Source organism: Bos grunniens, chromosome 1, assembly GCF_055505025.1.
Source record: "Bos grunniens cultivar Pamir isolate PY7600 chromosome 1, Bosgru_T2T1.0, whole genome shotgun sequence".
NCBI classification, from domain to species: Eukaryota; Metazoa; Chordata; class Mammalia; order Artiodactyla; family Bovidae; genus Bos; species Bos grunniens.
The window spans coordinates 14,529-300,259 of record NC_141165.1 but is presented as its reverse complement, the minus strand read 5'-3'; the positions used below and the strand labels follow the sequence as shown (position 1 = coordinate 300,259).

Below are 285,731 nucleotides of genomic sequence, written 5' to 3'. Positions count from 1 at the left end.
ACACTGCTGTGTGCAAAACAGGTGAACAGCAAGGCCCTGCTGTATAGCACAGGGCACTGGATTCAGTGTCTTGTGAGAACCTGTTAACACACAGTGTAACTGAGTTACTTTGCTGTACACCTGGAACGCACACAGTATTGTAAGTCAGCTAAACTTGAAAAAAAACCAGTGCTAAGTGGTGATTATTGATCTTAATACAGTGACTTGCCCAACTGGAGGCCAAGGAAGAGTGAGTAAACAGAAACAGTGGGAAACAGGGTCCCCTGGGTAAAGAGGAGAGCGGCTGACGGAAGGTCTTGGGTTTCAGGCAGAAAACTTCACACTGAATCCGCGTGCTAACAGTGTCTTTGCACCAGGAAGGAAACACAGGATATTTTAGAGCCAGGAGGTCGAGGTCGAGGTTTTGGCGTGGGGTGCTTGCTCCTTGGCCAGCTGGGTGAGCGCAACAAGCAGGCCTCTCTGAGCGCGGACTCGCGGGTCCTGCAGGCCCTGGGGTGGGGAGATAGGACGATGCAGGGGACAGTGGCCTTGGGAGCTGCAGACCCAAGGGCTTGGTTTTGCTGGTGGCGTTTTTGAGCGGAGCTCGTGTTCCGTGCAGGGCGGGGCGGGCGTGTGCTCAAGGTGGGGGGGGGCCGTTCCTTCCAGCCGCTGGTGGGGGGCTGCGGGGCCTGGTGGTGAGAGAGGAGTGAGCCAGGAGAGGCTTCGAAAGGAGAGCCAGGTGGCCTGGGATGGGGCCTCGCAGCCAGGTGGTCGTCCTGGGAGCTGGGGACGTGGATGTAGGGAAGGGCGGTGGGCAGGCTGCTGGGGCTGAGGGCAGCCTCGAGAACCTGGCGGAGGAGCCGGGTGGGGAGCGGGGTGGGGGCCTGCTCTGCAGCTGGTGGGGCTGCGAGGCTGACCGGCGCGGTCTGTGCCACTCGTCTGGTCGGTTCGGTGCCGAGACAGCAGGTGGGACCAAGGGGTCCCATCACCGGCAGCCCGAGGGGCCCCTGCCCGCCCTGGAGGCCGTGCCGGCCGCTTTGGGAGTCTCTGGCGAAGCCCACGGTGGGCACGCACGCCGGTCGAGGCCCCAGGAACGTCCACGGCTCTGCGCTCCGTGGCCGCAGCCTCCTGAGCCCCTCCGGGGGATGCTGCTGGCTTTGGGCCTGGAGGGCTGACTCGGCTGAGATGAGGGGTCCGGTCCCTCGTAGGCCGGCCGCGGCCCTGGAGTTGTTCTGACGGCGTCTGGAGGTCACGGGGGTCACCGTGAAGACTCAGGTCTTGACTTGACTCCAGCCTGGATGCAGGGACGGCTTCCGGAGCCAGGGCTCTCCTCCCAGAGCTTTCCCGTTGGTCTGATGTTGGTGCGTCTCGGAGGGTCTGCAAGGGTGCTGTGTGCATCCTGCCTGTACCCGGTGGTCTTCCCTGGGGTCATTTCTCAGGGCTGAGTTCTCTTCTCCTCTGTACCCCTGACCACTCTCCTCAGTCCTTTTTGTACTGGTTCCACGTGGCTTCCAGACCAGAATGGCACCTTTCCTCAAGGTCTGCAGAGACGCCTGTGTTTCCGAGTGCCTCACTGGTTGTCTGTTTTCTCCTTCCAATTCTGTTTCCACTTTTTTTCTTTTTTTGGCTGTACCCTGCTGCACGTGGGGTCTTGGTTCCTGAACCAGGGCTCAACCCTCCTCGCCCTGCAGGGGAAGCGCGGAGTCTTAACCGCTGACCACCATGGGATCCCCAGTTTTCACCTTCAGTCCCGGGCAAATTCCATCTCCTGAGGAAAGACTTTCTCCCCACTCCCACTTCCTTTTACCTGCGCTCAAAGCCCCCAAATCTTAAAGATCCCGGTTTCCAGTCACAGCTTTATGCTGTCTGCAGGCCGTCCACGGGCAGTTGTGTAAGCCAGAGGGATTATCACCGAGTGAGGAAAGAAAAAAGTTCGCGTCCCATAAAGGATGGCTTAGCCACTTAAATTCACAGCATATGTGGAAAGCTCCCGTTAATCAGGGAGAAGAGAGGTTTGTAACAGTCGCATCCCTGAGGCCACCTTCACATTTCGCTGCTCAAAGTGAGGTCCTCACCTCCCTTTTTAGAAATGAGATTCTGGGGCCTCATCCTGGCCCTCCTGATTCTGAATCTGCATTTTAACAAGATTGCTGAGGCAATTCGGGGGCAGATTAAAGTTTGAGAAACGTGGCTGCAAATCCCATGAGTATCATTCAAACTGCTTCCAAAGCGGTTCACTTCCAGAGACAGCATTTATTGGAATCACAGCTCATACAGCAGTCTCCGGGTGTTGTTGCTGTTTTAAAATAGGAGGAAAGAAATTTTTTTTTTCCAAATAAATACATGATTAAAAAAAAAAAAAAAGCCATGCTCACAGTTAAGAGCAGAATTCAGATGGCTCACAATGGTGGCAAATCAAATCTTAGACGCTCCCACCCCAGTCCTCCCAACCCCAGCTCGCTCTTCCTTCTCTTGGAATCATTTTCAGAAATTGTCGGTCTCCCTTCTTCTGCTCTCCTGAGGCTGCATCTTCCATTTTCTACTATAGTTTAAGGAGGGGAACTGGGGTCATTGTACAGAAACCCATTTCTGATTCCGGTAGAATGAATTTGCAAACAAGCTAGAAAGTTGCAGGGCAGCAGGTCAAAGGTGTCATTGAGAGAGGAACGCCAGCTAGAGGGCTTTTATTATTAGCCCGTCTTAATTGTTTCAGCCTCTCCACTAATTGTGAAAACAGGGCAGCCTACTTAAGGGCTTATTTCTGTCGCTTGTTATTTCTCCTTTGCTGGGGTGGATTCTGACAGGCGTGGTCACCTGGATGCTCTGACTTTTGCTTTTTCCCCGATCAGAAAGGACAGTGATGGAGACCCGCCCACCAGGGGCTGGTTTTTCATGGTGACGGTGGTTTTTAAATGTAACTTATTGAGGCTCTCCCATCTGTATTTGAGAAAATAAGCCTCAGTTTGGGACACACTGTGGAAGACTCATGTTCGAATAGATATGAGTTCAGTAGCGAGTTCTTGCCCTTTTAAACCACAGCTTTATCGAGGTATAATTTGCATGGCATAAATTCCTCTGGCTTTAAGTGTGCAATTCAATAATTTTAGGAAACTGTCTGAGTAGTCTAGTCATCACTGAAATCCAGTTTCCATTGCCCCAGAAAGGGCCTTGTGTCCTTTTGAAGTCAACCCCGTGTGCACTTCCAGCCCAGACTACCGTCGACTTTCTGCTGTTGCTGCTCAGCCGGGTCCGACGGTGCAACCCCGTGGACTGCAGCCCCCCAGGCTCCTCTGTCCGTGGGATGCTCCAGGTGAGAGTACTGGAGTGGGTTGCCATCCCTCCTCGAGCGGATCTTGCCAACCCAGGGATCGAACCCGGGTCTCCTGCATTGCAGGCAGTTGCTTTACCGATGAGCCGCCAGGGAAGCCCAGTCAACTTTCCACCTCCATACATTTGCCTTTTCTGGAGATTTATATAACTGAAATGTATTCTATGCGATGTTTTGGTGACTGGCTCCTTGCATAATGCTTTGCAGCTCTTCCCTGTGGTAGCTCGTATCATCCCATTGCTGGTTTCTGCCGTGTCGTATTCCAGGAGGTATGCACCATTTTATGAATTCACCGGTTGATGGACTTTGGGTTCTTTTCACTTTTGGCCAATATGAATAATGTTACTGAAAATGATTTTTTTTAAGTTGTGGTAGAATACGTATCACATAAAATTTATCATCTTAACCATTTTTAAGTTCAGCAGTGTTGAGAAATTCACCCTGTTGTACAATCATCATTGTCTCTCTAGTGTATTTCATCCTGCAAACGGAAACTCTGTTCTTATTGAACAACAGCTCCCCACAGCTTCAGTTACTCAATTCCTGGCAACCTCCCCTTGTCTCTATGATTTGACTACTTTTCACTCTGTGTTCTTCTGATGCACAGAAATTTTACATTTTGATTAAGTCGTGTTTTTGTTGTTGCTGTCTATGCTTTTGGTGTCCTGTCCAAGAAATCATCAACAAGTCTAATGTCAAGAAGCTTTTCCCTTATGTTTTCTGTTAAGAGTTTCATTGTTTTAGGTCTTTAATCCATTTGAGGTTAGTTTTTCTAACAACTTGATTCTTTTGCATGTGAATATTCAGTTTTTCCCTTTGTCGAAAAGGTTGCCCTTTTCCCATTGAATGGTCTTGGCCCCCTTGTCAAGAATCATTTGACCACCGATGTGAGGGTTTATTTGGGGGTTTTCTGTTAGTTTAACTTTTTATGAAACTGCTGAGTTGTCTTCCAAAGCAGCTGCTCCATGTTACAGGCCCCTTCAGCAGTGCCCAAGGACTCGTGTGTCTTCATGATCAGACGTATCACCTGCTCTTTGGATTGCGGTCATCCTCGTTGGGGAGAAGTTGTATCCCACTGTGGTTTTTGTTCTTAACCTTTGAACGTTTTGCTTTTGTCCAGCCTGGAACAGAGAAGTAGCAGAACAGACAGACACACGTGCACAACCACAGGGCCTGAACGCACTCGGTGCTTCTCAGGGCAGACTGAGCAAACGCGGGGAGGTGTCTTAACGTCTAGAGTTTCTGCCTTCTCTTCTGAGTAGCGGGAGCAATAAATCCCTTCCTCACACAGGCTGAGACGGGAATGTGTATGCAAGTGCCTGTTTTAGCCAGTGCCGTAATGTTGGAGTCACAGTTTTACTCCCTAATCCCGTCTGTATGTTTTCGCTGTGGGACATTCCCTGCCACTGGTCTAACTTCTTGGGGAAGCACGACTCTCTGGCATTTTAAGCCTGACAGCGTCCTGCTGGAGGGCCTGGCGCTCCTGCTGCGGCTCCTCTGGGTGCCAACCAGGACTCTTCAGGCCCGGAGCACCCCGCTCCCTGTCTGCCTGCCATCTAGGTCATGGTTACTTGTTTATCCAGTTCTGCTTCCTTCTGTCCTGGCTTCTGCATCCTCTGACCTCTCACCCTGGATCCTGCCGGGGCAGAGACCGTTTTTATGCCTTCAGCTTGTCGGCAGCACTGAGGCGGCCTTTTCTCTCTTGGTGCTGCTGCTCTGTAGAGATGAGCTCCTGGGGAATGAGCTCCCCACCCCCCCATGCCCGGGTTATAGCTGCCACAGTAATTGGCTTGGCAGTCACTCCCTGCGAGGTTGTCCTGCAGCTGATACTTTGTTGAAGCTGCAAGGCCAACCCCCTTGGGAGTTCCCCGAGCCAGCAGCCGTCTGGTTTAATTAAGGTGTTTTGAAGGGAGCCCTCTTATCTCAGAGAACAGTGGCGGCCGGAACATCTGGAAGGGAGATAGGGAGGCCAAGGCGGAGGGCAGGTAGCAGCAGCTTGGGGCACTTGGCAGAAAATGCGCTGCTGGCATCAGGGGTGATGCTGAGTGTTTTCTCAGGACTTGGTACGTCCTCTCTCGTAAACTGGGCTGAAGGTCCCGCACACGTTAAAAATACGGTGCACTTGGGGTTCAGCATGTCCTGTGATATTTGTACACATGTAGGAAGTACTGTTCTTTCCCACCAACATGAAAAATCCAGAAACAAGTGAGCAAAATCCAGAGACTTTCAGATATTTCAATTGGGTATAACTTTCATCACTTAGAAGCATTTAAGAAATATGGGGACTCTTCTGTACCTAAGCAGTTAGGCTCCATAGTGAAGACTTGGGTTTGGAGGGGTGAATTCCCTTTAAACTCTAGTGCAGCAACATCAATAGGAACAGAACATGTCTGTAACTTAACATTTCCTAATAGCCACTTGTATTCTTAAACTTTTTACTAGAGTTTGTTTACAATGTTGTGTTAGCATCAGGTGTACAGCAGAGTGAATCGGTCATGTGTGTACATACATCCACTCTGTTTTAGAGTCTTTTCTCATGTAGGTCATTACAGAGTACTGAGTGGCGTTTCCTGTGTTACACAGCAGGTTCTTTTTTTTTTTTTTACACAGCAGGTTCTTATCTGTTTTATGCCACTTGCATTAATTTTCTCGAAATGCCATAAAAAATGATCACAAACATTATCAGGAAGTTCCTTTAATTCAGTTTTGGAGGCCAGAGGTCTGAAATCAAGGTGTCAGCAGGGCAGGGCTCTGAAGGGTCTGGGAAGAATCCTTCCTGGGTCTTCCTAGCATCTGGTGGCTCCTGGCAGCCTTGGCCAGGACCAGGGATCGACCCGTGTTCCCTGCATTGCAGAGTGGGTTGTTAATCCCTGAACCACTGGGGAAGTTCTCTCTTGGTTTTATAGATTCTCCTCTCCAGTCTCTGCCCCTGTCTCCACAGGGCGTCTTCCATATGTGTGAGTGACTTGGGGTCCAGATCTCCCTCTCCTTTCTCTTACAGAAATACCACTTATTGGTTTTAAGGCCCGGTCTAAACTAGGCTAATTTTGTCTCAAGACCCTTAAGTAACCCCATGTCCAGACAAGGTCCCTTTGTGATGTTCTGGGTGGTCATAATCTTTGGGGACAAGTATTCACCACATAAAAAATGGAAAGAAAACACTTTCATTAGTTTTAATGTTTTACCTAATACTCTAAAATATCATTATAACATGGAGTTAGTGGAAAAGAATTCCTAATTCGATAGTTTAGCATTCTTTCCCCGCCTTTGACACTCAGTCTCTGACAACGCGGATCTGACAACGCGGCTCACCTTGGCCTTGCCCGCGGGCCTCAGAGTGGTCTGGAGCCCTGCACGTGGCTGACACAGCTTTCCCACTTCAGGGTTTCTCTGTCCTCCCTCCCTCCACCCTTCTCTTAGTTTTCATGGAATTTTTCTGTTTATTTGGGAAAAGTCTCAGTCCTTCTGAACAAAAGAAACAAAAACCTACTTTGTAAAAGCTACTGGGTTCCCAAGACTCAGCGTTAGCCAATTTTGAAAGAAAAGTCTTTTATTCAGTTACTTTCTAAATCATTGGAGTTTCTTGTTGTGCAATTTATTAAGCTCTTCTGTCACAAGTGGCTTCAATGTGGGGGGTGTAGCCTTTTATTGAGTAGGGGGAATGCAAGGGTCTTGGGAGGACTCTCCCTGCTGTGAGGTTCATGACCTACCCACTTCTCAGGCCCCCAAGAACATGGCAGTCTTCTGTGATATTAAGAAGAGGCATCAACTTTTAACTTCCGGACTCTAAGTCTGTTGCAATCATGAGGTTAAGATTTTTATCTCTGAAAATCCATATCCTTTCTCCAAGAACTGGAAGCTTGTTCCTGTCTTGGCTTGAACCTCAGTGAGGGGAGGGGGCTTATAAGCAGCACCACAGGGACAAGGGTGTTGGATCCTGGAATTCTTACACGTGGTTTATGATAAGGATGTGGTTTCTACCCTCTCTCTGTGTGTACTGAGCCTCTGTTACTGTTGTTGGAATCTCTCTGGAATTATGTTTTTTCGTTCAGAGGAATCAATGTTAAAGAAAATCAGCAATCAGCCCATGAATATGAACTCCAGAGAAGAATACAGAATACAAAGGGAATGTCCCTTCCCCTCCCCAACTTTCACCCCCCCCCCAAAGTGTGTATCTTTCTAGTCCTCTGCATATCCGCATTCCTACATTTGAAATTGCTTATGCGTTTAACAAACACACATCAAATTCTGCTCCGTATTATTCTGTGGGCTTGTCTTTGCTGCCATCTACTAGGACCTAGAGAGGTTCCTTGTCAGCACAAATATTTAGCCTTATTTTTTTTAAACCATTAAAAAATGAAGTATAGTTGATAAATAATATTGTTGTAGGTGTAAGCAAGGTGAATCAGTTACATATATATATCTTCACACATTTAAAAGATTCTTTCCCCATAGAGTCATTAGAGGGTGTTGAGTAGATCCCTGTGCTATTCAGGAGGTGCTCGTTAGTTACTCCTTTATATGTAGTGTGTGTAGATGTCAATCCCAGTCTCCCAGTTTATCCCTCCCCCCTTCCCCTGCTGGGAACAGTAAGTTTGTTGTCTACATCTGTAACTCTATCTCTGTTTTGTAAATAAGTTCATTTGTACCTTTTTTTTTAAGATTCCACATATAAGTGATATCATATGGTATTTATGTGTCTCTGACTTACTTTACTCAGTATGACAATCTCTAGGTCTATCAATGTTGTTGCAAATGGTATTCTTTCTTTTTTATGGCTAACATTCCATCGTGTATGCTTGTTTTTGTTCTCTCGGTCAGTCGTGTCTGACTCTTTGCGACCCCATGGACTGCAGCACGCCAGGCCTCCGTCCTTCACCATCTCCCAGAGTTTACTCAAACTCATGTCCATCGAGTCAGTGATGCCATCCAGCCCTCTCATCCTCTGTCGTCCCCTTCTCCTCCTGCCCCCAATCCCTCCCAGCATCAGGGTCTTTTCCACTGAGTCAGGCGGCCAAGGTATCGGAGCTCCAGCTCCAGCCCTTCCAGTGTGCATTGTGCACATGTACCACATCTTTTTTTATCCATTCTTCTGTCGATGGACATTTAAAGTGCTTCCATATCTTGGCTATTGTAAATAGTGTTGCAGTGAATGTTGGGATGCATATATCTTTTTTGTTGTTTAATACTGAGCAAGTGACTTCAAGTTAGGAATAACTTTTTTTTTTAATTAGAGGATAATTGCTTAACAATGTTGTGTTAGTTTGCATGTATCTTTTAAATTAGTTTTCTCCAGATTCATGCCCAGGAATGGGATTGTTGATCATGTACGTGAGGAACGTCACTTTTCATTTGTAAGCTGACCAGTCTTTGGTTCAGTAAGTGCTGTGATTCCACAGTGGTCGGGACCAGTATCTTCAAGCTACTTTCACTGGTTGCATCCTCTTCAGGTCCTTGCTTTAAAGTATTAACTGTCATAGCTGATCAGAACTTAGAGAGCTCTGGTTTCAGCTAATCCTTCACCTAACAGGGCTCTCCTAGCATGTTACCAGCAAGCATCTTCATTACCACTTCCATCCACTCAGCGCCTACCCACCTTCATTCCTTAGTGCCTCTAACAGCCTTGCGGGATGGATATTTTGTGCTCCTTTCGTAGATTAGGAAGCTTAAGGTTAAGGGGTTTACCCCAGGTTCATACAGTTAGCAGACTTTAAAGTTAAGATTTGAAATTGCCTTTACATCGCTCCAGGCCCACCCTCCTGACAGAGCTTTGCTACTGTGTGCTGTCCCCTGCCGCCTGTCTGCCAACCTAAGCCCAGGATGAAACACTTGGCTGGCAAACACATTCCTTGCCCCGTCGCTGCTATGGGCTGGTCCGGGGCAGATGCCGGGGGCCGCGGGGAAGCGGCTGAGTCCTCCCGGACGCGCTCCGCCTTCCCCAGGTTCCTGCCAGCCTCTGGCGCGGAGCGCGGTCCTGCCTTCCCCCTGCCCTCCCCGCTGGCTCTATCCCTGCCTTCTGCGCGCCTTCAGGCTCGGAGGAAGCATATCCTGAAGGAAGATCCCGTTCCTGGGACTTGGCTGCAGGAAGATCCAGTCTGGGAGAATTTAATCATTCGCTTAGAGAAGACGGAGGCCTGCTTCCCTCTGGCGCTGTCCGCACTCCCAGACGCCACTTTACTTCTCTGAGGAAGTTCTCCAGTGACTCCAGGGCTTCTTAAGGCCGAACGCCACTGGGCTGCATCTTCATCTCCTGTGAAGAGAGGGTTCTGGTGTCTCAGCATGCAGGCTTGTGATGTGAGGGATGCGCAGAAGGTGCTCAGGATTTGAACAGTGAGTACACGGCACGTGAGGAGCAGGAGAGGCTCAGGGTTTGCCTCCTTTCCCCTCTCCTCCCTGTGCATGTCGCCCCCCCCGCCCTCCAAGCGCAGGGAGCCCGCCTGTAGCCGGGTCTCGTGAGCTGTGCCGTCTGCGTGCCGTGGGAGGAGCTGCAGGGAGGCCCCATCCCAGGCACGGCCACGGGCTTTCTTACCTGTGGACTCAGATTTTTGCCGCAGAAAGTGCTGTCTTGGGGTGATGGCTGTCCTCTTAGCCGTGGAGGGAACAGAGTTGATCAGGCCTGTTGGCGGCCTCCCCCGCGTCCTCGTAATGAGGACCCTCATGCCTAACCAGGTCAGCGTCTCTCTGAGTGTCTGGAGTGACAGATGCGGCCTTTGGTGGCTTTAATTCTGGTGCACACGGAGCTCCTGCCTCGGTACTTCCTTCCCGGGGCTGGCCTGCCCGTGAAGCAGACTGCGGCTGTGGTTACTTTCGTGACCAGGCAAAAATCCATCGTGTCTGTGAAAAGCTGCAGAGGTCGCTGAGGCAGACTGAGGACAGTGCACTTCTGTCATTATCCGCTTGACCCCACACCCAACACAAGCCCTCGGCATTGCTAAGTCAGGAAACCCTTGACTGGCAGCTTGGCATCTTTATGACAGTTCAGGGAGCATGCTGCGGTCTCTTGGTGGGCCTTCCTTTCTGTCCAGGTATCAGAGATTTATAAATGCTGGGTCGTATTTGTTGTTAATGTGTTTCCCCGTGTGATAAGAGCATCGTTATCCTGGACTGGAAGTTAAAAGCAGAAGGAAGTAAGACGATTTACTGATACAGATTAGTGACAGGAAAGTGGGTGGATTCCCCCCTCCCTGCACCCCCATGATTGCTATTTAAGGAAAAAAAGAGAGTGGGGATGGTTGGCCCTAATGACTAAAGGAAAGAGTGAAAGAGAAAGAAAATGTTTGCAGACACCCTGCCTCAAGCCCTGTGTTCTGTCTCCATCCCTGTTTGAAGCCCGGAGGACCCTCCTTGAGAGGAAGAGAAGAGACGAGTAAGCAGGCTGGCGTGTTGTCGTTCTCAGGAGGCCTTCCCTGTGGGGTCCCCCTGCAGCTCTCCGCTTTCCGCCCTGAGCTCCGCCCGCCCTGGCCGCTGCACTCTGTTGAGCAAACCAGGCATGGTTGCCTTTGCACAGGTTGTTCCTTCTTCCTGGGATGCTCTTGTGCCAGCGAGCTTCATCGTCAAACCTTTGCTTAAATGCCCCCGTCTGTAAAAGTCCCGGCTAAAACCGTACGTTTGACGTCTCTGTTCCCAGACCTTCGTGACCCGCCGTCCGCCTTTCTCTCCCAGCACCACCCGTCTCTGCCAGCCTGTGCGCTGTGCTCACCCGTGCTGCCCGTCCGCCGTCCCCAGCGCCCCCGCGGCTGCTCCCCCGGGCCCGGCAGGGTCTCCTTGACTCCTTCCATACCCGGCAAACGTAGCCGGCAGAGAGTAGACCCTCGGTGCCTGTCGTGAGTCCTTGGCTTGGGATGTAGTTCTCCCGACTCCAGGTTTCTCCTTTCAGGTCTGGCACGCCCTCCTCCAGTGGCTTCTTCTGTCATCGTTTGCTTTTCTCTACCCAAAAGCCTTTTTTGGAAAGGGCAGCTGAATCAGACCAACTGCTCAGAACAGCTGGAGGCGGGGCTGCTGGCCCACCAAGAGGAGAAGAGGAGTGGATTGGGGGGGTCTCCTCCCAGCTCTCGAGATTGTAGGGTGCTTTCTGGGGAGCAGACTCTCATGAACATCACCTCAGGAACATGGCTTTGGAGACTGTGTCTCTAAGAGGCAGATGGCTTTCCTCAGAGGATTTCAGGGCCTGGTTTAGATTAGTATCAGAGCATGTGGGTAACGGTAGGCCCTGCCTGGTGCCTGGCCAGACCGAAGAGGGTCCCTAGAGCTAGGCACTGGGGGCTGCTTTGCTGGGGTCGCTGGTGGAAGGTCCTTCCTCAGCCCATCCTCACTGTGAGGAGCAGCCAGGTGGGGCCTGCCAGGTTCCACGCGCCCACGGGGAAGGGCTTACCATCAAACGCAGGTTTTTCTTATTGCATCTTGACCCTTCCTGCCTCACCAGTTTATTCTTTCTTTTCTTACTCTCCTCTACATGCACACACTTCAGAAACTATTCCTATCTTGGAGAATTTTCTGTGTGAGGTCAAGGCAGCAGCCGTTCTGAAATTTTCAGACTTCTGTTAACTTCAGCCATCTGGTACACCAGGGGCTGGGGGGGAGGGGCAGAGGTGGGGCTAGGAGATCCAAACCTGGGAAAAAAGACGTCTGAGGGGACGAAAGAGCTAACAGAGCCCAAGTACAAAAATCTATCGCAGTTTATTTAAAGGCCAGTACTGTCCAGGAGAAACGTAGTGTGAACCACGTGTGTCATTTTAAATGTTCTGTAGCCACATTTCGGAGAAGGCAATGGCACCCCACTCCAGTCCTCTTGCCTGGAAATCCCATGGACGGAGGAGCCTGGTAGGCTGCAGTCCATGGGGTCGCGAAGAGTCGGACACGACTGAGCGACTTCACTTTCACTTTTCACTTTCATGCATTGGAGAAGGAAATGGCAACCCACTCCAGTGTTCTTGCCTGGAGAATCCCAGGGACAGCGGAGTCTGGTGGTCTGCTGTCTATGGGGTCGCACAGAGTCGGACACGACTGAAGTAACTTAGCAGCAGCAGTAGCCACATTAAAAAAGAAAAAAGAAACTGGCCAAATGGATTTTAATATCTCTTAACTCCCTGTATCTAAAATATTGACATTTCAGCATGTAACGAATATGAAAGCTGTCGAGGTTGTTTCTGCTCCAGTCTTCTAAGTCTGTTGTGTACCTTGCATCTCCAGTGTTTCCGTGTGCACAGACCACAGTGCAGGGGCCCGGTAGCCACTTGTGACTCCTGTGTTGGATGGTGTACACAGAAGGCTCTTACCCAGAGTGAATCAGCCTGTGTTTCATGTTGTTTTAGCAATTCGTATTTTTGATTTCTCAGCCATAGAAGATTTCAAGCTTTCAATAAGAGAGGGCTGGCGTGGTCAAGGATAGAGTCACTGGATGGAGTAAAGGTTGGAGTCATTCAGTACAAGCTTTCCACGTTTCCCTCCACACCTTATGACCGGTGAAGACCCAGAGTGGTACTCGGTAGAATAATCGGGAATAATCGATACCTTTCCACTCTTGTCCTCAGCTTTATAACCCAGGTCATCACAGAAACACTTGAGCATTTTTGCTGTTTTCTAAGAAGGTGGGGAAATGTGCAAAGTGGGAAAAGTTTAAGAAAGATGCTGTCAAGCGTTACTAAAAAGTGCTCTGGCGTGGGAGACCGGGGAGATTCTTGGGAGGGAGAACTCGCGGCCTCCACAGAGAACCCTCTCCCTGTGTACAGCTCAGGGCCCACGGGGGACTGGGAGGAGCCGGCAAGGGAGTGGGAGGAGCCCGCGGGGGGGTGGGAGGAGCCGGCGAGGGAGTGGGAGGAGCCCGCGGGGGAGTAGGAGGAGCTGGTGAGGGAGTGGGAGGAGCCGGCGAGGGAGTGGGAGGAGCCCGCGGGGGGAATGGGAGGAGCCGGCGAGGGAGTGGGAGGAGCCCGCGCGGGGACTGGGAGGAGCCAGCGTGAGCCGGCGAGGGAGTGGGAGGAGCCCGCGGGGGGAATGGGAGGAGCCGGCGAGGGAGTGGGAGGAGCCCGCGCGGGGACTGGGAGGAGCCAGCGTGGGAGTGGGAGGAGCCCGCGCGGGGACTGGGAGGAGCCAGCGAGGGAGTGGGAGGAGCCCGCGGGGGGAGTGGGAGGAGCCGTCGAGGGACAGGGAGGAGCCAGCGAGGCGTCCTAACCTGCTGTGTTCCTCCTGTGGCCCCGGGGTCCCTGACCCCGTCAGTCCCTTGGGCAGAGCTGTCGCCGGAGCCCCACATGTTGCCGGGACCTCAGGAGTCTGGCTTTTCCCTTCGGAAAGCTTGATGGATGGACTCTGTAGATGCTCGCTGGGGGCTGTGGTACCAGAGCGGAGGGCACAGTCCTCTCTTTGTGAGGCAGGATCAGCGGAAAAGAAACCAAAACCCAAAAAGCAACGACAAAATAATATGTCTGAGTCACACACCCTCTTTGCATTTTTTTCTGCTTTTGTTTCCTGCTAATACAGAGAACATAATAAGTCAGGAGTGGGAAGGTTGCTGTCCTGTGACTGGTGTGTGTTACTTATGTGTAAAACGTTCAGTTCCTTGCTGTCTGGTATTTAATTTTCTTTCTTTATTCGTTTTTTAGGCAGAGGAATCTTGTAAATGCAATGGCTGGAAAAACCCCAATCCTTCGCCCACGCCCCCCAGAGCCGACCTGCAGCAGATCATCGTCAGCCTGACGGAGTCCTGCCGGAGCTGCAGCCATGCCCTCGGTGAGTCCCGCACCTCCGGGAGACCAGCGGTGTCCCCTGAGACTCTGCCCTGCTGGGCTCGGCGGGTTAGCCAGACTTGTACACCTCGCCTCTGAGGAGGCCGCAACACGACCCCTGAACCTCCTGGTGCTGCTGGGAGGCTTCTCGTGGGAGGCGAATCATGCCCCGTGTGCCCTCATTCTTATTTTTCTTGAATTTATCGCCTGTGCCGGGTCTTCGCTGCGGCTCAGGCTTTTCTTGAGCTGTGGCAAGCAGAGCCTGCTCTCTGATCGCGGTTCGAGAGGGCTTCCCATCTGGCGGCTCCTCTGGACGGGCTTCAGCTGTTGGGCTCAGGAGTTGTGACACTCGGGCTTAGCCCATCTGGCGCGCGGCATCTTCTGGGAGCGCGGCATCTTCTGGGATCCGGGCTCGCACTGTGTGTCCTGCGAGCGGATTCTTGGCATTCTCCACAGCCGCTTTCATCCCTTTTTGTCTCCGCTCACTTTTCCCAAGAGCTGGGCTGACCGCTGACGGGGGCGGGGCAGGGGATTGCCAAATGGGACAAAACGTGGCCGCTGAACTAGTTAGGATAATACGTAGCATGTCCTGATTCACTCTGATTTTTTTTTTTTTTAATTCTTTTCTGATTCCCTGAACTTTCTGGGAGTGCTTCATTTTATCTTCATATTCTTTAATTTCCTGGGTCTGCTATCTCTTTTCTTCCTTGGAATTGTGTTTGGTAAATATTTACTTGTCTCTTCCCTTTCAACGTTCTTATCTGTCCCTGCAAGCTAATCACTGTCAGCCTAGCCAGACTCTGCCGAGTTAGTTACCAGGACTGTGGTAATATAGTCTGTGTCCTGATACTAGTTTTAGGACAAACATTTTCTTTTTAAATTATATTCTGTCTGAGTGGATAAAGGTTACTGAGTAGTTTTCCCTAGATATTCAAATTCAAATTCACAAGGGATCCTGGACTGTTGTCCATACTTTTCTGCCTTCAGTCATCCGGTCTTCGAATGGCGCCCCGGCCACACAGCCTAATATACTTTTATCTTTTCCACCTGCCCCCTTATGAGGGGTGGGTGCTCTTAGCCATCATCTTTCTCTCAAGCTTCCCGCTCATCTCAGATGGAGCATCAGCCTTCGTTAGCCAGCAGTTAGGTCTAGTTTGAAGCGTGATTGTGTGTTCAGCTAGAGAGGGTTTCAGTCTGTATAGAACAAAGTAGGAAATAGTGCGATCTCCTCAGGAAGTTACCACACCAGAGTGACCTGAGGAAAGGAACTGGAGACACTCAGTTACCACACCAGAGTGACCTGAGGAAAGGAACTGGAGACACTCAGTCTCATGGGAGGTGTAAATGCACCTACAGTCACATCACCGTGTTGATTTAACTGGCGTCTCTTCTGGCTCTTGAAGCAGCCAGTGCAAAGCAAAGAGGCCAAGAGTCACAGGACCGTCTTTGCTTGTAACTCACCTTTTCCACAGTCATCCCTGAGTGATGCCCTTTAGAATTGCCTCAGGGAATGTGACACAATAGAGCTCCTCAAACACTGGACTTGAACTGGACTTGGTATTGATTGGGAAATCCTATTATCCTTCACCAATTAACATTTAAAAACAGAGTCTTCTTTCTTATTTAGCTGAGCAGATTGTCTTTTCCGAGCACACAGGAATGCCCAAAGGCAGAAACAGCCTTTCTCAAAGAAAAGCTGACTTTGTTCTCTTTTATATTTCTTAACAAGCTGTGAAAACAAATACCCGTACTGTACTATACATAATTGAGAATGGGAAAAAGGGTACACATCCTTTTTAACCTGACAAACCCATGCCAGAAAGTGAACCTAACTGTAAATTGGATGTGCCTTCAGATTAAAAGGGCAGCTATTAGAGCCGTATTCATGATACTGAAAAACTAAAACAACCTAAATATCCCAATGAAAGAGGTCCTTGGTTGAATTATGAAATTCACTGTTCAGTTCAGTTGCTCAGTTGTGTCCGACTCTTTGCGACCCCATGAATTGCAGCACCCCAGGCCTCCCTGTCCATCACCAACTCCCGGAGTTCCCTCAAACTCACGTCCATCGAGTCAGTGATGCCATCCAACCATCTCATCCTCTGTCGTCCCCTTCTCCTCCTGCCCCCAATCCCTCCCAGCATCAGAGTCTTTTCCAATGAGTCAACTCTTCGCATGAGGTGGCCAAAGTACTGGAGTTTCAGCTTTAGCATCATTCCTTCCAAAGAAATCCCAGGGCTGATCTCCTTCAGAATGGACTGGTTGGATCTCCTTGCAGTCCAAGAGACTCTCAAGAGTCTTCTCCAACACCACAGTTCAAAAGCATCAATTCTTCGGCGCTCAGCTTTCTTCACAGTCCAACTCTCACATCCATAGATGACCACTGGAAAAACCATAGCCTTGACGGACCTTTGTTGGCAAAGTAATGTCTCTGCTTTTGAATATGCTATCTATGTTGGCCATAACTTTCCTTCCAAGGAGTAAGCATCTTTTAATTTCATGGCTGCAATCACCATCTGCAGTGATTTTGGAGCCCCAAAAAATAAAGTCTGATTGTGGCTATTAACAAAAGATGTATTTTCCAACATGCAAAGACATTCTTAACATATAGTTAATGAAAAAAGCAGGCTAGAAAGCAGCTTATTTGAAGGTTTTATGATTTTGGACAAAATGGCAAGATCCACCAGCCTAAGTTAAAATCCCAGCTCAACAACCAGTAGCTGTAAGCTGGGACATATTATTTAATTTGCCTGGATCTCTAGTTTTTCAGTTCTGAAATGGAGTCAGTGGTAGTATTTACCTCATGGGCGTGTTTGAGGAGTAAATGAATTAACTCCAATCAAAATTTTAGCACAGTCCCTGGCGGAAAATTCGTTATTCCTCTTGTTGGAGTTCTTTACTTCAAACAATGGATGGGAACTCTGTCCAGCTTAAAGGAGAAAACCGTGTTTGTAAGAAGGGTACTGGTTGCTTTCACAAGCTGGAGACAGAGAAATTAGGAGTCAGTCGGGTCCTGGGATCCCAGCTGCAGGAATTCAAAGTCCTCTGTCCAGGACCCTGGATGATTCCCATCCACTACCTGGAGAAGTCTCTTGAGAGTCCCTTGAACTGCAGGGAGATCACACTGGTCAAGTCTAAAGGAAATCAGCTCTAAATATTCATTGGAAGGACTGATGCTGATGCTTCAGTGGTTTGGCCACTTGATGCAAAGAGCCCACTCATCGGGAAAGACCCTGATGCTGGGAAAGACTGAAGGCCAAAGGAGAGGGCAGCAGAGGATGAGATGGTTGGATGGCATCACCGACTCGGCGGAGAGGAATCTGAGCGAACTCCAGGAGGTAGTGTAGGACAGGAGCTGGGTGTGCTGCAGTCCCTGGGGTTGCAAAGAGTGGGACACACTCAGGGACTGAACAACAGCCACTGCCCTGCCCTGGTTGGGGATTTAAGTCTTCAGAGGAGGGGCTGTGTCATACAAGTATCCGTTACTTGCCCGGCCCAGAGTTTGACCCTCCCACTGAGAACCACCTGGAAGGCGGCGCTTCCCGAAGCGGGGGGGGGGGGGGGGGGGAGGCCCCCCGCCTGGAGAGCAGCCCTGCACATCGCCTATGATCAGGCCGGAGGCCGTGATACACGTTTCAGTAAACAGACTGGATTGTCCAGAGGGTGTATGTTGAGTTGCTGCTGACAGTGGTTTTCTGAGGGCGTTGGGGTTGTGGGCATTTAAAAAATATTTTCCCTCTTTCCTTCCTTCTGCTCCGCATTCGGTCACTTCCTTAAAATTGAAACGTCTGCACATGTTCAAGTGCTCTTGGGATTATCACCAGAATGCCGGAGTCTGTTTATTTGTCCTGGTGTCAGGGCTCTGACACTAGGAAGCTTCCTCTTTTAGAAAGAGGACTATGCCCCCCTCCCTCCTCCCTCCTTTTTTTAAAAAAACTTATTATTGTGGAAACTTTCATGTATACGTAAAGGAAGGAAGGATCATTTAATATAATAAAGAGCCTTGTATCCGTCACCCAGCTTTAACAATGATTAACATGTGACAGTTTCCCTCTCTCCCTTTTTTGGGCCAGAGTGTTTTCTTTTAAGCAAGGCATCTTTTCTGATTCCTGCAGATTGCTTCTTTTTCTTTATGATTTCTTTGTCTTTGGCGGTGCTGGGTCTTCATCGCTGTGTGCGGGCTCTCTAGTTGTGCTGAGCGGGGCTGGCCTGCAGAGTGTGGGCTTGCTACTGTGGAGCCTCTCCTGTTGCAGAGCGTGGGCTCTAGGCTCACGGGCTGCAGTGGTTGCTGCTGCATGCAGGATCTTCCCAGGCCAGGGATCGAACCCGGCTCCCCTGCATTGGCAGGTGGGTTTTTGTCCACCCCGATTACTTCTTAAGTATTAACAACAGTGTAGAGGGTCAGGGTGTCATGGAAGCTTGAATTTTCAAAACCTTTCCATCTGTGTGCACCGTGCTGTTTTCACAGTCACTATTCTGAGCCTGGGGAATTTGGATCCTACAATACGTGTAATGTTCTCAGACTTGTCAAAACAAAGCATCCAGGCCTACCGATTGATAGGGTCTGCTCTGTTGATTTGCTGTTGGGTGTCCTTTGGTTCAGCCAGACACGCTCTTTTGACATTGAGCTCTGGTTTCACACGGTCTCTTGACAGTGACTTGCACCCCGGGCATCCTTGGCCTGCCTTAATTTGATACTCTCTGTGTCTCCTGGGTGTAAATCGCAGGGCCCACAGTCTGATTACACAGAACGTTTGATTGGGAGTTAGAAGCGACTCTAGGCCTGGCTGGGCAGGTTACCTGCCCCCTAACCACTTTGCTGTTTAGAATCTTCACCACAGAATGGAGCTTGCTACATTTGTCTAATGAGCATTTGAATTGTAGCTGCTCCAAATTGAGATGAGCTGTAGGTGTGAAATCCAGGCCAAATGTTGAAGGTTTTGTATGAGAAAAAGTGAGATATTTCATTAATTTTGATTACATGGTGAAATGATATTTTGGATATATTCGGTTAATAAAATGTATAAAGATTCTTCAAATTAATCTCACCTGTTTCTTTTTTCTTTAATGTTGCTACTGGAAAACTTAAAATCATGTGTGTCAGCATTGTATTTCTGTTGGATGGCGTAGGCCCAGAACATTCTACTCCATTCTCTGAAGTTATTTGATATTTGGGATTGTTATAATTACATCCAAAGTTTGACAAAGGGGCCTAACAGAGCACTTCGTTTGGCCCAACACATTTCCTTACTTTAGTATTAATCAGAATTTCTTATTTTGGGACTGCTTGTTTAAGTGGCAGCCTCCCTCTATGACCAGGACACGAGGAAACACCCATTGTGATCACAACACAACTGGGATTTTTGTTGTCTTTTAGAGTCTGTTGTTGTGAACTGTGCTGAGACATACTGCTTATTAAATTTGAGTAGTGATAATGTTTTACAGGTTTATGGAGATTTCTTATTGTTTTGTTTTTTAATTTATTTATCTTTGGCTGAGCTGAGTCTTCCTTGCCGTGTGGGCCTTTTTCCAGTTCCCGAGCGGGGGCTCCTCTCCGGCTGTGACGCTCAGGCCTCGCACTGGGGTGGCGTCTCCTGTTGCCGAGCGCCATCTCTGGAGCAGGGCTCAGTAGTTGCGGCTCCTGAGCTCAGTCACCCTGCGGTATGTGCGGTCCTCCCAGACCAGGACTGAAGACCACGGCGCCGTCAGGGAAGCCCCTGATTGTTCTGTTAATGCCATCAGATTTTCCTGATACACACATGTATTTAAACATCAAAAAAGTGGAAATTGGTGTTTATTCGACCTGGGTTCGATCCCTGGGAAGATCCCCTGGAGAAGGGAAGGGCTGCCCACTCCAGTATTCTGGCCTGGAGAATTCCATGGACCGTGTAGTCCATGGGGTTGCAAAGAGTCGGACACGACTGAGTGACTTCCATTTTCACTTGTGGTTATCTCTGCTTACCTGCTTGTTTACGGTAGAAACTTTCCAAGCAAAGTAAAGACCAGCATTAACAGTTACACCAGACTTGTTTCTTGAGCAGCGTAGCTTACCACCTGCGTTTTTCTAATGGACTGTTGAAGCTGATCTGGCGTTTGTACCCCAACATCAAATTAAATCTCGGAAACTTTTGGAGATTTGGAGATTTTGGAAATTTTGGAAAGAGTTTTGGGTGAAGTAGCAGAGAATAGCTTTATTGATTTGTCAGGCAAAAGGGGACACAGCAGGCTAATGCCCTAAAAACTGTGTGTTTCCACCTGGCAGGTAGCGCGAAGTTTTACAGTAATGGTTCAGAGGGAGCCATCAGCTGGAGGACCTTCTTCCGGTTGGTTGGTGGCGAGGTCATCGGGAGTTGGCATCAAAAGCCTTGTTCCAGCTGCTCTGGGGTCTGCATGCTTACGGGCAGCAAACACCTAACTTCTCCCACGTGGTGGGGGTTTCATAGCTGAAAGCTGCTCAGAGTCACTGCTGTGTACCGCGTGAGGGGTCCCGGGACCCTGCCTCCAGGCCGCCTTCTTTCTGACTGCTCCTCCCTTGCCTCGCATCCCCTCCCTTCCCTGACTAGCAGCTGTTTGAACCTGCTGTTTGGAATTTCTGGAAGGTCATAGAGGAGGAATGAAACCTGTTCCTGTAAGCAAGAGATGGGGACACGGGAAGGCTCTCCTGCCCGGGAGCCTCACAGGGTCCTGCCTGGAATCACAGGGGACCAAGCCCTCCTCTGTGTTCCCACCACATCGCGAGCCCCACACCACCTGGTACCCCGGGCCTTGTGTACACGTGTCCCTGGCAGATGCCACGTGACTGACATGTGGGGCCCAGCCAGACACAGACACAGCCACCTGGATCAAGTCTGCTTATTCCTCTCTGGAAGGGGCCCCTGTTTTTCTGTACGCTTTCTCCATGGCCTCAGAGTTGTCGGGAGCTGTGAGTCTGTGGCAGGATTCAGGGATAAAGCTGGTAGCATTTTGTGCTCACTTGGTATATCATTACTTTCCCAGCACCCTGAGGTCCTGAAGTCCTGGGATTGCTTTGAGCCCCCGGGGTCCTGAAGTCCTGGGGGATTGCTCTGAGCCCCAGGGTCCTGAAGTCCTGGGATTGCTCTGAGCGCCTGGGGTCCTGAAGTCCTGGGGGATCTCTCTGAGCCCCCGGGGTCCTGAAGTCCTGGGGGATTGCTCTGAGCGCCCCTCTCACCAGCTGGTCCTGTGCTCACACCTGCTGCAGCACCGGGAGCTGAGTCTCTTCTTGCACACCTGGCTTCCCACACAGGCGTGTGTGTGCGTGGTCAGTCGTGTCCTCGCAGTCAAATCCGGGCATGCTCTTCTGCTTCAGCCCACTGGGCGCCTATTCCTCTCAGGACGGAGCCCCCTGGGCTGAGTGTGTGAGGGTAAGGTGCCTGCCGGCCCGTCCTCCCCTCTGCCTTGCATGTGGAGGCGCACAGCGCTGGCCTTGACCTTCCGTCCTTCCCCGCAGGGGAGCCTGACTCGCCTCTGCGTCCTGGCTAACCCAGCCCTTGGTACAGAGAATCCAGACCTCCCTGTAGCTGCACTGCAGCAGTGCTCACCTCATTTAACTGTGGTCCTCTAACCATTGTTGCTTTTCTATGCTGGATGGACATGAAGGCAAAACAAGACCAGGAGCTGACTGTGGCTCGGATCATGAACTCCTTATTGTCAAATTCAGACTGAAATTGAAGAAAGTGGAGAAAACCACTAGACCATTCAGGTATGACCTAAATCAAATCCCTTACAATTATACAGTGGAAGTGAGAAATAGATTTAAGGGACTAGATCTGATAGAGTGCCTGAAGAACTATGGATGGAGGTTCATGACATTGTACAGGAGACAGGAATCAAGACCATCCCCAAGAAAAAGAAATGCGAAAAAGCAAAATGGTTGTCTGAGGAGGCCTTACAAATAGCTGAGAAAAGAAGAGAAGCTAAAGGCAAAGGAGAAAAGGAAAGATATTCCCATTTAAATGCAGAGTTCCAAAGAATAGCAAGGAGAGATAAGAAAGACTTCCTCAGCAATCAATGGAAAGAAATAGAGGAAAACAACAGACTGGGAAAGACTAGAGATCTCTTCAAGAAAATTAGAGATACCAAGGGAACATTTCATGCAAAGATGGGCTCCATAAAGGACAGAAATGGTAGGGACCTAACAGAAGCAGAAGATATTAAGAAGAAATGGCAAGAACACACAGAAGAACTGTACAAAAAAGATCTTCACGACCCAGATAATCACGATGATGTGATCACTCACCTAGAGCCAGACATCCTGGAATGCGAAATCAAGTGGGCCTTAGGAAGCATCACTACGAACAAAGCTAGTGGAGGTGATGGAATTCCAGTTGAGCTATTTCAAATCCTGAAAGATGATGCTGTGAAAGTGCTGCACTCAATATTTCAGCAAATTTGGAAAACTCAGCAGTGGCCACAGGACTGGAAAAGGTCAGTTTTCATTCCAATCCCAAAGCAAGGCAATGCCAAAGAATGCTCAAACTACCGCACAATTGCACTCATCTCACACGCTAGTAAAGTAGTGCTCAAAATTCTCCAAGCCAGGCTTCAGCAATACGTGCCCGTGAACTTCCAGACATTCAAGCTGGTTTTAGAAAAGGCAGAGGAGCCAGAGATCAAATTGCCAACATCAGTTGGATCATCGAAAAAGCAAGAGAGTTCCAAAAAAACATCAGTTTCTGCTTTGTTGACTATGCCAAAGCCTTTGACTGTGTGGATCACAATAAACTGTGGAAAATTCTGAAGGAGATGGGAATACCAGACCACCTGACCTGCCTCTTGAGAAACCTGTATGCAGGTCAGGAAGCAACAGTTAGAAATGGACATGGAACAACAGACTGGTTCCAAATAGGAAAAGGAGTACGTCAAGGCTGTATATTGTCACCCTGCTTATTTAACTTATATGCAGAGTACATCATGAGAAACGCTGGGCTGGAGGAAGCACAAGCTGGAATCAAGATTGCTGGGAGAAATCGCAATAACTTCATATATGCAGATGACACCACCCTTATGGCAGCAAGTGAAGAGGAACTAAAGAGCCTCTTGATGAAAGTGAAAGAAGAGAGTGAAAAAGTTGGCTTAAAGGTCAACATTCAGAATACTAAGATCATGGCATCCTGTCCCATCACTTCGTGGCAAATAGATGGGAAACAGTGGCTGAGTTTATTTTTCTGGGCTCCAAAATCACTGCAGATGGTGATTGCAGCCATGAAATTAAAAGATGCTTACTCCTTGGAAGGAAAGTTATGACTAACCTAGATAGCATATTCAAAAGCAGAGACATTACTTTGCCAACAAAGGTCTGTCTCGTCAAGGCAATGGTTTTTCCAGTGGTCATGTATGGATGGGAGAGTTGGACTATAAAGAAAGCTGAGTGCCAAAGAATTGATGCTTTTGAACTGTGGTGTTGGAGAAGACTCTTGAGAGTCCCTTGGACTGGGAGGAGATCCAACCAGCCCATCCTAAAGGAGATCGGTCCTGGGTGTTCATTGGAAGGACTGATGTTGAAGCTGAAACTCCAATACTTTGGCCACCTGATGTGAAGAGCTGACTCATTTGAAAAGACGCTGATGCTGGGAAGGATTGAGGGCAAGAGGAGAAGGGGACGACAAAGGCTGAGATGGTTGGATGGCATCACTGACTCGATGGACATGGGTTTGGGTGGACTCTGGGAGTTGGTGATGGACAGGGAGGCCTGGCATCCTGCGGTTCATGGGGTTGCAAAGAGTTGGAAACGACTGAGCAACTGAACTCAACTCAACTGACATGAAGGGGATTGAGTTTTTCCCTAGTTCCTGGTATGTTTAGTTCCTTGGGTATCACTGGATTTTTGCTAAAATATCCATTGCATTCACGGCCACTAAAAAGATGGCTGGTGGCGTTTATTCACAGAAGGGTTTTTATGGTTCATGATCGGTACCTGATCTATGCCGAGTGGTAGCTGCTAGCCATGTGTGACTGATGACCAGACTTGAAAGGTGGCTGTTCCAGTTGAAATGTGCTGCCCGTGGAGAATGCGAACCAGTCTTGAAGACTTAATATGAGAAAAGAATTTAAAATATTTTAATATTGAGTATGCATTGAGATAATTTGGTGTCCCCATGGACGGAAGAGCCTGGTAGGCTGCAGTCCATGGGGTCGCTAAGAGTCGGATAGGACTGAGCGACTTTACTTTCACTTTTCACTTTCATGCATTGGAGAAGGAAATGGCAACCCACTCTAGTGTTCTTGCCTGGAGAATCCCAGGGACGGCAGAGCCTGGTGGGCTGCCATCTGTGGGGTGGCACAGAGTGGGACATGGCTGAAGCGACTTAGCAGCAGCAGCAGGTTAGATACAGTGTATTACAATTGACTTCACCTGTTTCTTTTTACCTTTGTAAAAGTGGTTCCTAGGGGCTTCCTTGGTGCTCCAGAGGTTGGCCTGCCTGCTTGCACTGCAGGGGGCAGAAGTTCAGCCCCTGGTCGGGGAGCAAAGATCCTGCAAACTGTGCGGTTTGGCCAGATAGTTTTAATTAACATGTTCTTTGAACACCTATTAGAAAATGTTAACGTGGTTGCTAGAATATTTAAATGTGGTTAAATGTGGTTCTTGGGTTCCCCGGTGGTTCAGCTGGTAAAGAATCCATCTGCAATGCAGGAGATGTGGATTCGGTCCCTGGGTCAGGAAAATCCCTTAGAGCAGAGAATGGCAAGCCACTCCAGTATGCTTCCCTGGAGAATTCCATGGGCAGAGGAGCCTGACAGGCTCCAGTCCATGGGGTCGCAATGCCTGACACACACACACACACACCCACCCACCGACATGGTTCACATATTCCTTTGGATTGAGCTCTCTAGAGGGTTCTTACTCTTAAATGACCCTTTTTCTCCATTCCAGATGTGAGGTTACTGAAGATGAAACCACTTTTATTTTTTAAATTCTTTCATTAAAATTTTTTTTTTTACTGAAGTATTTGACTATGAAGGCTTACCACGTTGTGCTAGTTTAGGTGTACAGCAGAGTGATTCAGTTGTCCCTCTACCTGCCTACCCATCTATCCATCCATCTCTATAGTGTTGTGGATTCTTTTCTGTTACAGGAAATTACTTTTAAATTAGGAGACTTTTGCGTGTGGTCGGAAGCTGTCATTGAAGGACTTCATTTGATCTCTTCTAGCCTTGACCTCAGATTTCCAGGAACCGAATACGTATTTGAGCAGCTTGCGCATCCCCCAGATGCCGTGCCGCTTGCTTTCTGTCCAGTCCAGTCCAGAGGAACGAGCCGTGCTCTGGCCCCGCCACAGGGCCTGAGAACCGGGCTGCCCCGAGAGGAGGAGGTGCTTACTGGGGGCCAGGGCTGGAGGCGCGAAGGTCACGGCCCGTTCGGCGAGGCGCGGCGCTGGGGTCCCTAGCGGGTGGCTGTGGCCCCCTGGCGTCTGCGTTCTGACCTACTGCACCGTGACCACCGCCCCGCCGGGGAGACGCACGGTGGTCAGCCTGCCGCCCTGGATGCGCCTCTCGCCCTTCGCGTGGTGGACGCTGCAGGGACACCACTGCTGGAAGTGAGCCTGCCCCAAGTTGGGGGTTGGTCCTTCTTGGGTAATTATGTGGATGCTTTGTGCCAGGATCTCGGACGACGGTTTGAAATGAAAGCAGGGTCCTTTAGGTTTGACTATCAAATTCCAGGTGGAAGAAAGATTTTTCGGACGACAGTTTGAAATGAAAGCAGGGTCCTTTAGGTTTGACTATCAAATTCCAGGTGGAAAAAAGATTTTTTTAAAAAAAACTTTTCTTTGGAAATGTTTTCAAGCTTACAGAAAAGTGGTGAGAATAGTAACAAGGAACATCCCATGTATCTTTTGCCCAGATGTACCTGTTGGTAACATTTTGCCCTCTTTGCTTTGTCCTGTACTCTCACATGTGTGTGCACACGCCCACACTCACATATCACACGTGAGTCTGTGTGTGTATGTGTCTATTTGTATGTATTATACTTTTTCTGGATCATGTGAGAATAAGATGCATTTATATCATGGCTTTTTCCTCTTAAAATACTTAAGTATATATTTTCTAAAAATCAGGATATTCTTTCTTATAAAAAGTTTTTTGTTACTTTTTTGCCTGTGCTGCACAGCTTGCAGGATCCTCATTGCCCAGCCGCCGCTGCCCCCCCACCCCCCACCCCCTGCCACAACCTCTGGACTGCCAGGGGATTCCCGTATATTCTTTTACATAACCTCAGTTTAGTTACCAACTTCAGTAAATATTAGCATTGATGTAATACTTCATCTAGTGCTTGCTTGTGTTCCAATTTTAGAGTTGACCCAAAAATGTCTTTTAGAGCGTTTTTTCCTCTCCATTAAGCACCCAGCAGGCTAGGATCACATCTGTATGTAGTTGTCACGTGAAAATCAGACAGTGAGTCTCCTCTCCTCAGCACTTGCAGAAGCTTCTGACAGCAGATGCACAGGCTTTTCTACTCAGCTCTCCAGCAAACCCCGACGTTTGGCGTCCGGCAACTTAATTCCAGCACTACTTGCCTGTGATTAGCGCAGACCCCACAGGGGCCGGGGTCTGCACCCCCTTCAGATGCTGATCCCAAATTCAGGTCATCACCCGTCTTTCCCACTGGCCAGCTGTAAACTGGAGGTTCCTACTCCTGGGCTTTGATAACTTTGCGTAGTGGCTCACAGAACTCAGGAAAGCAGTCACTAGATTTCTGGTTTTTTCATAAAAGGATACAAGTCAGGAACAGCGGTGGAGGAGAAGCCTGGAGCAGAGTGGGATGCACAGAGCACCTCCACATCTCCAAGCGGGCCGCCTCCCAGCACCTCTCGGCTTCCCCTCCCGGAGCCCCTCAGTTCAGGGTTTGACGGAGGCCTCTTAGGCATGGTGGTCAGAGCATTGGCCGGTAGTGATTAGCTCAGCCTCCAGGCCCTCTCCCCTCCCGAGGTGGGGGTTCCAACCCTCTCCTCTCTGTGTGCTTCCCCTGCCCGCAGTCCCCATCCTTGGGGCTTTGCAAAAGCCACTCATGGAAACGCAGGTGTGGCTGGAATGGTCTTTATGAACAACAACAGACACTCCTTTCGCTTTATTGTTGCCATCATTTGTGCAATTCCAGGAGTTTTCGGAGCACTTTGCGAAGAAGACCAAACGTGTGTTTCTTGTTACAAGTCACAGTGTCAGTGCACGCCTCTCCCGTCTGCTCTGATGTGGACCAGCTCCTCCTCCCACCACCCTCCCTCTTTTTGTCTTTTATGATACTGATGTTTTGGTAGAGCAATGTTTTCAATTTTAAGACTAAACCTGTTAAAAGCTGGGAGAAAATACATTTTTTTCATCTTTTGATTCTACGGGAAACACCTTTGCAAGCAAGACCTTGAAGAAATGCCAGACATAGATTTGACTTTCTGAAAAATGTAAAATTCCTACATAATCAAACCACAAACCAACACACAAAAACCCCAACGAATCTGGGAGGACAGACAGAAAAAGACCCCCATCCTAGAAAAGCAGGCAGAGGACCTGAATAGGTAGCAAGCAAAAGAACAAACCCGAGTGGCCAGGAACACGGAAACGATTCCAGGGGCGTTCCCGTGAGTGCAGATCACAGCGGTGGGGGACTTTGGTTTTCAAAAGGCTGGTCGTGAGCAGAGTCTCCACTGTTAGCCAGTGTGGGGAGGGCTCTGTCTCAGCGCTCATGTGGTGGACTGGCACGGACTTTACTGGGAAGACAAATTAGGGAACATATATCAAAACTTTGAATAGCACTGACTCTGTTATGAGTTCTGTGGCTGAATTAACTGTTGTAGATTTGTGCGTTGTAGTATAGAGGCGTATCTCTTCAAGAAAATACACTTTTGGCTCATTGAAGTGAACTGATTTGCATCAAAAGGTTTCTTTGGAAAAGACTGAGTTTTTTTCCTTCAGTAGTGAGTGAGTCCTTGGTTAAATATGAGTTCAGTAAGTAGTTTAGCTTTTCAGTTAGAGTGAAGTGTATCTGGGTTTTGCATGATGTGCGGTTGACTTTGGGCACCTTGGTGAATCTGTTTAATTCGCTTGTGCATGCTTTTGTGCTCAGTCGCTTCAGTCGTGTCTGACTCTTTACAACCCCATGGACTGTGGCCCGCCAGGCTCCTCTGTCCATGGGATTGTCCAGGCAAGAACACTGGAGTGGGTAGCCATGCCCTCCTCCAGGGGATCTTCCTGACCCAGGGATCATGCTATGTAATGTCTCTTGCAATGATGGGTGAGTTCTTCACCACTAATTCTGGGAAGCCCCTAATCCTGCCCATCAGCCCCCGAGGAGCCATCTCTGGACTCAGTAGACATGGGTCTGATGGGGATGGTCTCCCTCCCTCCCATGGCGACAGAGCAGTCTGGGGGAAGCCTCGAGGTCCCCGTGATCAGAGGTGGGAGTGGGGAAGAGTGTTGGGGGTGCCCAGCTGTGTCTGGTGCGGGCACTGTGCCAGGGAAGGGCGTGAGGCAGTAAGAGCCAGGCTCCTTGGCCGGAGGGGCCGCCGTTCTGAGGGTGACCTCAAGGACTGTAAGTCCGAGGTCAAGTGTGTGGGGACGGTGGTGGTGCCCGGGTTGTTGGGGTGGGAGGTGATGAGGGGTGCGGGGATGATTGGGTTGGCGTGGGGTGTGGATTTGGTGAGAGAGAAAGCTAAGTGTAGGGTGTTCAGAGATCACAAGGAGCATTGGTGAGAGGGGCCCGTAGCTGGAGAGCCTGAGAACGTTACCAGGTCCGAGTGCGCCCTGCGCGCTGCACAGTCGGCCAGTGAGCCCCAGAGATGAGGCCTTGAGGCGAGGACTCCTTTTATTAGGCAAGTTGGCTGACCTAGAGAAGAGCAGACTAGTGTCTTAAAATACCCATTTATGGATTTTGATGGATATGGATCCATATAAATTTATGGATCAGAAACGGCGGGGTAAGGAAACACAGTACAGAGACCATTTAATTCTGGCAAGCCCCAGGCAGAAGGATGCGCTCGCTTCTTTAGGGTCATACACAGGTGGGCAGGTTCAGGGTACCTCCCTGGGAGCGAAACTGGAGCTCTTTAGTTTAAGAGAGGCAGTGGGGCAGGGGGTCATTCACAGGTGGGCAGGCTCACAGTACCTCCCTGGGAGCGAAACTGGAGCTCTTTAGTTTAAGAGAGGCAGAGGGGCAGGGTTCTCTGAGGCAGGCCATTATGTACGATTATAACAACAAAGACAGGAGTTCAGGTCTTAGCCTGGAGTCAAAATTAACCCTCCAGGCTACTAAGTACTGATGCCATGTGGTAGGCTGTCCGCTTTCTCACCGTGGGGAAGCGTCTCTTTCTTGGCAGCTTGTCCAGAGCAGCTTTTTTTCTTCTCTGGTGGGTGGTCTACTCCCCCTGTTTTCATCTGATCTCCCCCCTCCACCTCAACCAATTATTCATTCTAGAAATTTAGCCCTTTCCGTGCACTCCATGTAGCCCCACCCCCGACCTGCCCCTCCCTTCTTTCCGGAGGAGAATCCCCACGGTCTTCGGCTGTAAGAGTCGCCCTGGGTCCAGCAGAGCCTCGCCCTCCTCCCTCTGGGAACCTGCTGTTGTGTTTCCAAGTTTCTGCATCACCAGCTCTGGTTCTCTGTACCCGGGGTCACACAGAGCTTGAAGGAGAGATGACGGATTCCCTTCTGGGCAGAGTCAGAAGCAGGTAGACCTCCTCAGGTCTCCTGTCTTAAGCATTTAAATTTCCATCTAAAAAAAAAATAAATAAATAAATTTCCATCTAGCCTGCTCTTCACCATGTGCAGGAGGCGGTGCTAGTGGTGAAGAACCCGCCTGTCAGCAGGAGACTTGGGGTGCAGGTTCGATCCCTGGGTCGGGAAGATCCCCTGGAGGAGGGCAGGGCAACTCACTCCATATTCTTGCCTGGAGAATCCATGGACTGAGGAGCCTGGTGGGCTACAATCCATAGGGTCGCAAAGAGTCGGACACAACTGAAGCAACTCAGTGTGCCCTTGAAAAAGGCAAGGAAAGGCCCACCTCTGCTCTCCACAGTTGAGACTTTCTTTAGAAGTCATCTCAAGCACTTCTAGGTCCAAGGATTTTCAGCCAGCACACCAAGAGCTCTGCCTCAAAGGATCGCTCTTGCAGGGCCTCTGTCTGTCAGCAAGTGTAGTGACGGTTCCTGGAGACAGACTGAGAGCTGGGCCGCCTCCCGGAGGTGCTCCTGGTGGGTTCTCGGTAGGCTTACCTCCGGAGACCCTCACGGCCCCCAGAGACCCTCGCGACCCCGAGACACCCTTGCGACCTCCAGAGACCCTCGCGACCCTGAGACACCCTTGTGACCTCCACCCTCGCGACCTCCAGAGACCCTCGCGGCCCCCAGAGACCCTCGTGGCCCCGAGAGACCCTGGCGACCTCCAGAGACCCTCGCGGCCCCAAGAGACCCTCGCGACCCCCAGAGACCCTCGCGACGCCGAGACACCCTCGCGACCTCCAGAGACCCTTGTGGCCCCGAGAGACCCTCACGACCTCAAGAGACCCTTATGGTCTTGGAGACCTCGAGAGACCCTTACGAGTGAGGAGGACATGAAGCGAATCAGCTAATCATCCAAAAAGCACATGTGTTCGTGCTTCAGGATTGGAGTCAGAGCTGCTTTGCCTTCAGACCGTGTCTCTGCCTTGCGGGCTGACACTGGAGGAGACAGCGTTCAGTCTCAGCCTGTTTTCTCAACCGTAGAACAGGGTTACTCAGACCTACCTCATGTGATGCTTTGAGGATAAAATGTGTTCACCTCGAAAAGTGGACTGGATTTGGGTAGAAGAGAGGACCGGGGCATGGGAGGGGGGCGATATGGATAGTTCACCTAACGATAATGAGGCCACAGAAGGAGGCAGGGAAGGCGGTTTGGGGCGCGACCTTGGAGGATGCTGACTCTTGAACGCAAACTGGCCTCAGGGTTTCGCTGTAGAGACTGAGCTTCCAGTGTGTCTCAGGGCTGAGGAGAAAGGCTTCATTCAGATTTTACTGATATTTTTTCGGTTTTTACTGAGATGTGATGTTCTTGGCCACCAGAACTGTTCGCAGGACTTAGATCTAAATGTTTAGGGAGTTTCGTTTCTGTATCCCCTGAATCCACAGTCCTCAGATCCTAGATCCAGGCTCCACGGCCACAGGGCCCTCTTGGCCTGACGGGAGTTGGCTTCTATAGGGACATAGCAGAATTTAACGTAAGTCAGTTTTGTGAGCAGACTTCAGTCTTGTAGCAGTTCAGAAAGTTCCTCTATTTACAATGCAATCTGATGTATTGGTATTCCAGAAGGTTCCTGGGAGAGAATGTTCCAGACTGGGACTTCCCTGGCAGTCTGGTGGCTAAGACTCCATGCTTCCAGTGCAAGGGGCATGGGTTTGGCCCCTGGGTGGGGACTGGACCCCACAGGCGGAGAAGCCTGGCTGTAAGGAAGGGGTGAGCTGTGCTGACTCCCACTGTGCTCCTTTCTGTCCACAGCTGCTCACGTGTCGCATCTGGAGAACGTGTCGGAGGAGGAGATGAACAGACTGCTGGGCATCGTGCTGGATGTGGAGTATCTCTTTACCTGCGTCCACAGGGAAGAAGATGCCGACACCAAGCAGGTTTATTTCTACCTGTTCAAGGTGAGACGTCCACATTTGGAAAGGCTTGCTTCTCCCTCTGTCTGTCCAGATGCAGCAGGTCACGGGCGGCTGGCCCTGGATCTGCGGAGGCGTGTTTCTCCAGGGCACTCTGCTGTGGGCACCGTGCTTGGAGCGCACCCCTCTCCCTGAGTGCCGCCTATGTGTCGGCCGAGTTGGGTATCTTTATGCTCGTGGATTTCTTCCCATCGCGCCCTGTTCATCCCTCCGTCCATCCATTTGTCCGTCCAAGCATGTGTCCAACCGTCTGCCTATCTGACAAGGACTTAGTGCATGCCTTCTCTATGCGGGTGCTCGTGTGGGCGTGAAGCCTGGGTCCCTGGGCAGCGAAGTCCTTGGCTTCGTGGAGTTTAGGTTTCAGTAGGAGAGGCGGAGACCGTCAGCAGGTCTGCAGTGTGCGGCCCGAGCCGGCAGAGTGAGTGCGCTCCGCTTGCGAGGGCGCCGGCGGGCGGGGACTAGGGCCAGGAAGACTAGGGCCAGGGAGGATGAGCTGACGGCTGCACAGCGACGCGAGCGGGGGCCAGGGGCTGCCCCTGAAGAGGGCTGCGGAGGCGCCTTCTGGGTGGGGCGCGGTCACACGGCGTCAGACCCCCGGTGGGCGTGAAGCCCCCAGCCCAGCCCAGCGTGGGGGGTGGTGGGGTGCGTGTGGTCACAGAGCATCAAGACCCACAGTGGGCATGAAGCCTCCAGCCCAGTGCGGGGGCCCGGCGGCGGGGAGGCAGGAGGCCTGGCTGGATGGTGGCTGGACTCAGCGTCCTAAGCACAGGAGCGAAGGCTACGGTGGGCGCCTCCCCGCTCCCCACCCCCTGCCTCCTTGGGGAGCAGCCTCAGCTCCAGAGAGTCCCAGTCCTGTTTCCCTAGATGTGGGTTGGTTTGCACTGACGGGGGGAGGGAGGTGGTGGGGGTGGGTGGGGGAACAGAAGAAATTCAGGTCACCAAAAAGAAGATTCGCAAAGGTGGCTGACAGAAGGAATAATTTTAAAAACCCCAAACCGACCACTCTGGGCTCTGTAGACTATACTGTGTTGTGTAGCCCTTACAAGGACCTTAAAAACAAAACCCCGAACCCTTCACCGGAGCTGACACCCAGGAGGCGTTTGTATCTCCTCGTGAGGCTGGGCTTCATTTCCTGTGACCAGGAGTTTGCTCTTTCGCTCTGGCAGCCAGGAATCTCGGCAGGTTTCCCACCCAGTTCTGTCGCTTTGGGTTGGGGCAGGGAGTGCCCGAATTTACCTGATACATAATGCTTCCTTTGCTTCTTCTGTTAACTTTTGTCTTTGAGTATAGTGGGATATTCGGGGTCGACAGGGGCAAGAGTGGGAAAGACGATTATATTTTTAAACATTGGAATCTTGTGGGGATTTTAACCAAAAAGGTAAGTAATGGGGGGAGGGGGTGAGAGAGAGCACAGCTGTTAGCAGGCACCAGACTCCTCCAGGTGACAACTTGTTGACATGACCGTGGGCCTGAGTCATCTGGACTGAACCCCGCCAGCTTCATGCTGTTTAGAGCGTCTTTGGAAAAAACTCTTAGTTGGAGAAAAACAGCGTCTGCATGGCTGCAGCTATGATTTGTCTTGGAGCTCAGCTCCCTGGCGGGTGGTTCCCCAGCGCCCTGCTGGAGGGGAAGGTTTCCATCCTGGTGACCTCTGCTCAGTTCTGTTTAGAACCACGTAAGAGGCAGAAAATGCCGCTCTGCCTTTTTCCTCTCATCTTTACCAGTACACATGTATTTGCTCCTGAGAACAAAATCCAAAATACTCCGCATTCTCCCCTCCCCTCCCCCAACGTCACTCGTTGGGCAAGTGTGTAATAAATCATCCATTTCTTCTTAGGTTTGGAAAAGCAATTCCTGTGTCTCCTATGTCTCTAAATTAAATCGCAATTACACATTTTAGTGTTTTTTGGAAACTTTTGCCCTAGATGTTGAAAATGAACTCAGTGAAAAGCTGCTTCCTGAAGCTGATTCTGCCCTGGAGCCCATCGGCGTGGTGCCAGAGCACAGCTGGCTGCTCCCAGGCCTGGCTGCACCCCTTAGTGACGTGACCTCGGCCAGGTCGTGCCGTTTGCTTATCTGTAAAGTGTAGATCGTGCTGCACGTGCGGCTGAGTTCCTCGCTGGTCACCCGAAACTACCACAACATTGTTAATCAGCTGTACCCCAGGACAAAATGTTTTTGGTGTTAAAAAAAGATTAAAAGTGTAGACCATGATATGATAGCACTTCCCTCAAAAGGCTGTGAGGAGGATTCGTGAGATAGTACAGGTCGAGCTACAGAGGGTGCTTGGCAAGTAAGGGGGCAAATGCTGCTGCTGCTTGGTAACATTTTTATGTTGAATATTTGCCTGTTTATCCCAGCCCCGTCCTGTTTTAGACAAGGAAGCTAAGACTCAGCATCTCCCCTATTCATCCATCTGCCTCCAGATTGAAACCCCCGATGGATCAGGTTTCCAAATGATTTTAACTGGGGAAGAAAAGTAGACAGCCCAAATCATTTGTATCTCAATGTGATGATCAGCCTTTGCATATCCTTAGAAACATAGAACAACTTATCGTTATGGCACCTTTATTTTTGTAAAGATGGGTATGATGCCCTGAAAGGATCAGCAAATGCTCAGTGTGAGTAATTGATACGGCACCTCCAGAAGAACTGAGGTCTTTGTCAGACCCAGCCTGGGCACAGGGCGCTCTTCCGCCTCGGGCAGCGTCATCTGTTCCCACTAATTCCTGGGAGAAAGTTCGCCATGCTTTGTTTCTGTTGAAAAAGCAATCAATAGAGAAAGGAGGGAAAGATGTAAATAAATGTGTAATAAATAAATAATACGTGGGTGAGTGGATAAACGAGTGATTGCATATGTGTCATAACTGGCCTGTGTGAAGGGTCATGGAAGGGTCACACGAAGGTGGAAGGTAAAGAAGTTCAGTATCGAATGTATTTTCAAGTTGGGTCTTGATGACTGGCTCTGTGTTCTTTCTCCCTCTGGTATTTGCTCTTTGAGGAGCTGGAATTCCCGTGGCTGGGATTCAGAGCGGTGTTTTGTTCTGTGGGCTCAGTGATGCCAGGACCCTTGGCGTGCACTCTGCACTCTGCGTGTGGAGAGGGAGTGGGAACAAGCCCGCGACCATGCGCGGCGCCCGCAGGAGCCCTCGGCGGCCCCTCGGGGCTGGGACCGCGCCTGTGACACGCGGCCGCTGCACACAGCTCCTGTGTACAGAGTGGGCCTCGGCCTTTTCTGGGTTAGAGCAGGCCCCCCAGGGCGTGAGCACCCCTGCATGGCCTGGGGGCATATGCGGAGTGTGCTCCAGGCCTTGGAGTTAGCGGAAGCCAGGAGCGGGGTGGTGAGGGGGGTGAGCAGGAGAGGTTTGGGGGTGCGGCGGGAGCCCCCTGGTGCGCGGATCGTGAGACCAGCCCCTCACAGCTCAGGTCAGGACGGGGGCCATGGGGCTCCCTGGTGGTCTCCTGTCTGTTTTGTGAGAATTCACTGGCCTGTAACTGGATGGCACCACTGACTCAGTTGACATGAATTTGAGCAGACTCTGAGAGATTGCAGAGGATGGGCAAGCCTGGTGTGCTGCCATCCGTGGGGTTGCAAAGAGTCAGATGTGACTTGGAGACAGCAGCAACATAATTAAGATAAATGGAATATGGTGACTTCCCTTCCAAAGGCTCTCTGCGTGGGACAAGGAGTATTTTAGAGAAAAGCCTAAGCTTACATGTGTCAGAGGAAGATTTTAAAATGAAGACTAAATTTGGTACTCTTATGGATTACTTTTGATTCACATCTTGGTTGATTAAACGCCTTACGAAGAAAAAGCTCCAAGGTCTCGGGTCCTCTGACCACCTGCTGGGGCAGCCTCACAGGACGGGACCCTCGAGCTCCTCGAGGCTGCCGTCACCCCTCACCTTCCTCAAACGCCGTTCCATCCAACTGTGTCCCATACCTGTCCTCCCTTCACACTCAGTACACCCTTTCTCAGCTGTGACGCCTTCCCTCAGTCCCAGATTTCTGAGCTCTCAGCTCTGAGCTTAGACAGCACTTACTGCCTTTGCAATTTATTTGGAATGTTTCTGCTGCCAACTTGAATTGTTTCTTTTCTTCCTTTTGTATGTGGGAGACAGCATGATATGACCTGGCCCAGCACCATTATGTGGCCCTTTTCTCCCCAACAAGATTGTAAGCTTGGAGATGCCAGTGTGTGTGTGAGAGAGAGATGGACACTGATTTTTTAAAAATGATTTCTTACAGCTCTTGAGGAAGTCTATTTTACAAAGAGGAAAACCTGTGGTTGAAGGTTCTTTGGAGAAGAAGCCCCCTTTTGAAAAACCTAGTATTGAACAGGTAAAAAAATAAGAGAAGCCCCCTTTTAAAAATTGCTTTAAGGCTGAACAAACCTCATCTTCATCTTCATAGCTGGCTTAGAGATGTTCAAGTCTGTAAGAATCGTCTCAAGCCCTTTGGATCAGAAGTGAATACTCCATGTAGTAAATGATTCAGCTTTTGTCTCTTAGGTTGCTGAATGCTCAGAATTCACTGTGTGTTTGGGAAATAAAAAAAAAATTAAGTAGAACATGTAGTTCGTCAGAACACATGAAATGGGCTTTTTCTTGGTGTTGACGTTTTAAAATTAAGTCTTTGTCCCCGTGTTTGGCACTGTTGAAAAGTCTATTGAGGTGAGGGAATTCAGGAGCAATGTGAAGAACATTGTAAGTCAAGCAAAAAGCACAGAAAAGAAATAAGATTTTGTATCCAGAAATTGGCTTCCTGCCACAGGATTCCTGCCACGAAACTGAGATCCACTTGGGGCATCTGTTAATATGTACAGACTTTTCCTGTTAGGTGTTGTCAGGATCTGTCATCAGTATCAATTTTTTAGCCTCTCATTATTTTCTTAAGTAAATATCAAACACTCTGGACTGAGTTTCCTGATGAGAGTAGTTACAGAAGACATGATATGAGATACAAATAAGTGTATTTTATCAGTCAGTTTTTAGTAGAAGAAATGTTGTCTTCAAACCCTACAAAATAAGATTTCATTGTTACTTTATTTGAAGTTAAATTAGATGAGAGTGTTCTGAAGACAGATTAAATTAATCCACAGATTTTTTTCAAAAGCTCATATCAGAATTACTCAAAATGTAAGAATTTGTGGGGGGGTAAGTTTACTAAAAACTGAAAGGATGACAGTAAAGAGTTTAAAGTCTCGTGGTTTAGTTCATTGCAAGGCCTTGCTAGCAGACTTTTGATTAAAATTTTGTGAATGTAAAAACAGATTTATGCAAGAATCTCATTATATGTGAGCTCCTGTTTTGATTGCACAGCAAGAGTTATTCTGCAAAACAGCCATATTTTATTGTTTAGGGGGTTTGACCTTTTCAGCCCACTGTGTTGATTTTTTGTTGGTTCATGATTGCAGCAGGCAGAGAATTGCAGCTCCCAGCTTCTGTGTCTTGTCACTTTTCATAGGCTGTGATCTGAGGCATGATTCCCTCTGGGCATTCCTGTGTTCTAATGGAAAGAAAAAGAGGTTTTTGTGAATAGAGAACTGTCTGTTCTTTTGCTAATGGCCACCACTGGTGCTGACTGGGTGGGCGTTCAGGATTGCAAAGCTGCATGAGTAAACTGCCTTCCCTCCTTTTAAGGGTGTGAATAACTTTGTACAGTACAAATTCAGTCACCTGCCACCCAAAGAAAGGCAAACGATCGTTGAGCTGGCAAAAATGTTCCTGAACCGTATCAACTATTGGCATCTGGAGGCACCATCTCAGCGAAGACTGCGCTCTCCCAACGATGACATCTCTGGGTACAAGGAGAACTACACCAGGTGAGCGGGGCTGGCTCCTCCCCTCTGGCCTTGATATTCTGAGTGTGAAGGATCCGGATCATTTAGAGCTGAACTACTTAGTACAGTAGTTGCCCACCACACGTGGCCACTGAGCCCTGGAAGTGTGGCTGGCCTGAATTGAGATTTCCAAGATTGTACAAAAAAAGAACGTGAAGTATTTCATTAATCATTTTTTATATCGATTGCATGTTGAAATGGTAGCATTTTGGATATATTAAGTTAAATAATAAGTTAAAGTTAATTTCACCTGTTGCTATTTACTTTTTTAATGTGACTACTGGGAAATTTAAAATTACCTATGTGGCTTGCATTGTATTTCTATTGAGCACTGCTGGTCTAGATATTATGACTCTGTGATTATTATACAGAGACCTTATTCTGAAAAAAAAAATGCAGTGCCCAAGAATATCAGTTCAGTTCAGTTCAGTCACTCAGTCGTGTTCAACTCTTTGCGACCCCATGGACTGCAGCACGCCAGGCCTCACTGTCTATCACGAGCTCCCAGAGCTTGCTCAGACTCATCTCCATTGGGTGGGTGATGCCATCCAACCACCTCATCCTCTCTTACTCCGTTCTCCTCCTGCCTTCAATCTTTCCCAGCATCAGGGTCTTTTCCAGTGAGTCAGTTCTTCACATAAGGTGGCCAAAGTATTGGAGCTTCAGCTTCAGCATCAGTCCTTCCAGTGAATATTCAGGGTTGATTTCCTTAAGGATGGACAGTTTTAATCTCCTTGCAGTCCAAGGACTCTCCAGAGTCTTCTCCAAAGAAGGAAAGACCACCATAGTCTCAGGACTTTGGTGTAAATATAATAGTGTTATATACATGGTCTCACAGTCTTCGTCTCTTTAAATACATATTTTACATTTGTTAGGATGAAAGAAAAGAGAGCGTTTGCGTCTTCTTTGTCCACCCCTCCCCTGCCACGTTTAAACATTTTACTGGTTACGTTACTCTCTGTTGATGCAGCTTTTCTCTGTTGGTGGACATCAAACTCTGCACATACTCTTGATTAAGTGTATTTTTTCTAAAATGGGAATTTATTTTTATTACCTATGATTTGCAGAATAATAGAATTGAGTTTATGACTTAAGCTTCATAAACGTGGACCGTACAAAATAGTGTGACATATTCATTTTTAAGGAAGAGAGTGGCTTGTATTATCTACTTTATTCACCTTTTTTATAACTTTTCCCATTTACATTTTATAGGCATATCAAGCTTGCTTCAGGGTTTTTTGTTTTTAGCCTTTTTTTCCCCCTTGAGTTAAAATAAGCAATGTTTTTTGACAACCTGTAAAGATAACTTGTACTCAGATTTAACCACAGATAACAAGTAGAAATGGGTAGAGTTAAAGCTAAACTTTCCTCTCTAATGACTGACCTGATGTTATGAGTAACATCCCGAGTTTTCGCCTCTCACCCAGCCTTTTACAATATATACTATTTGAATTATAAAGTATTTTATCTTAATAAGTGTAAATAGGATTTGCAGATTGCTTCATAATCCACTTTTAAAATGATACCTTTATTTTCACATCTTCATTTCAGAGTGTTGAATTATTGCTAGTTCCTATATTATTGTAACTCTATAATGAGTTGAAATAGTAGAACTCTCTCTCTCTCTCTCTATCTCTCTCTCTCTCTCTCTCTATATATGGAGTGTGTGCTGGGGGAGAGCACGGGATCTGGGGTTGCTGAAGGAAGGGCGGTGACAGCCCAGAGTCCAGCAGGGTCCGGGGCCAGCCTCCCCCGGGGCGGAGGGTGCATCCCTCCTGAGTGGGTGCATCCCGCTGGAGGTGGTGACTGGCTGACCCCTGGGTGGGCGACCTGCAGCCTCGGTGGGTGATAATAGGGAAGCTCCCCTGGCACCTGGCCTGCTGGTGAAGAGGGGAAGCGGGGAGGACCAACCTGTGAACGCTGTGAGATGCTCCGCTCGCTTAGAGTCAGACCTCAGGGTCCTGACCACTTGAGAAGCAAGGAAAGCTCACACTGACCGTCTCACTGTGATGCCGTTTCTCAAACGCGGCCCTCTTACCCCTGTGGGCAACACGGCCCGTGGGGATGGCGGGAGCCGGGGCCCTGGAAGGGTGGCTCAGCTTGTCCGTGCGGTCCAGTTCTTTGGGAAGATTCCGGAATCACAGCACGAAGGTGGGAGAGACAGGATCCTCGTGGACAGGATAGACTCAGAAAGTGATTGTGTTCCTTATCACGTGAGGACTTAGCCCATGAAAGATGAAATGCTTGCTGAACAGTAGAACTGCTTATATTACTTATACTCTCTGTTCTGAAGTTAGGCAAAATGTAAGTATTTTATATGTTGAAAAATCTGATATATTAATGTTAACATATACTTAACCTTAATAATCTATATGAGTATATATTAAATGTACCTTTATATGTCCTCCAGAAGTCACTGTGGTTTTAGAGACAGACCCGGACAAATATTTTGAAATTTTCTGATGGTGTGCTAATATAATTCCATGAGAAAATAGCTGGAAAAGTGTCGGAGGAATATAACTTCTTAAAATACATCTGACCAACAGAATATCCTGACCAACAGAAAGTGAAGTGTAAGTTGCTCAGTCCTGTCTGACTTTTTGTGATCCCGTGGACTGTAGCCCACCAGGCTCCTCTGTCCATGGGATTTCCCAGGCAAGAATACTGGGGTGGTTTGCCATTTCCTTCTCGTGGAGATCTTCCCAACCCAGGGATCAAATCCGGGTCTTCTGCATTGCAGGTGGATTCTTTACCATCTGAACCCCCAGAGAAGCCCATGCTAAAGGAATGTGGCAAATTATTAGCCTTAGATTCTGAGCTGTGCAGAACATCTCAAAATTAGAAGTTACGCTTATCCTGGGGAGATGTTTTGTAAGAGTCCAAGCGAATTAGAGATGACTAAATTCAGTCTGGTGAAAGCTTGCTGTAACTACCGCACTGTGGGGCATGGACCATCACCAGGCTTCCTGAACGTTCGTAGTTAGGCGTGTCATCCTGGGACTGTGGGAGGAACAGTGTGAGGGGGCTTCAGAGAGCCAGCTGCTAGTCTGGACTCTGAAAGTAACTAGCCTTTCGTGCGGGAAAACCGGGCGGGGTCACCTAATCCCTGAGAGCCGTAGGACTTTCCGTCCAGCAGGGAGTAGGCGCCATGGCCTTCCACACTCAAGTCCTCCAGCTCTACTCATGTCTTAGAGAAAGCAGGGCACTGCAAGTAATCCCAGTGCTATGAAAACCTGAGCGCTGTTTGAGCAGTCAGTGACTCGCACGCCATGCTGTCTCTGTTAGGCATACGAAAATGACTGAACCGTCCTTTCACTTCTTTTGAGAAGACCTGAAACCAGAGGTTTAGGTCCAGTCTTGTTTTCCAGGTTAGTCTTTAGAGGAACGTCTGAGCAGCAAGACACACAGCCATTCCTGTTTCCTTCTGTCTCACCGCACGCCTGGACCATGTCAATGACTACAACACCCAAAAAACCCAAAACATGTTGACTCATCTCCTGTCTTTTCATACAGCGCCCTTAGACATTTATAAGATTAGTTTTGGAAGCAAAAACAGAACTAAACTAAAAAAGTATAAACTTAAGTACTATAAAGTGATTTTCAGAGGAAATAAATGAAAAGCTTTTATTTGACAATTTTGACTAGATAATATTAATCTACATTGCCTTCCTCTGCCCCGTGGAGAGTGAATGACCTGTTAAGCACTTCAGATAACATTTTATGATTGTATAATATTTATCACTAACCTTGTTGTAACAGAAATAGCATCTGTCTTCAGTAGAGTCTCAGACATCTGTGTCCTCCATAGATAGGAATGCTCTTCAGACTCAAAACCTGCCCAATAGAATATAACATGATCCACAAATGTGAGCCACATCTGTAATTTGACATTTTTAGTAACTACATTTAAAAAGAATAAACAGGACACTAATATTAATAGTGTTTTATTTGACCCAATGTATAAAAATGTTATCACTTCACATGGAATCAATATGAGCAATTATTAATGATGCCTTTTACTTTTGTTTGTACTAAATCTTTCAAATCCAGTGTGGGGGGTTTATAATTAACGCATATTTTAATTCATTCACTACATTTTAAGTGGTTAAAGCTAAATGGAGTTCTACCAAAACAGTAAAGTTGTGTTTAATGAAAATGTATTTCTCAGGGTTTCCATTTGAAAGTAAATTTTTAAATATTTTTTCCTCTTTATTTTAAAATTTCAGTGTTGTTGATTTACAGTGGTGTTAGTTTCAGGCATATAGCAGAATGATTCAGACATATGTGTGTGTGTGGTAAAGAACCTGCCTGCCAACGCAGGAGACGTACGTAAGAGATGCGGGTTCAATCCCTGGGTCAAGAAGATCCCCTGGAGAAGGAAATGGCAACCCGCTCTGGTATTCTTGCCTGGGGAATCCTGTGGACAGAAGAGCCTGGCAGGCTACAGTCCATGGGGTCACAAAGAGTCAGGCACGACTGAGCTACTGCACATGCATATATATTAAGAGAATATAACTTTATTCTTTTCAGAGTCTTTTGCATCGGGGTTTATCACAGGGTAGTTCACTGTGCTATACAGTAGGCCCTTTGGTTGAAAGTAAGTTTTAAATTGATTGAAATTAGTTGTTGCTCAGCCACTTTGTGACCCCCTGGACGGTGGCACGCCAGGCTTCCCTGCCCTGCACCATCTCCTTTTGCTCAGACTCACGTCCATGGAGTTGGTGACTCCATCAGCCACCTTGTTCTCTGTGTCCCCCTCTCCTGCCTTAAATCCTTCCCAGAATCAGTCTCTTCAGGAAAACAAACGTGGTTACCAGAGAGAAAAGGGGTGGGGGCGATGAATCAGGAGTTCGGGGCTCGCAGACGCAACTGCTGTGTATAAAACAGATAAACGCAAGGACTGACTGCAGCAGCACAGGGAGCCACGCTCAGTGCTTTGTAATAATAACCTACAAGGGAAAAGAATCTGCATGCGTACACACGTAAACCTGAATCACTTTGCTGCGTACCTGAAGCTGGCACAGCCTTGTACCAGCTATACTTCAAGTAAAGTCAAAAAGAAAAACGTGTTTTCATTTATCCAAGTGCTCAGCAGTTACACATGGCTGGTGGCTACACAGCTGTACTGGTTCTTGTACACTGTCAACGGGTGTACAGCAGTCTTGTCATCACAGAAGCCTTTATCGGACAGTACTTCTAAATCCTTAAATCCTTAGATCTCCCATTGCACCACACTGGACATACTTTTATTAAGATTTACAGTCTTATGATCGCCTAAGTCTCATGAAATTGATCTGATGGTTATGGTTTGTGATTACATTTGTACTTTCATAATGTGTTCCCTGGGAGCTGGCCTGCCTTCAACTCCAAATATTTTATTTTTATTTTTTTTAACTCCAAATATTTTAACTTCATTAAGTGGCCATGGACTAACTTCCAGCAAAGACTAGCTTTGAAGGTGATGAATTTCTATATGATGTGCCTTATAAATTACAAGATAAATGTATCCTTTAGTTTTTTCTGTTGCCAAGGTCACTCTTGACAGGACATAGCACAGCACTCAAGATGCCCATCTGGGTCCTGTATGGTAGAGTGACATTTGGGTGTGAATTAGAGAGGAAGAGAAATAGTAGCAGGGTTCTAAGGTTAATTTTGAATCTAGGTAGATGAACTCACACTAATGAAGGTTTTCTTCCCCAAAGATGAAACGGCCCCACCCCATACACAGGGGAGCTATGAAATAATTCAGAGTAACATAAAGAATAAGTCAAAAAGCCTGAGTAGGTGAACATTACTCCACTCTTTATTGAGGACGGACAGTCATCAAGGCTCCTCCAGCCATCTGGGCGTGTGGGAACTCAGCCGCCCACCTGAAAGGGTGCCAGAAAGGGGTCCCTTGTGGGGTAGAGGGTCCTATATGGGGAAAGGGGTCCCCTGCCTGGCAGAGGGTTCCATCTGGGGAGAGAGGTCCCCTGTGGGGCAGAGGGTTCTATCCAGGGATAGGGGTCCCCGGTGGGGCAGAGGGTTCCATCCAGGAGAGAGGGGTCCCCTGTGGGGCAGAGAGTTCTATCTGGGGAGAGGGGTCCCCTGCAGGGCAGAGGGTTCTATCTGGGGAGAGGGGTCCCCGGCGGGGCAGAGGGTTCCATCTGGGGAGAGGGGTCCCTGGTGAGGCAGAGGGTTCCGTCTGGGGAGAGGGGGAGAGGGGTCCCGGCGGGGTGGAGGGTTCCATCTGGGGAGAGGGGTCCCTGCGGGGCAGAAGGTCCTATCTGGGAAAGGGGTCCCTGGCGGGGCAGAGGGTTCCATCTGGGGAGAGGGATCCCTGCGGGGCAGAGGGTCCTATCTGGGAAAGGGGTCCCTAGTGGGGCAGAGGGTCCTCTCTCGGGGAGAGGGGTCCTGGCGGGGCGGAGGGTTCCATCTGGGGAGAGGGGTCCCTGCGGGGCAGAGGGTCGTATCTGGGAAAGGGCTCCCTGGCGGGCGGAAGGTTCTATCTGGGGAGAGGGGTCCTGGGTCGGGCAGAGGGTTCCGTCTGAGGAGAGGGGTCCCCGGCGGGGCAGAGGTTTCTATCCGGGGAGAGAGGTCCTGGGAGTGGCGGAGGGTTCCATCCGGGGAAAGGGGTCCCCACTGGGGGAGAGGATCGTCTTTGGGGCAGAGGGGTCCCTGCGGGGCAGAGGGTCCTATCTGGGAAAGGAGTCCTGGTGGGGTGGAGGGTTCCATCTGGGGAGAGGGGTCCTGGCGGGGCGGAGGGTTCCGTTTGGGGAAAGGGGTCCCCGTTGGGGCAGAGGATCGTCTCTGGGGAAGAGGAGTCCCGGTGGGGCAGAGGGTTCCATCTGGGGAGAGGGGTCCCTGGTGGGGCAGAGGGTTCCTGGGGAGAGGGGTTCTCTCCCTGAAGAGGGGGAGCTGGGTCCTCCTCCGAGGAGCAGGACTTGGGCACTGAAGTCCGGTCCCTCCCTGGTCTCCGCTGCCTGCTGGGCCCCCCTGCCCCCACTGCCGGGAATTTCAGGCCTTGAGTCTCCGGGAGGCCCTGGAGCAGGTGGTGGCGGATGAATGTTCGTTTTCCAGCTTCTCAGCTGACGCGGCGTTCTGAATCTGCCTTGCATCAGCCCTGTGCCCCACTCTGTGCTCAGGCGTCAGGAAAGGCCTGGTTTCCCTCGGGGCCCGGCACCCCTCCAGCCCCACGCGACACCGAGAAGCAGTTTTGACTCTGAGTCACTGAACATGGACCTAGGTGACAGATGGTGGAAGCTTATCACTTCCTGCGTTTTGACTGAGTTTTGAGCAGTCGTGGAGATCTTTATCTTCCCACCGAAGCTGTGGGGGTGTGAGTGCTGCGTAGGCATTTTAAAGAAGCCTTAAGTTCAAGAGGGTTCAATGGAGGAGTTCTGCTTCTCCTCCAAAAGGGACATCCTCTGTTCCCTTGAATCCATCCTCCTGTTGAAAGGATGCTGCAGACTGGAGTGATTCTCGTAGAGCTGGGCCTGAGGGCTCTGGCAGGGTGAGCCAGCATCTGACCCGCTGATGGTGCTTCCCGGCGCGTCTGCAGCCTGGTCTCCCGCCGAGGGCGACGGTGTCGAGCAGCGTCCTGGGTGTTCCTCGTGCGGGGCTCGCGGGTGCTGATGCTGTGGTCTCCCCGTGCAGGTGGCTGTGTTACTGCAACGTTCCCCAGTTCTGCGACAGCCTGCCGCGGTACGAGACGGCCCAGGTGTTCGGGAGGACGCTGCTGCGCTCCGTCTTCACTGTGATGCGGCGGCAGCTGCTGGAGCAGGCGAGGCAGGAGAAGGACAAACTGCCGCTGGAGAAGCGGACTCTGATCCTCACACACTTCCCGAAGTAAGGGAGTGCTCCTGCGGGTCTTTGTTCCGTGCCACACTTGAGATGGACGGACGCACACCGAAGCTTCAGGGACAGAACTGGAGAGGTGGGGGGCGGGACCCCCATCCTCGCATTCCCTTGGGAGCCTCGTGGCGTTTCCAGCCCGTCTGAGATGAGGTTGACTTTGGGTCGACTGCTCCCTTGGCCTGTCTTATCCCTCCCGAGTCTCAGAACACAGGCCGGGGCTGTGTGTGGGGTTTTCAGCTCCAGGGTAGTGGGGACCCTGCAGAAGTGGTCTCCAAGAGGGGGTGCAGGAGAGCCCGGGGCTGTTTCTGGCACCCAGTTCTCCAGCGCTTCCTGAGGCCACCGGGTCATCCCTGTCTCAGCTGGAACAAACTGGATTCCGAGGGAGGGAGCCAGCCTGGGATAGACCTGTCTCTGGCAGGAGGATCTTCGAGCCTCTGTACTCAGCTTCCCAGGCCCAGACAGGCGTGCCCTTGGGCCCCTTGCTGCTTGAACCTGCTAGACGTCCAGCGTGTAAAGACTCACTTAAATATTTTCCAAATGTAGGAAATAGGTCAGGGTGGTAGGAAGGTACAGTGTACACCATTGAGCTTGGAAATGGGTTTTCAGTGTGAAGAACGCAGACTTTAGCCTAAGTGGCTGGCAGCTGAGGGTGCAGGTGACGACGCATCAGAGCTGTGACGGTGGGGGCGGAAGATGTCATTTGAACAGGCTTTCTAGGTCTGAGAGAGTTCTGTCACGGACAGCTGTGAGGTGGAGAGCAGTTTAGGAGAGGTGCTGTTTTGCTCCTGGAACAAAGATGGATGGAAGCCTGTTTTATCTGAAAAGCTAGATTTTTATGATTGCTGCTATTTCTGGGTTACCTAATTTGTGTCTCAGGAAAGACGATCATTTTAATTTTTAAAGATAAGTTAGGTCCAAAACAACAACAAAAATGATTTTCTGATGGAAACGGACAGAACGATTTGTTTTTGCAGTCTAGCGTGAATCTCCAGTGTTAGGTAGAGGATAATTCTCACGAGCTTTAGCTGAACGCGGGTTTGTTTTTGCAGTCTAGCATGAATCTCCAGTGTTAGGTAGAGGATAATTCTCACGAGCTTTAGCTGAACATGGGTCCTAGTGACCTGGTTTGCAGCGTTTCCTGAGGACAGCCAGCACCCAGGATGAGGCAGGGCCCGAACACTTGGTGTCCTGCAGGGAGGAAGGTCCAGAAGGACTTAAACAGCAGCTCAGTATTGCCCCTAAACAGGTTAGGAACTCTGGGATGCTCCTGTATTTCCGTGGCTGCCTTTTAACTGGTCTAAGCTCCTTTCCTTAGAGATTAAAGTAGTTTTCTTGTTTCTCTGTTACATCTGCTGCATAAGCCATGTTTCGTGTGTTCAGATTATAGTTGTCGTCGTCCTGCCTCTGAGCCAAGGGACAGAGGACCCCTCCCTCATCACACCTTTTATGATGCTTAAAGGGAAATTTTAATTATCTTGCATAGGAGAGGATTTTCCCATAGCAAGCTCATTTTCCTTCTTGCAGATATTTGCCAATTCAGTGCTTTGTTCCTTCAGCCTGTAGTTCTGGCGTGCTCACGCCGGTCAGCTGGGAAGGTCAATGCCACTTTCTTTGCTTCTCTATTACTAGTGGTGGGGTAAAGCTACCACCCACTTCTCCTCCTCAGTCCCTTTCCATGGAATATGATAGCAGTTTGCTTCTCTGTTACTAGTGGTGGGGTAAAGCTACCACCCACTTCTCGTCCTCAGTCCCTTTCCATGGAATATGACAACAGTGGCGGCTGTTAGGGATTATACCTGCAGACGTGGCAGCAGAGTCTCGTGTACTGAAGCCAGAGGTGCCATTTGGAGCCAGGGCCTGGCTCAACATCAGGCTGCAGATGTCACTCACCCCATGGGGCCCCTGCTTGTCAGGCGCATCCTCAGGGCTTGCACCTTACTTTCCTGCACTTCCTGCGCTGCCCTTTCTTCCTTCTTTTTCTGGCTGTGCTGCTCGGCAGGCGGGATCCTGGTTCCCCAGCCGGGCATTGAACCCAGACCCCTGCAGGAGAAGAGTGGCCCCAACCTCTGCATCAGCAGGGGCTCCAGCCGTTCCTCCTGCTTGACTTTCGCGTGTGCCGTGCCCCACATGGGCCGAGTCACACAGGTGTTTGAAACGTTAGTGTCTGCATTTCCTTCTAAAAGCAATGAGTGGGCACTTGGTGGAGATGTGACTCAGAGAGAGCAAAGAGGCAAAGGGTCACCGGAGCCCCACCACTGCGGTCTGCGTTCTGTGCTTTTAGACATTTCTGTCTTTTTCTCCATGTATTGTGTTCTTTTATCCTACGTACACTTCATGACATTAGATGAGACTGTCTTTTATTGTATTGAAGTAATTATATACATGTATAACACACGCATGACTATTTTCCTAAATTATTATTGGCATTTTTCTTTGGTAAGTCTCTTAGGGCTTCATGAAGTGTTCCTATTGTGTAATTGCTCATAAAGAAGGAGCCTGGGAAAGGAAAGGAAATGTGCTTCTGTGATGAAGGGCAGTCGGGAAGTCTTGAGGGCTGGGCGAGGTGACAGCAGGCTCTCCTGGGCCGCTGGAAGAGATGCGTCCGGAACCTCCCCTCGTCAGCAAGGGCAAGCTGTGATCTCAGTAAGGATGCTGCCTCCTGTTGCTGCCAGTCTTTCTGTGTTAGGTGGGAAACATCCAGAAGTGTTTCAAAGCGTCAGTTAATGGTGACGAGCTTGGCAAAAAGTGGCTCCTGCTGTTTCTTTAAACCACGTGTCCCATGGCGAAGTGCAGGTCGATGTTCGTGCTGCTGCTGCTGCTGAGTCGCTTCAGTCGTGTCCGACTCTGTGTGACCCCATAGACGGCAGCCCACCAGGCTCCCCCGTCCCTGGGATTCTCCAGGCAAGAACACTGGAGTGGGTTGCCATTTCCTCCTCCAATGCAGGAAAGTGAAAAGTGAAAGTGAAGTCGCTCAGTCGTGTCCGACCCTCAGTGACCCCATGGACCGCAGCCCACCAGGCTCCTCCGTCCATGGGATTTTCCAGGCAGGAGTATTGGAGTGGGGTGCCATTGCCTTCTCCGATCCTTATTCTTAAATCTTCTGAGTGTGAAAGGCGAGTCAGAAGACCCTCAGGACTTTTCCCACCTGTCTTCACTGTCGAAACCCAGCCTCCCCCTGCCTTCTTTGATTAATGAGGAGATTAGTGGTACTTTCCCTAATTGTGATGATGATGATGTTAATTTTAATCTAAGTCCTTAATCAGTGATCCAAACTTGGTAGGATTCACAATTCAAGTTTTAAGGTAACTTGACCCCTTTATAAAGATAACAGGACTTAGAATATATGTCATAGCTTTGGGGTGGGGGTAGGTCCCCCGAAGAAAATCCATTTATAAAGACTGTAAATAATCTTGCGTATGTTCAGGTCAGATTTTGTTGCTAAATGGATTAGAAGAAATACTTTTTAAAGGGTTTTTGCATTTCTAAATTTCAGTGACGTTTAATCGCTAACCTTTTACTTCGTTGCAATATAAACTTCTTGAAGGCAAGGCAAGGTTGTGTTTACTCTGTCCTCAAGGGCCTGACCCGGCACCTGGCGTGTGGTGGGCATTCAGTGTTGCTAAGTGAATGAAGGAGCACTTTCTCAGCGGTCAGTACCAGCTGAAGCATGGCAGTGTGTTCCTTGCCGCCACCTTGTACAGAAGTTACTATTGATGTTTCCATTTTATAAAAGGGGAACCGAGGAAGAGGAAAGCTAAGAATTTGTCCCAAGGTCACAGAAATAGTAAGTGGTGAGCTTGGTAGCTGGGTTTTAGACCCTAAGCTCTTAGCCGTTATTCTATATTTCTCCATGGGAATGAATGTGCCCTGAAGAGAGGTTTGCAGGAAGACTTTCCAATACCAGAAGTATAGATTTGTGTTGGTATTTTAATCACAGTCTTTGCATCTGGGGGGAACATAAGAGCTGTCCAAGGTGCTTCTCGGCGTCTGGTTGCCGGGCCTCTCTCGCGGCCTCCAGTTCAGTGAGCCTGGGTGGGGCTTGGGGGCTGCACTCCGACCAGGCTGTGCAGGTGGTCTCCGTGGGGCCGAAACTTGAGGCCGGCTTGTTTTATGATGTGACAGGAGATAGAACACGGTAGTCAGTCTCGGCCTGTGGTTCGCTGGCTGTGGGCCTTTGAACCAGTTATTGAGTCTGCCTGTGCACTACGTTACTTTTATCGGTGAAATGAGCACAGTGATGGATCCTACCTCATCGGGTTATTCGGAAGAGCGAGTGAATTAATATACGTTCATTGCTTACAACAGTGTCCATCTTATAGTAAGAGCTATGTGTACATGTGTGTGATAAATAAAAATAAAATCTGTAACTCATTGTGTTGATGAGAAGATTCAATAAAACATTCTCAGAACAGTGTAGTCATGTGGCAAGGACTCAGTAAACACGAGCAGCTTTTGTGATGGAAATGACAACCACAGCTCTGAGGAGAGACGAGCTCTCGGTCCAGGATTCTCCCGGGGGACTTGGTGAAGTGCATTTCCACTGATGTAATTCTCTGTGTGGTCTAGTTGTATCTATTAATACCTACATGGAGCCCAAAGAGAATACATTTGTAGAAATGCATTTCTGTTTGAATATACCAAGGCTGCCAAATTAAATCATCACCCGGGTCATAACTGACCGACTATTTCATATTTCTGAACTGAGGATGAGATGCCAGTGTTGGTGTGATTACCATGGGTGCCTGGCACTTGTCCCCTAGTAATGTATAACTTGTGATCTCACTCTTGCCTTTATTCTTATGCCTAGGTTTCTGTCCATGTTAGAAGAAGAAGTTTATAGTCAAAACTCTCCCATCTGGGATCAGGATTTTCTCTCAGCTTCTTCCAGAACCAGCCAGCTTGGAATCCAAACAGGTAAAAAAAAAAAAAAATTGTTTTTGCATAAATCAGAACACAACCAGGAAGTGTTTGTTGCCCTTCACCGTGCATTTGTTTGCATTTTTCATCAAGAAATTAAAGACTAGAGTCAGCAAAGAAAGTAAACACTTTGGCAAACCTGGCATCGACATCTCTGTTCCCGAGGAGAGCAGGTGCGAGGCAGACAGCTAAGACCACTGCAGCTGCTGCTCTGCCCTGAGGTTTGCTCAGCCCGCCCTGCACAGCTGTGCGGAGGGCGAAGCACCCGGCACTCAGGTCTGCAGGCAGACGGCAACTGTTTAAAGACACAGTCTTGGTCACAGCCTGCCCTGCAGTCACGTCTCAGTCTGGCTTGTGAGTCTGGACGTCTGTTTTGAGCATCAGGCTGCTCTCGGGTAACGGTGGGGCCGAGTCTCAGGACGTGCAGTGCCCTGTGGGCTCAGGGCCTCAGCAGGCCTTTGGTGAGGACATGTGGCCTGGAGTCACACTGACTCTGGAGACGGGGTCTGAATTCCTGCCTTGATGCTCAGAAGCCTCGGAGAAGGTTGTCAGGAGGTCCCAGAGCAGGCATTTCTGTGTGGCCTTGGGGAGAGGCAGAACGCAGAATGTTGGTGTCGACTTTTCAGTAGATCTGGTTCAGTGTGTCCCGGGGGCCCGTGAGTGCTGCCTCCAGCAAAGGCCATTTGTTCTTGCCATTCTCCACACCTCCCCTGGTTTGTTTTTATATCCAGCAAAAGTCACCCCTAGTGTGTGGTCCTGTGGCTTCTGGTGAACCCCCGGCGCTGTGTCCCCCCGCGGCTTCGAGCTCAGCGCTGAGCCTGGCCGGGGCAGCCCCCTCTGGTTCCTCCTTTGTTCGTGCGGCTGTGCTTTTCTAGAGCACCACACGAGCGGGATCACACAGAACGCAACTTCTTTCACTGAGCATACTGCACCAGAGAAGGTGATTAAAACAGCATTTCATCTGGAGCCTGAGTTTGGATGTGAATATAATGAAATCCTACCCAGCAGAATAATTAGGAATGAGGTATTTTGGTTTGGATCACACCTTCTTTGTTTGGATTCTTGTTCCCAAAACCATGTCAAAGACACCTTTTGTGTTGTGTTTTTTCACTTTAGGCCATAAAATATAATCTCACGTTTCTCTGGTTCACAGTCCGCAGCCCTTCGGGGCCTTTCTGTGCGTGGACAGGACTCCAGCCCTGTGTCGGCTTTTCCTGGCGAGCTCCCCCCGCACCTGGGCGCCGTGTCTGTCTCTGCCCCCGTGCTGTTCGCTTGTCTGTCTGTAACTTACCTGACTTTCGGACGACGTCTCCCCGACAAACCCTTTTCTAATTCTCGCCATGCGTTCCAGCAAGGGCTGAGTCTCCTTTCTTCCAAACATTCATGGAACCTTGATAATATCCTGTCCCTGGTTCTTCAGCTTGGCTGCTCAGAGGCACCACCTACGGGATCTAAATGCCGCTGATGCTGGGGCTTACCTGAGGGCCAGTGGCTCATGCGCCTCACTCCCCGCAAGGGGCTTGGCTTCCCTCCTCGGCCAGCGAACCAAATTGCACATGCCACCATGAAGAGCTTGAAGGCTGCAGCTGCTGCTGCTGCTAAGTCGCTTCAACTCTGTGTGACCCCATAGAAGGCAGCCCACCAGGCTCCCCCGTCCCTGGGATTCTCCAGGCAAGAACACTGGAGTGGGTTGCCATTTCCTTCTCCAATGCATGAAAGTGAAAAGTGAAAGTGAAGTCGCTCAGTCGTGTCCGACTCTTTGTGACCCCATGGACTGCAGCCTATCAGGCTCCTCCATCCATGGGATTTTCCAGGCAAGAGTACTGGAGTGGGGTGCCATCGCCGTCTCCTAAAACCCCACAATCCAAATGCATAAATATTAAAAAAAATGAAAAATAAAAACCTACTGATTCTGAGGCCCCTGCCAAGAGGCTGTGGCATAATTGGCCGAGGGCATGGCCTTCGGATGTTTGAGCTCCTGGAGGGTCTGACGGGCGTCAGCTCGAGCCCTGCTGTCCTCAGCACTCACCACGCTGCCCAATCCCCTTTTCGTGAGTGTGACACCTACGTGGTCAGATCCAGTTTATCCATGAGAATAGTTTGCACTTCCAGTGAGTGCTGGCTGGTGAGGTTTGCCTTGGGTCTTTAAGCTCTAGCCAGAACCAGGAGAAGTTGGTGAGGTTAACCCCTGTATATGGATGAGAGATGGGAGCTCAGAGAGGAGTAGTCAGTGTCCCCAAAGCAGGGCCTCCCGAGTGATGGGACTGGGTTTCCCATCGAGTCTGATTGCCGCTGCACTGCCCTGCGTGCCCCGTGTGCCTCGCAGACGCGCAGGCAGACCCATGTGCAAGGAAAGAGGAATGATCGGGTGCGGACCCAGGACTCCAGGCAGGCCCAGTAGGTTCTCTTCTGGAGGGATGGAGCCGGTGAGACTTCCCTGACCCTGTTGCTCACGATGCCTCCTGGCCTGCCCTGCTCCCCAGGTCTCACCCGTCGCTGCATAGCATGGAGATGGCGGTGTCTCTGCCCCAGGATGTCAGGTTCACCCCCAGTGGTTCCGGCTGTCACCCAGTTCAGCCGGATCGCACTCAGTGTTCCCTGCCGCCGTCGGAAGCCAGCTGACTTCTGTTCTGCTGTAATTGCAGTGTGTTCTCTGTGGGGGAAGAAAAGGGTAATCTTCTCCCTAATTGGCATGTCTGCGCATCCAGGTGCCTGTGAGAATGACAGTCACAATGATGGCTCTGAACTTTGGCGAGGTTCTCGGATGTCTTGTGAGTCACCAGAGCTTCCTCTTTGTGTGAAAGCGATCTGGTGTCCTTTGAAATTCAGGAGGCCTGTTTGCTGGAAGGGAAGGCCTGCAGCCTGGCGCTTCAGTCTCTTCTGCTTCCTTCGTGTGTGTGCATCTGAGGGGGGTCTCACCTATATATGGCTATTTTTATTTTTAACACTTATTGTGATGGCCTGTATGAGAAAAGAACATAAAAAAGAGTGGGTATATGTAAGTGTGTAACGGGTTCACCTTGCTCTGTACTTGAAGCTAACACACACTGGCGATCAGTATATTCCGATTCTTTACATACCAGTTGCTGTTCAGTTAGGAGCTGTGTGCACGGGTCTCTGTAGCTCGTTTTGCGTATTTCACCACTCTTGGCTGCGGGGGCGTCCCCTGTGGTCGCCCCGACACCGAGATGGCGTGCTCTGGGGCCTCTGTCTGCGCCATCAGACGAGGTCTGTGTGCGGTGTCACTGACGGCTGTGCTGCCATCAGCCACGCTTGGGCAAACAACGTCCTACTTCCTACCTTGGCTTTTTCTTTTTTTTTAAAGACAAGACAAAATGGTTTTGTTTGGAGACACTATTTGCTGCTCCAGACTCACTGTTGTTAATTCTCCTGCTTCTCTCTGTCTCTCTCCATGTACTAACGTGTGTGTATGTACCTGTCTGTCTTCTGAACGGTCTGATGGTTACAAAGGTCATGTCCCTTTGCTGACTTCAGTAGGGATCTCCTAAGAGCAAGAGTGTTTTTGTATTTAACCCCAGCAGTTATCACAGTGATGAATTTCAACCTTGATGCAGTAGTATTCTTTAATCTGGCTACTCTTTTCCATCCTGCTTTTTAGCCACGCGGTTCACAGCCGTTTTCTGTCGCACCGGGAGGCGTGTAGTGTTGGCCTCTCCTGTTGTCGCTGGCGTGAAGTTTGTTGCTGGGTTAGGATGGGGTTTTTGAGATTTCTCCACTGCAGTGTTAACTTTTCTGCTTTGGTAATTTTAAAAAAAAAGGTACTTTTGTCGGGAGATACTTTGAGGCTATTCTATCTTTATCAAAATTACAGTCACAAGATTCAGTGTATACAGACGATTCTTCCCTGAATCGGTCATTATGTGCTGGCTGTTCCCTAACCGCCCCTCTCTCCCCAACTTCCATCATTGCTTCCTTATTTCTTGCCATTCTCCTGTAAGGAGAGTTTTACCTTCTCCCCATTATTTATTTGTTCATTTCTTACTTTATCACTTTGGACTCAAATGTCTTTATTTTATCCAGTGGGTTGTGACTACCCTTGTCTGTATCATCAAGCTCACACTGGCCGCGTAGCTTCTGTCTTAGAGATGACTTCTTTGGGGTGCTGGGCAGCAGTGGGTGGTCTCACGTGCACTTGGTCCATTACCACTGAAGAAAGATGCGTTTAATGCTTTCTCTTCCTTCTCCTGGGGCAGTTATCAGTCCACCTCCCGTGGCCGGGACAGTTTCCTACAATTCAAGCTCCGCTTCCCTTGAACAGCAGAACGGAGGGAGCGCCAGTCCGTCCTGTCGAGGCGCATCCGGGCTTGAGGCAAACCCAGGTAAGCTCGGAGGGCATCAGCGAGGGCTGTGATTCACCTGAGAAGCTCCGTTATCTGAGGAGTGCCAAAGGGAGCCTCAGGTCGCCTGCGCTCTGTGCGTGTCAGGGATCTAATGGCTGGAACTCCCTCTGAGCTGCATGGGTTATTGCTGTGTAAAAACCAACTCGAAATGCAGAGTCTCAAACTGTGATCCTTTACCGTCACAGCTCACTCATTCTGTGTGCTGCCTAGGAGGTGGCTGATACGGCTCGTCTCCGACAGGCTGTGCTTGCGTAATTCTCACCCTCCTTTGAGGACCACTGGGTGTCTTTTCCTTTCCTTGGGGCAGAATACGGCCTTATGATGATGGCAGAAGCACCAGAGAGCAGGAAGAAACGCAGTTTCCTGCAGCTTAAGCTTGTAGTTGGCACACCATGCTGCCTGCTTTAGTTTGTCATCGGAAGCGAATCACATGGTCAGACTCAGAGTCAAGGGGTGAGGAGATGGCCTTGACTCCTTTTGTAGGAAGAGCCGCAGAATCATATGGCAGAAGCAGGAGACAGGAGGGGAAGGAATTTGGCCATGAATGTAATCTGCCATGTGGGCAAAAAACTCTCTTAATGCTAGAGGCGTTTCACAGTTACAGAATGTTCCGAAGGCTGCATTTGTGTCCACAGCCGTGACATCAGACACATCTTGGCACAAGCAAAGTTTGACAGAGAAGTGTCATGAAATGGGGAGAGAACAGGGTTTTCTGTGAAGGACTAAGCGTGCAGCACTGGGGCCACTTCCAAGGGGGACGTTACTGATCATTCTAGAAACTCTGCCATTGAACTTGGATATAGCCCACGGTGCTTTCTTACTGTAGCACTCAGCAGGCTATCAAGTTTGGGGCATATTGGGTATAAATCTCAGCTCCAAAATAAATAGTTCACACCATTATTCTTGTGGAATTGTGGGGTTTGAAGAGTTGGTCAAATGAAGGAAAATATTCTCACTCACCTCCAATAATAACAACTAAAAAGTTATAAAAACACAAACTCAACAAAAGCTGTTTTAGTAAGTAGCCTCATATTTGGAAAAGCATCTTGTATGGATAAGATGCTTGACATTGCTCTGCTGCTGTTTAGCTCAAGATGGAGCAAATGCTGTATGGAGCCTGCTTACTGGAATCCACAACCGAGGGATAAATTAGATTTGAGCATTTAAAAATTTAATTGCAAAATAAATAAATTATGACAGAAGGAAAAAAAAAGAAAAACCAAACATCATGTTAGTAGGACAGAAAGCGGCCATGTAGTCTAAGGAGTCGAGTGGGATAGAGTTCTCCCTGCTTTTGCCTGGCCTGTTCCAACTTGTGATATATTGTGACATCCTGGGAATGAATGTACCTACTTCCAAGGCCAGGGGCCCTGCTCACTTTGTGAGGCATCATTTTAAGGCAAAAAAGGATTATGAGAGATCATGAGGGTCATTTTGTAATGACAAAAATTAAATTCACCAGCAAAGTGAAACAGTCCATGAGTGTGTTTCCAGTACATGTAGACACACACATATGTAACATACATTCACAGATGTGTATACACATACATCCACGCAAACATGTATGAAAGGAAGACTTAACAGAACTACAAGGAGAAATGATCAAATCAACCAGAAGTTGAACACTTGAAGAAACATCTCTGATTAATTCATAGATCAAACAAACAAAACTCCCAGGAAGGACAGAAGCCCCACAGACACGATCGACACAGAGAGAGCTCTGAAAATCGGGAAGTACACGTTCTCTCAAGAAGATGCTTAATTTACAAACAGTTGGTCAAGTTTTAGGTCATAACTCAAGTTTCAAGCAGTTTTGGCCTTTGTTATCATAAGGACCATATTCTTCTGACCACAAAGGGACAGTTAATCTCCAACATGGAGATTAACAACCAGTGACAGTCAGACTCACTCTCAGTGTGCACATGAAGAGGCGGCGCCTTAATAACTCACGTCAGGTTAAAAACCTTAGCGTAGAGAGCAAATGCTCTTCAGAATGGTGGGTACTTGGGGGCTCCCTGGTGGGCCAGCGGTTAAGCCTCTGTGTCCCAGTGCAGGGGGCAGAGATTCAGTCCCTGCTCAAGGAAATCCCACATGCTGCCCAGCCAATAAATAAAATAGAAAAAAAAGAATGGTGGGCAGTTACTGCAAAAAGAGTTACCTCCTCTTTCCCGCCTTCTGCTGTGCCGCTTCTCCCTGGTACAGGGAGGGCAGATGTCCACACCTTTCAGTGATATTAGAAAATCAGTTGGATTAGTTGGCACGTGCTTTGTGTTTGAAATAACCCATCGTTTGCCCTTTTGTTTTGATCATCAAGGAGAAAAGAGGAAAATGAACGAGTCTCATGTTTTGGAGGAGACCAAGAAGCCCCGGGTGATGGGCGATATCCCACTGGAGTTAATCCACGAGGTCATGTCCACCATCACAGACCCCACCGCGATGCTTGGGCCAGAGGTCAGCAGGGGGAGCGCGAGCCGCCCGCGGGTGGACCCCGTCCGCTCTGCAGCCGCTCGTGCTGTTGGGGACGGGGTGGAGTTGCCGGGGGAGCTGTGCCCCCGTTTGCGTGTTGTCTGATGCTCAGGGTTGAGCGGCAGGCAGGCTGACGAGAGGTTAATTCTGCTGATGACGGCCGCATCGTGGGGAAACATAATCCCCACCGTTGAAGGCATTCCTCCTGCTTCAACTTTTTATCTTGAAAAATTTAAACCCTCATAAATGTTGCAAAAATTCCGTGATAAAGATCCAGAGGCTCTTTATTTAGACTCACAAATGGCTTGCATGGCACGTTCACTATCCCTCTGTCTCCCTCTCCTGTAAGCCATGTGGAACCATTTCAGGGTTAGATACAGATGTTGTAACACTGCACCCCTGACTGTTTTCTGCATGTGTCTCTGAAGACTGAGACTACTCATTTGCATTCCCACAGTGTAGTTATCACTACCAGAAAGTTTAGCTGGATTACCCTATTATCTGATGTGTGGATAGGCAGTTTTACTGAAGTGTGTCCACAAAGCCTAAGATATTTGTCACCTGGCCCTTTGTCGAAAAGTTTGCTTAGAGTTATATTACTCTTGGCCTCATGTACAGCCCATATCCAGATTCCCCATATATCCTAATTCTGTTTTTATAGTATCTATTCCTGTTGTTAGAGGATCAGTCTGGGGTTACACATTGCATTTAATTCTGATCTCTTCACCTCTTTAATCTGTTTAGTTTATCCTAGAACAGTTTCCCAGCCCTCTTTTGGCCTTTTGTGGCAGGACCATTGTTGCAGAGTCCTGCTTTGTCTGTTTACTCATGATTAGATTCAAGTAAAGCCTTTGGGCAAAAGGACTGCTGTCTTCTCATGTCGTATCCAGGGGCAAAGCAGTTTTAGACGTTTCTGACAGCTTCCAGGAAATGAAGAAATGAGATGATTTTTCAAAACGTGTAAAAATTTTTTTTTAGAACGGCTCTGCTGGGTGAAGGTGTTCATGTTTAATTTGTCATGTTTCCTTAGAGATTTGTTTTGTGCAGTTGAGGATAATTCACAGGATTGGAATGCTGTTAAGAGATGATCTCCTTGTAAAATTGTTCTTCCCATTTCCTTTTAGGTATCCGGTCCTTGGGACTTTTTGTGTACATGTCTGTCGGGGATTTAGTAACTTCACAGAATAGTTTTGCTCAGTTTGTTTCATCTGTGAAGTGTAGATATAGTCACACATTTCAGGATTTGTTGGGTGGATTTAGTAGTGTCTTGAAGTCGCCTTGTACTGGTACACACAAGGCAACTGTTAAATTCTCAGGAATTTAAACGTGTTGGCCGCAGTGGCACATGGGCCTCCAGCATCAGCCACAGACCAGTGAAGTGGGCGTGTGCAAGCAGCTGGCCCTTCTGCCTTGGAGGTCTGTTTGTTGAACACTGACCTGCACCCGACTGCGTGGGTTAGATAGGATGGGGCGCAGGTGTTGGTAGGAGGTTGTACTGCCAGCTTGGTTGAGAGTGGTCAACATGACTCCTTTCAAAGAAGCCTCTCTTCCTCCGAGAAAGAGGTGCTGGTAGTATAGATGTGACTGCCAGTCGTGGGTCTTCAGGGAGAATTTGGGGTCTGGGATCCCAAGGGTGCTCAGCCAGACGGGATTCCCAAAACCAAGGACTGGCAGGCTGTAGCGCACAGGACAGACACAGGCTGCCTCCCCCATTAAATCAAGTCCTCGGGCGCTTTGCCCTGCCCACACATGTCCGCGTGGTCCTGGCGCATTCTCCCCGCCGCGGTGTCCGCGTGGTCCCGGCGCGTTCTCCCTGCCTTGGTGTCCGCGTGGTCCCAGCGGGTTCTTCTCACGGCAGTGTCTGCGTGGTGCTGGCCACGTTCACCCCGCCGCAGTGTCTGGAGCTGCCGCAGAGGCCTCCTGACTTGCAGATCCAAACATGAGCTGTTTGGCCCTTCAGAGACAGCCTGGTGACTCCTGGTCTGTACCAAGTCTCCGTGGACACACGGGAGGCTCTGCCTAGCTGTCTTTTCATGGCTTATGTGTTATTGGTTGGGACCCCGAAACCCACAAATACATATCGTCCTAGCACACGGAGGAGAGGCACTGCCGTGAACTGTCCCTTCTGTCTTAGGGAGGGGCTCTGTGTAACCTCCTCTCTCCTGCTCCCAGACCAACTTTCTGTCGGCGCACTCGGCCAGGGACGAGGCGGCCAGGCTTGAGGAGCGGAGGGGTGTAATCGAGTTCCACGTGGTGGGCAACTCCCTGAGCCAGAAGCCCAACAAGAAGGTGCTCATGTGGCTGGTAGGGCTGCAGAACGTGTTCTCGCACCAGCTGCCGCGTATGCCCAAGGAGTACATCACCCGGCTCGTCTTCGACCCGTGAGTCGTGCCCCGCTCTGCTTTCCACTTTCCTGATTTATTTTGTAAAATGCATTCTTTTTTTTTTTTACTTAAATTATTAATTTTTAATTGAAGGATAATTGCTTTACAGAATTGTGTCGGTTTCTACCAAACATCAACGTGAACCAGCTTTCAAGATTTTTTTTTTGATGTGGACCATTTTTAAAGTCTCTTTTGAATTTGTTGCAATATTGTTTCTGTCTTATGTTTTTGTTTTTTCGCCCTGAGGCACGTGTAATCTCAGCTCCCTGGTCAGGAATCAAATAGGGGTTTGATCCCACCCTCTGTGTTGAAAGGTTAGGTCTTCACTGGACCATCAAGGACTTCACTCTCCTTTTTAAATGAAAGAGGAACCACTCGGGTAGTAAAAGTCAGTCACAGTCACCCACCAAGTCCTGCTGCTGCTCGTCAGCTGTGCAGAGAGAGTGATGTCACAGGCATGGCCACAGCCACAGGCGTTCAGATTAGTTTTCCAGCAGCTGATCAATTTTTTGTTAATGAGGCTTTATATTTTAAGCTGCCGGTGACGAGGCTTTATATTTTAAGCTGCCGGTGACCATCCTGTGCTTCATTCATTGCATCGATGAAGGAATATATAAACATTAAGAGGATGTCCCAATTTTCTCATAGTCAAATATTCTGATTTTGGCATCTTAAGTAGTTTCCATTCTTGCCTGAGTCTGTAAGCCCTGGCAAGATTATTGTGGTGTTAGGTTAACTTTGATCATCCATTGCATTAAAGCAAAGGAAAAGACAGGAAAGGAAGCTTCCGTAATTGAATGCATTTTAACATTTAGAGCCCAGTCGCCTGTGTGGACTGTGACCCGTGCCCGTGACTGTTCAGAGTGACGTTTTAGGCAGAAGGCCTGACGGGATTCTGGAAGGCAGGTTTTAGCAAATCGTGCAGGTGGATTGTGTTTTCGTTTCCTTATAACTTCTGTGGTATTTCTGAATGAGAGTGAACTCTTCAGAAGCGTGTGCCCACGTCCCTGGCTTTTGCTCCCCCGGGCTCGCGGGCGTCAGACGTGACCCTGTCTCAGCGCCTGTCAGCGCCTGTCCATAGGCGCCGTTCTTCGTCTGGGGGCTCAGACCCCCTCAGGTGGCTGGCGCTTGTCTTCATGGACACTCTGGGGATGTCTCAGGAGGCATGCTTGCTCTAAGACATCCACTTAGAGAATGTTCTACTTAGAGAATCCACTAGAGGGGTTTCCATGGAAAAATCAAGAAGGAACCCCCCTCCCTTCCAGTTTTCCTGACTGGTTAGTGAGGGACCCCCCAAACAGGAGGTGAAACAGTGGTGCAATCTTATTCTTCCAGGAAACACAAAACCCTTGCTTTAATCAAAGATGGCCGTGTCATTGGCGGTATCTGCTTCCGGATGTTCCCGTCCCAGGGCTTCACAGAGATTGTTTTCTGCGCTGTAACCTCTAACGAACAAGTCAAGGTAAGGCTCACGCAGGGTCTCAGAAGAAACGCAGGATGTGGTGCAGAAGCGGCAGAGTGTGGCAGGGTCTCCATGTCCAGAGAGCCCTGGACTCTCTGAGGAGCATCCTCTCATCGCGAGTGTGTGTGTGTGTGTGGAAGGCACCTGCTTCTGTATACCCACAGTCAGGCTCCACTGGGCTTTGCCGGACCTCGGGGCTGGGGCCAGGGACACCAGGACGCCCCAGGAGCAGGTCAGGGTTTGTTTGTGGCTTGTGAAGAGGTGTCTGAGAACACTCTCGGTGGCACCGGCGGTTTCCATATACAGACATGTCCACACACGCCTGGGCACGTGGCACCACCAGAAGGGGTGGGGTGCTGTGTAGGTTAGGGAGAGGACTGAGGTGGCTCAGACCTCAGGAAGATTCCTTATGACCTTGTGCCTGAAGTTGGGGGTCTAGGACTAAAGAAATGCTGTCGGGGAATTCACGAAAAATTTGAATAAATATATGACTGAGTTTCAGAAATACTCAGGCAAGGTTTGGAATGTGGTCTTTTGGGGAGTGTGAGTGTGTGAGCGACTGTGTGAGTGTGTGTGTGATTCTGATCTGTGTGAGTGTGTGAGAGACGGATCTGTGTGATTGTGTGAGAGACTGATTTGTGTGAGTGTGTGAGAGACGGATCTGTGTGTGTGTGAGAGATGGATCTGTGTGAGTGAGAGATGGATCTTTGTGAGTGTGAGAGACGGATCTGTGTGAGTGTGAGACACTGATCGTAATGTGTGTGAGACTGATCTGTGAGTGTGTGAGGCTGATTTGTGTGAGTGTGAGAGACTGATTCGTGTGATTGTGAGAGACTGATCTGTGAGTGTGTGTGAGACGGATCTGTGTGAGTGTGAGAGACGGATCTGTGTGAGTGTGAGAGTCTGATCTGTGAGTGTGTTAAGAGTCTGATCTGTGTGTGTGTGAGTCTGATCTGTGTGAGTGTGAGAGACGGATCTGTGTGAGTGTGAGAGACGGATCTGTGTGAGTGTGAGAGACGGACCTGTGTGAGTGTGAGAGATGGATCTGTGAGTGTGTGTGATTCTGATTGTGTGTGTGTGAGTCTGATCTGTGAGTGTGTGTGATTCTGATCTGTGTGTGTGTGAGAGTCTGATCTGTGTGACTGTGGGAGGCGGATATGTGTGAGTGTGAGAGTCTGATCTGTGTGAGTGTGAGAAGTGGATATGTGTGAGTGTGAGAGTCTGATCTGTGTGAGTGAGAGATGGATCTGTGTGAGTATAAGAGACGGATCTGTGTGTGAGAGATGGATCTGTGTGAGTGAGAGACGGATCTGTGTGTGTGTGATTCTGATCTGTGAGTGTGTGAGAGACGGATCTGTGTGAGTTGAGACACTAATCTGTAATGTGTGTGAGAGAGATTGATCTGTGAGTGTGTGAGGCTTTGTGTCAGTGTGAGAGACTGATTTGTGTGAGTGTGAGAGACTGATCTGTGAGTGTGTGTGAGACGGATCTGTGTGAGTGTGAGAGACAGATCTGTGTAAGTGTGAGTCTGATCTGTGAGTGTGTGTGATTCTGATTGTGTGTGTGAGAGGTGGATCTGAGTGTGAGAGTCTGATCTGTGTGTGTGATTCTGATGTGTGTGTGTGAGAGACGGATCTGTGTGAGTGTGAGAGATGGATCTGTGAGTGTGTGTGATTCTGATCTGTGTGTGACAGTCTGATCTGTGTGAGTGTGAGAGACTGATCTGTGAGTGTGTGAGAGATGGATCTGTGTGAGTGTGAGAGTCTGATCTGTGAGTGTGAGAGTGATCTATGTGTGTGAGAGATGGATCTGTGTGAGTGTGAGAGTCTGATCTATGTGTGTGATTCTGATGTGTGAGTGTGAGAGACTGATCTGTGTGAGTGTGAGAGACGGATCTGTGTGAGTGTGAGTCTGGTCTGTGAGTGTGTGTGATTCTGACCTGTGTGAGTGTGATTCTGGTCTGTGAGTGTGTGTGATTTTGACCTGTGTGAGTGTGAGTGTGCTCTGTGAGTGTGTGTGATTCTGGTCTGTGAGTGTGTGTGATTCTGACCTGTGTGAGTGTGAGTCTGCTCTGTGAGTGTGTGACTCTGATCCGCCGTCCCAGCTGTCCTTGGCACAAGTCCCTCCCCAGGAACCAGACTGTCGTGCTGACAGTGTGGTTGGTTTGCCATCTTCCTGGAATAGACCAGACTCCTCGTTGGCAGGAAGATACAGATGATGTTGTAACCGACTCAGTTGCTTTTATGAAAGCGGAACCAGAAACGTGTCTTCAGAGTGTTATTCATTTGGTACTTGGGGAGTCCTAAAGTCAGGCAAAAATATGGCAATTGGTGGAAAGATAAGAAGTGCAGGATTCAGAAGCTACTGAGATAAATTACTGGAGTCTAAGGCAGCGCTGCCCAGTGGTCTTTAACACGTGCGCACATCGGCCACATACGTGAGTTTAAATGTTTTGTTAGCTACGTTGAAGATACGCGAAAGTGTTCTAAAAACAGATTCCTTATTTTACTCAGTATATCGGAAGTGCTGTCATTGCAGCGGCACTCGGTGTCCAAGAATCATGGAGACCGTTTGCATCTTTGGTTTGTGTAAGTCTCTGAAATCCACAGTGTGTTATACGCTGCACCTGTCTCGCTCTGGACTCGGGCTCTCTGGGCTTGGACAATGGGGCCTAAGGACACTGTTGCCTTCTTCAGTTGCCATGAAGCAGTGCCAGATACAGAAGCCGAGACGGATGATCTCTGGAAGGAATCGTGCTTGGCCTGGGGGCCGCAGCCGGCGCTGAGGGTGCCTTTGGCTTCATTAACAGCTCTCCTCTGTGTCACAGTCGCCATGTCGATTACAACAGCTGTGGTCTCCTCTCAGAAAGCACAAATGGGGCTTTTGACGTTGACTCACCGCGCGAAGCGTCCAAGGGCAGACAAAATGCACCAGTGTCACATTCGCCCTTCTGGCGGGGGCAGGTGCGGGCGCACAGCTGCGTGAGGCTGACCTCTGCCCCGTGTTAGGGCGCTTTGGCGGTGTGTCTTCAGGTGGTGTGGTCGCTGTGCTTGTCACAGGTTCACTTCCCCATAGCCAAACTGAGAAACAATTTCAGGGGTCCAGAGTTTAGGAACTCGCTTAAAAAGAAAATTTGGTTGGGCTTTTCGTAGGGAGAGGAACTTGAAAATATGCCCTTGGTTTATAATTTCAGAAGATTGCGTAATGTTTGTTTGCACAGAAAGCTACACCAAGCAACTTGTTTGGAAAGGTTGGCTAAGGTTGCCTTGGACACTCTTAGGTCCAGAGGGAAACTAAAGGTGTTGAATATGAATTGGGTGCTTTGTCTTACTGCTTCCCAGAAGGGCAGTATATGTTTTTTTCCCCCAAACCATGTAATTTTCTAAAGACTTGAAGGAAGGTGGCCAAATATCACAAACTGAGCAGGAAAAATGAAAAGAAAAGCCATTTTTTGTAAGTGACTTGAAAGTGAAGTTAAGTGAAGTGAAGTGGCTCAGTCGTGTCTGACTCTTTGCGACCCCGTGGACTGTAGCCCACCACTCTTCTCTGTCCATGGGATTTTCCAGGCAAGAGTACTGGAGTGGGTTGCCATTTCTTTCTCCAGGGGATCTTCCCGACTCAGGGATCAAACCCAGGTTTCCCGCATTGTAAGCAAGACGCTTTACCATCTGAGCCACCAGGGAAGTCTTGAAAGTAGTTTTAGCAAATGAAGATTAATCTTTAAAAACTAGATAGAGTGGGTGAACCTGGTGGAAGCCAATGCTGCTAGTACTTACTTGTGAAAACAGCAAGATCATAAGCGGAGGTTTACAATTTTGATTTGAGGTATTAAAAATCTGGGCTAAATGGTACTTTAAAATTTGCATCCACTCATTTTGGAGACTTAAGCTTATATATAAATTTCTGTAATGCTTCAAATAAGATTTTTGTGTGAATTTATCTTGCTCAGAACACATGCAAGATAACATTTGAGAATTTACTTAAAGCTCCTAACCTGGTTTTAAAATAGATTATCTAACTATTTGGTTTTGATATTATATGCAACTTTAAAGTTACGGGGCTGATACTTATTTAACCATAATAAGTATTTGAAGAAACACTGAAGTTACCAGGTGGATTTGGAAAGGAACCCTTTTGGTGACAGGTGAAGTGAAGTGAAAGTTGCTCAGTCATGTCCGACTCTGCGACCGCATGGACTGACTATACAGGCAGTGGAATTCTCCAGGACAGAATCCTGGAGAGGGTAACCTTTCCCTTCTCCAGGGTATCTTCCCAACCCAGGGATTGAACCCAGGTCTCCTACACTGCAGGAAGATTCTTTATCAGCTGAGCCACGAGGGAAAACCAAGAACACTGGAGCGGGTAGCCTATCCCTTCTCTAGATGATCTTCCCGATCCAGGAATCGAACTGGGGTCTCCTGCCTTGCAGGAGGATTGGATTGGATTGGATTGGATCGGATCCATTTCCTTGCAGGAGGATTGGATTGGATTGGATCGGATCCATTGCATTGGATTCTTTACCAACTGCGCTATCAGGGGAGCCCACGACAGTTGAAAATAAAGGCATGCAGAGAAGGGAGACGGTGCTGGGGTGAAAATCCAAGCATTTCTGCATATAATGGCTTGACTCTGTTACCACTTCTTTAAACAAGCAGGTATTTGCGGTTCTGCGACTGCTGGTCACAATACTAGGCACACAGGATTCAAGACGAAAGATAGCCCCTCCTCACAAGCAGCTGGAATCTGAAAGTTCTTTGGAGAGGTGATGGATCAGTGGCCAGTGATAAAGACTATCCATGCAGAGTTTGAGACGCTACTAACAACAGAACCGTTACTGTTCTTTTTGAGTAAAATTCTTGGATTGTGGATGAAGGGGAGAAAATGTATAGTTCTATTCAGTTCAGTTCAGTCGCTCAGTCATGTCCAACTCTTTGCAGCCCCACGGACTGCAGCACGCCAGGCCTCCCTGTCCATTACCGACTCCTGGAGTTCACTCAGACTCATGTCCATTGAGTTGGTGATGCCATCCAACCATCTCATCCTCTGATAAATCTATTATTAACAATGTCAGTGATATAGTAAGATGAAAAAGTGCAGACTATTGGTTCTAGAAGTTCCCAGGGGAAAACTATCATTGATAGTTATTGAGTATATACCAGGTACCTGGAATTGATTTGCATGCTGGAAATACAACAAAGAGGAACCCCCTGGAGGTTCAGAGGTAAAGAATCTGCCTGCAATGCAGGAGGCACAGGAGACCCAAGTTTGATCCCTGGATTGGGAAGACCCCCTGGAGAAGGGCTTGACAACCCACTTCAGCATTCCTGCCTGGAGGCTCCCATGGACAGAGGAGCCCGTGGGATTCTAACAGTTCTATTAGCTCCTTACAAGGCGGCGTATACAGCAAAAGCCTCTCTCTCTTCCATCAGCCGCATCTAGGTTTCATCAGAAGATGTGTTTCTTACTCATCCCCAGACATTACTATTCCTCTGCACACGAAGTAGCAAATCCTTCCCTTTTCTCCAGTCCCCCCCCCCCAACTTTTCTTCAAAAATAATATTTAATGTTGTAGGTCATGTATAAATACGTTTTCGTATAAAGCAGAAATCCCACCCCCAGTCTCCGGTCCGTCCCATCGCCTTCCCCACTTGCTGTCCGTACGTTTGTTCTCTCTGTCTGTGTCTGTTTCTGTTTTGCAGACGTTTTCTATTTAACTGAACGTGTCCAAAGTACTGTCATTTCAATATGTAATAAACTTGGTTAGAGGTTTTTTTTTCGTGGTGTGTATTTTATACTTGCACACCTCAATTTGGATTTGTCATATTTCCATTGCTCAGTAGCTACACATGACTAGTTGTTGCCGTATTGAACAGCTAGTTGTATACTGTAATTATGAGTTTATATGTTTATTTTCCCCATTTCACTCTCTTCTCCTTAAGAGAGGTTTCCTTCATCCTTTAATCTGAGTTATATTCAGATTTGAAGTGTGTCAGTATTGTGATATCTTTGGGAAAAGCTAACATGTCTATGGTTAATACCAACGGGAGAATAATTTCCAAAATAGGGAGACGGTTGTACTCTTTTCCTACATACTGGACAGATCCTCCCCTGGATATTATTATGCTTGGTCTTGGGATCCGTGCTTTAGAAGTGTATTGTTACACAGGAGCAAGCCTTGAAAGATACGAGTAACTTGAGATAGGGTCTTCCAGTCGAGCGTGCGAGGCAGGACTGAAGCCTCGATGAGGCTGGACCTGGGACCTGGGCGGCAGGGATGGGCGTGGGTGATTTCCAAGGGCTTGGGGAGTTGTGAAGAGCAGGGAAGAGTCACTGTACTCTCGGAGCAGAACTAAGGTCAGTAGGTAGAAAGAGCAAGGGATCAGATCACAGGTGAAGCTTGGGGAGTTGTGAAGAGCAGGGAAGAGCCACTGTACTCTCGGAGCAGAACTAAGGTCAGTAGGTAGAAAGAGCAAGGGATCAGATCACAGGTGAAAATTAGAAAGAACTTCCCAACCACAACAGCGGCTGAATATGAACTGGCCCAAGGACTCAGCGAGCACCCTAAGCTGGGGGTTTTCTAGCAGCTGACCTCCCCGAGGTAGATGGCAGGAGACTCCTAGCTTCACATGGGGAAGAATTAGGCAAATGACTTCCTAAGACCCTTCTCCCTGTGGTGCTGAGGTTCCATGACGTCATAGCTGTGAGCCTCTTTGAGTTCTTTAGAAAAACATGTCGTCATATTCTAAAATACTGATGTAATGGTATTCGTGTCTGGGTTTACTTTCATCTTTTATTAGATTCTCAAACCATCCCTTTAAATCTGTACATTTTCTTTAAGCTTTGTCCATCACCAAAAAACTTGTTTACTTTTTTTTTCATATTTCAATCATTAATTTATTCAACATGGTTCACTGTTTTCACTGCTGTTGTTCAGTTGCTAAGTCACGTCCAACTCTTCATGACCCCATGGACTGCAGCACACCAGGCCTCCCTGTCCCTCACCATCTCCCAGAGTTGCCCAAATTCACGTCCATCGAATCGGTGATGCCGTCCAACCATCCCATCCGCTGTCACTGTTCTTAGTCTCACTCAGAGCTTCAGGGCTCCTCAGACTTTGCTGGGAAAGGTCTGAAAAGACCAAGTTGAAGATCCTTTGTGTGTGATGATACAATTCTTTGGAAGGATTGCTGATTTGTTGTATATAGGAAACACTTGGATTAGTTAATATTCTAGAAAAGGTTAGCCCTTCTCATTTTCATTGCTCTTTTGATCTCAGGTTCTCAAATACTCTAAGCATAAGCAGAAATTCATGATCAATATTTACTCCAGACACCTCTTTATTAATATTCAGCCTGTAGCCTCTAGGTGTGAATGAGCAGCTTGTAGCTTTGGTATATTCTTTTCTAAGAGCCAGAAACTTATGTTTTCAAGTGATGATTGTATCTTGATCCAAGGATTTTGAATTTTTTGGCTCATTTTCAAAGTTCAGAAACTCAAGAACCAATACCAATACTCAAGGTGTTGGTATTACACTGGTAATACATACTCCTAAAGTTGCCAGTATTTCTCAGTGAAATGTGGGACTTTCTTTTGTCCAGAACCTAATATATTTGTCTGCATGCTGACTTGCCCTTAGGGCTATGGAACACACCTGATGAACCACTTGAAGGAATACCACATAAAACACGACATCCTGAACTTCCTCACCTACGCAGATGAATACGCAATTGGATATTTCAAGAAGCAGGTGGGTTTTGTGGCTGTGCAAACCTGTTCTGTCCTTCCTTTTCTTGATATGCACTCAAGTAGCTTTCATGCAAATAAGTCCTCCCCCCAGGACATTTATTTTGCAAGCCTTAAGCCAGAGGTAAGCCTCAGCCTGGATTAGAGAGTGTGACCAGCACACCATCAGTACAAAATAAATGTTTGAGTGAGTGAAGGGATGTCATCTGTGAGTGGAGTGCACTGTCGCATCCTAACATTCTAAAACGGGGTCTCCCCAGGCTGAGGAGAGATTCACGTTGGGGGACTGGAGTTCGCCCTGAATGAGAGAGAGAGATTTAATCTCTGGAAGGCAGAGTGTGTTTCTGATGGCAGAGAGGAGGTTCTGATGCTACAGAGGGCTCGCGACACTCCTGCTCCGTCAGCACATAGGCGGCTGGGTGCTTGGCCGCATCTTCGTTCTTTCTACCAGAAGTTTCGTATCAGCTCTCTGATTCTTCGGTTTCTTTGCCCTTATGCCTCCGTATGTGGGACCCTCCTTCCCCGACCTGGTGTAAAGCCCCTGCGGTGGAAGTGGTGTCTGAACCACTGGACCGTGAGGGAAGTCCCTGCTGCGTGCTTTTAATAGTGCTTTATAACTCTAGGTTCCTAAACATTTTCCGTTTACTTTTTTGATGACAAAAGTAATGTATAGTTATTAGAAATATAACTGGAAAATGAAATTGGAAAATGAAATAAAACTCCAAAAAAAAGAGAAAAATTGCACGTGATTCCACCACCTAGAGAAGTTGACTGTTAATGTTTTGACAGATACCCTTCTGATGTTTTTTTCTCTGTGTGTGTTTGTGTATATATAAACAGAAAATTGGCTCATGCTATATACAGTTTAATTAATTGTCTTTTTTACTTAATATAGTCTGATTTTTAAATTATGAGTTTTGATGGTTCTCTGAATTGTTGTAGAAATGGAAACTGATTTCTCACACCAGTCCCACATTTAGGGAACATTTATGTGTTTTTTGTAAATAAGTGTCCAAGTGTGAGTGTGGGCTTCCAGGCGTGTCTAATGTTTTGCTATGCACTGCAGCGAATAATGACAGACACTGTAACAATCTCTGTTCCTGTCAGCAGCATGTAAAGGGCTCAGGAAAGGAGCTGGTTGAAAAAGCAATTTTTTTTAGCCCTTTCCTAGGTAACAAATTGCCCATGTTTGCATTTATTTGATTATTTTGAGATTTGGCCTGTTTTTCCTTATTTATTGACCCTTTGCACTTCTTTTTTTGAATTGCCACTTCATTGTATTTTGCCTCTCTTTCTATTAAAATATTTATTTTTCTGTTGATTTATGAGAACTCATATATAAGGATATGAGAGTAGTAACCTTTTATGATTTTTCTCCCCTACTTGTCTGTTTCAGCATTACTTATGGCTTTTTTTCAATGTACAGAACTTTACAGATTTTATTATATAAAATCTGTTAACCTCTTTGAAAAATATAAGTCCTTATACATATGACTAAAAAGCTTTCCCTCCAATGTCAGATAATTAACCTTTTTACTTTCTTCTCATTTTTTGGGATGCATTTGGTAACTTTTCTAGTAAAACTCACTAGAGAGAACTCAGTGGCATTAAATACTGCGACTTGAGTGTGAGCTTTCCCAGGCTGTACCTACACTGCAGAGACAGTAACAGCCAGGATTCTTTTTTTAGGAAAAGATTAGGAAGTTTTCATTAATTTGTCTCTGCCTGTCGCTGCGCTGGCTTCTCTCAGCTGCTGCGAGCGGGTATCCTTCCCCGCGGCCCCGGCTCCGGCGGACCTGCGCTGGTTGCAGGGCGCAGGCTCTGGAGCGCACGGTCCTGGAGCGCACGGTCCTGGAGCGCACGGTCCTGGAGCGCACGGTCCTGGAGCGCACGGTCCTGGAGCGCGCGCGCAGCGGGACCTTCCTGGACCAGGGAGCCAACCTGTGTTTCTGCATCTGCAGGCAGATTCTGTACCACAGAGCCACCAGGGAAGCCCTCAGCCATGCTTCCTGCCCCCCCATCCCCCCCGCCCCCGAAACGGATTTATTTTTAATGAAGGAAGATTGCTTCCCATTCCTGGGCTGGCGTCCTCCGCATCACGTGGATCCGCGCAGGCTCACGTTGGCTCCTCCGTCCTCACCTGCCTCCCACCGCCCACCCCTCCCCACCGCTCTGGGGAGTTGCGGAGCCCCAGTTCGGGTTCCCTGAGTCACACAGAAAGCTCTCACTGGTTATTATTTTACACGTGGCGGTGTGTATGCTTCCATGTGAGTCTCTCCATTCTTTTTTCAATGACCTGTCTGCGTCTGTGGTCCTCTCTGAGGCTGATGGCAATAAGTGCTTGGAAAATAAGTTTTTACTGAAACAGGAGGCAGGAAACTGAAGTCCCAACTAATTTTCTACAAAAATTTGAAACACCCTTAAGGAAAATTGTTATAAATAATATGACTATGTTCCCTATTATTATAGCTTGAAGTATATAAATGAATATATTGCAAAGCATTAATGTCCCTGAAACAGCCACACTTGTGATGGTCTGGAAGTTTTTTGCCTATTAAGTGTTTCATTTCTTCAGTATCAAGGTTCTTCTTGCTATATTTTTGAACAAATTTTGCTTTCAAAATAGGGTTCACTGTTAGTTGATTTCCAGAACATCCTAGAGGCCCCCTGTCTACTTTGGGAGAAAGCATGCAATTTAATGCTAAATTAAATCTTATTTTTACTTAAGAGCCATTTGTGTTAATGAATTTTTAATACTGTGTTTTACTAGGATTATTATTATTATTTTATGTTGGAGTGCTTCCTATTTGCACGGTTTGATTTTTGATGAACTTCTTAGAGGAGTTTCATGCTAATCCTCAGGATAGTTGGAAAGGAGCTTGGACCTCTGCCAGCACCAAGCCAGGCCTCGCACGTAGCTCGCACTCAGACAGGGTGTTTGATGCTCAGGGCCTTTTTAAATGGAGTTACTGGTTTTGCAGGGTTTCTCCAAAGAAATTAAAATCCCTAAAACCAAATATGTTGGCTACATCAAGGATTATGAAGGCGCCACTTTAATGGGATGTGAGCTAAATCCACGGATCCCGTACACGGAGTTCTCTGTCATCATTAAGAAGCAGAAGGAGGTAAGCGTGTGGCCGACTTGGGTTCCCACTGCACAGGCCAGGCTCCTTTGGGGCAAAGTGTGCACCCCTGGGCTCTGTGTGGGGGCGTCTGATGGACACCAGGACCTCAGTTTGCTCTGGTTTGTCTGGATTTCTTCTGTGAAGGTATCCTTTACCTCCTGTCTAAATCACCACTTCGAAGCGGGGGTCAATACCTATTAAATTGGTGTAAAATGCAAAACTTGTAAAATACAGTGGTTTTACCTTCAAGGCCTTTTACATGCTGGCCCCATGCCTTCTTCCCAGACTCATCTCTTTATCCCTTTTCTAACTGCTAGGCTGTTACTGATGTGCTAACCCTTTTACGTGGTGTCTTCATCCTTCACCCACTTCCTCTCCCAGTTCACGCGCGCACACACTCAAACACACACACACACACACACACACACACCACTTCTGCCTGTGTCCATTCCTCTTTGAACTTCTCAAGCACTAGTTTGATCCACTTATTTGAACTTCAGTTACTCATCATCTTCCATATTTATCTTAGTGAGTATTCACCTTTTTTTTCCATTGTAAGTTCTGAGAGTGTATGCTTCCAGATATTAAGTGATTTGTGATCTGGGGAGAATTCTTTTTTTGGCCACACCACACAGCTTGCAGAGTCTTAGCTCCCTGACCAAGGGTTGAACTCACGCCCCCTGCAGTGGATGTGCTGGGTCTTAACCACGGGACCCCCAGGGAAGTCCCAAGTGATTTGTCCTCTGATACTGGGCTCAAGTCTTTTATGCGTATGAACTAAAAGAGAAGGGGTAAAGGGGAAGGTTGATGGATTTGATTACGTAACAAGTTTTATATTTCTGTAAGACAGGAAAAAGAAACATACAAAGCATAATTAGGGGAGAGCAACACAGGCCACTTATTAAATGAATAAACTTTACATATTAAACCCAGGATCACCCTCCTGGTCCCCTAGTTCTTGGAGTTCAAAAACTGGGAAATCGCACCCAACATCACTCCCGCTTTGTACCTGTCCTGTTAGTCTCCTTTGGTCGAGTCCGAGTCTCTGCGACCATATGTACTGTAGCCCCCAAGCTCCTCTGACCGTGGGGTTCTCCGGGCAAGAACCCTGGAGTGGGTTGCCAGGACCTCCTCCAGGGGATCTCCCCGACTTGCATCTCCTGGGGAGATCTCACAGGGATCCAACTCATATCTCCTGTGTCTCCTGCAGTGTAGGTGGACACTTTACCCCCTGAGCCACCTGGGAAGCCCAGTCCCACTTTATATTTCTGTTATTCAGTCAAAGGTGCTTTTCTCTGCTGCTGCTGCTGCTAAGTCGCTTCAGTCGTGTCCGACTCTGTGCGACCCCATAGACGGCAGCCCACCAGGCTCCCCTATCCCTGGGATTCTCCGGGCAAGAACACTGGAGTGGGTTGCCATTTCCTTCTCCAATGCATGAACAGGAAAAGGGAAAGTGACGCGACTCCTAGCGACCCCATGGATTGCAGCCTACCAGGCTCCTCCGTCCCTGGGATTTTCCAGGCAAGAGCACTGGAGTGGGGTGCCATTTCCTTCTCCGGTGCATGAACGGGAAAAGGGAAAGTGACGCGACTCTTCGTGACCCCATGGACTGCAGCCCACCAGGCTCCCCCGTCCCTGGGATTCTCCAGGCAGGAGCACTGGAGTGGGTGCCAGTGCCTTCTCCATGCTTTTCTCTAGTGAGTAACAAAAAAGACGTCTGCCTCAAGCCTGTCTTTGTTTCCTGGTTTCTGCTCATGTGCCTCCATTCCAGTTCTTAGTTCCTTGTCGATGTCTCTGACATCGCAGAGATAGACCCGTCTTCTCAGGGTGCGTCCTAAGAACAGGTGCTCAGTGAGTGTCTCCCTTTTAGTTAAAGTAGCTCAGACTTCTCCGTACACGTCCCACGGAAGTGAGCCAAAGGCTTTTTATTAAACTAGAAAATAGAAGCAGCGTCTGTTGTTTCTTGGGCAGAGGTTCCAGCGTGAGACGGAGTTCTGAGAAGGCTGCTGGGAGCTGGTGCCCCGCTCCTTGTGCCCGCACTGTGGAGGCTGGAGCAGGACCCCACGGGGTCCCCAGACTCCGAGTTCAGACCCCTGGGCGGGGGACCCTCTGTCTGGGCTGCTTCAAATCCCGCGGAGCCCAGCATTGGAGAAGACAGGGCCCCCCTTCCACTCCGTCCCGTTGGGTCCCCCACCTCAGCTTCCAGTGTCTCCAACAGGCACCCCTGAATGTAGCTGTTCACCTTCTTCTTTTAAAAGAGCTTGGAAGTCACCCTAGTGAGGTTCTTGGATTTACCTGGTAACCTCTACAGAATTCATGTGACTGTCACAAGTGTTGAGTCCAGCTCTGGAGGGCCCTGAGGAGGCAGGGACGGATGGTGCTCAGGAGCAGACAGGCAGACGGTGAGCCTTCCCCCTGGGGCGCAGGCGCAGAGGCCGCGTGGTTGCTGTGATCAGCGTGCAGAGGGAGACCAGGACCGCAGCCGCGGGGCTGAGCGCCAGGTGAGCGGCGACCCGGAGTGCAGAGGGCCAGCATCACCTGCGTCATCAGGGGCCAGGGGGCCCGTGTGAGGACGGGAGGCCCAGAAGGCGGTCAGCACGGGCAGACGGAGCCCTGCAGGAAGAGTCCCGGGGCCGGAGCACCTGGAGCCCGAGGCGTGCACGTGATGAGAGCCTCTGAGAAAGGGTGGAGGGGCGGGAGCTGGCAGGACAGAGCAGGGGGCGTGTGTGGGGCTGGGGGAGGGTCGGCTTTAAGCTCGGTTCACACGTGAGCTGCGACCCCGGGCTTGGAGGAGCCAAAGAGTGAAGAAGAGCAGCGTTTTGTAGGGAGACATCCTGCGACTCGGTGAACTATAAAAGTGGCTGATATGCCCCCTGGTTCTCTGTTTGGGAAGATGAAAAATGACCAAAATGGAACGAAAGATGGATTTGAGAGGGAGATGAAGACATGGTGATAGCTGAAGAGAGTTTCTAGGGAGGCGAAGATATGAGGCTAGAATGGGGTTGGAAGGTCTGCTTTCTCTAAAGTGATCCTCAGGGTTAGAGAGGTCGGGTAGCCCCCTCCCCCCATTACCAGTGGCCTCAAGGTGGTCGTGAGGGGGTTGGAAGCCCCGTGCACTGTCTCATCTGAGAGCAAGCACCCTTGGTGAAGAGAGAAAAACATTAAAGCTGTGTTTGAAATTAAGTTTTCTGAAGGCCTTCATTTAAGAAATTGCCGTTGTGATTCTTTGAAAAAAATTTTAGCTGAAATACAGTTGATTGACAATGTTGGTGTTAGTTCCAGGTGCACAGCAAAGTGAATGACATATATATGTATTTGTTTTAGATTTTTTCCCATGTAAGATATTATGAAATATCGAGTAGAGTTCCCTCTGCTATGCAGTAGGTCCTTGCTGACTGTCTGCTTTTTATATAGCAGTGTGCCTCTGTTAATCCCAAAGCCTCAGTTTATTCCCCCCTCCTCTCCTTTAGTAATCGTAAGTTTGTTTTCTGAGTTTGTTTCTGCTTTGTAAATAAGTTCATTTGTGTCCACTTTTTTAGATTCCACATATAAGCGATAACATACGGTATTTATCTTTCTCTGACTCAGCTTCAGTTAGTATGATAATCTTTAGGTCCTTCCACGTTGCAAATGGCATTATTTCATTCTTTTTTATGGCTGAGTAATACTCCATTGTATACATGTTTCCAGAAATTCTTCTTTTTTTGGGTGGGATCTTAGTTGGAAGTGTGGAGTCTTAGCCACAGGCCCACCAGGGAAGGCCTGAGGAGTCTTTTTAAAAAGACCTGGAGTTACACGTCCTGCAGAGCGTCCAATCAGATCTGCCCATCACAGTGGCAGCCACATGCGGCTACTGGGTGCTAGCTGCATGGCCAGTCAAGGCTGAGATGTTCTGCAAGTGTACAATGCATTCTGATTTTGAAGACCTAGTGTGAATAAAAGCATGTAAAAATCTCATATTTTTTCTCTTGATTATATGCTGCAGTGATAGTATTTTAACTATATTGGATTGAATAAAAATATATTGTTAAAATCAATTTCTCCTATTTCTTTTTACTTTTTTTTAAAGTAGCTACTGAAAAATTTTAAATTACACGACTGGTTTACATGATATTGGACAACCCTGAGCAGATTTACCAGCAGTCTATTTTGCCACTTCTGTTCATTTTATGAAGTCCTGTGTTTAATTGTTAAGATTATGTATTCGTGCTGTAGCATTTATCAGTCTTCCATTTGAGATCAAGAAGTTAGGAAATTGAAGTTTTTCATTAATTTGATTAATGACTGCTACTGTTGTAGTGTTTTCCAAAATTCAGCGCTGATACAGTTAATCTCAAGTTGGTGGTTTTTGAGTTTGTTGTTGCTCTTTCTTTTTTTGTTTTTTGGCTGCTCTGTGTAGTGCAGGGTCTTAGTTCTCTGACCAGGAATTGAACCTGTTCCCCTGCGTTGGGAGTATGCAGCCCTAACCACTGGACCCTTGACTTCTTTAAGGGGAACACTGCCCTGGAATTAGTTACATCAGAACATTGGGCTTCCCTGGGGGCTCAGACGGTACAAATCCAGCTGCAGTGCAGGAGACCTGGGTGTGATTCCTGGGTCGGGAAGCTCCACTGGAGAAGGGAATTATTTTATAAGACAAACGGACTCCTCTCAAAAATTCCCTAAGTAGTTCTGGCGGCCCCTGTCCTGACTGCGTCGCCTTCAGTCTTCAGAGCTGCTTTTTGGATGTGAGCATCGTAGGTTGGGGCTCACACGTTGGAACACCTGAGCACTAGGAAGTCCGTCCTCCCGGGCTCTGGGGACTCGGTGAGTCTGCCTGCCCCTCAGGTGCAAGTGGGCAGCGCCTGGTCTTGAGACGCCCAGGGGTGCTGACGGTGCCTGGGCTGCAGGGCCGTTTCTCCTCTCTGTGGCTGAGGCTCGCGGGGGAGGGCCGAGATAACTGGCACTTACGCTAAAGAGGGCAGTGGGCTCTTAATACTGGCTTTTTTTGCAATGGCAGGGGACAAGCATTCAAAGACAGCTCTGTCAGTGACACTCAATGTGCATGGCCTTGTAGAATGTTTTCATGTCTCACCATTTAATATCGTTCACCCTTTTGTTTCCTGAAGACTTAATTTTGTTGGGAAAATAACTTAGATTGACTGACTTAAGCTGGAGCCACAAACTTCGGTCACTAAAGGTAGTTTCTTCTTGTGCTTTGCAGATCATTAAAAAGCTGATAGAAAGAAAACAAGCCCAGATTCGGAAAGTCTACCCGGGACTTTCCTGTTTTAAAGATGGAGTTCGGCAGATCCCGATAGAAAGCATTCCTGGAATTCGTATGTATTGATCTAAAGGCAGAAGCTTTTGGTTGTGCCCCGAGACCCCGGAAGTAGCTCCGCCGAGCGCAGTGGTTCGGGAGGCCGCTCGCCCGCAGGCTCTAGTCGGGATGCTGCGGTCTCAGAAGAGCGCGTTTCCTTTGCGTCTGCTCTGCTTCCGGGGCCATCTCCGGCTTTAACTGTTAACGCGCATCGCTTTGAGAGCCTGTTGTTTGTGGCACAGTGTCGGCCACTCCCACAGGTGACCTTGAAGGCAGGGAATTCTGCTCAGAGGGTGGGAGGTTGAGTCTCAGGCTGGCTCAGTCCGGTAGCCGCGAGCGGCTCGTGGCCAGTGACCGAGGGAGCAGCGGCCCTGCCTCCTCCAGGGGGCTTCCCGTCCACGCCCTTCTCCGTGCCCCGGGCAGTCCCGGGCAGAGCTGTGCTCGGCCGAGTTTAGCGCCCCCGACTTCGAAACCACGTGACCCGACAGCGTCACACTGGTTTCTGGTTCCCTGTTTTAGAGTGGTTTTCCAAGGGTTCTTCTCTGTGAGTATGTTAGAAGTGAATTATCTTGGGTTAAAACATACAAAATAGGTGTTTTTGTCGATCAGAAGCTATAAATATTGGCACTTTCAATCAGTTCAAATCCAGGGTCTGCTAGTGTATTGAAGATTTAATAAATCAAACTAAAATTCTCCAAAAGAAAATAAGACATTATTTGAGCAAGATAGACATCTTCATTACGAAGTATACCCTACAGCAGATCTTACTTTCTTTGCTAGACCTGGAAATTGTACTTCTGTGTATTATCCTTATTAATGGCGTAATAGCTATCCTCTCCCTGAATGTGTGTGTGTGCCAAACATTATTCTGTTTTGGGGTGTTTTTTAAAAAATTTTTTACACATACATCAACTAATCTCAAAAGGAATCAGCTCAGTTCTGGAGTTCTGTCTTATACATTGATAAACAGAGGCAAAGGCTGACTAACTTATGGAGGGTAGCTTAGCTTAAGGAGAGAACAAGAAATCAAATCCAGGTCTGTTGGACTCCAGGCTGTGTCTTCTTTCTGCTGCCTGAGACCATCTTGCGTTACAAGCAGGGTCTGTGCCAGATAAAATAGAGAGCAGGACAGAGTTTGTTCCAACCTAAAATAACAGCTTAACGCTTTCACGTGGTGGTTAGCAGAAAATGTGACTTCGAGTTTTAAAAATATACGCGCCCACAGGACCAAACATGCTTGCTTATTATGCGTTCCTCTGAAAGGCTGGAGTTCCTGCTTTAAAAAATACTAGCAGATGGAGCAATGCCAGTCTTGGGAATGTTTTTATATCCAAGTGTGTAAGGAAGTAAAGAATTAATTGCAGTTAATTTCAGTCTCTTTTCAAAAGTAGTCTTTTACTGATCATGGCTGTAAGTTATTGCGTTTTTGATAAGTATTAACTGTGTTATTCTCTTGACTGAAAGCAGTTCTCATTCAGTGTTTAATTTCGTTGGTATGTATAGGAGAGACAGGCTGGAAGCCGAGTGGAAGAGAGAGAAGGTAAGTGTGATGGGCTGGAGGATATTGATGGAAGTGCTCTGTCTCCCCTCCCAGCAGCTTAGAGCAAACAGGGAAACTGGCTGTAGTCACCACCGCACTTGTTAGGGTTCACTTTTCATAAAACGTGCTGAAGTAGCTCCAACCTTAGGTTTCTGTACAGATGAGCTGGATAGGAGTTGCCTGGCAAGGGGGCAGGGTGCTAACCCTTGCTTCTTCTGTGTGCCCTTTCCTTTCAAGTAAAGAGGCCAGAGACCCCGACCAGCTGTACAGCACGCTCAGGAGCATCCTGCAGCAGGTGAAGGTGGGTGTTCGCTTTTCCTCCACTTCACGCAAATGTTTTGAAATGATTTCCCACATGGAATTTCCATATGAGATACCTTACTTTTTTCTTTACCCAAGAGCCATCAAAGCGCTTGGCCCTTCATGGAACCCGTGAAGAGAACAGAAGCTCCGGGATATTATGAAGTTATAAGGTTCCCCATGGGTAATGCCATTAACATTTTCTAAGTATAGACTTAAAGCTCTGGACGGCGGTGTGGGGGACAGCGGGTGGCCGACGGTGTGCTTCTCTGTCATAGGTTAGGGCGCGTGTGCCGGGCAGTGGAGGGTTAGGAGTGTTAGAGCAGGGAGAGGGTGCCAGGGTGGGCAGGGGAGCGGGGCGGGCAGGGGCTCAGAGCAGGGAGAGGGCACCGGGGTGGGCAGGGGGTTAGAGTAGGGAGAGGGGAGCGGGGTGGGCAGGGGATCAGAGCAGGGAGAGGGCACCGGGGTGGGCAGGGGGTTAGAGTAGGGAGAGGGGAGCGGGGTGGGCAGGGGATCAGAGCAGGGAGAGGGGAGCAGGGTGGGCCAGGGGGTCAGAGCAGGGAGCGGGCAGCGGGGCGAGCAGGGGCTCAGAGCAGGGAGCGGGCACTGGGGCAGGAAGGGGGTCAGAGCAGGGAGCGGGCACCAGGGCGGGCAGGGGGTCAGAGGAGGGAGTGGGCACCGGGGTGGGCAGGGGCTCAAAGCAGAGAGAGGGGAGCGGGGTGGGCAGGGGGTCAGAGCAGGGAGCGGGCACTGGGGCAGGCAGGGGCTCAGCAGGAAGCGGGCACCGGGGTGGGCAGGGGGTCAGAGCAGGGAGCGGGCACCGGGGCAGGAAGGAGGTCAGAGCAGGGAGCGGGCACCGGGGCGGGCAGGGGGTCAGAGCAGGGAGCAGGCACCAGGGCGGGCAGGGGCTCAGAGCAGAGAGAGGGGAGCAGGGCGGGCAGGGAGTCAGAGCAGGGAGCGGGCACTGGGGTGGGCAGGGGGTCAGAGCAGGGAGCGGGCACTGGGGTGGGCAGGGGGTCAGAGCAGGGAGCGGGCGGCAGGGGGTCAGAGCAGGGAGCGGGCACCAGGGCGGGCAGGGGGTCAGAGCAGAGAGAGGGGAGCGGGGCGGGCAGGGGCTCAGAGCAGGGAGCGGACACGAGGTGGCCGTGTTTTTAGAGACGACTCTGCTGTCCTGTAAAGGCTGCTCCGTCAGTGTGAGCTCAGATGGCACCAGAAACTGCTGTTTGAACACAACCTTGCTTATAACCTGTTGGGCTGCAAGTGGAAAAGGGTCAGCTTGTCCCCTTGGTAGCTTTGAGAGCCTGAGAGATTTGGAAGGTAAACAGGTGAAGTTAACTGAAGCCGCTGGCCCGCTGTCCTTGTAGACAGCAGTGGCCGCTCCCGCTGCTTTGGCTCTCCCAGGCGCTCGATGGAGACTGGGAGGCTCACTACTTAGACTCCCGTGTCCCACACCCAAAACAAACAGGAGATGCCTTTAGAAATGTAGACCTGTGGGATTCGCTGCCGAGTCTGCACCAGCCTAAAATGAATGATTAACGGAGTCAGTTGAGAACCCCCAAATTAAACTAATGTGGCATTGTGCAGATTGAAGACCACTAGCTGAATTTCTTTTTTTTCCAATCAGTTGTGGGGCCATCTTTTGGAGGAGAGCCTGTATCTTCTGTTCCTTTCCTCTTGCAGTCTCCTGGTGCTGAGAGGGCGTTAAGTGAAAGGAGAGGGAGCGGGGTCCCTCGGCTCCCCTGGGGCAGTCGTTTGTGGATGTTTTCTCTGACCTTAGTTATCTCAGGAGTGTTTCCATCGTGCAGCGGTGGCTCCAGTGGTCTTCAGGCCTTGCGGTGAACACGCATGCTTGCCATTCTCTTTCCCTTTTCTCTTGGCCTTGTTTCTGTGGATTTCAGTCTGAAAGTCTGAGTGAGGGTTGAGAGAGTGGAGAATTCTAGAAGGAAGGCTGACTGGGCATTGGTGATTCCTGTGACGTGGAAAGGGCTTCCCAGGTGGCATTGGTGGTGGAGAGCCCGCCCGCGAGCGCAGGAGACCCGAGAGGGTGGACCCGGGTCGGGAAGACCCTCCACCCGAGAGACAGGTGGATCCGGGTCGGGAAGACCCTCCACCCGAGACGGGTGGACCCGGGTCGGGAAGACCCCCGGAGGAGGGCCTAGCCACCCGCTGCAGGATTTGCCTGGAGAATCCACGGATGGAGGAGCCTGGGGGCGGCAGTCCACGGGGTCGCAGAGAGTGGGACCCGACTGAGCGACTTAGCGCACACGCACGATGTGAGAGATGCTGGAACCCTCTAAGCCCGTGTCCAGACCTCAGTGGCCTTTGCAGCCTTGTCACCGGGTCCGCCCCAGGCCCTCCTGACAACTGGCCCGGGAGGTTCCTGCTCCTGGGGCCACGGTCCTCAGCCCTCTCCACCGATTGTTCCCACTGGTGTGCGATCACCTCCTGTGACCCGGGCCATTTGGTCAACTGAAAGATTCTAAGAAGGTCAGAGGAAGGAAGATGCTCTCTGTCAGTTTAGAGGAGAAAGGAAACGGAGAAGGAAGCATGCAGCATTGATTGTCCTATTCACTCCTTCAGCCCTCCCCAGCTGTTCTTTCGTCCTCTCTTCCAAAGAACAGTTGGAAAGGTTTAGGCTGAGCTTCTTTGTGTCAAGTTTCATTCTCTCCCCACCCCACCTGTTTTTGCTATACCTGTCTTCCTTCTAAACATTGTAACACGTTCTCAGCCACCAATAACGGGCATTTAGGTGGAAGGAAGGGTAAGCCTCCAGTCTCCTCCAGGAAGGTGGTGGCTCTTTATTAAACGAGAGCACACCGTCACCTGCCCACTCACACTTGGGAGGTGGTTCCTGGGGCGTCTGCTGAGCCGTCACACACTTCTCAGGTTTTGTCTCCCTCTAAACTGAGAAGAAAGAAAGTGGAAAGGTGAACTCACACATGTGATGACTTATTTCTAACCAAGATAGGCTTCAATCAAAAAAAGAAAAAAGATAGGCTTTAATCAAAGGAAAGGGGAAAGAAAGCAGGTGTTCCCCGCGCCTCCTTTCGAGTTTGGTGGTGGATTTAAGAAGAGTCTTGGTGCAAATCAGTTTCTGCCCACTGGGGACGTGGCGCATCAATTTATTTATCTTATTAAATGATAATCCCACTGTATTTGTAAGTGTCTTTTCCTCTGGAAAATTTGATAATAGGGTGGGAATTTGGGTCAGTGGTAGTCAAAAGCATTTCTTGAGTGGTTTTGACTCATGATTAATATATATATAAATTTTTTCATGCTTAGCTTATATAGTTTTTCTCATATTCTTTTTCATTTTGGTTTATTACAAGATATTGAATATAATTCCCTGTGCAACACAGAAGAGCCTTGTTTATCTGTTTTGTATGCAGTAGTGTATATCTGCTAATCCAGTTTAATAGTTGATATACTTTTTAATGATAGAACCAGACTGAGAGACAACTAGGGACCTATAAACAGACAAATGTCAGCATCTTCTAATCTGCATGGATTTCTTTAAATTGGTTCTGAGAGTGGGAATTAAAGAAACCCCATTATATTCTTACAAGTTTAGATGAAGCACTGTTTTCATTTGTAAAGTAATATTATTTAAAGCAAGTAGACATATTGGAGAAACATTCTTTTTACAATTGTCTTGCAAGGTTTACATGCTTTAGAAAATATTTGGTTAAGTAAATCATCAGTGGGGCATGAAACTAAATTCACTGGAAACATTTTCCGGTCACTGGTGTACTTGCAGATGCATTTATGATCTGTTTCCCACTTTAGTTCTGTCTCTGCAACACCAAAATAACTGGGAGTTCAGAGAAACAAACCCAGGTAGTGAGTGTTCCAGCCGCTGCACTCCATGTAGGTAGAGCCTCTTCTCTACACTTTTGAGTGAAGAGCTCACAGTACTTAATCGGACTTATCACTGCTAATCTACAGCTTCCTTGCGCTGAATAGGGGACTGCACCAGATGACTACTAATGGTCCTTCACTGTTAAAACACTGATTTTGCACAGGATGCTCTCACAACAGGAAGAACACAAGCTGCAAGCACTGTTTTCCTTGATCATACGAATCTCTCTTAAGCCACTGAGGTGGTGAGAACGTGGGCAGACTGGCGACACGTCTCTTCCCAGTCTCACTTTTGTCGGCCCGTGTTTGAAAGGAGTCAAAAATTGCTAATATTTTTTTTTCCTGTGTAGATCTGAAAACCATGAGTGAACGCCTCAAGAATAGGTACTACGTGTCTAAGAAACTGTTCATGGCAGATTTGCAGCGAGTCTTTACCAATTGCAAAGAGTACAACCCCCCTGAGAGTGAATACTACAAATGTGCCAGTATCCTGGAGAAATTCTTCTTCAGTAAAATTAAGGAAGCTGGATTAATTGACAAGTGATATTTTTTCCTCTGCTTCTTAGAAACTCATCAAACAGTGTGCCTAAAGCATGGTTTAGTTTTACAAAGAATTGGACATAATGTATTGAAGATATTGTAACAATTAGCACTTTTGAAAAACAAAAAACCTCCTCTTAGCTTTACAGATATGTATTTAAATTGAAGTCATAGAGCATTTTTATTTTATGGAATAGATTTTAATCTATTTACTACTATTAATGTCAGTTTTCTATGGCATGTCCATTAGCTGAATATTCAGTACTAGATGATCAGGGGTTTCCTCACAACTTGTATATGAGGGAATTGCACACAGCACCAAGATCTGGGGGAATGCAGAAAATTTTCAGACCGTGAATGTTTCCATTTTTTTCTAATGGAATGTGAGAGTTTATTTTTATTTTATTCTGAAGGACTTTAAAGGAAGGGACACATGATAAAAAGCCCGTAAAAGGTGAAACGTGATGTTTGAAGTCTCATGGTAGACTTTTTATATGTATTTTTAAAAAACACTCATTTAGATGAGGTGCTTTGAGCAGTTCTGAAAAATGCAGTTCCAGAAAAGCAACTGCTTTGATTTCTAAAGAAGAAATTCCAAATAATGCAGACTTTTTTTTATAAGTGTCTGGGTTTTTGATAATTCTGTCTACCTACAACAGACTTGTAAGTGCATAACCACTATTTTAATAATTATTTTCTCTACACGAGTCTGTAATACTGTATTTGACTTTGCTTATGCAGGCCATAAGTTCCAAAAGGCAATTTCTTGGGCCACAAAGGCATCCATTTGAAAACACTTGAGATTGAATTAACATGCTTTAATTTAAAAAGATGTATAATCTATATTATGGATCAAATTTAGTGAATCCTTCACTTTTTTTTACAAATAAAGATTTTCCCCCCCTTTTCTACAATATACTCTGCCCAACTGATAATGTATTTATGGACACTTGTCCTTTGGCATCTCCAGATTATATTCATTTTGGAGATGAATTCAGTTACCACCAAGACCTTCTGTCAGTATTTTAACGCCTGCTTTGGTACAGGGTAATAATATCCCACTAAAATCCATCATACACCTTACCTGTCTTGGGATTCTGGCTTCGTGCTGGGATTTATTTCCTGATTAACACTACACTGGACAGTGGGAGGTCTGCAACCCCAGCTCTGGGAGAACCAACTCATATAAAGCAAACGGTGGCCATCTTGATGGTCTCGACACTAATTTTTATGATACAAATTTATAAACTGATTTTTGTAAAAGGACTAGGTTTTAAAGGTGTCTCTAACTCAGTGTTTTCTATCAGCATAAACTAATTGAAATGATCATTTGATAGACATTGGACACAGTTGCCAGAGAATCTGCATGAAGGAGAAAACCCTGCAGATGGCTGTGGAGTTGGAAGGATGGTTTTTAATGTGTAAGATACACTCAGAATGCTCACAACTGAGAATGCCTCAACTGTTTAAAGAAACCACCTTGAGTGGCGTCTAGATTTCTAATGAAGAATGATACAGTTTGGATTAAGTATCTTGGACTGGTTTTAAACAAGTGCTTTGTCCTGGATCTGTTGAAGCACCTGGCCAGCTTGGTATCCTGTGAAACGTTTGTTATTTTCTGGGTAGACATTCTTATAGAGTATTGTCTTTAAAATCAGATCGTCTCTTCTATATTGAAAGCATTTTTATGTTTTCTAATTTAAAAATTAATATTTTCTTATAGATATTGTGCAATAAAGCTGAAGTAGGATGTGTGGTTTTTGCAAATGCTTTAACAGCGGATAAAATTTTACATTTGTAAAATTAATATATTGTATTGGTACAAAATAGTTTTAAATTATATTTTAAAAAGCTCTGTCTGCTGGTGTGTTTTCTTCTGACAGATTTGTGTTTAATGGGGCACATGTGTGATGTTGATGACTGACTACATCCTTAGTTCTTAGGATGTAAGTATTTTGAGGGAGGTGTTCAGAATTGTTGCATTTGTGGGCAGTTTCATAAAAACTCACAGCCCATTACTGAGAGATTTTCAAGAGCAGAGACACTGTGTCTCTTAAGTAATCCGCGGCATCTTGCCAGTTGTCACCACAAAAGAAAAAAAATGCAGCTAAAGAAGTGGTCCTGGTTTTAGAAGCAGCCACCCCATGCCCCAGTTTTTCCTGCTTGGCATCTGTGAGATAGATGAATAAGTAGACACCCCCCCCCCCAAAATACAGCTGATTTTTAGACATCTCCCATATGTTTCTAACGTTATTCACAGTGCTGAAAAAACTGTGTCCTGCTGGGCTGTGAGTATCCACCAACGAGCATCGTTCTTTCTGAATTCCGAGCCAGCTCAGCAGTCGAAGGAATGAGGCACACGGCGCGCAGAATGTCTTTATTAATACTAGAACGCGCATCGGGGAGGGTGACTTCCGTACCTGCGGCAGATGGGCTAATACTGAACCTCGTGGCTGACTCACCAGCGGCTCCGCTCCCCGTCCCGTCCCCGCGGGGCAGGGCCTTTCCCCTTGAGCTCCGTGCTTGGCCCGGGCAGCGATGCCCTCCACAGCAGGCCCGCTCCGAGGACGCACAGGAGAGGAAGGAGCGGCCAGCCCAGGCCAGGCCCTCGTCTAAGCGAGTCTGAGGCGAGCTGCTCCTGGAGGGGGCCGGCGTGGGGCGCAGGCGGAGCCGATGGCGTCCTCCTGGGGGCAGTGGGCACGTGGAACGCGACTGCCTCCCTCCCACCCCAGCCCGAGGTCAGCAGTCTTCCTAAAAGTGTTGTTTTGATGGTGCAATGCTGGTTGTATTCATTATAAAAGAAAGCACTGTGGTTTTCTTGTTACCTGGAAGTAAAGTTTATGGAACCTAAGAAGTAGAAACAGGATCAGACTGAGTTATCGTGGTCAGCTTAATAATGTCACCCCTCTAAGCTGGCGTTCCTCAGACCGACCCTCGCGGTTTTGTGTAAGAGACGCTAGAGCCGCCCAAGGGAGGGCTACTGGCCGCAGCCCTTGGCCTGTGCTGTGTTCTGAGCTGCTCCTCTCTGGCCCTGTCCTTACCTTTCTTAACAAAGTAGAAAACCCGAAGAGAAGACCAAAGCCACTCTGGAATCTCAAAAGACATGATGGCTGCACGTTTGCAATTGAGTTGCTGTCGTGTCCGACTCTGCGACCCCATGAACTGCAGCACACCAGGCCTCCCTGTCCATCACCAACTCCCAGAGTTACTCAAACTCATGTCCATCGAGTCAGTGATGCCATCCAGCCATCTCATCCTCTGTCATCCCCTTCTCGTCCTGCCCTCAATCTTTCCCAGCATCAGGGTCTTTTCCAATGAGCCAGCTCTGCACAGCAAGTTGCCAAAGTATTGGAGTTTCAGCTTCAGCATCAGTCTTTTCCAATGAATATTCAGAACTGATTTCCTTTAGGATGGACTGGTTGTATCTCCTCACAGGCCAAAGGTCTCTCAAGAGTCTTCTCCAACACCACAGTTCAAAAGCATCAAACTAAGGTAGCTTTTTTTCTTTATCATCATGAAATAAATGTTTAGATTTGTTGACTATTCGTTTATCCCTGGCAGGAAAAGAGGGATGTGTTTGCAGAGGTGGAGGTTGGGGTGGGAGGAGGGCGGCAGGGAAAGAAAGTGGTGCCTTTACCAGAGTCTCCAGGCTTTTAGTGATGCTTTCTCCTCTGGGTGCATCAGTGCTGTTAGTATCAGATGGAGGCTGAAAGGGGAAAATAGGGTCAGTAATGTTCCGGTTTGGGAAAGAGATGAACGTGAAGCTAGAAAAACAAGAAACAAAAACAAAGTAGAAGAAGGTTTTCAGGGGCTCTTTAGAGAAGAAGTTTCAACAAAGTAAACAGGACTTTGGGGGTGCGAGAACACCCGTAAATATCAAAGTTTTCAGATGTGATTCATGTGTATTCAGGCCTTGGTTTCTTCGTGGTAGAATTTTTTTTTTTTTTAACAGAGTAAGAATGTCAAAGCTAGAGATGTTCTTTGGGTTTATTTTAAAAAGCAATATAATTTCAACAAAGCAGAGAAAACCCAGAAAAACATAAGCCAGCCTTCCTCCCCGCTCCTGTTACTGGGAAGTCTGGCACCACCTTGGCAGAATTAGCTTAAAAAATGAGAAACAACACATATTATTTGTGTGTGTAATTTTCTGAGCTGAAGTGAAGGTTACCAGTTTTTGTTTGTCTAAGTTTGAAGTTATTTTTCTTAGGAAATCCCCTGGAAAATATTGGACTAAAGGACCTTCTCAAAGTAATGCACATGTTAACAAACATTTTGCATACCTGTTCCCTTGGTTCTTGGACGCTCCCTAAAATTCACTGATCTCTGTCCTTTGCTCTGTTAACCTCATATTTTTGACAGTAAAAGATGGATATCTAATTTACACTTTAAAATACCTAAGAACAGAGAATCTGCCTTTTTGTACAATTGAGCTCTCCGACAATAAACACAGGCAGAGGTGATGAAGTCGTTAGGTTGATGTTGGCTATTTTAAAGAGTTGAGTAGAACACGCTCTTGGTTGATGCAGAGTGTGATCAAGGTCCCTCTCAAGTCTCTGCCCTTTAGAGTGCTGTTCAGTCATCAAGGTCCCTCTCAAGTCTCTGCTGTTCAGTCATCGGGGCAGCACTGTTTCTCCTCAGCACACCCCAAATGCCATGCTCAGCTGCTCAGTCACGTTCTACTCTGTGCAACCCCATAGACTGCAGCCCACCAGGCTCCCCCGTGGGATCCTCCAGGAAAGAATATGGAGTGGGTTGCCCTGCGGTCCTCCAGGCGATCTTCCCGACCCAGGGATCTAACCCAGGTCTCCCACGTTGTAGGTGGATTCTTTACCGTCTGAGCCACCAGGGAAGCCTATATACATTTTCAGTTGAAGTATAGTTGATGTACAATATTGTGTTAATTTCTGCTGAATAGCAAAGTGGTTTAGTTATTTATATATACACACACACACACGTTCTTTTTTTATATTCTTTTCCATTTTGATTATCACAGGATATCGAATATTGTTCCCTGTGCTATAAAGTAGGACCTTGTTGTTTATCGGTTCTTCCTGGGTCTTCGTTTTGGCATGCGGGGTCTCCAGTCTCTGTTGCAGCCTGAGGGATCTTAGTTGTGATGTGCAGACTCTTGGTTGCCACGTGTGGTGTCTCACTCCCTGGCCGGGGATTGAACCTGGGCCCGCTGCACTGGGAGTGTGGAGTCTTAGCTGCTGAACCGCCCGGGGTGTCCCATGTCCATTCTGTATGGAAGAGTCCGCCTCCCGCCCCCTCCATCCCTCCTCTCGCCCTCGGCAGTCACAAGTCTGTTCTCTGCGTCTGTGATACTGTTTCCTGGGTAGGTTCATTTGCGTCATATCCTCATAAATGATGTCATATGGTATTTGTCTTTCTCTGACTTCTCTAATTCCATCCTCATTGCTACAAATGGCATTATTTCATTCTTTTTATGGCTGAGTAATATTCCGTCTATACACACACACACACACACACACACACACACACACACACACACACGGAGAGGGAAATGGCAACCACTCCAGTATCTTGCCTGGGAAATCCCATGGACAGGGGAGCCTGGCGGGCTTCAGTCCACAGGGTGGCCAAAGAGTCAGACACGACTTAGCGACTGAACAACACAGATACACACACACACCCCTGCACCTTGTCCATTCATCCAGCAGTGGGCATTGATCGCTGCGTCCACGTCTTGGCTGTTGTAAATAATGCTGCAGTGAACACTGGGGTGCATTATCTTTCTGAACTAAGCTTTGTCTGGATATATGTCCAGGAGCAAGATTGCAGGAGGCAGCTCTAGTCTAGTTTTTTGAGGACCGTCCCTACTGTCCTCCACAGTGGGTGCACCAAGCTGCATTCCCACCACCAGTGTAGGAGGGTTCCCTTTTCTCCACACCCTCTCCCGATTTGTTATTTGTAGACTTGGATGGTGGCCATTTTGACCGTTGTGGGGTGGTGTCTCACTGTAGTTCAGATTTGCATTTCTCTAATAATTAGCAATGTTGAATGGCTTTTCCTGTGCCTGTTGGCCACCTGTCTCGTTTGGAGAAATGTCTGTTTAGGTCTTCAGGCATTTTTTGATTGGGTTGTTTTGCTGCTATTGAGTTGTATGAGCTGTCTGTATATTTTGGAAACTAAACCTTTGGAGGTCACAAATGTTTGCAAATATTTTCTCTTGTTCCACAGGTTGTCTTTTTCCCCTGGGCATATATGCATAATTTCTCCCAATACATTTTCGAAGCCCTCTCTTCCTTCTTCTAGCATTTCTAATATGTGGAGGTTGGCACATAATCCCGTAAGCCTCTCATTTCAATTTCATTTTCTGTCAGCTGTTCTGGCTGGGTGGCTTGCATTATTGTTTCCCAGAGCACTGACTCCTGCATTGTTTTTTGGTCTTCAGTACCTGTAGCCTAGCTTTGCGTCTTAGTGAATGTGTTTTCTAAGTTTTCTTGGCTCCTCTTTCTAGTTCGTTCTTATAATCATCTGCATTTCTGTCAATAGCTTTTCTTAATCTCTTCAGTATTTTTATTATCTCCTTTTTGAACTCTATATCTAGACTGAAGAAGTCTTTTTCATTGTCTTTTCAGGGGAGTTTTCTTGGTCTTACAACTGGGGATGGTTCCTTCGCTCCTCAATTTTACTTGTATTTCCCTTGCTCTGTGAAAGTGAAGTTGCTCAGTTGCGTCCGACTCTTTGCGACCCCAGGGACTGTAGCCCACCAGGCTCCTCCGGCCACGGGATTTTCCAGGCAAGAGTATTGGCGTGGGGTCCCATTTCCTTCTGCCCTGCTCTATGAGTTTAGGAGAAAAAAACCACCTCCTGTGTCTTCAAGGGCTGTTTTTGTGGGAGTGTCCCTTGTAGGGTTAAGGTTTCTGGGGTGAGGTCGGTGAGTGTGGCCGCCGCTGCCCGCCCGGAGCCCGCGCCTGGCGGGCACGCCTGCAGCGCGTGGAAGGCTGCGCGTTGCTGAGAGCGAGCGGAAGAAAGCGGCTTCTGGGGCCCAGCAGGCTGTGCGCACCGCCACCCGCGCTCCCCGCAGGCCTGTCCGCCAGAGCCTGGGCCTCAGCCCCAGACACGGCAGACGCACGGCTCCGGCCGGGGGTGCGGGGCTGCCCCCGGGGGCGGGGGGCGTTGCGGGCCTCTGTCCGTGAGCGAGAGCGGCGCTCTCCCCAGGGGCACTGAAGCGCCGCTCCGTCCTGGCCGACTTCCCTGCCAGTGTGGGGCCTTTCCAGACTTCTCGCTCTGGGGTTCTCTTGCCCTACCCAGTTGCATGGAGACTTTTCTCGCCCTTCAGAAGTCTGAAGTCCTCTGCTAGGGCTCCATGGGGCTCCTGTCAGCACTGTCCCACGTGCGAGTTTTTGCTGTATTTGTGGAAGGATGTGAGCTCTACATGTCTGCCCTGCCATCTTGATTGTCCCCCCCCCCCCCCCAATATCTAACATAAAAAATGGAAGTATAATAACAGTGCAGTTTTATACACAGACTTCAGGGGTTCCTTGTGTCCTTTTAATCTGTGGGGCTTTGTTGTAGCCACACGTGGCGTCCGGAGTGCACAGGCTCAGCGGCTGCAGCACGTGGCCTTGGCTGCCCGGGGACTCAGGCAAGTAATTTTCTTTCTTGGGAAGCACTTACCAAGCACTGACTAGGTGTCAGGCACTCTTCTCAGCATTTTACTTAAGCATCTTAAGTCACTGAATCCTGGTAACAGTTTAATAAAAACACTGCGAAACAAAGAAGCAGTTTTGCTAAAGAAGTCACACGCTGGGATTCTTGATCCGGAGTCAGGATTATTAAACTCAGAGCAGCACCAGCCACGTCTACAGCTAAAGAGCTATCCTCCTGTGTTGCATGAAGTCTCTAAATACTGTGTATCTACATATTAACTGTAGTTCCAATTCCTTTTATACTATGAATTCTTACTATATTCCACATTAAACATTTTTTATGCATAAAATGACAAGAATACAAAGGTGAGTTGCCAGCTTTTGAGACTAAAATCTATTACTGGAGATGAAACGTAAGCCATGTGAGAGGTATAACATGTGAATTCAGAGGTGGGACTGTGAGGCTGGGGTGAAGGCTGATAATGTGCTCTGGATGGGTCATCAGCCACCTCTCTAAGGAGCCTGGGCTTTGCTAATAGGCTCATAAGAGCTGCGGAAACTGTATGTGTGTGTATTTGTGTGTATTTTGTGTGTGTTTGTGTGTATTTTGTGTGTGTGTCTTTGTGTGTGTATGCACCAAATGACCAGAGTTGGAGGCACACGTCACAGAGGTCAGACACTGAACGAGTTTTGACAAAGGGCTGCCGGGAGAGAGGCAGCTTGCAGAGGGGGCGCAAAGGGGGGCTTCCGCCAACACACAAGTTGATAGAAAAAGACAAGCATATGAATTGCTTATATGTGGAATCTAAAAAAAAGTGAACTTATTTACAAAACAGAAACACGCACAGAAAACAAACATGGTTCTAAAGGGTTAAGGATGAGGAGAGAGGAATCAGGAGTTTGGGATTAGCAGACACACTGATGCGTATAAAATAAACGCGGACCTAGTGTACAACACAGGACACTGTTCAATAACTCGTGACAATCTGTGATGGAAGAAAATCTGAAAATCGCGCACACAGAAGCCCCACAGGTGGTGCAGTGGTAAAGAATCTGCCTGCCAACGCAGGAGACATGGTACACATGGGTTTGACCCCTGGGTCAAGAAGATGCCCTGGAGTAGGAAATGGCACCCCACTCCAGTATTCTTGCCTGGGAAGTCCCATGGACAGAGGAACCTGGTGGGCTGCACTGCATGGGGTTGCAGAAGAGTCAGACAGGACGTAGTGACTAAGCAACAACAACAACAGAAATCACAACAGTGGGGAACTGGCACAAAAACAGATACAGTTACATGGAACAGGACAGAAAGCCAGAAGTAAACCCATTACTCTATGGTCAACTAATCCACAACAGGGTAGGCAAGAATACACACTGGAGAAGAGACATCTTCGATGAGTAGTGCTGTAAAAACTGGACTGCTACTTGCAAAAAAAAAAAAAAAGAAACTAGAACATTCTCTAAACCACACAGAAAACTAAAATGGATTAAAGACAAATGTAAGACTGGATACTATAAAACTCCTAGAGCAAAATATAGAATAATCATTGACATAAACCATAGCAATATCTTTTTGGTGCTGTCTCCTCTGATCAGTTCAGTCGCTCAGTCATGACCCCATGGACTGCACCACACCAGGCTTCCCTGTTCATCACCAACTCCCGAAGCTTGCTCAAACACATGCCCATCAAGTTGGTGATGCCATCCAACCATCTCATCCCGTTGTCCCCTTCTCCTCCTGCCTTCAATCTTTCCACCATTAGGGTCTTTTCCAATGAGGCAGTTCTTCACATTAGGTGGCCAAAGTATTGGAGTTGCAGCTTCAGCATCAGTCCTTCCAGTGAATATTCAGGGTTGATTTCCTTTAGGATGGACTGGTTGGATCTCCTTGCAGTCCAAGGGACTCTCAAGAGTCTTCTCCAACACCACAGTTCAAAAGCATCAATTCTTTGGCACTCTGCTTTCTTTATAGTCCAACTCTCATATCCATACATGACCACAGGAAAAACCATAGCCTTGACTAGAAGGACCTTTGTTGGCAAATAATGTCTCTGCTTTTTAATATGCTATCTAGGTTGATCACAGCTTTTCTTCCAAGGAGTAAGTGTCTTTTAATTTCATGGCTGTAGTCACCATCTGCAGTGATTTTGGAGCCCCCAAAAATAAAGTCTGACATCGTTTCCACTGTTTCCCCATCTATTTCCCATGAAGTGATGGGACCAGATGCCATGATCTTCGTTTTCTGAATGTTGAGCTTTAAGCCAACTTTTTCACTCTCCACTTTCACTTTCATCATGAGGCTTTTTAGTTCCTCTTCACTTTCTGCCATAAGGGTGGTGTCATCTGCATATCTGAGGTTATTGATATTTCTCCTGGCAATCTTGATTCCAGCTTGTGCTTCTTCCAGCCCAGCGTTTCTCATGATGTACTCTGCATAGAAGTTAAATAAGCAGGGTGATAATATACAGTCTTGATGTACTCCTTTCCCGATTTACAACCAGTCTGTTGTTCCATGTCCAGTTCTGTTATTTCTTGACATGCATAGATTTCTCAGGAAGCAGGTCAGGTGTCTGCTATTGCCATCTCTTGAATAATTTTCCACAGTTTGTTGGGATTCTCACAGTCAAAGGCTTTGGTGTAGTCAATAAAGCAGATGTTTTTCTGGAACTCTCTTGCTTTTTCAATGATCCAGTAGATGTTGGCAATTTGATCTTTGGTTCCTCTGCCTTTTCTAAATCCAGCTTGAACATCTGGAATTTCACAGTTCACATATTGCTGAAGCCTGGCTTGGAGAATTTTGAGCATTACTTTACTAGCGTGTGAGATGAGTACAGTTGTGTGGTAGTTTGAGCATTCTTTGGCATTGCCTTTCTTTGGCATTGGAATGAAAACTGACCCTTTCCAGTCCTGTGGCCACTGCTGAGTTTTCCAAATTTGCTGGCATATTGAGTGCAGCACTTCCACAGCTTCCTCTTTCAGGATTTGAAATAGCTCAACTGGAATTCCATCACCTCCACTAGCTGTGTTCGTAGTGATGCTTTCTAAGGCCCACTTGACTTCACATTCCACGATGTCTGGCTCTAGGTGAGTGATCACACCATCGTGGTTATCTGGGTCATGAAGCTCTTTTTTGTACAGTTCTTCTGTGTATTCTTGCTACCTCTTCTTAGTATCTTCTGCTTCTGTTAGGTCCATATCATTTCTGTCCTTTATTGAGCCCTTCTTTGCATGAAATGTTCCCTTGGTATCTCTAATTTTCTTGAAGAGGTCTCTAGTCTTTCCCATTCTGTTGTTTTCCTCTATTTCTTTGCATTGATGACTGAGGAAGGCTTTCTTATCTCTCCTTGCTATTCTTTGGCACTCTGCATTTAAATGGGAATATCTTTCCTCTTCTCCTTTGCCTTTCATTTGTCTTCTCTTCTCAGCTATTTGTAAGGCCTCCTCAGACAACCATTTTACTTTTTTGCATTTCTTTTTCTTGGGGATGGACTTGATCACTGCCTCCTGTATAGTCATGAACCTCCGTCCATAGTTCATCAGGCACTCTGTCTATGAGATCTAGTCCCTTAAATCTATTTCTCACTTCCACTGTATAATCATAAGGGATTTGATTTAGGTCATACCTGAATGGTCTAGTGGTTTTCCCTACTTTCTTCAATTTTATTTTGCAATAAGGAGTTCATGATCTGAGACATAGTCAGGTCCTGGTCTTGTTTTTGCTGACTGTGTGGAGCTTCTCCATCTTTGGCTGCAAAGAATATAATCAGTCTGATTTTGGTGTTGGCCATCTGGTGATGTCCATGTGTAGAGTCTTCTCTTGTGTTGTTGGAAGAAGGTGTTTGCTATGACCAGCGCGTTCTCTTGGCAAAACTCTATTAGCCTTTGCCCTGCTTCATTTTGTACCCAAAGGCTAAACTTGCTTGTTACTCCAGGTATCTCTTGACTTTCTACTTTTGCATTCCAGTCCCCTATGATGAAAAGGACATCTTTTTTGGGTATTAGTTCTAGAAAGTCTTGTAGTTCTTCAGAGAACCATTCAACTTCTGCTTCTTCAGCATTACTGGTTGGGGCATAGACTTGGATTACTGTGATATTGAATGGTTTGCCTTGGAAATGAACAGAGATCATTCTGTTGTTTTTGAGATTGCATCCAGGTACTGCATTTCAGAGTCTTTTGTTGACTATGAGGACTACTCCATTTTTTCTAAGGGATTCTTGCCCACAGTAGTAGATACAATAGTCATCTGAATTAAACTTTCCCATTCTGGTCCATGTTAGCTGATTCCTTAAATGTCGATGTTCACTCTTGCCATCTCTGGTTTGACCACTTCTCATTTACCTTGATTCATGAACCTAACATTCCAGGTTCCTTTGCAGTATTGGACAACCTAAGTCCATAAATTTTCCTCAAAAAAAAAAAAAAAAAAATTGCACTGAAAGATGAGCTCACAAAAAGCTGGGAAATATGCGTGACCAAATCATATTCAAAAGTCAGATGATCAAATATCAGGTTTAGCCACCTAATGTGAGAAAACCATACTCTGAAAGAAAATGCATGTTTATGGTTGTTAGAAGAAGGAAACATAAGGGGCTCGCTAAACAGACTAGGATACAGCCAAGAATAGAGTGAATTAGAACACAGAGCCGAAGAAATTTTATAGAAAGAACACAGCTAAAGAGATGAAAATAGGAAAGAGGCACAGGACAGACCCAACAATGTGAATTGCATCAGAGCTGAGCATTTGCTCACTGAACTCTTCTGAACGCCAAGAACCGTGCCTGCTGCTGCTGACAGTTGATGCTGAGTATTAGTTAAAGCCTAATAATTATCAGAAGTTAGGAGAGAATGAGGAAAAGGTAATTTTTAATGAACTAAGAATTTTTCTTACAATGAAAGGCATGAATATTTATAATCAGTTGAATCCCAAGCATGGTGAATTACGCTCCACTTGTTCCCATGAATGCGTATCAGCTGCAGGACTTCTTGACCCACTGTAAATGAGAGAACTGGGCTTAATGTAATAACCACTTTTATAAAGTGGGCAATAGGTATTACAGGTTTATGATCCTAGACAGAAGGAAATGAGGAGAGTGAACCCTATTTTCATCCCATAGTTCTTCCCCAGAGTTTCCCTAGGAAAGGAGAGGGAGTCCAGAGTCCAGTGTGATCACTGGGTTAAGGAGACAGAGAAGGAAGTTTCAAGGAAGAACTTGCAAACAAAGTGTTGGAGAGGAAGGAGCCATGCAGGGGAAAGGTTCCAGAATTCTGCTCAGGGATCCCTGAATCTCAGTTGAATACTAATCTGCCGTGTGTGGGATGAAACTTCATGAAGCCAGGGAAAGAACAGCTGCAGGGCACAGAACAATCATGTAAGCCAAATCACTGTCAGAGTTTACACGGGGTGGGAGCCACTCGTGCACTCAGCAGCCAGAAGGGACAGATCTGATCACTAACAGATACATGAGACAAGCAGTGGAGACCTTAGATGCTTCGCATTTACTACTGGGGCTAAAGGAGCCTAGAGGAAAAGGTATCCTAGACCTGCCCACAAAGCCTAAAACCAAGCTCATGAGGGATCAAGCTGATCTCCAAGAAATTTAATTGCCCAACAAAGTTCAAAACTCTGTTTGAAGACCTATAATAAAATATAGCTTATGGCTTCCCTGGTAGCTCAGACAGTAAAGCATCTGTCTGCAATGTAGGAGACCTGGGTTCGATCCCTGGGTTGGGAAGATCCCCTGGAGAAGGAAATGGCAGCGCACTCCAGTATCTTTGCCTGGAGAATCCCATGGATGGTGGAGCTTGGTAGGCTACTGTCCATGGGGTCGCAAAGAGTCGGACACAACTGAGTGACTTCACTTCACTATACGGATGTTAAATTCCCAATGTACAATATCCAATAAAAAAATTAAGATATATGAAGCCGGAAACTGTGGTACATAACCAAGAGAAATTTGCCAATAAAACTGACCCAGAAATTAGCAGAAAAGGATATTAACATGGCTTTTTAAACATAAATATGCTTAAGGATATAAAGAAACCATGAATATACTGAGGAATAAAATAGAATATATATAAAGAAGACCCACATGGAGTTTCTAAAGGTGAAAACCATACAGTATGAATCATTTCCCATTCAATGGGTGGGATCAATAAAAGATTTGACACAGCAGAAAATACAAGTAAACTTAAAGATGCAGCAATAGAAGATACCCAAAATGAAGCACAAAAAAATGACCAAAAGTCACAAACAAAATTAGAGCATATACTGAACTAAATGAAAGTGAAAATACAACACTTCAGATTTGTGAGATGGAGCTAACACAGTGCGTAAAAGAAAAATTACGAATTATTACCAATATCAGGAATGAAAGAGGGAAAATTAGAGCTCTTTCACGCAAGATGTTAAAAGGATAAGGAGGTTATTATAAACATCATTCCCATGTATTTGATAACTTAGATGAAATGAACAAATACTTTGTGTTACACAAAGTAGTGAAACTGAAGAAATTAAAACCTAAACATCTTTTTTATCAAGTTAAAAAAAAACAGATAAAAACTGAGGAGAGAGTGTTATAACCCATGTAAATAAAGACAAGGAACAGAACCTAGACTGTTAAAGAGCCCATACTATTTATCAAGGAAAAGACACTCCAGTAGAACAGGAGGCAGCTTTCAGTTGCATAAGCAATGCACAGAAGCGGTGAGAATGACCACTGACACTCGAGTTGTCTCAAGTGATGAACTCAGTGAAAGAAAATCTCATAAGTAATTAGGAAGAAACTGTGTCACATTCACTGGCGTGGCTACTTTAAAAGCTCAGTAATACCAAGTGATCACGGGTGGGGGAGCCTGGAACTTATAAACTGCTATTAGGGACAGTGGCCAAGATGGTGGAGGAGAAAGGCCCCGAGCTCACCCGTCACAAGCAGGCCACGATCACACCTATCTGCAGAATAACCTCAAAGAAAAAGACTGGAACCTCAAGGTAGCAGCTTCGACAGCTAAAGACATAAAGAAGGAACCACAAAAAGGCATACCTGTCTCGTGAGACAATCAAATCTGACATGCCCTGGGTGGGTGACCCACAGACTAGAGAATAATTCTATCACAGAAGCTCTCCCACAGGACTGAGAGTTCTGAGCCCCACGTCAGGTTCCCAGTCTGGGGCTCTGGCACTAGGAAGACGAGCCCCCAGAGCATTTGGTTTTGAAGAGCAGCAGGTCTTGATTGCAAGAGTTCCACAAGGCTGGGGGAAACAGACTCTATTCTTGGGAGGGCTTACAGGAGATCTTTATGTTTTTTTTCTTTTGTAATTTACTTATCTTTGGCTATGCCTTAGGAAGCATCACTACAAACAAAGCTAGTGGAGGTGATGGAATTCCAGTTGAGCTATTTCAAATCCTGAAAGATGATGCTGTGAAAGTGCTGCACTCAATATGCCAGCAAATTTGGAAAACTCAGCAGTGGCCACAGGACTAGAAAAGGTCAATTTTCATTCCATTCTATTGGAATGACTATCTCAAAGAATGTTCAAACTACCGCACGATTGCACTCATCTCACATGCTAGTAAATTAATCTCGAAATTCTCCAAGCCAGGCTTCATCAATACGTGAACTGTCAACTTCTAGATGTTCAAGCTGGATTTATAAAAGGCAGAGGAACCAGAAATCAAATTGTCAACATCTGTTGCATCATCAAAAAAGCAAGAGAGTTCCATAAAAACATCTGCTTTATTTATTACATCAAAGCCATTGACTGTGTAGATCACAACAAACTATGGAAAATTCTTCAAAAGATGGGAATACCGGGGTAACTTACCTGCCCTTCTGTGAAACCTGTATGCAGGTCAGGAAGCAACAGTTACAACCAGACATGGAACAACAAACTGGTTCCAAATCAGGAAAGGAGTATGTCAAAAATTTCTCATCAAAACGTGGAGAAAACATTTGAAGAGAGAGTAACTGAAAAATGAAAACTTTCCTAACCTGGGAAAGGAAATAGTGAACCAAATCCAGGAGTGCAGAGTCTGATACAGGACAAACCGAAAAGGAACACACCAAGACACATTGTAATCAAAACGTAAGAATTAAAAATACAGATAAGGTGCTAAAAGCAGCAAGGGAAAAGCAATGAATTACATGTGAAAGAATCCCCTGAACAAGACCAGCTGCTGTTTCACTCACAAACAAAAAACACAGAAAAAGCATTTGACAAAATCCAACACCCATTTATGATAGAAACTCTCCAGAAAGTGGGCATAGAGGGAACCTACCTCAACATACCAGAGGCCATATATGACAGTCACAGCCACTTACGTACTCAAATGGTGAAGAGTTGAAAGCCTTCTCTCCAATATCAGAAACAAGGATACCCACTCTTGCCACTGTTTTGGGGGCTGCACCAGCTGGCATGTGGAACTTCACTGGCCAGGGCTTGTCCCCTACACTGGGAACAGTCTTAGCACTGGACCATCAGGGAAGTCCTCTTGCCACTTGTATTTAATGTAGTTTAGGAAGCCTGAGGCGAAGCAACCAGGGGGAAAAAGAAAGAATCCAACTGCAAAAGGAAGAAGACTGTCACTGTTTGCAGATGCCATGATATTAAACAAAGAACGCCTAACGTGCCATGAGAGAACTACTATAGCTCATCAATGAACTTGGTAAAGTTGCAGGATACGAAAATTAACATATTAGAAATGTTATATTTCTATAAACAACAAATTATCAGAAAGAAATTAAGGGGACAATCTAATTTACAACTATATAAAAAAGAATAGCATACCTAGGAATAAACCTACCTAGGAAAACAACTTGTACTTCAAAAACAGTATCTTACAGTTCTCACTCAGCTGTAAAAAGAGCAAAAGGGTGCCACCTGCAGCAACATGGATGGACCTAGAGATGACCGTGCTCAGGGGGTCAGACAGAGCAGCACAGACACCACACGACGCCACTTGCACGTGGGATCCAAAAAACGACACGGGGCTCCCCCTGTGGTCCAGTGGCCAAGACTCCATGCTCCCAACGCAGGCGGCCTGGGTCTGACCCCTGATCAGGGAACAGGGTCTTACGTGCTGCGACTGAAAAGTCTGTTAGGAGGAGGTCCTGTGCGCTGCAGCCAAGACCTGGGACAGCCAAATAAGTAAATATTTAAAAAGTGGCACAAGTGAGCTTATTTACAAAACAGAAATAGGCTCAAAGAAAACAAACTTACGGACTAAAAGGGAAAGGTGAGGGACGGAGGATAAGTTTGAGACCAACAGACACGCACTGTATATGGAATAAACAAGGACCTACGGTGTAGCACAGGGACGTCTAGTCAGTGCTTTACAATAACCCTTAAGAAGAGTCTCCACTATAGGCTATATATAAGTGAATGACTTTGCTGTATACTTATCAGAAACGAACGAAACATTGTAAATCAAGTATACTACAAAGAGTAAACACATATTTAAATTTTAAAAAATTGTTGTTTGGAAAATGACATACTCGTTTTATCAGGAGAAGAGCAACCCTACTCTTAGGTACTAACTCCCTGGAAACTTATTTATACATATGAGAACACAGAATATTCAGTGAAGCACTAATTTATAATAATGACAAAGTGGAAGCCAATTATTTCTGAAAAGAAGAGGAAGTCTGGTTTATATAATAAAATTTTGTACACCAAGCAAAATAAGTTACATCTGTCAACATGGACAAGTCTAAAAACAGTGCTGAGTAAAAAGTTGTTATTAAAAGATGTATACAACATAACATTCATCTAAAAATGTTAAAATACAAAGCAGTTTTAATAGTCTACGGATAAACACTACAACAAGAATAAAGAAATAGTAAAAAACAGAAACTACAGAAGTACAGGATTTCCCTGGTGATGCAGTGGATAAGAACCCGCCTGCCAATGCAGGGGATACAGGTTCGACCCCTGGTCCAGGAAGGTTCCGCATGCCGAGGAGCAACTAAGCCTGTGTCCCACCACCACTGGAGCCCACGGGCCCTAGAGCCAGCGAGCCGCCAACACTGAGCCGGTGCGCTGCGACTGCCGAGGCCCGCACACCGAGAGCCTGTGCTCGGCAGTGAGAGGGGCCGCTGCTGTGAACACCCGCGCACCGCACCCGAGCAGAGAACTGCAGAGAAGGTCCGCGTGCGGCAACGGAGACCCAGCCAGAAGTAAAGTAAACCAAATTCAGAATAATCGAGTTTGGAGATGAAGGGAAGGTGAGGATAAAGGTAGATCAAAAGCGTCAGAAGAGAAAGATCCATAAAGTGATAAACAGTAAAGGCAGTCAATGGCGAAGAGCAGGACTTGGCAAGCTTTTGGGGTAAAGGGCTTGAGAGTAAATATTTTAGACTTTGCAAGCTTAAGGGATAAAATAAATCAACAGCAAGTTTTTGATTTAAAGACAAAAAAGCATCTTTACCTGGCAGACCATGCAAAAGCAGACTGTGTTAAAACATTAATTTTTGATTTAAAGAAAAATATACTTTACAAAACAGATTCTTTTTCACTGAATGCATTATTACTAAGACAGAAACAAGTTATACTTGGACCTGCAGGCTGCACACTGCTAGCCTAGAAGAGCCATCAGCCCGGCAGGACCTTCTGGAGTGACCGGAGTGGACTGCATCTGCGTGGTCCCCAGCGTGGTAACCACTAGACTTGTGGCTCCTGAGCACTTGCAATGCAGCAGCTGTGACTGAGAAGTTAAGCTTTAAAAATTGTACTGAATCCTAAGACAGCCATCCTAGAGTTTGAATGAATTCAAACAGCAGGTGGAAGGGCAGCAGCTGAATAAACAGACTGGAAAAGTAAGACTGTGATGGGAGAGTAGGGCATGTGAACCCATGATTCCATCAGGGGCAGGAAAGTCTGGGCTGACTCTCAAGGAGCGCAGGTGGGCGTGGAGGTGCAGGAGAGAGCTTGAGGTCAGGGTTGGAAGAGGCAGCTGGGACACAGACACTGCTCCCGGGACAGGGAGGCTCCCGTGAGAAGAGGAAAGAGAAGAGACACGTGAGGATGGCATTGTGACAGAAGCGACGACCACGGGGAAAGCCAAGGTTTGGGGGAGAAACGTCCAGGGAGGATGAGAGCCGTGACGGCTGAGACAGAGACGACCGGAGAGACAGGATACCTCTGTATTTAAAGACTGGAAAAAAACAAACTCACTGTCTTATACAAACTTTATTGCTCTCTAAACATGAATCAAAATTTATAGAAGTATATAAAAGTATGGGCTTCAAACTCTCAGAACTGAACTCTTATTGAATTTACTTTTTTCTTAGAAAGGTAGATTCTATTCTCTAATTAGGAACCTTGAGAAAATGAAGTCACACCAGGATCTACAGGCAGAGGCAGAGACCCCAAGCCAGCTGGTCCTCCCCGGGCAGCTGGAGCAGTTAAACCAGGCCAGACCCACTCCAGCTCGGGCCGCCATCTACTCTCCACATTGGGGTCCCAGGGTGGCTGGGTCGCAAGCTGGCTTCACATCACCTGAGTCCCTGACTCGAGTGAATTCGTGGCTTCAGGTTTGAGCACGCCTCACTTCTGCCGCTGGAGTGTCCCTCGGCCATGGACTTAGGAATTTGATCAAATGCACAAAAAAGGTCTTGGCTTTCACACACTTAACATCTGGCATTTTTGACTAAACAAGGAACTATTCTGACAGGCCGTGACGCAATAATCTGTGATTTTGCTAACGCATCACTTTCAACAACGGGCACGTGGCATTGTGGGTTTAGAGGCAGTCACTTGCCCAGTCCCTGAGCCTAAGCAACCTCCAGTTCTCTAATCACGATCTCAAACACATTTTGTCCGAAAAAATCAAATACAGCGATGGTATAAGGAACCCACAAGCAGCTCAGTGTATACTCTACTGTGAACGACAAGGATTCGTTTTATTCAAACACTGTACAAAGAGTTTCAAAAGGTCTTCAGTCTGTCTTCAAAAATTCATTCAGTCATAGTACTACCCACTTAAGGGAAAAAAAGATGCCTTATAACGAAAACATCTTAATTTGGAGAAACATGATTAATTTCCCAATGTTGGTATAAGATACATCAATTAAGTTTTTGGCAATATAAAAAAATCTAAACTACGATAGTGCTTCAGTCCAATTACTTATAGCTAGAAGAAAAATAAACCAAGTGTATCAAAGGTTTAGGAAGACACATCACTTTTGAAGTACAGTTTTGAAGACATGTTCATGATCTATAGACTTGTCAAGAGAATATTCTATGGCAACAGTTCAACCATTTGAGTACTTTTACAGATTCCCTCTTGGCGCCACAGAAGCGGGTGCAGGATGAATTTCAATAGCATCTAACACAGGCTTCATTGTACTTGCTTCACATTTTTTTTTTAGAACAGTGTCTGGAATCTTTTTTCTGCTTGAAAATAGGCGAATTCAAGAAACACAAATCCGTGAAAGGGTCCCCTCTCCTCAGTTTCCTGTAAGAGCAGAGAGAACTCTTAAGCATGAGGATAAGCATCCCAATACTAACTTACTCTTCAGTTTAAGTTTATTGTAGATCATGCCATTGTTAATATTCTCACTTCAGTTTTTCATCAAAACAGTGTATTTCAAATAAGGCTCACCCTTTAATGAAGCTCTGTAACCTTACTCTCCCAGGGGTGTCATTAAAAGTGAATTCCCACAAGCCAAATACTTACGAAGCGAGCGTGGGTTCCTTATAGTTCACGACGGCGGCTGTGCACCTACGTTTACGTAAAGACACTGGTGGGCTTTCTACATTCTTTTTTGGAGAAAGAGAAAGCTTTCTGGTTTTCATCACAGGATACAAAGGGACATTAGTGATATCCTTCAGGCTAAAATGAGGCGACTGGGGAGCTTCAGGTAGTACACCTACAAAAACAAGAACAAGTTTTATTGAGTACGCTTCCAAAAATCAGACAAACACAGGGACTGAAGCCATGTGATTACACACCTTAGATGCATCCAAAATCTGCAGAGGAAGGAAAACTCCCAAACTCATTCTACAAGCCACCCTTACCCTGACACCAAAATCAGACAAAGATACACAAAAAAAGAAAATCACAGGCCAATATCACTGATGAACATAGATGCAAAAATCCTCAACAAGATTCTAGCAAACAGAATCCAACAATACTCTGACAGGATCAGGGCTCCTGTAATGTAGGAGATGCAGGTTCAATCCCTGGGTGGGGAAAAAAGAGCCCCTGGAGGAGGAAATGGCAACCTATTTACGATAAAAAACTCTCCAGAAAGCAGGCTTAGAAGGAACATACCTCAACACAATAAAGGCCACAGACAACAAACCCACAGTAAACGTTATTCTCAACAGTGAGAAACTGAAAGCATTTCCTCTTAATATCGGGAACGAGACAGGCTGCCCATTCTCGTCATGATTATTCAACGTACTTTTGGAAGTCCTGGCCATAGCAATCAGAGAGGAAAAGGAAATAAAAGAAACCCAAATCAGAAAAGAAGTAAAACTCTATTTGCTACTATACACAGAAAACCCTAAAGATTCCACCAGAAAATTACTAGAGCTAATCAATGAATACAGAAAGTTGCAGGATACAAAACTAGCACAGAAATCCCTTGCATTCATACACACTAACAATGAAAAATCAGAAAGAGAAATTAAGGAAACAATTCCATTCACCACTGCAACAAAAAGAATACCGAGGAATAAACCTACCTAAGGAGACAGAAGTCCTGTATGCAAACAACTAAAACACTGATGCATGAGATCAGAGATGACGAGTGGAGAGATACACCACGTTCTTGGATTAGAAGAACAATATTATGAAAAATGACTATACTACCCAAAGTAATTAGATTCAATGCAATCCCTAATCAAACTGCCATTTGTATTTTTCACAGAACAAAAAATTTCACAATTTATATGGAAACACAAAAGTCCCCAAATAGCCAAAGCGATCTTGAGAAAGAAGAATGGAGCTGGAAGAATCAACCTTCCTGACTTCAGACTATACTACAAAACTACAGTCATCAAGCCAATATGGTACTGGCACAAAAAAAGAAATATAAATCAATGGAACAAGATAGAAAGCCCACAGACAAACCTATGCACCTATGGGTAGCTTTTTTTTGACAAAGGAGGCAAGAATACACAATAGAGAAAAGACAGCCTCTTCACTGAAGTGGTGCTGGGAAAACTGGACAGCTACGCGTGAAAGAATGAAACTAGAACACTTTCTAATACCATCTGTCCATGGGATTCTCCAGGCGAGAATACTGGAATGGATTGCCATTTCCTTCTCCAGAGGATCTCCCTGACACAAGGATCAAATCCAGGTCTCTTCCCTTGCAGGCAGATTCTTTTGTCTGAGCCACCAGGGAAGCCCTTCTAATACCACACACAAAAAATAAACTCAAAATAGATGAAAGATTTAAATATAAGGCCAGAAACTATAAAGCTCTTAGAAGAAAATATAGGCAGTACATTCATTGACATACATCACAGCAAGATCCTCTGTGACCCACTTCCTAGAGTAATGGAAATAAAAACAAAAGTAAACAAACGGGACTTAATAAAACTTAAAAGCTTTTGCACAGCAAAGTGAGTCACTCAGTTGTGCCTGACTCTTTGTGACCCCATGGAGTTCTCCAGGCCAGAATACTGGAGTGGGTAACCATTCCCTTCTCCAGGGGATCATCCCAAACCAGGTCTCCTGTACTGCAGGGAAGCCCAAGAATACTGGAGGGTGTAGCCTATCCCTTCTCCAGGGGATCTTCCTGACCCAGGAATTGAACCAGGGTCGCCTGCATTGCAGGCAGATTCTTTACCAGCTGAGCTACCTGGGAAGCCCTCCAAAGGGCAAAGCAACGGAAACGATAAACAAGATTAAAAGACAACCCTCAGAATGAGAAAAAATAATTGCAAACAAAACTGACAAAGGATTCATCTGCAAAATATACAAGCAGTTCACACAGCTCAATACCAGAAAAACAGAAGACCTAAACAGACTTTTCTCTAAAGACGACATAAACAGATGGCCAACAAACACATGAAAAGATGCTCGACATTGCTCATTATTAGAATGCAGTATCACCTCACACCAGTCAGAAAGGCCATCATTAAAAAATCTACAACCAATAAATTTGCAGAGATATGGAGAAAAGGGAACCCTCTTACACCACTGGGAATGTAAACTGATACAGCCACATACAAAGAACAGTACGGAGTTTGCTTAAAAACTAGGAATAGAACTACCATATGATCCAGCAACCCCACTACTGGGCTATACCCTGAGAAAACCATAATTGGGAAAGAGATGCATGTACCCCAATGTTCACTGCAGCACTTTTTACAACAGCTGGGACATGGAAGCAGCCTAGATGTTCATCAACAGATGAATGGATACAGAAATTGTGGTACATGATGATGCTGTGAAAGTGCTGCACTCAATATGCCAGCAAATATGGAAAACTCAACAGTGGCCACAGGACTGGAAAAGGTCAGTTTTCATTCCAGTCCCAAAGAAAGGCAATGCCAAAGAATGCTCAAACTACCGCACAATTGCACTCATCTCACACGCTAGTAAAGTAATGCTCAAAATTCTCCAAGCCAGGCTTCAGCAATACGTGACCTGTAAACTTCCAGATGTTTAAGCTGGTTTTAGAAAAGGCAGAGGAACCAGAGATCAAATCGCCAACATCTACTGGATCATCGAAAAAGCAAGAGAGTTCCAGAAAAGCATCTATTTCTGCTTTATTGACTATGCCAAAGCCTTTGTGTGGATCACAATAAACCGTGGAAAATTCTGAAAGAGATGGGCATACCAGACTATTTGACCTGTCTCTTGAGAAACCTGTATGCAGGTCAGGAAGCAACAGTTAGAACTGGACATGGAACAACAGACTGGTTCCAAATAGGAAAAGGAGTACGTCAAGGCTGTATATTGTCACCCTGCTTATTTAACTTATACACAGAGTACATCATGAGAAACACTGGGCTGGAGGAAGCACAAGCTGGAATCAAGACTGCTGGGAGAAATATCAATAACCTCAGATATGCAGATGACACCACCCTTATGGCAGAAAGTGAAGAGGAACTAAAAAGCCTCTTGATGAAGGTGAAGGAGGAGAGTGAAAAAGTTGGCTTAAAAGCTCAACATTCAGAAAATGAAGATCATGGCATCTGGTCCCATCACTTCATGGGAAATAGATGGGGAAACAGTGGAAACAGTGTCAGACTTTATGTTTTGGGGCTCCAAAATCACTGCAGATGGTTATTGCAGCCATGAAATTAAAAGACGCTTATTCCTTGGAAGAAAAGTTATGACCACCCTAGACAGCATATTAAAAAGCAGAGACATTACTTTGCCAACAAAGGTCCGTCTAGTCAAGACTATGGTTTTTCCAGTGGTCATGTATGGATGTGAGAATTGGGACTATAAAGAAAGCTGATCGCCGAAGAACTGACGCTTTTGAACTGTGGTATTGGAGAAGACTCTTGAGAGTCCCTTGGACTGCAAGGAGATCCAACCAGTCCATCCTAAAGGAGATCAATTCTGGGTGTTCACTGGAAGGACTGATGCTGAAGCTGCAACTCCAATACTTTGGCCACCTCATGTGATGAGTTGACTCATTGGAAAAGACCCTCATGCTGGGAGGGATTGGGGGCAGGAGGAGAAGGGGACAACAGAGGATGAGATGGCTGGATGGCATCACCGACTCGATGGATATGGGTTTGGGTAAACTCTGGGAGCTGGTGATGGACAGGGAGGCCTGGCCTGCTGCGATTCATGGGGTTACAAAGAGTCGGACACGACTGAACTGAACTGACTGATACCATTGAAAGTTACTCAGCCTTAAAATAGGACACATTTGAGTCAGTTTTGATGTGGTTGAACTTAGAGCCTACTGTACAGAGTGATGTAAGAAAGATATTGTATACTGACACACGTGTATGGAATCTAGAAGGGTGGTCCTGATGAACTTATTTGTGGGGCAGGGATGGAGACAGACCTAGAGAACAGGCTTGTGGGCGGTGTGGGAGGAGCTGAGAGCGGCAGGGAGACGCACATCAGCACGTGCAGACAGAGCGCCACGCCCGTGCTCTGCACAACCTGTGGGGTGGGGTGGGCTGAGAGATGCGAACATGAGGGGGACACGAGGACACCTGTGGGTGATTCATGCTGATGTGTGGCAGAAACCAGTACATTGTAAAGCAAGTATCTTTCAGTAAAAAAAAGTACACAAAATCCAGCATTTTATAATACAGGTTTTTAAAAACTTGTTCATCTTTTCCTCTCGGTATAACACTGAAATAATTATTGTGGCTGTGAAGAACTTACTAAAACAATAGCTTACTAAAACTTAAAATTCTTAAAAAATTTAAAGAAAAAAAATGAAAATTCTTCCATGATAGCTGGGGCACAATGAATTAGTTTCAACTATGCAACTTCACTTAGTCACACCTTATTCTTTAGAATTATCCAGGTCTCTATCGCTTTTAATTCTAACGGTTATCATCAACTGACTTCTTACAGTCTCAGAAAGCCACTCAAGTGCATTCTATTCTCCATACAGTGTTAACGGAAAAACCCAAGTGAACTTTTTGGCCAACCAAATACTAAATAAAAGAGAATTCCAAGTCATAGTCTCTGTGTAAACCAGGAGAAACGGGGTTCCCTCTAGTAAAGCTTTCCAGCTGGTGCTAGGAGTAAAGAATCCACCTGCCAAGGTAGGAGATGTGGGTTCGATCCCTGGGTATCCCCTGGAGGAGTAAACGGCAACCCACTCCAGTATTCCTGCCTGGAGAATCCCAGGACAGGGAAGACTGGCGGGTTACAGTCCAAGGGGGGACAGAGTTGAACATGACTGAGCATGCACGTGTGCTAATAAAGCTGGAAGATTAAAAAGTTACCCAAAGTTTTTCCTATCAGAAACACCCAAGTTATTCTACCTGGATCTACATCTATATTGGGAGACAGGTACCCAGCACACAGGAAGAACACAAGGCAGATAATCTCTTAAAATTGCTTTAAAAAGCAAAGTCTTTCCCAGGAAAAACTAAACTTTAACTGTAAAATGATTTTATGTTTAATAACCACTGTTCAGGCCTACCTGGGTTTCAGATATTCTGCCTTTCTTGTCTCTACATAAACAAACTGTACTATGCTAATTATTCCAACTTTTGGTTTGGAAACTATGGTTAAACAACATCAAATCAGTTGCTATGTTCTGGAATAAAGCTTCTAAAACTTTTACCCGTATATCAATCTTCCAGGAAATTTGTTAAAAAGATACAGATATGATTCAGGATGCAGGGTATGGCATGCGATTCTGCTTTTCTAAGAAGTTTCCAGGTGATGCTGAAGGTCTGGGGACCAAACTCTGAGCAACACTAGTGCTTTTTTCCTTTAAAAACTTACGAAAATCTAAGTACAAAGATGGAGACGACAGTGTGAGCCCCCAGTTACCCAGCTTCAATAATTATCAACATTTGGCCAATCTTGTTTGATGTACTCTAAAATCATTACAGCATACTTCTTAAAAGAGATATTTGCATGCTACCAATGGGGAAACCAGAGAAGGCAATGGCACCCCACTCCAGTACTTTTGCCTAGAAAATCCCATGGATGGAGGAGCCTGGTAGGCTGCAGTCCATGGGGTCGCTAGAGTCAGACACGACTGAGCGATTTCACTTTCACTTTTCACATTTATGCACTGGAGAAGGAAATGGCAACCCACTCCAATGTTCTTGCCTGGAGAATCCCCGGGACTGGGGAGCCTGATGGGCTGCCGTCTATGGGGTCGCACAGGGTTGGACACGACTGAAGTGACTTAGCAGTAGCAATGGGGAAACAGTGGAAACAGTGGCTGACTTTATTTCTGGGGGCTCCAGAATCACTGCAGATGGTGACTGTAGCCATGAAATTAAAAGACGCTTACTCCTTGGAAGAAAAGCTATGACCAACCTAGACAGCACATTCGAAAGCAGAGACGTTACTTTGCCAACAAAGGTCCGTCTCGTCGAGGCTATGGCTCTTCCAGCGGTCACGTGTGGATGAGAGGTGGAAAGCAGAGTGCAGAATCGATGCTTTTGGACTGTGGTGTTGTGGAAGGCTGTTGAGAGTCCCTTGGACTGCAAGGACATCCACCCAGTCCATCCTAAAGGAGATCAACCCTGAATCTTCATTGGAAGGACTGAGGCTGAAACTGAAGCTCCAATACTTTGCCCACCTGATGCGAAGACCTGACTCACTGGAAAAGACCCTGATGCTGGGAAAGATTGAAGGCGGAGAAGGGGACAACAGAGGATGAGATGGTTGGATGGCATCACAGACTCAATAGACATGAGTTTGAGTAAACTCTGGGAGTTGGTGATGAACAGGGAGGCCTGGAGTGCTACAGTCCATGGGGTCACAAAGAGCTGGACACCACTGAGCAACTGAACTGAACTGTACCACCTAACTGGGCTTCCCTGGTGGCTGAGCTGGTAAAGAATCTGCCTGTAGTGCAGGAGACGTGGGTTCGATCCCTGGGTTGGGAAGATCCCCTGGAGAAGGGAATGGCAGCCCACTTCAGTATTCTTGCCTGGAGAATCCCACGGACAGAGGAGTCTGGTGGGCTACAATTCACAGGGTCACAAAGAGTCAGATATAATTGACTAACACCATCCTAACAACCGGAACAGTGCTGTTATGGGGATCCAATGAGCTAGCATGACAGCATTTTGAGAATGATAAAATTTGCCTGTTTATCTTCGCATACTAACTATTAATACAGTTCCCAGACGAGAATCTTTGTGGGCAGCAGCAGGCTGTATTGTCAATATTTGGACTACTTTCTGATCTAACCAATAAAAGCAAGATTTTCTAAGCCACAGTTTTTAGATGTTTTACACATGTCTTATAAAATGCTACTAAGGAATTGAGGAAAAGGTTTTCTTGGTCTTATTAGGCCACCTTCACGAAATAGAAAATTCTTTTAAATTCTGGGTCCTGTCAAGTTGACGATAAAGCAAAGTCATTAAAATTACAGGTCGCTGGATTTAAGTTTGATTTCATTTTCAGGGGGTGTTTTGGAGGAGTGCATAACAGGCATTTTAATTCAACCTAACTCCACAACTTTCCTTGCTTTGGAAGGTTTCATTTACTGAAAGTAAAAACACTCTCTCCATGACAAGTCCTATTTGTTCTTAAAGAGGATTTAAATTAGCTTAAAGTATGTCAAAGCTACACACTGTGGTTTGCACCCCCAGTCCCCCACTATTTAATTTTCCCCAAAGAGACAGATGCTAAGTCTATAACCTCCTCCAGAGAAGCAGATGGTAAATGCTAGTATGAAAGTACAAGGAGTGATCATTTATCATAAACATCAAGAGTGCAGGCAAACAAGTAAATCACTTACCAGGAGGCGTCTCCGTTGTCTCAGAGCCCCCACGTCTCAGCGCTCGTCTAGGCCGAGGCCTGGGGACAGGACTCCTCGTTGATTCACTGCTGAGACCTGGACTGGACTTGCATGTGGGAACATAGAGGTCATCGGAATCATCTCCTGAACAGCTTGATTCACAGGTGCTCACTTCAGATTCATTGCTGGTTTCCTCTCTTGTAGCATCATTGCACACTTTTTGCCGGAAGGGAGTAAGGTGAACACCTTCTTCCGAATTAAAATTGTAAGCGTCACAGGAGGTTAGAGTTTTATTCCCACTTTTGCTCCCTTTACACTTTGATACAGATCTTGATTTCCCCCTTTGGTTAGCTTTCGCTTTTCCTTTTCTTTCTTTGGCACCTCTGTGCTTGCTTTCAGTTGGCTGTGATTTATAGTCATAAGCATCTTTCTTTGTTTTGGTAGATCGTCCTGGGTGAACCAGCCTTGGGGATAAGTAAATCTGACTCCTGCTGTACCGACAAACACTTTGTTCTACGTTTTCAGGTATCCGTGTGCTTATTGGTGGGTCTACAAATCTAATCCTTTCTAGTTCCAAAGAGTCCTCTGACAAGTGACTGATTCCAAAATCATCCACAGCACTAATCTGACATGGACTGTTAATGTATTTCTTTAAACCACGACGGAGAGATATAGTTCTAGGTAAGACAATATCAGTTGACTTATCTTCACTTGAATCCAAATCGAATCCTGGTCTGTCTTGAGAAATAGTAGGTACTGGCTCTGAGAATTAAAAAAATAAAATAAATGAGAAAAACAGGTTCACTTTATGGAAATTTAAATTAAGAATGTTAGAATTCAAAGTTAAAAATGGAACTAATGAAAATTCTTTCTGTAGTTTTCCACTTACTCTAAATAAATAAAAATCTGGGGAGCTTACTATTTACTTCCTTTTGACTGTCTATACCTATATATTCAAAGGTTGTTACAAGGGTTAAGTAAGATAATGTATGTTAAGTGCCTAACAGAGTGTAACACATCGTAGGCTCAGTAAACTGCAGCCGCAGTTGTAACCAAGGTTTCTGACTACAGATTTGGAAAAATAAAAATGGATGGATTTTAAAACTCTTTTGTGATTCTGTGTAAAATAGACAGATATTTGCTTTGAGCAGAATACCAGATGAGCAGATCTTAAAAGGTAAAAAAACAAAAATTAGAGAAATTTAATTGCTACTTGTTCTCAAAGATCTCATCGTGCCTTCACGGTATTTTTAGATTTTCACTTGAATTACCTTCTCCTTGGAATGATTCTTCTTGTCCTGGACAGTCAGCACCCTCAAGCACTTGCCTTAGAAAGTACCAATAAAAAATAAAAAACTTAAAACATTTATGCAATAAAAGAATTTAAGACTTTCTACAAAGTTTTTTTCTTTTAGTAACATTTCATAATTCCATTCTATATCAGTATATCTGTTCTGTATCAAAGGAAACCAAAAAACACTGATGATGATGACATGGAAGCAGATTTGTTATGACTGATATTCAACTCCCCCTAGGAGGAGCACATCAAACTGAACAGTTTCTCCTGAACACTTTCCCTAACTCATCATTTTATTTAACTGGAGAAATAGCCAATCAGATTGATGTATAAACTACATTAAAAGAAATTCAGTTAGATGCCTGTTCTGGAGCCTACTGTATCACTAGCCAAGCTGTGATTTTCTTTGGTACAACATACTTTTGTGGCATTTACCTACTGACTCCTCTGAATTCACACTGTTCATTTTCTTTAAAAAAATTTTGTCCCTTTGGTTCATGAAATAAGAAATTTCCATTTTTATGCTTTAATATGGCCATTTCATTCTAATTTTATTTTTTTTCTTACAAAATCTACCCCTCTAGACATCAAAACTTAAGCACAAGTTGTGAAAATAGAGTAATAGCAACCAGTCAATAACAATTTTAGAAATCTTATAAAAACTCAATTACCTCATCTTACTTTTTGGCCATCACATAAATATTGCATCAGATCTTAATATTCAACAGTTTAAAAACTACTCATGATTAAAATTAATATGGGGACAGAAATCACATTAGTGATTACTTCCACAAGGAGAGGGGCACAAAGGCACAAACTCCAAAGGGACACGAAGGGATGGTTTATGACGGAGCTTTCACCTGGGGACACTTAACCTGCCCGTTCCCCTGGGGCCTCAGAACGTCTGCAATGTCTAGACACACCTTTGGTCCTTACAGCTATCAGAGGCGGTTGCTGTTGGCATTTGGTGGGTAGAGGCCGAGGATGCTGCTAAATGCCCCACAGTGCTTAGGACCACGCCCACAACAAAGAATGATCCAGTCCAAACAGTCAGCAGTGCTCAGCTGAGAAATCCTGGCCAGAGCAATGGCAATGCTCTGCACTTTAACCCAGGTTTCAGTTCACAGGTGTATATATTAGTCCAACTCACTGCACTCTGTAATTGAGATCTGTGCATTTGACTAATCTAATTTTATTTCAGTAATTCATAAGCAAACAAATAAAGTACCCTAATTCAAGAGAAGGAGTATATGAGGTCTGATGGTATTTCAGAACCAACTGGACAAGCGAGTCAGTGTGACAATTTGTTAAATATGGTAGTTTATTAGATTTCTTTTCTAAACCAGACTATTTGTGTTACTGGCAAAATAACCAACATTCGAATGTCCAATTCTTAGAATAAAAACACGATACAAGAAAAATACAAATGAAGCTTCAAGAGAAGCTTCTTATCCCTAGACATCAAAAAGTAACTAAATAGAAGAAAGCTTTGGTGTGGCTATATAGGACAGAATTTCAACATATCAAAATTTTCTTAAATACATTCTTGAGAGAGTACCAGACTTCAAATACGTGCCTCAGTATGATGCTGATTTCCTTTCACAAATGGATCACAGTTAAATATTTATTGGTATTGATAATAATGAATTCGATACTAACGGTAAGTGCTTCACAAATACATCCCTGGAGCTGTCGTCACTACTGGAGTCCATTCCACTTTTGGAGTCCATTCCAGAGGGACATAATCCTAGGTTCTGTTAATGTATTGAAACAAAGAAAACACTGGTACAACCAAAATATTCACAACGAAGCATTCATTTACTCAACAATAGATACTTACTGATAGTCTGCTATGGTCCCAGGGACTATTCTAGGAACTGAATCCAAAACTAGAAAACAGAATAAGTACTACCCTCTTAAAGCTTACAATCTAGCATAGGGAGAGAAAAGGTAAAAAAGCTAGTAGTCATAAATGCAATGGAGGAAATATTTACTCAGGGTGAAATGGCAGAGTAACTGATGTCTGGAGGGCTTTTAGGTGGGATGACTTTCATCTGAAATCTGAAGAAATGCAAAGAGCCAGCCACTTGAAGGAGAAGCACTGGGAACAGAAAATACAAAAGTCATGATGTAGGAAAACCCTTGCTGTGTTTAGGAAAGAAGGCCACTGGGGCTGGAACAGTCACAGGAAAGACCAGGAGGTGGGCAGAGGCCAGATGATGCAGGGCCTGAGGGCCATGAGTTTGACTTTTTTTTTTTTCCCCCCAGAAAAAGACCAGTCTCTTGGTGGGTGACACAGGTTGGGCATGGACCCCAAGGCAGTTGCCCACCTAAAGGGAGGCCCCCCGACAAGACACTCTGCGAGGCCTGCTCTTCTGGCCCCAGCTGGTTGGCTCTGGATGGGGTTTGGGGGGCCCGTGACACTCACTGGGAAGTCATTTAAATATTAAGCAGGGAAGTAAAATGATCTAAGTTTTAAAAAGATCAAGCAGACCACCATGTGACACACGGACTGAAAAGAGCCAAAGGCACAGCAGCTGGGAGTCGTCATGTCAATCAAGCAAGACACGCCCACTTGGACTGAATCCTACAGCTGTGAAGGTTTGGCCTAGAAGGTTTTGGGGTAACAAAGTGTGCTCGCATTGAATAGGGGTGGAGGTAGGGACAGTAAGCGAGAGGGAAGCTTCTTGTGGTTCTGACTTGGCCAAGCAGCTGGGCTGCCTTATTGAGCCAAGCAAGACTTATAGAGGGATGCACAAGTCCACAGTATCTTTGGGAGGGGGAAAAAGTAGAGTTTATACTTTGTACAAAGTATGTTTGAGATTCTTTATAATACTTAAGTGAATATATCAAGTAATAACTGTGTGTGTGTAGATCTTGAGCTACACACTTGGAAGTCACCAGCAGGCAGACAGTATTTAAAGCTGTGGGAAGGGATACAGTGGGTCTAGGACAACTGATGTTTAGGAGTAAAGAAGAAGCCAGCAAGAGAGACGCACATGGCATAGTCAGAAAGGTAAACAAGGAGATTATGATGGTAAGAAAGCTAAGATCAAAGTACTTCCAACAAAGTCATCCCTGTACCATAGTAGTACTTCAAGGCCAACAAGAAAGAAAAGTGACCAAAGTTACTGACTTTGGTAACACAGAGGTTTTGGTGACCCAGATATACAGTGATAATAGAATGGTGGGGATCAAAGTCTGACACAGAATTCAAATGTGAATGGAAGCTGAGGAAGGGAAGACAGTAAGTGCTCTGTTCTCTTTGGAAAAGTTCTCCTGTGAATGGAAGCAGAGAAATGAGGAGACAGCAGAATGAGATCAGGAGAGGTTCTATTTATTTTCTTTTCCTCTTAAGGTGAGAGAGATACTAAAAGCACATTTGTACATAACTGGAACAATTGGGTAGAGGGAGATAAATGCTGGATGAGAGTGCAAACTTTCAGGAGCAAAGTCCTAGAGGAGAAGAAAACAAGAGAATCAGATCACACAGGGAGGGACTGGCCTTGGATAGGAGCAGACACTTCAGCCAATGGCACCAGAAGGAAAAGGAGAGACAGCGTAGACCTAGGCAGATGTGTATAAATAGATGTGTGTCAGGGAAACAAGAGGCCCAGTCTGATTCCTTAAAAGTCATTCCAATTCAGTGCAGTTGTTTTATGAAATGTGATGGACAAACAATATACAGACATTATAATGAATAGGTTGAAACTGTTCATCAGAAATAAAACTGGAAACTTAATCCTGTTAATAAAAGTTTTAAGTTGATTATCAACACAGCTAATGTTCTAAAGCTAGTATTACTGAAGGTAAATAAAGGCGGATATTTAACTACAGAGAGATATAAAATTTTACAAGATCCATAATAAAATGTAAGAAACGCTATTAGTACTGTCTAATTAATCCTTAAAAGGCAAGATAATTATTGGTAGGCAAGAAATAAAAACATTCCCATTAAAGCATTTTAAGCTTCTCTATCACTACAAATTGACTTGATAAACAAGGACGCACAGGTACACAATGATGGTTGAGAGCAAGCGACACATCAAACGTGTGGCAGAAAACAAACCGATGTTTTAAATGCTAATACTCTCACCTAGCAACTTAACACTATCTTTTAATACTAAAAATTCATTGATCAATGTCAAAAGGTCTATAATAAAAGAATTTTTTCACCAGTTTTTGTGATTATCTTATTGAATATTCACTTGACACTATTCTGTGTGATTTCCGCAAAAATCTGAAAAGGGAAGAGGAAGAATCAAATGTCTTTGGAGAAATGTTTTGCCTCACTAGTTGACCAAAGAAAAAACTTAGGAAAGATTACATTTTGAGGGAAAAAAGTTTTGTTTTGTTTTTTAAATAATCTAACCCTTACATGAAGGTTAAAAAGAAAAAACAATCTAATCTTTATAGGTAATTCTCTATCACACTACAATGCATATTGCATGTGTGTGTATACATTCTATGTATTATACACAGAAGAGATACGCAATCACCTTAGTTGCAGGGAAGCAAGAACTCTTTCACTGACCCCTCCTCTAGGTGGAGAAAGGACTTAACTCCTTTCTTGAGCCCACCCCCGACCCTAAGCACTAGGCTCTGGCTTCTGCTGCCCTAGGTGCCAGCACAGCTGTCTTCACTGGTATGGCAAACAGACAGACACCTAAGTGTTTCCACCTGACTTCTTTCTCTGCCCCATGGAGCTTCCCTGGCAGTGGCCTTTAGGAAATGAGAGGAGACTGACCCAGAGAAGATCCTAAACCAAACTTTCTCCATGTGTTGCTTTGGCTGGCCTTTCTATACACCCCTGGACACAAACAGAATCAGATTAAAAAGCTGACAGCAAAATGTTCAAGATATTTCCTGTTTGGCAGTTAATGTATAGTTGTCCTGAAGGAAATCAGTCCTGAATATTCTTTGGAGGGACTGATGCTGAAGCTGAAACTCCCATACTCTGGCCACCTGATGCGAAGAGCTGACTCATTGGAAAAGACCCTGATGCTGGGAAAGATTGAAGGTGGGAGGAGAAGGGGATGACAGAGGATGAGATGGTTGGATGGCATCACTGACTCGATGGACATGGGTTTGGGTAGACTCTGGCAGTTGGTGACGGACAGGGAGGCCTGGCGTGCTGAGGCTCATGGTGTTGCAGAGCTGGATATGACTGAGTGACTGAACTGAACTGTCCTAACTTAGCCAACTAGTAGGTAAAAAGGATTCTCCATAAAGCACTTAACTACTTCTCATCTCCCCAGTTAAGGCAGTCCTTACATTAACCCCACTGGTGTAGCAAAACTACACAGAAAAGTTGGATTAACAGCACTGATTAAAACTTCTGCACTACTCTGCTTCGACCACCACTTCCAGCCCTTCGGCTTACTTGCCCTCCCTTTGCCTCAGTTTGCTGACCATTCAGAGGGTCTGGCCGTGCAAGAGACTCAAGTATTTCTTTTATACCTGGTCTTGCTGCAGTCTTTCGGAAGCAAGTTATAGGAGTATTACCAGTATTCTTGAAGCATTCTTAACTGGCCACACACAACTACGGGGCCACAGCACTGAGAAAAGACGTTCTGACCAGCTCACTAATAACAGAGCTATCAGTATAATTAATTAAAAAAAAACAATTGATCTAAATTGATAATTTAAGGCTTTAACATTTTCTTCCTAAGAAATCCAGCCTTCCCGATGAAAATACCTGAGCAGGTTCTTCTGTCTGTTGTGACGTAAGTTTATTTTTCAGTGTGTACAGTTGGTAGCTGAGGAGGTAACACTCTCTCCGCAGCTTTAAGATGACATCGTGGGCTTCTTTCAGTTTGGACTTTTCATTTTCCAAAGCTAAGGCTAACATTCTGTTGTTGTCTTCATAGTTTAGCACTTTGGAAGTGTTGGCTAAAAGAAAATAAATTTTTTTAAATCAGTAATTAAATCTAATCTTAAAAAGTGATATATAGGAAACATGAAAGTCTCTTACTGATTGTTTGGCATGGCGCAATGATCAAAGACTTTCGTTTAACCTCTGTTAAATTTTTACTCCTTTTCTCTTTTATTTGTTTCTTTATGTCTTCAAGACTATCTTGAAAAGACTTTTTGAGGCATCTTTCCTTGGCCATCTTCTGCTCTAGGACTTTAAAAATAATAGAAATCATTTAATTTTTGAAGAGGTGGTATCAAATATAAAACAAAATTGAAAACAGGCTGTCCATAAAAAATGATTAGACCCTTGGTAACTGCAGAATCAGCCCAAAGTAGATAGCTAATCTGGTAATAACCTATATTTTGCAGCTTTTAAATTACACTAATGTCTGTGGCATAATTTTATCCTCCTCAGGTACTTTATAGGAAAGGTTTAATCAATAAGATTTCCAACCCAAAGACTCTGTAATATGCCACTTATTAATTCTGTAACAAATACTGGGGGCTTACTATACACGAGGCACTATGATGGCATCAGTATTTTGCTACTAAATACAGACTACTGTGCATGAACACCTTTGCCCTACATTGTACTTTGCAGATCTTAAAATTACAAAAAAAAATTCTCATTTCCTATGGCAATCTATATACATAAGTTTTCACTACAAAGCACGTCTTCATTTCCTCTGAGTTTGTCAAATGTTTTCCTGAACCTTACATTTTCTTGAGTATTTTCTCCAGGCGTTTCTTATTTTCCTCTGGGCTCTTAAATATAGATACTGTAGATTTCACTTAAATATTTTCTTTCTGCCAATACAGATACATATACTGGGATCCTTCCAGGCCAGCCAGGACAACTACTATTTTTAAAGCGCTGACTTCAAGTGGGATGTATAAAACATACTGTCTACCACAAGGAAGCTTCTTTAGTTCAAACCTGGAGATGTCTGCGAGCCACACAAATTAGGCAACTAAGCCAGTTGGCTTAGTTATTTTAAAAGCAGTCTTTCTTAAAAACTTTCGTTCGTACATTAAGTCAACTTAAAATTAATAAGGAGATGAGCCCCGTCAGAAGTCTCCTTCCCGCCTGGGCCGACGGTCTTAACAGGGGGTGTGGCGGCCAGCAGGGCTGGAGAAGTCAGGACAGGGCCGCACTGGACTCGGGTTTAGGGATCTGGAATCCAAAGAACCAGGGCGGGAGCTCTCCACCCGTCGCCCCTGCCGCTGGGTGGCCGGGAGGACCGGCCAGTGCGGCTTCTCCAGAAGGAGAAGCAGCCAAAGCGAAGGACGCCACCAGCTCAGGCTGCCGGCCTGCGGGCTCTTCCGCTCGAGCCTGGGCTTCAAATCCCGCGAACGCTTCACCTCCCGATCTCCGGGGGGCGGGAGGTTCAGGCCCTACTGAACAGGAGGAACTCTGAGAGCGGCGCCAGCAGGGCCGGCCCCAGGTCCGAGCTTCTGGCCGCCGAACTAGAAGGACCGGGAGACCCCGCGGCGGGGGGCGCGGTACGGCTGCAGGGGGCGCGGCACGACGACCCTAGGCCCGGAAAGCCGCAGCGCCCTCCCTGGAGAAGGCAGCCGGGGCGGGAAGGCGTGAGGCCCGCAGACCCGCCTCGCGCGGGACGCCCAGAACGGTACCTGGGCCACGGCTTCCGCCGCAGCTGCTGCTCTGCTCACACCAGGCTCCGCGGGAAGGCACAGCCGCGCACGCCGGGACCTCCGGGACCCCAGCCTCAGACCCCGGGTTGCGCCGCCGTCCGCGTTCAAACTCTCCGCCGCGCGCGTCCATTGGCTGACGGTCACGTGACGCGGCAGCCCTCCCGGCATAGGCGAAGCCCCGCCCCCTGGGCGGTGTTGACTGACGCGATCTCGCGGGGACTGCGCCTTCGCGCGGCCGCGGCCGTTTCCCGCGGGGCGGAGTCTGTGGTCTGGCGCTTTTCGGCCTCCCGCTGTGGGGTTTAGGGGACGGAGCCACCATGACACCTTGAGGGGCGGGGACTTTAGGGAGTGAAAAGCTTCCGGTTTACTGCGCCCAGCGCCGGTCTTCGAGGTCGTGCGCAAGGGCTCCCTCTGGCGAGAAGAGTCTTCTTGGTGGTTTGCCGGCTGAAGCAGTCAGCCCACTGCATGGAGGCCGTTAAAGGGGTGGGGTTCTGCAGGCCAGAGTACTGGAGTGGGTAGGTCGTTCCCTTCTCCAGGGATCTTCCCGACCTAGGGATCGGACCCAGGGCTCCCGCATTGCAGGCGGATTCCTTACCTCTGAGCCACCAGGGAAGCTTCGGTTAAAGGGATATGCAAGCCGAAACAGAGAGGAGCTTTTGGAGAAACTGGATTTTGTTAGGGAGGTTGCAGACACCTGAAATATTCAGGTCCAGGTTCTTTATCTTTGCCTCTCAGAAAATGACAGTAGTGTCTATTGAGTTACCTGCCCAGAAGCCTGGGAAAATCTTCCTGATTATTTATCATCCCTTAGCTTTTCCGTCGGAGAAGGCAATGGCACCCCACTCCAGTACTCCTGCCTGGAAAATCCCATGGATGGAGGAGCCTGGTGGGCTGCCGTCTCTGGGGTCGCACAGAGTCGGACACGACTGAAGTGACTTAGCAGTAGCAGCAGCAGCAGCTTTTCCTTGTCCTATTGGTCACCCAGTCCTGTCAATTCTTCTAAGTATTTTTCAGGTCCACAGTTGGAGCAAAACCAGAAATGAGTGAAGGGCCTCTGGCACGTAGCAGCCAAGAATTAAACGATGTTGCTTGTTTCTTCAGCTGTTACTACTAACAAACATTTGTAGCTGGACCCATCCTTGACAAAGTGGGTTATTCTTTGACTCTATGTAGATTATACTCTGCACCTGGCCTTCTTCTCCCCCTGTACTCTCTTGTCAGTTCAGTTCAGCCGCTCAGTAGTGTCCAACTCTCTTGTAGCATTCTTTATTTCAGAAAGAAGGTAATGGGCCTATAATTTTAGGGACACCAGTCGCAGTTGCTGAGTTGCCTGATGCTAACTGTGGCGTTTTGAAACTTTGCGGAAAAAAAAAAAAAAAAAAATGCAGGGCCTTCATGAGAATATAAAAACCTCTCCCTATTCTTGAGAGTGGAGGGCACAATTCTTGAGGCGCTAGCCTTCTGCGTTTCCCTTTTGCCTGGGAAAAATACTGAAGCCACTCTTTTCTGTTTCCTTGAAGCTCTGTCTCTGTATTTCTGTTTGGCTTGGGTGGACAGGGAGCCAAGGTTTTAGCAACCAAACCCTATTTTCCATCCCCTAATCCAAGCAACTACCTAATTTCTATCAACTGCGCTGGGACCTACTCTGACTGCAAACTCCATTCTGTTGTCAGGGTGTTTTCTCCAAAAGGCGGGCTCTGACCTTAAACAGATTTAAACTTTCTTCATGTTAGTGTGACCTTACTGCTACTGCTACTGCTAAGTCACTTCAGTCGTGTCCGACTCTGTGTGACTCCAGAGACGGCAGCCCACCAGGCTCCCCTGTTCCTGGGATTCTCCAGGCAAGAACACTGGAGTGGGTTGCCATTTCCTTCTCCAAGGCATAAAAGTGAAAAGTGAAAGTGAAGTCGCTCAGTTGTATCCGACTCTTAGCAACCCCATGGGCTGCAGCCAGCCAGGCAACTACTCACATGTTAATGTCAGTGACTGCTTGGTAGCCAATCAGCTACAAACAAGTTTAATAATTCTACTACTACTACTACTACTACAACAATTCTACTACTCTAAAAAAGTGGAAATGTTAGTAACTAATCACACAAAAATGAACTCATTCATTCATGCTTTATGAACTGAGCTGACTACTGAAAGCTAAGTTTCTAACCACTTCTAGTTTGAATACTCCTAATTCACCAGAAGAATTGATGCTTTTGAACTTCGGTGTTGGAGAAGACTCTTGAGAGTCCCTTGGACTGCAAGAAAATCCAACCAGTCCATCCTAAAGGAGATCAGTCCTGGGTGTTCACTGGAAGGACTGATGTTGAAGCTGAAGCTCCAATACTTTGGCCACCTGATGTGAAGAACTGACTCAGTTGAAGAGACCCTGATGCTGGGAAAGATTGAGGGCAGGAGGAGAAGGGGACAACAGAGGATGAGATGATTGAATGGCATCACCCACCCAATGGATGTGGGGTTGAGTAGACTCTGGCAGTTGGCGATAGGGAGGCCTGGCGTGCTGCAGTTCATGGGGTCGCAAAGAGTCGGACACGACTGAGCGCCTGAATTGAACTGAATTCCCAGTTTGTTTCTTAATGAAATATTCATATCAAGTAGTGCTGTCTGAATTTTCTTTTGAGAATACTTCTGTGTGCAGGTTCTGTATCAGTACCTCTGTACCTGGGGCCCCAGGGGGTACTTACAGCGCTGAGAGGCATTTCTGGTTCCTTTGGGACAGAGCTTGCTTTGGACATAGAAGAGCAATGGTGTTCTATAAAATATGAATAACTGAGGAGCGTTATTATTTTCTAACAGTGTTTTCTTGCCACTCTAAAAATGATGTCAGAAGGAAAATGAAAGATAGGACAACTCATATAATTTTCTTTCAGTCCATCTCTATTCATTAGTAAGCTGAAGGTAAGAAACTGTTGGTAGAATGTGCACATATAAAGAACTATAAACAGTTCGGTCAGTCTTGTGTGGCATTTCTACTGTTCTGGTAAGAATGAAATGCATACACATGTAAGAGTTGTGAAATATGAATTGTGTGATTTTGGTGACTCTGCAAATGCAAGTTAATTGCTCTTATGTTTGCATTTAAAACTAGCATTGTACAGTACAATGATGAATGGTAACATTCATGCTGATGCTTGAAATTTTAAATTTTGCTTTACTTAAAATGACATTATATGTCAAATGAAAATACACATTGACAAATTGAGGCAGATACTGTGGAAGAAAGGTAGAATCTTTATATACATGGGCTTCCCTGGTGGCTCAGAGGTTAAAGCGTCTGCCTCCAATGCAGGAGACCAGGGTTCAATCCCTGGGTCAGGAAGATCCCCTGGAGGAGAAAATGGTAACCCACTCCAGTATTCTTGCCTGGAGAATCCCATGGACGGAGAAGCCTGGTAGGCTACAGTCCACGGGGTCGCAAAGAGTCAGACACGACTGTATACACACACACACACACACACACACACACACACATATACAATGAACATAGGGGTTCATATATCTTTTTAAATTAGTGGTTTTTTCCTCAAGAAAGTACCAGAAGTGGAATTGCATGATCATATGGTAGTTCTATTTTTAATTTTTTAAGCAATCTCCATACTGTTTTCCATAGTGTCTGCACCAATTTACTTTCCCACAAACAGTGTAGGAGGGGTTCCCCTTCCTCCACATTCTCACTCGCACTTGTTATTCATTCTCTTTTTGATAAGAGCCGTTCTGACAGGTGCAAGGTGCTATCTCATTGTGGTTTTGATCTATTATTTCCCTGATGATTAGTAGTGTTGATCATCTTGTCATATGTTGGACATCTGTATGTCTTCTTTGGGAAAATGTCTATTCAGGTCTTCCGCCCATTTTTTAATTGGGTTATTTTTTTTTTTAGTATTGAGTTGTCTGGGTTCTTTGTATGTTTTGGATATTTACTCCTAATCAGATATATCCTTTGCAAATATCTTCTCCCATTCATTTGTTGTTCAGTCACTAAGTCGTGTCCGACTCTGCTACCTCATGGACTGCAGCACTCCAGTATTCCCTGTCCTTCATTGTCTCCTGGAGATTGTTCAGACTCATGTCCATTGAGTTGACGATGCCATCCAACCATCTCATCCTCTGTCGCCCCCTTCTCCTCTTGCCCTCAATCTTTCCCAGCATCAGGGTCTTTTCCAATGAGTCAGCTCTTCACATCAGGTGGCCAAAGTATGGGAGCTTCAGCACCAGTCCTCCCATTCAGTAGGGTGAATTTTCATTTAGTTTCCTTTGCTGTGCAGAGGTTTTCAGTTTAGTTTTTAGTTTTCAGTTTAGGTTTTCAGATGTAGTCATATTTATTCATTTTTGCTTTTCTTTTTCTTGCCTGAAGGAGATCCATTAAAAAAAATCTTACTAAGACTTATGTCAAAGAGTGTACTGCCTATGTTTTCTTCTAGGAGTTTCAGATCTTATATTTTAAGTCTTTAATCCAGTTTCCATTTATTTTTGTATATGGTATGAAAACATCCTCTTTGTCTCTTTTTGCAGTTTTTGCTTAAAGTTTATTTTGTCTGATGTAAGTATAGCTATCCTAACCTTCATGTGGCTTTCATTTGCATGGAATATCTTTTTCCACCCCTTTAATTTGTCATGTATTCAAATTTCACCTTCTTAAAATATGTTTAATGGAATTATGATTGGCTAGACTTATCTAGGGCTTCCTGATTCTTTTCACTAATGCTGATACATTTTCTTTTAGGTTTTTAACATGTCTATGATGCTAATTAAGAAAATTTATTGAAGTATAATTGATTTCTAATGTATTAATTTCTCCTATTCAGCAAAGTAACTTAGTTATACATATACATATATTCTTCTTTATATTCTTCTCCATTATGGTTTGTCACAAGATATTCAATCTAGTTTCCTATAGTAGGACCTTGTTTATCCATTCTATATATAATAGTTTGTATCTGCTAATCCCAGACTCCCAAACCATCTTGCCCACTTGGCAACCACAAGTCTGTTCTGCATACCTGTGAGTTTGTTTTTGTTTTGTAGATAGGTTGATTTGTATCATATTTTAGATTCCATATATAAGCAATATCATGATATTTGTTTTTTCTCTGTCTGACTTACTTCACTCAGTTTTATAACCTCTAGGTCCATCCATGTTGTTGCAAATGGCATTATTCCATTCTTTTTGATGGCTGAGTAATATTCCATTTTATATATGTATCTCATTTTCTTTATCCATTCATCTCTTGATGGATATTTAGGTTGTTTCCATGTCTTGGCATGGAAGTACTGAAAGGTTGTTGTTGAATCACACGAATACACCAGGATTCTTGGCCCCCGGAGGAGAAGAATTCAATCCGGGGCCAGAGACGAGGCTTGATCGCTCAGAGCTTTTGTGTAATAAAGTTTTATTAAAGTATAAAGGAGATAGAGAAAGCTTCTGACATAGGCATCAGAAGGGGGCAGAAAGAGTACCCGCTTGCTAGTGTTAACAATGAGGTTATATAATCCAAAGAATGTCTGGAGGTTGTAAAGACCTCATCAGACCTACTCCCATAATTTACATTTTAAGGTAACAGAAGGTTTAATCCAAAGACTGTCCTCAGGCAGAATACATTATTGTTATATAATCCTAAGGAATGTAGAGAAGGAAAAAAGTTTGTCCTTTCTTCCTCCTTGATAATTCCAGACCCCTCTCTCCTTGGGGACCCCTAGACTCCCTATCAACCTGCCTAGGAAATGATTCTCTCAGTACTATTGTAAATAGTACTGCTGTGAACATAGGGACACATGTGTCTTTTCAGATTAGAATTTTATCTGAGTATATGCCCAGGAGTGGGATTACTGGATCATATGGCAACTCTATTTTTAGTTTTTTGAGGAAACTCCATACTGCTTTCCATAGTGACTGCATCAATTTACATTCCCACCAACAGTGTAAGAAGGTTCCCTTTTCTCCACACCCTCTCCAATTCTGATACTTTAAAAAATCCACAGTAGGAACATACACAAAACAATTTGAGTTCTGCAGTAATTAATCATAATAGAAAGTGGTTATTTCCCTTATCTCTTTTGTAAAGTACGTTATTCCTTCAAATATCAGGAATTACTTATTGCTATGGTTTGAATGTTTGTGTTCTCCCCAATTCATAGTTGAAATCCTAATGCTTGATGTGATGGTATTGGGAAATGGGGGTCTCTGGGAGAAGACAGAGCCCTTATGAGTAGGATTAATGTGCTCACAAAAGAGACCCTACAGAGCTCCCTGGTCCTTGCCACCATGTGAGGACACAGCAAGAAGCCTGATATGAACCTGGAAGCTCTCACTAAACGTAGACTCTGCCATGATCCTGGACTTCCCAGCCTCCTGAACTAGGAAAAATAAACTTCTGTTGTTTATAAGCCCCCCAAGAATGTAATGTTTCATTATGGCAGTTTGATTGGACTAACACATTTAAGTGAAATAATTTATAGTACACTGATAGTAGTCTACAAATAAAGACAAAAAGGTATACATAGGGCTGTGGACAATTAGGTAACAGTTATTTCATAACTAAGCAATCTAACAAATTTATATTATATGGAAATGAATATTGCCAAGTGAGAATTAGAAAATGAATGTTACTAGTTGAGAAAACTAGTAAACACGAAACTGTTAAACACAAAGGCAGAGACTGCTCTTGCCCACCTGATACTCCTTCTCTCTTAATGATTGAACCTCGGTGCTGTGCTGTGCTTAGTAGCTCAGTCGTGTCAGACTCTTTGTGACCCTGTGGACTGTAGCCTGCTAGGCTCCTCTGTCCATGGGGATTTTCCATGCAAGAATAGTGGAGTGCGTTGCCATGCCCTGCTCCCAACCCAAGGATTGAACCCAGGTCTCCTGCATTGCAGACGGATTCTTTACCATTGAGCCACCAGGGAAGCCCGACTGAACTTTTCCATTATTGAAATAACAGTGTGCTCAGCTATAAAGATGGAGAAGGCAATGGCACCCCACTCCAGTACTCTTGCCTGGAAAATCCCATGGACAGAGGAGCCTGGTAGGCTGCAGTCCATGGGGTCGCTAGAGTCAGACACAACTGAGTGACTTCACTTTCATTTTTCACTTTCATGCATTGGAGAAGGAAATGGCAACCCACTCCAAAATTCTTGCCTAGAGACGGGGGAGCCTGGTGGGCTGCCGTCTATGGGGTTGCACAGAGTCGGACATGACTGAAGCGACTTAGCAGCAGCAGCAGCTATAAAGAGCATTTAAAATCTCCCTGTCACAGAAATACCTAATGTGAGTGGAAGTGCTTATATGGGAAACTATGTAAATTCCGTAACCTATTTTTTTAAACTTCTGTCTTCAGTTCAGTTCAGTTGCTCAGTCATGTCCGACTCTTTGCGACCCCATGAATTGCAGCACGCCAGGCCTCCCTGTCCATCACCAACTCCCGGAGTTCACCCAAACTCATGTCCACTGCAAAGAATGCAATGGCACCCCACTCCAGTACTCTTGCCTGGAAAATTCCATGGATGTAGGAGCCTGGTAGGCTGCAGTCCATGGGGTCACACAGAGTTGGACACGACTGAAGCGACTTAGCAGCAGCAGCAGCAGCAGCAGCAGCATGTCCATTGAGTCTGTGATGCCATCCAGTCATCTCATCCTCTGTCGTCCCCTTCTCCTGCCCCCAATCCCTCCCAGCATCAGAGTCTTTTCCAATGAGTCAACTCTTCACGAGGTGGCCAAAGTACTGGAGTTTCAGCTTTAGCATCAGTCCTTCCAAAGAACACCCAGAACTGATCTCCTTAGAATGGACTCGTTGGATCTCCTTGCAGATCAAGGGACTCTCAAGAGTCTTCTCCAACACCACAGTTCAAAAGCATCAATTTTTTGGCATTCAGCTTTCTTCACAGTCCAACTTTCACATCCATACATGACCACTGGAAAAACCATAGCCTTCACTAGACAGATCTTTGTTGGCAAAGTAATGTCTCTGCTTTTGAATATGCTATCTAGGTTGGTCATAACTTTCCTTCCAAGGAGTAAGCGTCTTTTAATTTCATGGCTGCAATCACCATCTGCAGTGATTCTGGAGCCCCCCAAAATAAAGTCTGACACTGTTTCCACTGTTTCCCCATCTATTTCCCATGACGTGATGGGACCAGATGCCATGATCTTCGTTTTCTGAATGTTGAGCTTTAAGCCAACTTTTTCACTCTCCTCTTTCACTTTCGTCAAGAGGCTTTTTAGTTCCTCTTCATTTTCTGCCATAAGAGTGGTGTCATCTCCATATCTGAGGTTATTGATATTTCTCCTGGCAATCTTGATTCCAGCTTGTGCTTCTTCCAGCCCAGCGTTTCTCATGATGTACTCTGCATAGAAGTTATATAAGCAGGGTGACAATATACAGCCTTGACATACTCCTTTTCCTATTTGGAACCAGTCTGTTGTTTCATGTCCAGTTCTAACTGTTGCTTCCTGACCTGCATATAGGTTTCTCATGAGGCAGGTCAGGTGGTCTGGTATTCCCATCTCTTTCAGAATTTCCCACAGTTTATTGTGATCCACACAGTCAAAGGCTTTGGCATAGTCAATAAAGCAGAAATAGATGTTTTTCTGGAACTCTCTTGCTTTTTCCATGATCCATCGGATGTTGGCAATTTGATCTCTGGTTCCTCTGCCTTTTCTAAAACCAGCTGCGATGGCGCAGGAATGACCGAGAGGAGCTACCCCACGTCCGAGGTCAGGGGCGGCGGCCGAGAGGAGCTACCCCACGCCAAACTTCTATCTTAAGAGAGTCTAAATTTTAAACCAGGTAGAGCAAACAGGGTTTCACCTCTCATGCCACATTTCATCTTGCTGTAATTACTTGTATCAATGTCTTTTCTAAAATGTGTACACTCTCTGAGGACAGGGGCTGACTATATCTTGTTTTACAGTGGAACTCAGAAGAGGCAGAGAATAAATATTTGTTGCATGAATAAATGAATGAACAAATTAATAAATGAACGAACGAATGAGTGAAGCGATGACTATCTAAATTTTGTGTTGAGAAGGATTCTGAGTTATTATTTTACTTAGGGGAAATAATGTCATTACCCATTTGTTAGGACTGTCATAGGCATGTGTCATTTTCATTAGGGATTTATGTTGTAAACACAAGTCACTAACATTATGCTATTTTATTGCAAAGTTTGATTTTGTGTTATGTGTTCATGTAATAACCATTAAAGAAATAATAAAAACATTAAAGTTGGAATAAAACTGGTTTGTTTAGTTCAATCTCCTTAAAATTGTAGATCTGGGAAATTAAGTGCTTTATTGAAAGTCTCACAGCTGCTTGAAGTGATTTCTTTTATTTTTTCTCCCACATGTTGCTGCCTCACCTTATTAATCCCTTCACCTCCCTAATTTAACTACCAGTTAGAGTCATATGGCAGTTATTCCAGCACAAGGGAGAGACAGAGAAAACAATGTCAGAGATTATTTTGAAATTACATGCGAAGTCCTGAAACTCTGAAACTCTGAAGTTCCAGTTCCTCTCCTTTTCCAGTGCCCACTCACTCCAGTGTTTGTAAAGTGAAACTAATAGTAAGCGCACAGCTTCCTGTTGATAAGTTTTTCTTTTCACTTTTTTAACTTTCTGAATCACATACACTCAATTCTGTCCATTTTTTTTGAGAAGCATGGTTATTCAACTTTCGTTTCTGTTACACAAAATATTATAGAGTATTTACATTTTGGCTTACCCTTAGAAATTTTAATTTCATTTAATGTTGCTACTTTATAATTTCTTTTGGAAATGTTTCATCCAATAAATATGATCTTTTTTGCCCTACAAACCGCTAAAAGACTATAGACATGTGGACTGAGAAAAGGTCAGTTTTTTTCTTTTTTTAAATTGAAGTAAGTATAGTTGATTGACAATGTGTTCGTTTCAGGTGTCCAGCAAAGTGATTCAGTTATACATATATATATTCTTTTAAAAATTCTTTTCCGTTGTGCTGCTACTGCTAAGTCGCTTCAGTCGTGTCCAACTCTGTGTGACCCCCTAGACGGCAGCCCACCAGGCTTCCCAGTTCCTGGGATTCTCCAGGCAAGAACACTGGAGTGGGTTGCCATTTCCTTCTCCAATGCATGAAAGTGAAAAGTGAAAGTGAAGTCGCTCAGTCGTGTCCAACTCTTAGCGACCCCATGGACTGCAGCCTACCAGGCTCCTCCGTCCCTGGGATTCTCCAGGCAAGAACACTGGAGTGGGTTGCCATCTCCTTCTCCAATGCAGGAAAGTGAAAAGTGAAAGTGAAGTCGCTCAGTCGTGTCCGACTCTAGCGACCCCATGGACTGCAGCCTACCAGGCTCCTCCGTCCATGGGATTTTCTAGGCAAAAGTACTGGAGTGGGGTGCCATTGCCTTCTCCGCTTTTCCATTGTAGGTTATCACAAAGTAGTAGGTTCTGTTGGTTATATTATATGCATAGTAGTTGAGTGTATGTTAACCCCAAACTGCTAATTTATCCCTCCATTCCCACCCCAAGAAAAGGTCAGTTTTGACTAAGATAGTACCATGTGTCAGAATAAGGGAGGGGCTGACAATGAGAAAGAGGCAAACAGCAAAGGAGGTATGACAACCAGAACATGGTGTTTAGAATAGGCAAGAGATACCCACACACTTGTGAAACCCCATACTAGTGTTTGGACTATCTACGGGAGTGCTATTATATGAGCGTGGCTAGCTACACGATAAAGTATACTGGCCTCATGTGCAATGTGAAATAACAGGAAAAAATGCTGACATTACGTTCCAGCATTGTGTTTTAAATATTGTTTTGCTCAAAGAGAAATGCAGTGTTCTTAATTTCAGACTTTGGTCATGATTTAGTATAAAGTTATAAAATAAAAATAAAATATGGTTGACTCAGGACACTTGTAGATTATCCTATTAAATTGCCTCAGTGGCAGGGCATTAAATAGTATATTATTCCTTTTAAGGTGCTCACATGCTTACTTGCTCAGTTGTGTCTGACTATTTGCAACCCTATGGACTGTAGCCCACCAGACTCTCTGTCCATGGGGTTTTCCAGGCAGACATACTGCAGTGGGTTGCCATTTCCTTTTCCAGGGGATCTTCTAGATCCAGGGATAGAATCCATGTTTCCTGCACTGCAGGTGGATTCTTTACCACTGAGCCACTGGGGAAGCCCGGTAGTAACTTGGAGCATACTAAATCGAATTCCAGCCATAAAGGGTCACAGAACTGGAATTGAATTGGAAGGGGTCTTAGGTGGTACCTGGTCCACAACCTTCACCCGAGGAACTCAGAAGTAGGTAAGTAAGTGTGGCCCCAAACCTACGAAATTGATTCGAGGGCTAAATATTTAACAGCAATTCTCGTTTTGAACTCTCAAGTTTTTCTTACAATGCCATTTGAGTTATGTAACAACTGTTACCTGTAAAAACCATTTTTTTCTTCCCTCTGGAGATTTAGGAATTCAGTTCTTGGCCAAGGTGTATTAGACCCTTCTTTTAAATTCTAAAGTTGACTCTCAAGGCCCTAGGTGTTAATCCCTCGTGCTCACACCTTGTCCTTTCCCACCGCCGAAGTTTGAGAACAGTAATGTTCTAGAAACTTGGGTTTGAGCCTGGATTTGATCCCTGGGTTGGGAAGAGCCCCCTGAGAAGGGAATGGCCCATTCCAGTATTCTTGCCCAGAGAATTCCAGGGACAGAGGAGCCTGGCGCGTTGCAGAGTGGGACAGACTGAGCGACCAACACTTTCACTTTTCACAGTAAAATTAAGAGGCCCTGAAATTGGCTCCATCTCCTCTAAGCGCTTCTTATGCACCCTCCCCCAGCCTCTGGCTCTTCCTCGTCGTTCTCACACCCCAATCCTCCCAACAAGTCCGTTTGTCGTTATCCTAGGAAGAGTGTGAAGGTGGATGACACCTGCCTTTGCACGGACCCCTGGCTCTGGGAGATTTGTTCATCTCTTTATCTCACAGAAACAGCAAAGTCGTCTCCGGCAGCCTCTGCAGGCCCTTCCCGTTCCGCTCTGTGAGAGTCACGTGACCGCGAGAGCAGCGGCACAAAAAGCGGAAGTCGGCCTCAGGGCAGGACGCCGGCGTCCAGCCCTGTAATCGCAGCTGCGCGCGTGTGCCTTTTGACAGCGGTTGGCAAACCCCGTCAGATTGGAAGAACGGACCTGTGCCCAGAGGGAAGGCAAATTTTGTCTAACCTAAGAGATTGACTGAGACTGTCGATACTGAAACTCTTTCACTGGGGGAACTTGGTAAAAACAGGCGCGGACCTTACTGTGCCTCCACGACTCGCCTTCTTTCTCGTGTTTATTAGTTCTCTGGTAGTTCTGATATTCATCAGATTCTTTGTTGTTGTTTAGTGGCTAAGTTGAGTTCAACTCTTTGTGACCCCATGGAGTGAAGCCTGCCAGGTTCCTCTGTCCGTAAGATTGCCCAGGCAAGAATACTGGAGTGGGTGCCATTTCTTTCAGGGGATCTTCCCCACCCAGGGATGGAATTCTGCAGGCGTCTTGAATTGCAGGCGAATTCTTTTACCGCTGAGCCACCAGGGAAGCAAGTGCACGTAAATCACCCGTGGGTCTTGTTGAAATGCAGCTTCTGGCTCAGTATATTTGAGGTTAGGCCCCAGATTCTGTAGTTCTAACAAGTTCCCAGGTGTTGCTTATTTATTGGTGATCTACGCAGAGCACACTTTGAGGAGCAACACTCTAAGACACTGATTGGCAAACCCTGCCTTGGGACCACCTGGGGATAGTGAAAATTACCCTCTAGGGCCATCCCCGCATGTCTTGATTAGGTGAGTAGAGAGATGCAGTGATGCTAAGACACTAGGCATTTTTAAAAGCTTCCAAGTGATTCAGCCAAATCTGAGAACCACTGAGATAAGCCACCGATTCTAGGGCACCTGGTGTCTTTGGCTGCTCACCTTCTTGACACTTGGGTTCTAAACCCTTTTTGGAGAGTGACCTACCTTCCCGCCTCCACCTGGAAACAGGTTTACTCCATTTGAAAGTAGATTAGAGGTATGGTTCTCCTACCACTTAAATTCCACTCCTGGGCATATACCCAGACAAAACTATAATTAGAAAAGATACCTCATGTATCTCAATGTTCATAGCAACACTGTTTACAGTAGCCAACACATGGAAGCAACCTAAGTGTCCATCAACAGAGGATTGGATAAACAAGATGTGGTACATATATACAATGAAATACTACTCAGTCATAAAAAGAATGAAAATTTGCAGCAACATGGATGAACCTAGAGATGATCGTACTAAGTCAGGCAGAGAAAGGCAAATACCATAGGATATCCCTTATATGTGGAATCTAAAATACAAATACAGGTGCCTGAGAGCTGATTGGTTAAAATGCCAGAGTAGAAGGGCGCATGCTCATCTCTTCCTGAGAAAGCACCCAAATCGCAACTAGCTGTTGAACAACTATGGACAGGAGGATGCTGGGATGCCTCCCGTCCAGAGACAAAGGAGAAGCTGCAACAAGATGGTAGGAGGGGCACAGTCATAATAAGGTTAAATCCCGTACCCGGCAAGTGGCTGGTCCACAGCCTGAAGAGCAATAATATTAAAGAAGTTCTTCCACGGTTGTGAAGGTTCTGAGACCCACGTCAGGCTTTCCAGGCAGGGATACAGGCAAAGGGACTAGGAGCCCCCAGGAAGTCTGATGTTGAGGGCCAGTGGGGTTGGGTTACAGGGCCGGGGGAAATGAGCCTCCACTCTTAGAGGGTACACACACAGCCTTGGGCTCCTAGGACCCAGGGGGGAAGGAGACTGAACCCAACATACCTGCTAGTGTTGCAGAGTCTCCTGAAGAGGCGTGGGCTGGCAGTGCTTTGCCACATGGATGTAGGTACTAGCAGCTGCGGTCCTGGGAGTTGCCCACTGGTGGGAACCCTACGGGAGGATGCCATTAGCCCTACCATAGCACCTGTAGACTCCAGGGCAGGGTCACCTCAGGTCAAACCACCAAGATAGGATGCAAAGGAATTTATTTACAAAGCAGAAATAGGCCCACAGAGGAAGAGAACAGACTTGTGGTTTCGAAGGGGAAGGGGTGGTGGGGAAGGGTTGGATTGGGAGTTTGGGGTTAACAGATGCAAACTATTATATGTGTGCTGTGCTAAGTCACTCAGTCATGTCTGACTTTTTGCAGCCCTATGGACTGTAGCTGCCAGGCTTCTCTGGCCATGGGATTCTCTAGGCAAGAGTACTGGAGTGGGTTGCCACGCCCTCATCCAGGGGATCTTCCAAACCCAGGTAACAAACTCATGTCTCTTATGTCTCCTGCATTGGCAAGAAGGTTCTTTACCACTAGCACCATCTGCTGCTGCTGCTGCTAAGTCACTTCAGACGTGTCCGTCTCTGTGCAACCCCATAGACGGCAGCCCATCAGGCTCTCCAGTCCCGGGGATTCTCCAGGCAAGAACACTGGAGTGGGTCTAGCACCATCTGAGAAGCCCTCAACTATTTTATATAGAAAATGCATCAACAACAAGGTCCTACTGTATAGCACAGGAAACTGTGTGCAGTATCCTGTGATAAATTTTAGTAGAAAAGGATATGAAAAAGGATGTGTATATATATATCATATAGCTGAGTCACTTTGCTGTACAGCAGACATTAACACAGCATTGTAAATCAAAAGTGAAAGTCGGTCAGTCGTGTCCAACTCTTTGCAACCCCATGAACTGTAGTCCACCTGACTCCTCTGTCTCTGGTGTTCTCCAGACAAGAATAGTGGAGTGGGTTGCCGTTCTCTTCTCCACGGGATCTTCCCGACCCAGGGATTGAACACAGGTCTCCCACGTTGCAGGCGGATTCTTTACCATCTGAGCCACCAGGTAGAGCGGAAATTAACACAGCATTGTAAATCAGCTGTACTTCAATAAAATTTTAAAAACCTTATGTATTTTCTAGGGAAAAAATGACCTCTTACATGCTTTAGCACAATGATCAAAGTCAAAAACTTACTCTGGTACAATACTGTCACCTAACCTACAGCCTGTATGCAAATTTCATCAATTATTGCATTAACATTTTTTATAGATACAGATTTTCTCCAGTTCATAATCTGTCTAGAAGTACTGTTAGTTTGTTCCTCAAGATTCAGTTTGATTTTAATTCCTTTGCTCTTTTAAAGCCAGAGCAAGATGGCTGTCATCACTTCCCAAAGTGACAAAAGGCAAAGTTAATAGGGTTTTTGCCTTTTAAAATATAGCTTTATCTGTGTTATTTTGCCCACTTGCTATCAAGGCCTTCACAGATTAAAGAGGGCATAAATTTTCTTTCACTTCTGTTCCAGCCTACATTTCCTCCTGTAATGACTGTGTTTGCACACAGGACTCTTCAGTTGGTGCCAAAATAGGTGGGTCTCACCTGTTTGCTTCTCAAATGAGCACATCCACTGGATGCCTAAAGATGATCCGTAAATGGAGATATTGATAAACTGTACCTCATCAAAATAAAAAAACTCTGGCCCTGTGAAAGATCCTGTTAAAAGGATTTTAAAAAGCTACTGACTGGGAGAAATATGCTTACAAATCACTCATGACTGACTGAATAATGGCTACTTAAAAATATCAAGTCCTGATGCCTGGAACTTGTAAATGTTATTTTATTTGGGTCATTGTTGATGTAATTAAACTAAGGCTTTTGAGATAAGGAGATTATTTAGGTTATCCAGGTGGGCCCTAAATGCTAACACAATTTTCCTTGTAAGAAAAAGGCTGAGGGAAATTTGACAAATACATACAGAGAAGAGACACCAGCATGAAGACGGAGGCAGAGACTGCAGTGATGCAGTCACCAGGGAGACACAGAGAGGAGAGCAGGTGAGGACAGAGCAAAGAGAGCAGGGGCCACAAGCGCGGGCATGCCCACAGCCACGAGGAGCTGGAGGAGGCAGAAGATGGCCTTTCTCCAAAGGATGAGCAGGCCTGCTGACAGCTTCCCTTTGAGCTTCATGTCTCCAGAACTGCCAGGGAGTACATTTCCATTGACACACTGTTGGTGGTGATTTGCTCCAGCAGCCTTGGGAAGCTAATACAACATCTATCCGACAAAGGGCTACTGTTTTATTTTTTAATTTTAAAATTTTCATTGGCTTGTAGTTGATTAACAATGCTGTGTTTCAGGTGCATAACAAAGTGAATCAGTTATAGGTATATCCCCTCTTTTTCACATTCTTTTCCCATATAGGTTACTGCAGAATATTGAGTAGAGTTCCTGTGCTGTACAGTAGAAGGACTAGTATTCTAAACAATGAAAGAGCATCACAAACTCAACAGTAAAATGCAGTCTGATTAGAATGAACAAAAACATATACAGACATTTTACTGACAAGGATAAACAGGTGGCAGAGAAGCACAGAAAAGGGTGTTTAACAAGACTATCCATCAAGGAAATGCATATTGAAACAAAAAATGGTACAAATGTATTTACAAAATAGTTACAGATATAGGAAACAAATTTATGGTTATTGGGAGGAAAGGGGGAGGGATGAATTGGGAGTTTGGGATTGGCATAAACACACTAGTATATGTAGTAGTACATGTACTACATGTACTATTGATACAGGTAACAACTTGGAGGAATCGCCAAGAAATTATGTTGAGTGAAAAAAGTTAATCCCAAAAGGTTACCTCGGGTATGATCTTAACTTTCAGTTCAGTTCAGTTGTTCAGTCATGTCCAACTCTTTTCAACCCCATGAGTCGCAGCACGCCAGGCCTCCCTGTCCATCACCATCTCCTGGAGTTCACTCAAACTCGTGTCCATCGAGTTGGTGATGCCATCCAGCCATCTCATCCTCTGTCGTCCCCTTCTCCTCCTGCCCCCAATCCCTCCCAGCATCAGAGTCTTTTCCAATGAGTCAACTCTTCGCATGAGGTGGCCAAAGTACTGGAGTTTCAGCTTTAGCATCATTCTTAACTTAGGTAACATTTTTTAAATAGCAGAATTTTGAAATAGAAGGCAAAGTAGCGATTGCCACTAAATAGAAAAGAGGATTGGGAGGGGTGGGAAGAAGGCGGGTGTGATTATAAAAGCACAACATGAAGGGTCCTCATGATTTACCTTTTTTTTTTCCTTACAAAATAAATAACAACTGTATTAAGTTGTAATTCACATACCATAAATTCGCCCATTTACAATGTATACAGATCATTGTTTTTTAAGATATTCACAAATATTTGCAATGATTCTCACAATCAATTTTAGAACATTTTTGTCATTCTGAAAATAAGCCCTGATAACTACTAAAAGTCATTCCCTACTTTCCAGCCACCCTGCCCGTGGTCATAGGCAAACACTAATAGATTTTCTGTCGCTCTATATTAGGAAACTATGATCCCACAGGTGCAGGGCAACTAAACCTGTGCACTCTGGAGCCTGGGCGGCAACTCCTGAGCCTGTGTGCCACACTAGAGAATTTGTGTGCAACAGTGAAAGGTTACACGTGATGCAATGAAGACCTTGTGTGCACAACTAAGACCCAACCCAACAAAATAAAGACAAGTTGTAAGCACGCGAGGCAGCAAGAATCGCAGAAGAGCTGTACAAAAAAGATCTTCACGACCCAGATGACCACGATGCTGTGATCACTCACCTAGAGCCAGGCATCCTGGAATGAGAAGTCAAGTGGGCCTTAGGAAGCTTCTCTACCAACAAAGCTAGTGGAGGTGATGGAATTCCAGTTGAGCTGTTTCAAATCCTAAAAGATAATGCTGTGAAAGTGCTGCGTTCAATATGCCAACAAATTTGGAAAACTCAGCAGTGGCCACAGGACTGGAAAAGGTCAGTTTTCATTCCAATCACAAAGAAGGGCAATGCCAAAGAATGCTCAAACTACTGCACAATTGCAGTCATCTCACACACTAGCAAAGTAATGCTCAAAATTCTCCAAGCCAGGCTTCAACAGTACATGAACCATGAACTTCCAGATGTTCAAGCTGGATTGAGAAAAGGCAGAAGAACCAGAGATCAAATTGTCAACATCTGCTCAATCATTAAAAAGCTACAGAATTCCAGAAAAGCATCTACTTCTGCTTTATTGATTATGCCAAATCGTTTGTGTAGATCACAACAAACTGTGGGAAATTCTTAAAGAGGTGGGAATGCCAGACCATCTTACCTGAGAAATGTGTATGCAGGTCAAGAAGCAACAGTTAGAACCAGACATGGAACAACAGACTGGTTCCAAATCGGGAAAGGAGTACATCAAGGCTGTATACTGTCATCTTGCTTATTTAACTTACATGCAGAGTACATCATGCGAAGTGCCGGGCTGGATGAAGCACAAGCTAGAATCAAGATTGCCGGGAGAAATATCAATAACCTCAGATATGCAGATGACACCACCCTATGGCAGAAAGTGAAGAGGAACTAAAGCTTGTTGATGAAAGTGAAAGAGGAGAGTGAAAAAGCTGGCTTAAAACTCAACACTCAAAAAACGAGGATCATGGCATCCAGTCCCATCACTTCATAGCAAATAGATGGGGAAACAATGGAAACAGTGACAGACTTTATTTTCTTGGGCTCCAAAATCACTGCAGATGGTGACTGCAGACATGAAATTAAAAGATGCTCGCTCCTTAGAAGAAAAGCTATGACCAACCTAGACAGCATATTAAAAAGCAGAGACATTACTTTGCTTACAAAGGTCCGTCTAGGCAAAGCTATGGTTTTTCCAGTAGTCATGAATGGATGTGAGAGTTGGACTACAAAGAAAGCTGTGTACCGAAGAATTGATGCTTTTGAACTGTGGTGTTGGAGAAGACTCTTGAGAGTCGCTTGGATTGCAAGGCGATTCAACCAATCCATTCTAAAGGAACTCAGTCTTGAATATTCATTGGAAAGACTGATGCTGAAACTCCAATACTTTGGCCACCTGATGCGAAGAACAGATTCACTGGAAAAGACCCTGATGGTGGGAAAGATTGAAGGCAGGAGGAGAAGGGGACAACAGAGGATGAGATGGTTGAATGGCATCACTGACTCAATAGATAAGAGTTTGAGCAAGCTCCCAGAGTTGGTGATGGACAGGGAAGCCTTGTGTGCTGCAGTCCATGGGGTCGCAAAGATTCCGACATGACTGAGTGACTGAACTGAAGCATGCAAGAGTTTTAGTGTAATTTTACATACTTTCCTTATTTCAACTTGTAGTATTGATTTTTATTTCCACTAAATACTTAATCATAATGGCAAGGGTAAGTGAAAATTTGGAAAGTAGGAATAATTTTAGGGGCAGTACTTTAAAAAATGTATCTACATGTTTGAATACAGTCTAATTAACATATAATAAGTAAAAGCATAGGTTATCTAACTACTTGAAATTTTAAAATCAGATCTTGTCTAAACGATTTTATTTTTGCTAAAGAACAGCTATTCTTAATAGGCAATAACTGCTTTCTTAAATATAATGAGAAAACCATCACAAACTATTAATGCAAATTATTATAATAAGTATGAGGCAAAAGGGCTTATGATCCTTTGGCTTTATTCTTCTTTGGAAGAGGTCAGGAGAATATTGGCTTGAATTCTGTCATCCTTATCTACTTACTTTATTGTGTTCTTAACACTATTCATAAAACTTCTTAGGTGACAAGTTGAGCATTCAATGAAATGTTAATGGCAAATTATTTGCAAATGTCTATCTTAAGGTGTTTAAAAAATGAATTGGAATTTATCATGGAATATAATTTGGGCTTCACTGGTGCTTCCATGGTAAAGAAGACACAGGTTCTATCCCTGGGTCAGGAAGATTCCCGGGAGAAGGAAATGGCAACCCATTCCAGTATTCTTGTCTGGGAAATCCCATGGACAGAGGAGCCTGGTGGGCTACAGTCCGTGGGGTCCCAAAAGAGTCAGACACAACTTAGCAACTAAACAGCAATAACAACAAATAAGGCTTCTTTGTTTTTCAAGAGACTTATCTTGAAAGTTTTCTTTAATACTAGTCTCTGACATTATAAAATTTTTGTTTTTTGTGCTCTGACAATTTCTAAATACAAACTGGGTTAAAAGATTGTTTCAAAAATCTGCTGCTTCATCAGAAGGCATTAGAACATTTCTTACAGGAAAGAATCCTATTAGTCTTTTAGTTGCTAATGTATGAATCATAACAGGTAAGAAAAAACCAGGTGGAAAATGACTAACATACTGGAAATATTTGCATGTGCAAAAATACCGCTACTTCATTTTTTCTGTATCTGAGCGGCCCCGGGAGGATCCCTGTGCTTCTCATCCTCAGCAGGTGTGTGGTGTGCTCTGTAGATTGGCATCAGTTATCTGGCTGTTATGCTCGGCCATCTGCTTAAGGATGTAGGGGATTATGCTGTCTATGGAAGCATTGCCCATGTGACCAGTAAAAAGCGTTCTTTGGTTATGTTAGTGCTCATCAGCCTGAGTGCCCGCAGGCGGTTTGAGGATCTGGGCCAGTCAGTAGGTGTCTTCCAAGTAGGTTTTCTGAACACAATCCTCCAACTCCATCTATGCTTTTCTTCTAATCTTAAAATCTGGCTTGTGCTGGCCAAATCTGGATTAGTTCAGTCACTCAGTCGTATCTGACTCTTTGTAACCCCTTGGACTGCAGCACACCAGGCCTCCCTGTCCATCACCAACTCCCGGAGCCAACTCAAACTCATGTCCATCGGGTCAGTGATGCCATCCAACCATCTCATCCTCTGTTGTCCCCTTCTCCTCCCACCTTCAGTCTTTCCCAGCATCAGGGGCTTTTCCATTGAGTCAGTTCTTTGCATCAGGTGGCCAAAGTATTGGAGCTTCAGCATCAGTTCTTTCAGTGAATATTCAGGACTGATTTCCTTTAGGATTGACTGGTTTGATCTCCTTGCAGTCCAAGGGACTCTCTTCAAAGAGTTCTCTCCAACACCACAGTTTGAAAGCATCAATTCTTCAGTGCTCAACTTTAATTATAGTCAGACTCTTACATCCATACATGACTACTGGGAAAACCATAGCTTTGACTAGACGGACCTTTGTTGATAAAGCAATGTCTCTGATTTTTAATATGCTGTCTGGGTTGGTTATAGCTTTTCTTCCAAGGAGCAAGCATCTTTTAATTTCATGGCTGCAGTCACCATCTGCAGTGCGTTGGGAGCCCAAGAAAATAAAGTCTGTCACTGTTTCCATTGTTTCCCCATGTATTTGCCATGAAGTGATGGGACAGGATGCCATGATCTTAGTTTTAGAATGCTGGATTCAAAAACCTGGATGCTGGGGACTAAAGAGAGCTATAGCTTTAAGATACGCATACTCATAGCTGTCTATACCCAGCTTTGCTCTTCTGTTACACGGCTCCTGAAACTTCCAGGTGTGCTCCATGACTGAATTTATCCACTTGCCAGAAGGTTTGTCTTCCTGGATATTGTCCTGCAGCTGATTGACTCTGGCCACAGGGTAGTGGGAGGCTTATGTTCTGGGCCAGGCCAAGGTTGGGGAGCTCATTTGAGCAGGCTTGCATCAGGCTGGTTCGGCAATCCTGCCCAAGTGCGTGAAGGGCTAGGCTTAACCCGGCTCAGTGCGTGGAGAGGAAACACAGGCAGAAGTAGCCTTGAGAGGCAGTGCACATTGAGGCACTCTGGAATCGGGCTGGCCACAGGATGTGAATGCTGAGAAGAAGGAGGGCGTGGGCCCCAGTGATGAGTGTGGACTGGTCTCTAATGATGACATAGATGTTCCCTCCTCTGCTGGTGTCTGTCTCACCTGCCAGGCTTGGAGGTGAGGAGCTGTCTGAGGTTTTCAGTGTTTTAGCTAAAGTATCACATGCCAGAGTAATCTCACTTGCCGATTGATGCTCCTGGGGTATTTCTGCAGCATCACCACTGATAAGGGATTCACTTCAGTTGACAAAGGCAGTCACTTCATTTGCCAGTGTGCTCAGATCTGGCTTGTTGCAGCCTTGGAATCCACGGTTAGGAGAAGGGTACCAGCCTCGTGTATGAAGAGTTGCACGCAGTTCACAAGCATCCTGGATCAAGACCTGTTGTCTTGTTCCCCTTTATCTGCCTTGAGTGTGGGAGTGGCTATCAGAGGATTTCTCAGATCCTTCTGGATAAAGGGTTTTCTCGGTTGCAGCAGCACAATTGCTTGGTCTCTCCCTTTGCACATCAAAGTGCTTCTGTTCACCAGTCCCAAACTCTGAATTTATCCCTCCCCCTTCGCTCACCGTAAGTTTGTGAGTCTGGGAACGTTGATCTTATACATCTACAGAGCAGCGTTCATGGATGACACTTGTGGTTCATTCCCTGTATGTGGGCAAAGTGTACCTTCTTGCACATGGCTTTCTTCTTCAGAGTCTAAGTGTAGAACAGATTACTCAGCAAGGTCTTGTACACAGTAGATCTGTGAGAGTTTAGGGGCACTTTGACTGTTGATAGATATTTCATTAAATGGCTGTCAGTGTCTGAGGGCTATTGCTGTGGGGAGACGTGCCACAGTGGTATTCAAGAACCTTATTTCAGGGATTTCCCTGGTGGCCCAGTGGTTAGGAACCTGCCTGCCAGTGCAGGGGGCATGGGTTCAATCCCTGGTCTGGGAAGATACCACATGCCACAGAACAGCCAAGCCCGTGCGCCATGGCTGTTGAGCCTGTGCTTCAGAGCCCGGGAGCCGCAACTGCTGAGCCCTCACACTGCACCTGCTGAAGCCTCAGCTCCACCTTCTGAAGCCTGGGCGCCACACTGAGAGTGGCCCCTGCTCGCTGCACCATAACTAGAGAAAGGCCACGCACAGCCTTGTTAAATTTATTTGTTAAGTAAGCTCACATGCTAGTAAAGTAATGCTCAAAATTCTCCAAGCCAGGCTTCAGCAATATGTGAACCATGAGCTTCCAGACGTTCAAGCTGGTTTTAGAAAAGGCAGACAAACCAGAGATCAAATTGCCAACATCTGCTGGATCATCGAAAAAGCACGAGAGTTCCAGAAAAACATCTATTTCTGCTTTATTGACTATGCCAAAGCCTTTGACTGTGTGGATCACAGTAAACCATGGAAAATTCTGAAAGAGATGGGAATACCAGACCACCTTCCCTGCCTCTTGAGAAATCTGTATGCAGGTCAGGAAGCAACAGTTAGAACCGGGCATGGAACAACAGACTGATTTCAAATAGGAAAAGGAGTACGTCAAGGCTGTATATTGTCACCCTGCTTATATAACTTCTATGCAGAGTGCATCATGAGAAACGCTGGGCTGGAAGAAGCACAAGCTGGAATCAAGACTGCTGGGAGAAATATCAATAACCTCACATATGCAGATGACACCACCCTTATGGTAGAAAGTGAAGAGGAACTAAAAAGCCTCTTGATGAAGGTGAAAGTGGAGAGTGAAAAAGTTGGCTTAAAGCTCAACATTCAGAAAACGAAGATCATGGCATCTGGTCCCATCACTTCATGGGAAATAGATGGTGAAACAGTGGAAACAGTGTCAGACTTTATTTTGGGGGGCTCCAGAATCACTGCAGATGGTGATTGCAGCCATGAAATTAAAAGACGCTTACTCCTTGGAAGGAAAGTTATGACCAACCTAGATAGCATATTCAAAAGCAGAGACATTACTTTGCCAGCAAATGTCCTTCTAGTCAAGGCTACGGTTTTTCCAGTGGTCATGTATGGATGTGAGAGTTGGACTGTGAAGAAAGCTGAATGCCAAAGAATTGATGCTTTTGAACTGTGGTGTTGGAGCAGATTCTTGAGAGTCCCTTGGACTGCAAGGAGATCCAACCAATCCATTCTAAAGGAGATCAGCCCTGAGTGTTCTTTGGAAGGACTGATGCTAAAGCTGAAACTCCAGTACTTTGGCCACCTCATGTGAAGAGTTGACTCATTGGAAAAGACTCTAACTCTGGGAGGGATTGGGGACAGGAGGAGAAGGGGACAACAGAGGATGAGATGTCTAGATGGCATCACTGACTCGATGGACGTGAGTTTGAGTGAACTCCAGGAGTTGGTGCTGGACAGGGAGGCCTGGCCTGCTGCGATTCATGGGGTCCCAAAGAGTCGGACACAACTGAGTGACTGTTCTGAATCTGAATTAAAAAGAACCTTATTTCAAAATTACACAAGCCCTTCCTGTAGCTTGATAGGCTGGTGTATCAGATCAGATCAGATCAGTCACTCAGTCGTGTCCAACTCTTTGCGACCCCATGAATCGCAGCACGCCAGGCCTCCCTGTCCATCACCAACTCCTGGAGTTCACCCAGACTCACGTCCATTGAGTCAGTGATGCCATCCAGCCACCTCATCCTCTGTCGTCCCCTTCTCCTCCTGCCGCCAATCCCTCCCAGTATCAGAGTCTTTTCCAATGAGTCAACTCTTCACATGAGGTGGCCAAAGTACTGGAGTTTTCAGCTTCAGCATCATTCCTTTCAAAGAAATCCCAGGGCTGATCTCCTTCAGAATGGACTGGTTGGATCTCCTTGCAGTCCAAGGGACTCTCAAGAGTCTGCTCCAACACCACAGTTCAAAAGTATCATGTATACCTGTGGTGGATTCATTTTGATATTTGGCAAAACTAATACAATTATGTAAAGTTTAAAAATAAAATTAAAAAAAATAAATAAAAAAAATAAAATCTTTCCAAGATAAAAAAAAAAAAACAAAAAAACAAAAGCATCAATTCTTCGGTGCTCAGCCTTCTTCACAGTCCAACTCTCACATCCATATATGACCACTGGAAAAACCATAGCTTTGACTAGACGAAACTTTGTTGGCAAAGTAATGTCTCTGCTTTTGAATATGTTATCTAGGTTGGACATAACTTTCCTTCCAAGGAGTAAGCGTCTTTTAATTTCATGGCTGCAATCACCATCTGCAGTGATTCTGGAGCCCCCCAAAATAAAGTCTGACACTGTTTCCACTGTTTCACCATCTATTTCCCATGAAGTGATGGGACCAGATGCCATGATCTTCATTTTCTGAATGTTGAGCTTTAAGCCAACTTTTTCACTCTCCACTTTCACTTTCATCAAGAGGCTTTTTAGTTCCTCTTCACTTTCTACCATAAGGGTGGTGTCATCTGCATATGTGAGGTTATTGATATTTCTCCCAGCAGTCTTGATTCCAGCTTATGCTTCTTCCAGCCCAGCGTTTCTCATGATGTACTCTGCATATAAATTAAATAAGCAGGGTGACAATATACAGCCTTGACGTACTCCTTTTCCTATTTGGAACCAGTCTGTTGTTCCATATCCAGTTCTAACTGTTGCTTCCTGACCTGCATACAAATTTCTCATGAGGCAGGTCAGGTGGTCTGGTATTCCCATCTCTTTCAGAATTTTCCACAGTTTATTGTGATCCACACGGTCAAAGGCTTTGGCATAGTCGATAAAGCAGAAATAGATGTTTTTCTGGAACTCTCTTGCTTTTTCCATGATCCATCGGATGTTGGCAATTTGATCTCTGGTTCGTCTGCCTTTTCTAAAACCAGCTTGAACATCAGGAAGTTCATGGTTCACATATTCAATACATTGTTTTGTACTAATAATAACTGGAATGCTTTAAACTAGTTTCTATTTTTTGTGTCATATTTTCAAGGAATTTTTGTTCTGTTTATATTGTTAACCTTTTTTTGAAAGAATTTCAGATTTACAGAAAAGTTGCAAAAGTAGTGCAAAGATGCACTGGGTTCTATATATCCTTCAGTCAGATTTTCCAGTTGTTAACAATGTCCATATTTGCATTCTTTTTCTCTCTCTCTCTACACACACTAATACATATACATACATTGACTGTGGATTTTATTTTTTTCCTGAACTTACTTGAAAATAAGTTGCATACATGATGCCCTGTAGCCTTTCATATTCAGAGTGTATTTACAAGGCAAAAATCAAAATTAAGAAATTGACATTCATCTAACTTGACCATCTAATCCATAGATTCTGCTCAGAATTTGCCTATTTTCTCCACACTTTCCTTTATGAGTTCAAGATCTAACTCTGGACCGTGCAGCATTTAGTTGTCACTCCAGCTTGGAGCAGCCCCTAAATCTTTGTCTTTCATGACTGTGATGTTTTTGAAGAGTAAATGCCACATTGTAGAATCTCTCTTCATTTATGCATTATGAGCAACAATTGTCTTATCTGTTTAAATGTCTATTTTTGTATATGTTACATAAAATAGATAATTTGTCAGTAGTGTAACACGTGTATGATTTATAAACAAAAGGAGCTACATGCTTAAACATTTTTCCATACAATTCATTCATTCCTTCATTTCTTTATTTTTGGCCACACCCACATCACGCAGGATCTTAGTTCCCTGACCAGGGATCAAATCCACATCCCCTGCATTGGGAGCACAGAGTCTTAACCACTGGACCACCAGGAAAGACCCTTTTTAAACTGATGGTGATACATGGAGATAAAGACTTAGAAGCTGCTTTACTAAGTGGTAAGGAGAATAACCAGCCACAATCTAGGAGCCTAGAAAGAAGCTGGAGTATTTCAACTGGGAAATTACTGTGGGAGGCCAGGAGCTTTGAGCTGAATTATTCGGGCTCTGGGTAAGCACATGATTTGTCTTGCATCATTATGTGATCAGATGCTTTGCTGCTGCTGCTGCTAAGTCGCTTCAGTCGTGTCCGACTCTGTGTGATCCCATAGACGGCAGCCCACCAGGCTCCCCGGTCCCTGGGATTCTCCAGGCAAGAACACTGGAGTGGGTTGCCATTTCCTTCTCCAATGCATGAAAGTAAAAAGTGAAAGTGAAGTTGCTCAGTCGTGTCCAACTCTTAGCAACTCCATGGACTACAGCCTACCAGGCTCCTCCATCCATGGGATTTTCCAGGCAAGAGTACTGGAGTGGGGTGCCATTGCGTTCTCCGGATCAGATGCTTTACTGTAATGAAAAAACTTGGTTTAGCATTTGGTAATGTAGCAATTCAAAAGCATATGTTTTCAATTTATTTAGATACTTGATTTTTTTTTGGCTGTCATGGCTGAAAAAGTTCTTCCAACAATATGCTAACCCAAATGGAAAAAGTATATCTTTCACTGTGCTTTCAAAATTGTAACTGTCATTATTTAAAGTCAGACATCCTGGAGTGTGAAGTCAAGTGGGCCTCTACCAACAAAGCTAGTGGAGGTGATGGAATTCCAGTTGAGCTGTTTCAAATTCTAAAAGATGATGCTGTGAAAGTGCTGCACTCAATATGCCAGCAAATTTGGAAAACTCAGCAGTGGCCACAGGACTGGAAAAGATCAGTTTTCATTCCAATCCCAAAGAAAGGCAATGTCAAAGAATGCTCAGACTACCTCACAATTGCACTCATTTCACACGCTAGCAAAGTAATACTCAAAATTCTCCAAGCTCAGCTTCAACAGTATGTGAACCGAGAACTTCCAGATGTTCAAGCTGGATTTGGAAAAGGCAGAGGAACCAGAGATCAAATTGCCAACATCCGTTGGACCATAGAAAAAGCAAGAGAATTACAGGAAAACATCTACTTCTGCTTTATTGACTATGCTAAAGCCTTTGACTGTGTAGATCACAACAAACTGTGGACCAGACCACCATACCTGCCTCCTGAGAAATCTGTATGCAGGTCAAGAAGCAACGGTTAGAACTGGACATGGAACAACAGACTGGTTCCAAATCGGGAAAGGAGTATGTCAAGGCAGTATATTGTCACCCTGCTTATTTAACTTATATGCAGAGTACATCATGAGAAACGCTGGGCTGGAAGAAGCTCAAGTTGGAATCAAGATTGTCGGGAGAAATATCAATAATCTCAGATATGCAGATGACACCACCCAATGGCAGAAAGTGAAGAGGAACTAAAGCCTGTTGACGAAAGTGAAAGAGAAGAGTGAAAAAGCTGGCTTAAAACTCAACATTCAAAAAATGAGGATCATGGCATCTGGTCCCATCACTTCGTCGCAAATAGATGGGGAAACAATGGAAACCGTGACAAACTTTATATCCTTGGGCTCCAAAATCACTGCAGATGGTGACTGTAGCCATGAAATTACAAGTCGCTTGCTCCTTGGAAGAAAAACTATGACCAACCTAGACAGCATATGAAAAAGCAGAGACATTACTTTGCCAACAAACGTCTGTCTAGTCAAAGCTATAGTTTTTCCAGTCATCACATCCAGTCATGTATGTATGTGAGAGTTGGACCATAAAGAAAGCTGAGTGCCGAAGAATTGATGCTTTTGAATTGTGGTGTTGGATAAGACTCTTGAGAGTCCCTTGGACTGTGAGGAGATCCAACCAGTCCATCCTAAAGGAAATCAGTTCTGAATACTCATTGGAAGGACTGATGCTGAAGCTGAAACTCCAATACTTTGGCCACCTGATGTGAAGAACTGACTCATTTGAAAAGACCCTGATGCTGGGAAAGACTGATGGTAGGAGGAGAAGGGGACGACAGAGGATGAGATGGTTGGATGGCATCACCAATGTGATGGACATGAGTTTGAGCAAGCTCTGGAAGTCGGTGATGGACAGGGAGGCCTGGTGTGCTGCAGTCCATGGGGTCACAGATAGTTGGACACGACTGAGCAACTGAACTGTCCACTAATTGTCACTATAGCCGAAGTCAACACATTTGGATCACTTAATTTCTTTGTAAGAGAAAAGTGAAGACTTCATCTTTCAGTCAGTCTGTTCTTTCAGGCCCACAGTCTCTCCTGCAGTCCTCTACGTGGTTACCTCTGTGGACGCTGGCGCGCTTCTCCCAGTCCTTTGCGCCATGTTGGTGGCTGGCAGGCCATTCTAGGTACAGCACTCAGCGGAAGAGGGACACCTCACCCAAGGTGCATCCCCTCCCGGGGCGGCGCTCCGTCAGCAAACGGCTGGTGCTGGATTAAAGGCGGGCTGACTCGCTGAGAGCCGAGACCGCACTGAATGGCCATCACAGGCCCTGAACTGTGCAGGGCATTGGTTAAGGACCTCGTGGGAACTGCATCTCAGTTCAGTCCCTCTTCCTGCCTCCGTCACGTCCCTGCAGTTAACCCTAAGGGCGCTCCCCAGTAGCATTTCTATATGTGACTGTTCCTGTCAGAATCTGCATCCCAGGGAACCTGATCTAAGAAAGTTACCCTCTAAAAAAGAGTGCAAAGAGTCCCCTATGTTTTAAAATGTCTTGTTTTTATAAATCTAACATCACCTACCACATCCATTGCTGTCTTATGCATTGTCTTTGCTACCAATACCTTGCCTGTGAATGATGGAGGGAATACATTCCATGTGGGGTATCAATACTTTATCTGTACCTTTGCTTGGGAATTTCTACAATTCAGTTGAAGTAGTTTTCTGAACTTTTCTATGTATTATAGGTTTTCTAAAAGATGTTATTTTTAGCTGAGGGAAAATATTATTTGGTTCTTTTTTTGTGTGTGGTTCATAAAAAATAGTTCTTCATGTATTTTGTTATTGGAAACAGAATCCAGAAAATACCATAAGCTGAAATGTGTTAGAAATATCAGTGCTTCATACAAATACATAGCAAACGTTCAACACTATGTAATTTGTTCCAACAGTTGTTCCTTTAGTCTTCTATAATGCTTTCACATGTCATGCAACAAGATTTGACTAACAAAGATACACATTTTGGGTTTCGCCGTATGCTTTTTTGGGTATTATTTCAGCCACCTTAACTGTGACAGAACAACTATTTCCTCACTGGATGTGGCTGTGCTTTTGTAAAATGCCTTCGATTTACGTGAGAAACCTCAAAAGAAGCTTCTCAGCATGTATATTACCACATCTCATGACACTGTAGAGTTCTGTGTGTGCTGTTGCATGATTGTAGAAATCCCTGAAAAACTGTAAGCGTTTTTCCTCAAGTCTGAGATGCTTCGTTTTAACCTATTCCGTTCATCTTTATGGCATCATGCTCCCATTTGCTATGTCTGTTTCTGGCAATATGGTAAACTAGATTACCCAGAAAGCTTCCTGTTATAAAATGCTCTCACATATTAGTGAAAATATAAAAAAGTATCATTTTAAAATGTGTAACTGAGGCAGAAAGCATGTAAGAACATTTCCAGTGGACTAAAAATGAAGTATGAACGGAAAACCAGAGCCAAAAGCACACTGGAAGGGGCTTTGACAGCCTGGGGCGTGTGATCAGAAGATCGCTACAGGGAATCTTTGTCTCAGTCGCATAGAGGTTTAGACCTCAGGACCTACACGAGAATAGGGGATAATACCTTGGGACTCTTACGAGTCTAAAGGCTGCATTTGAGACTCCCACAGAAAGCTGGGGCCTTTGAAGATTCACACTAGAAAACTTACCCACTGGTGCAGAATAGTGTCTGAAGGACTTTTGTATGTCTTTATTTAGATTTTGGATAGAAAAAAATTTTCCTGAAAATCCATAACCAGGTCACTATCTTCACCCAGAGCTGGGATTGAAATCTTTCCATCAGTATGGTTCTAGGAAACTCCAAGTCAATAAACTAACAGAGATCCAAGCCTCTGAAAATCCTGGGCTTCTGGCGAAGTAAGTGTAAACCTCTCAGGAGGAGAGCCCTCCTCGAGTTCTGAGAGTGCTGGAGAGCTGACAGTACAAAGTTACAAAGCATGTGAGGAAAGACTTAACACCGGTTGAGTCAGTGTCCTCAGGGAGCTGCAGTTATCTGCTCAAGAGCTTCAGATTAGAGAACTACTGAGGAGTCAAAATCAAATACGGATGCCTAAATCAGTGAGACTCAAGGGTGACTCCTAGAGCTTTTGGAAGGGTGGTGCTGAAACTTACTGAGACGGGAAAGACTAAAGCAGGAAAAGAACATTTTTTGTGGGGGCATAAATCAGGATTTTGGATTTTTACATCATAATTCTGAGGTATCTACTAGCTATTTAAGAAATGAGACCTTTACAGGCAGCTGGATCTATCTATGTATCCATCCATCCACCCATCTGTCCATTTACCTATTAACTATCTCTAACTCTCTTCTGTATCTCTCTGTATATACATCTAGACTTCTGAGTATGGACATTTGGCCTGTGGTTGGCCTCTGCTGACTTCTCCCATTACAATTCCCTCCAGCTCCCCACAGGCATGAGGCCCCTTTTGGCCCTTTGAATGCCAAGGATTCTCAACTATTGTTGCATCTGGAACTACCTGGGGGAGATCTTAAAAATCCTGATGCCTGGGTGCCTGGGTTGCATCCTGTTATATCAGCCTGTTGGGGGTGGAGCCAGGCATCAGTACCTTAAACATTTTTTGTCTCCAGTTTTGTTGAGAAATAATTGACACACAATGCTGCATGAGTTTAAGGCATAGAACATGATGGTTTGATTTACATGTATTGTAAAATGTTCGTGGCAGTACGTGCAGCTAACGTCCATCATCTCACATAGATACAGTATAAAAAGAAAGAAGAGAAAGGAGGCAAGTGATTTTCTCCTTGAGGGGAGAACACTTAGGAGGTTCTCTCTTCACAGCCTTCCTATCATAGAGCAATGTTTGCTGTGGTCATCATGTACATCATGTTCCAGTACTTATTTAGCGTATAGCTAGAAATGTGTGATGGAGAAGGAAATGGCAACCCACTCCAGTGTTCTTGCCTGGAGAATCCCAGGGACAGCGGAGCCTGGTGGGTTGCCGTCTATGGGGTCGCACAGAGTCGGACACGACTGAAGCGACTTAGCAGCAGCAGCAGCAGAAATGTGTGAAGTGAAGTCGCTCAGTCGTGTCCAACTCTTTGCGACCCCGTGGACTGTGGCCTACCAGGCTCCTCCATCCATGGCATTTTCTAGGTAAGAGTACTGGAGTGGGTTGCCATTTCCTTCTCCAGGGGATCTTCCGGACCCAGGGATCGAACTCGGGTCTCCTCCATTGCAGGCAGACACTTTACCCTCTGAGCCACCGGACTGGGGAAATGTGTGTATTTATTTACTTCATATGGCTGCTCCTGGGTCTCTTGCTGTGCATGGGCTTCCTCTAGTTGTGGGATGCAGGTGGGGCCCTCTCTTCCCGTGGGGCTTCTCTGGCTGCAGAGCATGGGCTTCTGTGCCCCGGCTTCAGCAGCGGTGGCGCTCGGGCTCAGCAGGTGCAGAGCACAGGCTCCGTGTGTGCCCGGGCTCGGAACATGGAGTTGCAGATAACTTTTTGAGTTAGTGTTTTCATTTTCTTTTGGATATATTCCCAGAAATGGAATTATAAGATCTGTTGTAGTTCTACTTTAATTTTTTGAGGAATCTTGTGGGTTCCTCCACACTGTTTTCCATAGTTGCCGTACCAATTTACATTCCCACCAACATTGCACAAGGGTTCCGTCCTCTCCACATCTATACTAGCATTGTTATTTCTTCTCTTATTGATGATGGCTATTCTAATAGATCAGATCAGATCAGATCAGTCACTCAGTCGTGTCCAACTCTGCGACCCCATGAATCACAGCACGCCAGGCCTCCCTGTCCATCACCAACTCCTGGAGTTCACTCAGACTCACGTCCATCGAGTCAGTGATGCCATCCAGCCATCTCATCCTCTGTCGTCCCCTTCTCCTCCTGCCCCCAATCCCTCCCAGCATCAGAGTCTTTTCCAATGAGTCAACTCTTCACATGAGGTGGCCAAAGTACTGGAGTTTCAGCTTCAGCATCATTCCTTCCAAAGAAATCCCAGGGCTGATCTCCTTCAGAATGGACTGGTTGGATCTCCTTGCAGTCCAAGGGACTCTCAAGAGTCTTCTCCAACACCACAGTTCAAAAGCATCAATTCTTCAGTGCTCAGCCTTCTTCACAGTCCAACTCTCACATCCATACATGACCACAGGAAAAACCATAGCCTTGCCTAGACGAACCTTTGTTGGCAAAGTAATGTCTCTGCTTTTGAATATGCTATCTAGGTTGGTCATAACTTTCCTTCCAAGGAGTAAGCGTCTTTTAATTTCATGGCTGTAGTCACCATCTGCAGTGATTTTGGAGCCCCCCAAAATAAAGTCTGACACTGTTTCCACTGTTTCCCCATCTATTTCCTATGAAGTGATGGGACCAGATGCCATGATCTTCGTTTTCTGAATGTTGAGCTTTAAGCCAACTTTTTCACTCTCCACTTTCACTTTCATCATGAGGCTTTTTAGTTCCTCTTCACTTTCTGCCATAAGGGTGGTGTCATCTGCATATCTGAGGTTATTGAGATTTCTCCTGGCAATCTTGATTCCAGCTTGTGTTTCTTCCAGTCCAGCGTTTCTCATGATGTACTCTGCATATAAATTGAATAAGCAGGGGACAATATACTGCCTTGACGTACTCCTTTTCCTATTTGGAAACAGTCTGTTGTTCCATGTCCAGTTCTAACTGTTGCTTCCTGACCTGCATACAAATTTCTCAAGAAGTGAGGTGATATCTCACTGTGGTTTTAATTTGCATCTCCCAAATGACTAGTGATGTAGAACATCTCTTTTATGTACCTATTGCCCTTTTATATACATTCTTTGGAACATTGTTTATTTAGATTCTTTGCCCATTTTTAATTGGGTTATTTGCTTTTTTATTAGTGAGCTGTATGTCTTCTTTATATATTTTGGATATCAACCCCTCATCAGATATATATCTGATATATACCATATGAACAATAGAGTTCGCAAATATTTTTTCTCATTCTGTAGGTTGTCTGGTCCCTTCAGGCTTCAGTACTTTTTAAATCTCCACGTGATTCCAATGTGTAGCAAAATTTGGAAACAGACTGCTGAAGCCCCTGTCTGCTTTAAGTGCAGTTCTCACGCAGCAAACGTGGTCCTTCCAGCAGCAGCACTGGCATCACTTGAGAGCTTGTTGGAGAGGGAGATCTCAGCAGCCCTCTTGAATCAGATCCCACATTTTAACCAGCTCTTCCAGGGATTTATGCTCACAGTAACATCTGGGCAGCACCATATCTGTCTCTGCTGAAGCTGTCTTCTCCATCATGCCTGCACCCCCCACCCCCATCCTGCTGGCTCATTCCCACCTCCTTGATTGGTCTCAGGTATCCCTCTCCTGGAAACCTTCCTCATCCTTCCCCCTACATACTCAGGCTGGTCTTCAAGGGATGCCCTAACTGTGACTTTTGGCTCAGCCACTAGTCTTCTCGATTTTACCCACAGTGGGAGGGGCAACATTGCTGATAGTAGTTGCTCAGTGTTTGTTGAATTGAGTGGCTAAGGTGGACGCAGCCAGGTGGGACTCATAGGTGTACATGGTAAGGACCTAGGTCTGTGAGATCAAACTACTGAGGATTCTGGCTCTAACAGCAGTAGCCCCTGATGTGATGAGGTCTGACCACAGGCTGCATGAGGCTATTGATTTTCTTTTATCTTTGCTGTGGCGAAGGAGACTGTGGCTTGCAAGGTGTGTGCTCATAGCTAGAGGAGGAATCTGAATTCTGTAGGTATCTCCCTCATAAGCTTCCCTGGTAACATGCAGAGAATGAGGAGTGAGGATAGCTTGGGTTTCTTCTATGATCTTATTAAAATTATTTCCATGATAAGTTTATTTTCCTAATTGTAAAACCAGTACACAAAGAAGCACAATTGGAGGAAGGTGGTTAAAAAGTGCAAACTTCCAGTTACAAGACAAATAAGCAGTAGGGTGTCCTGTTCAGCATGACGACTGTGGTTGACAGTGCTGTGTGATACATGGTTGACCCTTTGAATAATGCAGGGTTAGGGGTGCCTACCCACCCTCCTCGCATGGAGAATCTAAGTGTAACTTTTGACTCCTTACAAATTTTACTAGTAGCCTACTGTTCACCAGAAGCTTAACCAATAACCTAAACAGTTGATAAACACATATTTTGTATGTTGTACTTATTATATCCTGTATTCTTACAATAAGGTAAGCTAGAGAAAATAAAATGTTTGTAAGAAGATCAGTTCAGTTCAGTCACTCAGTCACATCCGACTCTTTGCAACCCCGTGGACTGTAGCATGCCAGGCCTCCCTGTCCATCACCAACTCCCAGAGCTTGCTCAAACTCATGTCCATTGAGTCGGTGATGCCATCCAACCATCTCATCCTCTGCCGTCCCCTTGTCCTCCTGCCTTCAATCTTTCCCACCATCAGGATCTCTTCTACTGAGTAAGTTATTTGCATCAGGTGGCCAAAGTATTGGAATTTCAGCTTCAGCATCAGTCCTTCCAATGAATATTCAGGACTGATTTCCTTTAGGATTGACTGGTTGGATCTCCTTGTTGTCCAAGGGACTTTTTAAGAGTCTTCTCCAACACCACAGTTCAAAAGCATCAATTCTTCAGTGCTCAGCTTTCTTTATGGTCCAACTCTCACATCCCTACATGACTACTGGAAAAACCATAGATTTGACTAGATAGACCTTTGTCAGCAAAGTAATGTCTTTGTTTTTAAATATGCTGTTTAGGTTGGTCATAGCTTTTCTTACGAAGGAGCAAGCATCTTTTAATTTCAAGGGTGCAGTCACTATCTGTAGAGATTTTGGAGCCCAAGAAAATAAAGTCTGCCACTGTTTCCATTGTTTTTCCATTTACTTGCTATGAAGTGATGGGACTGGATGCCATGATCTTAGTTTCTTGAATGTTGAGTTTTAAGCCAGCCTTTTCACTCTCGTCTTTCACTTTCATCAAGAGGATTTGGTTCTTCTTTGCTTTCTGCCATAAGGGTGGTGTCATCTGCGTATCTTTTTATGGTGGCCTAGTGTAATCAGTCGCTTCATGGTAGCCTCACCTGCACAGTAATGAAAGAGTCATTATACAATTTGTACGGCATACAGTTCTACAGTCATTTCATAATATAGTGTTGAAACACCGTTATATTTGAAAAAACCCCACAAAAACACTTACCTGTTATGATAGGCTGATAATACAGTTTCTCCAATTACAAGAGAGAGGCATACTGTATGTTAACAACTACTGTATGTTAACATAACTGTATGTATGTAATTCTTTGAAAATGAAGTTATAAAACAGTAAGAAAACTGATACATTACTTACAGTAAATGTCACTCACCCTGTGCCTGTGTTGCTGTTCAGTCGCTAAGTTGTGTCTGACTCTGAGACTCCATGGACTGCAGCATTCCAGGCTTTTCTGTCCTTCACTGTCTCCTGGAGTTTGCTCAGATTCATGCCCATTGATTTGGTGATGCTTTCTAACCATTGCCTCCTCTGATACCTACCTGTGTGTGTGGTGTGTATATATACATATATATAAATGTATATATGCTAGTAATATCTTATGAAAAAATGGTGGTGGAGAAGCTGAGGGAATAAAAATTCTAGTTGTATACTGAAATGACATTCTTGCAGACAGAAGCCATATATGACTTAACTCTCTCCTTGTCGCTGGGGAGAAGTCTTCTCTAGCTCTGGCAGAGGCCATGTGTGACTTAACTATTTCTCCCCATCGCTGGGGAGAAGTCTTCTCTAGCTCTGCTTGGGGTCACCTCCCTCAGAGTGGCCCTGGAGGTGTCCGTGTCAGCCACTGAGCCTTCTGCACAGAACCGGCAGCTCCTCTCCTCCTGCCTCTGCCCCTGGTTCCACGTGTGGAGGGCCCTCTGGTGACAGACACATGACTACAGACTGAGAGGCACCCTTTAGTCTTCAGCATCATTTTCAGATTTAGGGGGGATTGTGTGCCACGGGAAAGAGGAAGCAAAGACTCCTTTGATTCGTGGAAGGAACTCCTTTTGCTTCTGGTCCCTGCCTTTGTTCCTTGGTACGGCTTCTTCTCCCTTCTCCATTGTTACGCTGCTGACTGTCGTGACTGTGACAACCTGTGGCTTTTTCATCTGTTTTTCAGCCCGGTTCACACCCTCCAAATGCCAGCAGAGACATAAGAAACTATAACTCAGACTGGGGAAATGGCTAGCCTTTCATATTGTTCTTTGGTATTTGCATTGTTTTAATTACTCTTTCTTATTATAATGGTGACATTGTCGAAAGCTTCAAAAGCTCACCATGGGGCCTTCTTATTGATGATAGTGATAGGATGCTCTCAAGGGAAGAGGGGGAAGGCTCGAGTGAGTAGCTGGCTGAGTTCTTTAGCAAGCTGGTTATGTGGGGGTTAGAAATGAATGTGTGAAATATTCATTGGGGAGAACGGTTTGGGGATTGTCTTCCCTGATTTTCTCGTCAGCTTGCTCCACCTTCTGAGGGCAAGAGAGATTTCTGTCCTTATTTAGCCTTGACTGGAAGTGTCATAGCAGTGGTGCATGATGGGAACTTATCTGTAAGGCTGATTTTATTGTAATGAGGGCAGAATGAGCAAAAAGTTACATTCAGACATTGGAGATTCCTGCCTTTCTCCACTTTTCTTTGTCTGCCTCTAGGACACTTACGGAGAAGGCAATGGCACCCCACTCCAGTACTCTTGCCTGGCAAATTCCATGGACGGAGGAGCCTGGTGGGCTGCAGTCCATGGGGTCGCTAGGAGTCGGACACGGCTGAGCGACTTCACTTTGACTTTTCACTTTCATGCATTGGAGAAGGAAATGGCAACCCACTCCAGTGTTCTTGCCTGGAGAATCCCAGGGACGGGGGAGCCTGGTGGGCTGCCGTCTATGGGGTCGCACAGAGTCAGACACGACTGAAGCGACTTAGCAGCCGCAGCAGCAGCAGCAGGACATTTAACCCCAAAATGTGTGGTTTCCTGTCAGTCTGGAGGCTCCTGCTTTTCTTTGCCCAAGGACCCTGCTGTTTGTGGATGTGTGGCTTCCTGCCCTGTGACCCTTGTCCCCTTCTCTGCTCAAATCCTGCTGTAACGTCCCCCTCAAGCAGTAGGGAGTCAGGCGGCGAGCTCCTCTCTCGCACAAGGCAGGCCGGGCTCGCCGAATTCTCCTGGCTGGATCCACCAAAGACGTTCCCAGTGGAAGGTTCCCGTCTCAATGCAGGAAGTATTCCGAGACAGGAAGGTCAAGAAAGCAAAATGAGGATTTATTTACTTAAGAGATAGTACGCTCTCAAGGGGAGAGCAGGAGGCTGGGGTGAGTATGCATACAGCAGAAATGAAGGCGCAGATGTTCATTGGGAAGGAAGGGATTTGAGGGTCTTATCTGCTGATTTTCAGGCCAGCTCCACCTTCCTGAGGAGAAGAGGGATTTTTGTCTCTCTTTAGCCTCGAGCAGAAGCGTCATGGCAGTAGTGCCTGATGGGAATTTCTCTGCAAGGCTGAGTTTTTAAAAAACTGTTCTTTGTCCGCACCGGGTCCTCCTTGCCGCTCGGGGGCGTTGTCTAGGTGCGGTGAGCGGAGGCCGCTCCCTGTGGCCGCGGGCCCGGCTTTTCACCGCGGCGGCTTCTCTCGTTGCAGAGCGTACGCTGTAGGCCTGTGCGCTGCAGTAGCTGTGGCCCGCGGGCCAGTTGCTGCGCGGCCTGTGGCATCTGCCCAGAGCAGGGACTGAACCCGCGTCCCCTGCGCTGGGTGGGGGATTCTTACTCACTGTACCACCGGGGAAGTCCCGCAAGCCCTCTGGCTAATTTTATTGTATCGAGAGCATAATGAGCAGCACGTACGTCTTCCTCAATCCAGGTTACTACATCGAGGAAAAGTTTCTAGAAGCCTTGCATGCTGGATGAACTTCAATTGAGAGGCCAGATGAAAGTGTAGCAAGATTTTCTTACAGATTTAATAACCGAAGAGGCGTCTATTGTCGCTGTCACGTCCGTTTTTTCTCTTTATCTTTTCTATGTTGTGTATTTGTCATCATTCTTTAGAAACTGTATTACATCTTTCAGCCTGCCTTAAATTTCTGAGAAGTCCTGTTTTAAGAAATACATATGAGGAGGAAAGAATAGAGACCAAGCCCAGGGAGACAGGGTAAATAGAAATCAGGAATACGATGCGTGTGTACTAACAGTGAGGGCTTCCCAGGCGGCGCTAGTGGTGATTCAGCTGCCAATGCAGGAGACTAAAGAGACGTGGCTTCGATCCCAGGGTTGGGAAGATCCCCTGGAGTAGGAAATGGCCCCTCACTCCAGTATTCTTGTCTGGAAAATTCCATGGTCAGAAGAGCCTGGTGGGCTACAGTCATGGGGTCGCAAGAGTCAGACACAACTCAACGACTATATAAAAATAACTTGAACATAAAATAGACTACAAGATTATCTTTTCTAGAGTTGGAAGATGAATTTAGTAAGTCTGGCATTTTTGCATTAAAAAGTATATAATACATTTGTGTGAAATTAGAGTAGATTATCAGTGTTCTTTTGAGTAGTCCAGATAATTAGAAAAAGAAGTGGGCAGGAGGGGGAACCCAGTAGAAGTAAGATTTAATTTTATATGTAATCAGAAGAAATATTCTAAGTAATTCATCACTAATTCAAAGAGTCAAGAGAAATCTAGGAAAAGTCCTAGGAGACATAATTAGCTATGCAGAGGTTGAAACATTTGCAAAATGTCACAGTTATAAATTGTAACTTTTTCCCTCATGAGACCTGAATAATGTTTCATCCACAAATCTCAAAAGAATTTTCAGCAAGTCTCAACAAGAAATACTTGCACTTGATAAAGGAGTTTTCACCTCAACAGAGGAGTCTGGCTTTGGAAGGTTTGCTTCTTGTTTTTTGGAAAGCTTTCTGGAAGTCTGCCCCTTACACTTTCTGGGCTTCACTTCCTCTTTATGAAAAATGGGGGAACCATGCCTGTGGCCAGTTCACCCCCAAGGGCGCTGCAGAGTGACTGGAGTCCATCTGCTCGCAGTCCTGGGCTGTGAGAGGGCTCAGTCAGCGCCAGCGGCCAATTGGTTCTGGGCTCCGCTTCCGTGGCCTCGGTGTGAGGCCTCCTGCACGGGACCGGGGGCAGGACTAGGCAGGACTGACCCTGCTTCAGGGTGACCAGCCTTACAGATGCCCTCAGACACGGGATGTGGGACGAGCCCTGGTGAAAGGTGAGTGAATCCCCTGAGAGGAGGCTCTGTGGAGGGGCTGATGTGGGGCCTGCTGAGGGCGGGCTGTCATCCCGGGGGCAGTGGGCACGGACCGCCTCCGTGGCCCAGGCTGTCCCTCTGGGCGGGTCACTTGGCTTCTCAGGCCTTCGGCCCCCCAGTCTGCTGGTGGGTTGATGGTAGCGTGGGCTGATGAGTCATTTGCTCAGAACAGGGCAGAAAGGGGTTAGGGCCTGGGGCGGGGCCTGGGGGTCCAGTGGAGACGTGCACGAGCTTGGCCTTGCCTCTGCCCCTGGGGAGGAGGCATGGAGCAATGTGGGTGCAGTGACCGCTCCTGTCCCCAGGCCCTGCCCGCATTGGCCCCTCAGGCTCCGGGTTGGGGAGCTCGTGGGGTGTGGGTCCCACTGTGCCCACCAGGGAGGCCTGGAGGACTTGGTGAGGAGGCACCGGTGTGGCCTTCACCTGGGCAGGCGCTTCGGAGCCAGGGTCCTGCGGGAGCGCTTGCCCTGCACATGGGTTTCAAGCCCACAGCAGACATGAGCTTCTAGCGGCTCTGTTTCCTGACACACCAAGTCCTGACACCCAGTACGCCCACCGCCCTTGAGGACTGGGTGTCAGGTGCTGCTGGGCTCCAGGTGCCGCTTCTGGGTCTCTCCTGACTGTGTGCCCGGCGGCCGCATCACCGAGTCAGGCCATCAGGTGGCGTCGGGGCCGGGACGAGAGCGCAGTCCAGGCCCCAGGCGGCGGGGGATGGGGGTGGGGTGGGGGGTGGTGGTGGGGGCAGCTGTAGGTGCGCCCTCCACCCGCCCCCCAGGCAGAGACCACCGCCCCCTACAGACTATCACGAGGTCAGTCCTGTGGACCCTGCTCGCGCCCTAGCCTGGCTGGAGCTCTTTGCCTCAACAGGGAAGGTTTACTTCTTCCATTTGGGCTCAAGTAGGCGATTATGGAGAAGGCAATGGCACCCCACTCCAGTACTCTTGCCTGGAAAATCCCATGGATGGAGGAGCCTGGTAGGCTGCAGTCCATGGGGTCGCGAAGAGTCGGACACAACTGAGCGACTTCACTTTCACTTTTCACTTTCATGCATTGCAGAAGGAAATGGCAACCCACTCCAGTGTTCTTGCCTGGAGAATCCCAGGGACGGGGGAGCCTGGTGGGTTGCTGTCTCTGGGGTCGCACAGAGTCCGACACGACTGAAGTGACTTAGCAGCTTAGTAGCAGTCGATTATGAAACCAAAGCTGAGACCAACACAGCACAGGCTTTGTTCAGAGGCCAAAGAATGGTGAAGTGGGAACAAAGCTCACAGCTCAACTTCTCACCCACCTGGAGAGAGTGGTTTGGTTTTAAAAGTAAAGACAAAGGGAGGAGGAGTGAGGCTAATACTGGGGAGGCAGGTACATTTAGGGGAAGGGCAGGGCTTTTCCAGGTTAGTGGGGTGCCACCTCCTTGATCTGTATTCAGGTCAGGAAGCAACAGTTAGAACTGGAGATGGAACAACAGACTGGTTCCAAATCGGAAAAGGAGTACGTCAAGGCTGTATACTATCACCCTGCTTATTTAACTTATATGCAGAGTACATCATGAGAAACTTCCAGCTGGGCTGGATGAAGCACAAGCTGGAATCAAGATTGCTGAGAGAAATGTCAATAACGTCAGATATGCAGAAGACACCACCCTTATGGCAGAAAGTGAAGAGGAACTAAAGAGCCTTTTGATGAAAGAGGAGAGTGAAAAAGTTGGCTTAAAGCTCAACATTCAGAAAACTAAGATCAGGACATCTGGTCCCATCACTTCATGGGAAATAGATGGGGAAACAATGGAAACAGTGACTGACTGTATTTTCTTGGGCTCGAAAATCACTGCAGATGGTGACTGCAGCCATGAAATTAAAAGATGCTTGCTCCTTGGAAGAAAAGTTATGACCAACCTAGACAGCACATTAAAAAGCAGGGATATTACTTTGCCAACAAAGTCCATCTAGTCAAAGCTATGGTTTTTCCAGTGGTCATGTGTGGATGTGACAGTTGGACTATAAAGAAAGCTGAGTGCTGAAGAATTGATGCTTTTGAACTGTGGTGTTGGCGAAGACTCTTGAGAGTCCCTTGGACTGCAAGGAGATCCAACCAGTCCATCCTAAAGGAAATCAGTCCTGAATACTCACTGGAAGGCCTAGTGCTGAAGCTGAAACTCCAATCTTTTGGCCACATGATGCGAAGAACTGCCTCATTGGAAAAGCCCCTGATGCTGGGAAAGATTGAAGGTGGGAGGAGAAGAAGACAACAGGATGAGATGGCTGGATGACATCACCGAGTCAATGGATTTGAGTTTGAGTTGGCTCTGGGAGTTGGTGATGGACAGGGAGGCCTGGTGTGCTGCAGTCCATGGGGATGCAAAGAGTCAGACATGACTGAGTGACTGAACTCCACCGAACCTCCTTTTTACCTTTTTTTGGTTCTTCATGTTGGGTCATGGCCACAGGCAGGTGTGTCACTTTTAATATAATCATGTAAGCAGTGAGTGGTGGCGTGAAGTGAGGTATTAGTTCCCTGCCCAGGGACTGAACCTGGGGAGCCTGGATGAGAACCAGGAATCCTAGCCACCAGACCAGCAAGGGCTAGAGGCTAGAAGCTGTTTTTCCCTGGATCTTTGCCCCCAGTGAAAAATGTTTTTACCATGATGGCAGAAACTGTAAATGGAGTATGAAATTTATTATTAGAGACACAAAGTAACAACAGGTGGGAGAGCACATGGAGAGATAGTTTGTTAAGATAGAAGCAAGGCAGGGAAAGGGTGTGGGCATCCCCCCAGTGAGGGGGAGCTCAGTAAAGAGGCCTGGTCAAGTCATTTATAGCAGTCATTTAGGGCAGTTCTTCCGGGTATTTGTCTTCCTTCAGGCCAGTTACCTGGTTTCTTTTCCCACACCTGACCTACCCTGGGAGCCTCCCCTGGGTGCACACTTGCCCCTTAGCCAAGATGGATCTCGAAGTGAAGCCTCCTGGGAGGAGCAAGACTCGTATGGCCTGGCATTCTCTCTTGAGTTCTGACCCAAGAAGCCTTTCTGTGCATGTGCAGTGTCTCCCTTGTCCCAAAAGTCTGAATTCTTTAATCATACAGGCTTATGCCCTCTTTTCATCCTTGCTGTGACTATTACCTTAAGGTGTTTACAAGAGACAAACACTGGCTATTTACTCTCTGTTGTTATTTCCATTTCAGAGGGCAAACAGGAGGCTGACTGTAAATACCTAGACTGAAGCCCACCTATTTCTTCTCTCAGAAATGCTAACAGTTGTAAGCATCCAGCCTGAAGCCCACTTTTTCATGCCCCATGAAATGCAAACAGGAGGCCAGTTATAAATGTCTAGCCTGGAGCCCATCTATCTCCTACATCAATAATACACTAAAATGAACACACAGTGAGACCGGGGTCTGCTGGAGGTCAGATTCATCTGGGTCCTAGTGAAGTAGAAAAATATTAGGTAATCAGTGTAGTATAGGGTCAAAAGGAAAAAAAGCCTCAGTTTCTTCTAAAAATCTGTTTCCAATCTCCACTTATGTTTCACGTAAGCACTTTGCTCCAGTAATCTATAACCATACTGGCTGTTCCAGTTTCTTGAGATTCAAAGAGAATGCCTCCATGTCCCCTTGATGTGAAGGCCATCAAACACCCAAACCCATGACACGACAAGTGGAAACTGACCAAGGAGAAAAACACCAGGTGGTCCATTACGTTTAGAACAAACATCTGGTCCTGAGATAATGGCCTGATGTCACAAGAAATTTAGATCGGGGGATGGAGACTCAATATCATAAGAAAATTCAAGAACTGGGAGATTAAAAAAAAGGGGGCCATAAAATTGACAGACTGACATGATGATTCTTAAACTGATTGGCCAGGGATTACGTACATCAGGACCCTAAGCCAACCAAAAACGAACAGGTGGGTCAATATTGGTAAAGATACAAACTGTTTTGATTTTCACCATTTTAGGGAACTCTTTCCCCCTCCCAGTGTCTTTTCTGGGAGCCCTGTACTTCTATTCTCTGAAATGAAACTCTGCCCCTGTGTGTCTCTGCATGTCCGTGGAAGATCATTCGTTGACATCGCAGCCTGAACCCGGATTCTCGTTTCACTAATTGGCTCCATCTGGTTTTGTTTGTAGCTTCCTGTCTTCTCTCTGGACCCTGTAACTTAAAGACTTCTGTTAACTCCTGCTAAAGGTGGGGATTGGAGAGTTGTGAACAAGGACACCCCTACTAAAGGAGGTTTCAGGTGCTGCTACAGATCCTCTGATCATACCCCGAGAATACGGGGGTAAGGGTGGGGGTGGGGGGAGTCGCTCAAGCAGCAGGGCAGATAGCTTGCTCTGGATGCTCGTGTGGGGAGGGGAGCACAGCAACAAGGGCTCCGCCTGCAAACTCCAGAACCACTCACAGATCGGCTCCGGAACTGCCTACTAGCCCTGGAGGAAGGGGCGGGGTCTCAGGCCTCCTGGAGTGACAGGGAGAAGGGGTGTCCCCCTAGTAGACCTGGAGGAAGGGGCGGGGTCTCAGAGCCACCTCGGGACCTGCTGGGAGGCTCCTGGGCTCAGCACAGGCTGGGTGCTCACTGCCGAGACGCGCCTCAGGCGCAGTGGGGCTGCCCGGGTGGGCGGGGCCCTGAGCCGGCCACTCACCACCTTCCTGCCCCTCCTCCCTCGAGGGTGTCTGGGGAGTCTCTTCCCCCGGCAACCAAGGGCAGAGCCCTTACCCGTCCCCCCACGGAGCGCACTAGAGACTTGGCACCTGGCTGGGGGCTGGGCACGTGGTGGTGTCTGCCCACACCCTCCAAAATGCCTGTGCCGAGCAGGAGCGCCAGCGCTCAGCATGAACCTCACGGATTCGTGCAGACGGCATAGGTGCAGGGGGCTGTCCCTAATGGGCTGGAGGCTTTAGATCGGGGCAGGGAGCCGCCCACCAGCTGCATGGGCTTCCTGGGCAGCGGTGACAAACGACCACGCGGACGCTCTGAACAACAGAAGCCTGTCCTCTCTCAGTCCTGGAGACCAGACATCTGAGGTCAGGGTGTCCCAGCACCGAGCTCTCTCCAGAGGCTCCAGCCTCTTCCAGTTTTTTCGGCTCCAGGAATCCCCGGAGCCAACACTGTTTCAATGTGTCCAAAGTGGTCTGTGAAGTTTTATGCTGGGGATTTCTCGCTGTAGGATGCTCTTCATTTGGGGAGACCTGTTGAAGTTGACCATGATCAAATAGAGACATTAACAGACAACAATCAGCTTTATACCAGTAGGAGATAGGCAACATACTCGCAACACCCGACTCAAGTGTGAAATCATCGCATTAACTTGGTCAGATTAATCACTTTGATGTTCGGGCCTACAGCCCTCCACCTTCAGGCCTCAGCTCCCAGAGTGTACCTTCACAGGAGAGATTGATTTCCTGCTTCCAAGAAGACAGCCGGGAGATGGAACCCTTAACCTCACCCTTGAACTGTGCCCTTTAACATGCTGCTGGGGACAGGAGGAAGACCGGCCCATCTCCAGGACCTGCAGTGGTCTGTTTTCTCCTTTACAGTCTCACTGGCTTCGCCTGTTCACTAGGATGCGGGTCGGAGTGGTTCTTTGTGTGCTCACAATTTTCTCCCTTCAGAAGCCACATGGAACCATCAGAGAAACTGAATTTCAGAAGATATAGCTGATCAGAAACCCAGTGTTCATTATTCAGAATTGTTTATGTTTTTCCTGGAGCAAATAGTTACTGGAACCACCAAGTGAATAATAAAACTTAATCCCTCTACACTGTAACATTTACCATGGATTCATCTGAGCTTTATTTATTTACACCCCAAGGTGAGCATCTAAACTGCCCCTAGGTGTGGGCAGCAAACCCTTTCAGTGAGCTCCCCAAGTTGAATGAGAAATAGGAGCATTTTCTCTGCATTTAACACACAGCAGGCTGGGTATTAGGAATTCACAGATTTTGTGACTTTTAATTCTGAGTAACGTGTTACCGAAGCAGGTTTTCGTTCCCCATAGCCCATGTGTGCTCACGTTTGCCTCTTTGTGACCCCGTGGACTGTAGTCCGACAGGCTGCTGTCAGTGGGGTTTCCCAGGCAAGAATACTGGAGTGGGTTGCCATTTCCTTTTCCAGGGGATCTTCCCAACTCAGGGAACAGGACTTAGGACGTGTTCTGTGGATCAAGGGTAAGGGGGAAGAAGCAATGAAATACAAACCTTTGGGCGTTTGGTGTTTCTCCTGGCCCAGTTCAGTTCAGTTGCTTGGACATGTCCGACTCTTTGCGACCCCATGGATTGCAGCATGCCAGGCCTCCCTGTCCATCACCAACTCCTGGAGTCCACCCAAATCCATGTCCATCGAGTCGCTGATGCCATCCAACCATCTCATCCTCTGTCGTCCCCTTCTCCTCCCACCTTCAATCTTTTCCAGCATCATGGTCTTTTCCAATGAGTCCGCTCTTCGCATCAGGTGGCCAAAGTATTCAGCTCTGACAATCCACACACAGGAGTCTGCCTGAGGCTCTGCTTGTCCAAGGAACCAGAGTTGAGCATTAAGAACTGCTGCCACCTTGTGGCTACATCCAGTAAAACAACTTTAAAACCGGTTCTCAAGGAGTCTTACTATTCAGAAGGCCTGTGGTGTTTTCGTGGCTCAGTCGTGTCAGACTCTTTGTGACCCCAAGGACTGTAGCCCGCCAGGCTCCTCTGTCCATGGGGTTTTCCAGGCAAGAGTACTGGAGGGGGTTCTCATTTCCTTCCCCAGGGAACCTTCCCAACCCAGGGATAGAACCCAGGTCTCCTGCATAGCAGACAGATTCTTTACTGACTGAGCCACCAGGGAAGCCTAATTTTATTCAGAAGGCCTGAGATGCTGTAAATGGCACCTGCCCTTCAAGTAATGTCCCTGGGAAAATCATCAAAAAAGAATTCAAAACAGGGCCCAACTTCAAGAGGTACATTGTACTCACACTGTCTAAAGTCCAAGAGCACTTGGAAACATACTCCACATGACTGCCTCCTAAAACGAGGCCAATCAAACCCACCATGAGGAATCACCTCATACTACTCAGAAAAACCAGAATCAAAAAGATCTACTGAAACTAAGTCCCATAGAGGGCTTAGAGAAAAAGGGAATCCTCTTTCCCTCTTTGCTGGGATGTAACTGGGTACAGGGAATATGCAAAGTAGCAAAGGAATTTCTTTAAAAACAAACAACAACAAAAAAAACCTAAGCATAGGAGAACCTCCTGTGAAATGAAAATACCTCTGGCCATATTAATGAAGAAGAAATGTCACAGCCATCAGCGATTTCTGGCCTTCAAATGTGAATGAGGGCTCCCCAAATGGCTGCACCCTTCAGGGAGGTTGCTGAGGAGCTGGGGAATGCAAGAAACAAGGTGAGCAAGGAAACAGGATTCACCCCAGATAGCTGAGGTGTGTGTGAGATAGGTGAGCCCAGGCTTGCATCTTCCCACACAGAATGCCGAATTCCTATTTGATGCCTGATCTCTGATATTTAGACTGCCTTTGTTGCAAATTTGCATGTAGCCTGACTTGCCCTCCTGCCTCCTTGCAGCAGTTTTCACAGAGCTGTTGATGCTATCTCCTGGGCTCAGCGTCCTAAACGTTCCCACCAAATAAAATAATCTCCCTCCAGGTTGTGACTGTAAATTTTAGTTGACACTTCTGATCGGACTTTCCTACTCTCCCACTCTTGGGCTTGGGTCCAGAGAAAGCCAGAATTTGAGATGACAGGCACACTCCTGTTTTGTTTTCAGGACAGCATGATTTACAAGAGCCAAGATATCAGAATCAAACCAATTGTCTACAAACAGAAACTGAAGTCTAAGAAGTACCCCTCTCCACCAGAATCCAGCTAAGTCGCAAAGCAGCACAGATGATGCCAGTGGCCACAGCAAGGATGGATCCAGAGACTGGAATGCTAAGGGGAGCGAGTCAGAGCGAAAAATAGCATACACCTGATGGTTTATGCTAAAATAAGATACCCCCGACTGGTGGAATCTAAAAAATCATACAAACAAACTCATTTACACAAGACGAACAGTCTCACAAACTTACGAAACCAGCTTATGATTCTCAGAAAGAAAATGTTGGGGCAGAGGAGGCAATTAAGAGGTTGGAATGAACCTCTTCACTTTAATAGATATCAAATGGAGAAGCCAAAAGGACCTACTGAATACCACAGGAAAGGCTAGAGAACACACTGTGATCACCTCATAGGAGAAAAGAACCCAAAAGAGAACAGGTGAGCGTGTAAGTGGAACCGAGTCAAGTTCTTGGAGATGAAACAGACAGGACAGTGCGAATGAACTCTACTCCAAACACAATAGCAGTGAGTTACAGCAGAAAAAAAGCAGCGTGAGGCCTGAAGGCACGCGGTCGCCTTCTGGTTTCCTGCCCTAAAACCGCTTGCAAAGCTGTGAGATGTGCACTCCACATTCACAAGGCCAGCAGGGCAGCCCTAAGAAACACCTCCCCTCACAGCGTGCCCCAGGGCTGGTCAGCGGAGAGGGAGTCAACGTGGGCAGACCTTCAACAGGCCAGTTTCAACAGGCAAGTTTCAATCACACTGTTCTTAACAAGTCCCATGAAAAGCTGTCAACATCACTGTCTGAGAAATGGAAATCCAAGGCACCACCAGGTGTCACCTCACACCAGTCAGAAAGGCCATTGTCAAAAACCGCACAGTGAGTTGTGGAGGAGGTGTGGACAAAAGGGAGCCACCCCACTGAGGCTGAGGATGGAACTTGGGAAGAGTCACGACGGATGACACTGTGGAGGTTCCTCCACCATGAAAAACAGGGTGAGATGCGAGACTTGCTAACAGCATACACCAAAAGAAACTCCAAGGAGTATAGGTTCCAAGTGCAAGCACAGATCCTAGGAAATTCGGAGGAATATTTCAGAAGGGCTCACTTTGCCATCAATGGCATCAAGTACTTTTTGCAAGCACTTCTTAGAATAATGAAAAATAAACCAGAAATGAGAAAACAGGACCTAATTAATCTCAACAGCATTTTTACAGCAAAGGAAACCTTAAAGGAAAGACAAAGACAACCCTCAGAATAAAAATATTGGCAGAGATACCCACAACGAATTGGTCTGCAGTGCACACAAACAGCTCCTGTGGCTCCATCAAAAATAGAAACAACCTCCCCACAGTGGGGGGGTGAGGGCAAGAAGATGAAGGGCTATTGTTCTGCTGAAAGTTTTCACTTTCGTTTCAGGTTCAAAGAATTTGTTAAACAAAATAAGCCACCTGTTCTATACAAATAAATAATACCAATATTTATTAGATAATTATCTAGCCGACTTTCAACATACCAACACTAAAAGAAAAGAGAAATAAAAACAGCAGAGGATACATCACCAAATTAGATTTTGACAAACATCCAGACTCAAACAGGGCAGGGAAGTCCCATGTCACAGCATACTTGGAGTCCCAACTGGGAAAAGATCTCAGGCGGGAGGTCCACTCTCTGGGTGAGAGTTCAAAGACCGAAGTTCAGGGTTCCTGCTATTAATCCCAGGATACAAACTGGGATATCTTCATCAATCTGTGAGGAAATTTCAGCTCGGGTTTCATGTTAATGCTGTTTGTTTTGTCTTGTAAAACTTGGAATGCTGTTAAGCTTGGGGCTTAGTCAGCCAGCCCCCATCCAGGGACTCAACAATCTCAAGATTTGTCCCCTATTTTATCTATTTTAAAAGATGCTTGCTCCTTGGAAAAAAAGCTATGACCAACCTAGATAGTATATTAAAAAGCAGAGACATTACTTTGCTGACAAAGGTCCATCTAGTCAAAGCTACGGTTTTTTCCAGGAGTCATGTATAGATATAAGAGTTGGACTATAAAGAAAGCTGAGTGCAGAAGAATTGATGCTTTTGAACTGTGGTGTTTTACAGACTCTTGAGAGTCCCTTGGACTGCAAGATCAAACCAGTCAAACCTCAAGGAAATCAGTCCTGAATGTTCATTGGAAGGACTGGTGCTGAAGCTGAAATGCAAATCCTTTGGCCACCTGATGCGAAGAACTGACTCATTGGAAAAGACCCTGATGCTGGGAAAGATTGAGGGCAGGAGGAGAAGGGGGCGACAGAGGATGAGATGGCTGGATGGCATCACTGACTCGATGGACATGAGTCTGAGTGAACTCCGGGAGCTGATGATGGACAAGGAGGCCTGGTGTGCTGCAGTCCATGGGGTCGAAAAGAGTTGGACACGACTGAGTAACTGAACTGAACTGATCTGTGGTGCTGCAAGTCTTGCACTCACAGCAGGCAATCAGGGCACCCATAGTCAGGGCAGTGTCCAGGCAGTTAGAAGTAAGGTCAGAGGCCTGCTCCGCTTTGTCTCTGAAGCCTAAGCAGGACTATTTCTTTACTTTCCCTAACAAGTACAGTGTGGGGCTTCCTTAAGTGATGAAAATGACTATGAAATTAGAATAATCCCTGACTCCATACACAAAAATAAACTCCAGTTTAAACATATGAACTAAAGGACAGATACTATAAAATTCCTAAGGCAGAACATGCTTTGACATAAATCACAGCAAGGTGTTTTTCATCCACCATTTACAGTAATGAAAAAACAGAAAAGAAATCAGACCTAATTAACCTTAACAGCATTTGCACAGCAAAGGAAAACCTAAATAAAAGAAAAAGGCAACCCCCAGAATGGGAAAAATTATTTGCAAATGAAGATACTGTTGCAGAAGTCGGACCGTCGGGAAACCAAGCACCACACTTGGAGGGCTGGAGAACTCAGGTTTAGTAAGCTGGCCATCCCAGATGAGCTAAGCTCCGAAGTTCTGGGGCCTGAGCTCAGAGTGGGCTTCACTCTCATAGGGTCAGTGCACACAGTTACTCTCCACACAGATTGATCGTTTACCTGGTTACTGTGGGCTACGGGCAGTCACAAAGCATGGGAGCTGCTCACATGCAGGGGGTTTCTAAACAGAAACTCATAGAAGCAGAAACAGAACACTCCAGACTTCTCAGAACAATTTACGGTTCTAACTGATCGCCATGTCAGCTTGTTCCTTTCTCGGCACAGCAAGCATATCTCACAGAAGCAGAATGAGTATGAAGCTACTCCTAGCTATAAGTTTTAAGTTTTCTTCTTCAATGCAAGGATCTTCATTTGGAGATCAAGATTTCATCTCCAAAACATACAAAGAGCTTGAATAACTCAATATCAAAATAATAAAAGCAACACAAACTCAATTAAAAAAGTGAACCAAAGACCTAGATGGACATTTTTCTAAATAAGGCATACACATGGCCATTAAGGGTAATTCCCGGGTGGCTCAGTTGGTAAAGAATCTGCCTGCCAATGCAGGATATGCAAGGGACACAGGTTCAGTCCCTGGGTTGGGAAGATCTCCTAGAGTAGGGAATGGCAAGCCACTCCAGTATTCTTGCCTGGAAAATTCCAAGGACAGAGGAAACTGGTAGGTTAAAGTCCATGGAGTCGCAGAGAATCAGACACGACTGAGCTCATACAACAACAAGAAAGGCCGTTAAACGTGAGAAGATGCTCAACACCACTAGTTATTAGAGAAAGACAACCAACAAAACAGCCAAGAAAATATCGCCTCACACCACTCAGATGGCCATTCAAAAAATCTCCAGTGATAAATGCTGGAGCAGCTATGCAGAGAAGGGGACTGTCCTACATTGCTGTTGGGAATTGCATGAAGGTCCCTTAAAGAACTAAACAAACAAGTACCGTGCTGCTGCTCAGTCGCTCAGCGTCCTGCTCGCTGCCACCCCATGGACCGCAGCACACCAGGCTTTGCTGATCTTCACCATCTCCCAGAGTTTGCACAAACTCATGTCCATTGAGTTGATGATTCTGTCCAACCATCTCATCCTCTGTCATCCCCTTCTCCTCCTGCCTTCAATCAATCATCAGGGTCTTTTCCAATGAGTCAGTTCTTCACATCAGGTGGCCAAAGTATTGGAGTTTCAGCTTCAACATCAGTCCTTCTGATGAATATTCAGGGTTGATTTCCTTTAGGATTGATTGGTTTGATCTCCTTGCAGTCCAAGGGACTCTCAAGATTCTTCCCCAACACCACAGTCCACAAGCACAAGAACCATGGAACCCTGCAATCTCATGCCTGGGTGTAGATCTGAAGAATACCAAAATTTTAAGAGACACTTGCATCCCTACAATCACAGCCACACTAGATACAATAGCCAAGACACGAAAGCAACCTAAATGTAGACGGACAGATGAATGGATAAAAAATATGGGGTACACAAGCACAGTGAAACATTACTCAGCCATCAGGAAGGATGTAAGAATGCCATTGGCAGCCACAGATCAAAGCAGAGATGACCACGCTAAGTGAAGAGGGAAGACAAGGAAAGACTAGTATCGTGTGATACCACTTCTGGAAAGGACCTGAAAATGGATACAAACAAACTTCTTTTCCAATGAGAAACAGCCTCACAGATTTAGAAAAAAACTTACGGTTACGGTTACGGTTACCAAGAAAAGAAGCTGGGGAGCAGGGAGAAATTAGCTGGCTCAGATTAACATATATACACCACTATTTATAAAACAGCCCACAAGGACCCACTGTGTGGCACAAGGCACCCTACTCAACACTCTGTATAACCTGTACAGGAAAAGAACCCCCAAAACATAAACGTCAATGTATAAGTGAATATAGTTGCCGTATAACTAGCTGGCCAAGTCGCTTCAGTTGTGTCCGACTGTTTACGACCCCATGGACTGTAGCCCACTAGGCTCCTCTGTCCATGGGATTCTCTAGGCAAGAATGCTGGAGTGGGTTGTGATGCCCTCCTCCAGGGGATCTTCCCAACCCAGGGATCGAACCTGCATCTCTTATGTTTCCTGCATTGGCAGGTGGGTTCTTTACCACTAGCACCACCTGGGAAACCCTGTAGTTGCTGTATAGCAGGGGAAAAACCCACAACATGTGGTGGTGGTTTACTCACTAAGCAATGTCTGACTCTTGCGACCCCATGGAATGTAGCCCACCAGGTTCCTCTGTCCATGGGATTTCCCAGGTAAGAATACTGGAGTGGGTGGCCATTTCCTTCTTTATGGGGTCTTCCTATCTTGGGTTCAAACCCACATCTCCTGGCTTTGCAAACAGATTCTTTACCACTGAGCCACCAGGGATGCCCTCAAATCACATATACATTACAATTCACATTATATCTTAAAAAAATGAGATAAAAAAGCTGTGTACAGAAACTATAAGACACTGATGAAAGAAATCAAAGACAACATAAACAGATGGAGAAATATTCCATGTTCCTGGGTTGGAAGAATCAATATTGTGAAAATGAGTATACTATCAAATGCAATCTAGATATTCAAGACAATCCCTATCAAATTACCAAAGGCATTTTTTCATAGAACTAGAACAAAAATTTCCACAATTCATATGGAAACACAAAAGACCCCAAATGGCCAAAGCAGTCTTGAGAAAGAAGAATGGAACTGGAGGAATCAACTCTCCTGACTTCAGATCAGATCAGATCAGTCATTCAGTCATGTCCGACTTTTTGTGACCCCAAATCGCAGCACACCAGGCCTCCCTGTTCATCACCAACTCCCGGAGTTCACTCAGACTCATGTCCATCGAGTCAGTGATGCCATCCAGCCATCTCATCCTCTGTTGTCCCCTTCTCCTCTTGCCCCCAATCCCTCCCAGCATCAGAGTCTTTTCCAATGAGTCAACTCTTTGCATGAAGTGGCCAAAGTACTGGAGTTTCAGCTTTAGCATCATTCCTTCCAAAGAAATCCCAGGGCTGATCTCCTTCAGAATGGACTGGTTGGATCTCCTTGCAGTCCAAGGGACTCTTGAGAGTCTTCTCCAACACCACAGTTCAAAAGCATCAATTCTTCAGTGCTCAGCCTTCTTCACAGTCCAACTCTCACATCCATACATGACCACTGGAAAAACCATAGCCTTGACTAGAAGGACCTTTGTTGGCAAAGTAATGTCTCTGCTTTTGAATATGCTATCTAGGTTGGTCATAACTTTCCTTCCAAGGAGTAAGCGTCTTTTAATTTCATGGCTGTAGTCACCATCTGCAGTGATTTTGGAGCCCAGAAAAATAAAGTCTGACACTGTTTCCACTGTTTCCCCATCTATTTCCCATGAAGTGATGGGACCGGATGCCATGATCTTTGTTTTCTGAATGTTGAGTTTTAAGCCAACTTTTTCACTCTCCACTTTCACTTTCATCAAGGGGCTTTTTAGTTCCTCTTCACTTTCTGCCATAAGGGTGGTGTCATCTGTATATCTGAGGTTATTGATATTTCTCCTGGCAATCTTGATTCCAGCTTGTGTTTCTTCCAGTCCAGCGTTTCTCATGATGTACTCTGCATATAAGTTAAATAAACAGGGTGACAATATACAGCCTTGATGTACTCCTTTTCCTATTTGGAACCAGTCTGTTGTTTCATGGCCAGTTCTAACTGTTGCTTCCTGACCTGCATATAGGTTTCTCAAGAGGCAGGTCAGGTGGTCTGGTATTCCCATCTCTTTCAGAATTTTCCACAGTTGATTGTGATCCACACAGTCAAAGGCTTTGGCATAGTCAATAAAGCAGAAATAGATGCTTTTCTGGAACTCTCTTGCTTTTTCGATGATCCAGTAGATGTTGGCAATTTGATGTCTGGTTCCTCTGCCTTTTCTAAAACCAGCTTGAACATCAGGAAGTTCATGGTTCACATATTGCTGAAGCCTGGCTTGGAGAATTTTGAGCATTACTTTACTAGCGTGTGAGATGAGTGCAATTGTGCAGTAGTTTGAGCATTCTTTGGCATTGCCTTTCTTTGGCATTGGAATGAAAACTGACCTTTTCCAGTCCTGTGGCCACTGCTGAGTTTTCCCAATTTGCTGGCATATTGAATGCAGCACTTTCACAGCATCATCTTTCAGGATTTGAAATAGCTCAACTGGAATTCCATCACCTCCACTAGCTTTGTTCATAGTGATGCTTTCCAAGGCCCACTTGACTTCACATTCCAGGATGTCTGGCTCTAGGTGAGTAATCACACCATCGTGATTATCTGGGTCATGAAGATCTTTTTTGTACAGTTCTTCTGTGTATTCTTGCCATCTCTTCTTAATATCTTCTGCTAACCCTAACCCTAACCCAACCAGTAATGCTGAAGAAGCTGAAGGTGAACGGTTCTATGAAGACCTACAAGACCTTTTAGAACTAACACCCAAAAAAGATGTCCTTTTCATTACAGGGGACTGGAATACAAAAATAGGAAGTCAAGAAACACCTGGAGTAACAGGCAAATTTGGCCTTGGAACATGGAATAAAGCAGGGCAAAGACTAATAGAGTTTTGCCAAGAAAATGCACTGGTCATAACAAACACCCTCTTCCAACAGCACAAGAGAAGACTCTATACATGGACATCACCAGATGGTCAACACCGAAATCAGATTGATTATATTCTTTGCAGCCAAAGATGGAGAAGCTCTATACAGTCAGCAAAAACAAGACCAGGAGCTGACTGTGGCTCAAACCATGAACTCCTTATTGCCAAATTCAGACTGAAATTGAAGAAAGTAGGGAAAACCACTAGCCCATTCAGGTATGACCTAAATCAAATCCCTTATGATTATACAGTGGAAGTGATAAATAGATTTAAGGGCCTAGATCTGATAGATAGAGTGCCTGATGAACTATGGAATGAGGTTCGTGACATTGTACAGGAGACAGGGATCAAGACCATCCCCATGGAAAAGAAATGCAAACAAGCAAAATGGCTGTCTGGGGAGGCCTTACAAATAGCTGTGAAAAGAAGGGAAGTGAAAAGCAAAGGAGAAAAGGAAAGATATAAACATCTGAATGCAGAATTCCAAAGAATAGCAAGAAGAGATAAGAAAGCCTTCCTCAGCGATCAATGCAAAGAAATAGAGGAAAACAACAGAATGGGAAAGACTAGAGATCTCTTCAAGAAAATCAGAGGTACCAAAGGAACATTTCATGCAAAGATGGGCTTGATAAAGGACAGAAATGGTATGGACCTGACTTCAGAATATACTACAGAACCACAGTCATCAATATAGTATGGTACTGGCACAAAAACAGAAATATGGACCAATTGGACAAGCTCGAAAGCCCAGAGATTAACCCATACACCCGTGGGCACCTTATTCTTGACAAAGGAGGCAAGAATATACAATGGGGCAAAGACAGTCTCTTCAATAAGTGGTGATGGGAAAACTGGACAGCTATGTGTAAGGAATGAAATTAGAACACTTCATAACACCATACACAAAGATAAACTCAAAATGGGTTAAAGACCTAAGTGTAAGACCAGAAACTATAAAACTCTTAGAGAAAAACATAGGCAGAACACTCTATGACATAAATCACAAGATCCTCTATGATCCACCTCCTAGAGTAATGAAAATAAAAATAAACAAGTGGGACCTAATTAAAAGCTTTTGCACAGCAAAGGAAACTATAAGTAAGGTGAAAAGACAACCTCAGAATGGGAGAAAATAATAGCAAATGAAACAACTGACAAAGGAGCAAATGTCTTTTAATTTGATGGCTGCAGTCACCATCTGCACTGCGTTTGGAGCCATCTATTTTTCATGAAGTGATGGGACTGGATGCCATGATCTTAGTTTTTTGAATGCTGGATTCAAAAACCTGAATGCTGGGGACTAAAGAGAGTTAAAGCATCAGTGAATAGTGAGAGGAAGTGTCTGAGCATAGAGAGAGGTAAGGCTTAAGGGCTGAGTGAGAGGCATTGTCAGGGCATAGGGAAGGAGTAGCATCTTGATGTAGTGAGCGGCAGTGTCCGAACATAAAGGAAAGGCATCCGGGAACATTAGAGGCAGTGTCAGGGCACAGCGAGGACCAGTGTCAGGGTCACAGTGAGGACCAGCGTCAGGGCCCATTGAGGACTGGGGTCAGGGCCACAGTGAGGACTGGGGTCGGGGCCGCAGTGAGGATCAGCAGCAGGGCCATGGTGAGGACCAGCGTTAGGGCACAGTGAGGACTGGCATCAGGGCACAGTGAGGACCAGAGTTAGGGCACAGTGAGGACCAGCAGCAGGGCCATGGTGAGCACCGGTGTCAGGGCACAGTGAGACAAAATGCCTGCCATGGTGAGGCAAAGAGTCAGGCCCTAGAGAGGACCACTCTCAGGCTGTAGAGAGGACCAGATTCAGGCCATAGTGAGGGCCGGAGTCAGGCTGTAGAGAGGACCAGACTCAGGGCCCAGTGAGGACCCAAGTCAGTTCCCAGATCATAATGAGGCAGAGTCAGGCTGCAGAGAGTTCCAGAGTCAAGATGTAGTGAGGACCAGAGTCAGGGCGTAGAGACAACCACATTCAGGCCATAGAGAGGACCAGACTCAGGGCCCGTTGTGGACCAGAATCAGCTGAAGTGAGCAGAGTCAGTGAGTATGAACCCGAGTCAGGGCATAGTGAGAAGAAGAGCCAGGTAATAGAGAAGAAAAGAGTGAGGCTGCAGGGAGGACCAGAGGGAAACTATATTGAGGACGAGAATGAGGATGTAGTGAGGACAAGAGTCAGACTCTAGTGTGAGCAAAAAACAGGCCTTAGTGAGGATGAGAGTCAGGGCCCAGTGAGGAATCATGTCAGACTCCACTGAGGACAGCAATCAGGCACCAGTGAGGCAAAGTGACAGGCCTGAGTGAGGAAGTGTAAGGCCGTAGTGATGCAAAAAGTCAGGAAGATGGGAGACAAAGAATCAGGCCATAGAAAAGACCAGAGTCTGGCTCTATTGAGGAGGAGAGCCAACCCCTAGTGAAGACCAGAGTCAGGGATGAGTTAGGATCAGACTCAGGGGCCCAGTGAGGACCAGAGTCAGGTCCCACTGAGGTGAAGAGGCAGGCCATACAGAGGATAGTGCAAAGCCAGAGGGAACCAGAGTCAGGGGGTAGCGAGGACCAGACTCAGGGCCCAGTGAAGACCCAAGTCAGGACCCATAAAGGCAGAGGATCAGGCCATCGTGAGGCAAAGAGTCTGACTGCAGAAAGGACCAGAGTCACGTGGTAGAGAGGAACTGATTTAGGCCATAGAGAGGGCCAGAGTCAAGCCACAGAGGGGATCAGACTCAGGGCCCAGTGATGTCCAGAGTCAGTGCTTAGTGAGGCCCAGAGTCAGGGCATTTTGAGAAGCAGTGTCAGGTAATAAAAGAGTGAGGACCACAGTAATGACGTCGTGTCCTCACGAGAGTCATGCTGCATTGAGACCAGAGTCAGAGGTGTGGGCATGAGTTAGGGCCCAGTGAGGACCAGAGTCAGGGCCATAGTGAGGACCAGTGTCAGACACAGTGAGGACCAGCGTCAGGGCCACAGTGAGGCCCAGAGTCAGGGCCCAGTGAGGCCCAGAGTCAGGGCCCAGTGAGGACCAGCGTCAGGGCACAGTGAGGACCAGTGTCAGACACAGTGAGGACCAGCGTCAGGGCCCAGTGAGGCCCAGAGTCAGGGCATTTTGAGAAGCAGTGTCAGGTAATAGGAAAAGAGTGAGGACCACAGTAATGACGTCGTGTCCTCACGAGAGTCACGCTGCATTGAGACCAGAGTCAGGGGTGTGGGCCTGAGTTAGGGCCCAGTGAGGACCAGATTCAGGCCCAGTGAGGCAAAGTGTCAGACATGGTGAGGCAAATAATTAGGCCTTAGTGAGGACTAGTGTCAATTCAGGCCATTGTGAGGATCAGAGTCAGCCGGTAGTCAGCACTATAATTAGGGTCCAGTGGGGACCACAGTCAGTGTGGTCCCACAGGCCCAGTGAGCCCAAGTGTCAGATCATAGTGAGGGAAAGATTGAGGCCGTACAGAGGAGCAGAGTCAGGCTGTAAAGACGGCCAGCATCAGGGCCCAGAGAGAATCAGACCCAGGGCTAGTGAGGGCGAGAGTCAGTCACTAAGACCGTGGGAGATGGATCCTAATGAAGACGAGAGGAGGCACTAGTTAACACGAGAGACAGCCCTAATGAGGATGAAAGTCATGCTGCAATGAGCACAGTCAGGCCATAGTCAGAAACAGAACCACGGCCCAGTGAAGACCAGTGTCAAGCTCCAGTGAGGAAAAGAGTCAGGCCCCAGTGAGACAAAGAGTGAGGCCTGAGTGAAGTGAAGAGTCAAGCCGTAGTGAGGCAACATTAGGCAGCTGGGTGGCAAAGAGTCAGGCTGAAGGAAGGACAAGATTCAGGCCCTAGTGAGGGTGAGAGTCACACCCTAGTGAGGACCGGAGTCAGGCCATAGTGAGGACCAGAGACATGCCCAGTGAGGACCAGAGTCAGGGCTCACTGAGGAAAAGAGTCAGGCAGAGAGGAGAGTCAAGACATACACAGGGCATGAGTCAGGCCGTTGGGAGGACCAGAGTCAGCCATAGAGAGAATTAGAATCAGGACCCAGCTAGGACCAGGCTCGGGACCCAGTGAGGGCCAGAGTCAGGGCCCAGTGAGGCAAAGAGTCAAGCCGTAGTGAGGGAAAGAGTTAAGCAGTAGTGGGTTCAGAGTCAAGTCATAGAGAGGACCATGGTCAGGTCGTAGAGAGGACTAGAGTCAGGACCCAGTGAGGACCAGACTCGGGGCCCAGTGAGGCAGTCAGGCGCAGTGAGGACCAGAGTCGGTAGGAGAGCACTACTGTTGCCATAGAGAAAGCTGGTGTGAGAGCTCAGTGCAGACCATACTCAGGGCCCAGGGAGACCAGAGACAGTGCACAGTGAGGAGCCTGTCAGAGCACGTCGAGAAGCAGTGTCAGGAAATAGACAGGAACAGAGTGAGGCTGTAATGAGGACAGAGTGATCCATAGAGAGGACAGAGTGATCCACAGTGAGGAGAGAGTGGTCCACAGAGAGGACAGAGTGATCCACAGTGAGAGAGTGATCCACAGTGAGGAGAGAGTGATCCATAGAGAGGACAGAGTGATCCACAGTGAGGAGAGAGTGATCCACAGAGAGGACAGAGTGATCCACAGTGAGGAGAGAGTGATCCACAGAGAGGACAGAGTGATCCACAGTGAGGAGAGAGTGATCCACAGAGAGGACAGAGTGATCCACAGAGAGGACAGAGTGATCCACAGTGAGGAGAGAGTGATCCACAGAGAGGACAGAGTGATCCACAGTGAGAGAGTGATCCACAGTGAGGAGAGAGTGATCCATAGAGAGGACAGAGTGATCCACAGTGAGGAGAGAGTGATCCACAGAGAGGACAGAGTGATCCACAGTGAGGAGAGAGTGATCCACAGAGAGGACAGAGTGATCCACAGTGAGGAGAGAGTGATCCATAGAGAGGACAGAGTGATCCACAGTGAGGAGAGAGTGATCCACAGAGAGGACAGAGTGATCCATAGTGAGCATAGAGTGATCCACAGTGAGGAGAGAGTGATCCACAGAGAGGACAGAGTGATCCACCATGAGCAGAGTGATCAGTAGTGAGCACAGAGTGATCCACAGAGAGGACAATGTGATCCATAGTGAGCACAGAGTGATCCATAGTGAGCATAGAGTGATCCATAGAGAGGACAGAGTGATCCACAGTGAGGAGAGAGTGATCCATAGTGAGCACAGAGTGATCTGTAGTGAGGACAGAGTGATCCACAGAGAGGACAGAGTGATCCACCATGAGCAGAGTGATCAGTAGTGAGCACAGAGTGATCCACAGAGAGGACAATGTGATCCATAGTGAGCACAGAGTGATCCATAGTGAGGACCAGAGTCAGGCCCTAGTGAGCAGAAGGGTCAGGTGCTTGTGAGGAGTCATAGTGAGGACCAAAGTCAGGCCTTTGGGGACCAGAATCAGGGCCCTGTGAGGATCTCTGTCAGTCCCCAGTGAAGAAAGAGTCAGGACCCAGTGAGGTAAATAGTCGGACCAAAGTGAGGCAAAGATTCAGGCAATTGTGAGGCAAAGAGTCAGGCCATTGGCTGGAAAAGGTCAGTTCAAAGAGCAGACCAAGGTTAGGCCATAGAGAGGACAAGGGCTAGGCTGTAGTGAGTGCCAGGGACAGGCTTGCTGAGAACCAGGGTGAGGCTGTAGTGAGAATCAGTGAGGCCATAGAGAGGACCAGAGTCAGTCCACAGTGATGAGAGTCTGGCCCTAGTGAGGACAAGGGTCAGTCCATGGTGACGTTGACAGTCAGGCCCTGTTGAGGGCCAGAGTCAGTCCATGGTGATGACAATGGTCAGGCCCCAGTGAGGACCAGAGTCAGGGCCCAGTGAGGAGAGGACTCAAGGCACAGAGAGGACCAGAGTCAGCATCCAGAGAAGACGAGTGTCAGGATGTGGAGAAGACAAGTGTTTGGCCCTAGTGAGGATGAGAATCAGGTCTTAGTGAGGAGCTGTGTCAGGTCATATAAAGACAATGGTCAGGCTGTAGTGAGGACCTGTATCAGGGCCCAGTGAGGACTAGAGGAGTCAGACCCTAGTGAGGAAAAATAATAGCTGTGGATGTATCTGGTGATGGAAGTAAAATCCAATGCTGTAAAGAACAGTATTGCACAGGAACCTGGAATGATAAGTCCCTGAATCAAGGTAAATTGGAAGTGGTTAAACAGGAGATGGCAAGAGTGAACATCGACACTTTAGGAATCAGCGGACTAAGATAGACTGGAATGGGTGAATTTAACTCAGATGACCATTATATCTACTACTGTGGGCAAGACTCCCTTAGAAGAAATGGAGTAGCCCTCAGTCAACAAGAGTCTGAAATGCAGTACTTGGGTGCAATCTCAAAAACAACATAATGATCTCTGTTCGTTTCCAGAGCAAATTGTTCAATAAGACTATTACTGCTGATGAATGATGTAGGAACACCTTCATGTGAGATAAAAATGAGGAAAATATGGAGGTGTATATGCTTGCTAGCTCACAGCGATCAGAAGCTTCAGTTTGCTCCATGGTTCTAAATCATCATTGCAAATCCAAGTCAAACCTCTGCAGGGGTCATTCTGAACAGTCTTGACTCCCTCCTGCACTGGGGTCTCCAGCGGTATCACGCCCTCATCTCTTTTACCTTGTTTTTTTTTTTTTGTAGATTCTCTTAGCAACCAAATGTCACCAGAATCTATTACATAGAATTATTTCAATGACTTATTCAATATTCAGTGACTTAAGTGGGAACAACAGCACCCACCTGCAAATTTACCTCTTAAAATCCACTGCATCAGAGATTTCCCTACTTATCCAGTGGTTAAGAACCCGCCTGCCAATGCAGGAAACATGGGTTTGATCCCTGGTCTGGGAACTAAGATCCCACATACCTCGGGGCAACTAAATCCATGAGCCAGCATCAACAAGAGAAGCCACCACACTGAGAAGCTTGTGCACCAGAAGAAGGGAGTAGCCCCCGCTTGCCACAGCTAGAGAGAGCCCTTCAGCTGCAACAAAGACGCAGCTCAGGGAAAAAGAAAAGAAAAAATCCCCTGCACAAAAATGTAACATGGGTGTGAGTTATGATGCTACAACCATGAGTTGTTTAGTCCCTAAGTCGTGTCTGACTCTTTGCGACCCCATGGACTGCAGCACGCCAGGTCTCCCTGTCCATCACCAACTCCTGGAGTTTGCTCAGACTCATGTCCATTGAGTCAGTGATGCCATCCAACCATCTCATCCTCTGTCACCCCCTTCTCCTCTTGCTCTCAATCTTTCCCAGCATCAGGGTCTTCTCCAATGAATTAGCTCTTCACAACCATAAGAGATAAGACAAATAAAAAGAGGAAAATTTTGAAAGTTCAAACTTTAAGTATTTGCTTTGGTAGGAAAATGTAAATTGATAAGGCTTGTAAAGTGGAACTGGAGTGAAGCTGGCTGACTTCCAGTTTAATGGAGAACTATCTTCCCTTGGGCTTCCCTGGTGGCTCAGACGGTAAAGCGTCTGCCTGCAATGTGAGAGACCCGGGTTTGATTTCTGGGTCAGGAAGATCCCCTGGAGAAGGAACCGGCAATGCACTCTTGCCTGGAAAATCCCATGGATGGAGGAACCTGATAGGCTACAGTCCATGGGGTCACAAAGAGTTGGACACGACTGAGCGACTTCACTTTCACTTTCAAACACAGCTAAAGTGCCTGGACACGCCCTGATTACACAGATAATAAACCTGCTCAGGACTGTTCTTCCCTGGAACACTTTGTTCACCTGAATTGGATTTATAAGAGGAAAGGGTTAAGGGTCTCAAAATGATGGAGAACAAACGGATAAGACCATTTAGAAGGCTCAATTGAGAATAACATTCTTCAGGTATTCACTCATACATACTTAGATTTTATTTTAGTTCAGTTGTATAAATTGTAACTTTTCATAAAACTGTGGCCTAAATGCCAGCAACTTTTAAGTTGGATGGGGGAGAAGAATCTGATTTCATTCAGGAAGAGTAACCACTATCTTTCCCTGAGGTTCAACAGATGCAATGCAACACGTAGAGCTGCTGAAACAGGGTGCACAGTTCTAGCAAGAGGACAATGCTAAGACGTCATTATACCTCTCAGCACTTGGTCAAGGTTCACCCGCTATTTCTCCCTATCTTTCTAAAACATTAGAAACGGTTCCCGGACATCTGCCACATTCCAGGAACTTTTAATAAACCTTTGTGCACGATTTAAATTCCTAATCCCTGGCTATCTGGGCACAGTACGGAACATGGAAATCAGTAAAAATGATGGGTCCCTTGCAATCACACCAGGGGTCTGGGCTCAAGAGCGTCCTCAAACAAAGGCTGCGCGGCGTCCGCGGGCCCCCGGCAGAGCGGGCAGGTGAAGGACCGGGTCAGCCACTGGTTGATGCAGTCCAGGTGATACACATGCTTGCAGGGCAGAGGCCGGATGAGGTCCCTGGGCACCAAGTCCATCAGACAGACCGCGCACTCGGTGGTCTTCGTCTCGCATCCATCCCTTCCGTACACGTCTCGAGGTGGGCTCTGAATGAGGCGGATCCTTCGACGGAAGGTCAGCGGCGCTCCCGGCGGGGCTGCCCCCGCCCCGCGCCGCTCCGGACCCCGCGGTCCCCCCGCCCCCGGGCCGTCTCCGCCTCTGCGCTCGCGGAGGGGGGCCGGAAACCGAGGGACCGGCCGGTCGTCCCCGGTGCTGGAGCCGATGCAGTTCCCCATCTTTCAGGCCTGGGGGTGAGGTCCCTGTCCGCTGCTGACAGCCGGCTCTGCAGGACACCTCCTGGTTCCCAGGTCTGGAGAAGAAGGACTCAAGTTACTTCAGTTTCTCCTACCTGTGTCTCTAAACTGACAGGGAAAGAACTGTCGTCTGGACTCTAGCTAGACTGAAGAGCTATCAGCTCCATTCTGTTATTGTTTTAGTGGCTCAGTCTTCCAACTCCTTGCAACCCCACGAACTTTAGCCCCCAGGCTCCTCTGTCCTCCCGGCAAGAATACTGGAGTGGGTCGCCATGCCCTCTTCCAGGGGATCTTCCCCACCCAGGGATCAAACCAGGTTTCCCGCATTGCAGGCAGATTCTTTACCATCTGAGCCATCAGGAAAGTCCATGAATACTGGAGTAGGTAGCCTATCCCTTTTCCAGGGGATCTTCCCAACCCCGGAATTGAACCGCGGTCTCCTGCACTGCAGGCGGATTCTTTACCAGCTGAGCTACCAGGGAGTCTTGAATGCTTACCAGGATCCAAATCTATAGAGAAGATGACAAAGCCAGTTCTCTGCTGGGGTCACTGTCACCATGGAGTGTCTCTCTAGAAACTAAGCCCCTTTCAGATGGTGAGCTCTTATATGCAGCTTAACCCCATCATTGATATAACCTCATCAGGTATGGAACCCTTTGGGTCACATAATCTCATCATGCAGGTAATCCAGGGCAGCCACCTGAGTAACCCACCTGGATACCAGTCAGAACAAATCTAATCGACCCCACCTCTTTAATAAAGTATGTCCCCCAGGCACAGAACATGGCAATGATACAATTATGGAAAACTGGCATTTCCTGGAATTCTGCTCCTTCAGTCTGCCAGACAGAGTGGCCATCTCTGTTTTGTGAGTGGCCAGTGGCCTCACTGCTTTGTGAGGTTGTGTTGTCCTGATGCAGCTAGAGACTGTTACTAGTTCTTAGCAGCAGAACCATCCTACTCCTCATTCCCAAGACAACACCTAAGCTACCAGCATCCTCTCAAGCCAGGATGGCAAAAGGAGAAATGCTGGCGCTGTAAAAAGATACAGTTTTCAGGGCTCTGGAGCACCCCATGTCGTACTCTAAGTCTGAGAAAACCATCCGGCGTGGGTCTCTTCAGATCACACTTAGCTGCTGTACCTAAGGACCAGAATATTCTCCAAGCTTCAAAATACTGCAGAATCCTGAAATAAATTATCTAGTTGTATAATTGATCTTCCTGTAATGTCATTTTTCAACTCATTTATTTTCCAATAATATTAAAAAATTTGGCAATCATAGGACACAGGTTAAATAATAAATCATAAATTACCTTTGAAGAAAAATCAAGCTAGATCTTTTCATTTTCAGTTCAGTTCAGTTGCTCAGTCGTGTCCGACCTCACTCCAGCACGCCAGATTTCCCTGTCTATCACCAACTCCCAGAGTCCACCCAAACCCATGTCCACTGAGTCAGTGATGCCATCCAATCATCTCATCCTCTGTTGTCCCCTTCTTCTCCTGCCCTCAATCTTTCCCAGCATCAGGGTCTTTTCCAGTGAGTCAGCGCTTTGCATCAGGTGGCCAAAGTATTGGAGTTTCAGCTCCAACATAGATCCTTCCAATTGGATCTCCTCGCAGTCCAAGGGACTCTCAAGAGTCTTCTCCAATACCACAGTTCAAAAGCATCAGTCAAATGCTCAGCTTTCTTTATAGTCCAACTCTCACATCCATACATGACCATTGGAAAAACCATAGCCTTAACTAGACAGACCTTTGTTGGCAAAGTAATGTCTCTGCTTTTGAATATGCTGTCTAGGTTGGTCATAACTTTCCTTCCAAGGAGTAAGCATCTTTTAGTTTCATGGCTGCAGTCACCATCTGCAGTGATTTTGGAGCCCCCCAAAATAAAGTCTGACACTGTTTCCACTGTTTCCCCATCTATTTCCCATGAAGTGATGGGACTGGATGCCATGATCTTCATTTTCTGAATGTTGAGCTTTAAGCCAACTATTTCACTCTTGTTGGGAGCCGGTGTGAGGACCTCCACCCATGGCAAAGGTCATGAGGAAGGAGGCTCGACATACGCAAAGGCGGGATCAAGTCTCAGGAGTCCCCCTGGAAATCCTCGAGCATCTACCCCCATAACCAGAGCCTGCCTACTTTACTACTTTGTGCTCTCACCTACACCTCTGACTTTACGGGGGGCTGTCCCCCACCACCTCTTTCGGAGAAGGAATTAACTTACAGCTCCAGTTAATAAAAACTCCTGGGCATGACAAGAGTGTTTTAACCTACAAACTCCTTTGAAGGTTCTCTAGCCTGCCTGACAGGCTTGTCCGGCCACATGTGATTGCTCACAGCCTCCCAACCGTGAGAGGCACGAGATGCTTTAAACCTTCTAAAAACAGATTCCTTAGAAAAGTTAGAAAACCATTAGTATAAGTAGTGGGCTGATTAGAAATTGTATTGGTGAAGGGTTTTTCATTTGTTGAGCCAATGTTTGTTGCTAAGTCTCCACATCCCCTGCCCTTACACACATTAATGAATATATAGAAGAAATAAGTATTAACCTTCAATATTAATCACGTTGGACCATCACGTTAGACTTTAGGTTAAGTAAATTCTTTCCTTAACTAAAACCCACTACATCCTCACCCTATAGGAATGTAACTTTATCTGGTACCTTCGGAAGGTGGAGTCTTTTTTAAGAATAATCACCCCTGGAGAAATAAGTGTCCTGGTTGACTGACCGCTGTCACAAGGAGAGGGTCATAAATTGTCAGCAGGCCCCCTGGCCAGAAGATGATGTAATACCCCTAAGACCTCTGTATACATTTGTATGAAGCACCTGACTTTGATAAAAGTCAGGACTGCTGACCCCATGTGACTTTTGCATAACATCTCAGTGTATAAAAGTAGACCATGGAAAATAAAGAATTGGGATCAGTTTCTCGAAATACCAGTCTCCCCATGTCGCTCTCTCTCTCAAACTCTGGCCGAGTCTCCATCTGGAGCACGGAACCCACCAAGCTTACTAATTTTGCCTGGGCTTCTAAGATCTGACCGGGGAGGCCTCAGTGTCTCCTCTCCTTCGGGAGAACGGAAGGACGCCTGCAGCCTATGTAAGTGGTGCAAACTTCTTGTCTTGAAGTTTTATTGGTCTCCCGCGTAAACCAAGCTACTCAGCCTCTTTTCTCCACTGAATTTTCCTACTGAGCTATCCTCATTCTATTACTCTTTACATCTCTAATTAATATCTAATTGAAGCTATTGTATCCTGATCCTCGCCGATGCCGTCCCCGCTTCGAACTCCCTGGATAAGCCGGGGCTGGACCTCGGCACACTCTCCTCTCTCACTTTCATCAAGGGATTCTTTAGTTCTTCTTCACTTTCTGCCATAAGGGTGGTGTCATCTGCATATCTGAGGTTATTGGTATTTCTCCCGGCAATCTTGATTCCAGCTTGTGCTTCATCCAGCCTAGCATTTCTCATGATGTACTCTGCATAGAAGTTAAATAAGCAGGGTGACAATATACAGCCTTGACGTACTCCTTTTCCTATTTGGAACCAGTCTGTTGTTCCATGGCCAGTTCTAACTGTTGCTTCCTGACCTGCATATAGGTTTCTCAAGAGGCAGGTCAGGTGGTCTGGTATTCCCATCTCTTTCAGAATTTTCCACAGTTGATTGTGATCCACACAGTCAAAGGCTTTGGCATAGTCAATAAAGCAGAAATAGATGTTTTTCTGGAATTCTCCTGCTTTTTTGATGATCCAGAGGATGTTGGCAATTTGAGTTCTGGTTCCTCTGTCTTTTCTAAAATCGGCTTGAACATCTGGAAGTTCACGGTTCACGTATTGCTGAAGCCTGGCTTGGAGAATTTGAAGCATTACTTTACTAGAGTGTGAGATGAGTGCAATTGTGCGGTAGTTTGAGCATTCTTTGGCATTGCCTTTCTTTGGCATTGGAATGAAAACTGACCTTTTCCAGTCCTGTGACCACTGCTGAATTTTCCCAATTTGCTGGCATATTGAATGCAGCACTTTCACAGCATCATCTTTCAGGATTTGAAATAGCTTAACTGGAATTCCATCACTTCCACTAGCTTTATTTGTAGTGATGCTTCCTAAGGCCCACTTGACTTCACATTCCAGGATGTCTAGCTCTAGGTGAGAGACCACACCATCATGATTATCTGGGTCATTAAGCTCTTTTTTGTACAGTTCTTCTGTGTATTCTTGCCATCTCTTCTTAATATCTTCTGCTTCTGTTAGGTCCATATCATTTCTGTCCTTTATCGAGCCCATCTTTGCGTGAAATGTTCCCTTGGTATTTCTAATTTTCTTGAAGAGATCTCTAGTCTTTACCATTCTATTGTTTTCCTATATTTCTTTGCATTGATCACTAAGGAAGGCTTTCTTATCTCTTCTTGCTATTCTTTGGAACTCTGCATTCAAATGGGTATATCTTTCCTTTTCTCCTTTGCTTTTCACTTCCCTTCTTTTCACAGCTGTTTGTAAGGCCTCCTCAGACAGCCATTTTGCTTTTTTGCATTTCTTTTCCATGGGGATGGTCTTGATCCCTGTCTCCTGTACAATGTCACGAACCTCATTCCATAGTTGATCAGGCACTCTGTCTATCAGATCTAGTCCCTTAAATCTATTTCTCACTTCCACTGTATAGTCATAAGGGATTTGATTTAAGTCATACCTGAATGGGCTAGTGGTTTTCTCCACTGTCTTCAATTTCAGTCTGAATTTGGCAATAAGGAGTTCATGATCTGAGCCACAGTCAGCTCCAGGTCTTGTTTTTGCTGACTGTATAGAGCTTCTCCATCTTTCGCTGCAAAGAATATAATCGATCTTATTTCAGTGTTGACCATCTGGTGATGACCATGTGTAGAGTCTTCTCTTGTGTTGTTGGAAGAGGGTGTTTGCTATGACCATTGCGTTCTCTTGGCAGAACTCTATTAGCCTTTGCCCTGCTTCATTCTGTACTCCAAGGCCAAATTTGCCTGTTACTCCAGGTGTTCCTTGACTTCCTACTTTTGCATTCCAGTCCCCTATAATGAAAAGGACATCTTTTTGGGGTGTTAGTTCTAGAAGACCTTGTAGGTCTTCATAGAACTGTTCAACTTCAGCTTCTTCAGCATTATTGGTCGGGGCATAGACTTGGATTACCATGATATTGAATTGTTTGCCTTGGGAATGAACAGAGATCATTTTGTTGTTTTTGAGATTCCATCCAAGTACTGCATTTTGGACTTTCTTGTTCACCATGATGGCTACTCCATTTCTTCTCTGGGATTCCTGCCCACAGTATTAGATATATTGGTCATCTGAGTTAAATTCACCCATTTAGTCCATCTTAGTTTGCTGATTCCTAGAATGTCGATGTTCACTCTTGTCATCTCCTGTTTGACCACTTCCAATTTGCCTTGATTCATCGACCTGACATTCCAGGTTCCTATGCAATATTGCTCTTTACAGCATCGAACCTTGCTTCTATTACCAGTCCCATCCACAACTGGGTGTTGTTTTTATTTTGGCTCCATCCCTTCATTCTTTCTGGAGTTATTTCCCCGCTGATCTCCAGTAGCATATTGGGCATCTACTGACCTGGGGAGTTCATCTTTCAGTGTCCTATCTTTTTGCCTTTTCATACTGTTCATGGGTTTCTCAAGGCAAGAATACTGAAGTGGTTTGCCATTCCCTTCTCCAGTGGACCACATTCTGTCAGACCTCTCCACCAAGACCTGTCCATCTTGGGTGGCCCTACATGGCATGGCTTAGTTTCATTCAGTTAGACAAGGCTGTCGTCCATGTGATCAGATTGGCTAGTTGTCTGTGATTGTGGTTTCAGTGTGTCTGCCCTCTGATGCCCTCTCGCAGTACCTACCATCTTACTTGGGTTTCTCTTACCTTGGATGTGGGGTATCTCTTCACGGCTGCTCCAGCAAAGTGCAGCTGCTGCTCCTTACCTGGGACATAGGGTAGCTCCTCTCAGCCATGGCCCCTGACCTCAGGCATGGGGTACCTCCTCTCGGCCACTCTTGTGCGCTGTCGCAGCTGCCTGTGCTTGCTAGCTTGCTAGCGGTTTTCATTTTAGATACAGATATTTGATTCCAGGCAGATCATTTTATAAAACCCTGTAGGGTGTATTGTATTCATAGCAACCATTTCGTGTCATCTATGCTCAACAAACATGGTTTGCTTTTACGTTCCTGTGTCTTTACAGCCTGACTTAAGCTGTAGCATTCGTGAGGCAAATGATTTTTTTTTTTTCCTAGAAATTAATATATAAGCCAGAAGACTCTGAACAAGGCCCATGCCATTTAGGAAGAATTAGCCTGAAATATAGGAAGGACATATTTTCAACTACTTTGGAGTTTAAAGGCTAGTTTAAAAGGGAAAATTTAAGGAAACAAAAATACCCTCTAGACATGATTCTGAAGGAAAACATTTGTGGAGCTGGGGAATAAAATAATAAACACACAGTAGTGAAATTAGTAAAATTTTATTTCAGCAGTTGGAAATAGGACTAAAGTTTTACAGTTTCTTCCCCCCATGGTGTCAGAACTTGGGTAAAGTGTCAGTGGTGAACAGAACCGCTGTGCCCGGGAGCTGAGGGCAGGCTGGCGGTGGGGCTGTGGGGCAGAGGTGGGGGTGCTGGCCTGGGCAGGGCAGCAGGACTGGGTTCTGGGCCCAGAGTCATGACAGGTCCAGAGGTTCTCCGTCAAAGGCATGTGGAAACCACTGAGTGAATTAATGATATAACTGCATTTGGTTTTGTGAATGAGATTTTCCCTTTGGAATGGAGTGAATTATTTCAGTTCAGTTCAGTCACTCAGTCATGTCCGACTCTTTGCAACCTCATGGACTGCAGCACACCAGGCTTCTCTGTCCATCACCAACTCCCTGAGCATGCTCAAACTCATGTCCATTGAGTTGGTAATGCCATCCAACCATCTCATCCTCTATCATCCCCTTCTCCTCCCGCCTTCAATCTTTCCCAGCATCAGGGTCTTTTCAAATGAGTCAGCTCTTCACAGCAGGTGGCCAAAGTATTGGAGTTTCAGCTTCAGCATCAGTCCTTCCAATGAATATTCAGGACTGATTTCCTTTGGGATTGATTTCCTTGCAGTCCAAGGGACTCTCAAGTCTTTTCCAACACCACAGTTCAAAATCATCAATTCTTTGGTGCTCAGCTTTCTTTATAGTCCAAATCTCACATCCATACGTGACCACTGGAAAAACCATAGCTTTGACTATATGACCTTTGTTGGAAGAGTAATGTCTCTGCTTTCTAATATGCTGTCTAGGTTGGTCATAGCTTTTCTTCCAAGGAGCAAACGTCTTTTAATTTCATGGCTTCAGTCACCATCTGCAGTGATTTTGGAGCCCAGAAAAATAAAGTCTGACACTGTTTCCACTGTTTCCCCATCTATTTGCCATGAAATGATGGGACCAGATGCCATAATCTTCGTTTTCTGAATATTGAGTTTTAAGCCAGCTTTTTCACTCTCTTTAATTTTCATCAAGAGGCTCTTTAGTTCTTCACTTTTTGCCATAAGGGTGGTGTTATCTGCATATCTGAGGTTATTGATATTTCTCCCAGCAATCTTGATTCCAGCTTGTGCTTCATCCAGCCCAGCATTTTTCATGATGTACTCTGCATATAAGTTAAATAAGCAGGGTGACAATATACAGCCTTGACATACTCCTTTCCCAATTTGGAACCAGTCTGTTGCTCCATGCCCAGTTCTAACTGTTGCTTCCTGACCTGCATACAGGTTTCTTTCTTTCTTTCTTTTTTTTTTGCATACAGGTTTCTCCGGAGGCAAGTCAGATGGTCTGGTATTCCCATCTCTTGAAGAATTTTCCACAGTTTATTGTGATCCATACAGTCAAAGGCTTTGGTGTAGTCAATAAAGCAGAAGTAGATGTTTTTCTGGAACTCTCTTGCTTTTTCAATGATCCAACGGATGTTGGCAATTTGACGTCTGGTTCCTCTGCCTTTTCTAAGTCCAGCTTCAATTCTAAATCCACCTAAATCTGGAAGTTCTTGGTTCACATATTGTTGAAGCCTCGCTTGGAGAATTTTGAGCATTACTTTGCTAGTTTGTGAGATGAGTTTAATTAATTGTGAATTAATTCAACAGGGTATTATTGTATTTTAAGAAACACATGACAGACAATATTAGGGAGGCAACGGATGGACGAGAAAGAGGAAAGTAGAACCGACAAAGTGATTTTTTTTCTGATGTTACTGACCATGAATGAGGCAGTGCTAGGCATTGCTGTGGGTGCTGGGTATAAAGTGGTGGAAAAGTTGTAGTTTTTAGCCTTTGATGTATTTAAAATCTAAATAAACTGCTATTAAACCACAAATTACATTAGTATGTTAGCCTAAAGTACAATGTTTTCAAAGAGAACTAAATTCTTCATCTGGTTAGGCTTTGGCCAGCGTAGCGAAGCCTGTCTGGGGATGCGTTACCTGGAGCGCGTCAGTGCCTGGTCAGAGCAGTGCTGTGTGGCGGGGGCGACCGGGAGGGTGGGGGTGGGGAGCCTCCTCCCCAGGGGAGGGGTTCTGCACCTGGGCTGCTGCCCTGCCCCTGGTGACGGCTGAGGCCACCGGGTGGAAGACCAGAGGGGCGGGTCCCCTTGCTGATCTCGTGGCCTGTGTCCACTCAGGCGATCAATCACAAACAGGGCCCATCAAGTTCCCACCCTCCCTGCAGCCCTCAAGCTCCTCCCCCATCTCCCTCCTCGCCCACTCCCTAGATGCAGCCCACCCCCCCACTCCCTCCAATCCTTCTAGAAGTTCTTCTATCTGCCTTTAGTCTTCTAGGGTTTGGGGATTGGGGACTGCTTAGAGTTCAAGCATCCCCACACCCCGCTGTCTTCCTTGGTCTTCTCTGCCCCTCAGAGAACTGGCCAGAGAGCCTTGTACTGACCCCACGAGGAGGGCTGGGAGGGGCTTGCAGCCTGGTTGTGTCCCATCCCAGGACACATACAGTGTAAACAGGACCAGGCTGCCTGCTCTTTAACAGTGTCAGGACCACCCCCTTCACCCCACCAGCCACAGGGACACATGCAGCCCCTTCTCCACTGCATCCATTCAGGTTTCAATAAGCAGCCTCCTCTGGCTATAGGGCCCCCTGCGGTCCGAGGAAACCCCTTGGCAGGGGTTGAAGGCCAAGGTCCTTTCTCTCTCATCCAGCACCTCAGAATGTGTGGAGCCGGGACACCCCCAGTTGCCCATCTCTGCTGTGATGAGAGGAGACAGAGCACAGTACTGGAGCACAAAGGGGTGGCCAGAAGCCACTTACAGGCTTGGAGCCTGGATCAGACCTCAGAGCCCAGTAGCCCTGTTTCCCAGCCCAAGCTCGCTCTGACCCACAGCTCAGAGGTGTGGGGGAGCAAGTTTGAAGAGATGGAAGTGGAAAAGGAAATCATAGTTTAATTATGTGGCAACAATAGGAGCCCAAGTCAGGGAGACAGTTAATGAGGAGCTGCGAGGTCAGCGTGTCCGAGGAGAGTGGGGCCAGGACAGTCAGAGCAAGAGTGGGCAGAGCATCCATGGCAGGAGTTCACTCACAGCAGAGGCTTGGTGACATCACCACTGCAGATGTGAAGGCAGAGCTTGGCCTGTCCAGAAGGGAAGGTCTTTATTTATGAAACAATTGCCTGGTGGCACAGTAACCGTAATTCCCCACGACAACCTCCAGTGAAGTAGAAACGTTTCTCTGTCCTGCAAATGTGACCTCAGAGGAAGAGTCCAAACTAGCAAAATTTCACACTGCGAGAGAGATGCCCAGGGTGTGGGTCTGGGTTCTGACCCCGGGGTCTGGGTTCTCTCTTATCCTCCTACTTACTTATGAATGAGGATTCTCACTTACAGTGTGCCTGCAAAGGGAGACACTGTTTAGTTATTAAAGGGTGCTGCTTGAGGATGAATATCTTTTATCTAGAATATGCCTCAGCTGCTTCAAGGCAAGTGCTCAGTGCGGGTGTCATCTGGACCAAGACTTTTAAAACTAAGCAGAGAACAATACTACCTTTCCCATTTGGAGGGGCCACATGGCTATGTGAACTGGGCTTGGAAAATGAAAAGAACACTGTAGAGGATTAAGGAGCTAGGATTGGGTGGGAGAATTAGGGCAAATGAAAAATTTTGCCCATCCTTTCCTGGATATGCTGTTCATCAGGGATTAGAAGCATCTTCAGTGTCTCCAATTCACAGGTAGGTCAGTCCCTCTCTTATACCCACTGCTGCCAAGCAACATGTGGGTTTCATTAGCAAAGGGAACTGAAGGACAGAAAAACCGATCTGTGGGTTCCATGCTTATAGACTTTGAGTTCCCAGTGTTTTACTGGACAGCGGATGACCATCACACCCACAAGGAGAATTTGTCCTTATGTATATGCTTGTGTCACAGGAACGAGGTATGTTGAAAGATGTATTTTCAATTCCCAAGAGTGACCAGTTAAGGCTGATCTTGCCTTAGAGAGCTCAGATGAGAAGAGCAGGAGTCAGGAGTGCTTCTTAGGAAGCATCGTCTCTTCTGGTTGGTGTGTTCTCTTCCTAACGTGTCCTTTTTCCCCAGGGCCTGCTAATCTCTCTCCTGTATCTTGCCTCACACATCTGCTCAGTCACTCATGGCCTTCCCTGAGCCCTCATCCATCTCAAGATACACTCTTTTCATAAGGAATTCTTAGTGGCCATTTCTGAGCAGAATGATTTATCTGCAGAAGTCTAAGTTTTCCTCTGCTTTGGGCAAGTTGGAGTTCATTTGCTGATTCAAACTAGGCTGTATTCATATTTTGATAGTTTGGCAAGCTTTGTTGTTAGTCGCCAAGTTGTGTCAAGACTCTTTGGGACCCCATGGACTGCAGCATGCCAGGTTTCCCTGCCCCTCGCCATCTCCTGGAGTTGGCCCAAGTTCACGTCCATTGAATCGGTAAGCTACCCACTGCCTAAAGCTATTCTCATCCACAACCAGGAGGTGGGCTTTTCACTCAGCTTTCAACAGGACTTTACACTACATTACTTTTTATGCATGTGAAAAGATGAATATGGTTTTCCTCTTTCCATGTCACTGATGACTGATTAATGCATTTTATTTGACATGTAAATTAACTTTCCTACTTGACCAATTTTTCATGTAACTTCACATACTGTTTTATATTCTGTAGTTTTATTGTGCACACACACATACAGACATACATGAACACGTGCACTCTGATTCATCTTAGTTATATTTTTTATACAATACAATAAAATACAAATCTTTCCTTCATCTTATCTCCCTTTATTTTGGAATGCTTCCTCTATTTGATCACTATAAGGTATTTTCTGCACTTTAGTCCGGGTGTTATATTGTATGGCATATTTACAAATGTTACATATCCTCTTGATGAACTCAGTTTTTAATTAGTCCGTCTGATGTAAACATGGCTACCTCTGTTCTTATGATTTCCATTTATGTGGAGTATGTTTTCCATCCCTTTGAGTCCATATGTATGTCCCAGAAAAACATGGGATAAACTGATTACAAACATCTGTGTTTTCAGTTTTGCCACCTGTGAAACATAGATAATAGACATGTTTAAATGGGTACCAAGGCCCAGGCCTTCTCGTTACCCTGGCGGAAGGAAGCTCCACCTTCCCCTCTCTGAGCCTTCTGTTTGTGTATGGGAGGGGCTGAACTCCTGGATCTCACTCCCAGTTGGGGATCTGTGGATTCATGGCTGTTGACAGGGCAATATGGGCAAGATCAGGGGACCATGGCTGCTTCTGCTCTCCCTGCTTTCTGGGTGTTTCATGCATCACTAGGAGGGGCAGCACTTTTCTCATTACATGTATGTCAGGCATTCCAGAAGGGGATACTCCAAATGCCTTCCATATTTTTCATGTCCTAGTTTGTTTCCACTAGCAGTTACCTGACACCGAATCTTCAGATGCGTGCCAGGAGTGGTGCTAATGTAAACAAGTACAGTGATTACAGGTCCAGTTTCTCCCCTCTGTGGTTTACTTAAAGGATAACATAACCAAAGGTATTTCTACACTAATTACAGATATATTATTGGAATTTCTCTGAAATGTGATTTATCCATTTAACAGTTACAGCTGAGGATGAAGATTCCTCCACATTCATTCCATTTGCAGTTTGTTCTCCCACAAGTCCACTGCTAAAGGTTTTGTTACACAGGTGACATACATATGGATTCTGTCTACTGTGAATTAACTTTAGTTAATTAATAAGGATGAATAAAGACTCTTACACATTGAAAATAAACATAGTATTTCTTCATTGTGTGAGTCCTCAAGAGTGTTTATACTTTGAAGGTATGGGTGGTGAATCTTCATTTATCACCTTTATAGCATGAGTTCTCTCGTGTTGTCTGAGGTTAAAATATTTACTGAATGCTTTTCCACATAGGTAACATTTATATGGTTTCTCTCCAGTGTGAATTCTCTTATGCAATCTAAAGTTATAACTCCTATTGAAGGCTTTACCACATATATTGCATTCATATGGTTTCTCACCTGTGTGAGTTCTTTCATGTCGTCTAAGGACAGAAGAGTGATTGAAGGTTTTCCCACATAGGTGACATTCATATGGTTTCTCTCCAGTGTGAGTTCTTTCGTGTCGCTTAAGGACAGAAGAATCAGTGAAGGCTTTCCAGCACAGGTGACATTCATATGGCTTCTCCCCAGTGTGAGTCCTCTCATGTCGTCTAAGGACAGAAGATTCAGTGAAGGCTTTTCCACATAGATGGCATTCATATGGCTTCTCTCCAGTGTGAGTTCTCTCATGTTTTCTAAGGTGAGAACAATGAGTGAAGGCCTTCCCACATAGATGACATCCATATGGTTTCTCTCCATTGTGAGTTCTCTCATGTTGTCTAAGGTAAGACGTTTTACTGAAAGTCTTCCCACACAGGTGGCATCCATATGGTTTCTCCCCAAAATGAGTTCTCTCATGTTTTCTAAGGTCAGAACAATGAGCAAAGGCTTTCCCACACAGATGACATTCATTTGGTTTCTCTTTGGTGTGAATCACCTCATGTCGCCTAAGATTATAACTTTTACTGAAGGCTTTGCCACACAGATGACATCCATATAATTTCTCTCCAGTGTGAATTCTTTCATGTTTTCTAAGGTCAGAACAATGAGTGAAGGATTTTCCACAAAGATGACATCCATGTGGTTTCACTCCAGTGTGAATCATCTCATGTCGTCTAAGGTTAGAACTTTTACTGAAGGCTTTCCTACATACATGACATTCAAATGTTTTCTCTCCAGTCTGAGTATTATTGTGTTGCCTATGGGCAGAACTTTGAATAAAGGTATTCCTTCTTTGATGACATTCATATGATTTACTTCTAGAACGAATCTGCTTCTGTATATTAAAGGATGGCAAGTAACTGATGGCTTTTCCAACATCTTGGCTAATAAAGGGTTTCTTTCCCACTTGAGGTATTACATACTGAGTCAATGGTAAGATTTCAGTAAATTTTTCTCTGAAGTTGTTGCATTCCAAAGGATCCTCTTGAGTGTGAGACCACTGCTTTTTGAAATGAAATGACAGATTGTTACAAATTTGCCCAATTTATTCATTCCTTCCTTTCTCTACATATAAATTCTAGGGTAATCATTCAGTGATGGACTCCAGTTAAAATTGCTTCTGTATTTTTAATATTTACATAAACATGAGCTATTACTCTCTTGCAAGCATAGATTTACCTTTTGTAATATCCCAACTGCAGAGATACCTATTTAATTTTAAAGACATTATTATGTTTCAGTGTTTAGGAATATAATCCATAATTACATAACTGTCTGTTTATAAGACTATAAACTGTTTATAGTTCTGACTATTGGTTAATCTTTTCTTCCTTAAAACCAGACTAACTAAAATTTTCTCCTGTGGAAGTCCATGATGCCAACTTTAGTTAAACCAGGTACGTATGCCAAATTTCCAACTTATTCAAGTCCCAGGTCTTCATCTGGAGGAACATATTTACACTTGTGAAGCTTACCATTGCACTAATTAGAGGTGCGTCCTTCTTGCAGATATGTTGCATAGATAACATTTCCTGTTTTTTTGGATCATCTTCTCTATCTGAAATGACTAGAAAAAAAATAAATTACTATAATGATATCAGTGGAAGTAAAATGTTGAAGTGACTCAATGCTCATTTGTGTCTGTTTCAAATACTAACACACAGATGGGAAAGAATGTCAAATTAGGGAATACTGTAAAGAGAGAAGAAACACATGTAACAACTGTCATTCTCAGGACTGAATTATGAGGAAGATAAAATGAATATGGCAAGTTGGGGAAGAAAAGAGAAGATCCTATTCATAGAACAGGACCACGAAAAGGGATGTTTTGTGAATGTTTATTAATTCCAGTGGGTACACAAATTTCACCTTGTGTAAAGCCAAGGACAATGGCAGAAAGCCTTGTGAATAGAAAATTGATGCCTTCAATGTATGATAACATCTGAAAAATGCTTCCCCATGACACTGTCTAAATTTTAAAAACAGCCTACAATGCGGGAGACCCCAGTTCGATCCTTGGGTCAGAAAGATCCCCTGAAGAAGGGACAGGCTACCCAACAGTTTTCTTGGGCTTCCCTGGTGGCTCAGACAGTAAAGAATTCACCTGCAATGTGGAAGACCTGGGTTCGAAAGATTCCCTGGAGAAGGGATCAGCTACCCACTCCAGTATTCTTGCCTGGAGAATTCCATGGACAGAGGAGCTTGGCAGGCTACAGTCCATGGGGTCACAAAGAGTCAGACACGACTGAGCAACTTTCACTTGATTTCTTAGGGCCTATTCACTCACTGACCAGGCTCCTCCTCCTATTGAAGTACAGGTTCTTGGAACTCACCTGGACTCTGACCTTGCAGGAAGCCTAACCCTTCTCTTGAAAGTTGCTCTCCTTGCTCCAAATGGGAAATCACATCTGATTTGTAAAGCTGATTACCTGTTTGTAGGAGAAAGATATGTGGATTTTGAGTTCCATGCTCATAACAGTGCATGATCACAGAGCAGACTAATGAGGAAGAATACAGTAACCTCTAAAGGTCAGAACAGAGAAGAGTATGTTGAAAACAACATGTACAGGCTTTGACTGGCAAAATGATAACTCTTCAACTTGTTCCCAAAGACATTAATGACCTATCACCACTAATGCCCATGCCCAAGTTCAAAGACAGATTATGGAATCTGCAATATTTTCATTTCACAGTGCTTTAATACTATATATCCAAAGAATCCAATACATACAACTTCCACCAGAAAAATCTAAGTTCTATGTGGAAAACAATATATCTATTATTTTTAACACTGTGATCTGATCAAACCACAGTCCTTGCTGTAAAATAAATTTTAAGAAATCACATTTATTTACCCATACAAAAATAGTGAGTTCCCACCATTGCTTGAGCATCAGAGACTGAGTAGCAACGAAGACTCAAAGTTGTGTAAGGAAGATTACATTGTAGTGGGATTGACAAACTATACATAAGTAGTGAAATGAGTGAAAGTCACTCAGTCGTGTGGAGAAGGCACTGGCACGCCACTCCAGTGCTCTTGCCTGGAAAATCCCCTGGATGGAGGAGCCTGGTGGGCTGCAGTTCATGGGGTTGCTAAGAGTCAGACACGACTGAGTGACTTCCCTTTCACTTTTCACTTTCATGCACTGGAGAAGGAAATGGCAACCCACTCCAGTGTTCTTGCCTGGAGAATCCCAGGGATGGGGGAGCCTGGTGGGTTGCCGTCTATGGGGTCACACAGAGTCAGACATGACTGAAGCGACTTAGCAGCAGCAGCAGCACTCAGTCATGTCTGACTCTTTGTGACCCCATGGACTATACAGTACATAGAATTCTCCAGGCCAGAATACTGGAGTGGGTAGCCTTTCTCTTCTCCAGGGGATATTCCCGACTCAGGGATCAAACCAGGTCTCCTGCATTTCAGGTGGATTACTTACCAGGGGAGCCACCAGGGAAGCCCCCAAAAATATAGAAATTAAAGAAAATTTTGATAAGGTAGTTCCAAGAGTTATGATAAAGAGTCAAAACAGAATCTGGAGTGAGAAATGGGAAAGTTTTCCTCCATCCTTGTTGAATGAATACATACACCAATCATTAAAGAGTAACTGACTAACCAACTGAGACCAGATGACTGATGTTCTCCAGCATCACCTCTCTGAACAGTGTTCTCTGGGAGGTGTCCAGGAGGGCCCACTCTTCCTGGGTGAAGTCCACAGCTACATCTTGGAAGGTCACTGATTCCTAAAACATCACAGAAATCGTTTTAGACACGGCCATCTCTGCCAGGGGAGGACAGTACAGGTATAAGGCACTAAGGAAGTGGCAGGTGAGTGTACAGAATCTCAAACAGTACTTTGGGTCCAATCAAATCATTCTCATCGTTGACACAAACCTCTGACTTTCAGCAACCTACGAAGACACACACACTCTGAATACAGAAAACTTCATTATAAAAAGACAATACAAGTCTTTTGTTACTAATCTCCATGGTGTAACAAACCGTGGAGATTTCCCAATAGATTTATAATTACAACTTCCAAATCATGATTATAAAATTTCCACTTGAAAACTGAACAGTCTTCAATTCAATTTCAAGTAAATCTAAGAATCATCACAAGGGATGACGTATCCATGATATGCCCCTTTTAAAACATGACTGTGGTTAGATTATTGCTCTATATGGCCTCAGTTTCTTCCTCAGTGAAATGGTTTTTAATAATGTGTCATCAGTTCTGAAAGATCTAATGACTTAATGTGTGATGTGCTATCTAGCAGCCATTTCTTAAATATAACTTTTAGGTTTATTATTCAGGAAATGGTAGAGAATATTGAAGCAACATCTAGAATTCTGCCTAACTGATTAGCATTCATACAGGTCTTGGGATCAGCAGGTACCACCTTTCATCTTACAAAGCTGAGGTGTTTGCTATTAAGGGTAAATGAGTCAGCAGCTCACACCACAGGTCTGAGACTTCTGCAGAGAAGGACAGTCTTATCCCGACCTTCCTATGTCTGAGGTCTCCCTTTCTCAACTACCCTGGGATCTCCAAATATCAGTTATTATTGTCCTTTTGTTTCTTTGTCTTGTCTCTCTACTCAAGTACATCTGAAGCCACCTGATTGCTCTGGCCTCTTTCATTCACGGAAAACTTCCTCAGGGCTTAAAGTAGTACTCTACCTCCTATATTCTTTCTTCTGAATCACAGCTCAAATTAAGAAAACACTATTCTCTATACACTGTTTCCGGTTATGAAATGTGAAAAAGCAGAAATTACAAAGAGGGAAAAATTTATGACTTGGGACATTGATAATAATGAAAATTTAGTTTTCTTTTTTAGAAGATTTTGAAAAGCACAAATATACTTTATCAAAATTTTAAGAAGTTTAAATTTGAAAAAATGTAAGTTAATGACTCCTCATTGCCTTCTCCTGCATAATCATTTGTTTTCTCTTAGCACTAGTCAGCACTCCCTCAGTACCTAACACTGGACTCACCAATGTCATCTGTGGAAACATCTGTCTCTCCAGTGGGTGGGTTGCAACGTTTTCCTTCTTACTCATCTCCATTGCCTGTATTCACCTCAATCCTAAGCCCATCACAGTTAATAAAATGGTTAATGACAATCTTTTTTTTTTTTTTGCCAAGTGGGCCATGGGCTGCATGAAGAAAAGAAAACCTCTCTTATCTCTTCTTGAATACATGGCATTAATAAAGACTGGAATATCTTACTATAACGTTGGGAAGGAATGACCATTTGATGAGTTCTTGACCCAACATGACCATTCCAGAATTCCGGGGAACTTAACTGAAGCTCAGATCCTTGAACAACCTCTCAAGTGCACTTAGAACATGTGTGCCTGTAGGAGAATTATGTCCATACACTGGCAATAGGGCTTCCCAGAAGGCTCAGTGGTGAAGAATCCGTTTGCTAATGAGGGAGACTCGGGTTGGACCCCTGGGTCAGGAGGATCCCCTGGAGAAGGAAATGGCAACCCACTCCAGAATTCTTGCCTGGGAAATCCCATGGACAGAGGAGCCTGGTGGGCTACAGTCCGTGGGGTTCCAAAGAGCCGGACAAATCTGAGCATATACCCCACCACCAGCAATGGCGATAGAGATTAGAAAGCAATTTCTACTGCCAATTTCAGTAGAAAGAGTAATTTCCTACCCACCTGAGATTCCATTGTAACTAGTTCAGCTGCCAACTGTCTTCTGGGTTTTCACTTACACACAGTCCAGGCAACAGGAAGCAGAGCTGAGGAAGAAGAAAAAAGTCGTGAGCCTCTCAGCTGTCTGCAACCTCCATATTCACTTGTCATGAAGCCCCAGCCCTTCACCTGGAAGTAGCTCCCAGGACAACCAAAAGAAACATGCAGTGTGCTCCACGCAAAATACGGGTAGAGCTCTCCTAGGATCAAAAGTAAGAAGGCATGGCTATTGTTCTTACTAAAGAAGGCATAAAAGTGAACGTCACTCAGTCATGTTCGACTCTTTGCAACTCCATGGACTATACAGTCCATGGAATTCTCCAGGCCAGAATACTGGAGTGGGTAGCCTAGCCCTTCTCCAGCAGATTACCCTGACCCAGGAATCAAACAGGAGTCTCCTGCATTACAGGTGGATTCTTTACCAACTGAGCTATCAGGGAAGCCCAAAGAAGGTAGAAACACCCTCAGTTTAGAGTAGAATGTGGACACCACTGAGTTTGGTATGCTAATTCGCTCACGATGTTCAGAAGTGTCCAGTTCCCTCCTAACTCCAAATCACAGGGATCAATGACTCATGCCACGTGTGTCTCCACCTTGAGTAACAACCATGAACTTCTCAGGTTTAATTATTCTTACTTTGTGCACTGTTTCTCCAGCTCCATTCCACCCCTCTAGTTCCTTGAAACATCCCTGCTTTTCTCAGCCCCTCATACACTCATCTGGAATCACTGTCTCTTCCAAGAATTTCCAGTGACACTCACTTTTAGATTTCTTCTGCATTTAGTTGTGAACTAAGAGAATTAAGAATATATTTTGACAGGGTTAATTATTTTAGGTACTTATTTTATTTGGAGGAATCAACGGCACCTACTTGCAATGTGTGTGTGTGCTCAGTCATGTCCAATTCTTTGTGACTCCATGATCTGAAGCCTGCCAGGCTCCTCTGTCCATGAGATTCTCCAGGCAAGAATACTGGAGTGGGTTACCACTTCCTTCTCCAGGGGACCTTCCTGACCCAGGGACTGAACCCAAATCTGCTGTGTCTTCTGCCTTGGCAGGCGGTTCTTTACCGCTGAGCCGCATGGGAAGTCAAGCTCTTTTGGGGAACATACTTTCCCTAACTTTCTCTTAGTCTACAGTCTTCAGAGTAATCTTGTCACTCTAACTCTGTATCACTTACCAAGGACTTCTCAAGTGATACTGTTGGAAGATCTCAAGACTCCACCCTACCTCCTTCATTTTTCTCTATTTATGTGCATTGCCCACGTATGCCTACATATTTACACAGTTACTTCGATTCCTTCCATTACTTTTTCTAAATTGAAAGTGACAAAACTCATGTTTGAATTCCATTTCTGGGCTTACCACTTTTCCCCCCCCAAAACTAATATATACTAGAAATGAACTACATCTCAGTACATCATCTCTCATTCTCCCCAAATATTACTCTTTACCTAGTCTCTAATCTTTTCAATTTCTCCACCAGACATCCAAGGGTAAACATTTTAGATGCTGTCTCAGAACATCACAAATACAGTTTAGCATTGCTATTACTTCTACACTGTTCACTAGCATCCTTCATTCCCACTCAAATACATAAACACAACTTGCTACCCCATACTTATTTCCTTCAATCTGTTTGAGTGTCAGGTCCTCAGAGATCCCTTCATTGAATTCCCACCAAAATGAATACTTCACTCTTGGTGAACATGGTCTCCAGTACTCACCAGAACTAAACAGACGGAAAACCCAGTAAAGCCAAATATTCACTGAGGACACTGCCACAACATTCCAGAGTTCAGAGCATCTTTCTCTTTCCAGAAAATGCATCATATTGATGAATTCTCTTTTGATGCTGTTGATAATCTCATCAGTGTTTTACTCCAAAGGACAGTATCTGACTAAGTGGGTCCCAATCAAGATAAAATCAGGAAATTAGGCAGACCCTGTAGATGAAATTAAGGACAACAAATTGTATTCTTAAGTTCTTGCGTCCTCTAAAAGTCTCAAAAGGAAACTTTATGCCTTTTCTCAGACTTCAGTGTTTTATGATTTTGGTTGTTCTGGGCAGCACTGAGAATCTGCAGCAAATGAATCCTTCCTCCTCTTTAGTTTTATTTGTAAGAGGATCTGTAATCTAACAACAATATTCACAGACTGAGGACAGAAGAGTGGTGACTCTGCATAAGTGTAAATATTTATGCTGAGTAAATCTCTATCCAAAGAAATATCTTTCATTTTTACTCCCAAGCAAGAAAAAGCTCAGTGTATGTCTCTTCAAGTCAGACCTAGTTGTTATCCTAATAACTGAAAAACTCTGCAATCCACAAAATTTAAGGATTTCCAGAATAAATGATTAGTTTCAGGACTGATTTTTATTGTACACAGAATTTAATTTTTTAAATTGTAAAATAAAACATACACATAACATTTATCATCTTAGCCATTTTTAAGTGTGTAGTTCAGTGGTGTCAAATACATTCATAGTGTTATGCAACCATCTTCAATGTTCTTCATCTTGTAAAACTGAAACTCTGCACCCACTAAACAACCAGTCCCCATTCCCCTCTCCTCCCAATGCCTGGAAACCACCAGGCTGTGCCAAAATAGAAGTAAGAAACCACCAGGCTGTGCCAAAATAGAAGTAAGAAGTATCCTAGAAATCAGTGCAGGTGCTTGAGTCAGAACCCAGAAAAGAGAGGAAAAAGATGAAATTAAAAAATGGTATCAAGGAGCTGAAATTGTAATGATTTTTGGAAGATACGATTTCAAACTAAAAAAATATATATAAGAATCCATTTTAACTATCATACCTAATAATACTTTTTAAAGTGGACAAATCCAACCCTAATGTACTAAAATCAATGTTTCCTATTTAGTAACAATAGTTTAAAACCTAAGTAAACACATGAAAGCCAGTCTGTATGTATAATAGCCAAATATTATGACTCTAACTTCAAATAAATTTGAAAACTCATGCAAAGAAATTTTAAAACTTTTTAAGGACATAAATGTGACATGAACAAAGTCTGCCAAACCAAATTCTTAGACTAGAGGACATGGTGACAAAAAAAATCTGTGACTGCAGAAATGTGGTGCAACTCAAATTTAAAAGTCATATGCAGAATCTGAAAAATAACGTGTATATATATGTATAACTGAACCAATTTGCTGTACATATAAAACAAAATTGTAAATCAAGTATACCCTCCAAAAATCATATGCAATATTTCACATAAAAAATGAGAAACATCCGAAAAGTTGATTTTTGTCTCAGTTTTGATTTGGGATGAGGATATAGCCAAAATAACTGTGAAAAGAAAAAAAAAACAAAAAAAACACCTGGAGATCAGTCAAGTTACATTTGAACCTATATTATTTGAAACTTTAAAATAGCTCAAATTAAACAGTTGAAATAAACAATATTAAACAATATATTAGGACTAAATGAACGTAATATTTTATACTATGAAACAGGTGACACCTTACGAAGGGAAAAAAAGCAAAGGCCATGATTTGGTTTCATTGCATCAACATTATCAAAGTGTCTGTGTGTATGTAACTAAACCATAAATTAGAAAAATAAGTAGGAAAATTCATTCTATATATACATGTCTATAAAGAATAACCTTTACTCAGTCTCTTAAATCATTAGTAAAATGGAAATTAGGAACAAAGAGTTGTCATTTTATCCAAATCTACAATTATACACACATATTTAAAAGAATCCTGGTTAAGGCACGAGGGGACAGACAGACGAGGATTTCTTGGCAACTGTGTACTTCGTGTAGAGAACGGTGCCAAAACCTGTTACAAAATGAAATGTGCCATCTATTGGCTCAGCAACAAAACCACAACTTACCCAAAGAGGAGGAACACTCAGTATCTGCAGACAAGTCAATTCTTTACAAATCCATGAACACCAACATCTCCCTGGGACAGGTGTGCTGTGAATAATGTTAAAATCCTCTTACTATTAGACATTTTGGGTTGATTGTGTTTTTAAACAATTACAGAATAAAATATACTACATGATGTGGATGAAATGCCACCTTAATTTGTCATGGCTAAGTCTCTAATTACAGGCCAAATAAAAAGATTTATGTTGTTAAGCTTTAGCTACATTGTACAACCAGGTAGAACACTTTTCCCCTCTCCACAACTTTCTTTCATCTTGGTCTACATCCACCTCTTGTGCCTATGCAGTCCCAACTGGCAATCTTATTGACTGCATGGTGTCCAGTTCCTGTCTCTAGTCAATGTCTGGGCATGCAGCATTGCTCATGATGATCCCCCAAATGGAACCACGTCCCAAGTTCCATGTCACTGGGTGACAGTGAGATAGAATTGGTCTGGAGATAGGAGAGGCCATAGATGAGTGAGAAAACGTCTTAGGCAGGACATCTGAGAGTCAGATTTTAGCAAGTCCTGAGAACAGCATTACAGGAAAGAGAGGGCAGATCAAGCAACAGATAATATGAGCTTTCCCAGATAAAGATTTACTCCTGACTCCTCATCTTTCCCCTACTCTGAGTGTCTTGCTCAGGCCAGAAGTCACTCTTTAGTGTTGGGAATGTGCCATTCATGTCTTCAAATAACTTCTCCCCTTTCTGGCCACAACCACACATGTAGGGGAGAAATTAAACATTTGGAAAAAATGGTCCTCTGCATCTGCTGAACTATTAGGGAACAGGGCCAATAAACTCCTACATGGGCATCAACAGCTAAGTTTCTCTGCCCCTCTATGCTGTAAAGCCCACACATCACACAGCAGATATGGGAAGGCAAGTTGGTACAACCCTCCCTTTCAAGTCAATCCTCACAGTGTCTTCCAGCACCTGCTGAGCACAGCATCACCAGATAAGGATGGGAAGAGGTCTCCTCCTCTCCTGTTGCTGAGCTTCCTAGGCTCTTTTTCACTCTCTAACATCCAAAGTGGATCACCCTTTCTCCTCCAAGTTCCCTTTCCTGAACCAAGTGCCACATCCTCCTTGGAGAAATACCTCTGTTTTGCGCTTAAACACTCTTGATCTTTCCCTACCAGTTGCCTTTTGACTATGCGAGAATGTGTCCTGGGGCATGTGGAAAGACACATGAACAGGAAAGAGGAACCATGACTGGCCTCACAGGCACCAGGTGGTCCAGGATCATTCTCACTCCTGCCCCTAAAGATTCCAGATCTCATTTCATTTTCCTGAGCAAGGGCAAGTTGTCTTTCATGGTTGTAATCATCTTGATTAAAACCATTTAATTTCTATTTTCCACAATAGATATCAAAATATACAATTCTATGACTATATAAAAAGTATAACATTAAGAACACTTTTAAATAACGGCATTGGGAAACACAAACGTTCAGGTATGGAAACAGCTCTGAGTAATGTACTCATCATGAACAAATGAGATCTGTGAGAACAAGTTCTAGAATCATCCAGCCTATCATTCAATATTTGCAAAACAAACAAAAAAATTAAAGAAATTTGAAGAGAGCGTATACTTAGTTGAAAACTGTAGATCACAGACCAATAAATTAAAAACTCACATACAGAAGAAAGAATGCTGTTGAACACTGGACCACTAGTTTAAACTACCTGGTACTGACTTTTAAGACAAAAATCATTAATATCCCTACCAACTGCACATGAAATAGTGTACAAATTATTTACTAAGCACCAGAGAATACTTTTAGTACACAATAATGACAAGAAAAGGACCAAGGTCTCATGATTTGAATCTGACACAATACACTCAAAGTAATTTGGAAAATTTTAGAGGATGAGATGGTTGGATGGCATCACCGACTCAATGGACATGAGTTTGAGCACATGCAGTCCATGGGGTCCAAAGAGTCCGAGACGACTTAGCAACTGACCTGAACTGAACTGAATGAATTTGGAATCTATCCTTCTACTTTCCCCAACTGCTACTGCGGGTGAAAGTCCCCGCCTCCATTCTGTCCTTGGCCATCTCCGTATTGATCTCCTTTTTGTCTGTTTTCATGTACCATAATGCCTCTTATGGCTTCCCTGGTGGCTTAGCTGGTAAAGAATCTGCTTGCAATGCGGGAGACTTGGGTTCGATCCCTGGGTTGGGAAGATCCCCTGGAGAAGGGAAAGGTTACCCACTCCAGTATTCTGGCCTGGAGAATCCCATAGACTGTAGTCCATGGGGTCGCCAAGAGTCGGACACGACCGAGCGACTTTCACACCTCACACACAATGCTACTTATTCAGTCACTTTCCTTTTTTACCGGTATTTTGTCTCTCCAGTCCCACTGCACCCACCTCCCTCCCTCCTCTATTTTGCTTTTCAAGTCCTCACTCTCCTTTACTCCTTCCTTCAGTCTCGGCCTGCCCGCCCCACTCGACACCCATGGAATGGAGCAAAGATGCTCTGCCCAGGAGGACACTGTCCCATGAGGGAGCGGTACCCGTGCCGGCAAAGGATAGGACTTGGGACAGAAGGTCACGGGGCGTCACTGGACAGGGCCGATACCCTTCCCCAGGGGGCTCAGGGGCCTTACTGAGGCGGTGACCGCCGAGGGGAGCGAGCGGCGGGGCCGGGCCGCTTCTGGAGAAGACGGGGGTCTGCGGATTCCTGGAGCCGCCGGAGGGCGCGGAGTCCCGTGCGGCCCCGAGAGGCACAGAGGGCGAGAGCGCACGTTGCGAGTGGGGACCTGACACGGGGCGGGACCCCGTGAAGAGACCATAGGCCGGAAGGTCGGACCAGGATGGCCTCGGATCCGGAAACGGATGCGACTCGAACCCGGCAGCGGAGCTCCCGGCTTCGCGAGTGTCAGGGAGCCCCGGGCCAGCGGCGCGAGAGCGGGTCTGTGACGTCGGCAGGGACTCGGGCCCCGGTGTGAAGGAAGGGGTGGGGCGGGGCCGAGGAGCGCGAGAAGTGCCCAGGACTGCACTCACCCAGAGGCCCTGTGCTCCCGACACCCGCTTCCGGGTAAGGGGGGCGTGGCCGTAGGGGGCGGTGGGGCCGGGGTTGGGCGGAGCCTCGGAAGGCCTCGCCCAGGATGGGCGTGTCCTGAGCGCGGTGGGCGGCTGGAGCGGTGTGGGGCGTGTCCTCTCGGTGGACATTGTGGGCGCGGCCGGAGAGTCCCCGCGCCCTGCCCTCCGCGGGTTCCCGCCGGGCCGGTGCGGGCTCACACATCTCAGTCTCAGCCTTTGGCTGTGCGGGCGCTGGGGCTGCTTCCTCCTGGCTTCGGGATAAGTGTTTCGAGCAACTCCAGGTCGGAGCTGACAGTTGTGAGGCCTTTCCTAGTAAATTCTGGGATGTTTCCCTGTTACCGTGTGGAAAACGGGTTAAGTTGAAATCACCTCTCGCTCCTGGAGACTCCTGTCAGGACTCGGCCTCCGGCGGGGACGTGGCTGGGCCCAGCTGGGCCCTGCGGTTCCTGCCCTCCCTGCGCTGGAAGTGGTCTGCGCTGGCGATGGAAACCAAAAAGAACAGGGTTTCCCTTTCTGTCCCCATTCACCAGGGAGGCAGCACGAGCCCTGAGCTCACCACCGGGGACTTCATGTCATGTCCATGACAGTGTGGACAATCTCCTAATTCAAGTCATTGATTTATAAATACATTGTATTTTCACATTGACCTTATCTATATTCCCACGGCTATCTGAAATAATGTTAAGTTCAGTGGCTCAGTTGTGTCCGACTCTTTGCGACCCCATGGACTGCAGCAGGCCAGGCTTCCCTGTCCATCACCGACTCTGGGAGCTTGCTCAAACTCTTGTTTATTGAGTCGGTGATGCCATCCAACCATCTCATCCTTTGTCGTCCCCTTCTCCTGCCTTCAATCTTTCCCAGGATCAGGGTCTTTTCCAGTGAGTCGGTTCTTTGCATCAGGTGACCAAAGTATTGGAGCTTCAGCTTCAACATCAGTCCTTCCAATGAATATTCAGGACTGATTTCCTTTAGGATTGGTTGGATCTCCTTGTTGTCCAAGGGACTTTCAAGAGTCTTCTCCAACACCGCAGTTCAAAAATATCAATTCTTCGGTGCTCAGCTTTCTTTATGGTCCAACTCTCACATCCATACATGACCACTGGATAAACCATAGCTTTGACTAGATGGACCTTTCTTTGTTGGAAACGTCGGAAAATAATGTTGTCAGAAAAAGTTGTCAGGAAATACTGTTAGTGTTAAAGAAGAAACATCAGTGACATTTGTTAAAGCTGATAAAATAAAATTTGTAAACATAAAATTCTCTGTGTTTGTTTGGGCCTTCTCCCTCCATAATGTGCCTGTGAATTTGCATGCACATTAGCCAGAGCTCCTCAAAGATAGGAGTGCCTGCTCAACCACAATATTGCTTTTTTCCCTTTTCTTCTGAAGCTAGCAATTATTATTAAGTCACTAAGTTGGACTTTCCTGATGGCTCAGACGGTAAAAGATCTGCCTACAATGCGGGAGACCCAGGTTTGATCCCTAGGTCAGGAAGATCCCCTGGAGAAGGAAATGGCAACCCACTCCAGTATTCTTGCCTGGAAAGTCCCATGGATGGAGGAACCTGGGAGGCTACAGTCCTTGGGGTTGCAAAGAGTCGGACGCGACTGAGCGACTTCACTTTCACTTTCAGTCACTAAGTCATGTCTAACTGTGACCCCATGGACTGCAGCACCCCAGGCTTCCTTGTCCTACACTATCTCCTTGAGTTTGCTCAAACTCATGTCCATTGAGTCAGTGATGCCATCCAACCATCTAGTCCTGTGATGCTTGCGTCTCCTTCTGCCCTCAGTGTTTCCCAGCATCAGGGTCCTCTCCAAGGAGTCGGCTCTTGGAATCAGATGGCCAGCTTCAGCATCAGTCCTTCCAATGAATATTTAAGGGTTGATTTAACTTTAAATTAATTAATTAATTATTAATAAATTATTATAATTTATATTAATATAAAATAAATATATATTATATATTAATATAAATATAAATTAATATATATTAAAAGTAATTATAAATTATTAATTATTTAATAAATTATTAATTAATTTAATTTTATTAAATTAAATTTATTCTATTTAAAAGAATAGTGTTCTTTTCTGGCTCTGTAGGGGGCGATGATGAGTTGCTGCTTGCTATGTTTGAGTTTACCTGGCTAGGTAACTTTGGTGAACTTTCTGTAAAATATCAGTGTATCATTTTGAGGCATGATCCTTTGTCTCAAAAATGTATATGACTATGCCCTCAATTTCTAACAGGCAGAACAGGCTCAGAGCTTCTGAGAATCTGCTTCCCAGTTTATAATCTTTAGTATGACTCCAATAAAAATTCCCTCTTTTCTTCTTAATTCTTAATTGAATTTTCCTCAACAAAGCACAGTAAAGAAGATTTTATTTTGGGGTGGGCTGTGTCAACACTTGTAAAGGAACCAGTACAGTGGGATTTTGTATTGGGTGAGAGAGATTGGGCTGAATAGAATGGGAAAGATCAGGAGCTGACTGTGGCTCAGATCATGAACTCCTTATTGCAAAATTCAAACTTAAATTGAAGAAAGTAGGGAAAACCACTAGACCGTTCAGGTATGACCTAAATCAAATCCCTTACAATTATACAGTGGAAGTGACAAATAAATTCTAGGGATTAGATCTGATAGACTAAGTGCCTGAAGAACTGTGGATGGAGGTTTGTGACTTTGTACAGGAGGCAGGGATCAAGACCATCCCCAAGAAAAAGAAATGCAAAAAGGCAAAATGGTTGTATGAGGAGGCCTTACAAATCGCTGTGAAAAGAAGAGAAGCAAAAGGCAAAAGAGAAAAGGAAAGATATACCCATTTAAATGCAGAGTTCCAAAGAATAGCAAGGAGAGATAAGAAAGCCTTCCTCAGTGGTCAATGCAAAGAAATAGAGGAAAATGATAGAATGGAAAAGATTATAGATCTCTGCAAGAAAATTAGAGATACCAAGGGAACATTTCATGCAAAGATAGGCACAATAAAGGACAGAAATTGTATGGACCTAACAGAAGCAGAAGATATTAAGAAGAGGTGGCAAGAATATATGGAAGAACTGTACAGAAAAAGATCTTCATGACCTAGATAATCATGATGGTGTGATCACTCACCTAAAGCCAGACATCCTGGATGTGAAGTCAAGTGGGCCTTAGGAAGCATCACTATGAACAAAGCTAAGTGGAGGTGATGGAATTCCAGTTGAGCTATTTCAAATCCTGAAAGAGGAAGCTGTGAAAGTGCTGCACTCAATATGCCAGCAAATTGGGAAAACTCAGCAGTGGCCACAGGACTGGAAAAGGTCAGTTTTCATTCCAATCCCAAAGAAAGGCAATGCCAAAGAAAGCTCAAACTACTACACAATTGCACTCATCTCACATGCTAGCAAAGTAATGCTCAAAATTCTCCAAGCCAGGCTTCAACAATACCTAAATCATGAACTTCCAGATGTTCAAGCTGGTTTTAGAAAAGGCAGAGGAACCAGAGATCAAATTGCCAACATCAGCTGGCTCATGTAAAAAGCAAGAGAGTTCCAGAAAAACATCTATTTCTGCTTTATTGACTATGCCAAAGCCTTTGACTGTATGGATCACAATAAACTGTGGAAAATTCAAGAGATGGGAATACCAGACCACCTGACCTGCCTCTTGAGAAATCTGTATGCAGGTCAGGAAGCAACAGTTAGAACTGGATATGCAACAACAGATTGGTTCCAAATAGGAAAAGGAGTACGTCAAGGCTGTATATTGTCACCCTGCTTATTTAACTTCTATGCAGAGTACATCATGAGAAACGCTGGGCTGGATGAAGCACAAGCTGGAATCAAGATTGCTGGGAGAAATATAAATAACCTCAGATATGCAGGTGACACCACCCTTATGGCAGAAAGTGAAGAGGAACTAAAAAGCCTCTTGATGAAAGTGAAAGTGGAGAGTGAAAAAGTTGGCTTAAAGCTCAACATTCAGAAAATGAAGATCATGGCATCCGGTCCCATCACTTTATGGCAAATAGATGGAGAAACAGTGGAAACAGTGGCCGACTTTATTTTTGGGGGCTCCAAAATCACTGCAGATGGTGACTGTAGCCATGAAATAAAAAGACACTTACTCCTTGGAAGAAAAGTTTATGACCAACCTAGACAGCATATTAAAAAGAAGACACATTACTTTGCCAACAAAGGTCCGTCTAGTCAAGGCTATGGTTTTTCCAGTGGTCATGTGTAGATGTGAGTGTTGAACTATAAAGAAAGCTGAGTGCCAAAGAATTGATGCTTTTGAACTGTGGTGTTGGAGAAGACTCTTGAGAGTCCCTTGGACTGCAAGGAGATCCAACCAATTCTAAAGGAAATCAGTCCTGAAATATTCATTGGAAGGACTGATGCTGGAGCTGAAATTCCAATACTTTGGGCACCTGATAGGAAGAGCTGACTCATTGGAAAAGACCCTGATGCTGGGAAAGATTGAAGGCGGGAGGAGAAGGGGATGATAGAGGATGAGATGGTTGGATGGCATCACTGACTCAATGGACGTGAGTTTGAACAAGCTCTGGGAGATGGTGATGGCCAGGGACAACTGGGGTGCTGCAGTCCATGGGGTCACAAAGAGTCAGACATGACTGATTGACTGAACTATTTCCATATATGAAAATCAAAATTTCTATGTTTCCTATATGAAAATATGGGTGTATATTTCCATTCAAGAAAATCAGATTTTTGTATTTTCTATGTGAAATATGGGTGTGTATTTCCGTATGTGGAAATTTTATTTTCTATATTTCCTTTATGAAAATAGGAGTTCAGATTTTAGTTTAGCTCTTGATAGTTTTTTTTTTCTCTCCTGCAGATTCTGTCCCTTATAGAGGCTGTTGCCAATGTACATTCCCACTGACAGTGTGCGTGTGTTCCCTTTCCTCCAGGCTCTTTCCTGCCTTTATTGTTTGTGAACTTGTGAGGATGTCCATTTTGAATGGTGGGATTTGATTTCTCGTTGTCATTTTGTTCGGCATTCCTGCAGCAATTAGGAATGCTGAGCATCATGTCCCATGAGGCTGTGTGGTATTTTACTTAATTTCTTTTTAAAGAGTATGAGAAAAATTTACCAGTGTGTCATGGTCTTTGTAGACCGGGACCTGGGGACTGGAGTTGATGAGAAGAGGGACACAGGGGACCCAAGTCTCAAGTGAAACAAGGGTGGTTTATTTGCAGAAATGCATGTTTATATATCTTCATACAAGACAGCTTTAGGCAGTAAAAAAAAAAATGGAGCAAAAACAACGCCAAGCAAATAACAATCTTCAAAGGGCCAGAAAGCATTCAATATCTTGAGTAAGAGGGGCATAACTGAATAGATTAAATTTAAGTAAGGTCAGTGAAGGGAGTCACTGAAGGGTCACTGAAGGGTCACTGAAGGGAATCCAAGCAGGTGCCCCTTCTCATGATCTCAGTCCTGAGAACTGCATGCAGCTCTGCTGGCTCTTGTTTTCCAGGAACTGATAAGGAATAGAGTGTCCTTGAGAAACAGCACACAAAAGAAGAACATATTGGATCCCTTAAAGTGGAAGTCCCCTGACACCAGTGGCAAGTGACTTTTAGACAGTCAGGCATGTTTGGAATTTATTTCGACAATCTCTGCCACAGGACATTTGCTGAGGGCAGCTGCACAGCTGTGCCCCAGGCCTTGGGAGTTAGATGTGCCAGGAAGCACCAGTGTCACGCTGCAGTCACAGGAAGTGTCCACAAAGAGCAGTACTTCTCCACACCTGCCCTTGGTTCCTGCAGCAAACAGAGCCTGAGGAAAAGCTGGCTTCCTGGACTGTGAAATAGAGTGGAATGTGCCTGGGCAAACATGAAAGGCTTCTGTCCCAGTACTTCTTCCCTCTAAAGCTTCACACCCTTAACCCCCAGATTAATCCTAGTGGGGGCCACAGCTCCCAGCTGAGGGGGCTAAGCTGCCTAGGAGGTTACATCGTGAGTAAGGGGGCTTGAGCTGGGGATGCCAGCACCAGGAAAAATGGAAGCTTGGTGACCACTGCCTGCAGTATCCTCGAGGACTTGATCTACCGCTGGACTCTGGTCCCGGCAGAACCAAGCAGACAGCAGAGATTTAGAAAGGGCTCAATGAAGGGCACCTTGCCAGGCAGTCTGGACCCCACCCCAGGCCAGCAGTGGGCCCCAAGCCTGTTCGGGCTCCAGGGATGGGATAGCAGCCCCAGTTAGGGAGATCAGAGGGAGTCAAGTCGGAACTGCTTTTCTGTCCTCTCCTTTCACGCCAGGCCAGTGCTGTGTTGGAGTACTGTTGCTCTTGTTCTCCGTGTGTGGCCACCCAGTTCAGGTGTCACATATCCGTGAGGCATCTCTAGGCTTTTTTTTTTTTTGGGGGGGGGCGGTTTCCCATAGAAGGTGGAGCCAGAGTGTTGAGCATCAGGCCCTTTCGGATTATCTAATCTCAGATACAGTTTTCTGTGTATACAAGGAAGTGAGGAAGGAAGGAAGGGGATAACCCTTGTGCTTAATCTCTTAGAGATACAGGTATCTGTGTATATGAGAAAGGCAGGCAAGCAGGGAAGCAGGAAGGACCCAAGTGGATAATCCTTGTAAATGGCAACCTACTCCAGTATTCTTGCCTGAAGGATCCCATGGACAGAGAAGCCTGGCGGGTCCATGGGGTTGCAAGAGTCGGACACTACTTATTGATGATAAACTACAGATACAGATTTCTGTGTCTATGTTCATCCCAAACTCCTAATTTATTCCCAGCTGTTCACTGTGTTTTATTTTTTTTCATGGATCCTTTTGTTTGAATTCTGAGTCTCTTGTTGAGTTGTACATTCATTCTTTTGTATCTTTCTCTCTCTCTTTTTAAAAAATATTGCCTAGAAAGGACATGGTATATTATTGCTTCCTCTGTCTGACTGAATTCCCTTAGTGTATGATTATTTAAAGTCCATCCCTGTGGCTCCCAGTGTCATAATTTCTTAATTTTGGTGTCGGTTTTTCATGGATATGTACCACAACCTGTTTTGCAATTCATCTGTCAGAATCTTTGCTGGTTCTCTGTCTTAGCTATCGAGACTAGTGCTGCAGTGCTCGTTTGGGTTCATGTACCTTTTACTGATACTTTTTTTTTGGGATATAAATTCAGCTGTGGGAATGTCAATTTCTAGCCTTAGCCTCCCTTGAGAGATTTTTTCAGACATTCAGAGACTGTTGACTTCCTGATTGTTGATTTTTTGGAACGTTTTCCTCCCGTGCTGGCCACAGGTCATTTTCTGAGGGCAGCTGTCATGAATGGAACCCCAGGCCACTTGAATTGAGGTGCCTGTTAGCAACGGTGACCATGTGATTACAGAAAATGTCCACAGGCAGCAGCAGTTTTTCATGCCCACCTTTGGTTCCTGGGGGCAAGCAGAGCCTTAGGACAAGTTGGCTTCCTGGGCTGTGAAATAGAGTGGAATGTGCCTGAATAGGCAGGAAAGGGCTTGAGTTTCACTACGTCTTCCCCATAAAGCATCTTACTAACAGCCCGGTCGACGGTACACCGCTAAGGGTGCTTAGGTGCTCGGAGGCTGCACTCTCAGGAAGGAGGCTTGAGCTGGGATCCCCAGCACCAGAAGAGGTTGAGGCTAGCTGAATTTTGACTTGAAATTCCTCAGGGCCTTGATGCCACGCCGGACACTTGTCCCAGCCAGACGTAGCACACAGTAGGCCTTTAAATAGTGTTCAACGAGGGACACCCTGCTAGGCTGTTTCGACCCCACCCCAGTTCGACAGTGGGACTCAAGCCTGGTCGGCCTCTAGGGATGGGATAGCATCTTAAGTCAGGAAGGTTGGACATAGAACAGTAGGCCCTGCTTTCCCTCCCTTTTGTTTAGCATCTTGCCAATACTCCCAGCAGTGTAGTCCATTTGCCAGACTGTGATAATTGTCACCAGATCGCTGCCTGATCCAGGCATTAAGTCATCGGTGGGGTACTCTATGGTTTTGGCGGGGGTACTTTTTGCCTTTGAAGGTGGAGCAGAGTGTTGAGCATCAGATCCTCATGCCTTTTCTACCTCAGATACACTTTTCTGTGCTAGAAAGCAGGATGAGAGGAGAAAATTTCTAAGGATCATTTCTTAGGACTACAGATTTCTGTGTATTTGTGGAGGGAAGGAAGGAAGGAGGAGGATAGTCCATGTGGATTATTTATTAAAGGTACAGATTCGTTGTTGCTTTAGGTACTTTTGTGCTAATCCAGACCCTTCACTTAATTTATTTTTTTCCCGATACCATTTGTTTGGCTTTGAGTTCTGAGAGTCTCTTTTGGGTAGTCAGTTTGTTGACTGGTATATCTGCTCTCATTTGACCTGGATGAGACCTCATATACCAGGATCTTCCTCTGCCTGATGACTTCCCTTTGCCTATGATCCTTCAGGGTCCGTACTTGTGTCTCCCAGTGTTATGATTCCCTAATTTCAGTGTCTGTTTTTTATGAGTAAAAAATAGTCTACCAGATATATGTACCACATCTTGTTTAAGCTTTAATTTCTCGTTGGGGATTTTGCAGACTATGTGTCTTGGCTACTGGAAGGAAGTAGTACTGGAGGTATATGATGGGGTGCCTGTGCCTTTTGGTTGGTGGTGTTCTCAGGATATAGGCCAAGGTGAGGGAATGTCAGATCCTAGGCTTAGCCCAACTTGATGGCTTTTTCCAAGCATTCACAGACTGTCCATTCTCGTGCCTGCTACCAATGTATATTCCCACTGGCAGTCTAGGGGGATTCTTTTTCCTCTGGACCTTCTCCTGCATTTATTGTCTGTAGACTTGTGATGCTGGCCATTGTGAGTGTTGGGATTTGATTTCCCAGTCTCCTTTTCATTGGCATTCCAGCAGCAATTAGGGATGCCGAGCATCTTGTTTGGTGGGGCAGGTTTGGTGTGATTATACCTTCTTTTTTTTCCCTTAAATGGTGGGAGGACAGTTTACCTTTGGCAGTTGGCTTCTTGAAAGTCGGCTGTGTTTGGAATTTATTTCTCTGGAATCAGCTGCAGGACATTTCCTGAGGGCAACTGTCATTAAGGGAACCCCAGACCTTGTGAATTGCCTGTTAGCAAGGGTGATCAATGGCAAGCCACTCCAGTACTCTTGCCTGGAAAATCCCATGGACGGAGGAGTCTGGTGGGCTGCAGTCCATGGGGTCGCTAGGAGTCGGACACGACTGAGCGACTTCCCTTTTGCTTTTCACTTTCACACATTGGAGAAGGAAATGGCAACCCACTCCAGTGTTCTTGCCTGGAGAATCCCAGGGACGGGGAAGCCTGGTGGGCTGCCGTCTATGGGATCGCACAGAGTCGTACACGATTGAAGCGACTTAGCAGCAGCAGCAGCAGCAGCAAGGGTGATCATGTTGTAGTTACAGAAAATGTCCTCAAGGCGGTAGCACTCTTCATTCACACCTTTGGTTCCTGGGGGCAACTGGAGCCTTAGGGGCAGTTGGCTTCCTGAGCTTAAAAAGAGTGGAATATCCTGAGGAGACAGCCGAGGGCTCAGTCTCACTAGTTTTACCCACCATATAAGTGAAAGTGAAAGTCGCTCAGTCGTGTCCGACTCTTTGCAACCCCATGGACTATATGGTCCATGGAATTCTCTAGGCCAGAACACTGGAGTGGGTGGCCTTTCCCTTCTCCAGGGGATCGTCCCAACCCAGGGATCGAACCAAGGTCTCCCACATTGCAGGCGGATTCTTTACCAGCTGAGCCACATCTCACAAACACCCAGTCCAGACTAATCCCTTCAGGGTCACTGCTGAGGGCGCTAAGGTGCTTGGAGGTTGCACTCTCAGGAAGGAGGCGTGTGCTGGGATTCCAAGCACCGGGAGAGGTTGAGGCTAGCTGAATTTTGCCTTGAAATTTCTCAGGCCCTTGATGCCACGGGAAACTCTTGTCCCAGCCAGACAAAGCACTCACTATACCTTTAAAAAGTGTTCAATGTAGGTCACCTTGCCAGGCTGTGTCAACCTCACCCCCATTCAACAGTGGGATCCCAGCCTGTTCACCCTCCAGAGATGGGATAGCATCCCAAGTCAGGGAGGTCGGACCTAATACAGTCGACACTGCTTTTCTTTAATATCTTGCCAATACTCCCTGCAGCACAGAATCCCATTTGCTATATTATGATTATTGTCACTGAACAACCGCGTAATTCAGGTATTAAGTCATCTATGGAGTATCTCATAGGTTTTTTGGGACTTTTTGCCTTAGGAGGTCGAGCAGAGTGGTGAGCATCAAGTGCATTTTCTACCTCAGAAACACTTTTCCTTGACTAGAAAGCAGGAAGATAGGAGATAATTATTGTGGATTATCTCTTAGAGCTACGGATTTCTGAGTCTATTTGGATGAAAGGAAGGAAAGAGGAAGATAATGCATGTGGATGGTTTATTACAGGTACAGATTTGTTGTTGCTTTAGGTACTTCCCCCTTAAATTTTCCAGGCCTTCCACCTTATTTATTTATTCTGAAATGGTTTGACTTTGGATTCTCACAGTCTCTGGGATGTGAATTTGTTGATTTTTACATCTGTTCTCATTTGACCTAGTGAAAAAAAAGTGAAAGTCACTCAGTCATGTCCAATTCTTTGCAACCCCATGGACTATACAGTCCATGGAATATACTCCAGGCCAGAATATTGGAGTGGGTAGCCTTTCCCTTCTCTAGGAATCTTCCCAACCCAGGAATCGAACCCAGGTCTCCCACATTACAGGCAGATTCTTTACCAGCTGAGCCACAGGGAAGTCCAAGAATACTGGAGTGGGCAGCTTATCCCTTCTCCAGCAGATCTTCCTGACCCAGGAATTGAACTGGGGTCTCCTGCACTGCAGGCAGATTCTTTACCAACTGAGCTATGAGGGAAGCCCTCATAGATGAGACCACATATATCAGGATTTTACTCTGCCTGACTGACTTCACTTTACCTATCATCCTTCAAGGTACATCCCAGTGTCTCCTAGTATTGCTGCTGCTGCTAAGTCACCTCAGTCGTGTCCGACTCTGTGTGACCCCATAGACGGCAGCCCACCAGGCTGTTCCGTCCCTGGGATTCTCCAGGCAAGAACACTGGAGTGGGTTGCCATTTTCTTCTCCAGTGCAAGAGAGTGAAAAGTGAAAGTAAAGTCACTCAGTCGTGTCCGACTCTTAGCGGCCCCATGGACGGAGGAGCCTACAGGCTCCTCCGTCCATGGGATTTTCCAGGCAAGAGTCCTGGAGTGGGTGCCAGTGCCTTCTCCAATTACGTGATTGTGGAGTCTGTGCTTATGTATCGGCCCCATGGACTGTAACCAGGCTCCTCCGTCCCTGGGATTTTCCAGGCAAGAGCACTGGAGTGGGTGCCATTGCCTTCTCTGCTCCTAGTGTTATAGTTCCCTAACTTCGGTGTCTGTTTTTGAGTGAGAAATAGTCTTGTTAAGCTTTAATCTCTTGTTGGGGTCTTTGCAGGCTGTGTGTCTTGGCTCCTAGAAGGAAAAGTGCTGGAGGTTTGTTGGGGTGCATGTGCCTTTTGATTGGTGGTGTTCTCTGGATATAGGCCAATGTGCAGGAATGTCAGATCCTAGGCTTAGCCTGATTTGACAGTTGTTTTCAGGCATTCGGAGACTGTCCTTCCAATGTGTGTTCCCACTGACAGCCTAGGGGGAATCTTTTCCCTCCAGATTCTCTCCCACATTTATTGCCTTAGACTGGTGATGTTGGCAAGTGTGAGTGTTGTGTTTTGATTTTCCACTGTCTTTTTGATTGGCGTTCATGCAGCAATTAAGAGATTCTGAGCATATTGTTTTGTGGTGGAGGTTTGGGTATGTTTATTCTTTTCTTTTCTTTTTTTTTCTTTAAAGCATGTGAGGACCATTTACCTATGGCAGTTGGCTTTCTATAAGTCAACTGTGTTTGGAATTCATTTCTCTGGTGCCTGCTGCAAGTGTTGCAGAATTTGGACCATCGAGAAACCAAGCACCACACTCAGAGAGTTGGAGAACTCAGGTTTATTATGCTGGTGGGTCCACAGGAGTTAACACTTTCCAGCTCTGAGCCCCAAACAACGGGGTTACAAAGTTTTTATAGGCAATGCATGACACCAGACTTTAGTGGGCAGTGCTGACTATTAATAGGCTAGTTTAAACAAGGGGTTTCCAACATGCTCTGGGATCAGCTGTTAGGACACAGCAGGGGGGATGCCTGACCTTTATACAAACTTGCTTAAGCAGGATTACAGGGGCTGGGTAATTGACAAGGGTGAGCGAGCTAAATTTCAGCTCCTAGCATTGTTGTAAGTTTCCATTTCCTGCCCCTCCCCCCAAACTATGTAACTTATGTGACTTTGCAAGGAGCAAGCTGACTTACAGAAGCAGACCCAGCATGAAGTTATTTCTACCTGGGTTTAAGTTTTAAAATTTCTTCTTCAATCCCCACTCTTGATGTCCCTCAAATCTTATAAGGCATCAACCTCTTGATCTTCTTGGCTCAGGGGCTGATAACCTTTCATGGCTAGGAGGTGTGTGGTGGCCCTTCAGTCTTCGATGGCCTCAGCTAGGCTGGAAGTTGTCCTCACAAATAATGGCAAGGGGCAAGGTAAGAGGAGGCAAGTCCCAAGGAGGAGTAGGACTATTTCCACTACAGTTGTGAATTCTCCGAGATAAGAAAACCATCCCCCAAATAGCTCTCCGGGATTCCATCCCTTCCAAGTCTGGACTGGGACATGAGCTATGTTAGCCATCTTTCTGGTTATTTCTTCTATAACCTTGCCATTATCATCTATCTGTAGGCAACAGTTGCTAAGATTGGACTTTCCACAGATGCCCCCCTCTGCAGCCAGTAAGTAATCCAGAGCCAGGCAATTTTGATAAATAGCATTACACATCCTGGTTTGTTGTTCTGCCAATAAATTAAGATCCTTAGCCATTTCATTAGTAATGATTTCAATCCCTGCCTGGAGCTGGATAATTCTGTTAAGCGTGTAAATTGGGGTTTGGTAGCCCCAGGACCCATCTTCTGCCCATGTAGCTAGCCTGTAGTATTGGATTATGCGTTCAGGAGACCACTCATCATCTTTCCAGTCTCCAGTCTGTAGAGACCTGCCTCTGTCTTTATATACGGGGACTCCCAATGATTCACCTTAGGCTAGGGAGAGTAGGAAAAAGGAAGGACAGATAGTCCCCAATACACATGCTCCTGACCTGTTGGCTGGCAAAATTGTATGTGCGTTATTCCCACAAATCCAATATGATCCTTCTGGACGAGGCCAATGGCCTTCAGTGGACAAGTCATTCCATCAGGTCTTTAAATGGGGGATGCTTGTTAGAGGGTGAGGATTAGGCTCTGTATAGTTTGGGCATCCCCACCAACCAGAAGTATGAATATTATAATATTATAGTATTTTTGGCCAAGACAAGTGAGTTTTCCTACTGGAACATTGAATAATTGGCCCCACCATGCCAGACAGTTTTTGTCAATTAAAGAAGTCTTTAAATGCCAAATTCTGACCCTGGTCTTCTTGAATTCCCCTGAATTGTTGAAGGGTCCCTAGTGATCTAATTCTTTGGCTTCCCAGGGCCATTGGTCTCCCATGTTAGTTCCCCCACACACATAGCAAGAAGTAACCATCAATATCTGGGCTATGGTCTCTGCCAGGGCTAAAGACATTTTTAGTTTTGGCTGGAGTAGGAAGAGGACCACTTTCAGTCTCTTCATAAAAAGAGTGGAAGAGCCTGTGTGTGGAAATCCAGAGAGGAGCAGAAATGCTCGGGATAGCAGTGCAGTTCCTGGGTCAGGACCTCTCCCATTAACATAGACGCTGATCTGGTGACCCTCTTCCCATCTTGAGTCCCCAGGGTTGAAGACAGTGAAATTGACTGGGTTACACGTCCCCAGCTTACATTTGGGATCAACAGTTCCCTTTTGGAGGAAACTAGGGTTATTCTCCCAGGTCACCTCTATGTTTTCCCAGGTTGCTCATCTGACACAGGCCCAGGTCAATCTGTGAAGAAAGGGGCCTTCATATCACCCAGTGTTATGGGATACTGGCTTACACATGTATTTGTCATTGAATGTGCATTCTTGTTCCCATGACAAGCCTCCACCATTCAGAGTACTGGGGTTACTGGGGTTTTTGTGAGCAGCACTCTCATCAAAGTGCACCATCACTGGGCTTTCTAAATTCGTAATCTGTGTCAGGCTCACCCAGAGCCTCCGTCTGAGTGGCGAACCTCTAACCATGGGCTTTCTAAATTCGTAATTTGTGTCTGGTTCATCCAGAGCCCTCCTTCTAAGTGGTGAACCTCTAACCAGTCTTCACTGGGAGGGGAACTGGGGTCAAAACGGATGTCTGGCATTAGTGTTGACAAATAGAATAGGTTGTTTTGTTAAGTACACAAGTTTCGACATCTCCTTGGCAAGAGAAGTGAGTATGGTAAAGCAAGGTCCAAGCGACCCCCTGACCTGATCTAGTCATGCGAATGCATGAAATACATGTGGGGTCTATTTTACTTTCTAATACACTACAGCTCAGCAGGATATAAACCACTGTTACCCAAAACATTTGATTCTACTGAACAATCCCACTACCTTTAGGTAGATTGTAGTCAAGATACTCTTGTGTCTGACCCACAGAAGGCATCAAGGCCAGTAGAGTAACCAGTCCCCATTCAGCAGGGTGTGGTCATAACCCTAACTCTCTGATGTCTCTAGTTGAAAAAAGGGGGGTGTCTGACTGGGGAGTGATTAGAAGAGGTACCTAATAAGGATGATACTCCCCACTATGATGAGATAGCAGACAGCTAATAGCAGCTTCTGAGCCAAATTCCAGTCCTGGGGAGTGGCTGAAGATATTCCTATAGCAAAGAGCACGGCAGTAATGTTGATCAAGGAAAGGAGCTGGGGTGTCCGTGGAAGCCCATTTATATCCCAATGACTGGATTTTCAAGCTTCCATCATGTGTCGACCAACCAGCTGCCGGGATGTGGCTGGAGCAGGGCTGCAGAATTCTCAAGCTTCTGCTGTGCATTGACTAGTCAGCTCCCAGTGACTAGAGCAGGGCTCGGTGTCATTTGTGGGTGAGGGCTGTCACTTGGATCTGGACCTTGAGTGGGTTCTCAGGGTCTCGAACTGCTTTCCAGATGTCCTTGTCGAGGGGAGCCACTGCTACCTTGATTCTGGTGTGGTGAATCCAGGGGGTGACGCCTGTAACTTTAACAGCAGTAGGGGTTGCAAGGATGACCGTATGGGGGCCTGTCCAAACTGGCTGAAGTGGTTCCTTTTTCCAATCTTGAACCCATACTTCATCTCCTGGCTGATAGGCATAAACCCAATTGCCCAAAGGAATGAGAGTCCTTTTTAAGGTTTCTTGGGTTATACTTCTCCCAGGGCCTGGAGGTATTGGGGCATCTCCAGGTCAGCTAGTTGTTGGTCAAGCTTGGTCTTCCATATAAGATCTCAAAGGGAGAATAGCCTGAGACCTTGGGGTGCATCAGACTTGGAGCAAGGCTAGGAGGAGCATGTCAACCCCAGATAACTGGGTCTCCTAACAGAGCTTAGCTAATGTAGTCTTGAGGGTCCGATTCATGTGCTCAATTTGCCCAGAGCTTTGTGGCCTGTAAGCAGTGTGGAGCTTCCATTTGACTTCCAATGTCTTGGACAAAGTCTGGATTATTTCTGACACAAAGCCTGGCCCTTGTCAGACCCTATGGAGACAGGCAGCCCATATCTCGGGATCATGTCTCTTAGCAGGGCCTTGGCCACCTCTCGTGCCCATTCAGTGCACGTGGGGTAGGCTTCAGCCCCTCCTGAGTAGGTGCAGACTACCACAAGGAAAACTTATGGTCCCTATAGGGCTTGACTTCAGTTAAGTCCACTTCTAGATCTTCAAAGGGCAGTGTCCCAGGTGTCTGCACCCCTGGGCTGGGTCTTGCTCTTTGGCTGGCATTGTTTTGTGCACAAGTCACACATCTAGCGCTGATCTGGGCGCAGGGTTGGGAGCTTAGGAATGGAATAGTAATGCCTCAGTAAACTTTCCAGCGCAGTTTTCCCTAAGTGAGTTGTCTCATGGTGCTGTTCACCAGATGGACTGCTGTGTTGCTGGGAACAAATAGTCTTTGGTCTGGAAGCTTCCACCAGCCCTTTTTTCCTTTTGTGCCTCCCTCATCTAAAGCCCATTGATCTTCTTCCTTGGTACATCTTGGGGATGGAGGCAATTCTGATGCCAAGAGGACCTTAGAGATTGGCTCAGGACCCACTGTGGGACTCAGTTGGGTTGCCACCTCCTTCACTGCCTGGTTGGCAAACTGATTCCCTCTGCTGACTGGATCAGTTTCTCTTTGATGGCCTTTGCAATGGATGACTGCCATTTTGGAAGGCTTCCAGGCTGGCTGTAACAGCTGAAGGATTTCTTCTTTGTTTTTGATCTCCTTTCCCCCTGCTGTCAGTAGTCCCCTATCTTTATAAATGGCTCTGTGATCATGTAGAGTAGCAAAGGAGTACCTTGAGTCAGTGTAGATGTTAATTCACTTTCCTTTGGTGTCCCTTAGCGCCTGGTTGAGTGCCCACAGCTCAGCCTGTTGTGCCGACCACCCTTGTGTAACAGTCTCATCTGTTGTCGTTACTGCATAGCCCGCCTTGCACTGTCCATCCTGGATGGAACTGGATGAAACTGCTCCAGTCCTGGGCTCTGGAGGGGAGTGTCTACCAGGTTTGGCCTCCTTGAATACATTTCATTTATGACCTAGAATCCGGCCATTGTTCATGGCTGGTAGCAGCAACCACCTTTCATCTTGGGAGCTTGTTCAGGAATCTTCAGGACAAAGTAAGGACACTTGGAGCTCTAGTTCTTTGCTCTCCTAGCAAACATGTATTCTGCTGTACTTTACTAACTCTACTGTTTACCTGTGTTTGTGACTGATTGAAAGAGATGCACGTGTGTGAAACGAGAGCTGTGTCCTAATCTGCAGTTCCATGGTGACCTCATATGGTTTATGGAAGAAACCCTGTTGGGAAATTATACTGACCCGCTAATGTCAAGAGGCACCCAGTGTCTCCTCTGGGGGAGTGGCCAGAGATGGATGGAGCGTGCAGTCTGAACTCTCCTTTCTCGGTCAAAACTCTCCGGTCTCTTTGACCATTTCACAACTTCCTGGAAATTAGAACTACTAACCTAATCTGTCGGAGAAGGCAATGGCAACCCACTCCAGTGTTCTTGCCTGGAGAATCCCAGGGACAGGGAAGCCTGGTGGGCTGCCATCTATGGGGTTGCACAGAGTCGGACACGACTGAAGCGACTTAGCAGCAGCAGCAGCAGCAGCTGGCTTTCTTCAAGTTGGTTCCACCTAAGACTCAGAACTGATAATGGCTCAACAAACCGGTATGTTTTATTCATGGAAATGTTCTCTCAAGCTGTATTAATGAGACCATGTATTTGTTTGTAATCTACCTTTCTTCAATATTCACGTTAATTGCTGTATGGCCTAGGATGACTCACCTTGTGCCAATGATTTCTCAAAGTACATGTTGTGGGTGAGGGGCCTGGTGCCACTGTCTCAGTTTTTGCCATTTCTTTTCTCTAATTAGCAGCTTGCTAATAGGTATATAGTTCAGTTCACTTCAGTTGCTCAGTCGTATCTGACTCTTTGCGACTCCATGAATCTCAGCACACCAGGCCTCCCTGTCCATCACCAACTCCCGGAGTTCACTCAGACTACGTCCATCGAGTCAGTGACGCCATCCAGCCATCTCATCCTCTGTCGTCCCCTTCTCCTCCTGCCCCCAATCCCTCCCAGCATCAGAGTCTTTTCCAATGAGTCAACTCTTCACATGAGGTGGCCAAAGTACTGGAGTTTCAGTTTCCAGTACTCTTGCTTGGAAAATCCCATGGACGGAGGAACCTGGTAGGCTACAGTCCACAGGGTCTCGAAGAGTCAGACGCGACTGCGCAACTTCACATCACTTAACTTCAGTAAGCCGTGGTGGTCAAGTTGTAGTTACAGGAAACGTCCGCAGGCGGCCCACCTTTGGTTCCTGGGGTCAATCAGAGCCTTAGGGCAAGCTGGCTTCTTGGGCTGAGAAAGAGTGAAATGTACTTGAGCAAACAGGAAAGGGCTCGAGTTTCACTTGTGGTTTTCCGTACTTTCTTCATTTTTAGTCTGTCTTGCAATAAGGAGTTCGTGATCTGAGCCACAGTCAGCTTTCTGTCATGTTTTTGCTGACTGTATAGAGCTTCTCCAATTTTGGCTGCAAAAATTATAATCAATCTGATTTTGGTATTGACCATCTGGTGATGTCCATGTGTAGAGGAGCAACCAGAACCTTAGGGAAAGTCCTGTTCCTGGATTGTCAACTAGAGTGGAATGTGCCAGAAGAAACACCCAGGGGTTGTGTCCCATTCCTTCTTCCTTACCCCTATCCCCTGGACAAATCCCAGTTCTTCCAAAAGCACTCTGCAGAGGCTGCTGTCATCTGTAAGTGTGGTGACCCGAAGAAGCAGGCTGGAGGTGGGAACCCAGCCCAGAGCACATGGAGACCAGGGGACTTTTCAAATCTCTTAGCCTGGAGGCTCCACTGTCCTTTGGGTGCAATAGGCTTGCACTTACTTCAGAAGGACCACTTGCATCTGGAGGCTGTGGGTCCGTGCAGAGGAGAACGGGCATTTCAGGTCCCAAAGGAGGTTTTGTTGGCTGGTGCATCCTCCCCAGCTCCATGAGGCCAAGACAGTCTGTTTGTGGAACCCAGGCTTGCCCAGGCTCCAGGTCACAATGGCCTGAGGGAAATAGAGTCAGCATTTTCTTTTTTTTTTAATTTTTATTTTATATTGGTGTAGAGATGACTTGGATTTCCCTGGTAGCTCAGCTGGTAATCTCCCTGCAATGCGGGAGATATGGGTTCAGTCCCTGGGTTGGGAACATCCCTTGGAGGACGGCATGGCAACCCACTCCAGTATTCTTGCCTGGAGAACCCCCATGGACAGAGGAGCCTGGGGGCCTACAGTCCATGGGTCACAAAGAGCTGGACACGACTGAGCAGCACAGCACAGCACAGCACAGAGGCAGCTTACAATGTGGTGTGGCACGTTTGCTGTTTTTCTTTTTTGAAGTGTACAGGAACGTGATTCACTTATGCGTAAACGTATGTTGTTATTCAGTCACCCGGTTGTGTCTGATTCTTTGCAACCCCAGTGACTGAAGCATGCCAGGCCTCCCTGTCCCTCACCATCTCCCAAAGTTTGCTCAAGTTCATGTTCATTGCATCAGTATATGTGCTCTTTTTCAGGTTATTGTCCCATATAATTTATTATACAGCATTGAGTAGGGGTCCTCATCCTACAGTGGGTTCTTGTTGATTATTTCCTAAAGAGTAGTGTGTATATGTTCATATCCACCTGCTCATTTTTCACTGCCTACGATCTTTCCTTTTTAGTGACCGTAAAGTGCTTTTCCTATGTCTGCGAAGCCATTTCTGTTTGCTAAAGAAGTTTGCTTGTATCCTTTTTTAGACTCTACCTCTAAGTGATATCCTAAGATATTTGTCTTTCCTTGTCTCACTTAACTTCACTTAGTATGATCATCTCTATTTCCTTTCTTGTTGCTGGACATGACATGGTGTCATCCTTTTTAAGGCTGAGTGATATTCTCTGTGTGTATGCACCCCATCTTGTTCACCCATTCATCTGTCCTTCTCCACATAGATTGCTTCCATGTCTTGGCTATTCTACATCGTGTTGCCCTGAACATTGGGGTGCAACTGTCTTTTATTATTATTTTTAAATTTATTTTTAGTTGAAGCTGTAAAAATAAATAAAATTTATTGTGAACAGCAACAGCAATAATTAAGCTGGTGAGCATCTTTTCATGTCCTTCATGGCCATGTCCTTCTCTATGTCTTCTCTGGGGAAACGTTCCTTTAAATCTTTTGTCCCTATTTGATTGGTTGTTTGTTTGTTATGAGGTGTATGGGCTGTTAGTATGTTTCAGAAATGAATTCCTCAGGGGTGTCTCTGTTCACTAATATTAGTTTCATTCTGGGGTTTCTCTTTTTGTTGTATTTATGGTTTCCTCTGCTGTGCCAATGCTTTTAAGTTGAATTAGGTCCCATTTGTTTATTTTTATTTGTCATTATTCTCAGAGGTGGATCAAAAAGATCTTTCTATGATCTATGTCAAAGCATGTCCTTCCTATATTTTACTCAAGAATTTCATAGTATCCATCCTTATATTTAGATATTTATATTATTTGGGCTTTATTTTTGTGTATGATGTTAGGGAGTACTCTAGTCTCACTCTCATTTTCATTGTTTAAGGAGCCTCCCCAGTGTCCTCCACAGAAGCTGTTACCGGTTTACATTCCCACCAACAGTGCAGGAGAGTTCCTTTCCACCACACCCTCTCCTGGATTTATTGTTTGTTGACTTTTGGACAATGGCCATAGTTAATGGTGTGAGGAAATATTTCATTGTAGTTTGATTTGCATTTCTCTAATATTTACCAATGTTGACATATTTTCATGTTTTTTTTTTTTTTTTTAAACAGAGTGAGTAAAACTTAGATCTTGAGATTTGCTTCTTGAACGTCTGCTCCGTTTTGATTCTTTTTTGATAACATACCCCAGGACATATCTTGAAAGCAGGTGTTTTTTCTCGACTGCCCTGCAGGCTTCGTAAATATTAATCTCCCACAAGCCCAGGTTTTACATTTTCTTTTAGCAGATAGAGCCACAAGGTGGCAGCATTTATCATGGCACCTTTTTTAATCTTTAAATATAGTTTTTATTTTATATTAAAGTAGAATTGATTTCCAGGGTTGTGTTTGTTTTAGATACACAAGACATTGATTCAGTTGTTCATAAATGTGTATCTTTTTTTTTTGGATTCTTTTCCTGAATAGAGTATTAGAGTGTGTTAGAGTGTATTCAGTAGTGCTCCCTATGCTATTCAGTAGGTCCTTCCTTTTTGAAAATATATTTGACATGTATTAGTTTGTATATGCGGAGAAGGCAATGGCACCCCACTCCAGTACTCTTGCCTGGAAAAATCCCATGGATGGAGGAGCCTGGTGAGCTGCAGTCTATGGGGTCGTTAAGAGTTGGACACGACTGAGCGACTTCACTTTGACTTTTCACTTTCATGCATTGGAGAAGGAAAAGGCAACCCACTCCAGTGTTCTTGCCTGGAGAATCCAAGGGACGGGGGAGCCTGGTAGGCTGCCGTCTATGGGGTCGCACAGAGTCGAACGCAACTGAAGCGACTTAGTGGCAGCAGCAGCAGCAGCAGCAGCAATTCGTATATGTTAATCCAAACCTTGTAATATATCCCTCCCCACTAAGTTTCCTTTTTAATATTCATACCTTTGTTTTCTAAGTCTGTTAGACTCTTAAAAAAAAAGTTCATTGGTATGAATTAATAGATTCTACCTGTAAGTAATCTCTTATAGTGTTTGTCTCTCTCTCTCTGTCTTCACTTTCTGTGATAATCTCTCTGTCAGTCCATGTTACTGCAAATGGCATTAGTTTTTTTTTCCAGCTAAAGAGTATGCCTTGGTATATTTATACCTTATAGTCTACATTTTTCTGCAGATGGACATTTTGGTGGATTCTCTGTCTTGGCTATTGTAAACAGTGCTGCTATGAAAATCAGAGTGGGCAAGTTTCAAATTTTAATGTTCATCAGATCTAACCCTAGGATTGACATTGTCTGATCATAGGGTAGCTCTCTGCTTAGATTTTAAAAAACCTCTGTACTGTTCTCCATAGTGGCTACACCACAGTGAGGATTCCCTTTCTTCCACACACTTATTCTTTGTAGAATAATTCCAGTACTTATTCTTTGTAGATTTTTGTTGACAGTGGGCATTCTGATCAGTGGAAGGGATACTTCATTGTAATTTTTATCAGCATTTTAAAATAATTAGTGAAGTCATTCAGTTGTGTCCAACTCTTTGCGATCCCATGGACTGTAGCCTACCAGGCTCCCCCATCCATGGAATTTCCCAGGCAAGAATATTGGCAGGGGTTGCCATTTCTTTCTCTATGGACTCTTCCTGACCCAGGGATCAAACCTGGGTCTCCTGCATTGCAGCAGACACTTTACCATCTGAGCCACCAGGGAAGCCTTATAAAAAATAATTAGTGATGTTGAGTATCTTTCCATGTGGTTATATGTTATTCAGTGTGGGTACAATTCACCTCTTAAATCTGGCTTCTTGAAAGTCAGTCCTGTTTAGAAACCTTGTCCAGGATTTTACCCCAGGGCATTTCTTCAGGGCTAGTATCATTTAGAGCCTATAGACCGTGGGAAATTCTGAAGGAGATGGGAATACCAGACCACCTGACCTGCCTCTTGAGAAATCTGTATGCAGGTCAGGAAGCAACAGTTAGAACTAGGCATGGAACAACAGACTGGTTCCAAATAGGGAAAGGAGTTCGTCAAGGCTGTATATTGTCACCCTGTTTGTTTAACTTCTATGCAGAGTACATCATGAGAAATGCTGGACTGGAAGAAACACAAGCTGGAATCAAGATTGCTGGGAGAAATATCAATAACCTCAGATATGCAGATGACACCACCCTTATGGCAGAAAGTGAAGAGGAACTAAAAAGCCTCTTGATGAAAGTGAAAGTGGAGAGTGAAAAAGTTGGCTTCAAGCTCAACATTCAGAAAACTAGGCATCTGGTCCCATTACTTCATGGGAAATAGATGGGGAAACAGTGGAAACATTGTCAGACTTTATTTTTCTGGGCTCCAAAATCACTGCAGATGGTGACTACAGCCATGAAATTAAAAGACGCTTACTCCTTGGAAGGAAAGTTATGACCAACCTAGATAGCATATTCAAAAGCAGAGACATTACTTTGCCAACAAAAGTTCACCTAGTCAAGGCTATGGTTTTTCCTGTGGTCATGTATGGATGTGAGAGTTGGACTGTGAAGAAGGCTGAGCGCCAAAGAATTGATGCTTTTGAACTATGGTGTTGGAGAAGACTCTTGAGAGTCCCTTGGACTGCAAGGAGATCCAACCAGTCCATTCTGAAGGAGATCAGCCCTGGGATTTCTTTGGAAGGAATGATGCTAAGGCTGAAACTCCAGTACTTTGGCCACCTCATGCGAAGAGTTGACTCATTGGAAAAGACTGTGATGCTTGGAGGGATTGGGGGCAGGAGGAGAAGGGGACAACAGAGGATGAGATGGCTGGATGGCATCACTGACTCGATGGACGTGAGTCTGAGTGAACTCTGGGAGTTGGTGATGGACAGGGAGGCCTGGCGTGCTGCGATTCATGGGGTCGCAAAGAGTCGGACACGACTGAGCGACTGATCTGATCTGATCTGATAGACCTTGTGAATATTAAGAGCCCTTTGGCACTGGTTTTAAGGTGTATATATTAATCTGAAGCCGCTAAGTACTCCCTCCTCCCTACCTTTCTTTTGGTAACCCTAAGCTTCTTTTCCAAGTCTGTGAGGCCATTTCTCTTTTGTAAAGAAGTTCATTTGTATCAAGTTTTAGATTTAACCAGAAGTGATATCATATGATACTCGTCCCCCTTGTCTCCCTTCACTTAATATGATCGTCTCCACTTTCTCCCTTGTGGCTGGACATGGCATTACTTCATTCTTCTTTGTGACTGATTGACACTGCCTTGCGTCTATGTACCGCTTCCTCTGTATCCATTCGTCTGTGCTTCTACACTTCGGCTGCTACCATGTCTTAGCTTTGTACCTATGAAACTGATTGGTGTCATTTCAGGGGAGCTCTGAAGAGCTCTGGTACCATAGTCCTTTATATTAGATGGAGAATAATTCAGCAAGAGCAAAGTGGCAGATAGGACATGATTTATTAAACTAGGATGTTTGCGAGGTTTACAAGCAGGCAGGTGAGAAATACTGCCCCTTGAGAACTAGACTACAGTTTATAATCAAAGGAAAAGTGGGCAGGGGAAGAAGACCTTCTTTGTCTTTCTTGAGAAGATGGCACATTTCCATCTCAGTTCCTTCCCCAAATAGGGCGGGAAGTTTACTTGTCCCTCCGTATATGGTCAAGAAGGCTGAGCACTGAAGAACTGATGCTTTTGAACTGTGGTGTTGGAGAAGACTTGCGAGCCCCTTGGACAGCAAGGAGACGCAACCAGTCCATCCTAAAGGAAATCAATCCTGAATAGTCATTGGAAGGACTGATGCTGAAGCTGAAACTCCAATACTTTGGCCATGTGATGCGAAGTACTCACTCATTGGAAAAGACCCTGATGCTGGTGAGAGGATAAAAGGCAGGAAGGCCAGGGGTCTCCAAACAGAGGAAATAGGCTGCAAGTGTCAGACATTTTTATCTCTCTTAAGCGGCAGGAGGAAACAAACTATTTTTTTTCCTTCTCTATACAAAGTTAAAAGGAGGTTTCTCTTAAAATACTGTGTAGCCATAATGACACCTGATTTCACCTGAAGTTAACTATTCTCAAACCTTGAGTTAACCAATGCATTTTTCTTATGGAAATGTTTGTCTTAAGCTATGTTAATGTACTATGCATTTACCCCAGACTCTGTCTTCAAGTTGGTTCCATCTAATGGCTCAGAACCTACTTGACAAACCAGTATGTTATACTCAGATATTGTTCCCCTAATCTGTGTAAATGAAACTATTTGTATGGTAATCTGCCCTTCTACAAGATTCAAGTCAATCTTTTTATGGCCTGGGATGAATCCTCTGGTGCCAAGATTATCCCAAAATGCATCTTATGGATGAGGGGCCTGGTGCCATTCTGAGTTTTAAGACATTCCTTTCTTTCATAAACAGACTGCTAGTGACTATGTAACACCCAGCTGAAGACTAGCATTCTTTCTGCCCCCTTCTGATGCCTATGTCAGAAGCTTTCTCTGTCTCCTTTATACTTTAATAAAACTTTATTACACAAAAGCTCTGAGCAATCAAGCCTCGTCTCTGGTTCTGGATTGAATTCTTCTCCTTCAGAGGCCAAGAATCCTGGAGTCTTTTCGTTCAGCAACAATCTTTCACTGGGAAAGACTGAAGGCAGGAGAAGGAGGGGATGACAGAGGATGAGATGGTTGGATGGCATCACCAACTCATGCTGGGAAAGATTGAAGGAGGGAGAAGGGGATGACAGAGGATGAGATGAAAAAATATTTTCAGGTCTCAGTATAAGGAGGGTTTTTCATTTTGAAAATTCACCTTCCCATAAATGATTTTTGTGTGTGTGTGAGTGCACAGCGCCTCTTTTGGGGGCATTAATTTATTGGGCTCACCGGGAAGGATGTGGGTCTCATGCCACCATTATTTTATTGTTTTGGGGACATCTCCCATGCTTCTGTTGCAAGGTTTTGTTGCTAAGCAAGCCTGGTTTCTTGAGTAATCATTAACTTAAAGGAGTTTCCCATATTTTTTTACTTATAATCCTTTAGTGGGATTAACTATTTAATCAACTATTTTGTCCATTCTGTCCCTCTCAGTTAGTGCTGTCATGATCATTAGGGAGCAGTTGTCTTTTAAAATTCTGGTTACCTCCCGATCTATGCCCAGGTATGGGGTTGCAGAGTCATTTGACACTTCTGTGTTTAGTTTTTAAAAGAACCTCCCTACTGTTCCCCATAGCAAATGTACTAATTTACATTCCCACCACTGTGGGAGGGTTCACTTCTTTCAACACCCCCTGTGGCATTTATTGTTTTAAATTTTTTGAGATGGCAATTCTGACTGGTGTGAGGTGATACCTCGTTCAACTTTTGATTTGCCTTTCTCTTAAGAGAGAGACTTTCTTTTCCACTTCCCATGTGGCTCAATGGGAGCACATCTGCCAATGCAGGAGATGCTAGTCCAACCCTGGGTCAGGAAGAATCCCTCAGGGAAATGGCAACCCACTCCAGTGTTCTTGCCTGGAAAACCCCGTGGAGAGAGGAGCCTGGTGGGCTACAGTTCAAGAGGTGGTAAAGAGTAGTGAAAGCTTTGGGTAGTGAGCTGTGAACGGATCTGGTATTTGTGACCTTCTGAGGAGAGGATTTCGATTTGGGGCCAGAGATGAGGCTTGATCATGCAGAGCTTTTGTGTAAGCAAAGATTTATTAAAGTGTAAAAGGGATAGAGAAAGTTTCTGGTATAGACATCAGAAGGGGACAGAAAGATTGTCTCCTTGCTGATTTTTTAGCAAGGCATTTCATACTCGATAGCAAGCTGCTAATCATAGATAAAAGAAACACCTCAAGGCTGAGGGTTGCACAAGGCTCCTCTCCTAATAAGCCTTTTGATGCAGCATCAGCACAAAACAATTGACATGAGTCTTGAAGAAAGGCAGATTCCCAAGCAAGTACATAGTATCATTAACATTGCTTAAGAGAAACATTTCCAGGAGTAGGGCAAACACATTGGCTTGTTGAGCCATTAGCAGCTCAACCTTTTTCTCAAGGTTTGAGAAAAAATTGGTTTCAGGAGGAACCAATTTGAAGAAAAAGAGATTCCCAAGCAAATACATAGAGTCATTAATGTAGCTTAAGAAAAACATTTCCCTGAGTCAGATGCATTGTTTTGCTGAGCCCTTAGCAGCTCAGTTAGTTTCAGGCAGAACCAAATGTTGTCATGGCAACACAGGATTAAAGGCGCCTCCTTTAATCTTGTAAAGAGAAAAAAAAAAAACGCCTGCCACTTGCAGTTTAGTTCCTCTTGGGGACCCTGACCTCCCTGAGGCCTACCTAATCCTTTCAGTGGGAAAGGATTTAGTGACTAAGGAACCAACAGCAAAGACTTAGGGATGGGGAGCACCTTTTCATGTGCTTCATGGCACCTGTGTGCCTTCTTTGGAGCAACGTCCATTTAGACCTTTGGTCCATTTTAAAAACTGGGTTGTTTGTTTATTGAGCTGTATGAGCTGTTTGTAAGTTTTGCAGACACATTCCCTATGGGTATCTTCATTTGCAAAAAGCTTTTTCCTATTCTGAGAGTTGTCATTTTTTTTCATTTATAGTTTCCTTTGAAAACTATACTTTTAAAGTTTGTTAGGTTCCATTTGTTTATTTTTTATGATTCTGAGAGGTGGGTCAAAAAAGAACTTGCTGCAATTTATGTCAAAGCATGTTCTGCCTATATTTTCCTCAAGAATTTCACAGTATCTGTCCTTCCATTTTGATCTTTAATGTATTTAGGGTTTATTTTTGCATATGGTGTTAGGAAGTATCATAACTTCATTCTCATATCCATAGTTTAAGGAACCTCCACATTGTCTTCCAGAGTGGCTCTTCCCAGTTTACATTCTCAGCATCAATGTGGGAGGGTTCCCTTTTTAGCAGCTGAGTACTTTTCTATTCTAAACTTGTACCACTTAGTCTTCATTTTTCAATCCATGGACATTTTGATGATTCTACATCTTGTCTGTTGCAAATAGGGCTGCCCTGAAAATTTCTCCAGAACTAATGAAGGGGTATGATTGCCAGATCATACGGTAATTCTCTGTTTAGTTTTAAAAGAACCTTCATATACTTATCAATAGTGGCTACACCATTTACATCCCAACCAGTAGTGTGGGAGGGTTCCCATTAACCCACGACCTCTGCAGCGTTTATTGTTTGTAGATTTTTTTGATGATGCCATTCTGACTGGTATGAGGTGATAGCTCACTGTACTTTTGATTTGCATTTCTTTTATAAATAGTGATGTGGAGAATCTTTTCATGTGTTTTGTATTTTACACACTGTGAGTACCATTCACCTCTTCAAATTGGCTTCTTGAAAGTTGACTCTGGCTTGAATTTTTTCTGATGTTTTATCCCAGGAGTTTTCATGACAATAGACATGTGACTATTAAGAGCCCATCAGCATCATTTTAAAGTTGCTGTTATGAGAAATGGCCACGAGACTGAAACATTTCTTCAGGCAGATAACTTTCTTTTTGTGTGTGATTTAATTTATATTTTATTCTGTAGTAGAGTTGATTCCCTGGAGAAGGGAATGGCAAACCACTCCAGTATTCTTGCCTTGAGAACCCCATGAACAGTATGAAAAGGCAAAAAGGACACTGAAAGATGAACTCCCCAGATTGGTAGGTGACCAATATGCTACTGGAGAAGAGTGAAGAAATAGCTCCAGAAAGAATGAAGACATGGAGCCAAAGCGAAAATAACACCCAGCTGTGAATGTGACTGGTGATGAAAGCAAGGTCCGATGCTATAAAGAGCAATATTGCATAGGAACCTGGAATGTCAGGTCCATGAATCAGAGCAAATTGGAAGTGGTCAAACAGGAGATGGCAAGAACGAACATCGACATTCTAGGAATCAGTGAACTAAAATGGACTGGAATGGGTGAATTTAACTCAGATGACCATTATATCTACTACTGTGGGCAAGAATCCCTTAGAAGAAATGGAGTAGCCATCATAATCAACAAAAGAGTCTGATATGCAATACTTGGAGGCAGTCTCAAAAATGACAGAATGATCTCTGTTCATGTCAAAGGCAAACCATTCAATATCATGGTAATCCAAGTCTATGCCCCGACCAGTAATGCTAAAGAAGCTGAAGTTGAACGGTTCTATGAAGACTTACAAGATCTTCTAGAATTAACACATGTCCTTTTCGTTATAGGGGACTGGAATGCAAAAGTAGGAAGTCAAGAAACACCTGGAGTAACAGGCAAATTTGGCCTTGGAGTACAGAATGAAGCAGGGCAAAAGCTAATAGAGTTCTGCCAAGAGAATGCATTGGTCATAGCGAACACCCTCTTCCAACAACACAAGAGAAGACTCTACACATGGACATCACCAGATGGTCAACACCAAAATCAGATTGATTATATTCTGATAAACAGTGGAAACAGTGGCAGACTTTATTTTGGGGGGCTCCAAAATCACTACAGATGGTGACTGCAGGCATGAAATAAAAAGACTCTTACTCCTTGGAAGAAAAGTTATGAACTACCTAGACAGCATATTAAAAAGCAGAGGCATTACTTTGCCAACAAAGGTCTGTCTAGTCAAAGCTATGGTTTTTCCAGTAGTCATGTATGGATGTGAGAGTTGGACTATAAAGAAAGCTGAGCACCGAAAAATTGATGCTTTTGAACTGTAGTCTTGGAGAAGACTCTTGAGAGTCCCTTGGACAGCAAGGAGAACCAACCCGTCCATCCTAAAGGGAATCAGTCCTGAATGTTCATTGGAAGGACTGATGTTGAAGCTGAAATTGGACTACTTTGGTCACCTGATGTGAAGAGCTGACTCATTTGAAAAGACCCTGATGTTGGAAAAGATTGAAGGCAGGAGGAGAAGGGGACGACAGAGGATGAGATGGTTGGATGGCATCACCGACTCAATGGACATGAGTTTGAGTAAACTCCAGGAGTTGGTGATGGACAGGGAGGCCTGGTGTGCTGTAGTCCATGGGGTCGCAGAGTCGGACACGGCTAGCAACTGAACAGAAACATGGGGACAGGACCATAAACAAGCAGACTGCCACCACGAGGGACAGTTACATAAACTGCCTCCCACACACTGGCAGCTGTGCAGCTGAGTGCAGAGAGGGAGCCTGTTGGTGTGTGAGGTGAGCGGTGAGTACCAGTTGGTAACCAGGGGGAGTGGCAGTATAGCTTTGTGGTTTGAATCTGCAGCAGCTTTCAATCCATTACAAGGGTTTGCTCACCTCATCACCAGCACAGGCTCAAGGGGTGGCTGTCAGAGTCCCCATGTCCCAGGGGCCGAAGCTGAGGTGCAGAGGGGCTGTGTGCTGGAACACCTTCTGGTGTGGGACACAGAGGAGTGATGCCAGGACCACGTCTGGGGCGAGCAGTGTCAATTGATCATTTTCACTCTGCAACCTTCCCTTCTGGGCTTCCCTGGTCACTCAGCTGGTAAAGAGTCCTCCTGCAATGCAGGAGACCCTGGTTTGATCCCTGGGTCGGGAAGATCCCCTGGAGAAGAGATAGGCTACCCACTCCAGTATTCTTGGACTTCCCTGGTGGCTCAGATAGTAAAGACTCTGCCTGCAGTGCAGGAGACCTGGGTTCAATGCCTTGGTTGGGAAGATCCCCTGGAGGAGGACATGGCAACCCACTCCAGTATTACAGTCTCAAATGTCAGAAGCAAGCCACCAAAAACAAGAATCAAACCTTTTTTGGTGGCTGCCTGTCACCCCTTCTGTCTAGAGCCCTGACGCTTTCTCTGCCCCAAGAGGAAACCTAGTCCTGGGAGAGCACAAGGCAGGGCAGGACAGGGCATCACCACAGGTGCTTCTGTGGCCTCACCAGGGCCCCTGCCCATCCTGTGGGCTTCACCTGGAACCTGAGAGGGCAGCAGGCTGACTAAGAGCAGGCAGGGGGTCCAGCTTAATAGTGCCAGGGCCAGCCTTGCCATGCTCGCCATGTGACCCCCTAATGGTAGCTGGCACACAGCACCTTCAGGCTCCTGGGAGCAAAGTGCAGCTCTGCTGGTGGGCCTGCCCTCCTCCTCCCACTCCCTTCTGACTGTGTGATGTGATGCTGGAGGCACAGCAGCCCCTGGGTACCAGGAGGGCACAACTCACGCCAAGGAAGACATGAGACGCTGAGCAGGAGACAAGCAGCTCCCTTCCAGGTGTTGTCCCTGGGCCTCCTGGCAGGTGGCGGGGCCTTTTGTCTCTGGATTGTGTTACCTCTAGTGACCTTAAACTATTCCTGTTGATTCTTCCAAGTGTGTAGCCCAAAGTGTTCTGCTGAGGGAGTTGAGATCACACAGGTAAAACGTGTAACAGCACACAGGGAGCTCAGGACCGTGGAACTGACAGCCCTTCCTGGGCAGCCACGACCCTGAGCAGCGACGAGAGCCTTGCCCCCTCATGGTCCCAGGGAGAAGGAAGCTGGTCTGCCTGCCGTCTGGTCCAAGCCAGTACTGGGAGGTCCCTGCCTACCCTGACCACTGAGTGGCCCAGGTGGGCCCACACTCTCGGGCCCCACCGAGCCCCTGCTCCACACCCTTCTGGAGAGTCCTTCCAGGCCGCTGTGACGGGAATCTGTGGTGAGAACTCAGCAGAAAGGGTGTGAGGGCAGCTGGGACCTTCCTTCACCGAGGTCGTGACATGGCCAGGTACGCTGAGGTGATGCAGGTGGTGAGGCCATTTCAGATGGTGGTACGTGCATAGGGCACGGGGGTGGGGGGGCGGTGCAGGGGCTGACGGGTGGCGAGTCCAGAGAGGAGCCTCCTTGGAGGAGGGGGGAAGCTCAGATGGAACTGCGTCTGGGGCTGGAGCGCCAGCAGGGCCGGCTGGTGGCTGAGCAGGGCTCAGCTGGGGCTTGGCCACAGGAGGGGTGCATCTGGTCTCTGGTAGAGTTTCTGCTCCCCAAGGACTGGGGTTATTGTCTATCTGCTCACGGCTGTCCCCAGCCTGGAACACGACCTGGCCAGAGGCAGGTGCTAAGCAAATATCTGTGAATGAGTGGATGGTCTGAGCGTGGAGATGCACAGGACAGGCGGCGGCAGGCTGCAGAGTGGGGGTTAAGTAGATTAGGAGGCAGAGACGGGAGAGAGGCATATAGGGTTTCTAAGTCTGGACTCCCAGCCTCCTTGGGCTCAGCTCCACCTAAGCCCGTCTGTTCCCCGGACACTCTGCTTTTTATGGTAAATTCCCTCTGGCCTTCGCTCACCTGCGTGTCCTGCCCTGCATGACTTAAAGAGCAGCTCCAAGTCTGTTCCCAACATCTGTCCCTGAAGCCTCTTTATGCTTAAGCTGGGGGATCCTGAGGGTGCCCCCTGAGACGGGGCCCCTTCCCTGCCCAGGGATGGCTGCACCTTGTCTGTGCTGTGGACTCTGCTCTCTGCAGTTGTCTGCCTGTTCAGGTTTCTGCCTGACTCTGGGCCGGGAGTGTTCATGGGTCAGTGTGTCCCTGCTGATTCTAGCAATCCTCCAGGCTGAGTCCTGCTGGCCTGCATCGTGACACCGCCATTTACTGGTGACATGGAGGCCACCCTAGAGCACAGCTTATAACGTGTCCACTGGTCTCTGCTGGACCTCGCAGTTGGGCCAGGAGCCAGGTGGTCGGTGCTGTTGGTGCCTGTGGGCATGGCTGCCATCACAAGCCTTCACCTTGGGGCTCAGCAGCTGAGCCACCAGGATGTGTGCAGAACGTGCTGCAGACTGGCACAGGGGGTCAGCACTGGGCCTCAGCCAGAGAGTGGAGGCACTGGACGTGGAGGCCTGCCCTCCATTAGAACACTTTCCGGCCTCCTGGGCTCTGTTTTGTCCGACCTTCGAGGAATGGGCTGAGCTGCTGCGCTCATCCTGGCCCACCGTGCTCCAGAGGTGCCCTCACAGACCTCCCTGCATTGGGATCTAACCATACATTCCTGGTCCCAGCACCAAGCCAGGGCGTCCTGGGGCCCCTTCAGTTAAGGGGTCAGGGGAAGCAGAGGCACTTCGTCTTGAGCTGGAGGAGGAGTCGTGTGGGTAGAGTTTTCATTTCCTCCAGCGGCACTCACGGCTTATGGTGCCCAGGGCTTGCAGCCAGCCTGTGGGCTGCTGTGGGACCCCGTCTCTTGTTGGCCCCTCTTCTGACTGGTTGGTCCGTGTTCTGAATGCTTGGGACTCTGTGCTCCTGGGTTTAGTATCTGTTGTAATTGGGTAGGGTCTGTTCTTGTTTTTTTTTTTTAATCAGTATATATATATTTTTTTGAAGTATAGTTTGTTTACAATGTGTTAATTTCTGCTGCATAGCTCAGGGATACACTTTTACATGTATATACATTCTTTTTTAAAATTACTCTTTTATAGTTTATCATTGGATACTGAATATTGTTCTCTGCTATGCAGCAGGACCTTGTTTATCCAGTCTACTTATAAAAGCTACATCTGCTGACCCCAGCCTCCCACTCCATCCCTCCAACAACCACCCCCCTCCTCGCCCCTTGGAGAGCCCCAGGCTGTCCTCTCTGTCCCTGAGTCTGTTTCTGTTTCATGTGTGTGTGCTCAGGTGCTCAGTTGTGTCTGACTCTTTGTGACCCCATGGACTGTAGCCCACCAGGCTCTTCTGTCCACGGGATTCTCCAGGCAAGAATTCACCACTGGGTGAGTGCAGGCTTGTGGTCACTCTGGCCTGTCGCAGACCTCTCAGAGGCTGTCCGCTGAGTGAGTGCACGCTTGTGGTCACTCTGGTCTGTCACAGACCTCTCAGAGGCTGAGACTCTCTGCTGTGTGAGTGCAGGCTCATGGCTGCTTTGGTCTGTCACAGACTTCTCAGAGGCCATCCACTGGGTTAATGCAGGCTTGTGGTCACTCTGACCTGTCACAGACCTATCAGAGGCTGTCCGCTGGGTAAATGTACACTTGTGGTCACTCTGGCCTGTCACAGACCTCTTAGAGGCTGAGGCTCTCTGCTGTGTGAGTGCAGGCTCATGGCTGCTTTGGTCTGTCACAGGCCTCTCAGAGGCCATCTGCCAGGTGAATGTGGGCTTGTGGGCACTCTACTGCACAGTCTCTGTGGGGCTGTCGAGAGGCACTGTGTGGCTGCCCCAGCTGGGGGTCACTTATTGGACTCTTGCTGCCCCCAAGCTAGGTCTGGAGAAGGCTAACCCCAGTGAGAAGCTACTTTCAGGCTTCAGCTCATGTCCCAGGAGCTAGTCTTCCAGCCTAAGCAGGTCACTCCTGTGTTAGTGCTCACAGCTCACACTGCCCAGATAGTGGGCCGGATCTGGGGACACATGTCTGCCGGGGTTCAGCCCCGGCTGATCCAGGGTATTCGAAGGGGAGACGGCTTAGGCAACTATTTAAATATTTATCAAAGATATAAAGGGTAATAGAATGAGGATAGCTCAGTAGGAAAATTCAGTGGAGAAAAGAGGCTGAGTGGCTTGGTTTACGCGGGAGACCAATAAAACTTCAAGACAAGAAGCTTGCACCACTTACGTAGGCCACAGGCGTCCTTCCGTTCTCCCGAAGGAGAGGAGACACTGAGGCCTCCCCGGTCGGATCTTAGAAGCCCAGGCATAATTAGTAAGCATGGCGGGTTCCACGCTCCAGATGGAGACTCAGCCAGAGTGAGAGAGAGAGAGACATGGGGAGAGCAGTATTTCGAGGAACTGATCCCAATTCTTTATTTTCCAGAGTCTGTTTTTATACACTGAGATGTTATACGAAAGTCACGTGGGGACAGCAGTCCTGACTTTTATTAAAGTCAGGTGCTTCACACAAATGTATACAGAGGTCTCAGGGGTGTTACATCATCTTCTGGCCAGGGGGGCCTGCTGACAATTTACGACCCTCTCCTTGTGACAGTGGTCAGTCAACCAGAACACTTATTTCTCCAGGGGTGATTATTCTTAAAACAGACACCACCCAAATAAAGTTACATTCCTATAGGGTGAGGGTGTAGTGGGTTTTAGTTAAGGAAAGAATTTACTTAGCCTAAGGTCTAACGTGATTTATATCAAAGGTTAATACTTATTTCTTCTATATATTCATTAATGTGTGTAAGGGCAGGGGATGTGGAGTCTTAGCAACAAACATTGGCTCAACAAATGAAAAACCCTTCACTAATACAATTTCTAATCAGCCCATTATACTTATACTAATAGTTTTCTAACTTTTCTAAGGAACCTGTTTTTAGAAGGTTTAAAGCATCTCATGCCTCTCACGGTTGGGAGGCTGTGAGCAATCAATCACATGTGGCCGGACAAGCCTGTCAGGCAGCCCAGAGAACCTTCAGAGGAGTTTGTAGGTTGAAACACTCCTATCATGCCCAGGAATTATTGTTAACTGGAGCTCTAAGTTAACTCCTTCTCCAAAAGAGGTGGTGAGAGACAGCCCCCCGTAAAATCAGAGATGTAGGTGAGAGCACAAAGTAGTAAAGTAGGCAGGCTCTGGTTATGGGGGTAGATGCTCGAGGATTTCCAGGGGGACTCCTGAGGCTGGATCCTGCCTTTGCGTATGTCAAGCCTCCTTCCTCATGACCTTTGTCACGGGCGGAGTACCTCACTCTGGCCCCCAACACATGTCCTCTGCTGCTAAAGTGACATTAGACTGTGCTCCCAGGGATGGGCCACAGGGGGTGATGGGAGAATGTCTGCCCTACCTGCTTGGAGGCACTGTGCCCCCAGCACCTGCCTTTTCCCCACTCAGGTATGGAATGTGGGAGAGCAGGAGGGGGAATCTGGGTCCCCAATGAGACCCACTCAGCAAAGCTGGGCCTGTGTTGGGCTTGGAGGATGTGACTGAGAGTTTGATGGACAGGATACCACATTTAGAGGGCCTCCTGCAGTGTAGGTTACATAGCAAGTAAGTGCAGAGCGTGGTGGCTGAGCTGATGGCTGTGGATCCTGCAGGCTGAACGCTGATCCCTGAACATTGGAAGTTGTCTGGAGTCACAGGACATGCTTGCTCTCTCTGCTGAGATGATCTCAATGGGGACCCAGGTTCCCCCTCCTACTCTCTAGAAGCCATCAAACTGAAGCCACTTCTCATGGTGAACCCTGAGGAAACTCAGGAAGGAAAAGAATACCTGCTTTCCAGTAGCCATCAAAGTGCAGCCACTCCCCACTGTGAGCCCCGAGGAAACTCGGGGAGGAGAATACCTTCTCTCTAGAAGCCGTCAGGCTGCAGCCACTTCTCCTGGTGAGCCCTGAGGAAACTCGGGAAGGAGAAGAATACCTGCTTTCTAGCAGCAATCAGACTGTAGCCACTCCCCACGGTGATCGCTGAGGAAACTTGGGAAGGAGAAGACAGGATACTGGCCCCAGATGGTGAGGTGTGTGTCAAAGGGGATGATGGCAGTGAGATGGCTGGTGCATCTTCCCACACACAGAGAAGTGCTGAATTCCTTAACTTTAGGTGCTGCCTCCTGGTTTTGAAATCCTAGAGGATTCTTACTGAATAAAACATAACTCTCAACGCCTAGATTATAAATATTTTTATGTCTACACATATGAAGTAGAGACTTTCCAAAGAGCAACAAAAGATAAATCTCAACATTCAGAACACTGGCCCAGTGGTGGGCACTCCCCAAAAGATGCAACTAGTGGAGCAATTAGAACAATCAGGTCCCCCTTTTCCATAAGATTGTGGAATGGACACCGAGAGTGCGAAATTGGTACAGGGAAGAACAAAATCTGACTCCATGTTGGATGTTTTACTTTAACCTTTGCTTCCTGTTGGTTTGTTTGCTACAGGGATACTGTCCATACATAATGGCCTGCTTCAGGAAACCCTGCCCCTCTGCCTTTGTCCAGGACCTGTCCACCTATGGGTGGCTACAGGAAGGGAGCAAGTAACACGTCTCCGCCTGAGGCTGGCCATTCCAGGAGATATTTTCCAGATTAAAGGCCTTTTCACTTTATTTCCTCACCTCCCAGCTCTGTGTTCTATAAAAGACACTGGCATCCAGACGCTGAAAAGATGGTTTCTTCGAGTTATTAGTCTGCTATCTTCTCAGTCTGCCGGCTTTCCAAGTAAAGTCATATTCCTTACCTCAGCACCTTGCCTCTGATTTATTGGCCTGTTGTGAGGCAAGCAGAGTGAGCTTGGACTTGGTAACAATCCCACATGCCTTGCAGTCAAAAAATCAAAACATAAAATGGAAGCAGTATTGTAACAAATTCAATAAAGACTCTGAAAATGGACCATATCAAAAAGATCTGAAACCAAAAACCAAAAGGAACTCAGTGGTTGTCTGAAATATTTAAAAAGGAATTAGTGCCCCTCTTGCCCGTACCCCCTGAAGCCACACTGGACAGTTAGGCCCTGTCCGTTCAGGACACCCTCTCCGGACCCCAGGTGGAGGTGCTGTGCCCCCAGTGCCCACCTGGGTCTCAGGAGGTAGAAGAGACACAACCTAGGGGGTCTCTTTTCTGGTCCAGGGGAGCGTCACAGCAGCCACCATGTCTCCCTGCCCCTAATAAATAAGGAGGGTTGTTGGCACCTAGGTGAGTGATGTTTGGGCACCTCGACTGCCTTGTCCTTGTGATTTGATGTGAAGACAACACAGAAGGAGAACCAGCCAAGAATGATCCAGTCAGCAGTAAAGCCCTCTTCACAGGGACCCTGTGAGACCCAAGCACTTGCTCTGCCCACCCTGCTCTGACTTTTGGGGTCTGGCCTTTGTCATTCTCTGGGCAGGAAGTGGGAAGGACAACCTGGTCTCTCTTCCACCTCCTGAGACCCAGGTGGGCACTGGGGACAGCAGCACCTCCACCTGGAGTCCAGAGAGGGTGTCCTGAATGCACAGGGCCTAACCGTTCAGTGAGGCTGGCCCTTGTCCACAGTGCACTGACCTGCGGCAGAGTCTCGGGTTCCCTGGCATCCAGCTCACCCATCACCAACCCCAGCTTGGTGTCTTGGGAGCCCCTCACTGGCAGGCACCCAGGAGGTGAAAGCTGCATGCCCAGTGAGAAGGAGGAGAAGCCGGTGGGGCAGGGGTCCAGCATGGAGTGTCCAAGGGCCCTCTGCTCCCCCAAGAACACCCAGCCCTGCCTGCCGTGGCCTTTCTCCTCTTCGGTATGTGTGGCTAATGTTGCCAAACACCTTCCTCTGGAAGAGAAAGCTCCATGACCGTAGAAGGGGTGGAGGTGAGGAGGCGCTGTAAACCTAATCCCAGGAAGCTTGAGGACTAACTTCCCTGAGCCCTGAGCATACTGCCTGTTAGATCTGTACCAACCGAGGCCAAGATCCAGAGAGATTCTCTGTGGAAACACTTTCCATGTCCAACAAGAGGACCAACTGAGGTCAAGATCTGGGCAGGTTCTCTGTGGAAACACGTTTCGTTTCCAACAAGAGGACCAACTGAGGCTGAGATCCAGGCAGGTTCTCTGTGGAGACACTTTTCTGTCCAACAAGAGAGGATTTGTTAACCCACAGTCGAGCCCTGAGATGTGGGATGTGCTGTAACTGTGGAAACTGCAGGGAAGGTGTTTGAGGAGAGGCTTTTTCCCAGGCACCTCCCCTGAGGCCCCTGGAGTTACTGGACCCAGAGGGGGAGCACTCGCACTTCTCCCCTCACTGCAGGCCAGACCGTGCCTCCAACCTCACAGCCCCGCTCCCCCACCTCCCTGAGCTCAACAGAAACCCCCCTCAATCACGAGGCCAAAGCGTGGTCTTCTTGGTGAGCAGAGCAGAGGCCGGTGGGAAGAGGGGGAGGCTGAAAGTTTTTGTAGAAGAAAAACACACTTGTGTGTTCCCGTGTGTGGTGGCCAGTTGCTGCAGTAATTGGTGTTCCCTACACATTTATGGGTGGGTTTTAGTTTCTGTATTTTCTAAATTTCTTTTTTTTCTTAAACAGCTGCATATTATGAGAAAATTTTTGCAATCAACCACGAGAACTTGCAAAATAAGATCTTTGTTTTCTTTTCTTTCTCTAAAATGTTTCAGTTTTCTATGGTGACAGATGAACAGCCTCCACCTTTGAATATTCATTTAATTGGCTGCGCTGGGTCTTAGCCGTGGCATGCAGGGTCTTCAGTTGAGGCATGTGGGATCCAGTGCCCTGACCAGGGATTGAACCCAGCCCCCTGTGTTGGGAGCTCAGAGTCTTAGCTTCTGGACCAGCAGGGAATGCTGCAACCTCCTACTTAAAAAAAGATTATTTACTTTTGGCTGTGCTGGGTCTTCGCTGCTGTGCGGGCTTTTCTCTGGTTGTAGGGCGTGGGGACTGCTGTCTCATTTCTGTGCGGAACTTATCACTGTGGTGGCTGCTCTGGTTGGAAGCACAGGCTCTAGGCACTTGGGCTGCAGAAGTTGTGCACGGGCTTAGTTGCTCCACTGCACGTGGGCTCTTCCCAGATCAGGGATTGAACCCGTGTCTCCTGCATTGGCAGGTGGATTCTTAACCACAACACCACCAAGGAAGTCATTTCCCTCCCTTCTTCCTGCCAACATCTCACTTTAAAAAAAGACTAAAAATAATCTGTTTAGTAAATTTTCAGGAGTCTGAGCTCTGAGGTCAGTGTCTGTGGTGTCATTCTCCCAAAGGCATCTTAGCTTCAGATACTGGTTGGGCTCATGAGTCTGGTGACCAGGGCGGGTCTGACAGCTGAAGGCAGGCTTGGCCTCTGGAGCTCTGCCCTCACTGACTCACCCAGGGTCCCTGAGCCCTGGGAGCCAAGCAGAGCCGTGCGCAGGCAGGACTGGTACAGCCGTGGGGCCGTTGCGTTCAGAGTGGAGTGTGCAGCAGAGGCAGCTGCCTGTCCATCCCCGTGACTGCTGCACTCCTGTGTGCCCATGCAGGGCAGTCACGGTGTCAGGTGAGGCCTGGCCACCGTCGCGGGGACAGGATGGGACCTCAGACAGCTCACATCCCCACTCCCCCAACTCCTCTTCAGATCGTGGCTTGTGGCTGCTGGCAGCTCCCTGGGCTGGGAGGCTGTGTAAAGCACCAGCCCCGTTGCTCAAGGTCAGCTGAGACCCTCAGGTCTGGGGTCACACACCATATCTGCTGCCGTGTAGGTCATCCCACTTCTGTGAGGGAGGGGCTTGCGGGGTTGTGGGTGATGGGGAATTTTGGGGTGTTGTGGGCTGGCCCACGAGTCAGCTTTTTGAGGGGAGAAGAGGGGAGGGAGGAGAGGGGAGGGAGGGGAAGGAGAAGCTTTGACCTGCTCAGCCTTCCAGGGGATTCCAGGCTCAGCTCTGGTGGGAGGTGCAAATGAGGAGCTCCTGCAAGTTTCTGGGTCCCCACTGTTTTTCAGATGAAGCCCCTCTGCCTGCACCACCCTTAACTCTCCCTCTCATGGCCCCTGCCTAAAGCCACAGAAGATGCAGAGTTTATGTGGCTTCCCTTCATGGATTGCAGCCTAACAGGCTCCTCCGTCCATGGGATTTTCCAAGCAAGAGTACTGGAGTGGGGTGCCATTGCCTTCTCTCTAGGAAAACCAAGCCACAGACAAACGTGTTCCTTTAAGAAAGCATGAAAGAAACGAGAAAATAACAGTGGGTGGTTATTACTGACACGGTTCATGTAGAGACACTTTGGAAGCCTGGCACAGGGAGGGGACTGAGGGCCATTGCCCCCAGCCCTGGAGTTTGCACCCTCCCCCACCGCCCCGTGGCCCACTCTCCCCTTGGTGTCTTCTGGTGACCGGGCAGACTTCAGCCTCCTGAACCCCTTCTGGAAGGATCAGGACAGGGCAGAGGTCATTCACAGAGGGGAGGGTGTGTTGGAGCTCAGTTCTGGGTCTAAGCAAGCGTGGCTTCCTGATGTGGTCCCCACCTTCACTCACTGGGGGAGGACTCTGTGTCCACCTTGTCCCCATGTGCAGCCTGGTCACCCCGGGACCCGTGCTGTGTGCATCTTCTCTGCTCACAGCACATCCCACGGTCCATCAGACTTCACTCATAAAAGGGAAATGTAAGGATGAAGTATTCCCTAGTTAAGAATTTCAAGGTTGCAACAGTGTTGACCAGAGCATGTGGGCACAGGTGTGAGGCCCGTGCATAGAGAAGCTGTGGCGTGGGCTTCGAGGACCCTCTGTGTGGGGGTGGGATGGGGGCTGGACAGGGATTTCCTGCACACATGGCTCCAGGCTCTGTTCTCAGGAGGGTGGACGACTGTCGGCCCTGCCTGTCTGTGGAGGGGCTCTGGGGCTGCCCAGCTCAGCAGGAATGGCAGTGGTGGGAAAAGAGGTCACCCTCCCTTAGCACTTCTGACCTCACACCCCCTCATCAGGGCAGCGGAGTGCCTAAACGGCCCCTTCCCCGTCTAGCTCTGAAGACCTGGATGGTGTGGGGGCTGAAGGACACACAGAAAACAAAATTCTGTAAAGCAATTATCCTTCTATTAAAAAATTAAAAAAGATTAAAGAAAAAAACCACACAGAACAGCAGAGGCAGGGCTTGCATTCTCAGCCAGCCTCTGCCAAATTCCGCCTGTGCTTATGAAAAGACCAAGATGCTGGTGCTCCCGCGCTGTATCACAGATGAGAATAGAGACACAGACAGGTTGAGCATCTTGCCCCAGGTCACATAGCTGCTGAGGGCAGGGCTGAGAACTGGACCCCTGTGGTTGAATCTGGAGTCCAGATGCTGTGATGACCCTGAGGGAGCGGCAAAGACCAGGTGGCCCACGCTGAGCCAGGCACCCACACGCACACACACTCACGTGCACGAGGCCTTCACTTTGAGGCTACAGGAGTCAGAGGAAGACAGAGGGCAACCAGGAGAGGCCAAAGGAGAGCCGAGGTCTATAAGGAGGAGAGGCCACTCTTTCCAGGAGGCCGGGGAATTCTCTTCCCTGGTGAGTCTGTCTCAAACCCTAGATTCCTCTCCCTGGACCCAGGAACTGACTGTCCAGTGACCTAACTGAGTTGGCTCCAGAATTATGCCTTCCCAGGGCTTCAGCTACCACTGGACCCCACTGCTGTCAGTAATAAGGGGGAAATGAGTACATAGTCTGGGCTTCAGATTTGTTTGGAGACAAAATTTATTAGGAGTACAAAAAACCACGAAGACATTTGGCATGAATATCTCCAGAACACTTAAGAGACCCTCTGCTGTTTATCTACCTCCTCTCCTGTCATGAAAGTGGAAGGTCTATCTAATCAAGTAATTCTGTGCTTATTACACTCTTTCTTTAAAATATTTATTTACGTATTTATTTATTCAGCTGCACTGTGTCTTAGTTGCAGCATGTGGGAGCTAGTTCCCCAGTCAGGTATTGAACATGGGTCCCTGAATTGGAGTCTTGGCCCCTGGACCACCTGGGGAGTCTCTCCTCACACTCTTGGTGACTGTAACAGGTCACAGACCTCCTCTGAGGCCCCCTTAGAGCTGAGGCATGGGGTGGCTGCAGTAATTCTCCTGTGACTAAAATGTAGTTTGTTGGTCATGATTCACTCACACTCCCTGCAACATAAGGCTTCTCCCCTGTGGGTCCTCTGGTGTGTGATGAGATGGCCCTTCTGACTGAAGCTTCGCCCACACTCCCCGCAAACATAGGGCTTCTCCCCTGTGTGTGTCCTCTGGTGTGTGATGAGAGTGGACTTCTGACTGAAGCTTTGCCCACACTCCCCGCAAACATAGGGCTTCTCCCCTGTGTGTGTCCTCTGGTGCGTGATGAGGAGGGACTTCCGACTGAAGCTTCGCCCACACTCCCCGCAAACATAGGGCTTCTCCCCTGTGTGTGTCCTCTGGTGTCTGATGAGATTTGACTTCTGACTGAAGCTTCGCCCACACTCCCCACAAACATAGGGCTTCTCCCCTGTGTGTGTCCTCTGGTGTCTGATGAGATTTGACTTCTGACTGAAGCTTCGCCCACACTCCCCGCAAACATAGGGCTTCTCCCCTGTGTGTGTCCTCTGGTTTGTGATGAGACTTGACCTATCCTTGGATCCTTGCCCACACTCTCCGTACTTGACTTTTATAATCCCTGAGACCCCTGCCCCCATGAATAATTTGCCTGTGTCCTCTGGATTCGGTTTCTGGCTTGTGCTGGGCTCTTCTGTGATTCTCTCATGTACCCCAGAAGCCCCCATTTGTCCTCTGGGTGAGTAGGAGGAGGCCCTTGAAATCCTCTTCAGTCTTATGCTTTTCAGCAAAGGTTGGGGCCTGTCCTTGACCTCACGACCCTCAGGTTTGTCACTTGGGCTGTGTGGATCGGAATATCGCGGCTGCTGATTTTGACTGCCTGGGCAGGGATCCTCTGGTTGCAGGTAGTCTCTTGCAGATGGTCTCAGGAGGGTCTGAGAGGGGTGATTGTGTTGGACATGTTGGCTGAGGAACTTCTGACTGGAGAAGGCCAGAGAGCAGGAGGCACATGGGTGGATCTTGGGCTTCGATTCTGCTGAAAGAGGAAGCTTTTGGTCAGGTGGCGGGTTTGCCACGGTAAGGCCGCCCCACTAATCATCTAGGTGTTGACAGTGCACGATTTGTCTCCCATCGAGTGTGTCTTTACAGTCCACTTCTCCATCCATTCTTATTCTCTACATCTACAGAAATCCAGGAAGCTTGTGTCAAGGGTCTTTTCTACATATCACCCAGACTGGGGACCTTCCAGCAGCATCAGAGGCATCGTCTCTCCTGATAGAGGTGGATTTACAGGGACCTTTCCCTGCGTATAAGTATCTGAAAAGTCATGTCACAGTGGCCACAGGTATTTTACCCTACTGAGAGATTAGACTTGATGACTTAGGTGGAATCTTCCTGATCGGCTCCCTGGGAGGGGAAAGGGTCTATTAAGTTAGGGGCACCTGGCCTGGAGCTCTCTACATGTGGGAGGCAGCACAGGGGGTCGTTAGAGCAGGTTTGAGTAAAGCTGAATTTATGGCTCCTTGTTCAAAGAGCAGCCTTTGTGTCGATCTCTGCAGGAAGTGGGTTTCAGACTGGGTGAGACCGAGTGGCCCAGATCCCACTGACTACAGGTCTCTGGCTCCTGCTGCCCCAATTGGTTCACAAATTGCTCCTCTCTCAGTTTTCCATAAATCATAAAGTAAAGGCATGTCCTTTCTCCAGCCTCACCAGTATTCACACTTCATTTATTTCACTCAGTCTTAGCCCATTTAACATGCACTAGGAAGCCCTGTTTAAAAGTACATCTCCAGCCAGACTCCTCACACCCTCACTCCCAAGCATCTTCAGCCAGCCCACTCTCCCCTCATGTCTGGCAATGAACTGACCTCTGAGGGGACTCCCTGCTGCTGTCTCTTCCCAAAAATGAACCAAAGCATTGTCTTAGCACAGAGAACATGCCATTTGCAGCTGAAAGCCTCATGGTTGTTCTATGTCACCCAAGAAGACCCCTGGGGCCTGCACATGGACATGGGCCCTGAGGCTTCTGTGTCCTGTCCAGCCTCCTTCCTCTCCCTCTATGCTTCCTCCTGCGACCACTGGCATAGCCTCTCTTCCCGGCCCTGGGACTGCAGCACTGGCTGCTTCCCTGCCTGGAATCCTTTCCCACAGGTGTTATCTCTGCAGAGACCCTGCCCACCATCCTGCACCACACCCCACCCTCTGCTCATGCTGATTGGAGGTGCTTTTCCTGCACTGGTTTTCCTCAGAGCACCAGCCCCCATCTGGTATGAAGCCCATGCTGCCCCAGGGCAGTGGTTCTGTCTGTTTTGGTGCATGGAGCCCTGTCTGGCACAGAGCATGAACTCACATGACAACAAACTGAAACAGTAACTGAATGCAAATCACTGCACTTGTGTCACTTAGAAATGGGAGGAAATGAGGAAGAAACAGGTAAGGGGCGAGAGCTGGTAGGTGCTAGAAAACTTGCTTTTTGCTTCTAAACCTTTCAGCAGAAGGTGATGTTACATATTTTTTTGCATGAAATATTAAAAATTAGAACTAACATTTTTAATATAAAATTTTTTCCTAACAGTCATATGAAATGAATCAAATTCTGAGGCATTTTAATTGCGACTAGACTGATTTTGGACTGGATTGTACTCTGCTTTGGAGTCGGACCAGGGAGGCTCCCCAGGATGGGGTGGGGTGCTGGAAGAGGGGTGGCGCTCACCTCTGGGGGCCGCGAGCTCGCTTTTCCTGCTGCTTTCCCGCTTGATGCCGAGGTCCTGGCCATACTCGTCCCCGTACCAGACCAGCAGCTCACAGCCCGGCCTGACCACCTGACAGGTTCGGTAGAAGATCTGCCCATGATACTGCAAGGCCACCAGGTTCTGCTCCTCGTCGTCCCGGGCACAGTTCACATACCTGGGGTCGAGGCCAGAAAGGGAAAGAAACCACAGGTGATGAGTCCCCTCCACTGTCGGGCCATGCCCAGCTCCTTGCCTTCAGGCTCTGAGGCCGCCATGGCTCCCACCACCCATCATGGGGATGGACCTTCTGTTCACACCTTCGACCGGGCCATGTGAATTCCCATTTCCAGATCCTGTTTTCGGTCCTCTTCCTGGCTGGAATGCTTTTCTCTCCTTTCCTAATTAACCATTTTATGAGCCCAGTTCCAGACTCGTCTGCACCTGGGCTGTCCGTGAGGCTGGTGACCTCCAGCTCCTCTAAACTCTGAATTAAGTTCTCTTTCATTCCACAGGGCTTGGTGCTCCTCTGCTAGCATGCAGCCCTCAGCACTCACCCCAGCCTGCCTTCTCTCCCGAGGCTTTCCTCCAATCTCCCCATGTGTATCCAGGGTCATATTCACTTGCCCACCCCCTCCCATGGAAACTTGGAGAGTGCTCTGACATAGCTTGAGACCCAGAACAGTGATAGTTTATTCACTTTCTTCCTGCCCTGATGAAAGAAGCGGCCCTCAGAGAACAGCCCTGCTCATGGCCATCCTGCCCCCCATTCCTTCTGAGGCCTCAGGGCCCACTTCTCACTGGAACCGAGCCTGGGGAGGTTGTTGCCTGCATAGACTCAAGGTCTCCCATGTTAGGTTATCCTGGTGCTGTGCAGTTACTTAAAAATAGGAAAATTAAGGTTACTGTTCCTGAAATCAATTGGCTAATGTCTGTCTGCAGTTGTTTTCCAAAAGGACATGGGACGTGTGATCTACCTCAGTAATGAAGTTCACGGTCTAAACTGGAACATAAAATGCTTGGTAAGTGTCAATTAAGTGAGTTAAAGTGACCCTGGTGAGTCTAGACTCAAGTTGTTTTCAAGTCCCCCAGTTTTGTTCAGCATATAGATCTGTATTTTGAGGGCACTATATTTTGAGGGCACAATATATGCTATATTTTTATTTCCTTCTTTCTAATGTCTTTTGAAGTAAAAGACCATGACATGGAGGGAAAAGAGGGAAGAAGATGTGAAAGCTATTGAAGGAGACGGGTTGAGAAGGAAAGGGGTGCGGGCTTGAGGGAAGAGCGACATCTACAAACTGCAGACTCACTGCACTCACCTCATCCAGTTGGCCAAAGACGTGTCCTTTCCATCCACATACTCATAGCAGTTTCTCCTTTTGGTGATCTGAGTGTTAGAAAAGAGATACAAGCTTTCCTCTCTCTTTTATTTTTTTTTGATAGGAAGTAATAGAAGAACTATTTCCCTCTGCAGTCATTGGTGCTCTTCAGCCTGCATGGATTCAACTGCCAGTCGGGCCAAATGGTAAGCTGCTTAATCATCATTCAAAGTCTGAGTCTCTTGGTTCACTGAAGGCAAGGGCTACACAAGGGAGGAGTCACCTCTGTGTGTCTGTACCACTGTCTCCCACCTGTCCTCTGACCTTTAGATAGGAGTCCTGCGTGTCTGTACACTGTGGTCCCACCTCTCCTCTGACCTGTAGACAGAGGTGCTGTGTGCCTGGACCACTGTCTCCCATCTCTCCTCTGAGCTTTAGATAGAGGTCCTGTGTGTCTGTACACAGTGTCTCCCACCTCTCCTCTGACCTTTAGATGTTCATGCCCAGTGCACAGTACACAGGGCTGCCCGTGTCATTGCTGACCATGTCATCACCATCTGCATCCTTGCATGTAGACATGAAGCACCCGTCACCACACACAAGCAATTCAAGGCCAGAGAACAGGGAAACAGGGGTGTTTCTCACCAGCCAGGAGTATCCACTGTTGGCGGCCTCTTCATCGTCTGTGATCTGGCCCTCATAGGGGCCAAAGTGCAGGCCCAGCGGCAGATCAGACACCTCGTTCCACACTCCAAGCCCAGCCTCAGGGATGCTTGACTCTCTGATACTTAACCCAGGGGGCAGAGTGAGGGCTGAGCGGTTGGCATGCCCCTTTTCCACTGCACAGTCCTTTACAAAGATTGGGGGCCCATGGGCAGCACAGCTGTCGATGAAGAAGTTCTGACACTCCTCACAATCTGGAGGTGAGAGCAACAGGGATGAGGGGAGGTATAGTGATGTTGCTGGTTGTAAAGAGCTTCAGAAAGAACTGGGGCACTCATGGCATGTGGCCTTGATCCTGCACCCCAAGTCATAGAGGAAAGGGATGACTGGGGGACCAAATGGTGAGGTGAGGTTATTGGACCAAGGCCTTGTAGCCCCTTCTCCACGAGTGGGCCAGCAGGGGCACTCACAGAGGTAGTCATCATCCTGGGGCTCGCTGACCTCTTGGTACACATGCCCCTTTCTTTCTCGTAGACTGTACCTCTTCACTCCAGTCTCCTTTCTTCTGAGTTCTAAGATGGAGAACAGAAGCTAAGCAAGGCTGGTGGGGTTTGGAGAGTTAGTCCCTGTTTTATTGGAAAGTGTGAGATCTCCTACTTGTTCATTTATACATTTTGTTAAAACTTGTTTACATGTATTTTTTAAACTTTTACTTTTGTAATTTTATGTTTTAATGTTACATTATTTATTTCTTGGCCAAGCTGCATGGCTTGTGGGATCTTAGTTCCCCGACCAGGAATGGAACCCATACCCCCTGCAGTGGAAGCATGGAGTCTTAACCACTTAACCACCAGGAAGTCCCTTTTCTATACTTTGTTTCTTCTTCCTTTAACTCCTGGTTCAGGAGACTGAGGCTCCTCACTGACCACAGATGCCCAGTTCAGTGTTAGCTTCCTGCACTTCCCGTTAGTAGGTTTAACTTCCCACCTTCTTAGTTAGGAAATAGTTCACTGACACATGTACTCAGAAAACATACATTGAGGGCACATGACATGTAAGGCATTGAGCAGAGGTCTGGGCATAAACACTAACGAGGCATGGTCCCTATCATCACAGCTGGATTTACTGAACTACTTTTAGCTCAAAAAAGTGTCAGCACTTTTGCATTTAATGTAAAGCTTTCAAACACTGTATGAGTTATGCATCCTTATCTTCACTTTACAGATGAGCAATCAGGACCTCAGAAAACATATAAGATTTTCCCAAGGCCCCAGTGCTAACTTCATGTCTCAAATCAGTCCAGCTTAAACCCAAGCCTACCCAAAGTCCATGCCACACACATAGTCCATACTTACTAGCTTTTCTATAGGGATTAGAGGAACTAATTAGAGGAACTCCCCAAATTTTCTCTTACCGACTTTTTGTCTGGGGTGCTGTCCAGGAGTCCTTGCTTTTCCGGGAGGGGGCACCAGTTTCTGAGCCTGCTTGGAGCCACTTGTCTTCAGCAATTTGGCTGCTCCCGGCAATTCCTTCAAACTAAATTCCTTACTTAATGGTTCTCTGGACATTGTCTTCCACATGAATAAAAGACAACATGAATTTCTTTAGTTCTTTAGGACTTTATGAAGTGTTTTCACATGCATGACTTTGACAATTCTTGGAAATACCTGGTGGAGGAGGGGTCTGAACACTGGAGTGTAAAATAAGGACCTAAGTGGGTAGTGAATCAAAACTAGAATTCATATCTTAAGGTTCTTTCCCTTCAACTTTCTACAGAAAAGTGAGAGCAAGGCAAGGAGAATAGCTGGAGGTCAGGGAAAGAAGTGGGTAAGGGCTCATAGAGAAATCCGGGGGGTTTTCTATTAATTAGTGGCCCTTTGATGGACGAGGAAGTATGGAAAATTACAGAGGGGACAACACACATCTGGAAGATAAGGTGACAAAGCAGTGAGATTGAGAAGAGAAAAGACGATCGGCAGAAACACATTTAGACAATAAAGAAAATGAGCTGAAAGTTGCAGGTTGCCATGTCCTCTTAGAGACAATGTTTGGAATTAAAGTAGCTGACCTCATCAATTCTGCTTGAACAAGGCTGTATGACTAGCTGGTTCTCCTCAGTTTCCTGATCCATAAATTGGTATACATGCTAATTTTTAATGTTACAGTGGACATGAAATTTAATAACATTTCAATAAATCATTGTGTGAGCTATTTAATACAGTATGAATGTGAGTGTACATCCCTGCCATCAATTTATCCCTTCAACTGTCTCTATATTTGAAGTCTAGCTCACAGATACTATCTTCAGCATTCTTTGATCTTCTTACTCCTAGATGAATGTTTAAATGTGGAGTCACTCATTCACAAAACATTCAGGGGGCTCTCAGGGGCTTTAAGCTGGGCCTTGACTTCTGAGAATTAACGGGTATGGGCTAGGCTCTCAAAGCTCACAACACAGGGCAGGCTAAACAAATGATTCCAAACATGAGAGTTGCCTAATCATAGCTCAGGGGAAGGACTTGTTACTTCCTCCTGCAAGAATGAGCATTTGAAATGATGCCCAGATGATGAGTTTCTACCCAAAAGTGGGTAACCTATGTGAAGTCCTTCAGTTATTTTCTTATTTGTTGCTTTTCAGTCATAAACCTGAGGCTTGTCAGTGTTGCGAGTTGCTTCCTCTTATTGGACTGGGAGGCTCTGAAGTAGGGATCCTGTCACTTTCATCATCCTGGACTGTCCACTCTACACACTGCCCAGCATGTCCTTAAGCTTCTTCATCTTGGACCGTCCACTCTACAAACTGCCCAGCAAGTCCTTAAGCTTCCCTTAGTCCGATGTCTTAGCATATCCCTCCCTAGCACAGCACAAAAGAACTGAGGTTGAAAACATCTCTCAGATGAATGATATAAAGATGTATGAATAAACTTCATAGAACTATGGAAGTTTTAATCATTTTGTAAGGAGTTTAGAAGAAGTGCTTTGGATTAGATTGCACTACCAGTGATACTGTGATCTCAGGCATATAATCAATCATTTTTTTTACCTCAGTTTTGTGATCTATAATGGTGATAGCTATATACCTACTTATAGGTACTGTAGGATTGTTTTAAGGTTTAAGTAAGTTTATTCACATAAAATGCTTAAAGTCTGAAATATTGTGAAAATAATGTAACAACAGAACAGCCTACTATTGTTCTTGTTCTTACTAACTATAAAGATGGTGATGATACCAGACATTGTGCTAAAGATTCAGGACAGGAAGGCAGCAGTCTCCAGGATCTCTGTTTTCTCCTATTCTCACCTGTGACTGGATCCATGAGGAGGATATTTTGGCAACAGGATTTGGGAAATACTCACATTCTGGTGTTTATTGTGCTCCACTCTGAAGGCCATCGAAGAAAGTTTACCTAAAAAATGATGGGAATCAGTGTTTTGGTTGGTAAATGTTTCCAAACTCTGGGCATTCTAATTAAAGACACATAATTTTGAGCCAGAGAGTGACAAGGACAAGGATTACCAAAGGAGGAATGGAAAATGATTTCTGTATCATCAACTCCTATGCTTCCACTGGGAGCATTACATAATTTTATTAAAATTAAAAAAAATATGAAACTTCATCTGTGCCTCATCTGATGTCCATAAAGTATCTAATAAATTTACTAGCCTTTCATGGCAAAAATACTCAACAAACTAGAAATAGAAGGAAGTGACTGTAATATAATAAAGGTCATATAGGAAAAGTCTACCTCTAACATCATAGTCATCAGTTAAAAGCTGAAAACTTCTCTAAGATCCAGCAAAAAGGCAAGGATGCCTATTCTCAACATTTCTATTCACCATAATGTTAGAAGTCCTAGCCAGGGCATTAAGTTAGAAAAGGAAACAAAAGGCTTCTATTTGGAAAGAAACAAGTAAAATTATGTCTGTTCACAGAGGACATGATTTTATGTACAGAAAAATCTTTAAAATTCCACACATACACAAAAACCTACACAGAAAGTTGCATGGTACAAAATCAACATTCAAATATTTTTCCATGCATGAGTGATAACCACTCCAAAAAGGAAAATAAGAAAACAATCCTATTTATTTTTCATTTTTTAAAAACTATAGTCAAGATCTAAATTTAAATTAAAAAATATTTATTTTTATTTATTTATTTGTGCCAGGTCTTTGTTGCAGCATGTGGGATCTAGTTCCCTGACCAGGGACTAAACCCAAGTTCTCTGCATTGGGAGTGTGGAGGCTTAGCCTCTGGACTACCAGAGAAGTCCCAATAATGTTATTTGTAAGAGCATCAAAAAGAATGAAATACATGGGAGTGAACTTGAGGAGATGAAAGACTTATACATTGAAAACTACAAAGTATTGCTGAAAGGAATCTGACACAAGTAAATAGAAAAGCGTCTCATGTTTATGGATTTGGAGACTTATTATTAAGCTGTTCATACTACCCAAAGCAAGTTAAAGATTCAATGCAATTCCTATTAAAATCCCAATGGAATTTTCTTCTGATATATAAAATCCATCCTACAGTTAATACTGAATCTCAGAGGACCCCAAATAGGCAAAACAATCTTAGAAAGAACAGCAAAGCTGGAGGCCTCTGATTTCAGAATATATTACAAAGTTACAGGAACCAAAAGAGTATAGTTTTGGCATAAAGTTTGTGCTTAGTTGCTCAGTCTTGCTGACTCTTTGTGACCTTTTGGACTGTAGCCCACCAGGCTCTTCTGTCCAGGGGATTTCTCAGGCAAGAATACTGGAATGGGGTTGCCATTTCCTTCTCCAGGGGCTGTTCTTAACCCATGGATTGAACTTGCATCTCCTGTGTCTCCTGCATTGAAGGCAGATTCTTCACTTGCTGAGCCACTGAGGAAGCCCGTTAGCATAAAGACAGACATGTCAATCAATGGAACAGAATAGACAGCCAGAAATAAACAGAAATACATTCTTGGATACATGGTCTAATGATCTTCATCAAGGGTGCCAAGACAATGGGGAAAGTTTAATCCCTATAACAAATGGTGCTGGGGAAACAAAATATCCATATGCAAAATAATAAAGATTTTACATCATGAAGAAAAATCAACTCAGAATGGATTCAAGACCTAAATGCAAGATTTGACAAGACTCTTAGAGGAAAACAAGGGTGAAGCTTCATGATACTGAATCAGCAATGATTTCTTAGATATGGTACCAAGTGCACAAGTATTAGTAACAAATTAAAAATACACAAAGAGATTACATCAATCTTAAAATCTCTGTGCAGCAAAGGACACAGTGAACGGAGTGAAAAGGCCACCTATGGGACTGTAGAAAATATTTGTAAAATATGTATCTGATAAGGGGTTAATAAGCATACACCAATATGAAGCCTACCTATAAGTCAGGAAAAGAACCTGATTGACCATGATGGCATCCTGATATCAAACTTCCATGCTTCAGCATTGTAAGAAAACAAATTTCTGTGGTTTAAGGCATGCAGTCTGTTTTGTTATGGTGGTCTGAGCTGACTAACACAGTGGGAGAAGGAATTCAATAGACATTTCTCCAAAGAAGATACACAAATGGCCAACAAACATATGAAAAGATGCTCAACATTACTAATCAATAAGGAAATACAAATTGAAACCTTCTGTGATGGGCAATATAAATAAGAAGACAATAGCAAGTTTGGTAAGGATATGGAGAAATAGGAACCCTTATACACTATTGTTGGAAATGTAAAATGTTGCAACCTTCATAGAAAACAGTATGGAGTTTCTTCAGGAAATTAGAACTGCTGTATGATCTAGCAATCCAACTCAAGAGTCTATTTCCATAAAAAATTGAAAGGAAGATCTTGAATAAATAGTGTGCACATCTTTGGTCATTGCAGCATTATTCCCATTTGGTGAGATGTGGAAGAATCTAAATGTTCATTGGTGGATAAACAGATAAAGATTATATATAAGATATATCTTATATCTGTTATATACACAGGCACATATGGGAATGTTTTTAAGCCTTAAAAAAGAATTCTGTCATATGCTACATCAGGGATGGGCCTTGATGATATGCTAAGTGAAATGAACCAATCCAAAAAAGACAAATATTGCCTGATTCCACTTCTATGAGGTATCTAAGTTAATCAAACCCATGGAAACAGAAAATATAATCATGGTTGCCAAGGGCTATGAGGAGGAAGGATTGGAGAATTGTTCCTTAGTGGGTTAGGGCTTCAATCACGCAAGATGGAAAAGTTCTACAGATTTGTTGTGCAGCAATGTGTGTATATATATCCCCAGTGGCTCAGCGGTAAAGAATCCACCTGCAATGCAGGAGATGCAACAGATGCAGGTTCGATCCCTGGGTTGGGAAGATCACCTGGAGCAGGAAATGGCAACCCACTCCAGTATTCTTGCCTGGAGAATCCCATGGACAGAGGAGCCTGGTGGGCTACAGTCCTTGGGTATGCAAAGAGTCAGACATGATGGAGCAATTAACATTATGGCCACTAACACTAATGTGTACATAGTTAGCAAGAGAGTACCATACACTCAGAAATTCTTAAGGTAAATAATGATGTGCAGAGGTATGGTGGACCGTGGCGTATGTATTCCCTATGAAGAATCTCTCTTCATGTCAAAACCTTTGCAGACAACCAAATGTTTGATTTTCATGTCCCTTTCACTAGTTTTAATAACCTAAGGGAACAGAGGAACTTCCCTGGTGGCACAGTGGATGAGAATCTGCCTGCCAATGCAGAGGACACAGGTTCGATCACTGGTCCAGGAAGATTCCACTTTCTTCCGGGCCACTAAGCCTGTGTGTCACAAACTGCTGAGCCTGCATGTGCTCTGAATGAGAAGCCACTCACGCAACCAGAGAAAGCCCGTGCACAGCCACGAAGACCCAGTGCAGCCAAAACTAAATAAATAATTTTTAAAAATCTCGGAGAACAGAAATCTATAGATGGAGAATCATAGAACTATCTAAATTGTTTGCTCCAGTCTAGGCAGATTAACTCTTCTAAACTATCTGAGCAGCAGAAGAGGAAGTGAGCTGCTCACTTCTATTTTATAATGAGTGTCCTTCATTTTATTTACCTGATGCTGTCTCTGGTCAGTGAAATGTGGGAAAGATGAGGGAGAATAACTAGTTCTCTCAAACCCTTTCCCAGAATTAAAACAAAGAATTAATTTCACCTTAGGGTAAGAAGATCATGTGTTGTTTTATATACCTACATAAATAATGTATCTTGACATAATATGTTAATCATTTCCTCTTCTAAGAGATTTAATCCAATAACCAATTATGAGATTAGTATTAAATCTCTTTGGTGAATTTATTTCTAAGGTTTCTTTAACTGCCTTTCATTAAGAATGTTTAGCAAAAATAATTCTTTTTAAAAAGAATGATAAATTTTAAACATAAAACTTTTGAGAATTACACTGGAAAACCTATACATTCATCTTCATTCAGGCTTATGTAAATATTCAGCCACAACCACTTTGGAATGCTGAAAATTATGTTTTCTTTGCTAATGGCTGAGATATAGTTGAGACCTAAGCCCAGACTGGTTTCAGGAAGACACCTCTAAATCCTCCTGGCCCCTCACCTTGCTGCCTTGGTGTCCATTCTTCATCAGAATCCTCAGTGTCATCTGCCTGGAGTTTGATGACCTGCCTGTGGTGATGCATGAATGCTGGTCGAGTGGCTCTGAAACCTGGAAAGAAGCAAAATATTTGTTATAAGAAGGAGGAACAAAGCACAGAAGCAATGGAAAGTGTCACAAAGTCAGGGAAATCAGTAGGATGGGCTGGGAAAATCTAGAAAAAGGCAAGAGGTGAGCTCTGCACTGCAGGGTCAACCTCCCTTTAGTACAAAACAATAAACATTTCCTCCAGGTTAGTCTCCACACAAAAGGGAACTGTAAGCAAATGAAGCCACCTAAGAGAGGGCCAAGTGAACACCAAGGGTGAAGACCTGTTTCATGTTTCCCAGGCTCATGGGCACCCAGCACTTCCTGTTACCTATAGCAATCAGCGCTTCGTAGTTCCTTTTCACATTCCTATATCGAATTTTTTCCCATTCTCCCATCTCTTCCCATTCTTCCTTGGAGAAGTATACAGAGATGTCTTTGAAAGCATCTTTGGCCTAAGGAAAATAATAGATTTCATCAGTGATTTACTAATATAAGTCAGACCTTAGAGCTGGGTCTTCTCCTCCACCTTTTGTGCAGGGAGTAGCCTGAAGCTACTGGATGGTCTCTGTGAGACAGGGATGAAGACTTTCCTTCCCTACTGTGTCCTGCTTAATTGAGCACACACTGAGCATTTTCCTAACTCTTCCTGGACACAAAGAAGTTGACAATACTAGTGTCCTGTTTTGTCCCACTCCACCCCACCATCTCAGACAGGACCAGGCATTCCCATCCTGTGTATGGTCGTAGAGAAGTTCACTCAGCTAACCAGGCAAGCAGTCTGTGGTCCTTCAGGGACCAGCGCCATGTCCTTCCTATAGAGCTGGCTTAGAGCCCAGCTTTGCCGCCTCTGCCTCTCACCGTGGGCTTCCACTCTGTTCTCCCAGCATCTCCCTCAGTGCTCTCCTCTGGAGATGTGTTCGGCCTCATGGCCATTGGAGTGCTCAACGCCAAGGTGCCTGTGGAAGAAGAAGGTGCTGAGATAACCCAGACCACTGTCCAGAGCCTGGTCTGTCTTCCTTGGGTGGAGTGTCCAAGGCAAGAAGGTGAGGGGAATGTCGGGGTGAGGGTATTGGTGGGATGGACAGATCCCGACTAGCTATGACAGACAAGCCTAATGTGAACTAGAGTTGGTTTCTTTGGTTCCCCTACAATTCAGCCCCTCCGAGGAAAGGCACTGGGTGGCACATTCTGTGGGTGATGGAGGGATTCCTGAGGAGACCTGGAAGCCCCTAACTGCTGGACTGGGGTCTGGCTGAAATCAGGGCTCTGTTCCAGTGCTGCTGCTGCTGCTAAGTCGTTTCAGTCGTGTTCAACTCTGTGCGACCCCATAGACGGCAGCCCACCAGGCTCCCCTGTCCCTGGAATTCTCCAGGCAAGAACACTGGAGTGGGTTGCCATTTCCTTCTCCAGTGCATGAACGGGAAAAGGGAAAGTGACGCAACTCCTAGCGACCCCTTGGACTGCAGCCCACCAGGCTCCTCCGTCCATGGGGTTTTCCAGGCAAGAGTACTGGAGTGGGTTGCCATTGCCTTCTCCGCTGTTCCAGTGCAGGAGAGGGAATATTTCTCCAAGAAGGGTTTTGAGGATCTCATCCTGGGGACTCAGAAAAATCTGGGCATAATGTGGGTTCTACGTCTAAGGGACAGGTCACTTGGCTTGAGGAGATCTGGGTCACACGGGCTGAAGGAACTGGGGTCTTCAGACAGAGGGGACTGGGAATCTTTTGGCTGATGTAGAATGCGCAGGGTGAGATAACTTGGGATCTTTGAGGCTGAGGAAATCGGGGGTTTCTTATTAAGGCGCTTTAGGTGTCTGACAGGCAGGACAGTGGGAGTCTTGAGGATGAAGAGTTTTAAGAGCTCCCAGGCTGAGGTATTCAGGGTCTCCGAGGTTAAGGAAATTTGGTCTGTCTGCGGGTGCTATTTTTAGGGTCCCTCAGGCTGAGGGGAACTGGGGTTACTCTAGGTATTTGAGGGTCGCAGCACTAGGGGATTTGGTGTTTCTGAGGGTGAACGGACTTGTAGTCCCTGAAGCTGACGAGACGCAAGCTTCCTTCAGATTAGGATTCAGGTTCCTCAAAGCTGACAGGATTTCGGGCCTCCCACCCTGGAATTTGAAGCCGTCAGGCTAAGGGTTTATGAGGGTTGCACGCGGTGTGTTCCCATCAGTCTCCTCGCTGTCCTGCGGCACTGCCCAACCCCGCCTGGGGCCCGCTAGCACCACAGAGACGTCCAGTCCTCTTGCGCTGAGGTGAAGTGAAGGGCGAGCCGCCGGGCTGTACCCTGTCAGGCACGAGCGACCAATCAGCGTTGTGACAGAGGCAGTCTGGCCAATAGGCGCTGGGAGGGTGCAGAGCGCGATGGAGGCCCCGCCCCACCGCTCGGGGATTGGCCGCTCTGGGGGCGTGTCTGTCAAGAAGCCTCAAGCGCGCAGGTGCATCTCGGCCGTTTTCTTTGCTAGTTTTCAGGCATGGCCTCTTAGGCCTGGATCCTCAAGTGGGCAGGTTGTCCTCAGGCTCGATGTTTCCTTCCAGTGCCCTCAACTGGAATCTCGGCTCCACCAGACAGTAGTTGTGCTCCTGGACTTTCTCCTAGGCCCACCTGTGCCCTCCCTTGTCAAATCCAGTTTTGACAAGAACTCTATGTGATGAGTAGTGCATTATTCAGGGGAAAACGGTGTAATTAAATTCTGATGAGACACAGGATAAACAACATATGGTTAAAGATTTAAATGCAAGGCATGGAATAAGTATGTTAGAAAAAACTTGGAGGATTTTAAACCTCAAAGTAGCAGTGGCACTGATGAGTCATCTGTATATTTAATGTAGGTATTAAAAGCCTTCAGAAATGAGGCATAAATAAAACCTCAAAGCCTTGCAAGTATTTTCTGTAAAATGAGGCATCGAACTGGAGGACAAAGGATCCACAGAGCTGAGTTTGCTTGACGCCTACTGGCTTCACAAGATAAAACAGGGACACTGTTTCTGGCCCTTAGCTAGATTTGTTCACAGAAAAATAACGTGATTTCCATGTATTGGAAACAAGACAACTGACTGTAGAATTAGTATCAAGTGGTGGTTGGGAGTCTGGGCGGAGAAATGTTACCAGGAAAGTGAGTTTACCTCTTGGTGGGTGTTGAGCCAGAAGATACAACCCAGACAAAGCTCATGGGAAGGAAAAGTGTATTACTTGCAGAACTATGGAGAACACCATGGAGCTTTCCAGAGGAGTATCTCTCTCTAAACCACAAAGTTGGGGAAGCTTTAATCTATGGGTACAGGCATGTTCAGGCTTTCATGGTGGCTCAGACGGTAAACAATCTGCCCATACCAGAAGACCCAGGTTCAATCCCTAAGTGGGGAAGATCACCGGAGGAGGGCCTGGCAGTCCACTCCAGTATTCTTGCCTGGAGAATCCCATGGACAGAGGAGCCTGATGGTCCAGGGGGTTGCAAAGAGTCAGACACGAGTAAGTGGCTAACAGATTAACTTTACAGGCATGATCATTAAGGGTCTTGGGCTGTGGCAGACTCCAAGCTTCCGTTGATTGAAATCTTTAGAGTCAGAACCAGTCACCATCAGCATCCCTTACATTCCAGCTGGCCTGGTATAGATTTAGATATCTATTCTTGATATAGATATCTATTCTTCTTTATATTCTTTCCCCTTATCAGTTCAGTTCAGTCGCTCAGTTGTGTCTGACTCTGTGATCACATGGACTGAAATACACCAGCCTTCTCTGTCCATCACTAACTCCCAGAGCTTGCTCAACTCATGTCCATTGAATCGGTGATGCCATCAACCATCTCATCCTCTGTCATCCCCTTCTCCTCCCACCTTCAATCTTTCCCAGCATCAGGGTCTTTTCAAATGAGTCAGTTCTTCACATCAGGTGGCCAAAGTATCGGAGCTTCAGCTTCAGCATCAGTCCTTCCAATGAATATTCAGGACTGATTTCCTCTAGGACTGACTGGTTGGATCTCTTTGCAGTCCAAGGGACTCTCAAGAGTCTTCTCCAACACCACAGTTCAAAAGCATCAATTCTTTGGCACTCAGCTTTCTTCATGGCCCAACTCTCATAACCATACATGACTACTGGAAAAACCATAGCTTTGACTAGATGGACCTTTCTTGGCAAAGTAATGTCTCTGCTTTTTAATATGCTGTCTAGGTTGGTCATAACTTTCCTTCCAAGAAGCAAGTGTCTTTGAATTTCATGGCTGCAGTCACCATCTGCAGTGATTTTGGAGCCCAAGAAAATAAAGTCTGTTACGGTTTCAATTGTTTCTCCATCTATTTGCCATGAAGTGATGGAACCGAATGCCATGATCTTTGTTTTCTGAATGTTGAGCTTTAAGTCAGCTTTTAAACTCTCCTCTTTCACTTTCATCAAGAGTCTCTTAGTTCTGCTTCATTTTCTGCCATAAGGGTGGTGTCATCTGCATATCTGAGGTTATTGGTATTTCTCCCGGCAATCTTGATTCCAGCTTGTGCTTCATTTAGCCTGGCATTTCCCATGATGTACTCTGCACATAAGTTATGTAAACATGGTGACAATATACAGCCTTGATGTACTCTTTTCTCAATTTAGAACTAGTCTGTTGTCTAGTTGTTCTCAATGTAGAACTAGTCTAGTTGTAACTGTTGCTTCTTGACCCTCATACAGATTTCTCAGGAGGCAGGTTAGGTGGTCTGGTATTCCCAACTTTTGGGAATTTTCCAACAGTTGGTTGTGATCCACAGTCAAAGTCTTTGGTGTAGTCAATAAAGCAGAAGTAGATGTTTTTCTGGACTCTCTTGCTTTTTCTATGACCCAGTGGATATTGGCAATTTGATCTCTGGTTCCTCTGTCTTTTCTAAATCCAGCTTGAACATCTGGAAGTTCTTGGTTCACGTATGTTGAAACCTCACTTGGAGAATTTTGAGCATTACTTTGCTAGCATGTGAGATGAGCGCAATTGTGCAATAGTTTGAACATTCTTTGGCAGTGCTTTTCTTTGGAATTGGAATGAAAACTGACCTTTTCCAGCCCTGTAGCCACTGCTGAGTTTTCCAAATTTGCTGGCATGTTGAGTGCAGCATTTTAAGAGCATCATCTTTTAGGACTTGCAATAGCTCAGCTGGAATTCCACTTGCTTTGTTCGTAGTGATGCTTCCTAAGGCCCATTTGACATCACATTCGAAGATGTCTGGCTCTAGGTGGGTGAAAACACCATCGTGATTATCTGGGTCATTAAGCTCTCTTTTGTATAGTTCTGTGTATTCTTGCCACCTCTTCTTAATATCTATTGCTTCAGAAATGGTCCATACCTTTTGTGTCCTTTACTGTGCCCATCTTTGCATGAAATGTTCCCTTGGTAGCTTTAATTTTCTTAAAGAGATCTCTATTATTTCCCATTCTATTGTTTCCCTCTATTTTTTTTTTCCACATTGTTCACTTAAGAGATTTTTCTTATATCTCCTTGGTATTCTTTGGAACCTTGCATTCAGATGGGTATATCTTTTTCCTTTTCTCCTTTGCCTTTAGCTTCTCTTCTTTTCTCAGCTATTTGTAAGGCCTCCTCAGACAACCCTTTTGCCTTTCTGCATTTCATTTTGGTGGATGGTTTTGATCATGGCCTCCTGTACAATATTAGGAACCTCCATCCATAGCTCTTCAGGCACTTTGTTTATCAGATCTAATCCCTTGAATCTATTTGTCACTTCCACTGTATAATCATAAGGGATTTGATTTATGTCATACCTGAATGGCAGGTATAACATACTTTCTTCAATTGAAGTCTGAATTTTGCAATAAGGACATCATGATATGAGCCACAGTCAGCTCCTGGTCTTGTTTCTGCTGACTGTATAGAGCTTCTCCATCTTTGGCTACAAAGAACATAATCATCTGATTTTGGTATTGACCTTCTTGTGATACCCATGTGTAGAGTCTTCTCTCGGGTTGTTGAAAGATAGTGTTTGCTATGACCAGTGCATTTTCTTTGCAAAACTCTGTTAACCTTTGCCCTGCTTCAATTTGTACTCCAAGGCCAAACTTGCTGGTTACTCCAGGTATCTCTTGACTTCCTACTTAAAAAAAATTAATTTATTTTAACTGGAGGCGGATTACTTTACAATATTGTGGTGGTTTTTGCCATACGCTGACATGAGTCAGTCATGGGTGTACATGTGTCCCCCTGTCCCAAAGCCCCCTCCCACTTCCCTCCCCATCCCATCCCTCTGGGTTGTCCCAGTACACCAGCTTTGAGTGCCCTGTTTCATGCATCTAACTTGGACTGGTCATCTAGTTCACATATGGTAATATACATGTTTCAATGCTATTCTGTCATATCATCCCACCCTCGTCTTCTCCCACAGAGTCCAAAAGTCTGTTCTTTACATCTGTGTCTCTTTTCCTCTTGTCTATAGGGTCATCGTTATGATGTTTCTAAATTCCATATATATATGTGTTAATATACTGTATTGGTGTTTTTCTTTCTGACTTACTTCACTCTGAATGACAGGCTCCAGTTTCATCCACCTCATTGGAACTGACTCAAATGTGTTCTTTTTCATAGCTGAGTAATATTCCATTGTGTATATGTATTACAACTTTCTCATCCATTCATCTGCCTATGGACATCTAGGTTGCTTCCTGTCCTGCTAAGTCACTTCAGTCGTGTCCGACTCTGCGAGACCCCATAGACGACAGGCCACCAGGCTCCCCTGTCCCTGGGATTCTCCATGCAAGAGCACTGGAGTGGGTTGCCATTTCCTTCTCCAATACATGAAAGTGAAGTCGTGTCTGACTCCTAGCAACTCCATGGACTGCAGCCTACCAGGCTCCTCTGTCCATGGGATTTGCCAGGCAAGAGTACTGGAGTGGGTTGCCATTGCCTTCTCCTGTCCTGCTTCCTGTCCTAGCTGTTGTAAACAGTGTTGCAATGAACATTGGTGTACAGGTGTCTCTTTCAATTCTGGTTTCCTTGGTGTGTATGCCCAGCAGTGGGATTGCTGGGTCATATGGCAATTCTATTTCCAGTTTTTTAAGGAATTTCCACACTGTTCTCCATAGTGGCTGTACTAGTTTACATTCCCACCAACAGTGTAAGAGGGTTCCCTTTACTCAACACCATCTCCAGCATTTACTGTTTGTAGACTTTTAAATGGCAGCCATTCTGACTGGCGTGAGATGGTACGTCATGGTGGTTTTAATTTGCATTTCTGATAATGAGTCATGTTGAGCATCTTTTCATGTGTTTGTTAGCCATCTGTTTGTTTTATTTGGAGAAATGTCTGTTTAGTTCTTTGGCCCATTTTTTGATTAGGTCATTTATTTTTCTGGTATTGAGCTGCATGAGCTGCTTGTATATTTTGGAGATTGAGTCTTTGTCAGTTGTTTCATTTGCTATTATTTTCTCCCATTCTGTCTTTTCACCTTGCTTATAGTTTCCTTCATTGTGTAAAAGCTTTTAAGTTTAATTAGGTCCTATTTGTTTATTTTTGCTTTTATTTCCATTACTCTGGGAGGTGGGTCATAGAGGATCTTGCTGTGATTTACGTCAGAGAGTGTTCTGCCTATGTTTTCCTCTAGGAGTTTTATAATTTCTGGTCTTAAATTTAGATCTTTAATCCATTTTGAGTTTACTTTTGTGTATGGTCTTAGAAAGTGTTCTAGTTTCATTCTTTTACAGGTAGTTGACCAGTTTTCCCAGCACCACTTGTTAAAGAGATTGTCTTTTCTCCATTGTATATTTTTGCCTCCTTTGTCAAAGATAAGGTGTCCATAGGTTCGTGGATTCATCTCTGGGCTTTCTACTTTGTTATGTTGATCTATATTTCTGTATTTGTGCCAGTACCATACTGTCCTGATGACTGTAGCTTTGTAGTATAGTCTGATTCACTTCCTGCTTTTGAATTCCAGTCCCCTATGATGAAAACCACATCTTATTTTGGTATTAGTTCTAGAAGGTCTTGTAAGTCCTCATAGAACCATTCAACTTCAGCTTCTTTGGGATTGATGGTTGGGACATAGACTGGGATTATTCTGATATTGAATGGTTTGCCTTGGAGACAAAGAGAGATCATTCTGTCATTTTTTAGATTGCACCCAAATACTGCATTTTGGACTCCTGTTGACTATGAGGGCTACTCCATTTTTTCTAAGGAATTCTTGCCCATAGCAGTAGATGTAATGATCATCTGAATTAAATTCTCCCACTCCAGTCCATTTTAGTTCACTGATTCCTAAAATGTCAATGTTCACTCTTGCCATCTCCTATTTGACCACATCCAATATCCTGTATTTCCTAATATTCCAGGCTCTATGAGAGTTGGACTGTGAAGAAAGCTGAGCACCAAAGAATTGATGCTTTTGAACTGTGGTGCTGTAGAAGACTCTTGAGAATCCCTTGGACTGCAAGGAGATCCAACCAGTCCATTCTGAAGGAGATCAGCCCTGGGATTTCTTTGGAAGGAATGATGCTAAAGCTGAAATTCCAGTACTTTGGCCACCTCACGTGAAGAGTTGACTCATTGGAAAAGACTCTGATGCTGGGAGGGATTAGGGGCAGGAGGAGAAGGGGACGACAGAGGATGAGATGGCTGGATGGCATCACTGACTCGATGGACGTGAGTCTGAGTGAACTCCGGGAGTTGGTGATGGACAGGGAAGCCTGGTGTGCTGTGATTCATGGGGTCGCAGAGTCAGACACGACTGAGCGACTGAACTGAACTGATGCAATATTGTTCTTTACTGCATCAGACTTTACTTCCATCACCAGTCACATCCACAACTGGGCACTATTTTCACTTTTGCTCTGTCTCTTCATTCTTTCTGGAGTTATTTCTCCACTATTCTCCAGTAGCATAGTTGGGCACTGACTGACCTGGGGAGTTCATCGCTCAGTGTCATATCTTTTTGCCTTTTCATACTGTTCATGGAGTTCTCAAGGCAAGAATACTGAAGTGGTTTTCCAATACTGAAGTGGTCCCTTCTCCAGTGGACCATGTGTTGTCAGAACACTCCACCATGAACCTTTCGTCTTGGGAGGCCCTACACAGCATGGCTCATTGTTTCATTGAGTTCAACAAAGCTGTAGTCCATGTGATCAGTTTGGTTAGTTTTCTGTGATTGTGGTTTTCATTCTGTCTGCCCTCTTACGAATAAGGATAAGAGAGTTATGGAAGCTTCCTGATGGGAGACAATGACTATGGGGAAAACTGGGTCTTGTTCTGATGGGTGGGGCCATGCTCAGTAATCTTTAATCTAATTTTCTATTAGATGGGGGAGGCTGTGTTCCCTCCCTGTTGTTTTGCCTGAGGCCAAAGTGTTGACCCACACTTCCACCAGAGACTCCTGGACTCTCACAGGGAAGTCTAACTCAGTCACTTGTGGGGAGACTGCTCCTTTTTCCTGGCTCCTGGTGCACACAGGTTTTGTGTGTGCACAAAAGCCAAGAGCCAACAGCCAAGAGCCTGTTTCCCAAGTCCTGTGGAAGTTTTGTAATGAAATACCACTGGCCTCCAACGTCTAATTTCCTGGAGGTTCTCAGTCCCTTTGTCAAATCCCCAGGTTGGGAAATCTGTTGTGGGTGCTAGAACTTTCTTAACAGTGCAAGAATTTCTTTGGTATAATTGTTCTGCAGTTTGTGGGTTGTCTGCTTGGTGTCTCTGTGATGGGTCTAGTGGCAACCTCCTCCAAGAGGGCTTACGCCACATGCTGTGTGACCCAGGTCTGCTGCAGCCAGAGCCCCTGTCCATGTGGCAGCCCACTGCTGACACTTGCCTCTGCAGGAGACACTCAAACACTCAAAGGCAGGTCTGGTCAGTCTCTGTGGGGCCCCTGTGTCCTGGTGCACACATGGTTCATTTGAGCCCTCCAAGGGTCTCTGGAGGGCATGGGGTTTGATTCTAAATGCAATTTTGCCCCTCCTACCATCTTATTGGGGCATCTCCTTTGCCCTTGGATGTGGGGTATCTTTTTTTGGTGGGATCCAACATTCTCCTGTACATGGTTGTTTCACAGAGAGTTGCAATTTGGAGTTCTTGCAGGAGAAGATGACCATATGTCCTTCTACTCTGCCATTTTTCCCCTTATAAGTTATTACAAAATGTTGAGTGTAGTTGCCTGTGCTATACAGTAGGTCCTTGTTGACTATTTTACCTTAATTTTTAAAAATGTTGATTTTACTTGTTTATTTATCTATTTTTGGCTGAATTGTCTTTGTTTCTGTGCACGGGTTTTCTCTAGTTTCAGTGAGTGGGGGCTGCTCTTCCTTGTGATGTGAGGGCTTCTCATTGCAGTGTCTTCTCTTGTTGTGGAGCACAGGCTTCAGGGTCTGTGGGCTTCTGTGGTTGCAGCACGTGAGCTCAACAGTTGTGGCTCCCAGGCTTTCGAGCACAGGCTCAATAGTTGAATGACAAGCCCTCACACTGCAACCAGGAGAAGCCCACACTCTCCTCAACTAAAGGAAAGTCCATACAGCAGCAAAGATTCAGTGCAGCCGAAAATAGACAATAAATAAAAAAATAAATAAAATTATAAAATAACAACAGCAATAAACCCCCACAAAAATCAGAGCTGGTATCAGGAAGCTGGGTAATTAGGTCTGTTCATCTCTGGTTCATTGCACTGCTGCTTTCTTTCTGAAATGCAAAAAGAAGGAAAACTGCAAGGGGTGGTCCGTGGGAAAGGCAAGCACTAGGGTGTAAGTAGTATGGGGTTAGAGGAGAATAGGTGCAGGATTTAGCTCAAGCAGAGTTAGGGAGCAGAAAAGCAGACTTAGTTACAGAGTACAGATTAGGAGCAGTAAAGGAAAATCTGGGAGGGATTCGGCCTGCTCACTGTTCTCTTTATCTTCTTTGTTCTCAGGAAAGAAGAGAAAATCATTTCTCTCTTTCCCTTTTCACTGCAACACTGATAGAAGAAACTTAGATGAGAAGGAGTGGCCTTCAGGAGCCCAGCCTCGTTCTCCAGTTCCTGTATAAAAGCAGTGAGTTAGAGACATCACCAGGAGAAAAGCAGACATTTAATAACTTTTATACCTCCTGTATATAGGGGAACTATCCAGGAAACTTGAGTCACTCCCTGAAATGTCCAAAGCCATCACCTCAAGTGCAATCTTTAGAGAAAAATAAAAGAAAGACCTTGGGGAAATGGGGAAGCCTGTTGTGACAGGTTATCATGCAAACATAGTGAAGAAATGTATGATTGTTGCAGATTTAAGTCAGGACCTTGCCACTGATAAGAATTACCCGAGAGTTACTAGTCATCTGCTTCTAGTGCCAAGAGGGATAGCCCTTAAATATGTAGAGTTCTCTGTTGTAAATGTCCTTCACAAAAGGGCAATTGCTACTTACTTTTATGAAATTTCTGTTTTTTCTTTTTTAAAAGTTAGACTGAAATAATCCTTATGCCAGAGAGGCATATTTTGGGGTGGCATATTCTACTCATCTTATCATGGAGGAACCCCATTTTGCTTATGCTTTCATGTATTGAAGGATATCATGATTTTTTTTCAATTTTTTTAGCTATTATGAATAGTGCTGCTGTGCATAATTGCATCCTTGTTTAAATTTGGGATAAAATTTCAAAGCAGTTGACAACACTGAACACATGATTGTTGGATCCAGTGTTTTGGCTTTGGAAAACACTGCACAGCTGTGTTATAAAGTGGCCGTAGATACATCCCACCAGCAGTGAGGGAGATTTCTTTTCCTCATCCTCCAGCAGTGGATATTGTCATGTATATGGAGTTTAGTAGTCCTGATAAGTGTGGTGTGATACCTCATGATTTTCACTCCATGTTTCCTAGTTCAGTTCAGTTCAGTTCAGTTCAGTTGCTCAGTCATGTCTGACTCTTTGTGGCCCCATGCGCTGCAGCAGGCCAAGCTTCCCTTTCCATCACCAACTCCCGGAGCTTGCTCAGCTCATGTCCATCGAGTCAGTGATGCCATCCAACCATCTTATCCTCTGTCATCCCCTTCTCCTCCCGCCTTCGATCTTTCCCAACATCAGGGTCTTTTCAAATGAGTCAGCTCTTCTCATCAGGAGGCAAAAGATTTGGAGCTTCAGCTTCAGCATCAATCCTTCCAATAACTATTCAGGACTGATTTCCTTTAGGAATGACTGGTTGGATTCCTTGCAGTCCAAGGGACTTTCAAGAGACTTCTCCAACACCATAGTTCAAAAGCATCAATTCTTTGGCAGTCAGCTTTCTTTATGGCCCAACTCTCACATCCATACATGACTACTGGAAAAACCATAGCTTTGACTAGATGGATCTTGGTCAGCAAAGTAATGTCTCTGCTTTTTAATATACTGTCTAGGCTGGTCATAGCTTTTATTCCAAGGAACAAGCGTCTTTTAATTTCATGTCTGCAGTCACCATCTGCAGTGATTTTGGAGCCCAAGAAAATAAAGTCTGTCACTGTTTCCATTGTTTCCCCATCTATTTGCCATGAAGTGATGGGACTGGATGCCATGATCTTAGTTTTTTGAATGTTGACTTTTAAGCCTACTTTTTCACTCTCCTTTTTCACTTTCATCTAGAAGCTCTTTAGTTCCTCCTCACTTTCTGCTATAAGGGTGGTGTCATCTGCATCTCTGTTTATTGCTATTTCTCCCGGCAATCTTGATTCCAGCTTGTGCTTCCATCCAGCCAGGCGTTTATTGTGATTTACTCTGAATGTAAGTTAAATAAGCAGGGTGGCACTATACAGTCTTGACATACTTCTTTCCCAATTTGGAATCAGTCCAGTGATCCACGTCCAGTTCTAACTGTTGCTTCTTGACCAGGATAAAGTTTTGCAGGAGGCAGATAAGGTGGTCTCGTATTCCCATCTGCTTAAGAATTTTCCACAGTTTGTTGCCATTCACATAGTCAAAGGCTTTAGCACAGTCAATGAAGCAGAAGTAGATGTTTTTCTGGAATTCTCTTGCTTTTTTATGATGCAGTGGATGTTGGCAATTTGATCTCTGGTACCTCTGCCTTTTCTAAATCCAGCTTGAACATCTGGAAGTTCTTGGTTCATGGACTGTTGAAGCCTCTTTTGGAGAATTTAGAGCGTTACTTTGCTAGCATGTGAAATCAGTGCAGCTGTGTGGTAGTTTGAAAATTCTATGGCATTGCCCTTTTTTGGGATTGGAATGAAAACTGACCTTTTCCAGTCCTGTGGCCACTGCTGAGTTTTCCAAATTTCCTGGAATATTGAGTGCAGCACTTTAACAGCATCATCTTTCAGGATTTCCAATAGCTCAGCTGGAATTCCATCACCTTCACTAGCTTTGTTCATAGCGATGCTTCCTAAGGCACAGCTGACTTCACACTCTAGGCTGTCTAGGCAAGTGATCAAATCATCATGGTTATCCGGGTCATTAAGATCTTTTTTATATAGTTCTGTGTATTCTTGCTGCCTCTTCTTAATATCTTCTGCTTTCGTTAGGTCCATACCATTTCTGTCCTTTATTGAGCCCTTCTTTGTGTGAAATGTTCCCTTGGTTTCTCTAATTTTCTTTGCACATATTCGAGTATTTTAACTGGGATGGGTGGAGAATGTTCAGGAGCAGCTAGCCTAGGGATCAGGCAGCATTTACTTCAAGATGCCTCTGTGTGGTCCCCCAGCTTCCCACTGAGAACCCTAACCCTTGTGGGAGTGGGGGTGGGGGGTGAGGAGGGTAGAGGAGGGGGTCAGAAATATGGAGGAGGGGGTCAGGAGTGTGGAGGAGTGCCAGGAGCCGGCGTGAGGAGCTCCAGCCGTGGCAAAGGTCATGAGGAAGGAGGCTTGGCATACGCAAAGACAGGATCGAGCCACAGGAATCCCCCTGGATATTCTCGAGCATCTACCCACCAAAACCAGAGTCTGCCTACTTTACTGCTTTGTGCTCTCACCTCTGACTTTACTGGGGGCTGTCCCCCACTGCCATCTAGCTCTCTCTGATAAAGAGTTAACTTAAAGCTCCAGTTAATAGAGTTCCTGGGCATTAGAAGTGTTTAAATCTAAACCCCTCAGTTAGCTCTCTAACTCACCTGACAAGTTTCCCCAGACTCCTACAGCTATGCATACGATTGTTTACAGTCTCCCAGCCTCAAGAGGCAGGGGAAGCTTAAGATATTCAAATAGCTTAGAGCCTCTCAGAGAGTTAGAAACTGTCAGAATAAAGCTAGTAAAATATTTCATTGATGAGCAAATGCTTGCTGCCAAGTTTCCACATCCCCTGTATTGTATCCTTGAATGTGTATTAATTAATATAGTTGGTATGTAGAAAAAATAAGTAGTGGCCTTGGTATTAGCAACTTTAGACCCTTAAGGTAATACATTCTTTCCTTTGTTGTAAACCCACTGCACCTCTGCCCTATAGGAATGCAACTGTATCTAACACCTTCGGAGGATGGCGCCAAACCTTAAAAAATTACTCTTAGAGAAAATAAGTCTTACGGTTGACAAACCTTTGTCAAGAGTCATAAAATGTTAATAGGCCTTCTGGCCAGAAGATGATGTAAATCACCTAAACCATTTGTATACGATAAATTTGCAGGAAAGAAACCCTGTTTTTGATAAGGATCAAAGACTGCTGACTTTACATGATTTCACATCCCCTATTATCCTCTATGTGCAACTTAGGGTATACAAGCCCCTGTTGAAAATAAAGCTACGGGCCTTGCTCACTGAAGCTTGATCTCCCCGTGTCATTCTTTCTTGTTTCCTTTTCCTCCTTTTCTCTTCTGTTCTTCCTTCATGCCAAAATAATCTGGAGCGCGGGGGTCCTCTGCGACCACTTATTTGCTTGGGCTTCTAAGACCCATTCGAGAAGGTGCCTAAGGTGGGGCACCTTCCGCTATTTGAGAGGGCGCCTGCTGCCTCCGTGGTCAGAACAAGTTTGGTGTCAAGAACTTTATTGATCTCCCACGTAAACCAGTTATTATTGAGCATCTAATAAATCTCTCAGCCTTTGCTATCCCTTAATTGCCGATGCCGTCATCCTGAAGGAATCCCTGGATCCAACCGGGGCTGGACTCCGACAGAGGAGGTGTGGGAGAGTGGAAGGGCTGCTGTCTGCACTTAATTCCCCACCCCCGACTATCTTCAGAATTGCTCATTGGTGTAGCAAGCACCCTAATTGGATTTTCACCTGTGTAACTGGTGTGTTCTTAATGAGCAATGTGAACAGTGACATTAAATGTCCTCAGTCAGGACATGTAGATACTACACCACATGAACAGGTGTAAGAACCTGGGGAGGCATGTGCAGCCAGTACCCCTAGGGACAGGGTTCAGACTTCACCCCTCAACATTTTGGGGTCTAGCCGCTGCTTTAGCATTTATGAGGGCCCAGTGCTGACTCTAAGGGTTCTGTAATCCAGCCTCCATCTGCCTTTAGTGAGACCCACACTTCTAGGATCCTACAGAGCAGGGCCTGTGTGAGTTCTCTGTGGCTTCTCTAACAGACGACCACATATTGGGTGATTTAAAACAACAGGAATTCATCCTCCCCCAGTCCTGGAGACCAGACACCTAAGATCAAGGTGGCACAGGGCTGAGGTTCCTCCAGAGGCTCCAGGATAGGGTCCTTCCTGCCTTCTCCAGCTTTGGGGCTCCAGGGGTCCCAGGGCTTGTGGCCCCCTCCCTCCCATGTCTGCCTCCATCTTCATGAGGCTTCTCGTCTGTGTCCTCTTTCATCTCTTATAAGGACTCTGTCAGTTGGATTGAAGGTCACCATAACCCTATATGACCTTAACTTGAGATCCTTAATTACATCTACAAAGACCCTTTTCCCAGATATGGCCCTGTTTCTGTGTTCTGGAGGAGGGGGGACACATCTTTTGGGGCCACCATTCACCCCATTATCTGTATATAAAATAACCCTCATTTTAGGAGATCACCACAGGCCCATATAGACAGGCACAGACAGCGGCCACACAGGTGGGGTCTGGAGAGAATGAGGATCCTGGAGTTACCTGGAACGGATCATGCCTGGCTTCATCAGGTGAGGGGAATCACAGGGAGGAGCAGGGCATGGTCTTGTTCAGGCTTCAGAAAGACCATGTTGGGTGAGATGTGAAATGCACTGTGAGGGCAGGGAGCTTTGTCAGGGCCTGATGGAGGGATTAGGCTTGGGCAAAGGCTGAGAGTGTAGAGGGGAATCAGTGTGGGGGTTGGCCATACGCCCTGGAGAAGGAGCTGACAGTCCCTGGGGCACAAGGAACTGGGAACCTGGGAGGCTTCTGTGTTACTGAACCAAGTCCACACACCTGAGTACAGTAAAGCCAGTCGCCTGACACCAGGTGCAGTAAAGGAAAGTGCAGCATTAATTGTAAAGGTACCAATACGTGGAGACAGGTAACTCGTGCTCTAAACCCTGAAATCCCTGAAAGGCTTCAAGAAAGTTTTATGGGCCACATGAGGGAGGGGTGTGGGTCACAGAGTATGTGATTCACTGGTGCACGGTTCTCTGGTTGGTGAGGTAACAGGTGGCTAACCTCACAAATCCTCAGGCACTGGACACCCTGGGGGTGATGTGTTCATGCTCATCAAGTAGTTAACTTCTTCCACTCAGTGGGGCTTTTAGCAGTGGTAAAACAACTCCCTGAGTGTGCCTCAGATACTGTTATCTCTATACTTCAGAGAGGAGTTACAGCAGAGGATACAGGACGGGGTCTGTCCTGGGAGGGTCCCATAGGCTCCTGCTCGGTTACACCAGGTATCTGGGCTCAGCAGCTGGAGAAGTTGGGGCTGCCTCCTGGGCATGGGGAGCAGCAGGATCACAGTCCTTGAGGGGCCTGTTAGTTCCCAGGATGAGATGGGGAGGCCATGAGAGGCACCTGGCCTGGGAGAGGGGTGCAGGCTGGAAATGTCACTGGAATCATCGCAGAGAGGAAGGGGAAAGGCCAGAAGGGGGCAGGTGGGTTATAGCACCTACATGCAGGTGATGGTGGTCCTGTTGGGCACAACTCAGAGCCATAAGGAGTGGTGGTCAGGGGCTCAGTTTCATCCTGTTATTCTTTGTTTATCTGTAACTTCCCACTCCTGCAGCAAGGAGCCATTTGCATTTGTCAGCTCTTTTCTCCTCTTCAGGTTATGTGTACAGTGGTCTCAGAATTGCTAGTTACTGCACTCTGGAAGGATCTCTATAAAATGAAGCCCAGTGTTTATGTGCAGGCCATTTTGCCTTTTGTGTATCGATTCATTCATTTCCAAAGTCAACACATTTTGCCCCATCTCCTACAGTGAGATATCTTTTTAGTGCATTTATAATGTGATTAGGTTTTGTTGCATTGTGTATTCTGTCCTGCAACTCTCCTACACTCTAAATAACTATACTTGAATAGATTGTTTGATCCCTTGGGCTATACAAATTGATGAGCGTAGACAAATGCATAATGACAGATGTCCATCCTAAAGCATCACAGGGAATACTTCAACCCTCTTCAGCAGATGATCTGTTTATCATCTATGTAGCTTTGCTTTTCCTAGAATTTCATAAATGAGGTCATACTGTGTGCTGTTTCTCCAGACTGTATTCTTTCACTGAGTGATATGCACATGAGATTTAACCATACATTTCAAAGTTTGGTGGTTCATTCCTTACTACTGATGAGTAATACTCCATTGCATGTGTATGGGAGGAAAAACAATTTTCACTTTTATTATGGCCTTCCATAATAAAAGACAAATTACCAGGAGAAAAATAGAAGCATACCTCCTCTATGCTTCCCTGGTGGCTTTGTGGTAAAGAATCTGCCTGTAATACAGTGCTGGGGTCCAGCCCCAGCAGGATCCAGGGGTACCCTCAGGATGACGGCATTGGCGATAAGGAAAGTAAAAGGGGAGAGAAAGAGGCTTGATCTTCCTTGGTTTACACAGAAAGCCGATAAAGCTCCTGTGTTCCAAGGAGTCATCCTGAAAGAAGAACAGAGAGAGAAAGAAAGAAAAGGAAAGAGAGAATGACACGGGGAGACCAAGCTTTGGTGAGTGAGGCCCATAACTTTATTTTCAAAAGGAACTTTTATAACTTGACTTGTACATAGAGGGAAATGAAAGATGCAAAGTCATGCAGAGTCAGCCCAAACATTATATCTGTTTTGTCTTTATTGAAACCAGGATTTTTTCTGCATACCTTTCCCATAAACAATGTTGTGTACATTATCTTCTGGCCTTGGAGGCCTGTGGACATTTTATGATCCTTTTTTGATAAAGGCTGCTCAACCAGAAAACTTATTTTCCCTTGAAGTGTTTTTTTTCTTTATATTTCTAATCTATGTCAGCCTCAGAAAGTGCTAAACAGAGTTACATTCTCACGGAGCAAAGGTGCAGTGAGTTACAACAAAGAAAGAACCAATTAGCTCAAAGGTCTGATGTGGTTAATTCCAAGGCTGCTGCTTGTTTTCCTTACATTCCAACTATGTTAACCGATGCACTCCCAGGTGCACAATGGATAAGGGATATGGAAACTTGGCAGCAAGCATTGGCCCAACAATGAAGCCCTTTACCAGTACTTTTCTAATAATTTTTTACCCCTTAAAGGACTCTATGCTCATTAGGACTTTTAGAATGTTTTGGCTTCCCGTGCCTTTCAAGGTGGGCAGTTGTGAACAATCATGTATGTTAATTGCAAGAGTATGGATAAACCTGTCAAGCAAGCTAAAATGTCAACAGAGGGGTTTGAATTGAAATACTCCTTTCATGCCCAGGAGACTTATTAATTAGAGCCATAAGTTGATGTTTTCCAGAGAAAGGTGGTCGGGGATAGCCCCCTGTTAATGTCAGAAGAGTTGGTGAAAGGTATAATATAATAAACAGTAGACAGACAGATTTTGGTTTTGGGGTAGATGCTCGAGCAGGTCCAGGGAATCCCTCGAATCCTGATCCACCTTTGCCTGTCAGGTCCTCTCTGCATGAACTTTGTCATGGGTGGGATCTCCCATGGTAGCTCCCGGCAATACAGGAGACTTGGGTTTGACCCCTGGGTTGGGAACATCCCCTGGAGAAGGAAATGGCAACCCATTCCAGTATTCTTGCCTGGGGAAGCCCATGGACAGAGGAGCCTGGCGGGCTACAGTCCATGGGGTCGCAAAGAGGTGAACATGACTTAGTGACTAAAACAACAAATAGCTTCTGTGTACAGGGGAGCTACCAAAGAAACCTGATTCACTCCCTGAAATGTCCAAAGTCACCACCTTAAATGCCATCTTCAGCTAAAAACAAGACCCTGAGGAATGGGAGAAGCCTATTATGGAAGGTAATTACACAAAACACAGTAAAGAAGGGTATGATTGTTTATAGATTTAAGTTGGGACTTCTCCATTGATAAGTTACTTGAGTTTTAATTATCCTTTTATTTCTGGTGCAAACAGGGACAACCCTTAAATGCAGAGATTTCTCTGTTGTAAATGTCCATCACAAAATGGCAATTGCTACTTAGTTTACTGAGAGTCCTCCTTTTTTTTTTTTTCCCATGGAAGTGGACTTAAGCAATCCTCACAGCAGAGAGACATATTTTGGGGTGGCATGTTCTACTTGCTTTGGCATGAATATACCCCAATTTGATTATGCATTCATCTATTGAAGGATACCCTGATTACTTCAAGCTTTTAACTATTATGGATAGTGCTGCTGTGCCTACGTTCATCTTTGTTTGCATTTGGGCATGGATTTTTCAAAGCAGTTTCCTAAATACTGGAAGTACGATTGTTGGATCCCAAGGTGAGGTTTGTTTAGCTTCGGAGAAAACTGCCAACTGTGTTACAAGGTGGCTGTGCATGCATCCCACCAGCAGTGAGGGAGCGTTCCTGCTATTCCTCAGCATCCAGCAATTGGTATTGTCATATAGTTAGAGTTTAGCAGCCTAATATGTATAGTGTGATAGCTCATGACTTTAATTTGTAATTCCCTAATGGTGTATGATGTTGAGCATGTTTCTGTTTTGTACTATCTGTATAACTTTTTTTTGTCTGGGTGTCTGTTCAGATCTTTACTTATTGTTTATAGGGTTGTTCAATAGGTCTTTGTCTATTTTGTGTCTAAATCCTGTATCAGATATGAATTTTGCAAATATTTTTCTCCCAGTTTGTGGCTTGTATTTTGATTTTCTGAATGAGGTCTTTCAGAATAGACATCTTTATTTCTATAAAGTCAACAATATTTTTCTTTTGTGGACTGACAGCTTGTGTGTTAAAACTCAAAGCTCGTGATATACAGACCAAACCCAGGGTTATGTAGATTTAATGTGTTTATGTCCACAATTTTGATAGTTTCAAAATTTAAATGTCTGTTAATAAAGTTGAGTGAATTTGGTGACTACATTTCATTCTAAACAGTTTCAAGTTAATTATTCCTTAACTATTTTGGAGAAGTTTTGCACATTGGCAATATTTCAGTTTGAATTTCCATAGTTTAATGACCTAGCCAACTGCCCTGAGGGGCGGAGTCTCCACTTAGCTGTGCCTGCGCCAGTGAGGGAGGCTTGATCTGCAGTTTCCATTGGCTGGCAGAGAGCGAGGAGCCCGCCTCCCGGACCCACCCCCACCCCAAGCGGAATTCCCGCTCTGCCTGAGCACCTGGCTGCCTGTGGCGGCTGACGGGAGTCTGGTCTCCTCAGGACCCATTGGGGCTTCAGCTTTGGGACGCTGTGGGGGTCAGTTCAGGCTGAAGGGAGTCTGGTCTCCTCAGGACCCATTGGGGCTTCAGCTTTGGGACGTTGTGGGACTCAGTTCAGGAAGACAGGGAGTCTGGTCTCCTCAGGACCTGCTCAGGTTTTGGCCTTGGGAATTGTGGGGTTCACTTCAGGCTGACAGGAGATGGGTCTCCTCAGGACCCATTGGTGTTTCGGCTTTGGGACGTTGTGGGGTTAGTTCAGGCTGAATGGGTGTCCTTCTAAAGCACCGGGAATAAACATGATGCCCCAGGAAGCTGTATCACAGACACTCTGTTTTGCATCCCCCATGCCTGGAACTGGGGCCGTGCATGCTCCAGTTAGAGATGTGTGTAGGCATGTGGTCCTTGCAGTTAATCAGAGCAACTAAACGGAAAAATGAGCCAAGTGACTCCCAACACTGCCAGTGCGGTTGTGGAAGGGAAAGGCTTGAGCCGCATTACAGAACCGGAATACAGAAAGTGTGTGCTAGCTTCCTGCACTCGCGTTCAAGAACACTTCAGAAGGACCAAGGGGGATCTCCGAGGCCCTTACTAGGAGAACAGAGTCCGTGAACCCGGCGGTCCCGGAGGCTTGGGCAGGCAGAGAAGGCGTGGGCGTGGCCATCCCTGCACAGCTGTCTCCTGCCCGTCACGCAGGGGCCTTTCCACGGCGAGTTCCCCTGTTTACAACGGGCGGTGGAGCAGCCCCTCTGAGAGGCTGGACCACAGTGGGAGCTGCTGAGTAGCTCAGGTCCTGGGGATGCTCCTGAGAGCTACACATCTCAGGGGGAGGAGTCAGGAGACACAGCAGCCCAGAAGGGAGAGGGCCAAGGAAAGGGCCTTAAAAAAGTTAAGTTCCAGATTCCCAGGAAATAGGTGTTTCCACTTTAGGTGGTGAATCCATGTGTCAGATGTCTGTCCCGGCGCTTGCACATGGGCTCCTGGAAGCCCTGGGCGGCTGCATGTGGCCCAGGGGCCCCATGTGCCTGGCTGTGACCACACAGTGACGCTGCCCATGGGTCCACACACCGGACCAGTCGGAGAGGACCCTCCTCCAGGCCCAGAGAGTGGGCTGGGAAGCAGGAGGACTGGGACGGGGTGCAGGCCTTACCGTACCCCTTTATCTTCCCAGTTTTGGCTTTCTTTGCACCAAGCAGCCCAGTGTGTGGTTAACCAGTGCTACTCTCCTTGAAATCTGTCCACAGCTCTCATCCCCTCCCGGTGGGGTGGGGGCTCTGCTGTACCCCTTTGTCTTCCCAGTTCCGGCTTTCTTTGAGCTAAGATCCTCAGGACCTGCTGGTGCTTCAGCTTTTGTAAGCCTATACCGTCCCTGCCACCAACAAAGCGTGAGTTTTTTCCATGCATTTCTAAGTCATTTAGACTCCGCTGCATTCTGTGTTTCATTCTGTGACACTCTCATATCCTAAATTACTAAATTTGAATAGATTATGATTTACTAATTGAGGTCTAAAGATCTATGGGTTTATACAAATGCACAGTGGTAGATATTCATCTGTAATGTCAGTTCAGTCGCTCAGTTGTGTCTAACTCTTTGCGACCCCATGGACTGCAGCCCACCAAGCTTCCCTGTCCATCACCAACTCCCGGAGCTTACTCAAACTCACGTCCAACTGTAATGTATCAGATGGAATATTGAACCT

The 285,731-nt window shown here is 46.0% G+C and overlaps 5 protein-coding genes, 4 long non-coding RNA genes and 1 pseudogene across 45 annotated transcripts in view; 4 read left to right on the top strand and 6 right to left on the bottom strand.

Moving 5' to 3' along the window:
- KAT2B (lysine acetyltransferase 2B) overlaps positions 1-85,191 on the top strand; it is a 97,405-nt gene extending 12,214 nt beyond the window's left edge. Inside the window, exons 1-18 of one of the 8 annotated variants that reach the window (XM_086351087.1) lie at positions 8,658-9,637; positions 13,903-14,029; positions 31,502-31,647; positions 35,912-36,004; positions 37,306-37,487; positions 45,141-45,332; positions 50,149-50,255; positions 54,473-54,598; positions 56,934-57,070; positions 59,258-59,466; positions 60,805-60,931; positions 68,568-68,678; positions 71,656-71,799; positions 77,003-77,117; positions 78,602-78,638; positions 78,876-78,939; positions 79,038-79,122; positions 83,147-85,191. In XM_086351087.1, the coding sequence (XP_086207213.1) occupies positions 31,543-31,647; positions 35,912-36,004; positions 37,306-37,487; positions 45,141-45,332; positions 50,149-50,255; positions 54,473-54,598; positions 56,934-57,070; positions 59,258-59,466; positions 60,805-60,931; positions 68,568-68,678; positions 71,656-71,799; positions 77,003-77,117; positions 78,602-78,638; positions 78,876-78,939; positions 79,038-79,122; positions 83,147-83,340 (2,028 nt within the window). In that variant the 5' untranslated portion in view covers positions 8,658-9,637; positions 13,903-14,029; positions 31,502-31,542 and the 3' untranslated portion in view covers positions 83,341-85,191. Of the gene's footprint in view, positions 1-8,657; positions 9,638-13,902; positions 14,030-31,501; positions 31,648-35,911; positions 36,005-37,305; positions 37,488-45,140; positions 45,333-50,148; positions 50,256-54,472; positions 54,599-56,933; positions 57,071-59,257; positions 59,467-60,804; positions 60,932-68,567; positions 68,679-71,655; positions 71,800-77,002; positions 77,118-78,601; positions 78,639-78,875; positions 78,940-79,037; positions 79,123-83,146 lie in introns of those variants that run through there. The other 7 variants (XM_086347471.1, XM_086345864.1, XR_015144873.1 and 4 more) reach the window with 7 other exon arrangements.
- LOC147378831 (uncharacterized) lies at positions 6,840-11,213 on the bottom strand. The gene is made up of 2 exons (XR_015146502.1): positions 11,007-11,213; positions 6,840-10,411 (listed from the first exon to the last, which is right to left on the bottom strand). It is a non-coding gene; the product is annotated as an uncharacterized LOC147378831 (long non-coding RNA).
- Positions 85,192-85,219: 28 nt separating the features above from the next.
- Positions 85,220-86,194, top strand: LOC147378829 (uncharacterized). The gene is made up of 2 exons (XR_015146762.1): positions 85,220-85,282; positions 85,597-86,194. It is a non-coding gene; the product is annotated as an uncharacterized LOC147378829 (long non-coding RNA).
- A 15,925-nt stretch (positions 86,195-102,119) lies between these two features.
- On the bottom strand, positions 102,120-121,572 carry SGO1 (shugoshin 1). 2 transcript variants are annotated; one of them, XM_086352371.1, is made up of 8 exons: positions 120,175-121,572; positions 118,598-118,750; positions 118,322-118,515; positions 114,283-114,377; positions 112,598-112,653; positions 111,327-112,088; positions 103,628-103,820; positions 102,120-103,405 (listed from the first exon to the last, which is right to left on the bottom strand). In XM_086352371.1, the coding sequence occupies exons 1-8, from the start codon at positions 120,512-120,514 to the stop codon at positions 103,303-103,305; spliced, it is 1,896 nt and encodes a 631-aa protein (XP_086208497.1). In that variant the 5' UTR covers positions 120,515-121,572; the 3' UTR covers positions 102,120-103,302. The 2 variants fall into 2 exon arrangements, with proteins under 2 accessions (XP_086208497.1, XP_086209339.1); XM_086353213.1 differs by lacking the exons at positions 102,120-103,405; positions 103,628-103,820 and adding an exon at positions 109,782-110,195.
- An 18,899-nt stretch (positions 121,573-140,471) lies between these two features.
- Positions 140,472-166,050, bottom strand: LOC147378827 (nuclear receptor subfamily 2 group C member 2-like; annotated as a pseudogene).
- Positions 166,051-183,288: 17,238 nt separating this feature from the next.
- Positions 183,289-186,575, bottom strand: LOC147378826 (RING finger protein 11-like). Its single transcript, XM_086416020.1, has 2 exons — positions 184,666-186,575; positions 183,289-184,224 (listed from the first exon to the last, which is right to left on the bottom strand). The coding sequence occupies exon 2, from the start codon at positions 184,148-184,150 to the stop codon at positions 183,719-183,721; it is 432 nt and encodes a 143-aa protein (XP_086272146.1). The 5' UTR covers positions 184,151-184,224; positions 184,666-186,575; the 3' UTR covers positions 183,289-183,718.
- Positions 186,576-195,332: 8,757 nt separating this feature from the next.
- ZNF596 (zinc finger protein 596) lies at positions 195,333-209,445 on the bottom strand. Of its 29 annotated transcripts, none has more exons than XM_086336968.1 (10): positions 208,955-209,265; positions 206,294-206,378; positions 204,159-204,377; positions 202,396-202,478; positions 201,718-201,879; positions 200,337-200,463; positions 199,056-199,151; positions 198,198-198,289; positions 196,702-197,722; positions 195,333-195,734 (listed from the first exon to the last, which is right to left on the bottom strand). In XM_086336968.1, the coding sequence occupies exons 5-10, from the start codon at positions 201,787-201,789 to the stop codon at positions 195,622-195,624; spliced, it is 1,521 nt and encodes a 506-aa protein (XP_086193094.1). In that variant the 5' UTR covers positions 201,790-201,879; positions 202,396-202,478; positions 204,159-204,377; positions 206,294-206,378; positions 208,955-209,265; the 3' UTR covers positions 195,333-195,621. The 29 variants fall into 29 exon arrangements, with proteins under 29 accessions (XP_086193094.1, XP_086191518.1, XP_086193871.1 ...); XM_086335392.1 differs by having other exon boundaries at positions 196,702-197,725; positions 201,718-201,809; XM_086337745.1 differs by having other exon boundaries at positions 201,718-201,809.
- LOC147378824 (uncharacterized) lies at positions 209,176-255,833 on the top strand. Its single transcript, XR_015143334.1, has 3 exons — positions 209,176-209,385; positions 254,725-254,804; positions 255,229-255,833. It is a non-coding gene; the product is annotated as an uncharacterized LOC147378824 (long non-coding RNA).
- On the bottom strand, positions 250,713-265,714 carry LOC147378823 (histone-lysine N-methyltransferase PRDM7-like). Its single transcript, XM_086320276.1, has 10 exons — positions 264,316-265,714; positions 263,786-263,909; positions 263,371-263,478; positions 259,125-259,174; positions 257,182-257,338; positions 256,238-256,339; positions 255,750-256,021; positions 255,105-255,172; positions 253,767-253,960; positions 250,713-252,086 (listed from the first exon to the last, which is right to left on the bottom strand). Exons 1-10 carry the CDS (start codon positions 264,388-264,390, stop codon positions 251,140-251,142), a joined length of 2,097 nt encoding a protein of 698 aa, XP_086176402.1. The 5' UTR covers positions 264,391-265,714; the 3' UTR covers positions 250,713-251,139.
- On the top strand, positions 264,375-272,547 carry LOC147378822 (uncharacterized). The gene is made up of 2 exons (XR_015143552.1): positions 264,375-264,500; positions 271,759-272,547. It is a non-coding gene; the product is annotated as an uncharacterized LOC147378822 (long non-coding RNA).
- Positions 272,548-285,731: the final 13,184 nt, after the last annotated feature.

Excerpts from the sequence above, each read along its gene's own strand:
- LOC147378823 (XM_086320276.1), bottom strand. The coding sequence starts at position 264,390 with ATGGCCATGAGGCCGAACACATCTCCAGAGGAGAGCACTGAGGGAGAT. Across the intron at positions 263,910-264,315 it reads GAACAGAGTGGAAGCCCACG|GCCAAAGATGCTTTCAAAGA; the intron begins GTGAGAGGCAGA and ends TATTTTCCTTAG. Across the intron at positions 256,340-257,181 it reads GCACCCCAGACAAAAAGTCG|AACTCAGAAGAAAGGAGACT; the intron begins GTAAGAGAAAAT and ends TCTCCATCTTAG.
- SGO1 (XM_086352371.1), bottom strand. The coding sequence starts at position 120,514 with ATGGTGGCTCCGTCCCCTAAACCCCACAGCGGGAGGCCGAAAAGCGCC. Across the intron at positions 114,378-118,321 it reads AGACAGAAGAACCTGCTCAG|AACCTAGGATTATGTCCCTC; the intron begins GTATTTTCATCG and ends ATACATTAACAG. Across the intron at positions 103,406-103,627 it reads AAGGAACCCACGCTCGCTTC|GAAACTGAGGAGAGGGGACC; the intron begins GTAAGTATTTGG and ends CTGCTCTTACAG.
- LOC147378826 (XM_086416020.1), bottom strand. The coding sequence starts at position 184,150 with ATGGGGAACTGCATCGGCTCCAGCACCGGGGACGACCGGCCGGTCCCT.
- ZNF596 (XM_086322944.1), bottom strand. The coding sequence starts at position 201,789 with ATGGAGATGAGTAAGAAGGAAAACGTTGCAACCCACCCACTGGAGAGA. Across the intron at positions 199,152-200,336 it reads CAGTCATCTGGTCTCAGTTG|GTAATCAGCTTTACAAATCA; the intron begins GTTAGTCAGTTA and ends TCCTACAAACAG. Across the intron at positions 198,290-199,055 it reads CCTGCAAGGTCAGAGTCCAG|TCATTTCAGATAGAGAAGAT; the intron begins GTGAGTTCCAAG and ends TTTTTTTTCTAG.